Source organism: Saccopteryx leptura, chromosome 2 (genome assembly GCF_036850995.1).
Source record: "Saccopteryx leptura isolate mSacLep1 chromosome 2, mSacLep1_pri_phased_curated, whole genome shotgun sequence".
Classification (NCBI taxonomy): domain Eukaryota; kingdom Metazoa; phylum Chordata; class Mammalia; order Chiroptera; family Emballonuridae; genus Saccopteryx; species Saccopteryx leptura.
In genome coordinates this window covers 274559418-274846908 of record NC_089504.1, presented here as the reverse complement: position 1 = coordinate 274846908, position 287491 = coordinate 274559418, and the positions used below count along the sequence as shown (strand labels likewise).

The 287491-nt window shown below is 49.2% G+C and overlaps 1 protein-coding gene across 1 annotated transcript; it reads right to left on the bottom strand.

Moving 5' to 3' along the window:
• Positions 1-56245: 56245 nt before the first annotated feature.
• On the bottom strand, positions 56246-267495 carry PLXNA2 (plexin A2). Its single transcript, XM_066361837.1, has 32 exons — positions 266856-267495; positions 241166-242433; positions 233659-233841; positions 168457-168591; positions 129951-130051; positions 126651-126774; positions 124550-124703; positions 123835-123931; positions 120237-120351; positions 111946-112146; positions 110125-110221; positions 106629-106819; positions 90523-90674; positions 84288-84405; positions 82377-82513; positions 81354-81521; positions 81130-81223; positions 76387-76626; positions 75469-75612; positions 74951-75185; positions 72593-72735; positions 71653-71921; positions 69788-69854; positions 69465-69611; positions 68671-68830; positions 68187-68290; positions 64496-64595; positions 62914-63104; positions 61152-61321; positions 58440-58652; positions 57650-57800; positions 56246-56770 (listed from the first exon to the last, which is right to left on the bottom strand). Exons 2-32 carry the CDS (start codon positions 242351-242353, stop codon positions 56675-56677), a joined length of 5685 nt encoding a protein of 1894 aa, XP_066217934.1. The 5' UTR covers positions 242354-242433; positions 266856-267495; the 3' UTR covers positions 56246-56674.
• Positions 267496-287491: the final 19996 nt, after the last annotated feature.

The following is a 287491-nucleotide window of genomic DNA, read 5'->3' as shown; positions in this document are numbered from 1 at the left end:
AAATTGAGATGTGAGCTTTTCAGCTTACGCCATTAGCATTGTACTTATGGACTATGTGGGTTGAACAAGTTTCAGACTACCCTGGAACAATTCTTTAAGAAGGTAGAGAGGCCTGTAACAGATCCTGTATCCTCTACCATAGCTGCTTCTCAAAATGAAACACCTGTAGTACAGGTAGAATCATCTCCAGCATCTCCTGCATGTTCCTTAGGCAATCCTGATTCACCTGACCCAGTATCTCCTGCACACTCTGAGGGTTCTCCTGCCTCTCCAGCTTTCTCCTCCCCATAGTTCACTCTCTCCCACCTTGCAGTGCCCCTTCCAGTGTGCAAACCAACCACAGAAATAAAGGTAAGGAATTATTTACACTTATTTTTTTCTGTTACTACAGTACAGTGTACAGTACAGTATATTTACAGTATGTCCTTTCCTTTTTCTGTGGCTTAATTGTGTTTTTATGTTCTAGATCATGATTTTATGCCTGTGTTAGGATAGGTAAGTGACTTAAGCTAGGGTGTGTTTTGACTTATACCAGAATTCAGGTTATGTCACTGTCATAGGAACAGAACTGTGTCGTAACCCAAGGACCCCAGTATTTGTATATAAGTACCTCTATTTACTTAAAATGAGTTGTAGCTTTTTGTTAATGTTTCTATCTCTTTATTCCTTCTGCTGCTTTTAGGAATGTTTTAACATGATCTTACAGCTTACAAATTCTGTCTTCAAGGATATCCAACAAGCCTTTTTTTCAGTTATTATTCATATACAATATTCCACTTGTTTATTTTCATGACTTATTCTACCTACTTCATATTTCAATATTCTCTTTTTTTGTTGAGAGTATTTATGCTTATTTAACAATCTTGGTTCACTGTCTCAGTTTATCCTGCTCCATGGGATGCATGCTGTTCACTTTGTTATCTTTCTTTTAAAGTGCCTTTATTCCTCAAGGTCAAGTTATTTTGACCTGAAAATTCATGTTCCCTTAGGGATACAGTCATTCTGTCTGTGATGTGTAGTGAAGAAGGGACTGAAATCCTAGTTTGTCACCTCCTGGTGAACTTAAAGAATAAGGGAGGGCATAAGCTGTAAGGCAGAGAATGCCTGGTTCTGCAGAAATACTCTTAATTTGTCCCAGCAAACTGCCACCTCCTTCTCAATTTAAAGTCCCTTTCAGATTCTATTCCCTTATTATAAAACTCCTTTGTTTGACATTCTTCTTTGAAATAAACCAACTTGGGAGGTGGCTATATCCTTAGTATACCTATGCGTCTTGATGGTGGGGCAGGGCGTGCTAGATGGATGAGTGAACACCCAAGGGCAGCTAGAATCACAACCCTGGTCCCATCGGGTCTTGATGGTGGGGCAGAGCGTGCTAGATGGATGAGTGAACACCCAAGGGCAGCTAGAATCACAACCCTGGTCCCATCGGGTCTTGATGGTGGGGCAGAGCGTGCTAGATGGATGAGTGAACACCCAAGGGCAGCTAGAATCACAACCCTGGTCCCATCGGCTCTTACCAGCAGGGTTTTAGGATTTCTCTAATAATATTTTTGGAATCTTGGAAGCCTGGACTGTGATGTTGCTTGTTCTAGGTAGACAGTGGTCTATCTGTATGTGCATGAGGGTGGGACAGGACAGGACCAGAACAGAACTCTAGAGCCAAGCTAATCAACCTCCCACTGGGGCTTCTCCCCCTCTATTCCCATTCACCCGCCCATCTGTACCCTCCACACATACAACTGTTCTCAGTTTGGGGGAGCTTTCTGATCGCCATGGATTTCTCACAGTCTTATGTTTAGATATTCAGATCCATGACTTATTGTCTCCAAGAGAATAAGTTTCTCCAAGATTGATTTTGGGGGAGGGAGTCAGCAGCTTATGTTAGTTTGCCATCTTGTCAGGAACTGGTAACTCATTCTGGGGTGGGGGGTAAATGCTCAGTTCTGGAGACGTCTTCTCCCTCCCCCTGGTCCCCTTCATTGTGATAGAAGGATGTCTTGGATCCACACAACATCACTTCACATTGCCTGCTCTCTCCTGCACACTGGTTGGTGTGGGGTGGCGCCTGGCTCAGCAAGCCCTGAGGTCCTGCCTGGCTGTTTGTTGGCTCCCACCATTAGAGTCATAGTCCAGTTCTGTGACTCCGGCTGGGAAACACCTCATTTTCCATCAGACCTCAAGCCCCTGCTGGTCCACTGGTCCGGCGGGCAGCTCTGAGTTTCTTCACCAGGGCTCAGGGAGGTCCTTTGTCATCTCCACAGCCATCAGCTGACATAACAGGGAGCCAAGGGCATGGCCCCAGACTCACTGATGTAGCAGGCACGCTCCGCAATGGAGCCCTTATTTCCTGTGCCATGTGCACTGCCTGGGTGCCGGGTTTTTCTTAGACTGAGGTTTCCTAACCTGGAGAGGGTACTGTCATCTTTCTAATATTCTTGCTCTCCCCATATCCATCTAAGTATTTCCCTTGACCAGAACCTATAATATTTCGTATAAATTTTTGTTACAACCTCTTTCCCTTTGCGTCATAAAAATGTATGTTTCTGTCTCCGCAGATGGAACACGGGCTGCCCTAGGGCAGGTACAGTCTAATGGTTTTCCTTGCGCCGCTCGGTGTCTGGTTTAGTTAGGGCTTGGCAGAAAATAAACACTGGAAAAATGCGTGTTGAATCACATTGAATAACACAAGTTAAAAAGAGATAAGTGCTTTCAAAGAGGTGTTTTGGGGGAAAAGACATTATTTATGGTTGGGGATGTGCAAAGGTTTCTTAAGGAGATAACATCTGAGGGTTCTGAATAATGGAAAGAGAAGAACACTTGAGGTGCAGAGGCAACATTAGGAGCCAAGGCATAAAAATGAGAAAATGTAGCATGTTTGTTTCTTTTCTTGAGTTTCTTTGTAAGCCCCTTGTGCAATGCCTTGGACATAAGGGGTGTTGGGAATAATCTGCATTGAGGGAAATATGGAAGCAACCCTAGTGCCCATCAATAGATGAGTGAATAAAAGAGTTATGGTGCATATTTATAACGGAATATTATTCATTCATAAAAAAAGAATAAAACCTTACCATTTGCGGTAGCATGAATGGACCTAGAGGGTGTAATGCTCAATGAAATAAGTCAGTTATAGAAAGACAAACACTATGTGATTTCACTTATATGTGGAACCTAAAGAATAAGACAACTGATGAGACAAAATTGAAACATACCCAGAGATAACGGAGAAGAGACTGACGGTTGCCAGAGGGGAGGGGGCTGGGGCTCAGGGTGAAGGATTAAGTAATTCAAATTGGCAGTTACAAAACAGTAATGGGTATGTAAAGCACAGCATAGGGAATACAGTCAATAATATTGTGATGATTATATATGAAGCCAGGCAAGTACTTAAAAGATAGGAGAGGAACCCTGTGTAAAGTATACAATTGTCTAATCACTATGCTGTACACTTGACAAAATAATATTGAAAGTAAATTGTAATTGAAAAATTAAAATTAAACTTCTAGAAAAAGATCCCGGTCTCCTCCTGCTCCTAAGGAAGGAAGGTCGGGATCATAGAAGGCTTTTGACCACAAAAGAAAAGACCTTGCTTTGGTACAGATGCACCCAAGATTACAGTGTTTCACACCCTGTATCAATCAGTCAAGGTCCCCATAGGAAATAAATGGCATATCCAGACAATGTGACTGAGGAGAACTGAAGAGAGGAGCTATTCACAAAGGTGTGGCTTGTTAAGGGAAACCAACAAAGATGTTCTACCTTGGGGCCAACAAAGTCCCATCCTGAGACTGAGGACAAAGGGAGGGAGAGATGCTTTGTGAGGGGGCACTAACAGGGGCACTGCCAAACTCTGGGTGTGTTTATGTGTCTGAACATGTTGTCTGTGTAGGAGAATGACAAGCCCTCCAACCTCTTTCTCTGCCTGCCCTCTGGAATCTCCTACCAGTGCCTCCCATTGACCAAACCCAAATGGAAGCCTCCAGGGGCCCAGAGCAGGAAGTGGGAAGGTGGAAAGTGGGTGGGTCTTCAGATGTAGAATATCCAATATATATCCACTGTCTTATCTAATTCTCATGACAGCCCAATGAGGATGGTTGTAACAATGAACATCTGTGTATTATTGTGGGAGAAAATTAGGCCTGAAGGGTTGATTTTTCCATGATCAAAAGCTACCCCAAGGAAGATTTGGGTCTTTAATGTTTATAGGAGCAACTGTCCTTAGTGTGTGTGTGTGGTGGGGGGGAGTAGGTGGTGAGGACAGGGGTCCATAACAAGCTAGAACTCTCACAAGCCACCCTGAAATGAGATTTCTGGAAGGGGCCCGGGGAGTCTGGGGCTAGCCTTACAGGTTAAGAACTGGACCCTGGGACTTGGATGCAGGAGGAACACAAGGGCCCCAGGCCCAAGGGGAGGAAGCAGTGGCAACAGGGAGCAGCCAGCTGTCGAGGGATTCTCAAACTTTTTGTTTTCAGGAGTCCTTTACACTCATAAAAATTTCAGACTCCAAAGAACATTATGTGGGTTGCATTTCTTTTAATTTTTAATTTTTTATTTTTTACAGAGACAGAGAGAGAGAGTCAGAGAGAGGGATAGACAGGGACAGACAGGAACGAAGAGATGAGAAGCATCAATCATTAGTTTTTCATTGCGCATTGCAACACCTTAGTTGTCCATTGACTGCTTTCTCATATGTGCCTTGACCGCGGGCCTTCAGCAGACTGAGTAACCCCTTGCTTGAGCCAGCAACCTTGGGCTCAAGCTGGTGAGCTTTTGCTCAAACCAGATGAGCCCGCTCTCAAGCTGGCGACCTCGGGGTCTCGAACCTGGGTCTTCCGCATCCCAGTCCGATGCTCTATCCACTGCGCCACCACTGGTCAGGCATGGGTTGCATTTCTAATACAACATGTCCTGTATTAGAAATTAAAATGTGAATTTAAAAATATTTATTTTCAATTAATTTAAAAAATATTAGCCATAGAGATACGTGTTAATATAAATAACATGTTTTTATAAAAAATATTTTTCAAAACAAAAAGATTTGTGAAAAGAGTGGCATTGTTTTCCATTTTTGCAAATCTCTTTCATGTCTGACTGGTTCCCATCTGTTTCTGCAATCAATCTGTTGGGTTGTGTTGTTTTGGTTGAAATATGTGGAGAAAATCTGGCCTCATCCGAAGATGTAGTTGGAAAAGATAGGGGTTTTTAATACTTTCTTCAGATAATTGTGGATATTCATCTTTGATACTACACTAAAACTCAATACATGGTAGTTTCTTAAAGGTTATTTACAATATGAAATTTGAAACTAATAAACCTTTTATACTCTATTGCATATATTTATGGAAACACAAGGGTGATTCTTCTCTTTCCAGTGGCTGGTTCATCCATGCATAATCTTGTAAAATCATGCATTGGACATTTGAAAAAACATTATTTCACTGAGTTATGTAGCTCTTCCAAATGCTGACACATTTCATTATAGAAGATTAAAAAATCCCCGATTTGTTACTGTTACCACTGACCTCATCAGGAAAGATTTTAAATACTGGGAAGCTATCAAGTTCATGGTAGTGAGGACAAATTTTCCACAATCCTAATTTTCAAAAGAAAGTCAACTTTTATCATTGGCCACAAATCTGTCAGCTGTTTTCCTTAAAGTGACAGGCTCGCTTTTGTTCATTTTTTTTTTTTTTTTTTTTTGTATTTTTCTGAAGCTGGAAACGGGGAGAGACAGTCAGACAGACTCCCGCATGCGCCCAACCGGGATCCACCCGGCATGCCCACCAGGGGGTGATGCTCTGCCCCTCCGGGGCGTCGCTCTGCCGCGACCAGAGCCACTCTAGCGCCTGGGGCAGAGGCCAAGGAGCCATCCCCAGCGCCCGGGCCATCTTTGCTCCAATGGAGCCTTGGCTGCGGGAGGGGAAGAGAAAGACAGAGAGGAAGGAGGGGGTGGGTGGAGAAGCAAATGGGCGCTTTTCCTATGTGCCCTGGCCAGGAATCGAACCCCGGTCCCCCACACACCAGGCCGACGCTCTACCACTGAGCCAACCGGCCAGGGCCAGCTTTTATTCATTTTCAGAAAATTTGTACTCAAGACACAAGTCCCAGTGACCATAGCTTGTCAGTTGTTTTTTCAAATAAAAATAGTGTCCCATGGAAGGAGTAATAGCTCAGGTCACAGTTTTTTTTCACTCATACTTTGAGATGAGAGTCATGTTTCCACACGCAGCAGAAATGCTTCCTGTTTGCGTCTCAGTAGTCCCACAGAATATTGAAGAGATATGTAATCAAGGGATGAAGTTTAATGAAATTAACGATTTCTACAGCTTCCTAAAGGACATTTAACAGTAAAAGTGAATTAAAAAACAAACAAACAAACAAACAAAAAAACCTAAGTGTGTGGTGAGGAAACAATAAACCTAGTTCAACGTGGTGCTATTACTTTGCTTCCTGCGAGTGTCCGCAGTTTCTCCACCACTGCTTTTGCACATTAATACAAATGATAACACTGTGAAAAAGACAAATAATGTCACAATATTGTTACTACATTTGATGTTGTGGTTCCCTGAAAGTGCTCTAGGGAGCCCCAGGTGTCTGTGGACCACATTTTGAGCAGTGCTGAGCGAGGTCATCAGGAATAGATGGTACAGGGACTGGAAGGCACGGTCCCACCTGTGGGAGGCACTGCCCTGAGACACTTCCCCACTCCCTTCAAAAGGTACTGGAGGCCCTGGCCGGTTGGCTCAGTGGTAGAGCCTCAGCCTGGCGGGCAGGAGTCCCGGGTTCGATTCCCGGCCAGGGCACACAGGAGAAGCGCCCATCTGCTTCTCCACCCCTCCCTCTCTCCTTCCTCTCTGTCTCTCTCTTCCCCTCCTGTAGCCAAGGCTCCACTGGAGCAAAGTTGGCCCAGGCACTGAGGATGGCTCTATTGCCTCTGCCTCAGGTGCTAGAATGGCTCTGGTTGCAACAGAGCAACGGCCCAGATGGGCGGAGCATCGCCCCCTGGTGGGCATGCCGGGTGGATCCCGGTCGGGCGCATGCGGGAGTCTGTCTGACTGCCTCCCCATTTACAACTTCAGAAAAATACAAAAAAAAAAAGAAAAAAGGCACTAGAGCCTGACCAGGCAGTGGCGCAGTGGATGGAGCGTCAGACTGGGATGCGGAGGACCCAGGTTCAAGACCCCGAGGTCACAAGCTTGAGCGTGGGCTCATCTGGTTTGAGCAAAGCTCACCAGCTTGGACTCAAGGTCGCTGGCTCGAGCAAGGGATTACTCAGTCTGCTGAAGGCCCACAGTCAAGGCACATATGAGAAAGCAATCAATGAACAACTAAGGTCTCGCCACGAAAAACTGATGATTGGCCCTGGCCAGTTGGCTCAGTGGTAGAGCGTCGGCCTGGCGTGCAGAGGTCCCGGGTTCAATTCCCGGCCAGGGCACACAGGAGAAGCATCCATCTGCTTCTCCACCCCTCCCCCTCTCCTTCCTCTCTGTCTCTCTCTTCCCCTCCCGCAGCCGAGGCTCCATTGGAGCAAAGATGGCCCGGGTGCTGGGGATGGCTCCTTGGTCTCTGCCCCAGGTGCTAGAGTGGCTCTGGTCTCGGCAGAGTGACGTCCCGGAGGGGCAGAGCATCGCCCCGTGGTGGGCGTGCCGGGTGGATCCCGGTCGGGCGCATGCGGGAGTCTGTCTGACTGTCTCTCCCCGTTTCTAGCTTCAGAAAAATACAAAAAACAAACAAACAAACCCAAAAAAAACTGCCCTGGCCGGTTGGCTCAGCGGTAGAGCGTCGGCCTGGCGTGCGAAGCGTCCCGGGTTCGATTCCCGGCCGGGGCACATAGGAGAAGCGCCCATTTGCTTCTCCACCCCTCCCCCTCTCCTTCCTCTCTGTCTCTCTCTTCCCCTCCCACAGTGAGGCTCCATTGGAGCAAAGATGGCCCGGGCGCTGGGGATGGCTTCTTGGCCTCTGTCCCAGGCGCTAGAGTGGCTCTGGTCGCAACAGAGCGACGCCCCGGAAGGGCAGAGCATCGCCCCCTGGTGGGCAGAGCGTGGCCCCCTGGTGGGCGTGCCGGGAGGATCACGGTCGGGCGCATGCAGGAGTCTGTCTGACTGTCTCTCTCCGTTTCCAGCTTCGGAAAAATACAAAAAACAAAACAAAACAAAAAACAACAACAACAACAAAAAAACCCCTGATGATTGATGCTTCTCATCTCTCTCCGTTCCTGTCTGTCTGTTCCTACCTATCCCTCTCTCTGACTTTCCCTTAAAAAAAAAAAGGCGCTGGGCCTTTGCTGCCCCCAAAGACCACCTAGGGGTGTGGAAGGTCTGAGGTGGTGGTGTTGTATGTGTCAGGGGACAGCCACCTCTATCTGATCCTTAAGTAGATTTTCTGGGTTAGAGGATTCAGTCCCACAGGAGAGTGGGGACTGAAAATTAAGCAGAGATTGTGTAGACAGCAAGTGCCGAAAGAGGAAGAATCAGCAGGCCTTTGGGGGAACTGCCTTTTTAGAAGACACTGCAAGGAGCCAACCAGCTGTAGGTGAGCTGAGGTGGTGCTGGACCCCTGCTCTGACCCCTCCTTGCCTGTCCAGTCCCTCGGCCTACAGCCTGTTGGAGCCTTTTGGCCTCAAAGTTGTCCCTCCTTTTAGGTACAAAGAAGGGGAGACTCTGGGCCCTGGCCGGTTGGCTCAGCGGTAGAGCGTCGGCCTGGCGTGCGGGGGACCCGGGTTCGATTCCCAGCCAGGGCACATAGGAGAAGCGCCCATTTGCTTCTCCACCCCCACCCCCTCCTTCCTCTCTGTCTCTCTCTTCCCCTCCCACAGCCAAGGCTCCATTGGAGCAAAGATGGCCCGGGCGCTGGGGATGGCTCTTTGGCCTCTGCCCCAGGCGCTAGAGTGGCTCTGGTCGCGGGAGAGCGCCGCCCCGGAGGGGCAGAGCATCACCCCCTGGTGGGCAGAACTTCGCCCCTGGTGGGCGTGCCGGTTGGATCCCGGTCGGGCGCATGTGGGAGTCTGTCTGATTGTCTCTCCCCGTTTCCAGCTTCAGAAAAATACAAAAAAAAAAAAAAAAAAAAAAAAAAAAAAAAAAAAAAAGAAAAAAAAAAAAAAAAAAGAAGGGGAGACTCTGAAAGTGGAGGGAAAATCTTGTGACCTAGGCTCACAGCTCCAAGATGGGTCAGGAATTATATAATTTTGAGGATCTGGGTTTGGTTTCATTTTAATTTAAAATCCTACAGATATCTTACTTATGTGCCAAGCAGAATTCTCATACACACACCCTGATCAATTATCAAGTCTGACTCAGTACCCATCTCCAAAACTGCTTGGTCCACTCCTTCCTGCCTCCCTCCAGTAAGTCCTGACACCCTCCTCCTCCACCCCTACGCCAATCCAATTCACTCCTCTGCTTTAAACTTGGCTCAAAATCCACCTCCTCCAGAGATCTTTCTCCACTCCTCCAGCTCTCGTCTGCAGAAACTTCACTTGGATTCATTTCTAATTCCCTCGATGCTCATGATAGATAGAGCTACCATCTTGGAGCACCTGTAGGTACTAGGTACTGTCTGAGCATCTCATCTTTGTTGTTTTAAAATCTTATATAGCAATCACCCTCCCACCTTCCTTTTGTTTCTAACATCTAATCTATCAGCAGGCCCTGCTGATTCTGCCTCTAGGACATAACTTGTCCCCACTCTCTTCTCTTTGTCTCCATGAGGAGGGAGCAAGCCTCCCTTCTCCCTTGAGAGGGGAGAAACGAGAAGAGTACAAGGGAAAGGAGCCAGCAGGGATAACTGAGTCAGCCAGTTATAAATTAACTACATCCCATAGTTCTCTAAATGGTTGCTTAGAGCCGCTTGCAACACAAAGCAAGAAAAGCAGGATCTGTATGTAGCTATGACCAGTGATCTGGAAACCCTTTTCTCCTTGCTTACCCCACCGAAACATGCTGCCCCCCCCCCCCCAGTCCTGGGAAACCTTAAACAAAGAGATCATGTGCCCATTGCTTAGATACTGTAAAGGTAAACCCGTGAGAAAATCTAATTCAGGGAGCTTGTGTTTTGGTGCTACTATCTTCATGTGCTCCGCCAGCTACTAATAAATTCTCCTTCCTCTATTAATTAAGTTGTCTGAGCGTCTTATCCTCCATCGGGGTTGCTCTTGCAACATCTACACCGCTGCTTCAATCCAAGGTACTGCTCTCTCCTGTCTGCTTGCCAGCACTCCCTCTTTTCAGTCTCCATCCCAGCTGCCACCCTATTAGGACACGAACTTCCTGAGAACAGGCCCTGCATGTCTCATAGTCTGTTCAGCATCTCTCTCCAGTGCTCAGCACAATGCCTGACTCGCGTTATCTGTTCAATATTAACTTCTGAATTAACGAATGAATGAAGAGGAATTAATTCCTCTTTTGGCATGGGGGAGTAGAGTACATAAATGAAGAAATGACAGCCATTTTACAGATGAAAATATTGAGGCTTGTTAAATAATGTGTTCGTGGTGTCATGATCTCACCACGATAAGATGGCAGCCATGCGTGTGGGTTACTCAAGTCTGTGCTCTCTCTGCTCCCCCACTTGCCTGGGTATGAGCTCACTTCACACCGGAGTCGGATATGCACTGTCCATATTTCCCATGTGCATATTTGAACAGCTGCCATTGATTATAAAATCCCTGGGGAAGAGAAGGATGGAAAATGTTCTCCTAGGTCCCTAGTTCCCTAGATCCTAAATAGGATCTATTAGTACTTAGTTATTCTTTAAACAAGTAATTCCACCTCGTGGACTTTGTTTGCTAAATCAATATATTGGGGGTGATAATGCACTTACCTATCACACAGCAAAGCCACAGGAAAGGACCGGGGAGGCAGCAGCGGAGTTGGAGGGAAGCCAGTGGAACCGACGTGTGAACTGGGGCAGGATCAGCAGGCTCGCCACAGGAATGGTAGTTGCGCTCACTCGTTTGCACTGCGGGCCAGGAGAAAACACCCCTTCCACCACTCACTTCCCTGCCAACACGGCTGTCACCTCGGTTTCATCCCTGACGCTGTCACACTCCCGTCTTTCCATCAGCAAAGCCTCGAAGTCACCTCTTGTTCTGTCATCCAGTGTGTTCCTCCGCTCCTTGCCATCAAGGCCTCCGTCTCTGTGGGGCCGACCCCTCCCAGCCCCAGGACCCTCAGGCCTCCTGAGGCTCGGCTGGACAAGGGCTCCACGGCCTGCGGGCGCTCATGCCCCTCAGCCTGGCTGCCGCCTGCCTCCCCTCCTCCCCGACCGGCCTCCTGTCTGGCCTTGGCGGCCTCTTTCCTCCTCAGGCCCCTGCACTGCACCCAGACTACTCACCTCTTCAAAAGGGGCTTTGTTGTCCTCGCAACCTTACAGTCTCCACTGTGGAAGAAACCTAACGACATCGAATCCCACCTCTCACTCAGTTCTGGTATACCTTCTAGATTACCTCTAATAAAATGGTTTCTTCTGGATTGAAATGGCCTCCGGAGGTCCCTGCCCCCAGGAGGTACCACTGCCTCTCCAGTGGTTGGTTTGTCCTTCGGCCCACTGGGCGCCCGGCTCCTCCCACTCGAGCCCCGCCCCCTTCCCTCCGACGCCCCACCCCCACCGCCCCTTCAAGTCTCTGTCCCCCCTGCGCCTTGCTCTGGCCCCCCAGCCTACAGCCCTCTTTCTTCCTTTTACTTCCTTGGTGTGGTAGTTAACAGCCTGAGTTGTTTTGTTTTTGTAATTCTGGTAAATTACACATGACATGAAATTGATCATCTTAATCATTTTTAAATGCATAGTTCGGTGACAGTAACTACATTCATGTTGGGCAACCATCACCACCATCCGTGCCCAGAACCCTTCCGTCTTCCCCCAATGAGTCTGTCCTGATGAAACACTAACTCCCCTTGCCCCCCGTTTCCTGGCAGCCACCATTTCATTTTTTGTCTGTATGAATTTGACTGCTGTAGGTCACTCATCTAAGAATCATATAGTATTTGTTCTTTTGTGACTGGCTTATTTCCCTGAGCATAATATCCTCTATGTTCATCTATATTGTAGCATGTGTCAGAATTTCCTCCTTTGTTCAGGTTAAATAAATAATATTTCATTATATATATATGTATTCCATTATGTTATCTATTCATTTGTACACTTAGGTTGCTACTACCTTTTGGTTACTATAAATCAGCAACCTGGGTTTTGCTTAAGCCAGGAGAGTTTATAGCTCAGCTTTGTTAACGTTCTCACCTGGGTCAGATGTTTGACCTCCAGGAGTCTCACACTTCCTGTACCTACATCACAATGGTTTTATGTGCTTTTTCAGATGTTTACGGGCAATGAGGGAGATAAGGGACTGAAGTGGTTGATTGGTGAGCACATCTGACAACTAGTAAGTGCTCAGTAGATCCTAGGAAGCTACTCATATCACACAGTGTCACTTGCCCATGATGCTTTGCAGTGTCGGTCTCTTTTCCTGGTTAATCTGTGCTAGCTCTATCTCCATAACTCCTGCTAGAATCTCAGAGGCAGAGACTCGAACATAATAGTCACTTTTGGTTGATTGCTTGACTTAGGGAGGGTTGTGTTTGTGTGAACGTGAAAGCATGAACATGAATGTGAGTATATATGTGGGAGTGTGTGGGTGTGTACGTGGGCATCTGTGGGCATGTGTGCGCACGGGCTCGCTGGGGAGCGCCAGAATGGGTGCGAGGGCATGTGTTTGTTGTAGGCAGGGTTGGCATATAAACATTGCCCCTGCTGACAGCATATAAATCTGTGGGCCTGGGGGGCAGCGCAGGGAATGCTTCGTGCCCACTTATGCTGCATTTGTTCTCCAGGCTTCTCTCTCAGCGGGGGGCGGTGTGTGTGGAGTGCGTCAGTGAACGGGCGCTGGGGAGCAGAGTAGCGGGGCACCCACGGAGCATATGCAACCGCACAGTCTTTGTTTTGTGGAACGATTCCCCTACCCCCACTCCATACACACCCTGAAGAGTTGTTTTCTGTGCCAGGGCCTCCCATTCCCGCAGCCCGACAGAAGGACTGTCCCCACTTGGCTTTTGCACACTCTGGCCTTGTGACAATGCAGTCGCCTTCCTGGCGCCCCCCTCCCCTGGCCACTTTGCCTTGGCAGGTGTGAAATATTAATTGCCTCACTGGGGACTGGGCTCTTTCTGTCTGTCGTGTCTGACCAGAATATCATTCTCTCCTGCAAATATAATTACTGGAATGGGGGTGTGTGTGGAGGGGGGCTGCAAGGTAGGGAGGGGGAGTGTGTGTGGGAGGGGTGTTGAGTGGGGGCTGTGGCTTTTTTTCTTAATCGCCTCTTGCCTGTCTGTTAATTAGGAGCTGAGCTTTGCTGCATGCTGAGATATTTTGGTTAATTATGAAAGAGAAAAGGACAAATTTGTCACGTCTTTTGTTTTTGTTCCACCACGTCTCGTGGTGACAGCAGTGTGAAGGCTGATGGACTGCTCACGAGGCAGCGCCAGCTGTTCACTCACCCGTCCTGGAGAGGCGGGGAAGGGCTCTCAGGACCAGGGGACCACAGGGGTGACCAGGCAGATGCGGGCCTGGGGCCTGTCTGGGCCGGGTCCATGGAGGTCACATGGAGACACATCTGTGAATGTGCAATGGATGCCAGGGGGGGCGCCCAGACCCCACTAGAGGAAGGGGACGGGGGAGACACTCCTGTGCTGTCCAGTCTGGGTTGTTGGCCTTCAGCTAAGCCAAATGGTTCAAGGTTGAATTTGCTATTACCAACCAGAGTGGAGAGATGGTTTGTGATGCCTCCTAATAAGGCCTTGAGGACATGGGGGCCTGTTCATACTGAGGGGGTGAGTATAGTACAGTGTAATAGTCTATGAGCTCATTGTGGAATTGACCACCCAGGTACCATAGAAGGACGTGCGAGCTCTCTCTGCCACTGCTCACTGGGCTACTGTCATTTTCAGATCATAGCGGCTCTTCATTCTCTTAGACCCAGATGGTAGCCCCCAGCCTCTGTGCTCCATGTATCCTGAGATTGTTAATTTTACGTGTCAAATCGGCTAAGTCAGTGGTCGGCAAACTCATTAGTCAACAGAGCCAAATATCAACAGTACAATGATTGAAATTTCTTTTGAGAGCCAAACTTTTTAAACTTAAACTATATAGGTTGGTACATTCCTAATTGAGGTAGTGCCGCACGTAGTATTTGTGGAAGAGCCACACTCAAGGGGCCAAAGAGCCACATGTGGCTCGCGACCACTGGGCTAGGCTGTGGTGCCCAGTTGTTTGCTCAAACACCAGTCTAGATGTTGTTGCAAATGTATTTTTAGATGCGATTAATATTTACAACTTAGAAAGAAGCAGATTACCCTCTAGAATGTGGTTGAGCCTCATGCAATCAGTTGAAGGTCTTTAAGAGCAAAGGCTGAAGTTTCCTGAACAAGCAGAAATTCTGCCTCAAGACTGCCATATAGTGCCTGACCAGGCAGTGGTGCAGTGGCTAGAGCATCGGACTGGGATGCACAGGACCCATGTTCAAAACCCCAAGGTCGCCAGCTTGAGTAAGGGCTCCCCAGCTTGAATGCAGGCTCACCAGCTTGAGCGTGGGGTGTCTGGCTTGAGCGTGGGATCATAGACATGACCCCATGGTCACTTGCTTGAGCCTAAAGGTCACTGGCTTGAAGCCCAAGATCTCTGGCTTGAGCCCAAGGTCTCTGGCTTGAGCAAGGGTTACTCACTCCGCTGGAGCCTCCTGGTCAAGGCACCTATAAGAAAGCAATCAATGAACAACTAAGGAGCCGCAACAAAGAATTGATGCTTCTCATCTCCCTTCCTGTCTGTCTGTCCCTATCCGTCCATCTGTCCCTCTCTCTGTCTCTCTATATCTCTGACACAAAACAAAACAAAACAAAAAAAAACTGCCACATAGAAATCTGCCCTGAGTTCCTCACCAGCTGGCTGCCCTACAGATTTCAAACTCAACACCGTATCAGCTTTTGCCTTCCTTCCCAGCCTGCTGGCCTGCCCTGCACATTTCAGACCTGCCAACCCCGCAATTTCAGGAGTCAGTTCCTTAAAATAAATCCATCTTTAGATACATGGAAATACAGCTATAGCGAGATAGACACCTGCTATTGGCTCTGTTTCTCTGGTGACTAATACATACCCTTTCAAGCCTTACCTGCAAGCTGATCTTGGACTTGCCAGCTTCCCTGCCCATGCTCTCCATTATTTTGTGAGGGTGGACACTAAACAGGGTCCTATAACATCCCCTGAGCCCAGCAGAGGGTCTGACTGTAATAGGCCTTAATATGTATTTGTTGCCTATTGAATGAGTTATTTGGGAAACAGGAAAGACCTACATCTTTGAAATCAATCAAATAACCATCCAAGGCAGCACAGGCAGTTGCTGGCTTACAAATGGATTGAGTTCCAAAAATTCATTTGAGTTAGTTGTCTGAAGCTTTTTCCCATAACAACAAGGATATCAGTGTTGGCAAAGCTCCCAGGCTGGCTGCCAAAAACCTATTTAACCCACAGTATAGATTAAGTACTGTGCATTTGCCATGAAAAATGGTAGAAAACAATACTCTTGCAAGGCTAGTAATTAAAAAAGAAATGTGATAGTACTAAATAAAATTTTTAAAAAAATTTTTGAATATTAGAGTTTGAGGAACATGGATGAGCAGGTAGGAAAGAAATGGATAATCTGAATGGAATTTCTGAATCTTTTCAAGGGTTTCAGAAGCCAATAACTTTATTTGATCTAATTTTTGTGCAAAACTCAAGGTTGTTCCTCCCCTTCACTATAAGGCATTATAAAAGTTGTTTTATAATGAGGCCAACTCTTATTGGCTTTAATTAAGGTTATTAGTTTGTTCACAAATGTAACAAAATGGGAGAAAAGGAATCCTCCGGTGCATGGGCAAGAGTTAGAAGAGAAAACCAGCACAGAACTGATAACGAGTGTGGCTGTGTGGGAGTGAGAGCACCAGAAGGAAAACCCACGGGCAGGAGGTATGATAAACCACTAGAAGGAAATCAGGATAGACAGATACCCAGGCTCTGGTGGGCATGTGAGGAAAAGAGCTGCCGTGTGAGCAGTTCCCACACAAGCCACCAGGAGGCGCTGCTGTCTTGTTCCGGGAGAGAATGGGTGTGGCAGCCTTCGAGGACGGGATAAGCGGAAGAGAAGGAGTGTGATGGACATTTCCAAGTTGGCACTTACTTCTGCACAGCCATTCTTAGGTTATAAAGATCCAAACAGTGTGATACACACTAGATACTCTAAGAGCCAAAGGACAGAGTGTGGACAGTAAGTAAACCACAGAGAAGGTGAGCCTGAGGCCAGCCTTCGAAGGGCAGCGTAAAGGGACCAGCAGGAAGGCAGGGGAGGGGCTTCGTGGCCACGAGCGCCAGTGCGAGGTAAATTCTTGCGGCAGGAGGAGCCTGGTGTGTTGAGGGAAGGGGATTAAGTCCGAAGTCTTGACTTTGTGAAATAAAGCAACATAAATGAGATGTCAGGATGGAGAGTGTTTTTCAGGTTCGAGAGGGTAGCAAAGACAATGAGTTCTTTTATTTAAAAAAAAAAAAAAGTGAACAAAAAATTTTATTTGGAAATGATTAAATATTTACAGAAAAATTGCAGAGATTACAGAGTTCCATGTACCCTTCACCCAGCTTTGCCCAGTGTTATCATCTTACATAAGCATGCTACATTTACCAAAATTAAGAAATTAAATCAGTACGATACAAATAAACTATAGACTTTATTCTAATTTCACCAGTTTTCCAATAATGCTCATTTTTTCTGTTCCAGGATCCCGTTCGGGAACACATGACATATAGTCATCCTTCATCCCCTCTAATCTGCAATGGTTTCTCAGCCTTTCCTTATTTTTCATGATCTTGACAGTTCTGAGTATCTTTATTAGGTATTTTGTAGATTGTCCTACAATTAGTTCTTGGCTGATATGTCTCACAATGTGAGTGAGGTTATGGGTTTTGGGGAGAGTGACCACAGAGGTAAAGTGCCGTCTTAGTGAATTGTCTTAAAGGTACACGATGTCAGCATGACTTACTACGGGGAAGTGAGCATTTCCAGGCCCTCTCCTAGGGGAGGTTCAGCCTAATTCTCCTGAATAATCTAGTATTCCTGCCTATAAGTCCCTTATTGTCCAAATGAACTAGGAAAGGACTCCTGCTCAGGAGAAATGCTTGCTCATTAGGATTATATATTGAAAAAAAATCACTATTTTCCCTTCCTATATACTCTATTTGTCCAGCCCACACTCGAGGCGATGGGAACTAAGCTCCACCTTCTGGAGGAAAGAGGAGCAAAGCATTTATGAAGCTACGTTAAAGCCACCAAGTAATAATACATATTTGGGTGGAAATGCTTTGAAACTATACAAATATCCTATTTTGATGAGTTCATTATTGGGTGAGTTATTTCTCTGTAATCATTGGCCAGTGGACACATTTAAGAGGAAGATAGAGATATAGGACAATGGCTCTGGGGTCCCTAGGACTAGAAATGGGTGTGACAGCCAGAGAAGTTCATTCTTTGTCTCTGGTCAGTCCCCTAGTAACTTGTTGCCAGAGCTGGGGCTGCTTGAGTGTTGAGAACCTGGCCAGGGCCTCTACAGATGTGGTCATGATGGTGAGAGAAGTGGTGGAGGTGTGGGAGCTGGAGGAGAAACCACAGTTAGCACGGGTTCCTAGTAAAAACTACTTGGCCATCTTTTACAGTGGAGGGCTCAGGAAGTCATTCAGCTCTAAGAATTCTGTCTTGTTCCCTGACTCTCCCTGTTTGGCCCTGAGACGGACATGAATGGGGAAGCTGCTTCCCTGAATGCCTTACTTCTGAGCTGTGACAGGAGCCTGCTTCCCAGCACACTCACGAGCTGTTGGTAGCCTTCTGCTTAGGGCTGCACCCTGACACGGCCCAGATGCTAGCCCACTGATCGTGGTCTGTTCCTGATCAACCTCTCCATCCCGTCTCCTCCCCAGATTCCGGCAGCAGTGAACAGCTGGGACTCACTTCAGCTCTGCTGGTGTGCAGACAGCAGCAACGCACCATTGCCGGAGCTCACGTACCTCCTGTTTTTTTCTTCCACAGCTCAGCTTCAAAGACAGGTGCCTGGATTAAGGAGTTGTTTGTTTCTGCAGAATTGGAGTGGCTGCAGTGTGTCCCGTGGGCTGGTTAGGACTTCGTTTCTCCTTTACTCAGTTATCTCTGTCACTTTGAAAGTCAGAGAGATTGATTCAAAGGGCATTATCCCAAAATATCTCTTAAGATTAATCCAACCTGGCTCCTGATTGATTTGAAACACTTGTTGCTTTACATGCTTGTTTTCACACTGTGTGTGTGTGGTACATGTGTGCCCACACATGAGATGGACTGTGCATCGTCTCTTTGCGTCTTCAGCCTGCCTTTGATTTATCAGATTCTATCCATCTGTGACTGGCTCCCTCTCACCTCTTTCAAAAAGCCTTCCTGGATTAACATTATATCCACTCAGTTTTAATGCAACTAATTGAACATCAGTTCTACGCTGTCTGTATCACTGAGCGGTTTCCAATGTGAATGTTCAGACACCTCCTCTAGACGATAAGCTCCTGGAAGGTATCGCCTACCTCCCTAAGTCTGTATTATTGACAGGCCGACTAAAGGATAAAAAAACGAAAGGTTTTTGATCTTAAACAGTCCAGTGACTTGTAATTCAGTTCGTTCTCTGGAATGGTTGGAAGATCTGGATCAAACTCCCAGGAGTCTGGTGTTAGCCTGTGCATGCTCCTGCCTGTGTATGTGGGTGCAGGAATCGGGGTGCATGAGGAAAGTGCCTCTTATTCTAACCCCATGGCCAGGCCTCTCGGTACTGAAGCTTCTCCATTTCTGTAAAGAAATTAGCAGGCAGCAGAATTAACCTTACTCTAAGAGGTTCAAAGAACCCCCCATGTGTTGAGGCACGCCCCCCCCCACGTCCCTGCAGAGAAAGGTGCTGGTACCTAAAGTCACGATGCCATGGACAGACGTCTTCCTTCCATTAAGAAAGGGGAATGCTCACCAGTTCTTCCAGGTTAATTTTTTCTTGTCCCATTACTTGCCTTTAGGAAGGAGGTGACCCATTCTAGAACACAACCTTCCTTTTTCATTCCAGGAACCTAATGGTTATTTCTGTGTTTGTGAAAGAAAAAGGATTAGCAAGAATGCTTTGCATTAAGGCACCATTTGTAAATGCTTTATAATTATTTATGAAATTATCTTGCATTTTATAGCATGGGCGATAATAACTTAAATTGATGTATTAAACATGCACAACCATTATATTAACATTATTAAATGCACCTCTGTAGAATAATCATTTCATAAATGTGAAGAGAGCATTCAGAAGTGGAACCTTAATTTAAGATGTTACAGGATTCCTGACACCCAAATCCACGACCCTTTCTCTTGATGACAGATGGAGTTGCTTATCTGGCTACAGTGTTCCTCTTTCTTGAAGTTAAAATGAATTCTTAAATTAAAAAATACATTATCGAGGTCATTTTGGCAATGTGATGAAGCAATGGGAGAGAGATAAGGAGCAGAATTTCCAGGGACCAGAACAAATTGGACAAGCCTTATCTTTCCTTGTCTCCATCCTCCCCGTGGCCGGGATACTGAGAGTCGGCCGGTTTGGGGGTATCCTGCAGGGCCCTGGGGAGGAGTTCACACTGAAGGATGGTGGAGACCGTTACATTCTACCCATCCAATGCCAGGGCTTTGGGGCTGTTTGAGCAAAGGAAAACCCAAAATAGATGACCTATTTTGCACAGTAGCAGGTCTCTGCAATGAGGGGGTGAATCCAGGAGAAATGTGAAAATTGGGAAATAAGGGTGAGGAGAAAGAGGAGAGAGAGAAAAAAAAAACACCCATAAGTCCCGATATACTATTTGTGTGAAGCTAGTTAGTTTAATTTCTTTTTTAGACAGGTTAGTGGATCCAAGACCAATAAGCTAGTCTTCCCTAGCAGTTCAGCTTCAGCACCTTCTGCTGGTGGTGCCCTCTGCTGGTCACTGTCAGAATCCCAATATGACGCCTTCAAGAGTGTGTAAACTAGGAATGAAGCCCTGCGCCAAGTGTTTTATAAACATGATCTTATTCAATTCTCACAAACATCATTGGATGAGAAAATTGAGCCTCAGAGTTTGAAGTGCCGGTCCAGCCTCTTAACCACTGAACTGTACTCAGTCAGCTGGCTACACCTTGAGAGCTGACCTTGAATAGCCCTGTTATCTAACCCCAGCCCACAGATAAATGCAAATCTAGCCTGTGGTGAAGGGTCATACTCCAGAGTCTAAATAATCCTATTTGGGATTGCATCTAAGTCTCCAAATTAAACCTGTAGTACCTCAAGTGCATGTCTTTGAGATGCGAATTATTTATTCTAAGATCTAGTAGTGGCTGCTGTGTGTTCAAATACTGGAGTTCTTTTGACTCTCTTTTCACTCTCACACCTCAAACCCAATCCCTGCCGGAAAAATCTGTCAGCTCTACCTTCAAAGTAGATCCATAGTCCAGCTTCTTTGTATCACCTCTAGTGTTCCCATCTCGGCCCTAGGCCCTGTCGTTGTGTATTTGTGGTATTGCACCAGCTTCCTCACTGGTCTTCCTGCTTCTACACACTCCTCTGTCCCTGCACGATCTATCCTAAACACAGTAGTCAGAGTCTATGAGAACCTTTCTCCATCTCATTCTAGGAGAAAGCCAAATGGTCTTAAAGTGATCTATAAGACCATATAGAATTTGGCCTCTCTGTCCATGTTTGTCATTTCTCTCTCCTGTTCTTGCTATTTGCTCACTCTGCTCCACTTGCCTGGAAGTGGTTGAATATGTAAGTCAAGCTCTGCCTCTGAGCTTTTGCACTGGCTGATCCCTCTGTCTGGAATGCTCTTCTTCCAGATATCTCATAACATGCTCTCTCGCCTCCTTTAAACTTCTCGAACGCTGCATACCCTGACCACCCTGTTTAAGATTATAGCCCTGGCCCCTCATTGTCAGTCTTCCTTCCATGTTTTATTTTTCTCCATAGCATTTACCATTTCCTGGCACGTTATACAACATACTTATTTAATATGTTTATTGTCTGTCATTTCCACTACCATGCAAGCCCCTTGAGGGCGAGTGTTTTCCTTATACACTGCTGGTTTGCTAGGGATCTGGAAAAGTGCCCAGCACATTGTAGGTACTTAACAAATACTTGTTAAATACACAGTGCTGCTTGCTCCCTTGTCCCCAGTTGGGGACAGGTAGGGTGACCAACTGTTTTGGTTTGCACAGCATCTTGAGAAGTCCCTGAGTTCCGGGCAGATTGGGACGGTTGGTCACCTGGGTGACAGCCTAGGAGAGCTTCAAGAAGTCACAGTGTCCCCGGAGCCAGTTGAGAGTCTGGAAGAGGCTCCCGTCTTCTCCCACATCTTTAGGAGAATGGCTTCATCTCAGGTAAAGCCTTTTGAGTTATTGAAATTGCAGCTTATTATGAAGAAGAAAGTGAGTTTCTATTTCCCTGTAAGTGGCACAGGAGCAGAAAAATGATTGTGTAATGATGGTCCAGTGGAACGATTATTTTCCTGAGATGGAGCCGCATAAAGCATCACTTTGACTACATTCTGCCTTCCTACCCATCACGTCTGGCCGAGTTCAGTGGCCAGTAAATCTCCCTCGGGCTTCCCTGCCCTGCGGCTGCCGCCGCGGCGGTGACTCACTGGCTGGCCTGGTCCTCGGCTGCCCGACTGACCCTGCTTCTCCCGACTGGGCTTTAGAGTAATTGATTTGGGGCAGAGTCCAGGGCAGGGGTGAAAGGAGACAGGCCGGGAGAGGGCTGCTCGAGGGCTCCGGGTGTGACCTTGAATTGGGATGAAGGCCGGCGATGGGGCTATGGTGGAGAAATGGAGCGAGGAGCAGGGATCAAAAAGAGATTTGTAGGCAGTGTCATCAGGATTGTTTGGGCTAAAGGCAAAGGAGAAGGGTCCATTAGAAGGTGAGGATGGTTTTGAAAGTGCAGAGTGCCTTAGATGGGGCTCACCTGGGCTGCCAGCTGCGGACTGCATGGGCAGACCTTTCTCTCTTTAAAATTCTCAGGTCGTTTGGTGCCTGAGTCTGCCTACTTTAGACCCCTTGGGCTCCCATAAAAGAATACCACAGACGGGGTGGCTTCAACAACAGAAATTTACTTCTCATAGTTCTGGAGGCTGGAAGTCCAAGATCAAGGTGCTGGCTGGCTTAGTTTCTGGGGAGAGTTCTCTTCCTGGCTTCCAGACAGTCTTCTTGTGTCCTCAACCAGGGAGAAAGGGAGGAAATGGGGGAGAGAAAAAAAGAGGGGGAGAGAGAGAGAGAGAGGATAAAGGAAGGAGGGGTCAGGAGAAAGGTTGGGGAGAAAAAGAGGCAGAAAACTCACTTTCTCCTTCATGTGCACGTGCGTAAGCATGGCCCGAGCTCTGAGGTCTCTTTCTCTTCTTATTAGGGTACCAGCCCCCTCAGGACAGGGCCTAGCCCTTCTGGCCTCATTTAACTTTAATCACGTCCCCACGGGCCCTATCTCCAAATACAGCCACATTGGAGGTTAGAGCTTCAACATATGAACTGGAGGGAGCACAAATATTCGGTCCGTAACCTTAGCTAACAGGATTGGTGCTTCCGCTTGGCCCCTGGGTGTGCCCCGGAGGCAGTGTGAGAAAGGCTTACTTTCTGTGGGAGGATTAGATCTGTCCCCAGGTATTTAAACCATTGGTTCTCAAAGTGTGGTTCTCAGACCAGCAGCACTAGCATCGTAGAAACTAGCCAGAAAGCGGATTCTCAGGCCCAGCCCAGACCTCCAGAGTGTTTTCACAGCCTCCCTGGGCTTTTCTGCACAGAGTAGAGTTTGAGAACAATTACCGTGAATACAAGAGTGCCTCCCCTGACAACTGTGGCTTGGAGATTCTCAAGCTCTAGGGTCAGAATCACCTGTGCTTAGAAAAACAGACCGTCTGGCCCCCCTGCAGAGTTTTGGACACAGGGGCTGCTGTGGTGAGGCTGGAGAACCCACATTTCCTGCTGGCTCCCAGATGCTGCTGCTGCAGCCGGTCCTGGAGCCATTGTGAAATCCTCCGGGCACTTCCTCAGGAAGCGCTTCCTCCAGCCTCAGTAGGACCTTCGCTTTGGACCCTGTTCCTAAGTGTTCCCTGTCTCCTCAGTTGGCTGAGCCCAAGGTTATACTGCTGCTCAGCACTGACGCGCCCCCCCCACACCCCCAGCCTTGACAACTGGGTGCCTGCCGATCTCAGGCCAGAGTTCTGCAGAAACACCTGCTGCCGCACAATTTAGGCTCAAACTGTAGGTGGAAAATAGGTCCGTCCATAACTCAGAAGCGGGTGTCACAGCTGGTTCTCTTCTGTAGCCAGGCCTCTGTTGCCACCTCTGTTTCCAGTCAAGACGCCTGGCATCTGCTCTCAGCCCGGTTCCCTCTCTGTAGGAGCCGTGCCTTCACTATGCTGGGCTCTCGCCCCTGAGCACCATGTCTCCTGTATCGGTGCATCCTTGTTTGCATTTCTGCCCCTGACCCTGGATGCTGTAGCCAGGGACCTCCTCCTCACAACCAGACCTTATTGGTTTCTTCTTCCCGCTTCCCAGCTTTCTGAATGTAGCTTACTGGGAATAATTCTTAGCCACTGGGCTGTCCATACGCGACTTCCATCCTCAGGGCATCCTGAGGGCCTAGGCCACCACACTGCCCTTCCTTCCACCCGCCCCTGTGTCTGCACCATTCCCAGCCCAGTCCTCGTGGGGCTGGCCCACCCCAGTGGCAGTCCTGGCCCCGAGTCCTCCCTCCATTAGCCCACCCAGCTGCAGTCTTTCCTCCAGGCTCAACCAGGTCCTGGGATATGACAGCTCCTAGGTTTTTCCTGGGCTGTGCTGGCACTAGGAGGTGCAGTGGTGCTCAACTCCATGTTGCCGCAGCCATGGAGGGGTGGGCTGAGCTGTTGGCGGGGCTCCCACGTCTTTAGGCCTAGGGACAGGTGGTGGGCTTTTATTGCATTGTTATCAATTATAGGGGTCCTTCAGTAATTGCTGGCTGAGAATGAGAGGAATGAGGAAGCCTGTGGTTTTTGTCCTAATTTGTTTGGTTTGGGGCTGGACCCCAAGCTCGGGAACCACAGTAATTAGCCCAGCTGCAGAATTGGGCACATGTAGCACACGGCTGTCATTGCTCTTAGGAGGCTGGGCCAGCACCAGAGCCCTTGGCTCTGACATGGGCTTTTGTCAGTTGGGGGGCTGGGGGTGTGATTATAGCAGCAGATGTGGAAGGAGCGGGCCCTGAGTGCCTAGCCTCTCTTATTCCCTCTTGTACCCATTTTGGTCTATGGAGCACCCTCCTTTTCTGAGTCTGGGTGGGGCTAGGAAGGGAGGGGCCCTGGGATTAGGAGGGCAGAAGAGAAGGGGTGCAGGGTCTCTGAGCAGCTTGGAGGCTCACCTGATGGAGAAGCTGGGGTCTGGGGCTCCCTGAGCAGGGACAGCAGAGAGAAGGGGTCATTGAAACCCCGTGGTAATGGAGTCGTGTCTAGGCCCGGAGCTCTGGAGACAGCATCTGCCTTTGGTCAACCCACATGGAAAATTAAAAAGGAACCCTGGGTGGGAGAAGGGGAGGCAAGTGTCAGAGAAGTGGGGGGCACCCGTCACCCACACACAGGATGGGGCTGAGGGGTTGTTGCTGTGTGGAGCTCAGCACTTTGATCTGAAGCACATCGAGGCCTGTCCCTAGAGCCACAGCGGTGGGAGAGGTACGTCCCATAGCTCTGCGGGCTCCAGGGCCACCTGGCTCTCCTGTCCCTCTCAGGTCCGGCTTGAGAGACCCCATCCTCAGCTCCCCGAGCGCCTTCAGGCACATGATGTCTGTGAGGCGCGCTGTGTCCAGATGCTGACGTTTTGCTGACTCTAGTTCTTTGCTTTTAATTGTAGGAGGAAATAATCACAGGAAGGGTTTAGGGCAGACATCAGGAAGAAACTCTTAACTCATAAAAATAGACGAGGGGCAGAGAATAATGACTGTGGGTTGTCTCAGCAGTCTGGACAGACAAGTGGGGTCACGCTGATAGCTGACCTCTCTGGAGGCTGGGGAGGAGCCCCCTAGCCAGAGACACGAGGGTTCTCTGAGCAAAGTCAAGTCCTGATGCACACCCGGGAACTGAAGATCGCCAGCTACCATTTTCTTCCCTGGCTGCCTTATCTCCCTGCAGTGTGGCCAGAGGGTCAGGCTTCTTAGTGCCACAGGGGAGCATAGCGCCCCTGAGAGACGGGGAGAGTGAGAAGGGACATGGCCTCTCCCTTGCAGAGTTCCGGGGGACATATTTTCTTCCTGTTCCTGTTGGCAAGACAAAGGGTGTGCTCTCTTCCAAACTCACGGCACACGGTGGCCCTTGGCTTTTTCTCTTGCCCTCGCCATTCCCAACAGGTCTGAATGGACAGAGGAAGAGGCAGGAAAGAGACAAAAATGCCCTGATCCTGAGAGATGGCCAGTGCAGTGTGAGAAGTGGGTCTGAGGTTTGAGCATGTGGCTCTTAGGCTGTGGCTAAGGTCTGGAGTGAGGAAGGTTTGGAGGGGCATTTCCCTTAGACAGGGACCCCTGAGGATGAGCTGAAAGTCAAAAGGCCCGTTCTGGTGGGTGACCTCAACATCATGGGCTCCTTCAGTTTCATCTTAATGACCTGACGGCTCCCTTGAGCCTCAGCGCACTGGCTCCATTTCTGCTGCCCGTCTGCAGGGGATGCATTAAACAGCAATGATATCTGTTTTGCTCATTGTTGTATCCTCCAGGCCTAGAACTTAGTAGGAACTCATACAGTTGAGTGAATGGATGTGCCGTGAGGGAGAGTCTGCTGCTGGGCCCAGAGCTGGGTGTGGTGGCCGTCCGTCGTCTCTGCAGTGGGCTCTTCCACCTGGCTTCTTTCTCTTCTCGGAACCCCTCTCTTCTTCATCTTCTACTGTTGACATTTTTCTTTTGTCATTTTCCCAGTTTCCTCTCCATAGACCCGGCCTGGTTCCTGGTGGTTCTTAACCATACAGCCCTGCATTTATAGCATGCGTTCTCAATGGGACCTCGTCAAAGGCCCAGTCCCAGTATGAAGACATGCAGCCACGGTCCCACTGTGCACTGTTGTCAGAGACCTCTCCAGGGTCCCTCTAAGCTGTTCTGAAACAACTGGGTCAGACTGCATTCAGGCATGCCAGGCAGGCCCAGAATGTGACTTGATTGTGTCACTCTGACTACACACCACACACCATGTTCTCTTCAACCTTATGGTGCTTGACATTCTTTCAAAGGAGTAGAAGCCACCTGACTAGGTAGTGGAGCAGTGGATAAAGCATTGGCTTGGGACTCTGATGACCCAAGTTTGAAAACCCAAGGTCGCCAACTTGTGTTCAAGCTCACCAGCTTGATACCGGGTTGCCAGCTTGAGTGTGGGATCATAGACATGACCCCATGGTTGCTGACTTGTACCAAAAGGTCACTGACTTGAAGCCCAATGTTGCTGGCTTGAGCATATGGTCACTGGCACAGCTGGAGCTCCCAGTCAAGGCACATATGAAAAAGAAATCAATGAACAACTAACGTGCCACAACTATGAGTTGATGCTTCCCATCTCTTGCCCTTCATGTCTGTCTGTCCTTGTCTGTTCCTTTCTCTCTCCCTTTATGTCTGTCTGTCCCTGTTTATTCCTTTCTTTCTCTTACTAAAATAAATAAATGAATGAATAGATAGAAAGATAGGTTGATAGATAGATAGATAGATAGATAGATAGATAGTTAAAGGAGTAGAAGCCTTTCATACCTCCATGAGATATTAACTTTATTTTCCTGATGTGACTGACTAGATACTGGAGCTTTGCTCCCAGATGATTTATCAATCAAGGTAGCATTGTGAGGAAGTACTGATAATTGGAGGTTATATAAAAACCTAATTTGCAGCACAGAAAATAATTATAGAGGAATTTTTGAGAAGGAGTAATCAGTGGGATAGGGAACACAAGTAGAATGTTATCAATGATTTGGTCACAAAGTCAAATTCTACAGACGTATCCACAAATCAGTATACAATTACCTTTCCTATCTCTACCTTCTATCTCCATATCTGTAACCACGGGAAATAATAAACGGGGTGGATAATGAAAGAGCCAGAAATTCTGCAAGGTTCTCACCCATCAAAAAAGTTTATCCCACATCCTGATGTTCAGCCTGTAATGGACCTTTAAATGAACCTGGCTTGCCCACATAGGCAATTCCACCTGTGGAACTTAAAGAGTAACTCCAGTGTTGTAGGCACCCTTTTAGATGTCCCCCAGAGATCCTGGCCTCTTGGCATTCATCTACTTACATAATTCCTTTCCTTTCAGGGTGGGTGGACTTATTGATTTGCTATAATGAATAAAATATGATAGAAGTGATGGCATATCACTTCCAAGATTAGGTTATTAAAAGACTGTGGCTTCCATCTTGAGAGCTTGCTCTCTCTATTTCTCTCTTTCCTTTCTCTTTCTTTTCTTTTCTTTCTTTTTTTTTTTTTTTTTTTGTGTGTGTGTCTCTCTTTCTCCAACAACAGCTACCACATGTGAGCACGTTCAGGCAGCCTACTGAGAGGTCCATGAGATGAGAAATTGAGGTCTGCCAGCAACCACATGAGTGGGCTTAGAAGTAAGCCCTCTGTCCTGCCCCCTCTGCCAGGCAAGCCTGTAAGAAGAGGCACACTTCTGGTCTTCAGCTGGACTTCAACCTCAGGAGAGACTTTGAACAAGAAAGAGGTGTTCAGCTTAGACATGCTCAGATTCCTGATGTGCAGAAACTGTGAGATAGTAAATGTTTGTTGTTTTCAGCTACTAAATTTTGGGAGGATTTGCTACGCAGCAACAAATAACTAATGTACCCAGATATCAGCAGTTCTTGATCTCAGGCATTCTTTCAGACTCCCTCTGTTTACCACTGTCCCTACTTACATTCTTTAGCTTCCTGACTCTATCCTCCCCACCCCCTCACCGCTTGTTTTGATTCCATATTTTTAGCTCCTTCTCTAACTGCTGGGTTGATAGGCATGTCTTAGATCTTATCTTGTGACTTTGACCTTGGTATCTCTCCAGATACAATGTTGGGGTCTGCCTTCTGACTTCACACTTTATAATCCTGTGTAAGAATCAACCTCCTGAACTCACTCCTGGCCAGCAATGCCTCTCACTTGCTCCAGGTCTGACCCAGAAGCAGGATCAGAAAAGCAGCCGATGACTAGGGCAGGAAAGCCTACCCAGAAACTCAGGAAGGAAGGATTTTCAATGAAAGCTGAAACCACCTCCTTATCATGAGAAAATCCTTTGCATTGTAGTCCTTCAGCCCATTCTCTAAGTGTTCCTATCAGTCTGGGCTTTCCTGCATTTGTTAGTTGATGGATGGCCAATGGTTGGCTCATTACTTTGTAAAATGAAAATGTTGTTTTTGGATAGTTTTCTTTCCTTCTTCTCCCTCCCACCCTGCCTCACTTAAAAGCTTTCATTCTTTAAGTCTAGTCAGTATTTCATTCATTATTATTATTATTTTTGGAATTTAGACATTGAAATGATTGGATCTGGGTTCCATTACAGGGCTCCAGTGACTTAGGGTAAATAATCTCTGAGACTGGGAGAGTCTATGGCTACTTTTTCTCAGTCATCCTGGCCTCGAGATAGCTCAGGCCTCAGAGTAAATCAGAGGCCAACCCAAGGTTGGACACGGAACTGGCATTTGGTTCACGGTCACTGGATTGTCAGCAAATACGGATGCCTCAAGTTAAATTTAATGTTCCTGGCTGGGCTGGGTGTTATCTAACCTAGGTTAGAAATTGGACACGACACTCCTCATCTCTGTCACCAGGGAAATGATATACGAATAAATAGAAATGCTTGGTAACAAGAGATGACTGCCTTGCTTATAGGAGATGCACGGTAAATGTTTGCTGAAATGATGAATAAAGGTGAAGGCCCACTGAGAACCTGTGTGGCCACTCCATCTGCTCTCCCTGAACGATTTCCTCTATGATCACACTGCAGTCATCATCTGTGACCTGATAAGTCCCAAAGCATTATCTCCAGGTAATTATCTTTCTTGAGCCAGACCTGTGTTTCTAGCAGCTCATGTGACAGCTGCCCAAGAGTGTTCATCGAAACATGAGAGCTCCTCATGTCCAAATCTGAATTTGCGGTCTTTCACCCAAAGCTTCTGTTCATCTTGTCTTTCCTGTCCCCTGGAATCCCTGCACTTGGCTTAAGCCAGACTGGGGTCAGGTGTGACTCCTCCTCCCTCACATTGTACACATGGTCAGTCACTAAGCTGTTCATCCTATTTCTTGCCTATCTCTGGAGTGGGGTCACATCTCTCCATTTCCATTGTCACCCTCCTGTGTCTCCTAATTGGCCCTTTGCTTCCAGGGTGGCCTGTGGTCAGTTTCTCCTCACATTCTTGCGAGAGAGATGAGAACAAAATACAGTTTTGTTTACATCATTTCCTGTTTCAAACCATTCAAAGACTTTTTATCGCCCTTAGGCAACCTGCCCAAGGTGTGAGCACAGGCACAAGGCTACCTGATCTGGCCTGGCCCTATTTCCTGCTGTGGCCTTAGCCCAGGGGTCGGGAACCTTTTTGGCTGAGAGAGCCATGAATGCCATATATTGTAAAATGTAATTCCATGAGAGCCATACAATGACCCGTGTACCTTACGCATTATCCAATAAAAATTTGGTGTTGTCCCGGAGGACAGCTGTGATTGGCTCCAGCCACCCGCAACCATGAACATGAGCGGTAGGAAATGAATGGATTGTAATACATGAGAATGTTTTATATTTTTAACGTTATTATTATTTTTTTATTAAAGATTTGTCTGTGAGCCAGATGCAGCCATCAAAAGAGCCACATCTGGCTCACGAGCCATAGGTTCCCAACCTCTGCCTTAGCCCTTTTTCATTGCACACCTTGAATGCATGCTAGGTTTCAGGCACACTTCTGCCTTTGTGTACAGGATTCCTTGGGGAATTACTTGGGGCTCCCCTCCCCTGAGGCTTACCACATGGCCTGGGTTTCTTCTCCTTGTCCTTCCAAACTCAGCTTAGATTCCACCTCCTCTGAGAAGTCTGGGTTGGCTATTTCTTGGTGTGCTCCTATAGTGGCCAGTGATTGCTCTGCCATTATACATACCTGCTTGCTCCTCTGAGAGCAGGGACAGTGCCTGGGCCACAGGGGGGGATTAGTAAATAAGTCACTGGGCAGCAAAGGAATGTGCCAAAGCTACCAAGGGGAAACTTTCCACCTTCTAGGTACCAACGCATAGTAAAAACCTCTACGGGCCACACCGATCCAGCAAGGACATTAGCTGGTAGAACAATGCAATGGGTGCTAGCCATTAGCTGGTAGAACAATGCAATGGGTGCTAACCTCAGGGTCCAGAAGCTGCAAGTTTGAATCCAGCTCTGCCTCTTGTTAGAAGTGACTGAACATCTAAGCCTCTGCTTGCTCAGCTGTGAAACAAATACTAGGCAGAGTCAGTGTGAGGAGCTCACCAGGTAGCCGCCGCCAAGGTGTAAACGGCTAGCCGGGGTGCAGCCGGCCCCTCTGCCGCCCCTCTGTGCCCGCAGAAGCCTGTGCCCAGGGTAATGAACTTGTGCTTTCGAGAGCAAGGTTGACAGAGCAGACTTGATAAGGGCCTAGGTTGTCGGATATGATCATAATAGTCTCATTTATTAATATAAAGGCCCGTTAATAGAGGTGGCACTTTTAATGAGCTAACACAGTCACGATATTAATTTTTATCCAGAGTTATTTAAGTCTGAGAGCCTGCCTCCCCTCTTCTGTTAGCACTTAGCTGGAGGGCGATTGAGAACATTTGTAATTGGATTTCTGCGCAGGACTTAATTATAAGGAGACAATAAAGGCCCTGAAATGCGACAGGTCCTACCCTGCTAACTATTATTTTCCAGAGATACACTCAGGCCAATGAATGCACAGATTTATCTAAATTATAATTTTTAAACTTCACAAAGCTTTCCTCCCCCCGCCCCCCAGGACTGAGAGGACTTTGCCCGGAGAACGGATTTGCAGGGAGGAAGGCTAGAGGTGGAATACTTCGTTTCTGTAATCAAGTCTTTCGCTGCATGGGCCACTGAGCGGCTTCCCCAGGCCCCCCGGGATCTCGGAAGTGTATTTTCTTCCCTTGGCCAAATGGCTTATTAATAGAATTGGCTTATTTATATCTCACCCAGAAAATCCCAAAGTGATACAGCAACAGGGAGATATCGAGCCAATTAGTTGTTGGGTTTGTTGTCGTGGGGGGAAATCTAGTTATTAATTTACTGCCCTTCACCAGTGGCAGAATCAATTCAGAGGAAACCAAAAGGAAAAGAAGAGGAAGAAGGAGAAAAGAGCCACGTGTTTCAGACCACCTGGGAAAACTCAAAGAGACAAGGCTAAGCCATTTATACCTTCATCAAAGCTGTCTCCCCGTAGGAGAGCGGGGAGTCGATGGCCCTGTCCTTGGTCAGCCAGGAGCTGTGGGCATTTATCGACCATCTATTGTGGGCCTGACTGTTATTGCATTTGGTTCAGAAAACCTCTCTGTTAAATGGGTTTATTTCACTCACTTCATAGAAGAAACATTCATTCATTCATTTATTCATTATTTGTTGAATCCCCTTTGGGGAGACAATAGTGGACAAGAAAGAGCCTGCCCTCCTGGACCATACTTTCTGGCTCAGATGGGGAGACTTGCCCAAGGTCACTAGCTAGCATTCATATTTGGCAAGACTAAGTACGAAGTGAGTGAACCCAGGCAGGTTCTGCCTATGCTAAACTCTGGAGAGTCACTTGGCCTTCTCCCGGATGCCAGGTTCTGCAGGTGGCATAGCCTGCTACAAAGCCTGCAGTGTGAGGGTCCATTTGCCCTCCCACCTGGGCAACAGCAGAGGAGGACAAGAGATCACCAACCAGTGCAGTTTAGTTTAGGACCTGTAAGAAGATGGTTGCTGAGATGAGGTCAGGGGAGAGGACATTTGCTACACCACAAGGGTGACTATGGAAGATGAGGAGCTCAAAATTGCAAAGACTTTTCTTAAAAAAAAAAAAAAAAAAAAAAAGAGTTGTCATTATATTTGTAGAAATTTGGGGTGTAAGGAGGTGGGAAACAGAACAAGTAATAAATAAAATAAAGTTCACCCCTGATCCCACTGCCCTGTTCAGACCATGCTGTAACATATTGTGAACAGTTTTCTCAAACATTAAAAATTCTTTGTGAGCATAATTTTAAATGATAATATATATAATACTCCATCTTGTGGATATACTCTAATTTATTTAACTTTTCAAAATTTGGTGCATATTCAAACACATAGTAGATATTCAATTTGTTTCTACTTGTTATAAATAAATGATGCAAGCATATATGTTTGTCTTTATTTTTACTTGCTTAAAATCTAAGTGGAATTATTGCAACAAAGGGAATGAATATTTTAAAGACTCTTGAGACTTATTATGATATTGCATTCTAGAAACATTGTACAAATTTCTATGGTGTGATCAGTGTGCCAGAGGCCTCATTGCTATACCATACCTTCGTCGATACCTATATTGACTTTTACAAGTATTTGCTAATTTGATAGGGCAGCAAATGTATTTCATAATTGTGGTTGTTGTTTTTTTTTTTCACATATATTGATTGCCAGGGAGGTTCAACATTTCTTTGTTTAAATCATTATTTGTACTTCCTCTGCAATAGCCTATTCTTGTTCCTTACACAGTTTTCTTTTGGATTTAGTGGGTTATGTTATGTACAAATATTATTTTATATTTTAAGAACATTAATTCTTGATGCTTTGGTTGCAGACTCTTTTCTCAGGTTGATTTTACTGTCCATTTTTACTTTGATGTCTTTTATAGAGATGGTTTGAATTTTTATGCAGCCAAATATATCTATTTTTCCTTTGTGATTTCTCCAATTGCTTTTATGCTTAGAAATTTCATCTCCACACTAGAAATAATCTACATATTAGTCTAAGTTTTTATGATTTCACTTCTTTTTTACATTTTACTTTTTTAATTCATCCGAAATTTATTTTGTTCTATGTTGTGTGATAAGCATTTAAATACGCAATCTTTTATCCCAGCACCATGTATTAAAGAAAGTCTTGTTTTCCGTCTGGCTTAGGTGGGCCTTTGTCACATGCTAACTTTTTTAACATGTAAAGTAGACTGTTCTGAGTTGTTATTCTGTTCAGTTGGTTCTTCTATTATAACACACTATTACAATTATTGTATCTTTATAGATTCAGACATTTTTGTATAAGAAATGTAGCATTTTATTATCTGGCAAAACAAATCTTCCATACATTACTCAGGTTTTTTTTCTTTTTTTAAAATAGCTATTTCTGCTCATTTTCCAGATGAATTTTAGAATCATGCTCTCTACCTTCAGGAAAAAAAAAAAATCTCACTAGGGACTTCCGAAAGGGATTAGATTTAACACATATCTTAATTCCTGAACTGTTTGCATCTTTATACTATGCAGTCTTACCATTCAGGAAAACATGTTCTGGCTTTTTCTCTCTTTCCTTTGTTTTTGCAGGTTTAATTCTGGCCCAGGTTTAATTCAAGTGGAATTTTAGTGAATACCGGGAGATGAGGATCAAAACTGATTCCTTTTTCAAATAGCCCATTTCTCCAGGATCCCAGTTTCTGCATAACTCACGCCCTCCCCAGTGACTTACAGGTTTCTGTTATCATTGATTGAGTCTTTCTGTATGTATTAGGGTCTGTTTCCAGGCTGCCTAATCCCACTGATCTGCCTATTCTTGTGCTAATGCCATGGTATTTTGATTATTGTCTGGTCTCTCCCAGCACTAGTTGGAAACGCCACCCCCTCCAGATGGCTCTTGGCGTTGTCGCTGCCTGCTTCTCCCAAACCAGGATTCATGTCCTGAATACGGAACTAGCCCCTTGGTCAGAGCCTCTGGTCAGAAGCCTCTCAGGGAGTCTTTAGGGGCTTGGATGGATCAGTTCGATGCCAGCTTTTGGTTTTCAGTTGAGCAAACACCAAGGCCAGTGGAGACCGAAGCCGAATCCCTGCCCCTACCCTTTCTTAGTTCGGCACAGTCAGATGCTGGCCATGGGGGATTCCACTCTCCAGACCCCACCCCCACCCACCCCAATGAAGAATGAGGAAGAATGAGTGGCCTTAACATTCCTGTGAGGTAGTGCAAAATAGTAAGAATGCTATTCTGGAAACCTCTTCATTTCTCAAGAACCTGCGATGTACCAGGCCTGTGCTAAGGACATTGCATACATCAGTGTAATTTTGCCCAAACCCCTGTGCTAAGACCACGTTTTACACATTAGAAGACTGGCTGGGAGGGAGTGAGGAACACAGACTATATCACCCAGGTACTAAGCAGCAGAACTCATTTTCCACCCCAGTTGTGCCTAATTCCAAATTCTGTGATTCCCCCTGCTGTGTGCTGTGGTGGACCCTTGTAAAGCCAGCAGCCAGGGCCACTATCACAGCAGCCCGGCCCATGCAGGTTCGCATTGGATTCGGACAGTCGGCAAAGAAACAACGGAGCCACAAACTGGTGGGCCATAGTCTTTAATCCTAGCTTGCACTTGGCAGGCAAGTAAAAACACACACTGGGCTCCAAAACCCACTCACATTCAGTGCTCACAAAGCCACTGACTTATCCAAGTTTCCTAGAATCAAAGGTTTCTAGCTCACCAGCCTTATTCTCCTCAGTTCCCCATCTCCTTCCTTGTCCCAGATACAAACTGCACAAACTAGCATCTCACTCAGCACTCCGCCATCTTGGCTGCTTTTCCTGGCCTCCTCCACGTGGCCTCCTCCCGCTGCTGGCTCTACTCTCTCCTCTGCTGAAAATCTCAGGAACCAAGAGGGCAAACTCCCGTTTTGCCCCCACTTTATACTGTAGCTTCACAACCTCTAATCCAATATACAAAGTAGGGAAGTTTCTAATACAAAGTCACCTCTCTGAGGCATGATTGGATTGTACCACCCCACATCAAAAAGGGTGGGAAAGGCTTAATCCCAAAACCAAGCCCCAGGCTACAAGGATTCTCAACACACATTAATATCACCTGGGCAATGGCCTCACGTGGGCAGCGCCGTTTTTAACAAAGTGAGCATAATACATTTTATCTGCCCAACAACCCTGCAACCCCTCCCCCAAGGACTCTCCTGACTGCGGAGACTTCTCATCTGAGAAGATGTTTGAGGTTCCTTGAGCTTTGAGGAGTCTCTAACTGCAACTCTCCTGGTAATAGAATCTGGTGATATGAGGTCTAGGTATTTGAAGCCAGGAACCTGAGCCAGGTCTCAGTGATCACCACCCAATGGATTCACCTGAGCCTCTGTACCTTCCTCAGCCATGGGGGTTCTACCTGCGAGTCCCCCGTCTCCCTCCCGCCCCCCTCAGCCTGCTGCTGCTCTCCTTCCTCCCAGCCAGCCAGGCAAGGGGGGTGGGGAGACCTGTGTGCCCAGTGAGGGTGGGTTGAAGAGGCGTAGGGTGTGGGGGGAGAAGCGTGAGAAGAGGAAGCACACGGCTTAAAAAAGGATTCTGCAGACCTGGTCACATCCTGTTGAAAACAGTGGCCAACGTGGCTAAAACAGCCAGGCTAAAAATATAATAAGCATACATTTGTTGAATCTCTACTATTAAAAGAATACCATCTGAATTTGCCTCTAATTTTGGGTCAGTGAGCAAGCAATGAGCACGGGCACTTTCCACTCACATCATCGGTGTGAGTGTCCCCACGGAGCTGCCTCTTCCCCACACAGCTTGGTCCATAGTCACATGTCCCTGTATTGACATAGTTCCTATGTTTAGTTTTCCATGGATTGCAGCATTTTATCATGTCAATAATCCAAAATTGAAAGAAAAGACATATTTCCAATGCTGTCTTGAAGGGGTAATGCATGATAGGTAGACGGACAGTGAAGGACTGGTCGTGGGAAGCTGCAGCATATTTCTCTGTGGGGATGTTGGTCAAATAAGTTTGTAAATATGATATATAGGTTTGCTCGCTTATAGTTTGCATTGGGTGTGGAGGACAGGCTGTAAGCAGGCAGGATTCTTATAGCCTAAGGCTTAGTTTTAAGACTAAGCTTTTCCCCACACCCTTGACTGATTGCATGATGTGGGGTGGTGCACTCTCATGAGGAATCCCATTATGCCTCATATAAGTGACTTTGTATCAGAGACTTCCTTGTTTGTCTATTGGATTAAAGGTTTTGATTTCTACACTATAAAGTGGGGCAGACCAGGAGCTTGCGCTCTGCGTTCCTGAGATTAGCATTAGAGAAAAGAGCAGAGAGGAGAGCAGATAAAGGCCACGTGGAGGAGAGAAGAAGCAGCCAAGATGGCGGATTGCATAGGAAGAGTTTGTGCAGAGAGAAGGAGATGGGGAATAGAGGTGAATAAGGCTGGTGAGGTAGAAACCTTTGATTCTAGGAAACTTGGGAGCCCTGAATGGAAAGGGAAATATTTTCCCACTGTGTGTATTTCTTGCCTGCAGGGTGCAAGCTAGGATTAAAGGTGATGGCCCACCAGTTCTTGGCTCCATTGTTTCATTACCGTCTGTCTGAATCTAATGCGAACCTGCATGGGCCAGGCGGCTGTGATGGTGGCCGTGGCTACTGGCCTTACAAGGGGGGATTTTGCTTTACAGGGGGCATGGGAAATACAATAGTGCAAATCATTACTCATCAGACCTTCCTTTGATGCAGGTAGAGCCCTGAGCTAGTGTAAGGCCAGGAACTGCCATCTTGGCCATTCACATGCAGGTTCCCATTGGATTCGGGCAGACGATAAAGAAATGGTGGAGTCAGAGGATGGGGGGCCATCCTATTTATTGGTGTCTCACCAAGACAGGCAAACCACAAAAGAAGACAAGGGAAAAGCAGAAAACCAGCTCTTCCCATGAAGGGCAAGGGATCAGGGAAGCCCCTGCAATCATGATAGCAGGAACTGTGTGTCCAAGCTCCTGGTCTGTCCCACTTTATAGTGTAGAAAACCAAAATCCCTTAATCCAATATACAAACAAGGAAGTCTCTGATACAAAGTCACTTATCCAAGGCATAATTGGATTCCTCATGAGAGTGCACCACCCAGATCATACAATCAGTCAAGGGTGTGGGGAAAAGCTTAGTCCCAAAACCAAACCTTAGGCTACAACGACCTGGCCTGCTTATAGCCTGTCCCCTACACCCAATATAAGTCACAAGCGAGCAAACATATATATCATATTTACAAACTTATTTGACCAACAGCTAGGAACCTAGGCACCTATGTTCTGACCTTGGCTTTTTCTTTTATTGACTTTGTGTGTTTTTATAAGATACTTTCTTTCCTTGTGTTGGTCAAGTGGGTTTGTAAATGTGATATATATGTTTGCTCGCTTGTGACTTATATTGGGTGTGGGGGACAGGCTGTGGGCAGGCCGGGTCGTTGTAGCCTGGGGTTTGGTTTTGGGACTAAGCTTTTCCCCACACCCTTGAATGATTGTATTATCTGGGTGGTGCACTCTCATGAGGAATCCAATTGTGCCTTGGATGGGTGACTTTGTATCGGGGACTTCCTTGTTTGTATATTGGATTAAGGGATTTTGGTTTTCTACACTATAAAGTGGGACAGACCGGGAGCTTGGACACACAGTTCCTGCTATCACAATTGCAGGGGCTTCCCTGATCCCTTGCCCTTCATGGGAAGAGCTGGTTTTCTGCTTTTCCCTTGTCTTCTTTTGTGGTTTGCCTGTCTTGGTGAGACACCAATAAATAGGATGGCCCCCCGTCCTCTGACTCCGCCATTTCTTTATCGTCTGCCCGAATCCAATGGGAACCTGCATGTGAATGGCCACGATGGCGGCTCCTGGCCCTACACCTTGGTTCTCAGATTTTGCTTGTTCTGTTCTGATAGTCAGAAATCATGAAACCGCAGAGATGGAGGGGCCTGAGAGATGACTTCATGTAATCCTTTATTTTACGGATGAGAAAAAAACGAGCCCCGGAGGTCAAATCACTTGCCCAAGGTGGCAGAGTCAGCCTTTGCCTTTACATATGTCGCCTCCAGCAGCCTCGTGGTTCTGGGATGGCAGTAGAGACGGAGGGCTTGGCACTCATGAACAAAGGCTGGTGAGAGCCCTCACTATGCTCATGCCTGCCCAGCTTTCAATCATCTGCATGTTTTCCAAATCAGTTGTTGGCACGCGCCTCCCAGACTTCTGCCTCTTGGTCTGGACACCCAAGAGGGCTAACTTAATCAAGATTTATGAAAAGGAGGAGAAAAGGGCCACCAGGCTCCCACCTGAGCCCTGAGGCTCTCCTGTTTCCCTCCAGGGCCCTTTTGCCTTGTTGTAAAGCCAGTAGGTGCGGCCACCATCACAGCCGCCTGGCCCGTGCAGGTTCACATAGGATTCGGACAGACGGTAATGAAACAATGGAGCCAAGAACTGATGGGCCATCATCTTTAATCCTAGCTTGCACCCGGCGGGCAAGTAAAAACACACTCTGGGCTCCAAAACCTACTCATTCAGTGCTCACAAAGCTACTGACTTATCCGAGTTTCCTAGAATCAAAGGTTTCTAGCTCACCAGACGTATTCACCTCTGTTCCCCATCTCCTTCCTTCTCCCTGCACAAACTCTGCACAAACTGGCTTCTCACTCAACACTCCACCATCTTGGCTGCTTCTCCTGGCCTCCTCCATGTGGCCTTTCCCTGCTCTCTTCTCTTATACTAATCTTAGGAACTGAGAGAGAGCAAGCTCCCAGTCTGCCCCACTTTATAGTGTAGAGCAGTGGTAGTCAACCTGGTCTTTACCGCCCACTAGTGGGCATTCTAGTTTTCATGGTGGGTGGTAGCAGAGAAACCAAAGTGTAAATAAAAAGATAGATTTAACTATAATAAGTTGTTTTATAAAGATTTATTCTGTCAAACTTAGCAAAAATCCGACATAAATTACTTAGTAATTAATTATTATTATATGCTTTAACTTGCTGTAACTCTGCTTTATAAATTTTATAAAATAAAGTTACTTCCCTACTTTATAAATCACCATTACTGTGGAACTGGTGGGCAGTGTTGGTCAAATGAGTTTGTAAATATGATATATGTGTTTGCTTGCTTGTGGTTTGTGTTGGGTATGGGGGATGGACTGTGGGCAGGCAGGGTCATTGTAGCCTAGGGTTTAGTTTTAAGACTGGGCTTTTCCCCACACCCTTGACTGATTGTATGATCTGGGTGGTGCACTCTCATGAGGAATCCAATTATGCCTTGGATAAGTGGCTTTGTATCAGAGACTTCCTTGTTTGTATATTGGATTAGGGGTCTTTGGTTTTCTACACTATAAAGTGGGACAGACCTGTGGCTCACACAGTTCCTGCTATCACAATTGCAGGGGCTTCCCTGATCCCTTGCCCTTCATGGGAAAAGCTGGTTTTCTGCTTTTCCCTTGTCTTCTTTTGTGGTTTGCCTGTCTTGGTGAGACACCAATAAATAGGATGGCCCACCATCCTCTGACTCCGCCATTTCTTTATCGTCTGCCCGAATCCAATGGGAACCTGCATGTGAATGGCCACGATGGCGGTTCCTGGCCTTACAACTGGCGTAGTCGGCAGGATCAAACACATTCAAGGCCTGTGCCACTTTGACAGCTCTCTTAGCAGCTGCAAATGAACCTTGTGCCTGCTCAGTCCAATCCCAGTGAACCCCCTTTCGAATAAGGTTGTACAAGGGGCGTAGTAACTGAGCCAAATGCGGTATAAATGCTCGCCAATACCCCAACAAACCTAAGAATTCCTGTAACTGTTTTACCGTAGTGGGCACAGGGTATGCTTGAATCTTATCTATAACTGCGTCAGGGATAACTTTTGTCTTACCCGACCAGACAACTCCCAAGAATTTAACAGATAACCCAGGTCCTTGTAATTTGTTCTCGTTAACTGCTCAGCCACATGCTTTCAAATGGGATAGCAGGGTAGGGACTGCTTGCTCCAATTCTGGAAGAGAATCACTAGTTAGCATAATATCATCAATATAATGGTACATGTGGACTACCTCTGGCTGTTTCCATTTAGCCAGGTCAGCAGCCACAGCCTCCTGCCCAGGTAATGGAACACTCTGTGGTCCGGCCCTATACCCAGGCAGAGCTGATGGAGTTGGGGGCACAATTTAGGCAGAAACCTACTGAATCCCTGGTAACCTGGTTACTACGATTATGGGATATAGGGGTGGATGGCATCATGCTCTCTGGAACAGAGATGGAGAAATTGGCCGCCATTACCACACACCCTTCCTTGAGGCAGCATCTTCAGAACTGCCATGGCAACCCAGGAGACCATACCCTATTAGAATGGGTGATGGCTGCCATTCATATGGTCTGGCAGAATGCTGGAGAATTGCCAGGGGCAATGAGTCGGTGGCAGTGCTACAATGAGTTAGTAAAGGTCCTTCGGGAACTAGGTATGAAGAATGCTGTTTTCAACCCTGGGTCTCATGGGCCAGATGAGAAAGTGTTTACGGCAAAAATGAGGGAATTTGTCCTTGCTAGCGCCCCGTCAGCCCTTTTTGGGTCACTTGTGGCTATCTTGGGCCCCTATGTGGGGCAGCCCATCAATGCAGTTACACAGATGGTAGCAGATTTGGGAGAGCTGGAGGCCGCTCGGGATCATAAAGCAGTGAGGGCTGCTGCCTATGTTTCCCCCCCAACTAACAAGGGAAACAGGCCTGTAAAGGTTACCTGAACACAGATGTGGGTAGACTTGATTGCGGCTGGAGCAGATAAGGGGAAATTGGATGGCCAGTCTAATAAAATTCTTTTGGAGCTTTGGCGGCAGCTTAAACCAGAACAGAAGTTCCAGCCACTGAGACGAAAGGCCCCAGCAGTTACCAATAAAACGTTTGGTGCGCCGGCAGCTCGGTTACAAGATTATGATAGAGACGGCCGAGGGAGAGGAGAACTCCCAAGACCCATTGTACCAGTTTGAATAGGAAAAGGGCCGAGGGACCCGTCTAACGGGGATGGGTGGGGACCGGAGGTAACGTGTGGAACTGGCTATCCACTGGTCCCCTTCCAATGTACAACGGGTGTTGGCCTTGGTGGATACAGGTGCAGAATGTTCCCTTCTCTATGGAAACCCAGAGCAGTTTGCTGGGACCCCAGTGGCCATTGACGGTTATGGGGGCCAAACTGTTCAAGTGGAGCCAATAACTATTCCATTGGGGATAGGGAGACTGCCTCCTAAGCCATATAAGGTGTATGTATCTCCTATTCCTGAATATATTTTGGGGGTAGATGTCTTGCAAGGACTGTGGTTGGAAACTACAGCTGGGGAGTTCCGGCTACGGATCAGGGTTGTGAAGGCCGAATCCAATGGGAACCTGCATGTGAATGGCCACGATGGCGGTTCCTGGCCTTACAGGCAGTTAGAAAATTTTACTACTAACAGTGTGTTGGGCAGATAAAATGTATTATGCTCACTTTGTTAAAGATAACACAAGAGGCCATCGCCCAGGTGATATTAATGTGTGTTGGAGATCGTTGTAACCTGGGGCTTGGTTTTGGGATTAAGCCTTTCCCACCCTTTTTGATGTAGGGCGGTACAATCCAATCATGCCTTAGAGAAGTGACTTTGTATTAGAGACTTCCCTGTTATGTATATTGGATTAAGGGTTTGGATTTCTACACTATAAAATGGGGGCAAAACGAGAGCTTGCCCTCTTGGTTCCTGAGGTTAGCATGAGAGAGAGGAGAGAGTAGAGCCAGCAGCGGAAGGAGGCCACGTGGAGGAGGCCAGGAGAAGCAGCCAAGATGGCGGAGTGCTGAGTGAGATGCCAGTTTGTGTAGAGTTTGTATCTGGGATAAGGAAGGAGATGGGGAACTGAGGAGAAGAAGGCTGGTGAGCTAGAAACCTTTGATTCTAGGAAACTCGGATAAGTCAGTGGCTTTGTGAGCACTGAGTGTGACTGGGTTTTGGAGCCCAGTGTGTATTTTTACTTGCCCGCCGGGTGCAAGGTAGGATTAAAGGCTATGGCCCATCAGTTTTTGTCTCCGCTGTTTCTTTACCGACTGTCCGAATCCAATGCGAACCTGCATGGACCAGGCTGCTCTGATGGTGGCTCTGGCCGTGACTTCTGGCTTTACACAGTGATACAAAAGTGGGCGGTAGGTATACAAAAGTTGACTACCCCTGGTGTAGAGAAACCAAAACCTTTAATCCAATATACCAGGGGTTGGGAAACTTTTTGGCTGAGAGAGCCATGAATGCCACATATTTTAAAATGTAATTCCGTGAGAGCCATACAACCACCTGCTGCAACCATGAACATGAGCGGTAGGAAATGAATAGATTATAATACATGAGAATGTTTTATATTTTTAACATTATTATTTTTTTTATTAAAGATTTGTCTGCGAGCCAGAAGCAGCCATCAAGAGAGCCACATCTGGCTCATGAGCCATAGGTTCCCAACTCCTGCAATATACAAACAAGGAAGTCTCTGATACAAAGTCACTTATCTGAGGCATAATGGGATTAATCACGAGAGTACACCACCCCACATCAAAAAGGGTGGGAAAGGCTTAGTCCCAAAACCAAGCCCCAAGCTACAAGGATCCTGCCTGCCCACAGCCCGCCCCCAACACACATTAATATAATCACACCCATCCCAAGCAAGAAGGGCAACCAATACCATCACCTGGGCGACGGGCTTTCATATGGGCAGCGTCATCTTTTTTTTTTTTAATTTTTTTTTTTTTCGTATTTTTCTGAAGTTGGAAACAGGGAAGCAGTCAGACAGACTCCAGCATGCGCCTGACCGGGATCCACCCGGCATGCCCACCAGGGGGCGATGCTCCGCCCATCTGGGGCTTCGCTCTGCTGCAACCAGAGCCATTCCAGCACCTGAGGCAGGGGCCATAGAGCCACCCTCAGCACCTGGGCCAACCCTGCTCCAATGGAGCCCTGGCTGTGGAAGGGGAAGAGAGGAAGGAGAGGAGGAGGGGTGGAGAAGCAGATGGGTGCTTCTCCTGTGTGCCCTGGGTGGGAATCAAACCCGGGACTTCTGCATGCCAGGCCGACGCTCTATCACTGAGCCCAACCGGCCAGGGCTTGGGCAGCGTCATCTTTAACAAAGTGAGCACAATATACTTTATCTGCTCAACACCTATCTTCTGTCCTTTCTGTCTGTATGCGCTGAGCCGACCTTCAGCTGCTCTTGAAACAGGCGGAAGCAGTCACAACATTGCTGTTCTGCACTGGCAGAGGCTCTGACCTGCTTGGCTTGTCATAATTACCTCACCATCTTGCTATCTTTCTGTCTCAGTGGACAGAAAGCTAAAAGTGAACAAAGACACAGGCATAGGGGCTAGGATAATGGGGCGTGGTGAGGCCGTGAGCCCTAGGAGTCTGGACAGAGAACCCACAGCTGGGAAGTCTCAGGCTCTGATGGAGCCACTTTTAGGGAAACCGGCTGTGCAGTAGGGGCTGAAAACAGACTCCAGGAACAGGTTTTGTCTGTTTAAAGTCATCCTAGAACAATAACAAGTCAGCAATGTCACTGATGCAGAGACAACAGATCCAGAAAGAAGTAAGACTGGCTCACGGGCAGGAGGAGGGAAGCAGGTCCGTCTGTTTGTGGCCTGTGGGTCTATGGCAGTGGTAGTCAACCTGGCCCCTACCGCCCACTAGTGGGCGTTCCAGCTTTCATGGTGGGTGGCAGTGGAGCAACCAAAGTATAAATAAAAAGATAGATTTAACAATAGTAAGTTGTTTTATAAAGATTTATTCTGCCAAACTTAGCAAAAATCTGACATAAAGTACTTGGTAAGTAATTATTATTATATGCTTTAACTTGTGGTAACTCTGATTTATAAATTTTATAAAGTAAAGTTACTTCCCTACTTTATAAATCACCATGACTGTGGAACTGGTGGGCGGTTAGAAAATTTTACTACTAACAGAGATACAGAAGTGGGCGGTAGGTATACAAAGGTTGACTACCCCTGGTCTATGTCCTCTCCCCTCCCTTCAGGGACAGGAGGGGCCCTGAGAGGAGATGTGGGCAGCCTGGGGGCAATGGGGTGGAGCGCGGAGGGAGGAGAGAATTGCAACCTGGTTCTCCAAGTTCTAAATTTTCTAAAGACTAAGATGATTAAAGATATCAGAGGTGATTTCCTCCAAGGAGTGGTTTTGGGCCAGGGCTTTCTGAGTTGTGCACTTTGTCCAGTGTCCCTATGGTTCTTTCTCGTGTCTCTGATGAAATACAATTTTAATTCAGTGCAAAGGCACACAAAGGAGGAGGAATGGTGAGGACAGACTAGGAATAGGGAGGGAGCAGTGGTGGAGAGGCAGGCTGGGCAGGGGGAAGGGAGCAGCCTCCGGACTCCCTAATATCCGGTCTAGAGCAGAGCCTCTTGCACCAGGAAGTGGGGTCATTGCCCCTGGACGTCTCTCCATGGCCTGGGTGGAAAGGGAGGTGGAAGGGGTGAAAAGAATAGGAAAGATGTCCACTTGAGCCCCCCCCCCATATCTACTTGCCATCCCAGTAGGTCTTGAGTGTCTTTCCCCCTTTCCTTTCTCTCTTCATTTTAGAGTAGGGAGTTGGCCTGTTCTTCTCTCTTCTAATCAGGCGTCGTGCCTTCAGGTCAGCTCTGAAATAGGAACCTGGTTCTCGAAACAGCAGGACCCCTCTACATTTTGTAGATCCTTGCCACCCTCTACCACAGCAGAACAGAGAGGGTGTACAGCTTACCACACCCTGGGATGGTAAAAGCCACATAAATCCCAAAGCCATACTGTTGGGCGGATAAAATGTATTATGCTCACTTTGTTAAAGATGCCGTCGCCCAGGTGATATTAATGTGTGTTGGGGGCAGGCAGGATCATTGTAGCCTGGGGCTTGGTTTTGGGATTAAGCCTTTCCCACCCTTTTTGATGTGGGGTGGTACAAACCAATCATGCCTCAGAGAAGTGACTTTGTATTAGAGACTTCCCTATTTTGTATATTGGATTAGAGGTTGTGAAGCTACACTATAAAATAGGGGTAGAACAGGAACTTGCTCTCTTGGTTCCTGAGATTATCATTAGAAGAGAGAGCAGAGGAGAGCAGAGAAAGGCCACATGGAGGAGGCCAGGAGAAGCAGCCAAGATGGTGGAGTGCTGAGTGAGATGCCAGTTTGTGTAGAGTTTGTATCTGGGATAAGGAAGGAGATGGGGAACTGAGGAGAATAAGGCTGGTGAGCTAGAAACCTTTGATTCTAGGAAACTCGGATAAGTCAGTGGCTTTGTGAGCACTGAATGTGAGTGGGTTTTGGAGCCCAGTGTATGTTTTTACTTGCCCGCCGGGTGCAAGCTAGGATTAAAGACTATGGCCCACCAGTTTGTGGCTCCGTTGTTTCTTTACCGACTGTCCGAATCCAATGCGAACCTGCATGGGCCGGGGTGCTGTGATAGCGGCCTTGGCCCTGCCTTCTGGCTTTACACATACATGTTGGGAAGTCCTGGTCTTCATTCAAGTATAAATCGCTTGGGTCCACTCTCTCATGGTCCCTTCTCTCCTTCTTCCCTCAGGGTCTCTCTCATTCTTTCTATCACTCTTTTATCCCACAGCAGAGTTCCCTTTACACTGCCCCACTTTCAGGCCTCTCTCTTGTTCTCAGTCTCCCCTTCTAGAACTCATCGGTTCTCTGTGGGTGGGAAGGTAAGTACCTCCAGTCTCCGTTACTTTTGTTGCATTTGTTGAGGTAGGAAACAGCCAAACATGTAGAAAATTTTTCATTTTTTTAGTAACAGAGAGAGAGAGAAAGAGAGAGACAGAGACAGACAGACAGACAGGGACAGACAGGAAGGGAGAGAGATGAGAAGCATCAATTCTCTGTTGTGGCACCTTAATTGTTCACTGATTGCTTTCTCATATGTACTTTGACCATAGGGGCTCCAGCCGAGACAGTGACCCCCTTGCTCAAGCCAGCGACCTTGGGGTTTTGAACCTGGGTCCTCAGCATCCCAGACCACCACCTGGTCAGGCATATAGAGAATTTTTATGAGTCTATTAAAGCCAAACTGACAACTTATGCCAGGGAACAAGATCTCAACTGCTGCCGAGAATAACAGTTTTGCAGCTTCATTTATACTTTTGAAATTAAAGAGGGAATTTAAGGAAGATTACATGAGGTGGGAGAAGGCAAAGTAGTGGTGGGGGGATGAGATTACAGGATAGTTAGAAGATCCTGTGCTCTCTTGAGTCTTCCCAAAGTTAGGGGCACTTGAGATGCCAGTCAGGAAAGGGGACGTGGAACTCAGCGAAGACGGGAGAACCATGAGAAAAGGAGGCTGGAAGATGGGTCAGGAAGGTTAGACTTTGAAAGATTCTTGGAGATTAAATAGCTAAACATGTTTTTATTTGTTGACTATATAGTTTTTGGTGTATGTTTCTTAGGCGGGGCTTTTACAAGTGGACTAGGATTATACAGATGTTTATGAGTTCAGGAGAAAAAGCAGAGGAGGGGATGACTTCCAGCTCTTCCCATTCCATTTTATTCCCATGATGACCCTCTTTCCCTTGATCTGGAGCTGGGACATTCCCCCACCCACCTAATTTCTGGCCTCCGGGACACTGTATACCTTGTTGATGTCTGCCCCTTTTCTCCTTTGGTTACCTAGCAAAGGTTGGGATTTTAAAGATATTTCTATTGGGAAACTAGGAGTTTCCTCGTGGTTGCCAGGGGCGGAGGCAAGGGAGAATGGAGAATTATTGTTAATGGGTATAGGGTTTGTTTTACAAGATGAAAAGAGTTACAAGGATGGCTGGTGGCGATGGTTGTATAACAATGTGAATGTATTTAATACTACTGACCTGCATATTTAAAATAGTCAAGAGGGTTTATTTCATGTCATGTGTATATCACCATAATAAAAAAAACATAAAAGTGAATGGATTTATGGATTACACACAACTGTGTTCAGCTTTGGTTTGATAGCAAATGAACTGGTCTTTTCCTTGTTGTGGTGGTTAATTTTTTATGGCAACTTAGCTAGGTTCTGGTGCCCAATTGTTCGGTCAAACATCAGTCTAGATGTTCCTGCAAAGCTGTTTTTTTATTTTTATTTATTTATTTTTTTTAAAGAGAGAGAGGGATAGACAGGGACAGACAGACAGGAATGGAGAGAGATGAGAAGCATCAATCACCAGTTTTTCATTGCGCATTGCAACACCTTAGTTGTTCATTGATTGCCTTCTCATATGTGCTCTGACCACGGGCCTTCAGCAGACCGAGCAACCCCTTGCTGGAGCCAGCAACCTTGGGCTCAAGCTGGTGGGCTTTTTGCTCAAACCAGATGAGCCCACGCTTAATCTGGCGACCTCAGGGTCCTGAACCTGGGTCCTCTGCATCCCAGTCCAATGCTCTATCCACTGCGCCACCGCCTGGTCAGGCCAAAGCTGTTTTTTAGATCTGATTAACATTTACGTTCAGTAGCCTTAAGCAAGACAGATTTTCTGCCATTATATGGGTGAGCTTCATCTAATAGTTGAAGATCTTAAGATTAAACTCATGTTTGCCAAAGAAGAAATTGTACCTCTGGACTCAAGATGGCAACATTGATGCTTGCCGCAGTCACCAGCCTGCCAGCTTGCCCTGCAGGTGTCAGACTTGCCAGCTTTCAGGTATGTGAGCCAATTACAGCAATTCCCTAAAATCTCTCTGTCTCTTTCTTTATCTGCCCCTCTACACACACACACACACACACACACACACACACACACACACACACACACACACATGCACGCACACATATACTCTACTGGTCTGACTTATACACTCACCTGAAAACAGTTGGAGATGGAGATGCCCAGACTTCTCCCAGAGCAGACATGGTGAGGCCCCCCTCCCAGACCTCATGAGCACTCTGTTTGCTCTCCTACTCTGCTCTCCTGGCTTCTCCTGGGAATTGCTGACTCTCGGCCCGGGGCCTGTGCCCTCTGCCGCCAGCCTACTTACCCTTCTCTGTTTCCCCTGCCCTGGGCGCCTGGGCCTGCCCTGCCCCCTGGCTCTCCGGGTGAAGTGGTATCTTTCCTACAAGGCCCCAATTACCGTTTTGGACCCTGGTCCTGGTCAGGCTTCCAGAATGCCACTTACTGATTTTGTGGCTGGCTGGACACTGTGGCTTGAGCACATGGAGATCTGGCTTGACCATGTCCCTGTGGTACTGTTATCAACCTGTAACATCATTTACTGACTAGTTCACAGCTGGTTCTGCCGTCAGGCAAACCCTTGGTTTGATTCATCTCCTGTTTTTGTTGGTCAGCATCCAGCCTCGTCCCCTAAGGGCTTACTTCTCAGGCACCAACTTTCACCTTCTGAAACCTGTGAGCATTAATTCAGCTGCTTCCCACAGCCAGCTAGGGACCCTCGTCTCCTCCTGCCTGTGGGTCCTGTAGGACTCTCTCTGAAAGAAGGAGTTATGGTTAATTCTGCCTCTCATTTACCTTTTGTAATATCTATGGGCCCCAGTACATACATCATCTTATTTAACTCCTACAAAACCTGATTTAATATATAGTATCCCCATTCTATAGATTTGAAAACTGATACACATAGAGATGATGCATTTTGCCCCCTGACCCCTCTGCTCTGGGATGGAATTCAACTGCAGGCAATTTAAAACCAAGGCCAGTGCTCCTAGGGATACATAGAATGCAGCAATTAGGAAGGAGTAGGGAATGAGGAATCAAGGAAAATGAGGCAGAGACACAAAACAAAGCCAGGAGTCAGATGAATATAGTATACTACTGTTATTACTTAGTATATATTACATATTTTATTAGTTAATATAATATATATTATGTTATTAAGTTAATACATATTAACTAATAATATATTATTAACACATGGCAGAAAGTCCTACACGTGTATTCCTGGTGGGCCCCCAAGTTGGCTCCCAGCTTCTAGCAGCCAAGCACAGGGGGACCTCATCTGCATTTCAGCCCACTTGCTGAGCAGAGGTTTGACAGCTCATGGTGCCAATATTGATCAAGCATACATTACCAGCAATACCCACTTCCCCGAATTCTCTCCAGTGGCTCATCATGCAGGTTTCTCCTCAAACGCAGGAGCCTAGCACTCTGGGACTCCTAGTACTTACTGCAGCTTGGCAAAGTTAGTTTACACCTGTAGTAAAAATGAAGAAAAGGGATGGATCTTTCTCTGCATAATGACTCAGTGTTGACATTAGATTGTAAAGTCTGAACAAGCTGCAACTTTGAAACTTAGTTTTTTCCCCTTTTTGTATATCTAATGGTGCCCAGTCTGGGGTCATGCCCACTTCAAGTGATGAATTGTTAGCAATTGTGTCAACCAAATATGAATATTAATGAACGCTAAAGAGCGGTCCCATTGCACCTGCTTGTTATGAGAGGAAGGAGCCATGCCTGGGGAAGACTTCCAGATATTAAATATTTCTATAGATGATGAAGGGCAGAGTCAATAAGGGGCAGAGTGGGCAAAAGAAGGAGCACGGAATCTGATCTCTGGAGTCAGATTTCAGTGGCTTTACTGCTTAGTAGCTGTGGGACCTGAAGGAAATCCGTTAACCTCTCTGAGCCTCAGACTATAAAATGGAACATTCCCATCATATGATATTAAGAGGCCTGAAAGAGAGGGGCACCCAACAGCCATTTGTTCAATCACCCATTCACTCAGAACTTTGTTATTGGGCATGTGCTGTGGGCGTGGTACTCGCTACGCTCTATCCTGGGAACAGGATGGACAGGGACCTGGTCCGTTCTCCTCCTCTTCCTTCCTGGGGATGGTAGTTCCTGCAGTGGATTATTTAATAATAGTCCTCCAAGTCCAAGTTGCTAAGAGGAACTGGGACATGGCAGAGAGAGCAGGGAACTCTGGGGTGCAAGGATCCCACATGAAGAAGGGGCCTCCTCTATCCAGTCTGTATCCCAGGCTACTCCAAGGCCATCAGCCGCTGACAAGATGTCTCTTCTAACCACACTCTTAGCAGGAGCTCGCCTGGCCACATTATGGCTCCGCTGAAAAAATAACCACTTTTTTTTTTACAGTGATGCAACACAGTGCTTCAAGCACCCCAGGCCTGCATTTACAAGAAGCAGAGGATGGTTTAATGTCGGTAATGGTAGTCAAATGGCCCATGGCCCCTGCACTCACAAACAAACCCTCCATGCATTTGAAAACAATGTGGCAATTACACTCAGGCCTCAGCAAATGTGCTCTTCACTTTTCTCTTGCTTTTCAGGGTTTGTGTTTGCATTTTCCCCACCTTCCAGCATTTGCATCCTGTCTCTTAGGCTCTTAGGGAGGTGTGTGTGTGTGTGTGTGTGTGTGTGTGTGTGTGTGTGTGTGTGATCACCATAAACTCACGGACCACAAAGTAGGGGCTGAAAAATGTTTATACGGATTTTGTCTTTGAATCTATGATAAGTCACAAACCCTAGCACGCACTGCATCTATTAACATGCACTTACTCACTTGCTATTGTTTTTTGAGTCCCAGGCCCCATTCCTATGGCGTCACAACCCATATAAGACTGGGGTGTCCCTGAGAGCAGGGTCTTCATCTCCCTGTTTGGCCGGTGGTCCCAGGAAGGAGGCAGCTCTCTCTGCCATCAGATTGGAGGCTTTCTGAGGGCGAGGGCTGCATCTCCTTCTTTAGGAGGTTACACTTCATGCCAGGCACACAGCTGTGGGCCTGGAAAACAGCTGTGGGGCCAGAAAACAGCTCTGGCCTCATTATCACGAAGGGAGCCACCAGTAGTTTCTGGCCCCCTCAGCTCAGCTGTCAAGATGAACAGGCTTTCCGGTTATTCTCTTCTGCTCCCTTCACTGGCTGAGAGTGGAATGTCACCCAAACACTATGGGATATGAGCAAGAAGACTAGGAAAATGGAAGTGCAGACGGGAAGGGAGCGTGACGTCCTCCAGTCAGTCTAGCCACTCTATCTCCCCCCACCCCTACCCTGTGCTGGACCTAAAAGCACACAGGGTTCGGCACCTTCCCCTCGCTTCCCCTGAATCCCAGGCATGGCTGGGATATGCCTTTTCCAGAATCCTTATGATTCTCACCACAATACCAGGTTGGTGAGGGCAAGGATCATGTCTTTCTCATTTTTCATTTTATCCCAGGGCACTTGCCACAGTATCAGGCCAGGGTAGATGTTTAACACATGGTTTGTACAAATGACTGAGTGTAATTTTCAGCAAGGACTAATAAGGGTGAGTCTCCTCATTCTTCAGAGGCCTCTTTCCTCCCTGGGAAAGTGCCTCAGTCCAAAGTGTCTTTGCACTGTCAGCCTTTTGTTGGAGAAAGGCTATATTGTGGGGTCTTGGGGCTAGAGGGCAGTGTTTACCTATCGGTAGAGGCCAGAGCAGCGTGTGTGCGTGTGTGCGTGTGCGTGTGAGTGTGTGTGTGGCGGTGATGACTGGACAGTAATGAGCTCTGGCTCCACAGAGAATTTTAGAAGTCTCTCAAAACAACTTAGCTCATCTTTCCATGATACCCTGCTTCTTAAATATGCCGTGAAATGTTCTTCTGCATGGACGCTGCTGAGCAATCAAGTTTATTTAAAGATTTAAGGTTTTTTTTTTTTATCCAGTAAATTTTATTTATATATAACAACAGTACAAATTGTGTCCTTGGCTTGCAAAATAGGAGCGTTTCATATTTACAATAGGTACACAATAATATATTAGAATAACAAAACCCCTATTTTATTGTAACATTTTAAATACTTCTTTCGCGTTTTGTTTCTTTTTAAATTTCACAACACTGGTAAAAACAACAAAACCAGACAACTATCATGGCATTTTCTTAAAAATATATATATAACACAGATTCCAGTGTGTCAAGAAGAGTGGTTTGGGTTGGAGAAGTTGTGGGGGAGGCAGTGGGCTCAGGTCCCTAGTCTCATGGATTAAGGAGCTTGTCCTTTCCTCCCTGACACACTTGAGAATATCTGTTCCTTATGGAGGGGACTATTTTTCATTTTGCTCTCCCCCAGTCATGCCAGTAAGGAGGGTAAAGTCAAGGCCTTGACAGGGACCCAGAGGGCCTGCCCATCCTCCTTGAGGCGAGGGGAGAAGTCCCCGCCCTGCGGAAAGGGCAGAGCGGACGTGAAGGCAGAGCTTCTCTAAGGTGAGGAGTGCGGGGGTAGAGCATCTCTGGTTTGCTTGCTGGGCTGTTGCCCCATGTGACAAGTAGTGGTCTTGATTCTCTCCCAGGACTTTCCTGATTCCAAGAGTGAAACTATCTCTTATCCGTGGCATCGCTGAGCCTCAGCTGCTAAACTTCACTCTTTAGGGAACCAGCAGAAAGGAAAGAGAGGAGAGAGATTTGGAGTTACAAAGAGGATGCTGTCATTTTCTCAAAGCTTGTCCCCCAGGCCCTGAACCTTATCCACCAAGTCTCCCTGTGGGACCCACTCCTACATGTACTCCTGTGTCTGCGAGGCTGCTTTGCATTTTTTTCACGCATGGAGCATGCTCTGCCCGAGTCTCAGCTCTTTCCTACGCAGGAGCCTCAGGCACCATACAGGGTGGCTGGGAGAAGACCGCAGTCCCCAGAGCAGCTGCTGGCTCAGTATTTACTGGCTGCAGGTTAATGGGGGCAGGTGTGGCGATAGGGATGCACCTGGAGATTTGTCAGCCAGAGGCTTTCAAGCATTGTCTGCGTGTTCTGCCCAGGCCATTTTTAGTTTCACACACCCATCCATTACTTCTGCTTCACATGCAGCTGGGCCAGGGCCCTCGACTGCTATTTCTCGCCCTCATTTGGTGGAAATGAAGGAAAATCAGGAGCTCAAGCAGCAGGGAAGTGTCACCACAAGGGACAGTTGCAGTGGAAATGAGGGAGGCTCTGTTGCCTGAGTACTATGTCCCCAGAATAAAGTAAGGCAGCTGGGTTGGTCGGCTTTCTTTCTTCTTCTGGCCCCCTTTCTAGAAAACTCCTGCCCCCTGCAGGTGGGGAAGGAGAACTGCGCCTATTAAGTTGGCAGGAACCAGCAGTCTGAAGAATGTAAATTGGCTAGAAGAAGGTCCTTCTTGGTCTTGTTCATTGCTGTTTCTGAGCACATGGAGCAGTGCCTAGAAAATGGTTGCAGGTCTGAAGGTTCCCTGAATGAAGAAATGGGTGTAAGGGACAGGCCCCTCACTTGAGTGAGGTTAACAGCTGATCCATGCTTTCAATGGCCACACTCTGCAAGGAGTGGGAGATCTCTGCCAGTGGTTGATCAGAAATGCTTCTGAGAGATGTGCTGTGGGGAGCGGGAGGGGGCCCAGCACAGAAATCGAAGCAGCTGACACCATGCCGAGGGCAGGAAGCAGCAGCAGGCCGGCTAGAGTGACTTGCTCCACCAAGATGGACATCTTGTCCATCTCCATGTTACCCATTAGTACCCTGTCTTGCCAAGTACATTTCTGGAGTCCTTTTCCTTTTCCAGAGAATTGTCTCTTGTGCAGATCAATAAAGCAAAATGAAGCCGGATTGACTTTCAAGAGAGACTTCCTGTCCTGCCTCCCTCTAAGATGGATGGCTTCATATGGAGGAGGAGCTGTGGTTTTAATGTTTATTCTTCACTCAAGGTCAAAGTATCTTCAAATTGGATAACAGTGAGGACAGAGGCCAACCACCTTTTTCTCCTCCCTGTTCCACGGGGTGGACCCCACTGATTCTTGGTGAACCAAAGCCAAGTGTTGGCAGAGGAGGGATAAGTGAGAAGCCAGAGAGGGGGCCAAGCTCTACAACGTTTTACTCTCCTGGCCTGCCTTGAGTCCAGCTGACTTCTCCATCTTCTTAATTCCTTTCTCAGGGATGCCCCTTTGCCACTTCCTTTGTCAACCCAACTTCCCTGACTCTCTCATGGAATCCTGAGAAATGGGGCCAAGTCGTTCTTGCCAGCGCTGGCTCTTCTTCTTCCTGCTCACCTACCTGCCCCCCACCTCCCATCATTCTCTGCACTCTCCAAAAACCTTCATGGAAGCATCCCCAGCGGCAGTGGAAGGTCACCAAAAGTAGCTGCTAGGGGACCCTGGCTGGATGCATAGAGGTAGGGATGATTCAGATGCAATTGAAATGTCTAACTTGCTTTGACTTCTTGGTGGAGCAAAGCCGTGGATGCCAGTTTGGGCAGTGGTGTGATCAGAAAACCTCTCATTCAGATCTTGGAAGTGGGCTGAATTTTTTTTTTTTTTTTTTTTTTGTGGGCAGCACAAGGTTCCTTGCTCACAGTTCTTACCCCTATCGCCTCTCTTTTCATCTCCATAAATCATGGGCCCTGGCTGATAAGCTTTGGGTGCTGTGAAGAGTAAACACTGGCTTAGTGCAGGCCAGTCATTAGTATTTCTTTCAGTCTATTAACAAGGCCCAGAGAAATTTAACAGAAGTGGATTATCAGACGAAGGTGGCCTTGGCATGGCTGGTTGTGAATTATAATGAAAACAGCGAGTTTCCTGAACATTTTACTGAATGCTTTTCTCTTCCCATTTGTCAGCTGCATTCAGGCAAGAAACTAGAACTGAGGAGACCAGGCGATGTCTGCTGTGTGGTTAGCTCAGCAATCCAAAGCCACAAGCCAGGGATAGATAGAAGCCAGCCCTCAAGCTCCCCCTCCCCCAGCCCTTTCCTGGGAATACAATGTGGTCAGCAGAGCCTCTGGAAATTGGATTTTTTGGGAGGTAAATCATGGCACGGAGAAGCTGGGGTCCAGAGTTAATTATAGAGGAAATGACCCTGGTCTAGTCTTTCTGGGGGGGGGGGGGAGGCTGGTCCAGTTTCCCAGCATTGCAGCCCCTTGAAAAGTAGGTAGAAATGGGAGGCTGGTCCTCTCTTCCCTCCCCCTTCCCATCCTTTGCTTCTCTTCTGTCCTCCTTCCCCCACACTTCAATGCTGTTTGTAGAGAAGTCAGAGTTGTCTGCTTGGATCCTTGCCAGGGTGGGAGGCCTGGGAACTCAGATGGCTGTCCTGGTCACCAAGGTCCTGCCACCAACAGAGCCACCTTCTTTTTGATGACTCCCACCGGCTTCCATGGGTCCTCTAAACCAGGGCGAGGAGCTCTGGTCTCCTTGTTTGGAAACATACTCAGGAGAGTTGGTCATCATGGTTTTAGGTGTCAGCAGGAGAGAACAGGACAGGAGCCCAGTGAGAAGTCACCCACTTGTCCTCCAATCGCACAAGGACAAGAGAGGCAGAAGGAGAGGCAGAAGACAGTCGTGTGGGGGTGCTACAGTCATTCCTCCAGAGCAAGGGATCAGTCAGGAGCTTCCACATATGACCGAAGAGCTGTCTCCCCACTCCAGGCACGAGAGTAAGAAAGAAAAAAAGCATAACAATAAATACTGCAGCTTCTTTAACCTATGCTCTTCAAGTATTGCTTGCTGTAAACAGTGTTTGATTTTTGTTTTCTCTTTAATTGTAGCAAAACCACTAGTGGATTGGAATGGAATCTGAAGCCACATACCCATGCCCCCACATGGGACCTCCTGGAGGCCTGGCCCACATGCCTCCAGTCCCTTTCCCCAGGGTGCCTGGTTTATGACAGTGACTGATGTAAGGCAGAGCTGCCCAATGTCCCCAAGGAGGCCAGGCGTCTAGTCTGAAAGGGGCCCCCCTCTCCCCCACTTCTGATAGAAACTTTAGGGAAACGAAAAGGAAAAGTACCAAAGATTAGCTCCTCATTTGTTGAGGTTTGGGATTAAATAAAACAAAAACAAACACACACATACACATATACACACACACACACACACAACAGTAGCATTGGTACTCTAGAGACACATATCTCCTCTCAAGAGATGAGAATATACAGGTGCGTGGTCTGTAAAGCTCAATTTCCCATCAGCCAGGCTGAGCGCTCGATGGCTTTGCAATTGGTGCAAAGTTCTGCAGCTCCCATTGCTCTTCCGGCTGCCGGGATAATCCTGGGTTTTACTGGCCTCTAGTTTTGCAAAGTGTTTGGTGCAAACTTGTGCTCACTCTTCTTCACTTTTTTTTTTTTTTAATTTCAAGGGAAAGAAAACAATCATTTTCCCTTCGACTTCTCTCAGCATTTCCGTGTAGGTTTTTTTCCGGCATTTGGAAACAGGAGTCAGATAAGGAAGGAGGGATGTAGGCAAAGGAAGGAAGGGGGACAGAAACCAGAATTCAGAATTCAACAAAAGTTGGACGGGATTAACAGGGAGGCTTTTTGTTTTGTTTTATTTCTGGTTTTCCTTTTTCTTAAAAAAAATTAAATAAAGTTCTCATTATTTCCCCAATATACATCAAATGAGTTTTCATGCAAAAAGCAGCAGTCACAGAGGCAGAAGCCTGCCCAGCTCGTGCCTCTCGGCTTGAAGAACCAACCACCTTCTCCGCCGGCCTGCTTCTCTCCTCTCCGCCCTGGGGGTGGATGACACCCACGGTCTCTCCTGGCAGGAGCCGCCTGCCTTCGAGGGAACTTGGCTGGCGTGGGGAGAGGGGCCCTCCCCTCTCTCCGGATGGGGTCTCAGGGGACGGCAAGCTCTGGGGGCTGATCCCCTTCACTCGTCCTTCCTTCTGAGACTGCCAGTGTGACAGCTTTCACGGGTCCCTCTTCCCAGGATCAGGATGCTCCATCTCTCAGCTCTCAATGGACATAGCATTTATGAGCTGTTCCACCTTGTACGCCAGCCGCTGGCGCCGGGCCTGCTCGTCCTGCTCTAGCGCCCCAATGAGCTGAGGAACAAAACAGAGTGGGGGAGACTTCAGGACTCAGTAGAGAAGACGCCACTTTCCGAATCCTCCATCCTTCTATCTGCCTTTGCATCCTGCCCTAGTGGACACAGCCTTAAATAATGTGTATGATTAATTGACTATAGAGTAGGTATGCATATGTGTTTATATATGTATGTATGTATGTATGTAGTGACCCTTGAGCAACACAGGGATTGGGGTGCTGACCTCTCACACAGTAGAAGATTCTCATATAATTACAGTCTCGGCCCTCTGCATGGGCAGATTCTCACCTGCACAATTCAAACCCATGTTATTCAAGGGTCAGCTGTATATCTAACGTGTTTAAAATAATATTTGGCATATAGGAAGTGCCGTGCAAGTGTTAGCTATTGTGGTTGTTGTTGTTATTATTGCTAACACTACTTTTAGGGACAATGCCAATGGATGACCTATGAATTCTCTGAAGCTGTCCTATTAATCTCTACTCATGTTAAAGGTCCACCTGCGTATCTGAGATGGAACTGAGGATGTGCCCAAGCGCACAGAGGAGTCTAACCCACTGTTTAAGAAGGAATGAAATTACTTGTACAACACTTCCAACTGAAAAACAATGACATTGTTAAAAGTGTTATTTACTGAATTAACAATGAGCGAAAGACAATGTGGTGTGTAAGGAAGTGCTTGATGAATCAGGAGAGGTGGGCTGCCTTCGGAAGGAATGGGAATGATGTTTGAGCTCACTATTTTTGCCTCCATGAACGTGGTTTCTAAATTACCCTCTGAGGCTGTTATTTAAGGACAAGGGCAGGTGTTCTGTTTAACTGCCTTGCTTGCTGTGTTTTGGCTTCTGTTCCTTCCAGAGTCCGAGCCCTGTCTTACCTCTTCACTGTACTTGCTGACGTAGGAGTAGATCTCGTTGAGGGCACTTAGCATGTTGAACTCCACAGCATGCAGGCGGGACTGCTCAGCGAGGTAGGCATTCATGTCCTGGTCACTGATGGCGGGGAGCTTGGCGATGTCTGCATAGTATCTGCCGTAGAGAGCACGGGCTCCTTGGGGGCTCAGCAAATGTTGGCCTATACCTACCCTGACCCCAGGCCCCCGGTGAGCATGAAGTGTCACCATTCTCTCGTGCCTTCCTATGGCCTCTTGCATCAATCTGAGGTAGAGGCTTGGAGATAGGTCCTCCCCTAAGACAGACTGCATCTAGCTGTGAGCTCCTAGCTACAGCAACCCCAGAGTGGTTAAAAGCCCAGACTCTAACCAGACTTCTTGTATTCAAGTCTCAGCTATGCTACCTGCTAGCTATTTGGGCAAGTTACTTAGCCTCTCCACACCTCAGTTTCCTTAACAATAAAATGAGGATGATGACAATACCTACTTCACAAATCTGATGGGTATTTTACTGAAATGGTACAGACAAAATCTTTACCATAGTGCTGGGGGCTTAGCATGTGCTCAATAAATGGTGATTGGGATGAAGATAATCTGACTTGCAAGGGCAAAACACTTTTCTTCCTTCCCCCAGCAGGAAGTGTAGACAAGAGAAAGGATGGGGACATGCAAGAAGGTACCAAGGTATAGTTGTGAGTCCTGGATCGTGAAACCCACAGAGTGGGGGACAGAGCAGGCAGACGGGGCACGGGCCTGTCCTCAGGGTGCTACTGACCTCTCTACCCAGCTCTTGTAGCTGGGAATGTCCTTGGCATACAGCAGCTTGTTGGAGGGGGAGTCCTTGCCCAGCCGGTGCTCTGATGTTGAGCAAGAGTCCATGAAGGTCTGGGCCACCACAGACAGGCAGGCATCCGTGATGCTACCCTTATGGATGTCAAATACAAACTGGGGGTTCTTGATCACATTCACCCAGAAGCGCAGAGGGAGGCTGTGGGACAAGGCAGAGCACATCCTGAGGGCTGCATCTCGGCTGCACCCCTGACGCTGCCCACTGATACTCCTCCCTGTTCCCCAAATACCAAAGTCTCTCTCCAAAGGGCAAGGAAATGAAATTCCAGAAAACAGGTCCAGCCAGGGCTACCAATTTAGCTAAAGCTCTTCCTGATCCCGGGACAAAAGGAGAGACGCCATTGTACCGTAATGGGGTACTGACCCTGCTTGCTAACAATGGAGGGGTGAGCGAGGAGGGTTCTGTTCCTCCCTGGCAGCCTTCTCCCAAGGCCTCCGTGCCCCGAGGGCAGCCCAAGTGCAGAGAACTGCACATTTTCTCAGAGCTTCAAACAAAGCCACCAGGCTCCCGGAGTCCCTTCCCAGTGCCCATGGCCATTGTCCGGAAGTATGCAGCCGGCAGTCCGGCCAGGCCTCAGAGAGCGCACAAAGAGCGCCACCTGTGCTCCCCGCCCAGCCCAGGCGGCTTCCCAGGGCCAGCCCGCCTGCCCTGGCTGGGGAATGGGCTCCCCTGGGGGCCGCTCTTTCACCAGGCTCCCCAGGGCGTGTGTGTATCTGGGCAGGGGCAGAGGGAGAAGAGGAGGCCATTGTTAGCATGCTGGAAGTGACTCACTGTAGTCAGCTTTCCCACCCCAAGAGGAACTGATCGGTCCTTAGGAGAGTTCCTTCTGCAAAGTGGGAATTTATAATCAGAGCAAAATGCATTTTCTCTGCTCCCAAGGCCAGAAGGAGGATAAGCCCATTTATTCCCCTTCAAAACCAGAACAGCTGCTGTTTTTCCTGCCTTTTCCAACTTGCCTTCTCCTCCAGCTGCCTTCGGGGCCTTAACTCTTTTGGCTCCTCTGTGGAGTGAGCTCTGTCCCTGGCTTGTCCCTCTGGCTTGAAGTGATGTTTCAGCAATCCAGCCTACCTCTCCCCTCCTGTTCTTCACTTTCTCTTGACTCCGATGGACCACAAACTTTCCCAAATATCTCAGTCCTGTCAAGTCTTGGGAAAGAGTCGCTTTGCCCACTCCACACCCTTCCATTCAGATTTCTGCTTATCTTCCAAAATGCCAGGGGATCCCTCACTTTCCTGAACCTGGGAGGAGCTGCTTCAGCTGAAGATGACTCATCCCTTCCGCCCGTCCCTTCCTGCAGCGGCTTTGGGGACTTTCTGACGGTCTTTCTTTGGACATTAGCTCTTTGAGGTCCAGGTAAGGGGACGCGCCCCACTACCCCAGCAGAGTAGGAAATTTCTGTGACTTGGGCCTGGCCAGCAACAGATAGCACAGAGACAGGAATAATCTGGAATTATCTTTAGATTTCCCTGAATTTGCCTCCTCTCAGTGCTGGGCTAGGATCACCCGAAACGGAGGAGACAGCCGTGGCCCTGCCCCTGGGGACACAGGGGAATGCCTGCCCAGCCCCGGGGAAGAGCACAGTGGGCTCCGCACGCCACGCACGCCCGCGCCTCCCCATCTCACCCCACGGCGATCAAAGCTGCAGACTTTGAGGGGCGCAGCAACCACAGCGCCACAGAGAAGAGAGGAATACACAGGGTTGGGGCTGGGCATTTCCAAAGTGTTTTGCTGGTTGCTAGGACTTTTGATTCCCAAATAACAGCCTGGGCCCATCTGTGTCGGCGGCTCTGTTTTCTAAAGAGATCGCTGACTCCAGACAGCTGTGTGGGCTGCCTGCCCAACCCAAATGCCTGGACCTCCTTTCTCTACTCTCTGTGCTCTTTCCCAAAGGAAGACTTTTGACTCTGGGTCTGGGCCAGGCCTTGTCTGACCGGAAAGCCAGACCTTAGCTTGATTTTTGGTCCAGGTTCAAACCTAGGAGAGAAAAGTCTTATGCCAGGGGCCTGTGGGAGCCTGTCTTAGGGATGAGAATCAGGCCTGCGGGACATCTGCTCTCTGCTTTCTGAAGGCCGCAGGGTCATGACTTGGCCTTGAGGGATCAAGTCTGCAGTGACATCCTCCCGGTGGGTGGGCTCAAGTCCACAGCAGGTGTGAGCTCTATCCGGAGCAGCACCGGCCACCTTCCGCAGGGGTCTCAGTTTCACTCAGGGCTTCGGGATCTCAGGAAGTGCCTGAGATGCTACGCTGCTCAGAATGCCCCGCACCGCCCTGGCTCCGAGGCTCTGCTGCTAGTTCTCAAGTCAGGCTCTCCGTGTAGGTTCCCCCAGCTCCCTCTTCCCGAGGTCAGAGGTCTCAGAGTCACAGAGGAGGTGCTTCCCGGGGAAAGGGCTCAACCCGAAAGGGCAGAGCTCCAGGGTGTGTCCTCGTGCTGGGCCCTAAGCCAGGCAGGCCCCACTTGGTGGCAGCCTGGGGACCACGGTGGCTCTGCAGAGCATATGTGAGCTACTTGTCCAAGGAGCCTGGGCTTACCAGCCCCAGCGAACAGGCTCCTCCACCTCCCTGGACCCCAGGGGTCCCAACCCCACACAGCCCGCCTCTCTCCAGAATGCACCTCCCTCTGGCCTCCCCAGGGGTTACCAGTTGCTTTTCCAGGTGTGCCGCACATCTGTGTCATGGATGCTGTGTCTGTCTGCCTGCTCATCCAGGAAATCAAACATGTACTTGATGGCCAGGGGGAGAGCGCTGCCCCGGTGCACAGTGCTGAACAGGGTCTCAAACAAGTCGTCCACGAACTTCTGCAGGGTGCCCTGGGGGAGGGGCAGTGGGATAGAATGAGGTGAAGGGTGGGGGAGGGGGCGGCCGCAGGAGACAGGCAGGCCAGATGGTGCCTTGGACCAATACCACCTTGGAAATTTGTCTGCCGCGCCAGTGACGCCAGGCTGAGCAGACGGTGTGGTGGGGGTGGGGAGATGACTGTTGGGGTGTCGGGGAGGGGGGAGGGACTAAATGGGTTGCAGATTCCTGGGAAGATCTCCATCAGCTCGCAGCTACATGCCACATCTATGCTGTGTCCATGCCAAGAGGAAAGACAGTGAGTGCTCCTAGCCCAGGCTCCCCCTGGGGAGGGGGGGGTGCAAGCCGATAAGAGAGGGCGTCTGAAGGACCAGCTGCAGTAGGAGCCTCCTGGAAGGAGCACAGCAGGACGGCAGAGTGTCTAGTAAAAATGAGCAGAGGGTGCTCACAAAAACTAGGGGATCAGGGAGCGTGCAGATACCCCAGTACTTTCAGCCTTTTGTATAGTGCACTTTCACCAATGAAATAAAAGTTGGTTTTGCATCTTATTTACACAATCAAACAACTTTCTTTGACTTGTTTGCTTTTCTAATGTTCTTGTTTAATAAAAAAAAAAAAATCAAATGCTTCTTTTTTTTATTGCTTCATATTCATTTTGAAATATCCCCTAATTTTTGAGAAGCAGTATAGATAGGAAACTGTGAAAAGACTTATGATGTTAGTGGTCTGGGGTGTCTGGAGGTGGGGCTGTCAGTGAAGGGTCCAAGTCTAAGGAGCTCAGGCATAGCCCTGGCCCACAGGGCTCGGGGGCTTCTCTGGGGAGGGACAAGACTGGGCCTGAGTCCCACAGCTCACAGGTTCCAGGAGTACCTCTGGAGGTCAGGAAAATGTCTAATCTTTCCTGATGTCTCTTTGTTGGTCTCTCATTAGCCTTTTAGGCAGGGCAACATTTGAGACACGTGGTTGGATGGTATATTTCTGTGCCACTTCTGGGAACAAGTGTGCGAGCTGTAACCTGGATGCCACTGTACTAGGACTGCAGGGGCATTTCTGTGGGTGCGGTGGGGGGCAGTATTTGAAATCTAGCCCTGCCCGGCCTGCGTGAGCCGCATGATCGCCACACGTACAGAGCTATGTTAGTTCTCTCTGCAGGGGCAGCTGAGAGACAGCGTTTGGTCACAGTCTCCGGCACTGTGCCTCACTTCTATCAGCGCTGGGGGGGGGGGGGGGGCTTGGGGGAGCTTTCTCTGGGATTATTGGCACGACTAGGCCTTCTGTCATGCTTTCCCTCCCGTTGTGCCCAGAAAGTAGGTAGTAAAGGCAGTGATGGTGAAGGCCGGCATATATGTCCAGTTAACACCAATAAGAAAACCTCAGTATGTTCCTAAGGAATTTGGGCCCAGACGTGGGAGAGCCACTCCCCTGAAGAGTAATGGCAGTCTTAAAGAACAACGATAACATTATGATCTTTGCCAAAGGGAAGAAAACAGTGGTGGCTGGTCCTCTAGAAAGACTTCCTGGGGACCTGGGCCTGCTTTTCTGAATGGGTCCCCTTGAAGGACAGACTCTGTGATGTCCTCTATGGGCCGAGCAGAGCAGAAGGTACCTTGGTGGCCAGTAGCCGGGTCAGGTAGATCTCAGACACCATCTTGCTGCCCCGGTCACCCTCCTTCTGGTCTCCGTGGTCATGGTTCTTCACCAGATGCCACACCTTGACTCCGCTCTCCAGGTCTGGGGTGATCATGGGGGCCCGGGACCGCAGGCTGTCAGGGCTGCCTGTGTACCTGAAGGAGGAGTCTGAGGAGAAGGGGGCAGTGGAGGCCTGTGAGCATCCGATTTCATCATCCCTGCCTGAAGAATCCTTCTGGAATCCCAGCCCACTTGTTACACTCACTCAGAATCAACCACTTTCAATTGGAAGGGGACCCTTGGGACCTCCTGTAGGGGGCAGTATTGTAGGGGGTCCTTGGTTGGCATGAGGAGAGCCTGAAAGCTTTTTGTAAAAAGAGGGTTTAGAAATTCTGTGAGCTGGAGACTGCTGGGAAGTTTGGAGTCCGCTCCCCTGATGCTTCCAGCAAAGAATGATCAATAGGTAAAATGTCAAATGGATATTTTCATAAGCGCTGTGATCGAAAACTGGATACTAAGGAGCTGTGAGCTGTAATCCTCCCCCTTTGAAGTTAATGGGGCCCTTCTTTTTTTTTTTTTATAAATAAATTTTTATTTTAATGGGGTGACATCAATAAATCAGGGTATATATATTCAAAGAAAACATTTCCAGGTTATCTTGTCATTTAGTTCTGTTGCATACTCATCACCCAAAAAGAGATCGTCCTCCGTCACCCTCTATCCAGTTTTCTTTGTACCCCTCCCCCTCTCCCTCTCCCTCCTTCCCTCCCCCCACCCCCCCGTAACCACCACACTCCTGTCCATGTCTCTTAGTCTCGCTTTTATGTCCCACCAATGTATGGAATCCTGCAGTTCTTGTTTTTTTCTGATTCACTTATTTCACTCTGCATAATGTTATCAAGATTCCACCATTCTGCTGTAAATGATCCGATGTCATCATTTCTTCTAGTTGAATAGTATACCATGGTGTATATGTGCAATGGGGCCCTTCTTATTCGGGACTAAGAATGTGAAATTGCCAAGGCCTTTCTGGAGCTGTGGGTCTCAGTGCTGAAGTGACCTTTGGCTGGACAGCCCAAAGCCTCCATACATACATGAGTCCAGAGAAAACAGAATGGGAGAGAGTGAAGCCCCGGAACCTTGCTGCCCAGAGGGCATTGGGCTCCCTAACACTCCTCCATGGTAGACAGGTGAAAATGTCCAATGTATCGCCTAAACCAGGACACTTCCAATAATTTAGTCAAGATCATAGGCATAGACTGGGCTATATGAACCCCCTCCCCCCCATCCAGGTGCCTCTCTGGGCCTGGCCCCCTTGAACTCCTTTGCCAAGCCTGGAATTGAAGGCAGGGCCCATGGTGCCAGCTGCTCCCACAGCTCTGAGATGGGCTGCTCTGGGGATGGCTGGACTAGTGAGGCAGGGAAACAAATGAGCAAAGGCCTCTGACCAGAGGCCGGCAGTAGCAAGGGCTTCCTGCTGTCAGAAAGGACAGAGTGGTCCCTGGTAAGGCCCAGAAGACTTCCCTCCGAGCTGCCCAGGCTCCCTTCCTGGTCCTCACCATATCTGCTGATGGACGTCCGGGAGATGCTGGCAGAGGCGGGGATGTTGTAGGAGGAGGTCTGTTTGGGGACCAGAGCCACCACCGATCTGTCTGACACCTGAGAAGGGTATAAAAGGTACAGTGTGGCTGAATGGTGGTGTCCTGGGAAACTGAGTAGTCAAGTACTTCTACAAGGTTATGAAATAGATGTGGAGTAGAACGCAAGGAGTTCAGGAGCACTAGACATAACACTCCCTGCTGTCCAACCCGGCGGCTACTTACCGCCTGTGCCTACTGAGCCCTTGCAGCTCGTTTAGTCCAAACTAGATGCGCTGTAGGTGTCTGAACTGAAACGTGTGTAAATAAATGTTTTAGATCAGTTGGATTAAATAAAATATACTGTTGACATTGATTTCATCGGTGTATTTTTACTTTTTAGATGTGGCTAGTAAAAATTTAAAATTACACATGTGGCTTGCATTATATTTCTACTGGTCAGTGCTGGGCTAGACTGTAGCCCCTTCCACCTTGTGAGTTACGGACAATGATTCCCATTTGACAGATGAGGAAATTGAAGCATCAAGAGCTTCTCTGAGGTTGGCACCTGGTGGAGCCACTGTCGATAGTCAGGTCTGTTGGGCTCCAGAGCACCTGCTCTCATTATATCCTAACTGGGATTTTATTGCAAGTCACACTGGTTTGAAGTCCATTTCCCCTTCTGGCTCTGATTTCTTTCTGGCCTGGGTCCTATAATGCCCTGGCCACCTTGAAAATTTTCTCAAACAGAGCTCTTAGAGAGTCTGAGGGAAAGACGGTGTCTCACCCCATTTCTGTGAGGGTGCCCAGGCTCAGCACCCAGTCTGGAGGGCCAGGGTTGATGAATGAGGAGCCATATTGAAGACATTTGGGGGCTATTGTGATTTAAGATTACCCTCCATCCAATAAAAACGGAGAATCCTCAGAATCGTGGCGATCCAATTAAACCCCTAACGCAGAGGGAATAAAACAGCTATAATAATGTTATGGGCCATAAAACATTCCTATTAAACCATTTTTTATTTTAACAATTTTTATGAACTTTATAAGTTTGATTTATAGCTGCAGCAGTCGTAAAACCATCTTTCTGGGTCTTAAATTGTCAGCCCCTCTCTCCCACCAAAAAAGAATTAAATGTTGGTGAGTCGAACTATAAATGAACATGAGCGCTAACGAGATTCCCTGATAGCTGGCTTTAGTAGTAGTGTTTAATTTTACCCTCCCTATAAATCTGCAGGAGCCCAGGAAGATTTTTAACATCGCTTTGTTAATTAAGATTATGTAGATTTTCTCCTGTAGGAACTCCAAGGACCTTTGCCTCCAGGGAAGATAATAAGACAGCAATGCTTTGACCTGATGACCTAGAGCTGTAGGGTCTACTCTCTGCACAGGCCTAAAAGGTGCCAAAGCTCCCTGATTTCCCAGCCTGGCAGCTGTCAGGACCACCAGCAGTTTGCACCATCAGCATCAGGTCTGGAAATGAGGCGAAACTCTCCACCCCTATCTTTCAGGAACTCTCCTTGCAACTGGCATCCTAGAAACGATACTTTGAAAGCCTGGCAAGGGCAGGGGTTTACACTCCCGGGAAGGACAGGTGATCTTATCATTTGTGGTTCGTTGTCACCTAAAGGAAGATTCACTGGATGAGTTGAATGACCACAGTCTAACTCAATTCTAAGGCTCCTCATTAAATCTCTCTTGTCCTCAATCTTTTTTTTTTCCTCTTGACCAACAGGCAGTGCAAATCCATGGTCAAGATGCCTGGCTGGATCTGCCCGTGGCTCTGCCACTTCCTGACTACATTGCTCCAGGAAAGTCACTTAACCGCTCTGTGCCTCAGTTGTCTCATTTGTCAAAAAGGATAATAATCTTGTCTGGGTTGGTTGGGCAGATGCCAGGATCTGCGGCGGAAAAAGCTGACTGCAGCACCGGTGCCCAGCAAGCACTTGGAAGGAGCTGGCATTAGTGCTGCTATTATGAGCATCATCATCATCATCACCGGCTCCCAAAGGGAAGAGTAATCCCTGTGGTCCCCTGTCACTCAGGGCTAGCATGTGGGAAGTGCCGTGCACTCAGTAAAGCTCAGCAAATATTTGAGGAATGAATGAATACATGAATGATAAATGACATCAGGGAATTGAGAGTGCTTTGTATGGTGAGCACTGTTAAGAATAGAATATCCCCTTCTTCTGATTGGGAACCATCGGACGGACAGCCCAGTAACAGCGTTAGAGCATCGCAGACAGAGAAGAGAGGCCCTGCAACTGTCCTTGAGAAACTAATAATTTGGGGGCATGGTGCTATTCGGTTTTGCACTTTTTTCTCCAGCTGTAATTGGTTCATTACAATACATTAAGCACTGTGAAGTGGGGGTAGGGAGGGATCAACACAGAATGTTTATGGCTCTGTGGTTGTAAGTATACATCCCGGGCACCTCACCTGTTGTTCCTAATCCTTCTAACCACCTTCATAAGTCGGGCTTTTATTTCCATTTTACTGATGAAAAGCCCAAGTTTCCAAGAGATTAAAGTCACACCACTGGTGAGTGGGGAAGCAGGGGTTTAAATACAGCTGAGAAAGCCCTTTCTCTTCCCACTACAGCACATTCCTTCTATCAGGGGAGGGGAACGGAGGCCAGTAAGGGGGCTGCAGCCTGGAGAGGAGTGTTTGGGGGTTTCCCCAGGGCCCCCAGCTTCCTCTGTGTCCCGGAAGGCTCCCAGCAAGCTCCTGTTGGCTGTTAAGGCCCCTAACTTCCTGGTCATTGGCAACTCAGTGCCTTAGAGCTCAGCCTGCTGGCCCCCTGCACCGTCCTGTGTGAGGCACAGACAAAGGAGAATGTTATTAATCAGGCAGTCCCAATGAGCCTTGCAGCCTCAGGCACTTCCTCTGGTTGGTTTAATTTCCCTGGTGTCTCTCATTTTCAGCTTCTATTTCATTATTCTTTCTGAATCCCCACCTGCCTACCTGTGCTTACTCTCAGAGACCCCCAGCCTCAAGTAGTTACCGTGGGAAGGAAAGGAGTGACGCCTCCTGGATCTTTTCCTCTGTTGCTGGGATTATTATTATTAGTATTATTTTTTTGATTGTTCATTCAACAGGCAGTTGAATTCTGCCAGTGTGCTACACACTTTACCTAGTATACTTAACCTAGTCTACATAACTTAAGAGGGCAGGGATCCCCATTAAGCCCATTTTACAGATGGGAAGGATGAGAGTTTATGTAATTTCCCCAAGGGCACCAGCTAGCGTGAGTGGCAGAATGTAAGGCCTGAAGACAAGTCTATTCAACTCCCTGCTGAGTTCCATGTGAGATGCCGAAACTGCATTTGCAGGATGTTAAAGAGAGAAAGCAGCAGACGCCTACGGTTGTCTTTGAGGAGGACTTTACAATATGCAATGTTCCCGCAGATGTAGGCCTAGCAGGATAGCAACGCCTACCTAACTTTACCTCAGACCAGTACGGTCACTTTGTCAGGATGGGTCTGGTGCTCATGTTTTTGATAAGTTCCCCCAGTAATTCTAATGAGCAGCCATGGCTGAGAAGCTGCTCTAGGACCAGGGAGAAGGAGGAAAAGAAACCCTTTTTAGGCCTTTGAGGGCCTAGGAGCAAACCTTAGAGGGGAGGGGACATGTGGGACAAAGGCCCTGGAGCAAAGCTTTTTCCCAGGCTCACCTGATAGTGCATCAGTGTGTTGAGCCGTTTCCAGTCGCCCTCGATCTTGGTGGTGATGTCCTCGTCCTGCAGGACAACCCTGGCGATCCGGCCTTGACGCCACTCTGGGTGGAGGGGTGGTGCAGGCCACCGTGAGGGAGCGAAGGCTGCCCACCAGGATCACACAGTGCGACCTGCTCTAGGGACCTGGCAACCCCGGCTCCCTCAAGCTGGTGCGACAATAGCACTTAAGGGGTCTAGGGCTCTATGGGGTCCGGACAGCTGGGCAGAAGTGAGAGCCCCACCAAAGGTGGCCACAGCTGAGCAGGAAGTGTCCTGGGAACAGTATTCCAGGTAGCTCCTCACCAGGCAGGACCCAGCCCCACCTCCGGGAGGAGCCGTATGCGGGTAGGGCTCCCCATCTCCCCATCTCTTCCCACAGCCCAGACGCCCTCCTGGCTGCCCCCTCTCCAGCCCTGCCCCGTGCTTCGAGCCAGCCTCCTACCCAAGTCCATGTCAACGGCCCTCGGCCTCTGAGAGTAGGGCACGTTCTTGTACACGGCGTCGAGGATCTTCTCCTTGACCTGCGTGATGGTGTCACAGTTTAGCACCTTCACTGGGATCTCTGGGCTGTTCTCGTTGTCAGGGTTGACGCAGTTCAGGATCTACAAGTGGCCAGAGAGGGGTAGCAGGAGGAGTTGAGGGACGAAGACCAAGAACTCAGAAGGAATCTCTTCCCAGGCCCCCACCCCTCATGGAGAAATGGGGTGCCTCTCTGTCTGTTCCTCACTTTCTCTCACCCCCCTGCCACCTGCTAGGGCCAGCCTGAGTCATTCGGCCCCTCTCCTCTCTCACAAAGACCTGGGGCTCTTCTCTCTCTCTCCTGGACAGCTCAGGGGAGCTGGGCCCCTGCAATGAGGCATGCTGGGTCTCAGAGATGGCTCCAGGCGTGTCCAGGGCTGGCCTCCCCTGAAGCCTCTCTATGAGGAATCCACAGACTCACGTTCCCTCCCATGATGCCAATTTTCTCATACCTACTGGTGGGTGATCTTCTCCACTCAACATTATCTAGGGTAAACTGAGGCATCGAGCACTCTTTAGGCTCACCAAATGGGATGGGGAGAAGGCACCCAGGTGGATCTGCCTGCCCTTGCTACACTTGGACTTGATCCCAGGTCCGTCAGTCTCCCAGCCTCGTTAGTGACCCCTCCAAATGGCTGTGTGGTCAGAGGGTAAAGGGAGACTGAGGGACAGGAAGTGAGGAAGTGTGCGCTGTCCCCGAGTTTCCGGCCTCCTCACCAGGGTCTTGTACTCGATCTGCTGGCGGATGAGCTTGTCCTCGCTGAGGGAGTAGCGGGCCTCGCCCGTGATGGCGTCGATGGGGCCCTTCTCCATCTGCTGCTTGATGGCGCAGTACAGCATGAAGAGCGGCTCCCCCGCACACTCCTGCAGGCACAGCGGTGTGGGCGCATGGCAGCACCAGCCTCCTCCCCCACCTCCTGACCCCCTGGCCAGGTAAGGCCCCGTTACTGAGGGTTCCCCATGCAGCTCTGGGGCTGGGTGCAGAGCAGCGGCCTCCCCATCTTGCTCTCCCCTGCGGCTCCTGTCTCACGCCCACTCACCTTCAGGAACTTGTGCAGGAGGAAGGCAAACCAATTGGTCAGCATCTTCTCAGCCACTGACTCTGTCCTGGGGAGGGACAAGGGGCAGACCTTTAAGGGGGAGGAGTCTCAGAGCAGTTGTGGGCACTGAAGGACAAAGGGCTGGGAACCAGGACACCTTGGTCCTAGCCAAACTTGGCCAATAACCACAAATAGGACCTTGGGCCAGAGGTGTCTTCCTTCTGAGCCTCAATTTCCTGTGAAAATAGAGTGGTGCTGTGGTCCACAGATAAAGGTGCCCAGTACCTTGTCCCAGAGGGCTCTAAAGGACCAGTTCTCCTACTCACTGCTGGCCTCAGGGTGACAAACAGTTACCCGTCCCTCTGGGATTTCTCGCATGCTTGAATACTATATTTTGCATTCTGAAGGTATCTGGTACCTGCCCTCCAAACATTCAGAGTCAGATTGCCTGGGTTCAAATCCTGGCTCTGCCATGTACTAGCTGTGTGACTTTGGACAAGTGATTTCACTTCTTCTTCTTCTTCTTTATCATCATCATCATCATCATCAACATCAACATCAACATCAACATCAGCTATCCCTATAGGATGTTGTCAGGGTTGAATGTGTTAATATATGTAACGTGATAAGAATAACACCTGGTATTCTGTCAGATGGGGTCACTGATGTCAGGCAGGGTCTTAGATCCCAGCCCCTCAGGTAGAGAGCAGTGTATGCATTTCACTGACGGGGGATCTGCTTCTGTGATCTGCTTCTGTGTGTACCACCTGCCTCCACCCATATTCCTGGCCTGCAGATCTGGGGACTCAGGAAGGAACAAAGCAGCTGTGACAGGTCCTCAGCGATGGGGATGACTGGGGCATTTTGACTCCCTGCACGTGGTGCAAATTACACCCTCTGGTTGCAGCAAATCCCAGGCATTTGCCAGGGCTGCTCAGAGAGCGGGACAAGGCAGAAGAAATTGCAGCTCTCTCCCCGGACCCCTCCCAGCAGCCTCTCCCTGCATTGTGCCTGAGATGAGCTCTAATTTAAATAAAAACAGTTCTTAATGAGAGTTTCTAATGCTCAGATTGGCAGGAAGGAGGCTCAGTAGTCATAAAACACAGCCTTCTTCTCCCCTTCTCACCCCACACATGGTCTGGAAGCCTGAGCCCTGGCTTGGAGGAAGCTCTCTCCCCAGGGCCTCCGGAGAGGGTGAGCTCTGGGGATGGACAGTAAGATCTGAAATCCCATCCTCTGTCAGGAAAATGGCAACTGGACAGGAAGCACGCAGTGGATGCTGGTGGTTCAGATCGAGCAGCTGGGCACTGGAGGCACAGGCTGCACCAAATCTCCAGCCTGGTGCTATCCACTAGAACCTTCTGTTAGATGAAAATGTTCTCCATCTGCTCTATCCAATAGAGGTGGCCATTCTGTGGTGATATGGGTGGAATGTGGCTGGTGCAATGAAGGAACTGAATTTTACGTTTTACTTCATTTTAATGGGTGGCTAGCATAATGGACAGCACAGCTCTAGATGCACAGGGAGGGAGAGAGACAGTGAGGTGGGTGCTCTCAGTGTCACTTTGTCCACAAGGAAGCGAAACGACAGGAAGGCCATGCCATGGGTCCACGTTCACACCATTAGCAGGTGGCTGAGCCGGGGCTCAAGTCATGACCCCAGCCGAGGCCCGCGCTCCCCCATCGCACGCAGCTGCAGCCACCACTGTGCTTGGCCCCGGGAGGTCAGGTTCTATGCTGTGAGATGTGCAGACACAGGGATTTCTGGGGCGGGAACCGTCTGGTGCTATTTCCGGTATCTGCTCTCATGGGTCCCATGTCCCTGTTCAGACACCCGCCGCCCTCGGGCCCTGGCCATGGCTCACCTCCGAAGAAGCAGCTTGGGGTGGTTCTTGTTCTCCAGGTTCTTGTCGATGAGGTCAGAGAGCAGCTGCTTGAGGACATCGGTGGCGTACTCCAGGCGGCCCTGCAGGCCGGTCATGATAAGCGAGGCCACGTTGCCGCGGTCGCGCATGGAGAAGCTGCGTTGCAGCTCCAGGGTACGGATGAAGGTCAGCAAGAAGACCTTGTTGTTGATGAGCTGGGCGAAAAGCTTCAGGGCCTTCTCCACGTGCTGCTGCCCGTTCCCCTGCACCTGAGGTGGGCGTGATGGGTACACACTCAGAGGACAGCTCCTGGCCTCCTAGCCCAGCTCTCACTGAGGGTCTTTGCTGCCAATGATACCAGCTGTAAGACCCTCTCCCCAGGTCTATACCCCCCTGCCCATGAGGATGCAGGAGTGGCCTGTTTCTGAAGCCTACAGTCTGCTCTGGCCTTCCCTTCCCCTGGGTTGGGAGGTCAGGCTCCAGGAGGGGCCCTCAGTGGGGCCGCCATCCATCCTATTTTCCCAAGGCTGTGACAGGAGATGCCCCGTAAGACCCGCTCTGCTTCCTGGTCTCCCCCCAATCTCTGTCCTGATTTATCATCTTTAGTAAAACAAGCCAACAAATGAGCAAACAAACCTCACAGAATCCTATTCCTTTCCCTAAGCCACCTTAAATCCATTTGAGAAAGAGGCGGAATTATAGTTCATTAATTCAGTTATTAATTTTAAAATGACAAACAATGAGCCTTCCTCTGGAATCATCCCAAAGAGTCTAGGTCCCCCATTGGCCACGGTCTTCCTGATTGGAAATATGGCTGTTGTGATGATGCTGTTATAAGGTATTTCCCCTCCTTACATTTCTCCGAGGTGCTGGGCCCCATCTGCCTACCCTAGGATACCCAGTCCCTACTATGCGGCTGGGACAGGGAGACAGGTGTTACCTCCAGCTCCCGCAGGACAGGATGGTCCTCAATGCCAGGGAACAAGACTCGCATGGCATAGGTACGATAGTCCAGGTAGGGGATTCCTGAGCGGTCCAGGTCGCTGGTCAGCTCATTGATGTCTGTCTGGAGTTCAGCAAAAGCTACGGAAATGCAGCGGAGACAGGGAGACTCAGGAGGGGACCCCAGCAAAGAGGAGAAGGTGGGAGAAGTTTGTAAAGGAGGAAGGGGGTCTGGGGTACAGACAGGAAAGGGTAGAGGAGTAGTACATCTCCAGAGGGGGTGAGATATCTCCAGGCTGCCTTTCTTAAGAGGTGAGAAAATGGGTGATTTCCTTATTCTCTCCTTTCTGTGCTTATCTACAATTTTGAATTTTCTTTCTATGCCTTACAAGTATAGTTAAAACAAAGAAGGAAGAACACCATGACCTGTCATGCAGGTACTGCAGGTGCGGCAGGTGCTAGAGGCCGGGGAGAGAGTGACGGGGGGGGGGGGGGGGGTAGATTAAACAAAGACGCAAACAGGCAGCTTTGATCCTCTTTTCCAGGCAAGAGAATAAATCAAGATGCAAAAAACCGCAGGGGTTAATTAAAATAGATTACCATGAGATAAGCTATTACCAAAAACTAGAAAATAGTAAATGTTAACAAAGATGTGGAAAATAATTGGGACGCTCAGACGTTGGTGCTGTCACTCCAGGAAACAATTTGACCGTTTCTCAAAAATTAAATGTAGAATTATCATGTGACTCAGAAAGTCCCCTTCCAGGTCTCTGCCCTAAAGAACGGAAAGCAGGAATTTGAACAGACACTTGCACACTCATGTTCACAGCAGCATTTGTCAAAATATCAAAAGGTGAAAACAACCCAAATGTGAAAGATGAATGGATAAACAAAATGTGATCTATACAATCACTGGAATATTATTTGGCCTTAAAAAAGAATGATGTTCTGACACATGCTACAATAGAGATGAATCTTGAAGACATTATGTTAAGTGAGATAATCCAGAGACAAAAGGACAAGTGCCATATGGTTCCACTCATACAAGGTCCTTAAGAGCTGTCACATTCACAGAGACAGAGAGGAGCATGGTAGAAGGGGAGTTGCCAAGGGCTGAGCAAAAGGGGGCAATGGGGACTTCTTTTTTTTTTTATTATTATTTTATTTTATTTATTTATTTTTAGAGAGGAGAGACAGAGAGGGAGAGAGAGGGGAGAGAGACAGAGAGAGAGAAGGGGGGAGGAGCTGGAAGCATCAACTCCCATATGTGCCTTGACCAGGCAAGCCCAGGGTTTCGAACTGGCGACCTCAGCATTTCCATGTCGACGCTTTATCCACTGCGCAACCATAGGTCAGGCCAATGGGGACTTCTTGCTCAGTGAATATAGTGCGGGAAGGTGAGAAAGTTCTGGAGATGGATGTTGGTGACCATTTGCATAAGATGACTGTAATTAATGCCGTGGAACTGGAGGAGGGGAGCTCCTGGGGTGTAGAGACAGCGAGGGTTAAAGCGGTAAAGTTTATGTTATGTGTATTTTAACACACACACATACACACCAGAAACTGACAAGAAAACTCACCCAGCCTCGAGGCGCCCTGGCCATCAGGCCCTGGCCAGTGGGAGCACCCTGTGGTGGCAGCCTGTCTCCTGGTATCCTCCTCCCCCCTCCTCCCCGGCCCTGGTGCTGGGAGGAGCCCTTGACCACCTTTCTCAGCCTGCTCTGCTCTTCCCTTTCATCCAGCAGAGGGCTTCCTTCTGACGCTGACATTTGCAGCAAAAAGAGAACTGTTTTGATTCCTAATTGAAATGTTTACCCAGAGAGCTCACTGGGTCCTCAGCCCCAGCGATGCCAGGTACACCCATCACCTTGAGGCTGTGGTTGCGTGGGAGTCAGAAGAAAAAACACACAATTTCCACTCCCGCACGTCCACGGCCAAGGATGCACCGAGCTCTGCTCAGAGCCCTCAGCCTGCTGCACTGAAGGAAAACAAACCCGGGGAGGGAATCCTTCCTTTCCTGCTGTTGATGCTGCCTCCATGAGCTCCCCGGGTGGGGGCATCTAAAGATGGAGATTCCGACTGGGGGAGACTGAGACCCCGAGAGGGAGAGGAAGGCAGCCAGGCTGTGCCATGGCTCAGGGCACAGTGAGCAGAACAACGTGGTCAGGTCTGGGGGCTTCATTGCGGCATTCACAGGGCTTCCCTGGCCCTGAGGGCAGAGGGAACAGGTCGGAGTGGAGTACGATGGCCAGAATGGAAAGGATGGAAGTAAAGACGAGTCTGATCAGTAAGGAGGGAGGTGATGAGTTTGCTGATGAAAAAGGGGTCCAGGAAGCACGAGAGTGCCTCTGCTTACCTTCCTTACACTCCAGGGCCACCCGGGACTCCAGGTTGTCCATCTGCATTTGGAGCCTCTTCAGCGTGAGGTCGTTCTCCCGAGACTTCCGCTTGTAGGCGATGAGGACGATGATGACGATGATGAGGAGGAGGCTGCCGCCCGCTGCAATGCTGACGATGGCTGGCAGGGTCAGCAAGCTGTCTGAGATGACACTCACCGAGCCGGGAGAGAACACCATCCCGCCCACGTGAACCTGTGCATTGCACACACACAGATGCTGTAGAGCCCTGGCATGCCAGCGGATCCTTATTGCTTCAGAAAGGACACCAGAGCCTACAACCACACAGTGCAGTTTGGATACAAAACATCATCCTGCTGATTATCTGCCTCGCTGGCCTTGCATTCTCAACTGCTACCCATTTTAAAGTCGAATGTGGAGATGGGATATGGAATAGGAGAGAGAGCCTTTCTTCTGATAGATCACGTAGGCACAACAAGGAGGGGAGGAAATGATAAAAAGAGGAGGGCTCACTCACCATGACCTTGTGCTGCCCCGTGAGGTTGGGGGGCTCGCAGAGGAGCTGTGTCTCGGACACAGTGACGGCACATGGCGTCTCTCCAATCAGCACCGTGTAGTTGAGTTTGGCACCTCCAGAGGAGGGAGGGCAGAGGTTTTTGCCCTGCAGATAACAGTCATCTTAATAAGAATAATTGACATGTGCACTCAAAGTTAATTGCCTTTTTTTTTTTTTTTTTTTTAAAAAGATGAGGGTGCTAGATTAAGGAGGGAAGAGCAGCAGTGCAGAAACCAATGGGTGACTCCATGGTCAGTTTCGGAGAGGACTTTAAACAGTCACAATTGAGAGAGAAAGAGAGAGAGAAAACAGAGGAAAGACGGAAAGAGGAAGAGAGGAGGAAAGAGAGAGGAAACAGAACATTAAATAAGTGAAGATGTGGGGGAGGGCACACGGGATAACAGTGAACGCGGCGGGGTAACAAAGCTTTGCACTGGGGAACCGTGACCTGAAATATGAAACACAGGACGGTGCCCACGAACGCGGTCAGTAAAGGCAATGGCTACTTTCCACTCGCTGCAGACCTTTTGGGTGCCAAAGTACACAGAACAAACAGAAATACTGTAAAATGTTTTTTTTGGAATCCCAGGTGCTAGACACAGCATGGGGCTAATGTAGGTTTACAGTTGTTTGTATGGAAAGTAATACAATAATTAACAAATAATACAAGAATCAACTCTGTGTTTTGCGAACTCATAATTGTAACTCTAACTTTGCCCCACCATGTATATCACTTGATGGGTAAACACCTATAATCAAGCCCCCTTTTCAGGGAGATGACAGGTCTGTGAGTCCATTATGTGCAGAAAGGGGAATGAGAAAGGCCAGGAGAGAGAAACGGGATGCTCTCTACCGTCCCTGACTTCTCTGAATTCTTACCTTCAGAATGATAGGGGATCCTGGCTTCTGATCCAAGACCCCCGTAGGGCTGAGTAGTTCAAAAGTTGGGTTGGGATAGTAGATGAACTTGGTGTCATTGTAAATGAGCAAGGACTGGACATTGTTGAAGACGAATCCAAACTCATCTGGCCGCTCCACAGTGTCTAGGCCGGGCCGGTAGTCCATGGACAGGGAGGGTGCCAAGCAGGTTAGGGTGGTGGTGTTCACAACTTTACATACCTAAGAGGCCCAGAGCACAGCATCCAAATGCTTAGCAAGTGACCAAGGGTCTGCTGGCCACCCCTCCCACCCTCTGCTTGCTTTGGCCATCACTATTAGGTTATTTGCTTGACTTTATTAGATAGTGAACTCCTTGAGGAAAAGGGCCGTGAAACTGATTTTTTTTAGGGGGGTGGTGGTTGCATTTTAATCTCATTCATTCATTCACATTCATTCATTCACCCACATTCCACATTGCTTGAGTGCCTTTTTTGTGGCAGGCACTATGCTAGGAGTTGGGACTATCGAGTGAAATAAGTCATGGTAAACAGGGAAGACAAGCAGTTCGACAGGCATAATATAGTCCTGGCAGAGCACCAGGAAGATAGTCGGGGCACAAGCACTGTTAGATGCACGAATGGATGTGAGGGAGGCCCGGTGGGTAGTACCAGGTACTGGGGGACTGTCCGTGTGTGGCCATGAGCATGTGTGTAAGGCTTTCGCCGGGAAGAAACGAATGAACTATAATCTGAAGAATAAGTAGGCCTCACCTAGACAAGGAGAGCGAGGGACAGAAGGAGGGGAACAAGTCCCAGGCAGAGGGAATAGCAGCAAAGGCCCAGGGATGAGGGAGCGGTGCTGAGTGTGTATGTGAGTGGTGTGAGCAGGTGAAGGGGAGCAGGACGTCGTGTAAGGCAAGCACTTTGCCAACACTTAGTAGGTGTTCGGTTAATGTAGACTGATGCACTGATGAATGAAAAGGAGTCTTTCACTCTTTAAATGTTCTACTTGGGATCTCTCTTCTCCAACCGAGTGTCCCCTAACTGCAAGGGGACGTAACTTGGTATTGACACTGAATTCAGAATGTCCTTCCTTTCTTGGTGGACCCTGGCCTCCCAACCAAAATCCTAGCTGGGCTGACTCTACTTAGCATGAATTATGTCATGCTCTCATGTGGGTTAGTTCTGGGGCTGCCCAGTGCAGCATCTGCAATGAAGAAACCACTCCAGGACCCATGTGAGGTTTGGGAAAAAACCATGGACTCCTACCCCCACGGATCGGTTTTGGCTTTGAGAGCCAAGGGCATGTGTGAGAACTCGGCCCGCTCAAGTACACACTGTCCTGGCAGGTCCACACCTGTGTGTCTGGCCAACATACACATACACAAACTTGCTGTTCAGAAAACAAGACCGTGTGTGAAATTGCAAAAGGGCTGACACTTGCATGGAGATGAGGTCAGAACTCCAAGGCCAAGTGTTAACCCTCCATTTCCAGAGGCAGTTTGAGTTTAAGCCAACAGCTCCCTGTGGGCTGCATGCCATGTTGGTGGTCAGTTCCCATTTCCGCCCTTTGCAGCTCACACCTCAGCAGCCCCTTAGAAGCCTTAATGTCTCTTACATGTTCCAGCTGGGGACACTCTGGTGCAAGGAAAATGGGGGTACAGTCAAACGGTAGAGTTGAGCCAGGGGGTGTGAAAGCCCGGGCTCTGTGGGGCAGACATGCAGCCTGAGTGTGTCCCCCACTCCCCACCACATCGCAGTCCCGCTCATTCCAGTTCCCCCAGACAGGGCTCCTCCATGAGCAAGCAGATCACCCAAATTGCGGCCCATTTGCTTCCTGCCCTGTGCTGCATCGGCACTTTGTCTGCCAAACATTCCTTGGGGTTTTGCGGCCTTTGCTTTGGCTCTTCTCACTGGGATTGCTCCACAACCCGAAGGCAAGCAGAGGCCCCAGTGGGCTGAGGCTGCCATGGGACCCAGGCTGGGCCGAGCGGCCAAGTGCTTCTCTCCCAGGGCAGAATGCATGACTTCCCTCTGGGGAGCCAGGCTGGATGGAAAGCCCCAGACTCCAGCCTTTCCTTCGGGCCTGCCAGCCTGCAGACCCCGGCCAGGTCACTGCTGAAGTGGAGGGCCCCCAGCTCTCCAGAGGGAGGCACCAGGAACACCTTCCTAACCCTGTGAAGCACTGAGGTCATGGTCGGTGGGCTGCGGGAGCAGCGGGTGGGGGGCGGGGAGCCCAGGGCTGCAAAGCCTTCTGCGTGGGGAGAGGGCGCCCAGGACTGAGCCTTCTCGGAGATGAATGCCAGGTCTGGTGATGACCTTTTCAGCCCAGTCTTTTCTTTAAATGGCTTCCCCAGGACGAATGCTTTGGAGGTCCACCTTGTCAGTCACTTACTCATTCTCCAAAGTTCCCTCTGTACTATATTAACCATGTCTTTTATCTTCTGTATCCTGATGCTTTAACACCTGGGACCCTGCTGACTCTGGAGGGACTGCCTCTCCCAGACTCACCAGTTCCTGGGGACAGAAAACAGCTTGCTGCCTGCTAGAGCATGCTTTTCTAATGCAAAAACTAACCCTGAGCCCACACCCCCAACCACCTCCTTTCACACTGTGGGCAACTCTTCACCTTCCCTAACTTACCAGGGCTAGGTACCAGACCACTAGGGACAGCCCCTCTGCACCCGCCCAATGAAATGATCCACTCTGGCTGATCCTAAACCTGCTTGCCTTGCTGTGCTAGTTCCTGCCAGCCAAGCCAAAATAAGGCTCTCACCCAAGTGTTCCTTTTTCCTTCCGCTGCCTAACCTACCCTGGGCTTCCCCTCCTCCCAGACCCCATGGCATGGCCCCCCTTTTCTTGGGATCTGTGAGTATAAATAAACCATCCATTGGCAGTCATCTCCTGATCTGTTGGCCCTGCCCTATCTGAATAATAATAATACCTAAATTTAAAAAAAATGTACCTAATTGTTGGGAGTTTTGTCCTTCCTGAGTGTGAACTCGCCATTCCCATCCCTACCATTCACCCTCCTCCCTTCCCCTGAGGCCCTGGAGTGGGAGAGATGGAGGGGGCCTGTGAGCCTTTGGGGACATTGGCCTCTGTCTGGAAGTGGAGTTGGGGCATAGACTCTTTACTTACAGATCAAGCTCTATGTCTGGGATAAGGAGTCATGTGTTCTCCTCGCCCTAAAAGCTGTGACCATGGCGTGTATTGAAGGTGTGAGACAGTTGTCCCCACGCCTCTGGCATGATGGAATGTCAGGCCCTGGAGCATCCCATGGGGTCTACTTAGGAAGAGTCCAGAGCTTGGGATCTCGCTGGGCTCTGCCACCAGCCACTCTTCTTTTCTGGCCGTAGTTTCCTCAGCTGTACAATGAGGGCTTTGAACCAAATGACCCGCGAGCCCTTTCTAGATCGGGCCTTCTATACCTTGTCATTTGTGTATTTCTATTTCCTAAGGAAGCCTTCGGCACTCTGGGAATGTGTCAGAGATGGCAGATATAAAGCCATCCTCCCCTTCTCCATCTCAGCCTCGTCAATCCCCTGAAGGTCAAAGCAGTGATGATAGCAATTTATTTGAAAAATAATGGCCATAATTTATAATGCCAGCATCCCCTGGACTATAATTATAAATACAATAATGTTTCAGAAAATATAGGCTAAGAAGAGCCCCTAGAACAAACTAAAAAATTTATAACATATTAGACATTCTGCTCTTATGATAGAAAACTTCTTTAAAAAAAAAATCCATAATGAAAAAAAAATTGAATTACATGGCTCTGCACAGAGGAATGAAGTAAAATGTTCAACCTGATCATCTTAACAACCCGGATGGAACTATTTGGATGCAGTGACTAACATTTATCAAGTGCCAACCTCAGGCCGGCCAATGGCTGCAGGTTACAAATCTGCGAGGCGAGTCTTATCACCGTTTATAGCCAGGGGGATGGGGATGAAGCAGTGGTAGTCAACCTGGTCCCTACCGCCCACTAGTAGGCATTCCGGCTGTCATGGTGGGCGGTAGCAGAGCAACCAAAGTATAAATAAAAAGATAGATTTAACTATAGTAAGTTGTTTTATAAAGATTCATTCTGCCAAACTTAGTGAAAATTGGACATAAAGTACTTGGTAAGTAATTATTATTATATGCTTTAACTTGCTGTAACTCTGCTTTATACATTTTATAAAGTAAAGTTACTTCCCTACTTTATAAATCACCATTACTGTGGAACCGGTGGGCAGTTAGAGAATTTTACTACTAACAGAGATACAAAAGTGGGCGGTAGGTATAAAAAGGTTGACTACCCCTGGGATGGAGGATCACAGAGGTTAAATGACATGATCCCGACTGTTCACAAAATAGATAGCAGTATCCTGCCTCTGATCTAGAAGGATTTGAATCTGGAGTCAGAATTTCTTCACCCTCTCACAACATTGCCTCTTATTAGACTTCACAGTAAACATGACATACAACAGGAGCCCTTTTGTGCTGTGTCTTAAGCTCAGAAAGCACTGTGTTTATGTATTCAGTATATCAGCTTCTGACAAGAAATGATTATACCATAATCATAAAAACCACTGTCAGGCTTGGGTGTTTGGGGACGTGATTCCAGGCTCAGTCCTGAGCCACCTTTCTTCTCCTGCAGGCAGATCACCAGTGCCCAACCCGGATCTCATCACATGACAGAACACCAACCCACAGCTGTGTTTGCCAAGGTCCAGGCGGACCGGTGGTTACTCACATTGACAGATTCTTTGCCATTAAACTTGACTCGGATCCTTGGCTCCTGAATGACGTCCAGGTTGAAGCCTGTGATGGTCAGGGGTGTGTGGCCACTGGGAACAAGCAGAGGCTAGGTTAGGTAAAAATTTAAAACGCCACCCCCTCAACCCCTGGGATCCTCTCACAAGCCACACTGGGCTGAGGTGATGCCGCCACGTGGTGCATTGCTCCCCCGTGCCTCACCTGGCAATACTCCACTCTGGCTCGATGCGCTGCACCCGGGGGTCATCTATGTACTCAAACTGCAGGTTGTTATCCACATGGGCTCGGTCAACACTCACAGAAACGGGGACTGGGCCCAGGCCGTTGGACGATGGGGGTGAGACACAAACGATCTCATTCATTGATCTCCTGACAGGGAGACAGACAGCAGGAGGGCTATGAAAAAAGGTGTGGGCCATCGGGGGTGCTTCCCTCAGTCTGAGGGTGTGGTCAGAATGTGTTCCCTGTCCTGTCACTCTGTAGACTGTGGACCACAGCATTCCTCAGAGCACCTCAGAGCCCCTTTTACCTAAGCTCCAACTCTGGTTCCATTAGGAGGGAGCAAACTGGAGACGGGGTTAGGGAACGTGAGGCTGGGCTGGGCTGCGTGGGCTTCATCTCTGTACTGGACTTTTCTAGAATATGACTATTTAGCTGGTGCTTAGCATCTAGTCAGTTAATAGATATCCACTGAGCATCTAATATGCAAAAAGGTGAACACACAATCCTGGCCCGGGGAGGAGATCGTCCAGTAACACTGGAAGAGTAGGGTTCTCAGCTGTGGGTTCTTTTGGAATGCTCTCATAGTCTCTACATCTCCACTGAATGCATTTGACAGATGGCAGGTGTTCAATTCTTTTAGGCCCAAGAGATGCCCTGAGGATGCGTCTATGTCCTTGCTGAGGACTGAGGCTATGCAATGTCCATGTTGCTCAAGTAACCTTAGAGGGGACCTAATGAATGTCCGGTCCTGATGGCGACTGGACAGCTTCGAAGCCTTCCTCATCAGCAGGCTCACGGCTCTCACTTTGAATTCTTTTTAGAAGTACCCAGCCCCTGTGATGCATGGGGTATGAATTGACTAGTGACCAGAATGGTGTTTGGGTCCAGCATGTAGCACATAACGTGGAGGTGGTGGGCAGGGGTATGTGTGAGCGTGCACAGGAACATGCATACACAGGCCACACAAGGGCAGTTTTCTCGTGCTCCCCACGCCCGTCTCACCCATAGAACTCGCAGGTCTGGTTGCCCAGGTATACAGCCACGCTGCTTCCAGCCCCGAGGTAATGGCCCGTGATGGTCACCATGGTGCCTCCCGACTCTGGCCCGCGGATGGGGTTGAGGGACAGCACAGAAGGGTTCTTTGGGAGGAAGCAGAGAAACGATCACAACTCAGGTTTTGCCCAAAGAGACACTTAAGGACAGAGGAGGGACCATCTCCATGCTCAAAGGGGAGGTATTTTTCCTGCCCTTTTGAATCCCAAACTACTCTCTCTGTTTACCCTGGAGCCGACATCCTTTCTAAGAACAGGCTCTGGGCACGTCCAAGGAAGGCAGAAAGGTCAGTTTTGAAATTAATTGACTCCCCAGGGAGTCTCATGCCCATAATACTGATGGGAAGGCAGAGGTGACACTGACTAATCTATCAATTAGTTTACAAATTGAAAACAATTTGAAAATGCTTCTCTATCTAGAGCTTGTACTGATTTTTTTGACACAAAATCAATAGGGCTGAACAAAGCACCGCTGCCTGGATTGGGCCATCATGAGGCTAACGTCCTGCACTAATGGCCCGTGCACATGTCCTTCTGTCCCTCCCTAAGCACAAGAAGGGCACGGCAGTGTGCCTGGCGCGGAGAGCTGAAAGCAAATGTTAGACGTGGCTTCCCCTCTTCTACCGGAAGGACGGCCCACTGTCGGCTGGGTCTTTTTAGTAGGCTCATTAAGTTGTAAAATTAAGCCTGAAGCTTAAAAGAAATGTCACTCAGCCTAAAAAATTGGTCAGGCAGTCAACCTAATTCAGAAAGGAACTGCTCCTGCCTAAAGGGCAGTAGAGTGGAGCAGGAAGTGCATTTAACTGAGCAACTACACAGACACGAGCTAGTCAGAGAGCAAGCCCCGCAGCAGGGCTTCCGGTGGCTCCTCAGTGGAGTGGAGGGTGGGCTACTGCAGCCCCTTCCTGCTCTGACACTTCGCAGTTATCTCTCCATCCAGTGTCTTGTGCTCCTTAGAGAAGATCCTGTCTGTCTGTGCAGGAGACGGGCAGGTAGGCCGTGGCTCTCTCTAATCTGAGAGAGGAGAGTATAAAGGAAAGGCACCAAGGCCAGGGTAAGGAGGCAGAGACTGGAAAACTGACAACAAGCAGTAAAAATGCTTCAGAGTGAGGAGACTCTTAGTGGTTTATGATTTTTCAAAACTCTTAGCAAGGCTGGTTTGACCCCACCCACTGGTGCTAACCCGTTATAATGAAGAACGCGATGTGGCAATGTAGGTAAGTGTCAGGAAAGGGACTCAGGTGCCCCAGAAGTGAGTTATTGATTCGGGAGGCACTTTAAAGAAAACCTCTGTGGTTTGGCTCCAGGTTGCCTGAGTGTGAAGAGATGTTTTCAGGTGTGAATGTGTGCATACCTGTGTGTAACCACACCGACTCACAGAGGAACTCTCTTGTACACCCCACATTTGTGATCCTGCACACAGATACTTGCTCCTGCAGGATTTCAAGTGACTCTTCTAAATTTCAACTTACAGTATCCTTGGCAGAAAACAAAGCTTGCTGATAAATATAGACCTTTTTAATTAGGTCCCTCAGGCACTCTGTCCTCATTAGGCTGGAATTGGACAAAGATATCACATTGGCAGGGACAAAGGGCAGCCCCTCCCAACCCTGAGAGGTGCTAAGATCAGAATTCTAAAAAAGGCCTAATTTTGCCTTATTTAGAACTCTGACCTTTGGCTCTGGGGGACTCCCAAGTCTTCACAGCATTGCTAGTCACAAACCCACCCCACTCAGAAAAGCAGGGTTGCAATGTGAGGCTGGCAGTTCTCTTTTCTGGTCTTCTGGAGGTGCCTGGGTTGGGAGGAGGTGTGTGGAGAATTCTAGAAGGAAGTGTGCCCATGCTGGGAGCCCATACTCACCACAAAGGTGTACTGTTGATGAGACTTGGTCATGAACTCTGGCTTACACTCGCCAATGCACAGGCGCACGGGCCCAGAGGTGGTTCCCACAATGGCGTGGCCCATCTCACAGACAATCCTGAGGAGAGAGTACATCTTCCCATGAGAGGTTTGGCAAGAGCTGGCATCTCTGCCCCTACTTGCTCACTGTCACAGTGAATGACTCATTACAGTCTTGCAATAGTGCTAAACCAACCCTCAGCTTGCTCACCCATCCAGCTGTGAGACCTTGGGTAGAGAGCTTTCCCTCTCTGGGCTCTCATCTGTACAGTAAGAGGTTTGGATGAGATCATCTTTAAAGCCCTGTGTGCCTCCAAAATGCTATACTGCCTAATTCTCTGAACAAGCCTGAAGTACCCAGTGCCTAGTGCAGTGCCCATTACTGGTGGCTACTCAATATGTGTGGAATTAACCTAATGGCCAGCAGAGAGATCTAGGGGCAGCAACTTAGTGTTCTTTCTTATGTGACCAGCCAATACTGCAACTCTCCCGAAAAGAGGGAGTGAGGGCTTATTTGCCAAACTGATTCAATTGTGGTTGCTTCCTGCAGTGAGTTTTCAAAAGAGAATAGATAATCTGGTGAGATAGTGAGAGTCCAAACCAGGAGTTCGGAGCACAGTGGGAGCAGTGGGGTCGTGTGCAGCAGGCGCAGGGCTGGGAGGCGGATGAGTTCATTAGGACGGCAGTGGGCACTGGACTCCCACTTAATCAATGGCTGAGCACACTAAGCAGGTGGGCGAGACAGCGACCCAGCCCTGGGGTTGGAAGTCGTGCCTCATATTAACAGGGGAGCTGGAGAGAAGAGGGAGTGCAGCATTCTCTCATGAAGTGCAAATCAATACCCCCAGTGATGACTTCCCTGGTGCCTGAGATAAGTTACAACAACCACATTTAGAGACTGGTTGCCTTGGCCACAGCCACAGGCAAGACAGGGTGGGCAGCTGGAGAGACTGAGAAATCGGGTCCTTGGGGGGACCTCTTTCCTGGAATTGTAGATGTGGGGTGCATGGGGAAGGGCCCCACCAAGCTCAGCAGAAAGGCATCCAGGAACAGAGACAAAGCTTTTTCTTTCCTCCCAACACCACCTAAGAGCTCAGAGCAGCCTGGCACCCGTAAGGTTTGCTCAGCGGGGAGTCAGCAAAACACACCCCCCTGCACTAATCCCCAGCATTATCCAGGCGCGGTGGGGAAGATCCATGTTTAACCGAGCGATGCTTATCTCAACAGCTTCTCTAGGAAGGAAGGTAACTAAACAGAGATTTCATTCCGATGTAATAAAACTTGCATTAAACAAATACACTGCATGCTCGCACACACGGCATGCCACTGATCTCTATCTCTTTCATAACAGTTAATCCCAAATAAGAACTTTCACTCCTGGTGAATATTTACTTAACATGCAATAACTGTCTTATTATGTTTAGCATATAAGATTCAACAAGAGTACTGAATGCATAGGGAAGGATATTCTCCCATCCCTCTCTCTAAGAATGAATAAATTAATTATGAATCCAGAATAAAGATGATAGCAATGAGCAATTAGTATTTTACACGTACCCATCTCCTTAAACCTCATTAGCAGAGCATTTGAGAAGCCTAATATATGGTACCATGTGTGGTTATCTCAGTATTGCTACCAACTCTCTTACCCTGTCTCCTGGGCTCTAGTGCCTGCTGCTGTTTGGGGTCCCGGACATCCTGTAAACCATGCCCTGTGCTCTCAAGGAGCTCCAGAGGAGGCAAAGATGAGGAGGGGGCAGATAGCTCCTTCCCTCTCTTCGAATCGGGGCTTTCTTGTCCCTCACTCACCCCCCTTGGACCATCTGTGCTGAAGTGATTCTTGAGAAGAAACAGAAGAAATTATGGCAGGCTTGAAATCATGGAAAAAGGAACTGTGAGAACATGAGAAGGTCATGGGCATATCTGCTCCTCCTTGGGCCACCCCAGGGCCTGTCTAGGAGAAGAGAAAGCCTAGAATGGCCAGTCAACTGTACCTATAGGGAGTTAACCAATGGGCTGGGGTCTCTTGGCATCAAACTTTCTTTTCTAGAATAACTCTTTGTTCAGGGTTCATGGCCCAAAAGATAAGCCTTACATGTCAAGCACCTGGGAGAAGGGGAATGAATGGCAGATGGGCACTAACTACCCAGGTGTCCAAGGCTGAGTGGCTGCAGTTGGCTCTGAATGTCCCACCTGGAAGGGGGTGGGGCAGGGGACCAGGGGCTGCTGGGCTGCAGGGCTGCAGCAAGGACCCAGAGCTCGACCATGGGTTCCCTTCCTTGGCCCTGCAGCTGACCCTCTCCCCACCTGTGGATTGAGGTTCTACTTCAAGTGAGTGGGAAGAGAGGCTGTGGGCTGTGAAAAGGGGTCTGGGTTGGTAGGTCTAAGAACTGGGCGACAGTCCTCAGGAATCAGGCAGAGTTGTAGAAGGCCTCGAATGCCCTCTAACGCTTTGTCTTTTTATTTCTGGGACCCAGGGCTTGCATCCTTGAGTGGATCTGTGGTAGGTGTTTGTTCTCTGAGCTCTGGGATGTAAGCATTTAAAGGAAAAAGGAAGGACGGCTATAGGGAGTGGAAAGGGTTTTCCAGAGCTTAGTGACAATAAAAGCTACGATTCACTGAGCTGTGATTGTGGCCAGCACTGGACAAGACAGGATCTTGTGACATCCTCAGGCTCTCCTACAGGGATGGTCTTATGATCTCTATTTTACAGATAATGGAAGTAAGGCTCAGGGGTGCTGAGTGACTCATTACAGTCTCGGTTCTGGTAAGCCGCAGAGCCATGATTCAAATCAGCCCGACTCCCAAGCTCATGCCTTTGACCACTCCACTCTGCTGCCTCCAGAATGAATGGAGTGATCTGTGTGTCTTTTGGGAAGGGGACAGAGTAAACATGGCAGCAGTGCTGGGGTGGAGTTGAGGTTGTTGTGGAAGGAGGGGTGGTGGGCAGGGAGACCGGGCTGGGTTCCTAAGGCTCTGAGAGCTAAGCACCTATGTCCCCTACCTTCCTGGTCATAGATGACCACAGGCAGCAGTGTGCACACCACTTCCTCCTTCAGGCCTCACAGGTCGGCAGTGCTCGTATGGTTTGATTTCTGGAGGCCTCCTACCTTCCCTGCCTCCTCCCCGTGTCCCTGCTGGCTCTAGGCTCCCTATGTATTATGAGGAGATAACAGCTGGAGGTGTTTTCTCCTTATAAAGTGAGGAGTTGGGCTAAATAACTGTTGGACAGGCTTGACTCCTGGTTGACAGTGGACGTCTGCAGACACATTAGTGCCACCAATAAGCTTTCTAATGGATGGAGAGACAGGTCCCATGGGGCATACGCTTGACTCCTTTTGACATCTTAAGGACCATACACATGGCTGTAGAGATGGTCTATTTCTATATTCCCATTTTCCAGATGAGACATTGAGGATCAGGGAACAAAGTCATTTGTCCAAAGTCACCTACCTCATCAATAGCTAAACTCCTGGCACCCAGCCAGTGCCCTCACCCCCACACCTGACAATCTCCCTTAAACTGGCATAGATGGTACCTTCTACCACACAAGGGTGCACCTGGGATAGGAGACACACACGTTTAAGATCCATCCAGCTGTGGCTGAGTTCACAGCTACAGCAGGTAAGAGCGAGGTGGTCTGAGGACCAGCACACCTGCCCCAGGACAGGCTGAGCTGCAGCCTCCACCTGTGTCCCGCTGCCCAGAAAACATCCTGAGATGGAATCATCCGGCCCTCCTCAGTCCTGTGGGGCGCTGACTGCAGGACTAAGCGGGGCCCTTTAGCCAACATTAACCTAATTGCTGAGTGATAGATGGCAGTCACAAGCATATGGTGAGTCATTACTGTGCCCACTCCTCCTGCCCGTGCCCGGGACTCTGCACCACGCCCGTTCAGCCAAATCCATCTCTCGCAGACATCTGTAACGATTGTGCCTGCTGCTTCCTGCCTGGGATGGAGGCTTTAATGATGTTAACAAACTCTGAAACCTCGAGAGCGGTAATGAGCCTGGCACGGCTGGAAACCGGGGCTGCAGCGGCCGAGGTGCCGAGTGTTCTTGTTGCCTCCGGCCTGCCCTGTGCCCGAAGACGGTGGTGGTGATGGTTTTCCAGGGTGACTACCAGCCCTGGCAGGGACCCGCGGTGGCCATCCCCCTCCCCAGGCTCCGTTCATAGCCTCACCTCCAGGTTCTCTCAGCGGTGGCCATCCCCCTCCCCAGGCTCCGTTCATAGCCTCACCTCTAGGATCTCTCAGCACTTCCTCCCTGTGCCCCCGGGCCAGCGTGGAGAATTTGATTTCACAGATAAAACTCTATTCCCGTACATTTGTATGGTATGTTACAATCTCCGTTTTCTCATCTTATTGAATTTTCCTCAAAACTCATGCAGCAGAATCATGATTTCCATTAGGCCGATGAAAGTCGGAGAGACCAAACCGTTTGCTAGGGCCTCAGGGCTGGTCAGAAGAGGAGCCAGGACTCAGAACAGCTGGGAACCCCGGACCCCAGGGCATGTCCACATCCAGCTGCTCAAGAGTTCGCTCTTCTCAGCGCACAGCCTTACCCCTCACTCACCCCAAATCCTTCTCTTTGGAGCTGAGGCAGCTCACCAAGTTGGAGACTTAGCCTCTGTCCAGAGCCACAAGGCAAGTCCTGGGAGCCAGGGTGGATTTGGGTCAGGGAGACCAAGTGTCTAGCCCAGTCGGGCGGGGCGCTGGCCTCTGGACTGTGAGGCCCTCTCCAGGCTGTCCTGGCTCCTGTCCAGAGAGCTTTCACCTCCTCTTCTGGCTCAGCGGTGCTACTTGTGGCGTGTCCCCTCTCCCCTCCCTCCCCTCCTTCCTGCAGACCCTGCCAGCCTTCCCTCTGACACGCACTCCTTTGCAGGGATAATGTCAGCGAAGGGTCAGATATGAAGGGTCTGAAGGTCTGAAGGTCAACCTGGCTCCTTCTTCTCCCCTGTGGTGCTGGCCAGGGTCTCACCCAGCCTCAAAGTCTGGGAATTCACTGTCCTGGCTCTGACCCAGCTCCGGGCCACACGGGAATCATGGCTCCTGACCCTGGAAACCACGTTCTGATGAGTCATGAGATTTCCAGGCCACTCTTACCCAGGAGTCTTTCCCCATTGCTGCTAAGGAAGAGAAGAGGCCTGGACTAGTCAGGAGACTCAAGTTCTAACTGCCTTGACCACTCATGCTCTGAGTGAACCGGTAAAGCCATTCTACTTCTCTCTGGCTTTATAAAGTGACGATAACAATATGTACCTCTCAGAGTCCTACCCAATTAAAAATGAGATAATGGATGAAGCAGGGCAAGTACTGATAAAAGAAAGTGATGGCATTTTAGGGTTGCTAATGCCATTTTTATGGTTGCTACTGGAGGCCGGCTCTGGGGAGTCAGAGGGCGGATCTGGGGCTGTAGGGAGAGGAAGCTTAGGGAGAGGAGCCCCACCCTCAAACTATGCTTCTGGTCCAGCTCTAGAACTCCTTGAAGAGCGGTGTCTTCTGTGGAACCAGGGTGACCTGACCGATCCTGCAGAGCGATCTGCCTGGTCCCCTCCCTTTCTCCTTCAAAGGGAAGGCACCCCTCCTCCTACCCTTCAGCCCCAGCTTCGTGCCCACCTCCTGCCCACCAGCTCCACAGTGGCCACCACCGCCAAACGAACACCCCAAATTGGAACATATGTCACTTCTGGAGCCCCGTTCTCCTGTCCGTTGCTACATGCCTATTTTCTAATTTCCAGCTGACACTTCCCTTAGTGAAATAAATGAATTTGCTCCGGCGGAGGCCCTGCTGGGATTAAGCTGCTGTCAGAGCCCCATGAGCCAAACAAATCGTTGTCCACAGCCCACCTTGCAGGATGCATTCCAATGGGGTCTGGCCAGGGAGGGGCCAGGGAAGAAGAGGAGGAGCCTGGGCCAGTTGGGAAACTGACTCAGTCCTGCCAGTGGGCAGGTGGAAACCTACTGAGGGCCAGCATTGCACAGGGATCCCTGAGGCCAGAGGAGTCAGGGAGCAGGGGACAGAACAGAATATGACCTTCTGAGAGGGGAGGTCGGGGTAGATGTCTGGGGGCAGGGTCCATGGGAGAAGGGAGATGAGAGAGGACTCTTGGAAAAGCCCCAGAGAAAGGAGGGAGCTCCAGCCCCCCCCCCAGAAGCTCCCCCGGGGAAAGGGGGGCCAGAGCAGACTGGACTCACTGCTCAGCGATGATGTAATCCCCGGGCAGGGGTGTGCAGGGCACCCCAGCCACGTGCACGTGGTGGGCGATCTCGGAGAAGTCCAGGCCCAGGTTCACGCCATGGATGGTCACTCGGGTCCCTCCTTCAGGCGGTCCAGACACTGTCAGAATCTGCGGGAGGAAAATGGAGTAGGCAAACCTGGGGCCACAGAAGCAGAGGCAGCAGCCTCCTTCCCTCCCTGGTGAGTTTGAGGGACTTTGATGAACATTTGGAATCTGGGAGAACAGAGAGTGTTTTCTCCATGTGTTTTTTTTTTTTTTAGCTTGTCTGGGATCCTGGCACCACTTTGTTTTATGCTACTCTCTTGGGTCTTTAGGTCATTAACTCATTCATTCTCCATATATTAGAAAGAGACTCAAGGAAGAAAATCACTGTTTGAGACGTGTCTCTAATTCACTAGTTGCCTGATTGTGATCAAGTCACCTAATTTCCCTGGACCTCTGTTCTTAGGTGTGAAACGGGATAGTCATCTTGACCCGCCTTGCCGGGGCTGTGGGAACATTCTGTAAACCGAGAGGGCCGTGTAATTGGGAGGTGCTGTCACTGACACTCCTGTGTGCTAGGCCCTGTAGGGGAGACAGGATGAACATACAGGAAGTTTGTCCTCAAGGAACTGATGGGCAAGAGGAGATGAAGGAGACCACAGATAATGCTGATGCCAGGTACTCAGTGGCAAAGTGGATTTGGACAGAGAGCTGGGGGAGCCCAGAGGAGCCTGAAATCAGGTTCCTGCAAGGGGATGATCAAAGACAGAAAGTGTGTTTGACATTGTTTGGGAAAAAAATCTCACGATGCGTGCTAGGATCAAAAAGAAATAACTGTAGGATTTTCCCAATTTTGCTGGCTTCCTGTTAACAAAGATCATTTATTTATGCATTTCCTAATTCAGTCACCAAATGAAGACTGTCTCATTTTGCTCTGACCCAAAGTCAGGTTCTCCCAAGGTGTAAACTTCTGTCTGGGAAGAGATCACGCCCAGAAAAAAATGCAGTTCTTTGAGATCCAACAGATCCCAGGGAATAAGTTTACACTCTGTGGTCCATAGTTATCAGGAGCAGAAAAAAAATTGGATTAGAACTCACGGCAAAGCAGGAACACAGAATTTCAGAACTGGAAGAGGACTTGGGTCTTAGTCTAAGATGCTTGTATAACCTACTCACACAGTTGTAAGACAGTCAGAGCTCTTTCCACTACCATGAGAAAGCAAGACAGGGAGGGAGGGAGGGGGGGGTCAAGGCCAAGAGGTCAACAGACTCTCCCAGATGGGGCCTCTGGGCAGAGCTGCAGCCTCTGTCCTTTCTGTCCTTCGGCCCCTCTGGGGAGATTCCTCTTAACCCCTTATGTGCTGGTGGGGTGTCCAGTGGGCAGAGGAGTCAGTACACCACAGGGCACAGATGCTAGGTAAGTACAGGTGAGAATGCTGTTGAAGACTCTGGAAACTCCCACCTCCCACCTCCCTTAAAGGGGCCCTGCTTTCTTCCTGTGATATGGGCACCATGAGTTCTACCACCACCTCCCTTAAAGGGGCCCTGCTTTCTTCCTGTGATATAGGCACCATGAGTTCTACCACCAACTCAGCCACGAATCCTCAGGTTATCGTGGACAGAGAGGAGAGGATGGTGGGGATGAGGACCGGACCAGGACAGGCCTCCTCCCTCAGTGCCTGGCCGACTGCTGGGCTCTCAGTCGTCTGGCTGCACAGCCTGGACTGGAGCTCAGGCCTCCTGACTCCACCCTCTCCTGCAGGCCTGACACGGGGCAGCATCCTCCCTTCCTTGTCGGCCCAGGCCCTGCACGCTCTCATCTGGGGACTCGTCTCACCCAGGACACCTTGTCTGTGGCTCTGACTCCCTTTCCTGGGAATAAAACATCCCACCTTATGAATAAAAGTCAACAAGATTGTGAAATGAATCAACAGAGGGAGAGTGGAGGGGCCCGCAGGCGTCTCTGAGTGTTGGCGTGAGTGTGGGGAAGGCGGGACAGTCTGGAGGGAAGAGAGCTGGCCTGAGGAACTGAAGCTTTCTGTCCCTGGAGATTCTAAGAATAACCAGTGCTCGGTCTTGGCTCTTCCACTCTCCCTGGCACAGTTTTCTCTGGTGCCCGAGCCTCCTGGACTCTATGGGATGGACCCCTGTGAACGAGGGACAGGAGAGGGCTGCTTCCACGCCCCTTCAGGATGGCATCTGTGGGGAAGAAGCTGCTTTAAGCCAACTTGAGCACCATGTTCTCCTTTGATCCACTTGGAATGAGCTCAGCTGGCCCTTCTCCTCTCTCCCCCAGCCACCTGGATGGGAGGAACCCACCTACCAAAGGGAACTGACAAAACTGGTGATTGGTTCACTCTCCTTCCCCCACTTTTTATTTTTAAAAATACATTCTTTCACTCACCGCAGTTAATTACAACCTTTCAGAAATACTGTGAAATGAAATCTTTCTGGAAAGCCTACAAATATTTCTGTCTCACAGGTAGCATGTAGGGATTGTATTGTGAATAGGCAGTTGTGTTGGCAGGTTCCACGGGGCAGCTTCCTTCTGCTGGTAAAGTCATTGTTGTGTGCCCTTCCCACGTTTAAGGGTCAGGGTCAGGGTCAGGGTCAGAGACATGGTTGGGGCACTGAGCTGCTCAGAAGCATAAGCCAACTTATACTGTGTAGAGAAAATTATTAGCAAGTGTTACGATCTTGGCATGAAGACACGGGTCAGCCCTGGCCAGTTGGCTCAGTGGTAGAGCGTCGGCCTGGCGTGCAGGAGTCCCGGGTTCAATTCCTGTCCAGGGCACACAGGAGAAGTGCCCATCTGCTTCTCCACCCCTCCCCCTCTCCTTCCTCTCTGTCTCTATCTTCCCCTCCCGCAGTCGAGGCTCCATTGGAGCAAAGTTGGCCCAGGCACTGAGGATAGCTCTATGGCCTCTGCCTCAGGTGCTAGAATGGCCCTGGTTGCAACAGAGCAATGCCCCAGATGGGTAGAGCATCGCCCTCTGGTGGGTGTGCCGGGTGGATCCCGGTCGGGCGCATGCGGGAGTCTGTTTGACTGCCTCCCCGTTTCCAACTTCAGAAAAATACAAAAAAAAAAAAAAAAAAAAAAAAAAAAAAAGAAGACACGGGTCAAAGAGGTAGGTAGTTTGGGGTGTAGAGACACTAGCCTGATTCTCTTCTGACCCAGCTACCAGCTGACCAGGGAAATGCTGGGTCCACGTGGGCCTTCTTTCCCACATGGCACATACTTTGTGCTATGCTGCCAGCCCCTGGCATAGATGGCGGAGGAGTTTGGGGGTCAAGACATTCAGCAGCCATCACAGCCTGGGGCTTATGTCTACCTTGCTTAAAACAAAACTGATGTGTAAAAATCTGGATTTCCAAAACATAGATGAGGTGGTGAGCATTTGATCTGCAAGAGAATTCCCAATGCCTCTATTACTGATGACTTCCAAATCCATCTTGTGGGTTCAGACCTCTCTCTTGAGCTCCATATTCATATATCCAATTGCTACTGGACATCTCCACTTTCACATGTATGTCCCTCAGGCATCTCAAATTTCACCCTGTCTAAAAATGAACTCTTAATTTCGCCCCCGTCTACCTCTAACCTGATTATTCTCCCAGATTCTCTTTCAAGGTTAACGGGATCACTGTTCCAGGAATCGTGTGAGCTCAACTGTTTCCTCCCCCTCACCTACCATGTATATTCAATATGGTCACCAGGCGTGACCAGTTCTGGGTCCCAGGTGTCTTTCGACTCTGCTCTGCTCTGTGTTCCAGAGTCAGTAATAAGCAGGGCTCCACCAACTGTCACCCACTCTGACAGCTGGAACCCCATGTTTCTCCCTTAGATCTGACTTCCTCAGACTGCCAGGGTGACCTTCATGGACACATACTTGATTAAGTTACTAGCTGCTTGTTTTAAAAACCCTTCACGGCTCTAACACTGTCAAGGCACTTATCCCTCAGGGTCTGATCTTTGTGACTTCTTCAGCCACATCTGCCCTCCTGTTGTATGTCCTCTATGTTCCCCCCGATACCAGCAATTGTTGTAAACACATGCACTTTCAAATATCAGGGCCTTTGCACATGCCATTGTTCTCCCCTAGCTTACAAATTGGAGAGAGTCAAGGTGGAGGTCTGTGCTCAGAGTACAAAAGGACAGAGGAAAGTATCCTGTAGGACAAACCCCCTGCCACCTGATGGCTTCCAGGTGAGAATGAGTATAAGGGCCTTGGTGTCTGTGTGGTGGCCAGGGTGGTGGACACCCAGCCTTCCTGCTTTCCTCATTTCTCCACAGGACCAGGGGTTGGGGAGAAGAGGGGAGGCTTGATGGGAAAGGATCTAGTCTCTGGAGAGTGAGTAAACAGGATCCCTTCAAGATACTGCCTTAGACCAGGTAGCTATAGGGTCTCAAACCCACCCTGGAGACTGAGCCTGGAGCAAGGCTATCTCTTAAAAGCAGCATTAGATTACAAGGTACCCAATGTAGAACTCGCAAAACTTGGTTCTCTTGGGAGCCACGTCAGGCCATTCTGTCTGGGTCTATAGAAAGATAAGGTGGGGGAGTCGTAGCCCCTGCCTGCAGAACTCCAAGGAAGGCCTGCCTGGTGGATCTGGAAGGTGTAGTGGCCACAGTGACAGGGAGAGCACCCTCCTACAGAGACGCCCCCACTGCCTGGGGAAAAGATGTGGTCGATGGTAGCCAGATCCACATGTCTTGCCTTCCAGTTTCAGGTGGCCCTTGGGTGGCTGACTACCCTGGGGTAGAGAAGAGAGACCGTCTGGTGCCCAGGCAGTGTCAGTAGCAGGAAGTAGCCCCTGGCATCAGATAGGCTTGGATTTGAATTCCAGCTCTGACACTTATGGGCTATGACCTTCAATCTTGGTGTCCTTATCAGAAAACAGATAATGATGCTTGCCTCACAGGGATGTTGTGGAGGTTAAATAAGACAAGGCTTGGGAAGTCCCTGATGTGACGGTGGTTTAGAGAGCAGGCCGTGGAAATTGGCAATTTCCTTTCTTGTGCTGCCCCTGCACCTGTGCCTTCCTAGATCACGAAAACACGGGATGTTGGTATCTGTCGGGAACTTCGGGAGGATGGGGAGCTTCCTTTTGATCTGGATGGAGGACACATGGACCAGGAACACATAACTTAGATGCTCACGGGTTGACTGGAGAAAGCCTCGGAGGTGGCCGCAGCCTGGGCTTGGGCAGGAGTGGCTGTGCTGCGGAGGGCGGGGCTTGGTTTTGGTGGACTCTGGGCCCTACACAGAAGCATATTCTGAGCCATATATCACCTTTTCTCCTGGAATAAATCTGGGAGGACACCAGTCCTGTCTAAAATGATCTACACCCTTTTTCCTCCCTCCATTCTCACTTCTTTTTCCCTCAGCTATTAGCCATTCGGGGGTAGGCACCGAACGTTACAACAAACTCAATAAATTATTTTAAGAGAGTAATTCTGAATGAGAAACAAATGGTTTGACGGTTTGGGCTGAGTGTGTGTGTGTGTGGGGGGGCGTGGAAAGAGGGAGAAGGAAGCTGAAAACCTGTAAAATCAGCAGGTAAGATCTTTAGATATTGACTAATTTCAGCCCTATGCTTTCTAACATGTATTATAATGTGGACCAGTAATCTATTTAAATTCCCTGTGGCTCTCAGAAGTGAGAGCCAGAAGTCAGGGAGCAGGGAGAGAAGGTCCCAGAAGCAGCAGCTGCTGCTGAGTGGGGTGAAGGGGGTACTGACCGTCTCCCCTGAGTTCTGTGCTGGCTCCTGCTGGGTGCTCTCCCCCGCCCACCTCCTGAGCTCAGCTTCCTTATTTATAACCTGTGCTCCCAGGGAGAGCTAAAAGTTCCCACAACTAGATACCTTAAAGACCACAGGCATCTGACATGCGCATGAAGCATGTCTACTGACAAATGCCTACCCCTCTTACAAGGCTTTGTTTGCTGCAGGAAACTCCTCAAAGAGGCATTCTCTGACTCCCCGGGGCGGGTCCAGCAGCACTCTCTCCTACACCTCCACTGCCCTTTGTGATCGTCTCCAGGACAGCGGAGCCCACATGGGGCCGTAACTGCTTTTTCTTCAATGAGTCAATAGCTATCTTGGGACAGGGGCTCTCTCGCTTCTGCTTAGCAACCTAATACTTAGCACACTGCCTGGATAAATATTCCCAGCTTTTTGTTACACAGGCTCAACCAGATTCTGGAACAAACTGTATCCTTTCCTGGCGGCTGGAAGCATGGATGTGCCCACGTGCTGCTTGGGAGTGATGCTGTCTCTTAACGTTGGGATCATCAAGAAGCTCCCTCTGCAATCTCCGTTACTTTCATTTAAGCCAATTTCTGCTGTGATCCCTCATCGAACGGAGGACTTAACAGCTGCCTCCTCATCAAACATCTTTCAGATACTGAAGATGGCAATTATATCACCCCTGGCCTTCACTCCTGTAATTCTGTCAGCCTTCTGTCAGAAGATCTTGTTTTCTAAACCCTTTGATCATTTCAGATGCTTTTCTTTGGACCCTGGATTTCCATGCATCCTCCAAGAGTGTAGTGACCCCAGGTAGGCTCGCGGCCTGAGCAAAGGCCTGCCCAATGTGCAGTGAGGGCCCGTGCAGGTGGTTTCCCTTCCCTGGCCGCACAGACATTAACCAGGCTGGCCCTGCACAAACCCTAGAGGGAGGATAACCCCTTGGTATCTTTCCCCTGTTCTTTCTTCCCTCTCTGGGGTTCCTTCTGCCATTGTAGGCACCTCTCACCCCCCTATTCTGTCCTCCCTAAAGAAACCTTTATTTGCATCTTAATGGGACATTAGGTTCTGTTATTACCTTGCCTTAAGAGTATTGGCTTTTTAACTGGCCGTAGAACAAAGTGTTTGTCTATTGGCAGAATTTAGAAGGAAAATGTGGAAAACACATTAGGACAGAGGGCTCAGTTCAACAGCTAAACCCTGTCTGAGGAGCAGCCACTGATAATGAGTGGTTATAAACAGGGCTCGTCTCAGTTCTGGCCAAGAACTTCTTTATCTGGTCTTCTTAGGCCAGGATGAGCAGGCCAGAAGAAGGTGGGGTGAGGCTGGCATGCGCTGATGGTAGGTGACTAACTCAGAGAGTTCTGTGTCCTGCTGGGTCCTCTCAAAGCCTCTGGAACCTCTGGTTTGGAGAGCTACTTCCCCACCTACCCAGACCCCACCTGCCTGCAGCACAGCCCAGCTGAGCCCTGCCCAGGGCAGGGCACCCCGGCCAAATCTGCACTCCTGCCAGACCATGTCATGTTTGCTTTCCACCGTGGGTGCCGTGACCTGGAAAACAGCCGCCGTGCTGCTGCACGCGCCCTGATTCTTGCAGCCGCTAATTGAACAGTTCAGAGGGAACTGTGCCACAGAGCCGCCCAAGGGCGAGAGCAGATGCAGCCGATTAATTACAGCTGGAGAGCTCCCATGGGCTGCACCAGGGAGTGAATGGGAGGTGCTGGAGGCCCAGGGCTGTGCAGCCTGGGGAGCGTGGTTGGGCCATTCCTGGGACTCAGGGAGCTTCGCAGGGGTGGAGTTGGGGCTCTTACAGGGTCAGGCTTAAGGGGTCAGAGGAGGACCTCTTCTTGGAAGGTGACTCACAAAGCCCACTTTCTTCGGTCATGTCTCCCGTCTGATAGACACGGTGAGAGAAGACAGAAACTGGGTATCGGCTCCAGGTTATTAAAGATTCTGATAATGATGATGACCATTTCTTCACTAATTAAATACTTATTGTGAACCAGGAATTGTGCAAAGAGCTTTACCTACTTTATTCCACTATGAGCTCAAAACAAGCTATGAGGGAGGTACTATTATGGTTGCCATTGTATAGATGGGGAATGGTGTCCCAGAAAGGTTAAGTAAGTTGCTCGAGGTTGCTCAGTGAGTGGCAGAGCCCAGCCAGGTCTATCTAACTTGTGTTTCCAGCCTCCACACAATCCTGTCTGAACTGACCATACTCCCACCCTGGGAGAAACCCCCAGGTCACCAACCGTGAGCAGTGAGGTCCCATTCTGCTTGTGGGTCCCCCTGCTTAGGTCTCTCAACCCCTCTCCTTTAGCTAAGGCCACACTTGCTGCTTTCCAAGAAGCTCTGTAGTTGGCTTTGCTGGTCACCATGATCTCTGCAAACATCTCAGCTTCTTTTCTCCCTCCTCTATGAATGTCCACACTCTTCTCTTGGCCTTGCTCCTTTGTCACCTCTCCCTGTGCCTGTCCAATCTCCCCAAAGGATGCTGGGAGTGGGTACTGCTAGCTTTCTCCCCATCTCTGAAGCAGTGGGTTGAGGGTTCCACTTGTCTGAGTGAGCCCAGGAAAGGGATTAAGGACGGTCTTCTGGTCAAACGTGGAGCTTTAGAATCAAATAACTGAGGATTACCACCTGGTTCTAACTAACTAGCAGTGTGGCTTTAAGACAGCACACCTCACAGAGCCTTGCTTTCCTCCTTTGTCATTTGGGCTGATAATAATAGTAGCTTCTACCTCATAAAAGTTACTGTAAGATCTAAACGAATTAACATACCTAGGGTGCTAAGCCCAGTGCTATGTGCCAGGTAAGCATTCAGTGACTCTTAGCTACTTTTTTTCTCACTATTATTTTCTGAGTAAGAAATCTAGGCAGAAGTGGGGCTGGCTGAGGTCCAGAGGGAAAGTGACTTTGTTTTTATAAGTGTCCTATGCAGGTGAGCCTCTGGGTATTGTTCTTGGTGGGAACTCCAGGGAGAGGCAGACGGCCTGGCCAGAGCAACTGCTATGGAGATTGCTTAGCACGCTGTCGGCAGCCTCTCTCTCTGATGGATCTGTACAGCTCTTGCCATGTTCCCAGTGGGCTGTCTGCATCCTAGGCTGGGTTCTTCAGAGGGGACAGGAGAGACTGACATCAGAGCCTCTCAGAGCAGTCAGGGGAGGGGGTCCCAGAGAAGTTGCTCCAGGATGGAACACCCCCAACCAATGGTCACGCAATGTACTGAACCTCCTGTTTCTGAGACTGGGATCAGGAAGGTTCTGCCCCAAGGATCCCCCTAATCAAGATAAGCCAGTGAGGACAAGTCTCGGGTGTGTAGACAGCTCATCCTCTCCTGACTAATTTACTTACCCCTTTCCTGCTGCTTAGAGTTCCCCTGACTTTGGAGAGCAGTGGTGCTAGCTCTGTGCCTGCAAATGTTGATCTCATCCTGGATCCCAAAGACACCTGGATGCTGACCTCAGGTGACACACTGTCACATTGTTTTCCAACTTGGTGCGTGTCTGTGTGCGTGTGCGTGTGTGTGTGTGAGCCTGTGTGTGTGCACACTCTTCACGCTGACGGCTCTGCAGGAATCTATGGCATCGGCAGTGCCAGCTCTCCTGCCCAACGTGAATCCTTGCTGGCTCTGTCTTAGCTGATAGTACATTCAAAACCTAATTGTTATCTCAGCGGAGTAACTCCATTATTCATCTTGACACCATCCCCCGTTAGCTGTTTGTTACAGTGATGTTATATTAATGAGGCCCACAAATAAATGAACGGAGATCAGAGTGCTGACTTGTTTTCTCAGGAAAGCTGGCTGACTTATTTTTTATTTGTTGGGAACTTTGCCGCGAGTCAGTCTGGACCTGGGTGGGTGGCTTTTGGCCTCTTCTGCAGAGATTTGAAACAGCCTTACAGATAAATACTTGTAAATGTCCAGATCCCCAAACACTTTCATAAATGCGTTTGCATCTGAAGGAATCCAGAGGGAAAAAGTTTACTATAAATTATTTGGGCAAGAGGGAGGCAGGAGGGAACAAGAGTGATAGATCATCTTAAATGACTATAGGAGCAAGAGTGATTAGGCTTGGTTTTGGAAGGTGGTGTACACAGTGTTCTACAATGGATCTCTCTCCCAGTTACATATACCTAAAATCAGGTTAAAGGGAATTTGCCTAAGCAGGGACTAATGAGGTGTTGGGGAAGTTATTGAAGTTAGAATATTTGTGAAGTAAAAGCAACACAGCAGCCAATGGAGAGACAACTGCAAATTATCTCATTAATAAAGACAACCAGAAACCAACCAAATCATGTCTAGTAGCTTTAAAAAACATGTCATTGAAGTTACATCTGCCCTAGACTGGAAAAAGGTGATCACCCTAAGTTTAAATGCACCATAAAATGCTCTTCCTATCCATCCCTCCACTCACAAAAATATGTGCAGACCTGGTTATGTTTAGGCAGAGAGGTCAAGGTTATTTTAAGGCTCACTACAAAGGTAACCTATGTTCCTAGTTGGCCTGGCATCGCCTGGGACCTTCCTAGAGGATTCTGATCCTGGGCCCAGGTGTTTCTGATACACCTGGGGTGGGGCAAGGTGTTGAGCTAAGGAATACCCCTCCATCCCTCTGACGGACAGAGGTCACAGGGCGTGGTGGGAGTCATAAGCCTGTTCTTGAGCTTGTTCTGCCTCAACCGATGTGTGACTTTCAGCAAACTGTTTACTTCCCTAAGCACACTGTTTCCCCAACTCTTAAATGAAGATAATTGTAGCCATCTCACAGAATTCTTAGGAGGAGTAGGTATGCAAAGTACATAGGTCCTGACACACAGTAGAGTCTTCTTAAAGAAAAGCTGTTATTACTACGACTTCCAGAATTAAGAGGTGGCTCATCTGTTCATGTGTCTGGCCTGAAGTTTGTGTCCTTATTAAGTGTGGAGACCTAGGACCCTGCAGCAGTCCTCTTTCCAGAAAGGAGACACCTGCAGGGGGTGTGGACTGGAAGTCTCTGTCTTAGGTCAAACAGTGTCTGGCCTCTTCCGGGAGGAGAGAGGCTGCATTGTCCCGCCCCCTCCCCCAGGACTAATGCATCCTTGTGAGAACCTCTAGGCCTTGCAGTGTGCACGGCATATAGTAGTCACTCACTAAATGAGCAAATTTATTTCCTTAGAACTGTGGCCTCTCCTCCTTAGGAGTTGAGCTTTATCCCCTCCAGATTCGTATGTTGAAGCCTTAATTCCCATTATCTCAGAATGGGACTTTATTCAGCAAGAGGGATTTTACAGAGGTCACTACATGAAAGCGAGGTCTTTAGTGTTGGTCCTAATCCAACATGACTAGAATCCTTGGTTTTTAAAAAATTGAAGACAGACATGCACACAGGGAAAACAACATGTGAACATGAAGACAAAGACTGGGGTGATGCTTCTGTAAGCCAAGGGACACCAAAGACTGCCACAAACCCCAGAGGCTAGGAGAGAGGCTCGGGACATATTCTCTTCACAGCGCTCAGAAAAAAGCAACTCTGCCAACACCTTGATCCTGGACTTCTGGTATCCAGAACTGTGAGAAAATAAATTGTTTAAACCACTCAGTTTGTGGTATTTTGTGACTGCAGCTCTAGCAAACTAATTACACTCACTTTGAGTGGAGACCTTTGCCACATGAGCCCCAAAGCCCCTTTCAAAATTTCTCTTTTCAAGACATATTTAGTGTCTTTCCCCTTTCTGCTGGATGCTGCCCACTCACAGCTTCTTGGGAAGTGTTTTCTCTGAGCCTTCCTTTCTCTAGTGGGTGGCTCGTCACATGCTCCTCTCTGAAGTCCCAGCATGTCCTGAAGCATGCTGGGAAGAATAGAAACGTGACGGGCCAGGCATCTCATGGGCCTTCTGCTCCTCTGCATGTTGCCTGTTCCTGGGGTTGAACAGGTGACAGGTGCATAGACATCCAGGATGACAGCTGGAGTGGGAGCAGCCTGGGATGCTTCCCACGGGGGACAGCGTCATTATCACAACGCAGGCTGGCTGAGAAAGAGCAGCCGGTGAGTCCTGAAGGGGTCCTAACTTGAAGTTTATGCAAACTGGGAAATCTGATAGGCTGTAAGACTTGTCCCACATGAAGCTGCTATAAGAGATGGGTCTCTAGGGGTGGGCTTGGTTGTCATGGAGACAGTGGGCAAGGGAGGAGTGAAGGAAGAACACAGCTGTTCATCAAAGTAAGCATGAGCCCACTCCTTTCCTAAAAGTAGAACTCTTTCTTTCAGGGCATCTCCTTACTTTCCCTGCCCCTGGGCAGGCAGCACCCCTTCCAGCCCGATGTTTCCAGCACCGGAACCCCCCAAACCCCGCCCTTACCAGCCTCACGGCCATCATAGAACCCGCCACTTTTCACCCCTCAGAAAGGATCTTCATAGCAAATGGTGTGGCCTCCACGTGAGCTTGCACTGAGGGGGTACACAGAGGGCCCATGACAAGGGGGAGGAAAAGGCAGGGATCTCACAGAATTCCAATTGTGAAGAAAAAGACCTATGCTAATGTCAGGGAATTAGCCAAGAAAGTGGAAGTAAAAAGAATAAGTTGATTCTTCTTAAAAGTTACTTTTCCAAGACATGGAAACAACCAAAAAGCCCTTCAATAGAAGACTGGATAAAGAAGATGTGGCACATATACACTATGGAATACTACTCAGCCATAAGAAATGATGACATCAGATCATTTACAGCAAAATGGTGGGATCTTGATAACATTATACGGAGTGAAATAAGTAAATCAGAAAAAAACAAGAACTACATGATTCCATACATTGGTGGAACATAAAAACGAGACTAAGAGACATGGACAAGAGAGTGGTGGTTACCAGGGGTGGGGGGAGGGAGGACGCAGGAGGGAGGGAGGGAGAGTTAGGGGGAGGGGGAGGGGCACAGAGAAAACTAGACAGAGGATGACGGAGGACAATCTGACTCTGGGTGAGGGGTATGCAACATAATTTAATGACAAAATAACCTAGACATGTTTTCTTTGAATATATGTACCCTGAATTATTAATGTCATCCCATTAACATCAATAAAAATTTATTAAAAAAAAAAAAAAAAAAAAAAAAAATTTACTTTTAACAGATTATACATTTTTGGGGGGAGGGAGGCGGAGCACAGAAACGAGGCTGTGGCCTTCGTAGCACATCCTATTGAGAGGCATGTGAGGTTGATTTTTTTTCATTCCTGGTGATGTTAACTTTGATCACTTGGTTGTTTGTGTTGGCCAGGTATTTTTTTTTTCTTTTTACTATAAAGTTACTATTTCTTGTTGTAATTAATAGGTATCTTGTGGGGAGATAGCTTGAGACTATGTAAATATCCTAGTTCTCATCATACTTTCGTCCACTAATTTTAGCATTCATTGGACATTCTTGCCTCAAACAATTATCACTGTGAATTTTGCCAGATGATGATTTTCTATTTTCATACTTCCTTGTACATTTATGAACTGAAATTCTAGTATAAAGAAGCGCTTCCTCTCTCCTCCACGAATTGTTTATTTATATCAATAGGGACCATAAATTCCCATTTTATTCTATTGTATATAGTCCATTAGTATCATTATATATTTTCTTGCCAAAATTGCTAAAAATCTGGCCATTGGGGTCAAATCAAGTTGGCTTCTGTGCCCTATTGACAGGTACTCTACAGTGTTTTTAATATTCACCACCAAAAACATATAATCTGGATTTAATCCTGAAGAAATATCAGGCAAATTCAAACTGACGGACGACTACAAGATAATTGATCTGTACTCTTCAACAGTATCAAGGTTATGAGACACAAAGAAAGATCAGAGCATGAAGGAGACATGACAATGAATGTCACATGTGACCCTGGATTGGATCCTGGACCAGAGAAAGAAAATCAGCGAGACAATTGGCAAAATGTGAACAAGGCATGTATATTAGATGACATTATTGTATCAATGTTAATTTCCTGATTTTGATCATTATACTGTGGTTATATAAGATGTTAATTTTAGAGAGTCTGAGTGAAGGGTATATGAAAGTTCTTTGTACTATTTTTGTACCTTTTATTAAGTCTGAAATTATTTCAAAAATTAAAAGTTAAAAAAATTGAAGCTGACTTTTACAGGGAGAGGAGGAGAGGGGTCGGGCGTAGGAGATGCAAACTGAAAGAAAATATTCCTGATCGTAGTGAATGAACCATTCCAGGCCTGGGTCCTCCTTCCCATGTGTCCTGTCCAGAATGCTGTGCCCAGAGCAGTTTGGAACACATCATGGATTTGTCTCTCCAATAGATGCAGTTTCATTTCCCCACTGCCTCTGGTAGAAAAACACCAACAGGAGACCCCACTGCTTGGGGCCTCTGGCTCCTGATGCTACCTTCACTGGGAAAATCAATTACAGCCTAATTACCTCAGGGGGTTAATTAGCATCATGTAGCTGGATGTCCTCTGTGAACAGAGCAGCCTGTCAGTCCCCGGTCAGTGAGCAGGGCGGCGAGGCAGAGGTCCCAGGGAGAAGCCTGCCTTTGGGTGGGAGGGGGCCACTGCCAGTCGGGGAACAGACAGACGGGGCTAGGGCAGCAGCCGGTGCTGGCAGAGGTGGGAGGTGCTGGTGGAGGCGAGTGCCGGTGACACAGGCACAGAGACCTAGAGACCACAACTGCATTGACAGGAAGAATTACAGAACAGAGCAAGTTCTCAGGCCAACGGCTGCTGGAAACCATGACAATCAGGGTGGAGGCACGGAGCTCTGAACCGCTCCGGCAGCCAGCTGTCTGAGGGCAGAGGCCAGGGCAGTCCTCGCAGGCATTCTTTCCCAGGGAGAGAAGTGCCCAGGGGAAGGTCAGTAAGTAGGCTCCACCGCTGCCACACCCCAAAGTGAAATGGGACTGACGAAGCCCAGTGTTTGAGAGGCAGTGTCTACTCTTGCAGAACGCAAGCCCACTAGGGGCAGAGTCACTGCCCCACAGCACCGCGCTTCCCCGGGACATGCTGCCGTGTGGACGGACGCATCCATCTGGTCGGTATCAGCTGGAAAGGTCGGATATAAAGGAAGGGGGAGCACCCCTTCTTGTTTTATGACATTTGAGCAAAAATAGTAAAGGCTTTAAAAATGGATTTATAATGAAATAAATCAAAGCTAAAATTCTGGCTCTGCCATTTAACAGCCGTGCGTACTTGAGCAACTCACGCCGTTCCTCTGAGCCTCCTTTTCTTCATACGTAAAGTGGAGGTGAGGCTAGTCACTTCCCGTGGTGGTTGTGAGGATTAAATGAGACAGTGCCAACCAAGCCCACTAAATAAATATGCTCTCCTTCTTCAAATAACCCCTCTGCAGGTTAACAACATTCATTTGATCTTGAGGATTTTCTTTCCACTGGTCTGAATCTTGGCTGTGAGCGTAAGGATGCTTCAGGAGACTCCCCGATACCCAGTGGCACAGGGGAGAGCCAGAGCTACTTTCTTTGGCCGGTAGTGAAGAGGGGGCAGGGAAAGGGACAGACAGCCCCTGCTCAGAAACGGGCCAGAGGAGGTGCAGCCTCTCCCCGATTCCTTCAACACGCACCCACATGGTACCTGCCCAGGCCTTTATTCTTAGTCACCAGAAGGTGCATGCGATTAGACACACAGCAGAAATGACAGTGGGTGAATTGCGAGCAGTAAAGAGTGAGGAGCACATAACGCCAGCAAAGTTAAAGACAACGCTTCCTCTCCCCGGCCACTCCAACCCCACCAGCTGCATTCTCATGCACATCATCTATGCATCTTCCTTTGCAATTGGCTATTCAAAAAACATCTTTTTTTTTTTCCTTCCAGGATAATTAATTACCTATTTCTTTCCATTAGAACACACAAACAAATCGGGACAGAGAGTAAACCCTGGGAAAAGGCACGGTGGCCAGTGCAGGGCCTGCCTTTACTTTCTTCCGTTTTTAACTTTGCAGCTCTGAGCTAATCTCAGCTCCTGAAATCACATTTCTGCTGAGAGAAGCAGAACATTTTCTGAAATGTTCGCCCACCACGCAGCCGATTTCGCACCCCTCCCCTGCCCCCCCACCCCTGGCCGGCGGGCCTGGCGCAGAGGCTGGGCTGGCTCTGCTTCTCTCGTGGTGTGCACGCACATCCCTGCACAGGCACGAGGACACGCTTCCACACACTTGTCACTCAGACCTGGACGCGGGCCATTGAGACACCCATGAGAGGCTTTATACATCTCCACATTAATCACACCCTATGCTTAGAATTCTTCCACACAGACTTGACTTGCATTTCTCTCCCACTGCCCGGGCTTGGCTCCTGGCCATTCTGTCTGCTCTGGAGTTTGGGGGACTCACCTCGGTGATCTGAGGGTTGGAGCACTTGACATTGTGGCTGGACCAGTCAAGCCAGGGGCTGGAAGGGCTGGTGCAATGCTGGTGGAGGGTGCACCTGCGCTCGCCGCTGCACCAGCCACACTCAAACTTCCGGTCGGCCTTGAGGCACAGGCCACAGCTCTCCCTCTGGGCCGCGCACTTGTAGAGGTGGACTGCAAAGACAGGGGGACAGTCACAGACGGGGTTGGAGAGGTCCTCCCACAATCTACCCTCTTCTTACAGGCGTGACAGAAACCATCCTCAACCACAGGTAACACCAATAATCATCATTATCATTACAAGAATAATGAAAGAATTAATAATAAATGGAGCCTCTTAGAATCATTTAAAGGCAATTCAGAAAATATTATTTAAAAGTACCAGCTCCAGATTGAATCAGATCAGGGCTTTTATTGAGGCTTCCCCATTTATTAGTCATGTGAGAAAGCATTTGACTTCCTGGAACCTTGTTTACCTAATCTGTAACATGGGGATAATCGTTTTATTGTGTGAGGTTTGGACGAGATGTCATCATAGCACAGTGCCTGTAACATAGCTGATGCTCTGCATATATGCCCGTTATCTTTTCTTTGCACACGAACTGCATTCTTGCACTGCTACCTCTCTGACTCTCACATGTATGTGGCCCTCATCCTAAGAGGTAAGGACCTACTTCCCCATTTCACATTCAAATGAAGCTCAGAGACATGTAGTGACTTTTGGAGCTTTCTACGCTTAGTACCCAAGCTGGGATCCTGAAATTCCAACTGGCTATGCTGCTAGGCTGGAGGTCCTGAGCAGGGAGGCACCTGGCCCGTCACAGTGGGAAGTGGTGGCTTGGGGGGAGGAGTCAGCTGGAGCTTCAATAAAGGCCAGGTGACTGGCTAAGTGGAGACAGAGCTGACAAGAAACAAGGGTTGGCACAGTCCTGTTCACGGTCTCTGGGGATGGAGAAGATTTCCCCAGAGAGGACAAAGCGGCCTGTTAACAGGTCACCCTAGGAGTCTGCAAACCCCTTGCCTTTGCTCTTGTCACTTCCTGACTTAGGAGTCCCCAACAGGCCAGTCAGCAGAATGGTGTAGTGTTTTCTGAGCCTGGGACTTCGCTGTTGCCTGCTGGTGTTTTGAACTTAGAGATCCAAGAATTCTGCAGAAACAAAGTTCTCAGAAAGTCATTTTCAACATCTCTGGTCAAGAAGACATATGCTTTCAGGACTGGGCAGTGTTTCTCTGAGGGAGGTCAGGTACATGCGCCACGGGAGGAAGAATTTTTTATTCTTCCATAGGTTCTCATCCTGATCCTCTGCCCGTCCTAGCTGGAGGGACTAGATTGGAATGTCCTCCTGTCGATGGCCTCTTATGGTCTAGGGCAGGAAATGGGAATCTCACAATGAACAGGTACACACTGAGCATTTGTTACTACGCACAAATGGTCCACATCTAATGTTTCATTTGGTCCCCACGATAACCCTGAGAGGAGGGCATCGTTTCTCCCTGTTCACAGGTGAGGAACCTGGACGCAGAGAGGAGCAGTAATTAGCCCGAGTTCACATAGCTGTAAGTGAGAGAGACAGGACAGGAACCTTGGTTTATGAGATACTAGAACTTGAGTCCTAAAACCCAATGGCCTTCTTCACCCAACACAGTGCGTAGCCTCCAGGGTCACTCAGGCTCTGGCAGGAAGCTGGAGGTGAAGAGAGTGACGCCCGTGCACTCGAGGGCTGCTTCAAAGTTGTCAAGCGCCATAAGGGAGGGTTCTAACATGACAGCTTGGCTGTGGCCACTTTTCTCTAAGCTCCAGGTGCAAAGGCAACCTCTGGGAACAGAGCCTAGATCCTCAGTGGGGGAAATGTCTATCTTTCACTACTGAGAAAATTTGGCCTGAGTATGAAGAGAAAGAGGATGAAAAGAAAAAAATCCTCCCAGGCCCAGTTTCTCTCTTCCCGCCTAAACAGTGTGGATTTCCGTGGCGGCATCCGGGACAGGTAGCTGCAGCCCTCTGGATGCCGAAGCTCCTGCAGGCCCTCCTGTGGCCTCCACCTCTCGCTGTCTGTGTGTCCTCGGGGTGACCCTCAGACTGAGTGAGAGGTTGTGGTGGCGATCCTAGCTACTTGAACTGTGCTGAGACATGTGGCTCACGTCGGGGGAGAGGTTCTGGGTGGAGGAGGCTTCACACCCCACAGTGGCCTGAGCCCCTGGGAGGGCAGTGATGTGGTTCAGCCTGTGAGCTCTGAAATCAGATTGTCTTGGTTCATATCCTGGCTCTTACTATCTGACTCTTGGTCCATTTCTCTTCTTTTTTCTTCAGCTTTATTGAGGTGTCATTGACAAATAAAACTGTACTATAAATATATAGTACAGTTATAATATCTATATCAAATCCTGAAGATATGATACACTTACATACAATAAAAGGATTCCTCCAGCCTAGTTAACTAGCACACACACCTTTCACCATGTATACAGTGAAAACATTTACGTTCTACTGTGTTTGCAAATTTCAATTATTCCATACAGTGTTATCAACTCAAGTCACCCTATTTTTACATTAGAGCCTCAGACTGTATTCATTGTACAGCTGAAAGGCTGCTTCTTTGACAAAACTCTCCCTAGTTCCCCCACCCCCAGCCCTGGCAACCACATTTCTACTCTCTGTTTCTAAGAATATGACTCCTTTTTTTTATATTATTTTTTTATTGATTTCACATATAAGTGATTTCATGCAATATTTGTCTTAAAAATATGAACACTTTGTGTATTTGTGCAGGGGCCATGCTAGACTGCGCATGGTTTCAGTCCTGATATAGGCGCTGCTGACCCGAGCACTCTTGGGCCATTTCTTCACCTCGGTGGGTCTCGGGTTTTTAATCTACAAACTGAGACTGATGCTAGTGCATACCTGTCAAGGTGAGGCACACGGGAGTAGCTGCTCCCGTGTTTGCCGGGCGATGAATGAGGGTGGCCCTCGGGGAGCACCCCCCTGCCCCAGCCCAGCTCCTTCCTGGACTTCCTAGCATGAGCTGTGCACTGGAGTCCCCCCCTGCTGGTCCCTCCTGCCCACCTCAGGACCAGGGGAGCAGCCTTGAAAACCTTCTTTGTGCAAAGACAGGGCCCTGGATGGGGAACCAGAACCTGACTGGAAACAATATCCCCATTTCCAGGGAAACTGGCAGGACATTCCGCCGGCTGCTCTCCTGGGTCAGGTTCCATAGACACTTCAAAGTCTCTGGGAGCCCAAGAAAAACGTGATGAGCTGGCAGCCACAGTGGTTGCTCTGGAGGTAATAAAACAGGGTTCCCAACAGGACTCCTTTGATGGCTCCAAACGTTGCTTTCGGAGCCTCTGAAGAGTGCCGCTGACAGAGGGAATGTATTATTTATTATTCATGACATGATGGCCCGCAGGCTCTGCTCCCGCCAGCCTCGGTCTTGCCCAGGGTCATGTACAGATCAAACCTCCACCTGGAAGTAGCTGCTTACCTTTCAGGTCCTGAGGGTTGTCGATGATGAAGTTGCCATTCCACACCACGGCGAAGTCCACGGCCAGGTTGCTGATGTCCATCCCATCGTACTGGTACTGTGGGGAGAGGGCAGAGGCACATGGCTAGTGAGGCTCTCTATCACAGGGGGTCAGCGGCGCTGCGGGCATCTCAGGGGACTGGGACCATAGCAGGAAATGAACCAGGGACTCCGGTTCCCTCTGGGCTGAGAAAGCAGCACAGGGACAGTCAGAGAAATCCCATGTGCCATTCAAATACCCCTATGGCCCACCGCCCTGACTCCCAGTCATTAATGACGACTGAATCCAGCCCGGCCCCTCAGCTTGGCATTCAGTGACTTCCAGATCCAAACTTGCTTCTCCAGCTTTCCCTCCCTCCCCCTGCTCTCCTACAGAAATCTCTGAACCCACTCGACTCCAACCCCCTCCGCCAGCCCCTCAGAGCCTCTGTGCAGGTCACTCTTCACAGGCAGTGCCTCCTTCTCCTATGGCGTCCATCCTTTCAACTCATCTCTATCTCTCTAGTCCAGCTCAGACTTGCCTTCCCTGGCTGTGCTCTCTGCCAGCCCTGCCAGCCCTTCCCCAAGCTCTCTGTCCCCTGGTGCCGCCACGTCCTCTCTTTAACCTGGCACTTCGGCACTTCCCAGGGGCTGCTTTGCACCTTTTCATGTGCAAGTCAAGTCTCCCCAGAAGGTCCATGAACTTCTCTGTAACCCCCAGAGCCTTGAGCAGAGCATGTGCGGAACAAACAATTGGCCAGGCCCTGCGGTGGTCCTTTCTTTGCACACACGAACTTGACCTTGGTCAACAGTCCACTAGGGAAAGGGCCTGGAGCCTTCTGGGCACAGATCTGATTAGTTCCACCATAAAAGGCCTCAAGCTGTGGCCAGGAGTCCACTCTCTCCCTCATGCTGATGCCACAGAGGATGTTTAAACTCTTCACCTGCTCCAGAAACAGCCCCTCCCCCTAGCCCAGGCCCTGTGTCTGTGGAGAGGACCGCTGGGAATCCCCTCTGCGGGGACTGCCCCAGCCCTGGCCACTTAGCTCTGAGGGCATGTCCCTGTCAGCCCTCTGGCCTGAAACCCTTCCTGCCACCTTCGTCCTTTTGTTGTGTTCCGTTTCTTCCTCGTCCCAACTTCCCCTTGTGCTTGGCGGCCTTCCACTGATTACAAATTCTATCAAGCGCCTGTGACCCGGCAATCTGACAGCTCCCTGATAAGAGGTCCAGATTCCCTTTATCTCTCCCGGGTGAATTAGCTTCCCTCAACACCTCTGTCATGTCTCCCCCCATCTCCAGCTGACCCCCCACCATCAGAGACAGGGAGTTGGCAGATAGGAAGATCTTCTCCGGGCTGGTATTATAATTAAACACCTCGCGCTTTCTGTCTGGCATTCGGAATTGGTTGACCCCGGCTGCTCTTGAAACTCACTGCTTCCACTTCCTTTCTCCCCCTCCCCACCCCCTCCTGCTCCCTGTTTGTCTCTCCTGTGCAGTGCCCTCCGTGTCTCCACTCCCCGATAGGGACAGGGTTTGCAGTTGGAGCTAACTGGCTCTGGCTGAAGTCTCACCGAAAGCCGAGAGGTGCTCATTAAACTCAGAAAAGGCACAAAGCTCTCAACCTCTGTCATTCGAGTTCTCACCAGCGTGCACGCCTGCCCCTCTGTCCCTGGGCCTCTGGGATCAGCCTGTGGCCCCGGAAGTTTCCGGAAGCTGAGGCAGGCCCGGCTGAGGCCTCGGCAGGGGCAGGGCCGGGAGAGGAAGCACTGCTCCTGGCAGGGCCCGCACGCCGAGCCCTCTTACCGAGCTGTTCTGGCACTGAACGCTGGAGCTGTTGAAGCGCAGGGCGGGGACGCGGTGGATGGCCCCCTGGATGTTGAGGACGCACTCATAGCCTCGTTGGCCGGACTGAGGCTGGGGCAGGTTTCGAGCCTTTAGGGTGATGGGCTTTACCTCCCCAACTGGTATCAAGATCTCCTCCGTGGGCACCAGTTGGGGACAGTCCTAGGGGAGCAAGCAGAGAGGCTCCGTCAGTCCTGGGTCACCCCTTCCCGCTCACCTGAGCCAGCACAGAGGACCGGACCCAACGCCAGGCCAGACCCTCTGGTACCCAGGGGGTTGCCCAGGAGAAGGGGTCAACAAGGAAAATGAAATCGATCTCTTAGCTCCCGGCCTTTGATACGGTCTGTTATCCGCATCCCATAGTTGTCCTGGATCTGGTATGCGTCTTACAGTTCAGGAATTAATTTTCAGGCCACTAGGGTGGCAGCCTGCGGATTTTATCTCCTGAGACACAGGATAAAAGAGGCTCTGTATGTCCCTGTCCCCAACCTGGAACCCTCCCACCTCAGTTCCATTCATCTGTTCCCAGCTCCAGCTCCCCCGCCCCCTCACCCTGTCCCTGCCCGAGGCGTTCTGTTATCACCGGCTTCAGCTCTCCGCTCTGACTGCGCACGCCTTTCCAGGGGTGGACCGAGCCCTCCCTGCAATGTTCTAAACACTTGCTCTGCCTTTTTATCTCATTTCATTACCAGGCCCTGCATGAATGCCATGCTGCTTTAGAAAACAAAACTGAAAAAAAAAAAAAAAAAGTGCTGATGGGGAGGGGCTGGGAAGAGACCATGAGAGAGAGAGGAAGTGACTGATTTTCCTTGGTTCTGTTGCTAGATGTTGCTTCTCCACCGGAGGTGAAATGACCACCGTCCTACAGCCCCAACCTCCTGCCCACTTTCTCCCTCTCCGAGGAAGGCAGAGCCCGGGAGCTACCCTCAGTGTGGAACTAGCTGCCACCCCCCACATGCCACCGTTTCCGTTTCCAGGGATCAGCCAGGGACATTCTTGAAAGCGGTGCCTCTTTCCTGCTCCCCTTCCCCTCACCATGGTTCTCAGAGGGAGCCTTTGGGAGGGTGTGCCTGGTGAAGTTGTTACCTTTCAGATGGTGCTACAATGTGTATAATGGGGCCAGGATCGCTGAACTTCCTAGAAAGTCTGGAGCAGACTTAAGCAATACATTGTCTCTGTCCTAATGCTGGAGGTGAGACTTAAGGTCAACACTGCTCAACAGGCCTTAGAAGGACACGGGAAAGCCAGGCTCTGCTCACAGTGGTTCTTTCTTTCTCTGGGCCTCAGGGGCCCTTCACAACCGGGCCCCTGCCTACCTCCTACTCAGAGGTTCTTGTGCATCAAGGTCCAGCCATATGAGCTGAAGATCAGCTCTGAGGGGCAGCCTTACTCATCCACCTCTGGTCCTTGGAAGATGCTTTTCTTTCTACTGGAAACACTCACTCCTACCCACCCCACCTCTTCCTCCTGGTCTCCATCTCAGCCCCTCTTCAGCTAAATTGCCTCTTATTAGACTGCAAACTCAGCATCTCTTCCATTGGAAAGCTGTCGCTGACCCTCTCCCTGCACTGGCCTCCAGGCTGGCTTGTAGATATTCTTCTGCGATTGCATCTATCACTCAGAAATGCCACCTCATGTTGGCTTGTCTTCCTCACTGGTCTGTGAGCCTTGAGGATCAGGCTGTACCTAACTCACCTCTGGCTCCCTAGTCTTTATTCCAGTTCCTGACATGTAGTGGATACCTGGTCCTTGCTTCTGGGAAGGTAAGTAAAAATAAGAAAATAATGCAACACCCTGACCAGGCGGTGGCGCAGTGGATAAAACATCGGACTGGGATGCGGAAGGACCCAGGTTCGAGAACCCGAGGTTGCCAGCTTGAGCGTGGGCTCATCTGGTTTGAGCAAAAGCTCACCAGCTTGGACCCAAGGTCGCTGGCTCGAGCAAGGGGTTACTCGGTCTGTTGAAGGCCCGCAGTCAAGGCACATATGAAAAAGCAATCAGTGAACAACTAAGGTGTTGCAAAGCGCAACGAAAAACTAATGATTGATGCTTTTCATCTCTCCATTCCTGTCTGTCTGTCCCTGTCTATCTCTCTCTCTGACTCTCTGTCTCTGTTAAAAAAAAATGAATACATCTTTAAAAAAAAGAAAGAAAATAATGCAACAGACAAAAAGATCTCTAACTTTCTTTCTAGATCCTACTTTTTTAGATTCTAGATTCTTTACAGAGGAGGAGGCAGCCCTGCCTTCCCAACACAAAAGACTTGAGAAGGAGTTTGATTCCCAAAGATGGGGTTGGAAATGGTCATTGTTTCTGGAAGCACACAATTACCAAATTGGCGTATCCATATTTATTAAGGAATCTGAGGATTTATGAGAAGCTGGGTCCAAGGGAAATTTCCTACAGAAACTTATCTAGGAGGGCCTGAATGAACCTCCAGGGACACTGATGCCATCCCTCACTGACAGGCCACCTGGATGTGAAGATACCCAACAGGCAAGGTTTCCATGAGAGATGGGATCATAAGGCAACTCCAGAATAGAGGGGTCCCTGTTCAGAAGCCAGTCACTCAAGCTGCCAACTCATAAATGTGCTCTCTACCGAACTTTCACTTTAATTCCCTGCGGGTACTCTTGACAGAGTTTTTCATATATTTATAGCCAAGAAAAAAAAAAAAAAACACTGCTTAAGGGAAATACAAGCATCCCATGGAAAAGTAGATACTACTTCCTGTTACTGGCTAAAAAATCCCCATCGAGTCTAATAAATTAGAACGTTAATTTAGACTAGAAATAAGGCTGAGGTATAATGAGGGGTATATGTGTGTGTGTTTGTGTTTGTGAGAGAGAGAGAGAGAGAGATAGAGACAGAGAGAGAATAAGTCCTCCGACTCAAAACTAGTTGACACATTGTAAATGACCAATTGTTTTTCATCTCTAATGAGCGCAGAGAACAAATTCAGATTTCAGTAGCAGAGTCTTAAAGATGTGCTTTTGGAAGTATAATGTTTTGAGTTAGTAAACAGGATTGTAGAATCTTTTTAACTTTGACAAATATATATATAAATATATATATATATATCATATATTTGTCTTATTACATATAATAGTATATGCAAACACACATGCACACATCCCCCATCCCTTTGTGGGCTAGGAAAGTCTAATTCAGTTTGGAGGTTGAAGAATCAAAAGAAAAGACTTTATGAGAACTCTTAGGGGGTCTGGTTTTTTTCCCCAAGAAATTATAAAATTGTACAAAAATTTCTTATAGTCTGTTGTTTCAGACCGTTGGGCACTGAATTTAAAGACAATGATTGGGGCTTCCCAAATGCCTGCACAGGCGAGATTGCCGCAGTTAGACAAAGATGTCTTATGCTTTGCTTGTGTATTTGGCTGTTTCTCTCAGGTCAGAGAGAGTAGGATTCATCCTTCTAGTCTCTGGGGCCAAGGAGAGAAGCAGCTGGTGCCCAGGTACACTGTCTTCTTGGGAAACAGGGGAAGACATAGACCCTTCGGGTTGTGAGATGGTTGCGGTGGAAGCAGTACTGTGCAAGCAGCGAGCCTTGGGTGGAAACGCAATGGTGAGAGCTGGAGGTAGGTGCAGCAAGGCCGGCAGCCCCCCAAATCTCCAAGTTATTGGAACTTCAATACCTCTGGAGCTTGAGGAAGGTGACAAGTTTCATTAGACAGAGTGAGGCCACTACTTCCAACCTGTTTGTTTCTATGAGCACGCATGCACATGTGTGCACACACACCCACACACGCACACACACACATGCACTTCCTGTCCTAAGAACAAGAGAGCAAATAACCATGCTATGCTTCTTTCACGGGACTTAAGGATGATCGTTAACACTACTGACCCCTCAGTGTTGAAAGCATCACTACGTCCTTTTAGTCTCTGCCTCTAGGCAGCAGCACCACCTCCTTAGCAGCCACCTGAGTTTCCGTCAAGATGAACAGATGTTGTATTTGGGAATATTCCAGGGGTGGGGGAGGTTGGGAGGAGGAGACACAACCACAGGGAGGGCAGGACCCAGGCACGGAGCCCTATGATCTTAGGGTCACATCACCCACCCACTTAGTTGTGCATCACTAGCTATCAGTGCTGGGGACCCTCCGTTTTCTGAAATGACTTCTCCCATATGAAAATAGCATTATCTTCACCCACTGGACTTCAAAGAGAGAGAGCAGGCAGCATCCCGGGAAGCTAATCGGATTTGTTTGGTTCTATCTATCCCCTGGGGCAGGGCATAAAGAAGATATTTATGTATCTACATCTAACTAGGCCTGGCTTAGCCATGGATGGAGATGAGCTTTTAAAGCTGAAAGCCAAGCATACTCCCGTGCACAACGCTTGCTAAACCCCATGTCACAGCTGGGTTCAGCCCAGGGAGGCAGAGGTTTGGGGGCTCCCATCAGAAATCTGATGTGCTCTGAGCAGTGGAAAGGTGTAGTTCACAACCTTAAAAGACTTTAAGAGATGGTTTAACCAAAATTCAGTTTCCTAATCTACACAATGGGGCCAATAATAACTGACAGCACTAGATTGCATAAAATAAGAATCTAAAAGTATGCTAATAAATGGGATTAACATTGTTAATATTATAATTGCATATTTCTTTTGTGTTTGTACCTAAACCTCAGTTTATTCTTCTATAATAGAGTTCATTTCATAGAGTAGATTAAATGAAATATATATTAAATGTTGAATATATAATAAGCACTGAATACATGGTCACCCCTAAAGTTTTTGTTTGCATTGCATTCAAGGGTTCTCTGTTGTCAAGTGTCAGTGCGGAGTTGGTTCGCCAGCCCCCTGGACCAGAGTGGGCAGATCTACCTCATGGGCCGGATCTACGCCTGCACCTGCACGTGGCACTACTGGCCCGACCACCTCGGGCAGTTTCTCCATCTGTGGAGATGGATTTCTGCCGCTCTCTCCACACACCGAACCTTTAGGACCAATGGCAAAGGGCCAGATTGGCGTCCGGTCCTCCAGTGTGGCTGTGGCCATGCAGACACACACCCTAACCGGCTCCGATTTTCTGTAGGAAGCATACTGTACTCAGCTTTTTTGGATGCCTGAGTTCTCCGTAGCCTTGGGCAAAAATCCTAAATTTTTAGCATCTTGGTTACTCTATATGTCAAATATGAATTATGTGAAACTGCAGGTCTGTTGCAAGAATCAATTGAGATGCCATATGTCAGTGCTTCTCAATCTTCAGACTAACCTGGGACGAGGCCCAAGAATTTGAATTTCTAACAAGTTCCCAGGTGCTGCTGCTGGGGCCTCCCCACCTCCACACACTCAGAACTGTCACACGTGAGAAATTACAAATGTGTGATGCATTCATGTTGCTATGTAAATCAATGGAGCTAATCAGTTATATGTTGTTTCTAGGAAGTAAAGAGACATAAAATTTCGATTCCAAGTTACAGGCCCTTCCTGGAAGAGATGGTCTAGTAATACCAAAACTGCTCCTAAGGGATCTACAGTCCCCAGAAGAAACTGAGCTGTCAGACAGGACTCCTAACAGAAGCAGGGGAATCTCTCCCAAGCTGGACACGTGCTTAGACACGTGCTTTTCAGGAATGGGGTTCCCCATCAGCAGAGCTTTGGACAGAGGAGAGCAGGGATGGGACCTCTGTGCTGGGAGAGGCTAAGTGTTGAAATAGGATCAGAAGGACGCTGAGACAGAGGCCCTGGCTGGGAACCTGCACCCTGTTTCCTTTCCTGAGAAAAATCAGCTGGATGGAGTCTGCACTTCCCTCACCGGCCTCCAGAGGGCCCATCCCTGGGGCCCAGAGAGCCGACCGCCCCATTCTGGTCCAGGAGAGTGGGCGGTGAGGGGAGACAAAGGCACCTCTCCTACCCCCAGGGAACAGACCAGAAGGAGAGAGAGCAAAACTAAAAAGAGATAGGAAGCCTCTGGGTTTGCCCCTAGGGCTCTTTCCGTATTAATTCAGTCCTGAGATGCAATGGAGGGGGTGCAGAAGGGGGGGTCAATAGAATCTCTCAGCCCCAGATCTCAGAATGCCTGAACCTCGCCCCACGGCTGAGAGAGAACTGTGTTCCAGTGACTTCTAAAGGGCAGGAAAGAGACCGGCATGCTTCCAATTAGCCTTCTGGGGCTCAGCCCTCTCGGCCTCCACACCAGGCAGTTTATTTGTCTTGCTCTGTGACACTCCTGCCCTCACTCCAGCTGCTGGCGGTTGCAGGCTTGGCTTTGGGTTTCTTTTGCCCAAGGGGGAACCCCTAGGAGAAAATGCAGCAGCTGTTCCTCCCTGTCCAGATCTGCACTTCTCCCTCTCTCTCCCTCCCTCTCCCTCTCTCTCCCTCGTTTTCTCTTGTGTGTATGCTCTGTAGTCCGCCTGGATTTACTTTATTAAGGAACTTAGAAGTTTAGAAGTGGCCAGTGTGAAGGACAGTCTCTGAGACTGTTCATCTTGATCCTCCGCTGCCTCTACTCTGGGCAGGCCTTCCCGTGGCCTCTGCTCATCCTGGCCCCCCTTACCCCCCTTTGCCTCTCTTCTAATGCCTCCCAAGCTGGGCTGACGGCCCCATTTCACTCTCTCAGCCCTTGAGCTCTCTCCTCTGAGTGAGAAGATAGGCCTGAGAACAGTTTCCCCCTCTTGCGGAGTCCCAAGGCTGGGATGAATTTCCGGGGTCCACTAAGACCAGTGCACTGCTTTCTGGTCAGCTACGTCAAAGCATAGCAATGGGCCAGAGGAAAACCCTTTTCTCAAAGCTTTTCAAGGGACGAGATAGCCCACTGTGCTGAGGTGCCTCTGGGTGGGTCGCCTTAAATTTCTGTGGGCATCATCTGTGTTTCTCTCTTCCAAAACAGGCAAATTCCATTTTTTTTTTTCTGGCTGAATGTAACACATATTGCTTCAGAAACTTAGACTTTAAGGCCAAGAGTGTGTGTTTGGAAAAACCTTCAAAGGTCTACTTTCTTTTTTATTTTAATTAAAAAAATTTTTTTTTAGCTTCACTGAGGTATAATTGACAAATAAAATTGTAAGATATTTAAAATGCACATTGTTATGATTTGATATACGTATTAAACTTTCTTATGTTTATATATAGAAGCAACCAGCACATCGATCAAGAGTAGGAGACACGGGAGACTCTATTTCTTGAAATCTTAGACATGCAGACCCAAGGGACCCTTGCTACCCATGACATTGGGGTAAAGTGGTCACTGGTTCATCTACCCTTTCATGCACGCACTCTAAAAACATTCACTGAACAAGGCACCAAGGATTTAAAGATAAGATGTAGCCTTTGCCTTTAGGAAGCTTGTAGTCTAGTGCAAGAGGGAGACATGCATAGAAAGAGTATATCAGTATATGCAAGTGCTGCTCTGTCACTTATTTACATTTGTGGATTTTCCAAAAGGTAGAATAAGAGGGGATGTGTACATACACATGTGTGCATTTGTATGAGTACATGAAGTCACTGTAGTGGTTCAAACACAACCAGTGGCCACCCTCAGGTGTGAAAAACATTAGACACAAGAAAGGGAACTGACCAAGCAGTCTCCATTGTCCAAAGGCATGCCATGAGTATGTAAGGAAGTCAGCATCAGCGAATAATCATTGGCTGGAGTGTTCATTGGAAAGATGAGCGATTTGTTTTTTTGCTGTGTTGATAACAAAGCTGGGTCAGGCCTTAGGAATGCAACATTGCCTACATATAAAATGGGGCTTTTAGCAAGGCCTGGTTCTTTTCACTAGCTGAATTTCTCTCTCTTTCTATACGGCCACCCACCCAGTCTTACATCAGAGTCAAAGACTCATTGAATTTTATACTTGGAAGAGAAGCTGGCATGAAAGAATGGTTGGGAGTGAATGTTCCATTGAACTAGACTATGTCTGCAGCCAAGCAAAGGCCTTAGACTCAAAGAATAAATGCCATTCACCGCACTCTTCTAGACCACGGAGTCTGTTTGGTTGGATATGTTTCCTCTAAGCTTTCAGACTCAACCCGCAGTTCCCCTCAAGCTTTTGAATTCATAGAGTCTCAGAAGTCTAGTAGATACGGCACACTTCTCTGCCTCTGGGGTGTTCCCTGCCACTTTTTGAGTTTTATAATAACATGGCTTTCTAACATGTAGAATCTCTGGAAGAAGGTCAAGATGGGCCAGCGCCAGGAGATGGCCAAGCCACTGGATTGATCACTGGAAAGGGAGGGCCAGTTAGATTCACTGGGAACATTGCCATGCCAAGGTGAGCCCTACTTACCTCTGAAATATTGATCCGGCCTTCCTGGAAGGAGCAGGTGGTGGGGTCATGCGTGCAGAGGTTGCGGTACTTGCACCAATGGCAGCGGAAGGCGCTGTTGACACAAGACAGGCACCTGCAAGGATAGAGATAGTAAGAGGCAAAGAGAAGGAAGCAGAGAGGGAGGATGAGGGCATCAGGTACCCTGAGTATTCTGATGTTCGTCTGTTATCCTAGTCTTGTTCTCAGGAGGACAGATTGTGGGGCAGCCCCCCCGCCCCCAGCACTAAGAATTGTGGATTCTGCCTCCAAGATATTCATGGGACCAGAGAACTGGACAAAATAGACGAGTTCAGAGTGGAAATAATGTAACTTATAAAGCAGCAGTGTGCTAGATCTGGCCTGTATTAGTTCATGGGAGCTGATTATATCTTCAGGAATTTTACAAGTGGGTTGACATCATGTTGATAGTTTGAAATTGGCCACAGAGGGAGTATTTACACCACAGAAATTGGCAAATGCTAATAGCAGGTTTTTGCCACTGATTGCTGGTGGTTAAACATTTCCCAGCACACCACCACTTATAAGACAGACAAGCTGAAAGAGCACTGGGTTAGAAAACGGGCAGATCTGATTTCAGCCTTGCCTCCGCCACTGCCACTGCCACTGGGGTCACCCCGAGTAAGTCACTTCACCTTCTGAATAGGAATTACTTCACTGTCTGTAATCAAACTTTCCTGTCTACTCCACAAGGTTGTTTAGCATCAAACCAGATAATGTATAGTGTATAGTTTTGAGAAATACAATGCTAAATGTATTATTTTCAAGCTCTTAAATTACCTATTATTTCAAGCTCTTAAATCACATTTGTTAATGATCGGTTCATATGACCTGTGTTGCTAGCTTTGGGAGCTAAGTAGTTTTAAATGGAAACTCTGTCCAACTCTCCAAGTAACCAGGCGGAGGTAGCAAATAGGCTGTGTGTGTGGCTGGCTCATGAGCATTTCTTGCCAGGGGAAGCGCTTCCTTCTCTGCTGTTTCACCCGGAGGCTGTGTGCTATTATTTTGGCTCTTTGTGTATGATCATATCATTATAATGGAAATGGGTTCTGTAAGGTGAAGTTGGTCTTCCTGCCCTTGGACAGCTTCCCTAGCCCAGCCTTTTACAATTGGACTACCTGGAAGGGACACAGCCCGTCTGCAACTTGGCGCCACCTGGTGGGAGCTCTCATTACCTTTGGGCAGATGGGGCTCCATTCCAGGGGCCATAGGCTAATATGCCACAGTGTGTTGGGTGCATTAACTACCTACACTTCATCTCGCCCTTGCCAATCATTTTTATCCCCTCCGGATATACCCAAAGTTATTTCACTTCTGAGCCAGACTGACTGATTTGTTTTATTTATTTATTTATTTATTTAATTATTTATTTATTTATTTATTTATTTAGCGGAGGACAGAGAGAGACAGAAGAGAACAGACAGGAAGGGAGAGAGATGAGAAACATCAACTGGTACGTAGTAGCAGCACTTTAGTTGTTCAGTGAGTGCTTTCTCATATGTGCCTTGACCAGGGGCTCCAGCTGACCCAGTGACTCCTTGCTCAAGCCAGTGACCTTGAGCTTCAAGCCAGAAACCTTTGGGCTCAAGCCAGCGACCATCGGGTCATGTCTATTATCCTGTGCTCAAGCTGATGAGCCTGCACTCAAGCTGGTGATCTCAGGGTTTTGAACCTGGGTCCTTAGCATCCCAGGTTGATGCTCTATCTACTGCACCACCAGGTGGTCAGGCCAGACTGGCTGAGTCTTGCTAACATATTATGATTCAGCAAATAAATAATGAAAATGGACTGAGGATGAGGAGATGGGGTTCTAGGCCTGGATCTCCTACTGGCTAATTTTGTGACTTTCACTGAAGCACTTGTCCTCTGCAGGTCTCAGTTTTCCACAATTAAAAGGAGAAGTTTGAACCTGATTCTGTGACTTTTTACTATGAAAGCCAAGACAGATAGCATTTGGCGATAGCATGATGGACTTCTCTGCTGTCAAGGAGACCCACTTTTATTTTTCCCTGAAATCTGCTACTTGTGACAGCATCTCTGTTGCCATAGCAGTGCACGGTTGGAAGTGTGACATCACACTGGACTGCCACAGAGGAGAGAATGCTCTCACAAACAATGGATTCCATCCCTCTGTGTTGAATTTGGAGAAGAAGGTTGGGAGGTTCTTTTTCTAAGATGGTTGCATTTCCTAAAATAGGGCTAGCTAGGGTTGGAATGCAGTGGCTAATGGGCAATTCTGTCTGTTCTGACTTCAGCCACTTACTGCCTTGCCCTAGCTCCACCCCCCGGGCTGTTTTATGTTTGTTTGTTTGTTTGTTTTTTCCCCACTTGTCTGTCTTTTTCAGCACATCTGTTGATTTGTCCCAATGGGGATCTGCTGTGTCTCTTTCCTGAACTACAGTGGAGGCCCTAGAACTCTAGCAAATGATTCTAATCATCAAAATCATGATCAGAGAAAGGGAGAAAGGAAGCTCATTTGTCTATTTTAAGGGCTAAAGATGCCATTCAGGGTTAGCTGCCGACAGACCCTCTCTCCATGTGGATGCTGAGCTCATTGTGCCCACCCACAGTGCCGACCTTTCAGACTCCATGCTTTGGGGTTCTGCCCATTATGTAGACCTCAGGCTCTCCCTGTCCAGGCAATGGGGTGGATGGGTCCACAGAATAGTCCTAATTATTGTCCCCTCTGGTAAGAAGTTTTTTGATATCTCTCTTTGCTGAATGTCCAAGGTCATTGGTCCTGTTCCCAGTGTTCCCAGTTTGTATGGAAGAAGTCTCGGTTTCTCTTCCAGAGGTGATCAGCAGAAACTAAATGTGGGTCTCTCTCTCCATCTCTCCTGGCTCTTCCAGCTTCCTGTGCAGCTGTAGGATCTCATGGCTTGTGGGTACCCACTGATCGGCAGTCTGCTGCTGTACATGGCTGGCGAGGTCATCCGGGCTGTATTCAAGCCCCCTGGAGGCTGGGGTTGGGTCTGGTTTCCCCTTCCTCTTTAAAAAGTTGAAGGGTGGGTATGGACCAGGGTGGAGTCAAAGCCTCCTCTTCCCCTCCCAGCTCAAGCCTTTATCCTGCATGCTGGGCAGGGCTATGGCCCCGCTCCGTCCCTCCTCAGGGGGGTAACTGTGTACGTAGCGGATTGTTTTCTCTGAGTCCCTCTTCACTTGGTCATGGATGATGTCTACACTTAATCACTGTCAATCTTTATGTTCAAAGCCATCACCAATTGGTCAGAAACAGAGAACTTTTCTTATGGTTCCTGAGCCATTGTCTTTACTTCAAACCCTCTTTTTACTGACTCAGCTTGGGAGTGAGGGGCAGGATTGTTGGGGCGGTGGTGCGTGCGGGCAGGGAGGTCTGAATGAAATCAGAGGATGTGGAGAGTGATTGCCATTTAGTTTCATGTAACTGAATAAACTGGACCGAACAGAGAAGTAACATTAACGGAGAGCTTTCTCTGTTCCAGACACGGGGCCAGACCCAGAGGCAGACAGGAAGGTGAATACAATATGATTTGAGCTGAAAGAGAAACACACACCCCTACCCAGGCTGACAAGTGCTTACAGTTGGTGGGCACTGCAGTTGTAAAACTTGAACTCGGTGCTGACAAATATCTTCCCCGTCTCCTTGGATCTCAGCTGCAGTTCTAGCCCAAACCAGTCTGGAAAAAAAGGAGGAAAGAAGGAGTGAGAGTGACCATGTGGGGGCCCAGTGGAGATCCTGAGGGTAAATCATTCAGGCTCTCGGGGCACAGAGAGCAGATGAAACCCGCCTGAGTCATCGCTTCACAGGAGAGTCCCTTTCATCTTCCTGAGACCCAGGCACCCCCACCCCTGGCTTAGGGAAGAAGTAATCGATCAGAACCCACAGAGCACCTCGCTGTGGTCAGCCAAGTTCAGTTCCTGAGACACTTTTAGAGGTACTAGGCAGAGCCCCTCAAGCCTCCAGGACTGTGGAGAGAACCCCGCTGCAAACCGCTGGCGGGAGCCACGGCCGCTCCTAGAAGGGAAGGGAAATCTAGAACTCTTTGCACACTGTGCAGCCTGAACTCAAACGAGAGCAAGGGGTTTTCTTCTTCCTAAATTTCACTTTGGGGGCATGACAGTTTTATTTCAAACTCAGACAAGTTATATAAGCCCATACTGGTATCGGGCATAAGGAGACTTGGTCAGGCAACCTCTGTGCTGGTACTTGTCACCCTGTGCCCTGAGCCCTCTACTCCTGGTCCCCCTCACAGGGCAGCCCCTAGCATGTGCCTCTCATGGCAGACACTTCTTACCTTGATCCAGAGGGATGACAGGGACGTCCTTGGGCCCAGGTGAGATGCAGATGACTTGGCTCCCGGACACCTGTCCCTCCACCTCTGTTAGGTTTCCAAAGGCACATGAGATGCCCGCAGACAGATCTGGAGCATAACTCACAACCAGGCGAAGCTGTGGGAAGAGCAAAGGGGCTCAGGAGCAAAGGGCTGATGCCCTCAGAAGAGCCCCAGGGGCTCGGAGACCGGGCCCCAGTCCTGGCCCTGTGGTTGCCTGCTGGCTCACTCATCTCCCCTGACCTCGTCTGTAAAGGATGTTGATGTGGGTGATCTGGCTTTGATGCTAAACAATTACAGTAGTGCTGCCATGGTGTACAAGGTCAGTGGCCTTTATTAATATTATTATGAATTTATTCTTCGGTCTTGTCCAACATCAGAAAGCACTGGGGGAAGGGATGGGGGCAACGTACCAAAATCCATCACAGACACAGCTGATTTTGATATGGAACCATGCAAACTTGTAAGCGAGTCATGAGCTGAGCCCTTCGCAATAAGGCCTAGCCTTGGCTCATGGGAGAGTTAGTGTCACCAACCTGGGGGTTCCCCAGGAGTTTGCCAGGTTGGTGGAAAACAGTGAGCGCCTCACTATGGCTGTCCTCAGGGGCTGCTTATCATTTTGGTGACTGTGCCAGTTTCTGCTTCTCTGTCCCTCCTGGGCTCTCCGTCTGCTGATAGCTCCCCTGAAGGAGGGCAGTCACTTCATAGGGAGCTCCGGGGACGTGAGCAGGGAAGTGGACACCAAAGGCGTGGATGATGTCAGCTGTTACCGACACCAGGGTCCAATGATCTAGGCCAGTGGTATCCAGCCTTCTCAAGTCTGAACGACCTCCTTTGAATGGTAAAAACATCCCAGACTGTCAGAAGAATCTGTTGACTAAGAAACTATGTAATGGCAAGATGCTGCTCTGAATTCAGTGCACTTGCAAAGAGACTGTACTCAATTTCTGCACTATCCCATCTAAATGGTATTTAAAACAATACTTAAGAGTCCTGGCCAAATAGCTCAGTTGGTTCGAGTTTTATCCCAAAGCACAGAGGGTGCTGGTTTGAGCCCTGGTCAGAGCACATACAGAAACAGATAGATGTTCCTATCTTTCTCTCTATCTTTCCCTTCCTCTCTCTCTAAAATACAATACACATTAAAAAACAAACAAACAGTACATAAGAAATGTGACTGGCTCCCTCTGGCAGTGGGGAGCGCCCATAGGGGTCGCGGTGGCCACAGCCCTGCGGCCTCACACCGGGAGCCATGATGTCGGCGGGTCTCCCTCTGTCTGCCTCCCAGCACCTGTGGGATATTTCAGCAGTGGGTGTCTCAGTCACAATGGGTGGCACCTCGCCTTCCCATACATTTGCTTGCTGCTGAATCTCTGCCCCAGTTTCGTTTCCATGGGGCCCAGAGACTTAGGTACAAACTCTGCTGTTTGTTCCCTCAGCTCCGTGGGAGCCAAAACCTCCCTGTGGGGATGAATGAACAGAAATCTTGGAAGGTTCATTAACTAATTAACATTCGTGAATGCTCATAAAACCTTCAGAATGAAATAATTGTGCAGGGCTTGAGGACATGAAATATTTTGGGTTGCACTTCAACAGGTGGTTAAGAGCTGTTTTATTCTCTTTAATATTCTTTCTAAGCACACACAGACTGCAAATTAAGTCTCAGTCTCTCTGTCTCTCTGTCTCTTACATGCACATGCGCATACACAGGCACAAATGCAACTCTCAGGTTTCTGTGCAAAGCTATTACCAGTGGCAGATTGTAAATATAGCATCTACCAAAGAATGCATTATTTGCTATCGGATTGCATGATGTCAAAGATGTTTGTTACTAAATGCAAAATCTAGGTTTACAAAACAGATCAATGGATAATGAATTTGCACGGAGTATGGTGGATGACTCTGCCCTTTTACAATAGGAGTTGCCGTAGGTTTTCTATAAATATAGTTTCCTGGGAGCACGTAAAGCACGATCCATTTACAGATTCCTGTGTGTGTGTTAAAGAAACCCTGCCACACACGTGCGCGCTCCGCGTCCCCGCCGTCCCCTGGGTGAGTTACTTACCAGCTGGCTGTGCTCAGACACTGAGATGCTGCTGGGATGCACCTCGAGGCTCATGCAATGGCTGATGCTGGCAGCAAATCGATTAGGTTCCCAGGCCCGTTGGCACTTGTCCCTGCGGGAGCACCTGCCACAGACACAGATTTACAAGAGGTCAGGCCTCTGAGACCCATCTGTTGGGCTCCATTGTCCTCTAGGGGTAAGTAAGAGGGGTTTGCTGCTTTTGAGGTCTGTGGCTGGTCTTCTCATTACAACTTCCTCTTATCCCAGAGGCTTGGGTGCCTCCCAGATGTTCTCTATTGCAGTTAAAGACCGATTAACTGCAGGAAGTGGGACTAACTCCCAGAATGAGAGATGTGGTGTAGACATAAAGCATAGCTGTAGTTAGAATCTTTATAGGCTTCTCAGTGAGCAAGGGAGGGTAGGTGGGGAACGTGAGACGCACACAAGAGGCTAAGAATATAACCTTTGGAGCCAGGCTACCTGGGTTTTAACTCAGATCTATTGCCTATTGGCTGTGGCCACTTGGTCAAATTACTTAATCTCTCTGTGCCTTGACTTCCCCAACTGTAAAAATGGTGACCTTACCTCACAGGGTTGCTGTGAGGATTAAATGAGTTAGTGTTTAGAAAATGGCCTGTTAGCCTTTATAATAACATTAATGATGGCTATTAATATTATTTTTCTCCAGGGACATTTAAAACACTGGACAGGGACTTAGCTGTGTGGGACATTGTACATGTGATCTTGTGGCTGGATTAATGGCTTTTTAAAGGCAGGGACCGTGCTTTATTCACTGAGCTCGTCTACCTGTCACACGGTGTATTTTAAATAGATGTTTGTGGTGGGAAATAATGCCTGGAGACAGAGAGACAGACGAGGAGTCGCAGCCAGGGCCGCCTCTGTCAGGAAACTGTGGCTGTTTCTCCCGACATCTTTATCTCTGGCTTCAGGCTCCTCTGCCCACGGAGGCAGGTGGGAACGGTGGCACCTACATGCAGGAACATTTGGTTGCCACTTATGTCACACAGGAAAACGCTGGTGCTTCGGCTAACCAATAGCCACGGGACACTACCGGATTCCACAATGGGGCAGTGATTCCCACCCACTCCCCTCAGCCCTCCCCCCTCTTCCCTTCCAGGCACATAATGGATCTAAATATGAATGCTGTCAAAGAGAAGAATTATGGATGTTTAAGTGAATCCTTAAGATAGCTCTAAAGTGAGCTCTTGACTAGAGCCTTTATCTCATTGACTCACTGAAATGGCTCTTTTTTTTTATCATACTATTTATGGCAACAGCCCTAACAGAGATAAATAGCCCTGGAGACAATAACGTACTTGCAAGAGCAAGGCACACAGAACAGACAGGAAGGTTGCGAATGCCCCCTCAGCTCTGTGCCTGCACGGAAGTCCAGCGTGTGGGCCCGGGAACTGGAGGTGTGGGCCTGTTGCCTCACTCCCTCACCAAGGCAGGCTGGTGGTGGCAGGTGGGAAGGGCGGCAGGAGAGGCTGGTGTAGACGAGAGTGAGCAGAAGAGGAGAAACCTCTGGGTGCAAACAGGAGAAGGCTGTTCCCCACACTCTCTGGGCAGGCAGAGTAGCTGGAAGGAGAGGTGTGCCCTGAGGTAGCAGGGAGCCTCTGAGGGTAGGGAAGGAGACCACGGGGACAGAGGAAATCTGAGACTGCAATGTTGTGGCTCAGTCATTCTAGTAGCCACATCTGACCTTAGCCAGGAAGATGACAGAGGTGGTCTGGGGTTATCAGGAGACTCAGTCTCTGTGGGTATGTTTGTAGGCACAGGACAAGTTGGGGAACGTGCATGTCCTCGCCGTTCAATAAATGACAATGCTCCATCCACAATGTTGGGTGTTCTGCATGGGAGAAGTGACATTGTAGAAGCTGGGTATGCCTGGCGGGGAGCAGCAGGGAGTGGGTGGTGCAGCTGGGGGAGCCCCCTGCCCCGTGAGAGGGCAGGTAGCCCAGGCAGGACACTTTGCATTGAGCCGGGGTGGCCATCGAGTGCTCTGGAGGAAGAAATCCTCTTGAGTGATTGCCCGCAGCCTGGCATGTCAGCCCCACTGAAGGGAATCCAATTTTAGCCACCTTTGCCATTCCTGGGACACAATAGGGGTGTCGTCAGCATCTTTATCACTTGCCTGACTGAAATGGTCACTCAATGTCTGGGTTCTGGGGAGAGCATTTCTTGCCAAACTTTTTGAGTTAGTCTTTTCCTTCCAGAGCCAAGTGGGGAACCCAGTATTTGTGGGCCCAAATCCAGTCCAGATTTTGCATCTGCAAGGCCCTGCTTCTCTCTCTCTCTCTCTCTCTCTCTCTCTCTCTCTCTCTCTCTCTCTCCCCCTCTGTAGCCCTCCCAACACCTGCTGCTGAGGCTGGAAGCCAAGAGCTATTGTGCTCCCCTGAACTCTGGCCCCCGCCTCCGCCTCCACCCCAAACCCAAACCCAGTGCATTTCATAGAGATGCTCTGCCGGCTGGCACGGGGCCATGGAGTTTCCAAGTCCACTGGGGAATGGAATTCCTAGTCAGCACCGGCCTTTCAGCACTTTCGTCCTTTTCTGTCCCTCTGCGGCTCCTCAAATTGGAGAGTTTAAGTGTAATTTTGCATTGCGATTGAGCTGCTGCTCAGTGGCAGGGTATGTATCTGAACTGAGATGAGAGGCCAGTTGGAGTGGGATGCAGACTTCTTAGAATCATGAAATATTGAGGCCAGAGGGGTCCTTCCAAGAGTTCAGGGCCCATAGTAGTTATTTTGATTTGTGTGACCTCTTCTGGGCTTCCTGATTTCCCGAGCATTTATTACTCATGCAATCCTCACCATTAGATAGGCCTTATTCCTACTGAGTGAGGGGAAAGGGGGGCCCAGAGTAGTCAGTGGACCATGCAGGGTCACACAGCAGCTATGTGTGTTCAAACCTCCCGACTCTGGTGCACGGCCATCGGCACATTCGCAGCAGGAGGCTCCTCGCTCAGTCTGCATCCTGAGGGTTCTTGGGGAACCTAGAGAGTCTGTAACTTCCAGTGCGAGTTCTTCCAACATCCCCACCCTTCCTCTACTGATGAGGTACAGACTTGAGGGCAGCCGGAAGGCCAACTTTGAAAAAGTGGAATGAATGAGAGACGAAAAGGCACTGTGCTTGGAAGTCCCACCGTGCCCTGCGACTGCTCAGCAGAGGGGAAGTCTTCCCTCCCTGCAAACCGCTGTGGCATCCCTCATCAATACACCCAGGAAAGTGTCTGGTCTTGTGCATCCCAGGCCCCTTTTCAGAACGGTCCCAAACTTACATGTTGTGTAGGGCACACCAGCCACAGTGAGGGTCTCCCGAGCTCAGGCACTCTCCACAAGTTGTGTACTGTTCACAGGATTCCACGGGGACCCTGGTGATCTGGTAGAGAGAGGAAAGCCCACGGTTAGAGCAGGCAGGGATGCCTCGCCGATGTGTGGTCAGACGCATGCACAATCTGTTCACACCCACACTATCACCGCCCCTAAGGGGGTGACATTGGTGGGGGTAAATTATTAGCTGCAATGTTCTCATCTCTTTGCTAGGCACAGGTCGGTATAGCTAAGCAGAACGTGTTTGTCAGGTGACAGGTCAGGGCTTCTTGCCTTCTCAGAAGGGAAGCCGAAGCTCCGGTGCCCTTCTGCCTGCACCAAGGTCCTCCTGGGAGCTGGGCTCACTCCTGGCACTGCTGAAATGGTTAACTCTCTTAAAAGGTTATTGCGTGCCACCAGCTTGTCTTTGAAGAGCTTTCAGCTGGGCTTGAGCTGAGACATCCTGCCTACACAGAACACATTTGAAAAGGGAGAGAAGGAGCAACTTTTTCTATCAAATAATATTCATCATATGGCACGGTCTCTTTATAGCCGACCAAACATACCACCTGGATCCAATTATCCCTTTCTCTGATGTCTGAATTCAGTTTCTCTAGTGCATCTCCCATCCTTTGAAAAGTCTGGCTAAATGGGAACATCCACAGAGATGAGCTGCCTGACTGATTCCATCTTCCTGGGGACAGTGGGAATTTTCAGATCAAGCTCCTGCCCTGTCAGAGATTGTGGCCTCCACCCATGGCTTCTGGCTTCCTGGTGGTGCCCTGCAGGCCTTCAGCTGGGCCTGTTTGGACATTACTCACCTCTACCTGCCCAGCGTGTGTGACATTAAGGCTGGGCAAGAGGGTCAAGAGATCGATATGTCTTAGGTATCTGTCGCTGGCTGGGGCAGGAGGCTGCTGGGCTGCAAAAACATTTGCTGAGCTGGGAATAGCTTCTCATTTGTTAGGACACAGAGGTCCCCCACCCCCTGGATATGTGACCTCAAGTAGAAAAACAACCTGTGGTCCAGCACCATGGTGTACTGCCTCTGGCAGGTTGGGGGGGGGGGCGCAAAAAGATCGGATGGAGATGCCTTTATAGCTTCCTCCTGAGGGGCTCCGGGTGGAGGCCAACATTGCTCCTGCAGCACATGTTTACTGGATAACACTATAAGGAGGGTTGGATGCTAGGCTCAAGAGAAACAACAGCATATGGGATATGATTCTGCCCCTGTAGGGCCCACAGTCCAGTGGAAGTTGGTAATTACAAACCGAGAGTCGCTCGCCATTGTGCCTGAGATAGGTGTGTGCCCTGGCAGCCTTGGGAACGTAAAAGAGGGGCACCCAGTACAGCCTTTCATGAGGAAGGATGAAAGGGTGAGCGAGGGACAGAGCGAGCCTGGGAGGTCATTCCAAACTGAAAGATCACGCCCCAAAGTAATCAAGTTTACACACACAGGAGAAGTAAGCATGGGCCCTGGACGGGCGGGGTGAACGTGAGGCTGCTGGGATGCAAGCGAGGGCCAAAGGCCCACAGGGGCCAGCCTCAGCAGCTTCCTTTCTCTGTAGGGTGCCCCCCCCATTGCTACGACATCACAACACTTAACATTCTGTATTTCAAGGCCTTTTTGTAAGTGAGTGACAAAATCAGCTTTAAACATTCCTAACCTTCTGTTAATAATAAAAATAGAAAAGGCAAGAAGGAGAAGTGTAAAATCCTGCAATTTGGTTTTAAAACTTCATACTTTAAGCGGCAGCTGGGGAGACAGCTGGTTTGAAAGAGCTCCCGTGTGATAGACTCGAGGGTTTGAGTTGACTCTACAGGCCAACACAACCTGACCCGGTGTTGGAATAGCTGGAGGGGGTAATTTACAGAATCCGTGTCAGGACTGAGAGAGGCTGCCCCCTGCAGGGCAAGTGCAGGTTTCTACAACCTGCTCAACCCGTGATACCTCCCAGAAGTGAGGTCACAACAGGGTGGGACCCAGATTTGGCACCAAAGTACAGTGATGGACCTGGCATGCTTATTTGGCTCAAAGGAGTCTCATGTTCCCATGGAGGCTGTTTTCCAGTGTTTGAAGGGCAGTAGTGTGGCCACAATAAGACTCGTGGGTAAAACATCTCAGGAAAGCTCAACAGAAGGAAGTCAAGGTTGTTCAATAATGCAGCGTCGGGAAGGAACTCCCACCAGTGGGATGTGTAAGCAGAGTCGGTGACGTGTGTCTGGGAGGCTGTGAAGGGACTTCTGCCCTCAGAGGAAGGCGGCCCTATTCCTTCCACTTCAACATTCAAGATTCTGTTTCCCACAGTTTATCTAACTCCTCCCTGAGACTGTTTATGATTTTTGTCCCGGGAGCTTGTACGGTTGAAAGATAACATCCCGCCATTGCCACCAGCCATAGACACCGCATTGCCTTAAGGAGTAACCCTTGGCCCCTGACTCATGGCCGGTGATTCTTACCAGAAGCACCTTTGTGACAGGTGCTTGCCATACATTCTCCTAGTGTGCCCCTCCGGGCCTGGGACTCTCAGCCCTTCGGGATATCTGTGACCCAGTCACCCGCTTGGCTTCCGCCAGGCCCCCTCCAACCTCCCCTCCGAGGCCTGAGAGCAGCAGCCCAGTGCCCGGCCTTCCTTTCTTGGGTTTCGGGCTCCGTGTGAGTGATGTCTGCATCTGGCTGGAAATTAAAACAACTGTCTGCATTGCATTCGGCCCGTCTGTCAAAACACAGCCCGGCTCTCAGCAGCTGGGCAAGGGGGCCCTGAATGGGAGCAGTGTCTCCAGCAACAAAGCCCACTTTCACGCCAAGTGCCACGGAGATAGTGAGAACCCTGTTCTTCTCCAAACATGAAACCAATAGCACAACTATTTTTCCTGTTTCCTGGGCCCTCCTGGTGGGAATTTTTTTTAATGCACTAAGTTGAAGAGCAAAGTGAAACAGGAAACTTATGGGGGGGGGGGTAGTGCCTAAAACTTAAATTACTCTCTCCTCAAAGATCTAATAGCTAAATACAAACCAGGGGAAAGAAATGTTACAGGGACTGGGCGGAGACCCTCAAAGTCAGATGTTACCATGGGCTCCCTGCGCTCATATATCTGTGTGTTGCTACATTCATTCATCATTCATCAGCCAATAGTCACCGATCATGTCCTACATACAGGCCAGTGCTAAGCACTTCAGGGGAATAAAAATAGCAGCAGCATTAAAACACAGCTGTCATCTTTGAGTTGCAAACAGAGTAGCAATAAAAACAAGAAAGTGATGTGCGTTCTAACAGAGGTGTTAAAAGAGGGCTGAGGGAGTTCAGAGGGAAGAGAAAATACTTCCGTGTCTGCACCGTCCAGTGTGACGGCCACCAGCCCGTGTGGCAAAGAGCATCTAGAGGGCGGTGAGTCCTAACTGAGGGGTGCTGTCGGGTCACAACACACACTGGATTCTGAAGATTTAGTTTGGAAAAAAAATAACGTAAAAGACCACATTAATATTTTTTACTGTCATGTTGAAAAGATAAAAATTTAGAAAATACTGGGCTAAATAAAATTCATTATTAATTTTAACTATTTCTTCTCACTTTAAAAAATATAGCTGCTAGCCAAGTTAAAATTACACGTGTAGCTGACATTTGTGGCTTGTCTTTTATTTGCACGGGACAGCGCTGCTCTAGATTGGAGTCCCAAGAAGGCTTTGTTTGGGGCATGGCATATGTCTGGGTCTTCAAGGGTAAAAGATGGCCTGACCAGGTCATGGCACAGTGGATAGAACATTAGACTGGGATGCTGAGGACCCAGGTTCGAGACCCTCAAGTCACCAACTTGAGCACAGGCTCATCTGGTTTGAGCACAGCTCACCAGCTTGAGCCCAAGGTTGCTGGCTTGAGCAAGGGGTCACTCAGTCTGCTGTAGCTCCCCGGTCAAGACACACATGAGAAAGCAATCAATGAAAAACTAAGGTGTCTCAACAAAGAATTAATGCTTCTCATCTCTCTCCCTTCCTGTCTGTCTATCCCTATTTCTCCCTATGTCTCTCTCTCTGTCTCTGTCACACACACACACACACACACACACACACACACACACACACACACACACAGTTTATCCAGATGAAGAAGATGAAGAGGGTTCCAGGTGGAAAGAACCACATGAGCAGACATTGGAGAACAGAATGTCTTCAGAAAACCTGGCGTGAGAGCCAGGGAGCGATGAGTATGGATCGGGTTAACTTGGGAATGACCAAGAAGACCACAGAGCCAGAACATATGAAGCCTCTTAGCTCTCCAGCCTGTCACTCCTTGGTCAAAAGAATGTTCTCCAAAAAAGAGGTGGCCTCATGGCTCTCAAGGGACAAGGCTCTCAATGCTTGTGTCTCAAGCCAGCACCCTTGGCCTGTGAGCCTACAAGAGAGAGAAACCAGAGTTCACCGGACCAGCAACTGCAGGATGGGCCCGGAAATGGTTCTCCCGGCTCTCCGGCTGGTTCTTAGGGCGCTAAAGTTTGAGAACCTCAGGGAGGTTTTGTTAAACGTCAGGAGACTGTCTCTGGAAGCAGGAAGAAATGGAATAAAACTCCGCCATGGGGCTATGTAAGGAACTAGACTGCTTTAGGGGAAGGTAGATAGGGATACCCTGGGGACTTCTTTATGTCCAGGGAGAAATTGGTTTTAATAACTCTGAGTCTATGGAGACCCTAAAGGACCAAGTTCAAGCCTCTGGTGTCAGCGGGCACGTCACTCTGCACCCCAGGTGAGAGGTGGCCAGTCGCTCTAGGACCTGGTAGGGTGGGGAGGCGTGGGAGTTGTTCTCTGGAAGCTCTAGAAGGGGCAGGAACTTTCTGCTGGACAGTGTCCACCGCATCAGGTGGCACTCTGTCAGGACTGACTCAGAGTTTAATGGGACACTCTGTGATGCTTTAATTAGTGTTTATTATGATTGCATGTTAATTATGCCCGAGGCACCCCCACCCCTTTCACTGAGCGCTGGGATCTGAGGGTGGCTGAGCTGGCCAGTGAGCGCGGTGATGAGAAGCCCACAGTCGGAGGGCGCCCTTCTCCCGCCCCTGCGTCTCCTTCTCCCCGGGACCACAGAGCTGTTCCAGGCTGGCGTCCACCCTCACACTCTGCATTCTTCTTGCTTCATCTTACGTCTTATAATTATGCCTCTAATGAATATAACTGTCCTATTAAGTCATTTACTTAAGATATACTTTTAATTAAAGGTGAGTCATACTGTGTCTTTGGCTCTTCTGGCCCCAGGGCCCCGCATCCCTGGTACCTTTCTGGCCTGATTTGGGGGAGCTGGAGGTCTCTGTGGGATGGAATCAGCAGGGCTTTCAGAGTTTGGGATGGTTCCCAACTCTCTCTCCTTTCAACACATTGGGTAGCCCGGGGTGTGTCAAGCCCAGCGCAGCGAGGGACATGATACAGCAGTGTTTTTCAACCGCCTATCTGTGGATCGGTGCCGGTCTGCCAAAAATTTTATGCCCATCCAGGAAAGAGTTGAAAAACACTGTGATACAGTATTAGTATTGGCTGTAGGGACAAGCCACTGGGAGAACTGCTGAAACCAGCCTCATTCCTGAAGACCCTGAAGAACACGGCAGACCTGCAGGGTCTGGACCATCCAGGATGAGGGCAGGAGTTACTGCCATCCGAGACAGAGGCCCTAGAATGGTCCCTGCCAGTGGGGGCAAACCCATTACTCTTCAGAGTGGAGTTGCCACGGTGGAGCAAGGAATAAGAGCCCTTTGTTGAGCGCACTTGGGAGCAGAGAATCTGTGCTACATCTCTGCCCCTGTGTGGACACTTGCAGGGAGCGATGTGATTCTGAGAACTTGGAGGGCTCTACGGCAGACACACTTGAGTTGAAAGCAGAACAACACTTAGTATCCTGACAATGGATTGTGCCTGGGTCTCACGTAGTCCTTAAACATTTATTGAGCATTTGTGTGTCAAGCTCTCTGTTAGGCATTGGGCTGCATTCTCTGCCCTTCTGGAGCCCATGGTTTGATTGAGGACAAAACTAAGGAAACAGGTCATCTCAATCCTTTGGGAATAGATGCCACAATAGAGACACAATCAAGAGATAGTGTGGATCAAAGGAGACAGGAGGTTCCATCCGGGGGGCTTTGGCACGAGCACTTGGTATTCAAGAGGCGTGCAGGATTCCTCTGTGATTGTGCAAGAGCCATGGGGGTGGGGGTGGGGGAATTAGAGAAAGCTGCTCCCAGGCTGGAGGGGCCCCTTGAGGACTGAACTTAATTCCCCCACCTCCCTGGAATCTGCTCCCCCCTGCCAGTTAGTACACCTGTCCCCACACGTGTTCCCTGCTTCCTGACACAAGGAAAGAAACAGAGGCCTTCTCAGTGCTGAGAGCCAGGTGGCAGGGGTGAGAGGTGACACCACAGCTTGGCTGGAGCACGCAGTTGGCCTGGTTCACAGCCTCCTGGTCCCCAGGGCCCAGGGCGAAGTGCTCAGCAGCTGAAACATAACTGCCTCCCGACCTCTCTCCTCTCCTCGGTACCTTCCCTGGTGGTCCCTGCCCACCAGTCCACCCTCCCCCCTTAGAGTTTGTAGGTCTTAGACCCACTTGTTTCTCTTTCCCCGAATCCAACCTGTTTTCAAGAAAAGATCCGATCCTCATTTACATACACAGCTGAGGGCAGACTAAAAAGAGGCCCCCCTCCCCCCTTGGCCCCAGGGCTGGTGCGTGCAGGGCACACAATCCCGGCGCCGGGAGGGCTGTTGTATTTTCCAGGCCTTTCACACACAGTCTCATTGGATCTGCCCGGCTCCCAGGGAGGAAGGGAGGCCAGGTGTCCTCATTTCCATTCGATCCCCCAGGAAACAGAGGCCACAATAAGCCACGCAGTGAGTGGAATAAGTGGCCAGTCCTCCGTTGCCCGTCATGGTGACATACTGTAAGGTGTCTTTTTGAGGATGAGGAAGTAAGTAAAAGGTTCAGGGGTCAGTTCCGAGAGACAGAGGCTGGGGCCAGACAGGAAGTGGGAAGCCGCCTGAGGGCAGGTGAAGCTTTTTCATTTCTGACCCCACAGCTCTTAGCAGCCTGCTGACCTTCAGCAGCTGTTATTTGATGGAAGGGATGGATGGGTGGAGTCTCTCTTCACAGACTTGCCCCAAATCTGTCAACAGGTGCAATCCGCCCTGCGAGGCCCAGAGCTTTGAGCTCTGTCCTTCCCTTCGCACCGATGAGTTCACAGTCCAGGGTCCTCACAGGGAGACAAACATGGCCAGATGGTCGGTCAGGGAGGCCTAACCCAGCCCCAGCTCTGGCCAGATTCTCTCAGGCAGTAAAGCCCATGTGTACCCTTTGCAGATGGGCTAAGTCCCTCCACCCTCACTTCTGACATGCCTCGAATGATATCCTCTTTGGCTCAGGAAGTCTCCAGGGAATAATACCTACATCCTCTCTCTCATCTTTGACAGGGAAAGAGCCAGTTGTCTACTGGCTGCCCAGAGCCGGAAGTGGCACTTTAATCTCCATCTCCCCTGCTGGGAGCGGTGGGAGCGGGGAGTGCTGAGGCGGTAAAAACATCCCTCCTTGGCTCTCTCCTTGGGACTGAGGGACCAAGTGACAGGGACTGAAGTCTCCTGAGATAGCTGGCAGGCTCCGGGCTGGTACCATCTTGCTCTTGACGGAGCTTGTTGAACAGAATGGAGCAGTAGGGACAATAATAATAATAACACTGATGGTGACAATGACTCCGGCCATTTATCCAGCACCCACTGCATGCTAGGCACTCTAGGTATTTTATCTTTTTTATCCCCATACCAACCTTGCTGGGGAAGCATGCTTAGGCCCACTTTACTTACTAGAAAACTGAGTCTCAGGTTAAGTGACTTGCCCAAGGTCATGTGCCTTGTAGGCAGCAGAAACAGACTTCGAGGTCAGGTTTGTCCAATTGAGGTGTGAGATGGAGGCAGAGGCACCACTACAGAGGGGAGGCCGCTGTCCTGGGGCTGCCCCGAGGGCTGGCTGCCAGGTCACCTTGCTTCCTCCGAGGCACACGGCGCCAGGTGCGAGCCGACGCTGTTGGACAGGGCGCCTGCTGCGTCACGCCACCACCACCACCACTGCATGCCTCTTAGCTCACTGGACTCTTCTGTTTGCTAACCATGATTCGGCTGGTGACTCCTGAGCCAGACAACAAAAGGGTGATAGCAGAGGAGAAGAGGGAGGTAGGTTGGTGGGGGTGGATGGTCCCTGACAGGAGTTTTAAGCCAGCCAGGAAGGACCAGACAGTAATGGAAGCAGCTCTCAGCAGTTTGCAAGTTTCTGTCCAGAGCCTCCTAGGAATGCTACGGAGACCTCAGTGAGCATCCTCAGGACAGTGAAGGTGGCAGGGGCTCTGTCTTGGTATTGCCCTGTATTAGCTGTGTGGCGTTGGGCCAGCCACTTGATCTCTTCAAGCCTCCATTTCTTCATCTTTAAAACGGAAACAGCAATGTCTGTCTCACCCATCCCACCTGCTCCTCAGGGGGTGCCTCTGAGCTCATGTTCTCAGCCTTGGTCTTTCTTATGAGTCATCTTCCTAGTAATTAATGTGAAACACTCACTGTTGTTTGTTCCCAGTGTTAGAGCCGGTTCTTTAAAAATCAATAGGGATGTGTGAGATCCTCTCAAATCCTCATAAAGTAAACACAAACCCGGTCCCCTGTCCATCCTCTGAGCTGTGACAATCACATGGCCAATGTCATTAAGGAAAAAAAAAAGGCACAGATTCCCCAGAAAAGCAGCTGGAGGTGCTGGAGCCTGTGACTGCCACTAAAGCAACCTGCACCTTCAGACCAGAGGTGACCCTGGAGCTGTCTCCTAAGAACTCTTGATGATCTAGAGACCTGAGGGTGGAGTGGAGTTCAAAGGGAAAATCTATTTTTAATGACTTGGGGAGGAGAGTGGAGTGGCTGAGTAATTCAGAGTAATTAAAGCTATCAGTCAGAGAAGTGGAATCCAAAGTTGTTGAACTTTCCAATGGCATTTTCCCCTCCTTATTCATAAAACCCAGCAGAGGGTCACACAGGAGTCAAAGGGGAGAGGACGACAGGGAAAGAAGCACCTTGCCTTAAAGGAGTGGAGTTTATCTTTTTTTACAGAGACAGAGAGTGAGTCAGAGAGAGGGATAGACAGGGACAGACAGACAGGAACAGAGAGAGATGAGAAGCATCAATCATTAGTTTTTCATTGCGCGTTGCAACACCTTAGTTGTTCATTGATTGCTTTCTCATATGTGCCTTGATCGCGGGCCTTCAGCAGATCGAGTAACCCCTTGCTCGAGCCACTGATTTTGGTTCCAAGCTGGTGAGCTTTTGTTCAAACCAATGAGCCCGCGCTCAAGCTGGTGACCTCGGGGTCTCGAACCTGGGTCCTCTGCATCCCAGCCCGACGCTCTATCCACTGCACCACCGCCTGGTCAGGCTGGAGTTTATCTTTTTGATGAGTGCTTGGGGAATGGCCCCTTCCATCTTTTTTGCAGGCAGAGGCCAAATTCTGTTCCGGCTGAGAAGATGGACTTTGAGAGAGATGGTCCTCAGTTTCAGATCCAGCTCCTGTCTTATCAGCTGTGCTACAGGAAGTTGTCAGACCTCCTTGAGGGTCAGTTTCCTTCTTTGTGAAGTGGTGACAATAATCACACCAACTTCATCAGATTGTTTTGAAGCTTAAGTGACGTCTGGACACCAAGAGCCTTGCACACAGTTGGTGCTCAATGGCGGTAGCTGTCACACTCAGTCTCTATATGCAGACCCCACTGAAGGTGGCAGTGTCTGCACAGGAAAGCTGCGGAGGGCCCCTGCCCGGCCTCTGCACTCAGAGGTTGGGTGACCTTGAGCAAGCCACCCAGGTAGCTCCTTGCGCTGAGACTGCTGATCTATCATGCGGGGAGATTACGTCTGCCCTTTGTGTGAAGAGCAGCGCAGCCCCTTAGACTATTGTCCTTATTGATGATATAATCCCTCCTGGAGGCCGAGACTCAGGATCCCTGGCTGAAAGAAGTCTAATTAAACTTAGTCTCCTAAGCAAGAAGGTAAAACTTGGACGGGGAAAACATACAAAGAGGCGAGGAAACCGAATGGGCAAAGCAGCTCTCCCAAATACCATACTGTCTTTTCTCAGACAGGACTTTTGGGCCAGAAATATTAGGGAGGTAGGAGTAGGGCCCTTTCTACTTCTGGTTTTTGGAAGGATCTACAAAGAAGCAGAGATGCTAATACTATATTGTCTCCATGACAACAGTGGATTTATTCAGTTAGGGAAAGCAGGTGGGGTAGGAAATGGGAGATGAGAAGGATTTGGGAAATAGGGCCTAAGAAATAACTAAAATAGATCTCTCATCTGGGAACCAGATGCCTGGGATTAGCCAGGTCCCACAAAGCTCCCTAAAGGGTCAACTTCGATTCATCTGCCCCAGGAGGGGAAGAGTGATGATGGCAGGGGGAATGGATAACAAGGGAGTGATGCCCCTTTACCCACCGGTTCCCATTCATTCATTCCACACCTCTGTTTGCTCAGGAAGTTCTAGCGATGCCCTTGGGTGCACAAAACCCAAGTCTACCCTTACTACATGCAGCTTGATTTTACTTAAAAGCTGGGTCTTTTTCTCATAGGCCTCTGGGCTCCATCCTGTTAACTTCTGGTTCCCTTGCCTTCTAGTCATCAGGAGAGCAAGATGAGAGGGGTTAAAGCACCAGCTGATCCCAAATTCTCTGTGAAGCATTGATGACCTATAAGCTAAGGAGGGTGAGGTTTGGGTGGGAATCATCAGGGCCCAAGAAGAGGCTGGACAGAGATCTGGGGTACAAGCACCTGTGCTGTGGGCTGGGTAGCAAGCGCGGGCTAACTCTAACATTGTCTGAGATGAGTCAGAGGATCCATCCGTAAGAGGACAGTGGGCCTTAGGGCACCCTCCTCCTGCAGATCATAACTCTCCCATTGGCAGAGATCCTGGCATTGTCCCCTGCCACGCTCTGGTTTCCACCTCCTGGTGCTCAACATCACTTCTGGTTCTGATGTTGGCACTCACGGTTATTGAAACAAGCTGGTAGGTTCTCAGGGATTCCGTGTGTGTTAATTTTCTATCCTTAATACCCTCCCTGTTTCTGAGGTTCTGAAGGAACTTCAAGTTGAAGTTTCAGGGTCACTCAGTCTAGGGAGAACAATCCTACCAAATGGTGTGTAAGGTGGAATTGGATTTCATCGAGCCCAACGCCCAGGCTCTCCTTTAGTGGCCCTCAGTCAACAGCTTGTGTACACTGGAAGAAACACTGCGGGCTTAGCCCTGCCCCTGGGTGCTGGATCCGAGGCAGTCCTCCACTGCTCTGCCTAAGCTGTCTGCCTCCTAATTCTAAGTAGACAAGAATCCATTGGAGCCTCGTGTTGTAATTCAGAAATCTGGTTTCCAGTGAATCACAAAAAGCACATTTTCTCAACCATCTCTCAACTTTCCTTTCTAACCATCTGAGACGTGGCTATCTTGTCTTCCTTGACATATCGGATCTGAAAATATCCTGTCTCATTTTTCTTAGTATGCTAAGTGGCTAGCACCCTTGGGAAGGACAGAGCCATTTCTTGTCACTCACAGCTTCCTGAGACAAATTAGTAGGTAAGTGGATGAGTTTGTATCTGTGTATGCGTGCACGTGTGTGTGACAGAGACAGAGAGAGAGAGAGCGCGAGAGAATGAGACATGGAGGATAAGAGTACATGTTAAATCTCTGTCTAAGGGGGAAAAAGATTCCTACACATATGTTAAACTTTTAAAATTTCCTTTCTGTATAGAGCACATGTATTCATTCATGCCATTCATTCATTCACTCAACCTTAGCCAGATGGAGATGTGTAAGGCAGAAAGGATCCCACGCATTGCTGAACCTGTGACATTGTGCTGCTGTGGGAATCTGTATAGACTGGCCATTTGGACAAAGACCATTCCATTGAAGCAGCAACGACGACAGGGACACAGCACTCTGTACTTGGGAGCTAGTTGATATGGATTGATTGGCCTGGCCTCGTGAATCTACATTCATGTGGACTTGATCTATAACTGCATAGACCTGCGTATGTTTGAAATACACTGGTATTTATAATGTGTTCACTTGCTTGTTTATCATTCATGAAGTCATTTATTAGTTCATTTAAGTATGACTCCTTTATTCATCTACTCATTTTGTCAACAGGCCAGGTATCAAGTCTTGCACTGTGGTGGTACAGATAAGAATTAGCCATGGTCTTACAGTGCCCTCAAGAAGTAGACCCTCTGGTAGGTAAGTAGAAAGTGAAAGATGTCATACAGGAGAGTCCAAGCTGGGAGTGATCACTTCTGGCTGAAGGAACCAGGAAGGTGTCATCATTTGTGGCAGCCTTGAAACCTTGGGGATATTCTGATAGGCAGGAACAGAGGAAGGACATTCTGTGAGGAAGGGCATTGGCAAAGAACACCCATGAGAAGAGCAGGTGCAGGGAGAATCTCAGGAATGGACATGGATTAGGGCAAAGCTGCTAATAAGAGAAGTGATCTGAAGGTAGGTCATGGAAGGCCTGGGCTGCGGACACAGAACAGGAAGAAGGGAAAGGAGAAGTTTTGCATTTCTTCTTTTATAATGTGTCCCATGTCTGTCCCTGTCACTGTAATCCTGCGGCCTCCCTCTGCCTGCCCCGGCTGCAGGCCCACATCCTCACAGCGGGATGATGACTGGTGGCCTCACTGATCTCCCTTCAATTCCTTCCACACTAGAGGTGTTCTGCACATTCTCATTTTTCCTTTTCTTCAAAAAGGCATAGTGGATGAGGAAATTGGTCCTAGAGTCAGGCTGCCCGGGTCCACATTTCAGACCTCTTTCTCATTAGCTGTGTGAACTTGAGCCCATTACTTAACTCTTAGCCTTATTTGTTGATTGTGAAATGGTGATAATAATAGCACATACTTATATAAGACTCACTATCTGCAGATGAGGAAGAAATGGAAGCATGGAGAGTCTTAGTGAATTTGTTTAAAGCCAGGTTAAGAAACCACACGCTGAACTTCTACGCTAAACTGCCTCTTAGAATGAAGGATGGCAGAGGTTAGAAAACACTTAGCCCAGCGCCTGGCATATAGCTGTTCGTTATTATCAACGATTATTATCAATGAATTTGTATTAAACACCTGTTATATATTCTGTGCAGGTATGAAGTTCAAAAGATGACCAGACATGGCCCTGATCGTGAAGTACTCAGGAAGACAGACAAGTCCCCAAACTATAATAAAATGTTAGTGCTGTGATGGAGATGTGGTACAGCTAGCTAGCTACAAGAGCAAAGAGGAAGGGCAAATCAGAGAAGACTTCCTAGAGGCAGTGTTTTGTAATGACAACTTCATATTAAAAAAAACAAAAACAAACAACTACCAAAATAAAAAAATATCAAAACAAGAAATCTGCCTCCTGGATAAGGTTTATAGTCCAAAGGCTCAGGCCTGATGTTTCAGCTTTTTCACCTCTGGTCCCAACCTGGCTGACATCCCCCCTCTAGGCACCTGTCAGGGTCAATGCCCTGCTCCTGGCAGGCTGGCCTCCTCCCATTCTCTGTACAGTCCTGCCTCCTTAACTTTGCTCACACATTCCTGCTCATCAGAATGTCGCATGTCCTCCCCTCCCCTGCTCATGGCAAATCCCTGGGCTCTCCTTCATCCATGCAGCCTTCCCTGACCAGCCTCTGCGATCTTCCTCTGAATTTAGAATCAGACTCCCTGCCCAGTTGGCAGGACTCAAATGTACTTTTAAACTCTTCTCAGGCCCCCATCTTTTTAGGTTACTTGTAGGGCTCTGCTTTTTATTTCTTCAAATGAGATATCCCTGTATGCTCCAACCTCAGTTTCTTACACAAAATAGGTCTAGAAACACCTGCTGAGAAGCTAATCACACTTGCCCAGTGATCCAGGTTTTATTTTAAGCTCCTTAAGTGAATGTACTAAACTACGTGAAGGTTCTCTAGGTGTGGCTGAGGCCTCTGGCATTCTAAGGGGATCCATTAGGTGACGTGAAGGCTCTTATTTTTTAATGGACTGAATGTTTATAACCCAGCAGAGGCGCATGGTGTCATGGAAAGGACACAACTGTTCAAATCAGAAGGACTTGGCTCAGCCTCACCATGTACTCAACTGCGCTGGGTAAACAACTCAGTTTCCACATTTGTAAATAAAACTGATCTCAAATTAACGCCCCCTCCAAGGCACCGAGATACCCTGGATGCTGCGCGCTGAAGGAAGGGCAGACTACCCCGTGATCTTTCGGAGTAGATTCCTGTGACCCAGGTTCACAATTCTTTGGTCCTTCATCCTGGGTCCCCTGGTCCAGATCAAAGAAATAAAAGGGTCCAGGAACAAAAAAGGGGGGATTTTGTGAGATGTTTGAAGGAAGCGCCTATAGTGCTGTAACCTAGCCACCCTCCAGCAAGACCACTTGGAAAGTTTGAGGTGCATCCCCTGGACTGGAGGGGACAGAGTGGACAGGAGAGCCCAGGAGGCAGGAATTCCAGAGGGTAGGTTGCTGAGCTCTTAACAGGCAGAATGAAGGCAGGACTGTGGGGAGTCACTGAGACCCCCACCCCTGTGACAGTGGCAGGGGAGGATGTAGAAGTGCTTCCCTGCACAGAACCCAGATGTGGACGCCTGAGGAGGGAGCTGGCCTGGAAGCATTTTCAGGAGCTGTCCAAGAGGACGCCCTGGAGGTGGGGTTGGGACCCTGAACACCTGTGTGGAGGGAAGTGCAGGATAACCAGGACTGAGGGGAGGGTGGCGGGCAGCAGGGGGCACTGCCCAGCTGATGGAAACCTTAGCCCGAGCAGCTCAGCAGAGGGCTGTCCAAGGGCCACAACGGACCCAGCCCCGAAAGAGTCCGCGTCACCATCAGCCGGCTCGGACAGCGTGAGCCCATGTTGTGACAATTCCAGTTCCTCTCTCCTCCCCTTTCCCTGATGGAGACAATAAGGACAGATTCAATGGGGGAAGAGAAGAGAGAGAGAACAGGCTTGCCACCTCTCGTGGCTGCAAGAAGGAAGCACAGGGTGGGGAGGGGAAAGACGTGAGCTTCAGTCAAACCCAGAGTTTCCTCCTCTGGTCAGGAACTGGACATTACAATTCTGAACTCAGAAGAGGCTGGGTTTGAGACTCGGGGTCTCTGTATTATCCAACAGCGAGCTGCTGAGCTATGCTGGCTGCCTGAGACATGGGGCAAAGGGGTGGTGGAAGACAAAATAAGAGCTGTTTTGATTCTGTCTCCCAGCGGGGCCCCTGATTGGGCCTGAGAACACTGTGGACTGCCGTTCTTGACGCTGTCATGAGGGTCATGTGAAGTGAGGGCAAGACACTGCCTAGTTCAAGATCAGGCTGATTGCACAAACCTGGGGGACATACGGGCGTTAGTTACTTCCGGGGACAGAATGATAACTTACTGACAATACAATTGTTAAAAAATATCAAACTCTGGGCGTCAACTCTCAGATGGCTCAGCAGACCATTCTCTTTCGAATCCTGGGGTCCTCCTAGGGGGTGAAGAGGTGTGAGGTCTCACTCTAACCCCAGTGGCTCATGTGTCAAAAGAAGTTAAGAACTGCCACCCTGGGGAGTCTGTTGACTCATTTGCCTCTCTGTCTTCCAAGAGTCGCGAGCACAGTCATGGGCTATGAAGCTGGTCTAATGAGGACAGGCCGCTGGGAGGAACGGGCTCCCTCAGAAGCCCCGTGGTGCGCCTGCAGCTCCACGCCCAGCCCTGCCTGAACAGTCGGTGGGGACTATAGCTCTGCGGCCTCTCCCCGCCTGGAGGCCGGCGGCGGGCACTGTTCAAATCTTTACCTCCCTCACTGCTTTCTATTTGTGGCCTTCTCAATGGCAGCCTCCAATGTACCCAATGTCCCCGAGCCTCTGAGGATAGAAAGGGGTGGAGGGGAATGTGGGGAGATGGAAGAGAAACAAAAGATATTTCCCTTTATTATTAACAGGTGCTTAGGAAATTAATTAGAACAAATAATCACCTCGTTGTCCGAGTCTATTTTATTCGGCTCTGGTCGAAAAAAAAAAAGGGGAATTTTAAATAATTTTGGAGTTATAACTGATGTAATTAGGTGCTCAGTGAACACTTAGCATTGAGCTGTGCTTATTAAAATTACTGTTTTAATCAGAACATTGCCGGTGAATCATTAATAATACAATAGCTCGATTCCCTGGAACTCTAATTAGAACTGGACTCTTAAACCACCTGAGCGTAATCTGGATGCGCACCGTGGGTGATGCATTATCGACTCCGGGCCTGTGGGGCTGGAGCGTCTGTATGAGACTGCTATTTGGTGACTGCCTGAATGTTTCATTGTGGAGTTGAGAGTACACTGAGGGGGCACAAGGCAGGAACGCTGATGGTGGGATTGAAGGGCAGGGAGTCAGCCAAGGGGTCCCGGCTAGGAGGCCTTCGGGGGGGGGGGGGGAGACAGGAGAGACTTCTGCTGCTGCAGGCTAGACCTGCCTCATGACTTGTTCTGCAGCAGAACAACCAAGCCATAATGTCATAGAGCCAGCTGAAGTCTCTTTCCCAGGATGCCCTGCCTTTATGAGGGCCTGCCCCTCATCAAACCAAACCCCTGTCCAGGAGGGTCAAGCGTTAGTCCCTGCCGAGCCACTGTGAATCGCTCAGTCGCTACATGATGACTAAAGGTTAATCTGGTGAAGGTCTGGAGTCACTTAATTTTCCTGTCTAGCACTTTGTGTCACCCGATAGAGGGACCATGAGGTGGGCTGAGTTTTCCCAGAACTTTTGAATCCCTGGGGATATTTTGCAGGTAACTAGGTCCAGAGCTGGAGGGAGGCTGAGCGGATGTGTGTGTCCCCTGAGATACCTGGCTGAGCTGGTGTTTGGGGCAGGCTCAGTGCTCCGGCCCAGCCCCTGGTTCTGAGCACAGAACTGCAGTTTCTCTGCCCCTTAGCTGGTGGCAGTCTCAGCAACACTGATCTGGCCCCCACTGGGGGGGGAGGGGACAGAGTCCTCAGACAGATGTCATGGGATGGTTGAAATGGAGGAAATGGAAACACTTTCTCAGTCCTCTTAGAGTTGGACAAGTAGTTGGAAGGACATAACAAAGATGTGAAAAAAAGATTTAGGACACTTAAAAGGCAGATACTGGGAAGTGAAGATTAAGTTGGAGCCAGAGGAGGGCATTGGAGTGGAATGGTGATCACAGCCCGGTGGGAGTCATCTGAGAGGCCGGACGGCTTTGAAAGGACTGTGGGGCCAGACTTCACCTGCTGAGGCCCAGGGACGGAGGCAGGGACGGGAGCAGCACCCTCTGTGGCTCTCCCAGAGCATTCTTCTGGCTGCTACTGGGGACCTTCAGACAATGAGAATGAATTCTCTGGGGCTCCCTTTCTGGGCCACCTCTAGCCAATACAGCGCTTTTGTATCGTTTAAAAAGGGCGCCCCCTCTAGGTGCACAGCTGAATAAGATGAGAGGACCAGGCCTGGTCTCAGCCCACACACGCCCCGGGGGCCAGACTCCTCTGTGCAGTACACACCCGAGCCATCATATCTGGTGGCCCCGATGCCCTAAGTCTCGAGGGAAGTAGGGAGGGGAAATGTGGAATGTGGGTCTACCCGAGTTCCAGCTGACCCAAAGACAGAAAACTTTAAGTGCTAAAAACTGTGACTATCATAAGCTTTCTGGGGGACAGAGAAGGTGGGAGTTGAGCGTGGGTCGAGGAGCAGGGAAGCGTCTGGGAGGAGGGGAGGGGGCTTGAGGAGGGGCAGGGAAACGTCATAAGCTAAAGCAGAGAGAATGAACTTTGTGGTGTGCTCTGGGGACAGCAAAGGACACAATAAGGGATGTCTCATTAGATTTCTTTTCTCCCTTGTGAATAAACATTTTAACTAAGAATTTTAAAGGTAAAAGAACTCCAGGCCTCCCTCAAGGAAGACTAGGCCAACGGAAGAAATTTCCTGTAAAATAACAGCCCTGGGAGGGAGGGAGAGTTCCACCACTGGCAATGCTAAGCAGAGGCTCAGTGTCCATAGTGAGCGAGAGGCTGAACTCAAGAGCCCTCTTCAACCCCCTCGTCATCGTAGGGGAGGGGGCCTGGCAGTTGGGGCTGGGAAGCAGCCCCTCTGCGTTGGAAACAAATGGTCAGGCCTCAACTCAAGAACTCTTGTGCTTCTGAAAGCATAATCTATGAATGACAGACCCCTGACACACACACACTCACCATCACTCCATATACTCATACTCTTGTACAAACACACTCATGAACACAAACACACATTCATACCATACACTCACATGCCACACCAACACGCTGACACCACACACACTTCACGCATACATCACACGCTCACACTGATATCCCGTACACATATACATGTCACAGACACTCACAACATACAAGGCATTCTTGCTACACTCATTGCCTCCCTCCCGAACACGACCGCGAGAAGAAAGAGCCATCGGAAGCTGTCTCCGTCTGGCTGGCAGTGAAGAAGGATTAGGGCTGCTCAATATTAAACAGGAGTCAAAAATGACAAACAGACTTCTAAACAGTATTAGAGTCTTAATGAAAGCCATCATGAGCTGGAGAGCCACACAGATATCACCCATAAATGGCCATAAATATCAGACCAACAGATGAGATCTTAGATATTGCAGCTTTGAACCCCATCAAATTACTTCTATTATAACTCATCAATAAATAACCAAGCTCAGCCTCATATTTAAGAGCTTATCGTGCTTTGAAGAATAGGCTCTGAGGCCAGACAGACCGGGGCTTGGGTTCTGGTTTGGTCCTGACTGACCTGGGCATGCCACTCTGCTTGTTTGAATCTCAGTTTTTTCATCTGTATAATGTGGATAGTTATTCTCTAAATAGGGACGCTATGGGGATAAAATTAAGTCCTGGACAGTTCTAATAATAATAATTTGTGATACTAATAAATTACTATCACAGTTACAGTTAACTTTCCTTATCTCTTGTTCCCTCCCTCCCCTTTCAGCTTCCTGGGGTTAAGAAGAGCCCACTGGCTGGCAGAAACATTGGGGAGAGGAGGAATAAAGGGAAGGGAGATGAATGGAAGAGGCAAGAGCAGGAGACTGAGGCAGGAGATGAGCAGGAGAAGGGAAAGGCAGAGAAAAGGAGGACCAAGCCCTCTGGCTGCCACACTGTGCCGGGCGCCCGCGCCTTCTTGGGTGGTGATTACTGGGGGGGGGGGGGGGGGCTATGGAGTAGCCACACAATTGGCCCAGCCTCCCTAAGATGTTAAAAATAATATCTTTACGAAGATATAATTCACATACTATAAAATTCATCCACTTAAACTGTACAAGTCAGTGGTTTTCTTTAGAGTCATAGAACTGTGCAGCCATTACCACCACAATCGATTTTAGAACACTTTTATCACCCCCAAAAAGAAACCCCATATCCATTAGCAGTCCCTCCTTTTTCCCCCTCCCCAAGTGCTCCGGCTGTAGACAACCACCAATCAACTATACAGACTTGGCTATTCTGGAACTTCCATGTAAATGGAATCATACAATATGTGGTCTTTTGTGGCTGGCTTCTTCTAGTACTTAGTATTATGTTTTCAATGTTCATCATGTTGTAGTATGTATCAGTAACTTCTTAAATTTCTTAATTCCAAGCCAAAATGGTGAAGGAACAGCGCTTACTATACTCACACATCAGCCAGTGTCAGAAATAATGGAAATGCTCCAATCATTTGCTCTAAGAAATCTCACTGAACCCAATTAGTCACTAAGTCATCGATTTCAGAGGTCGGGCCATTGGGAAACCAAAGCGCAGAGAAATAGAATGTTTTTTGAGAGTGTGCTTTTTGCACCCTCCATATGCTTCTCCTGAACAAAAACAAAACAAAACAAAACAAAATAGGCTCCAAGTGTAAGTGTCTCTTGTCTATGGTTTTATGATTTAGATTTAATGTTAAAAGACAAATGAGAGTCTCTTGGTATTCTGTCCATATGTCTCTCTCTTACCTCTTAAAAGTGGCAATTCCCAACTCTATTTTTACAATGTAAAAGGATGACTCTCCTCTAATGGTTATCTGTCATTGTTTATGTTTAAGGTAATTTTTTATGTTAAGACTGTAGCATTAAGAAGCAGGAAAGAACACCCCTGGGCCAAAGGTGGTCCCTGAAATAGGAGGGGCTTATCATCTAGATTGAAAAGGACTAGGCCATTCATTGGACTCAGGGAATGTCAATCATCTTTGCTTTATAACTGATGTGAAATGTGTTCCTTAGGGCAGCAATCCTGAGAGTTTCAGGAATGACGGTATATTTCTGTCCAGTTGACCCCAGAGACAGAAAATATTTAAAGATTAAATTGTTGTGTGCACCCTGGCTCAGTAGTAGAGTGTCGGCCCTCCGTGTGGAAGTGCTGGGTTAGGTTTCCAGTCAGGGCACACAGGAGAAACACCCATCTTCTCCTTCCCTCTCCCTTCTCTATCTCTCTCTTCCTCTCCTGCAGCCATGGTTTGATTGGTTTGAGCGCATCACCCCCAGCGTTGAGGACCGCCCTGTGGAACCTCCACCTCAGGCGCTAAAAGTAGTTCGGTTGCAAGCATGGCCTCAGATGAGCAAAGCATCCATCCCAGACGGGGGTTGCTGAGTGAATCCCAGTTGGGGTGCATGTGAGAGTCTACCTCTCTGTCTCTCCTCCTCTTATTTATATTATATATTTATTCTTTTTAAAAAATTGCTGTGTGCAGCTTCACTCTCTGTACTAATGCCTCCATCATTACCCCATGACCAGTAGGTGTTAATCTAGGGTGACGGGCAAAGAAGTTACACCTCATGCAAAATAAAACCAGACATACCACACTGACTTCTACTTACGCTTTAGGCAAACCCACCTAAAGAGGGTTATGTGAGGCCTTCTTTCTTCCCTATAAATTCCAATACGGATTTAGCTTGAATTACAGGGAGAGGAAATTGTCCACAGTCAGGCCAAGATAGAGCTTTAAGCTATTGAGTCTTTTGATGCCAGGAGGCAGTGGTAGCAGCCATAGTTAGAGATCCGGGGTAGAACTCAGATACTGAGGAGTATCTGCGAAGTTCAGTGTCATCGCTGGTCACTTCCTATCTGGGCCATTCCGTGACTAGTGTCCCCGGCGATCTCAGTGACTACTGTGAGAGTCACAGAACCAAATTTATTTTTAGAATTAAATTTATTTGAAAGTGAAACAATAACTATACCAAAGGGACTTGTATAGGGTCCTCTTTCATGAAATAAAAAGATACAATGCTGCCACTCTTTATAAGGTCAAGCATTGTTTATTAACGATGCCCCAAAAAATCTTATTAAATCCGGACACATGAGAACAGTACAAACTAATATCATACATGTGAAGTGTTTTGCATACCAGTGAGCACTGCCCTGGGACCGGGGTACCAGTGTGGGTCTCCTGTGGCTACTGCCCAGAAGTCCCCTAGCTCCTCAGAGAGCTGCTGTCCCGTACTCAGCACCTCTCTCATTCCATCTAGCATAGAGGAGACACTGGTCACATTCACCCAGCCCTAGAATTCTTCCCTCTATTGCAATTTACTCTTCATTGCATCCTTGGCAAATAAATAGGGGATCAGGTGAGGGAAACAGGATTCTGGGTAAAGTGAGGTGACTAGAATTTTCTTCATTAATCTGGCATGCTCCAATTTGCACAACGAGCATAAATTTGCATGTTGAATTCTAGAAGGTGGCACTCTAAGAATGTTAGGTAAAATAAAATTAATTCTTGTAATCCTTGGTTAGCATACTCAAACCCAATATTCCCCAGCTTGGCACACAGAATAGGTTTGCCTGCCTGCTTTCCTATTAGAATTATTTTATCGCACACTGAGTTCTGGCCGTAGAATCAGCGCTGGGAGGGGGCGGAACCTCCAACCTGCATCTGGTCTCCCAGCCATTTAGACTCTAATGGGGGAGACACCAAATAGATATTCATCAGCTACGTGGTTTTTACCGTAAGTTAAAGAAGCTCAGAGAGTAGAATTCATTCTGATCGGGGGGAGTTGGGATGGTTTTGAGTTCTATTGGGGGCATAAGAACCAAAGACACATGGAAGTGGCAGGAAGCTGATACCCTTGTCTTTCTACAAGTTCAAAATATCTGCATAGTTCCTTAGCCTGCTGCCTGTTCTTCCTCTTTCCAGGGAGGCTGTTACTGAACGACACAGCTCTTTGGGATGAGAGAGCTAAAGGCTGAGCCCAGCTGGCTTCAGAAACTTGGAAAAGGCCTGTGCCCATGGGTAATTGCTAGGTGGGCCTGAGACTGTGAGTGTGGCCAGCCCGCGGCAGAGAGAAGGATGCCAGCCTCGCCCGACTTCCTGCTGAAATCTGCTGGGCCCTGGGAAGCAATCCTGACACCAAGTAGTGGCTTGGCGCTTTCTGACTTCTCCATGAGCTGAAGTTTTTCCTGAGGCTTTAGAGGTGGGATCAGTCATATAATATGTGGGCTTCCTTTTCTTAAAGAAATCAAACAGACTCCCTGTGTGCCAGTCTCTAGTGGTTAGTGAGCTGACCACTGCCCAGCACTGCCAGGGCTCTGCCAGGACAATTCCAGATTTTGCTAGAAAGCTTCTTTCTTGAATGTTTGCTGTGAGCCCAGCACTGGGCTCAGTGCTCTGCATACATCCCCTTGTTTAACCCCTGCAACAACCTGATGAAGTAGAGGCTATCATTATGGACAATTTCTCTAGGAGGTAACTGAGAGCTTAATGAGAGTAGAGAATTTGGTGAAGTTTAGTAAGAAGTGAAGCCAGGATTCCAGATGCACCCTTCCCCCACACCATAGGCCACCCAGCCGCTGGCAGGCACCAGGGAGCGGGTGTGTCTGAGGCTGCGGCTTCCCCTGCCTGTCTTGCCTGCCTGGGGAGATGATGCTCTCACTCATCTCTCCCTGCTGCCACCCCCCCACCCGTCCCCACTGCCTCCAGAGCACTCCTGGAAGGAACCTCATGAAAGAGATGGAGGCACACTGTGTCCCGGGCCCGGGGACAGGTGACCTTTCCAATTCAGCACCTTTATAAATCTTACCTAATGAAGTTAAAGGGGGAAAAGAATTAATGAATAAATGAAGGTTAAATCACTCCCTGCAGAAAATTGATGCTGACAGCAGGGGCCAAGAAGAAAGCTTGGAAAGCAGGGAGCTGACCTGTGCAAGAGGATTCTAAAATTCCTTCCCCCAAGTCCGAGGGCAGTGTCAGGCTGGCTGAGTCTGAGACGGACAAGGAAGGCTTTGGGCCGTCCACAGCACACGGCCTGTAGGCGATGGAGGAAGGGGCCACAGCTTTCCCAGAAACCGGTTTGGGTGTGTAGATGTAGGTGTGGGCACGTGCGCGCGCATACACACACACACACACACACTCACACACACACACACACACACACACACACTCACACACACACACACACACACACTGTTTACACGTTTAACCCCTGCAACCAATCAAGACCCGGGTAGTTTGGGTCAGCCTGGCTCACTCCTGCCGTCCTGGGACCTCTGTGGTCTGTCTTCTTGTCAGCACCCACGTGTTAACCATCTCTGTCTCCTTGTCACTACCCTCAGCGGCCACCCCACGCGGCCTGGGCACACACCTCAGCCCCAGTGGCTCAGAGGGCCTGTGCATGAATGCACGGCTGGGCCCAGGGGGGAAGAAGAGAAAAAAGTGGCCCTGCCAGAAGCTGAAGCAGGAGCGGTGGAGGCTAAGGGGAAGCGGATGGAAGGCAGGAGACACAAGGCTAAGCTCCAAGGACGAAATCTGGGGTGAGTGGCGGGGGTAACACATGCTATTCTGGGAAATGCTGCAACTTACTAATGGTGGGGCAGGCCACCGGCTGGCCTGAAGCTCGGCTGAGCTCTCCAGCGAAATAAGGATGGCAGAGGAGGCCTGCCGAAAAGGATCAGCAGCAGAAATCCTCCCTGGTGAGAGCACTGAGCAGGAAAGATCAATAATTCTGGTTCCTTCTCCTCTCTGTGCCCACAGGTTTTTAAGAAAAAATGATCATAAAGACAGGGAGGCTCGAGGGACCAACATAACTTGCCCATCCTACGGTGTGATGAGGCCTCAGAGGCAGGAGGCCAGCACCAGGCTGATGATGGGCTGGGGATGTGGGGGTACCCTGGAGGGAGGAAGGCAGAGAGGCCCGGAGCCCAGAGATGACTAGATCAACCAATAAGTAAAAGGTCACACTGATGTTTCCAGGCACCCAGGGAGAAGCAGACAGAGAGCTCTGCTGACGGTAGGAGCTGACAATTGGCAAATGAGCTTCTGCAGTTATCTGTTTCCCTGCCTTATTCTTGTCTCATAAGACAGAGGCTAGAAATAGATGCAACTGGCAGATGACTTAAAGATGAAAAATGAGCAACATGTTAGTGTGGGGGCTTGGAGGCAGCGTCATGAGACGCTCGCGAGTGAACCAGCGGGAAGGCTCAGGGCTTGGCTGGAGCCGGTCCGGGGTTTGGTTCTTCCTCTGTCCCAGGCACTTGGCAGGGATTTGTTATTGAATCTTCTCTGCAACCCCAGAAGTCAGGTATTATTGTTAATCCCACTTCACAGGAGAGAAAACTGAGGCATACAGAGGATATGCCAGGCCCCACCAAAGATAGGCAGAGCCAAGATTTGAATATAGGCCTAACTGCTTCGGAAGATGAACTCTCTACACTACCCTGCAATGCTTCTTTTCATAGTTCTCTCTTTTCTTGTCTTCCTTCGTCCCCTGTCTCTCTTCCTAACCTTCATTGAGTGTTTATTGAGCACCTAGTAAGAGCCAAAAATTATGCTATCTCTTGGGGAGACAGAAGCAGCCCAGACTGACAAGGTCTCCACCACCAATCAGTGCTGTTGAAATGATTGAATGAATGAATGAGTGAAACGGTACCCTATTTCTCTTTTTCTCTTCCCATGAACCTGAGATGGGAAGAGGTTTTCATAGTCAGAGAAGTGGCTGTCCTGAGGGGGAGTGGGTTGGCCTGATCCCAAAAGGCCTTGGTGGTAGGCTTTGCCCAGCCCTGACTATGCTGCTTAGATCCATGGCCTGTCCCGGGGCTGGCTGGTGGGCTTGCTGCCAGGGAAAGAGAAATGCTGGGAAGTGCATGCATGCTTGCTTCCTCCCAAGTTCTACGTGGCTGCAGCAGAGCTGGGGGAGCCTGAAGCACCACCTCTTTGGGCCGAGGCTTCTTTCTTCTTGCTGAGGGTGGGTGGGTTGAGTCTACCTGGAGGCTGCTCACTGGGGTGCTATGACTACTCCATGAAAGTTGGTGTCTCCTAATCCTGGCCTTACGCTCCAACATCAATAAATCTGAGGACTATGCCTTAAATATGCTGAACTCTTTCATGACTCCATATTTCCCTTTACTGAAGAAAAGCTCCTTGGCTTTTTATTCTACTTGGTTAAATTAATTAATTTCATGATTCACCTAAAGCACCTTCTCTGGGAAGCCTTCCTTGACTCACAAGCTCTGTTGGGTGGCACCTTCTTGTGCATTCCCAGAGTTCTGCATACAGGCGTGTAGCTTGCTGCTGACTTGTCTGTTTCCCCTGTATACGAGTGACTTTGTGAGGATGAGCTCTGTGTGCCCAATAGGTCCTCAATGGTTCTTTACGAATTACTTGATGGCTTAGTGGTTAACTAGACACTGTCCTGGGCTGTCCATTTTTCTCTTTTCAATTTTCCTTCTGCCTGACTCTCCTCTCTGCCCATCTCCCTCTCCTCATCTTTAAACATTACTTGAGGGACAGAAGCTGAACCCTGACTATTTGCTAAGCCACCAACTGTTGAGGACACAGCCAATTCTTCCTCCACCTGGTGCAAATCTCAACTGCCAACCTGTTTGCAGAAGCGGGAGTGGGAATGACTGGTGGGGGGTGGGGGATGAGAGAGGTTACTCTGTGCTGAGTGGCAAAGGCTTGGGGAATTTCACTGTGCAGCATGCAAACTAGTAAGTGTTGACCGTGGCTGGGATGCTGGATCCCTGAGCTGGGCGGGTTACAGAAAGATCATAGGGCCAGCTGGAAAAATGCAGCCCAGTGGGGCCTTGGAAACAGAGCAAGCTCCGAGGAGAAGGAGCACAGACCTGCTTTCCCTGTGGGCATGGCCCTGCCCTGCTGTAGGGAACAGCTGTGTCAGTGTAGATGACCCCCAACACACAGGAGCCCTTGCCCCATCTTACTCATCCCCTCACACCCCTACTCTCACAAGCACCTGCATACGGGACCCAGGTCACCTTCCAAATGCTATGCACACAGTCGCTGTTTGAAACATACTCTGGGCTAAAAGAATGCCCCAACTGTCATTCAAACACAATTTGTGCGTTAGGCACAGGCTCCAGTCGGCCTTAGTCCAGATGCACTGGGGAGCCTCACATGATTAACTGCAGGCAGAATCCTAACTGCCCACTGCTCCATCACTCTCCCATCACCCCTCTGCCATCCCTCTACCCTCCCCCCTTCACCAACTCCCTGCAGCTCAAAGTTGAATTCTAAATTTCATCCCTAGAACCAGCCTCAGAGAGAAACTTTGTCCTGTAGGCAGCACGTGTAAGCAGCTGGCCAGAACTCACAGGCATGAGAAAAGGCCCCCCAATATGTGTGTAAACCAGCATAGTTCATCACTTTCGGTTAAGGAACGAGAGGCCTTGCTTTGGAGAAACTGACTTATGGTCAGCTGCCCCCCTCATGGGAACCCTGTGTTCGTGGAACCTCACCTGGATAGAAGGCCTGGGATGTTTGCACGAGAAACCAGCTGGAATGGAGACCAACTCTTTTCTCCATCCTGCTGCGCATCCAGGACCCCGGCCCTTAGGAAGGAGCCTCATCGACTTGCCGAGTGCCTACCCCATCTCCACCCTCTCTGGGGGAGACCAGGTAGCACCCAGAACGTCCCAGCGTGCTTCTTTCCGAGGGGTCGCCAACCTCGCCTTTCTCCCTTGCCCCTTCCCTGATGCCTGGTCCTTCTTTGCCACCTCTGAAGCTGGTCTTCACATCACAGTAACTGTCCTCGCCATCAGCAGATGGAAATAACTTTTCATGACAGCTCCTCTGATGTTGCCATCTTTTGTGTGGCTCAAAACACAAAATGAATCAGACTCTCGGCGTCTGATTGAAGCCTAATTGGAAATCCAAAGTGGCGCTACATGTTATGGTCTAAATAAAACACATTCAATTACACAAACTCAACACAGGGAGCACGAGGGAAGGCTCTGGAGATAAAAAGTGGGCTGCAGAGTTCTGGAGTGTCATAATGGGGTCTCAGAATTTGGCTGGATAAGGAAGACTAAAGAGGGCAAGCTCAGGAGCTTTCTAGTCTAAGAAGCCCCGGTTGGGGCCAGCCACTGAGCCGATATCAGTTTGCCTGGTTCCCACATGGTGTCTCACCCAGGATGCTGAATTGGGGCTTGGGTGTAGTGTCTCTCATGTACTTATCTGTTCTTCATGCAAAGGTTTTCCTTTGCTAGACAAGCTGAGCTGTGGATGGGGGTAGAGAGTGGGTTGAGGGTCCCTGAATTGGTCTTCTCTGTGGTGGGGAGAGGGTGGGCGGGGCAGGAGCTTTGCAAGCACACAGGTGGCCACCTACACCTCAACCCCAGCTCTGCCTCCTAGGAGTTGTATGAATGGCCTAATCAGGGCACCTAACCTTGCTGAGCCTTCCTCACGTGTCAGATGAGGGTGGCAATACTCGTCTTCCAAGGTTGTTGTAAGGAGTGGAGACAGTGCTTGTGAGGTGCCTGGCCTGTAGCTCAGGATAAATGCAGCAGTAACTTTGGGCACCACATTCTCTCTCCACTCTGACCACTGGGGACAATGCCTGTGACTGTTTGTGTAAGGCCCAGAGCAGTGCTCACTACCTATTATTGTTTTTTTAAACAAAACCATGCATTGCTCCAGTCTCCACGGGGTGTCAAGTGGAGATCTGTGCGTCTGCGCTGGTCTTCTGGAGCCTTGAATGACCCCTCTGAGCCCTTTCCGGTAATTTAGAGCCTGGTGGAAGTGCCTTCTGCACTCATCCGGCCACTAGGGGGCGTCATTTTAGAAAACTAAAGGTGGATTTGGCTTCTGAAGTGTGGGGTGTTCTAGCCTTGCTTTTTTCCAGCTTGGTGGCCCTGGGCAAATTTCTTAGCCAGATTGAATTTCAGTATTCTTATCTGTAAAAAAGGCCAGGAGATACCACTTATCTCATGAGATTGTTGTATTAACTGAGGTCATGTCTGTAAACTAAAATAAGAAAAAAAACCCCACCTGACCTACATGTTAGTTATCTGATTCCAACACATCTTAAGGTAGAGCTGAAAGGCAAGGCAGGGTGGTGATGTTGTTTTTTAGGTGTGGCTCTATGCAGAGCATGATCTGCAGGGCTGGGCCAGATGATTATGCATGGGGGCACAGCCGTAAAGATATAATTACCACTACTAACATTTACTAAGCGGGTAATATGTGCCAGGTGCTTTTCAAAGTGCTTCTTATGTATTCGTTCCATTAACTTAATCCTCCAGCAGATCTCATAATTATGACCGTTTTGCAAAAAAAAAAAAGAAAAAGAAAAAAAGAAAAAAAGAAAGAAAGAAAACTAGAGCACAGAGAGGTAAAGCAATTTGCCCAAGGTCATCAGTAAGTAGCAGAGTCAGCACTTGACCTAGGCCAGTAGACAGAGTCTAGAACTCATGCTCTTCGTGGGGTCAAGAAACCGCCATTCTCAATCATGACCTGCTTCTTTATAGTCTAGCTTGGGAGACATTCCTTCTCAAGAGTCACTTCCCCCTTAGTCTCTGGTCTTCAACTATAAAATAAAGCCCTACTTTTCAAGAGATAATCTCTAAGGCTCTACCAGCCCTGGATTGCTGTGTCAGAAAAAGGTTGAATTCCCTGGCTACATGACTCCAAGGCGGGACAAGGACTGGTTTCTGGCTGGCTGGTATGAGTTATTTCAATCACTGAGTGCATGGTATAACTCTACTGTAGCAGTGCTGACTCTATTTGTAATTTATTTATTCACCAATCTTCCCACCTGGATGTGACCTCCTGAGGGCAAGGATTCTATTTTATTTATCTCTACACAAAAGCACACTTACCAGTGTGGTCTTTGCACTGGAAAGAGCAGAAAGAAATCAAGAAGGTACCGATCACCTGACCAGGCAGTGGCGCAGTGGATAGAGCATTGGACTGGGATGCAGAAGGACCTAGGTTCGAGACCCCGAGGTCGCCAGCTTGAGCACGGGCTCATTTGGCTTGAGCAAAGCTCACCAGCTTGGACCCAAGGTCGCTGGCTCAAGCAAGGGGTCACTCGGTCTGCTGAAGGCCCACAGTCAAGGCACATATGAGAAAGCAATCAATGAACAACTAAGATGTCGCAATGAAAAACTGATGATTGATGCTTCTCATCTCTCTCCGTTCCTGTCTGATTGTCCCTATCTCTCCCTTTCTCTGACTCTCTCTCTGTCTCTGTAAAAAAAAAAAAAAAAGAAGGTACTGATCTTCACGGCAACCCTATTTATAAGATCTTTCCTGGAATATTACTTAGAAAGACTGCCCCTATCTGTATCTGCATATGCAAATGCTTGTCAGGTGGACAGCTCTATATATTATACATGGTAGACACCTAAAGGTCTATTGAACAAATGAGTCTGTTTGCAAATGATATGCAAATCTTTTCCTATTTTAATTTGACCTTTGGGAACACCTTCATGGAATCTCTAGGGCCCAGGTTGTTTTAATTTTTTAATTGAAAGCCTTTTAACACAGCCACTTCTCTTTCTGGCTTGTGCTGAGTGAAGCTGTTGTCAGGCTGGGAAAAGAATGCTGGGCTGGACCAGGTTAATTAGGATTAATTATGGTTCCTCTTGTAATTAAGAGGATGGCCTAGGTAAGTACCTCCCCTCTCTGGGCATCAGTTTCCTCATCTTTAAAATAAATGGTGGGTGGGGGGGAGTAAGAAAAATAAAATGAGTGGGGGCCCGGGGGTTCCTTCCGGTATCGAGGCACTAGGAGTTCCACTTTCTCGGTCATGGGAACACCTTTCTAGGCGGTCAGCGTCAGCGTTAAGAGATACCTACCTAAAAGCAGAAGTGAAATCCCTTGCCAAGGATTAGAGAAAGAGTCTCCAGCCTCCCTGCCCTTCTAGAGAAATAGTTTTTTTGGTACCAGTTCTTTTAGCCTGGGCATTGTGTTTAATCATTTCTTTCCAAACCAAAGGATTTTAAAATAAGAAGCTGGAGTTTTCTCTCTTAAGTAAAGCAAGCCAAGCATCTGATTAATAGGGTGGGTTTGCATTCCCTTTCCCTGGTGTGAAAATATTTATCAGAAATGCTCCAATGAGAATATTAATTGTCAAGGGATCAGCTCTGTGTCGGCCTCTTGGAAATGGGAGGAGGGGTAAGGGAGAGGTAAGGCAGAGGGAAAGTGAAAACCCAGGCTTGAGGTGGTCACTGCTGCCTGTGCCCCGCCCCCGGGAGGTAGGATTTCGCCCCGCCCCCAGGAGGCAGGATCCCGCCCCGCCTCTGGGAAAGGTTCTGAGATGTACGCTCAGCTCCTGGCCCACATTGGGGGTCCGCGTCCTTAACCAGAAACACATGTGCATCAAAGGCTCGGATTGAAAGTGACATATTTGAAAACAAAAGTGCAGCAGAAATTCGCTTATCCTCACTTTCCTAATCCACAAACTCTGTAATTCTCCCCAAAGTCCCTCAGGCTCCACTCCAGCCCCTGCAGCCTAGGGCCTCCCAGCCCCAGGCCCCGGCGGCAAGCAGGGCTCCTGTTACTGAGACTCCACCGCCTTGTAAAAATATACCTTGGCACGCTCAGCCTGCGCCCTGGGAAGCCTTATCACCCGGACTAAACAAATGTGCACAATCAAAATAATAGTTTGAGTTGTCAAAATAAATGGGCAGGGGACATCTGGCAGCATGGTTCCCATCTTTTTTCTTTCCCTTCCCCAAGTCTTTAGATGCCTTTAGGGTTTGCCAGGGCAGTAGCTTTAGCCACAGGTAGGATACTTATGATTACACTTGTATCACAATAGGCGCTTTGAAAATGCTTCTTGTTTTGGGCCCTGGGTCCAGTTTTATCATTGACAGGCCCTCCCCCAAACCAAAGAAACCCAGCTAGTTCTCTGGTGAGACCAGCTGGATACCACTGGGATGGCATGCTGAAGGGGACTGGTGTGTCCTTCCCCACCCCACACAGGGTCTTCACCCAGTGCGAGGCACTGGAGGGGTCTGTCCTTACGTGAGACCTTCAGAGAAGGGGGCTTTCTAATCTTTTAAAATAAATTTTGTTTCTAATAACACGATGTAAAGCTAGTAGGCATGGCCACCATCACAGCCGCCTGGCCCATGCAGGTTCTCATTAGATTCGGACAGTCGGTAATGAAACAATGGAGCCAAAAGCTGGTGGGCCATCAGCTTTAATTCTAGCTTGCACTTGGTGGGCAAGAAATACACACAGTGGGAAGACACTTCCCTTTCCATTCAGGGCTCCCAGAGCCACTGACTTATCCGAGTTTCCTAGAATCAAAGGTTTCTAGCTCACCAGCTTTATTCACCTCTGTTTTCCATCCCCTTCTCTCTACACAAACTCTGCACAAACTTGTCCTTCAACACTCTGCCATGTTGGCTGATTCTCCTGGCCTCCTTCATGTGGACTTTCTCTGCTCTCTGCTCTGCTCTCTCCTCTAATGCTAATCTCAGGAACCGAGAGAGCAAGCTCCTGGTCTGCCCCCATTTTATAGTGTAGAAATCAAAACCTTTAATCCAATATACAAATAAGGAAGTCTCTGATACAAAGTCACTTATCTGAGGTATAATGGCATTCTTCATGAGAGTGCACCACTCTACATCATGCAATCAGTCAAAGGTGTGGGGAAAAGCTTAGTCTTAAAACTAGCCTTAGGCTATAAGAATCCTGCCTGCTTACAGCCTGTCCCTCACACCCAATACAAATTATAAGCAAGCAAACTTATATATCATATCTAAAAACTTATTTGACCAACACATCAAGTCAAAGTGTTTTGTGCTCCTACTCTCTCTTTTTTTTTAAAATATTTTATTTACTGATTTTTTAGAGAGAGAGGAGAGAGAGAGAGAGAGAGAGAGAGAGAGAGAGAGAGAGAGAGAAGGGGGAAGAGCAGGAAGCTTCGACTCCCATATATGCCTTGACCGGGCAAGCCCAAGGTTTCGAACCGGCGACCTCAGTGTTCCAGGTCGATGCTTTATCCCACTGCGCCACCACAGGTCAGGCCTGTGCTCCTACTCTCATTAAGGCAGTGGTCCCCAACCTTTTATGGGCCACAGACCGGTTTAATGTCAGAAAATATTTTCACGGACCGGCCTTTAGGGTGAGACGGATAAATGTATCACGTGCCTGAGACAAGCGTCAAGAGTGAGTCTTAGATGGATGTAACAGAGGGAATCTGGTCATTTTTTAAAAATAAAACATTGTTCAGACTTAAATATAAATAAAACGGAAATAATGTAAGTTATTTATTCTTTCTCTGCGGACCGGTACCAAATGGCCCACGGACCCGTACCAGTCCGTGTTCCGCGGCCCTGGGGTTGGGGACCACTGCCTTAAAGGACTGAAAGTGAGGTGGTTAAAAGGTCATCTCCCGTAATTCATGAGGATGAGTTTCCTATAATCCACTATAATCCATTGCCCTTCATGGCAAAGGTGGACCACCAGAGAGGACCACCTTCTGACTGGGCTGATGCAACATTACCACAGGAGCCCCGATGCTCTGTGGCCCCATGACCCTGGGGACAGGAAACCACGTATCTATCTTCCCTGGGCTTTGTTTTTCAAAGTATGCTTATGGGCCTCACACATCAGATTTCCCCGGGGGTGGGGGATGGTGGCGGCTGTAGGGACATAGAGGCAGGTGACAGGGAGAACTATGTGACTTCTAAGGCTAAATTACGAAAAAGGCAATAAAGTTTCCACTTTATTTTTGCAGCCCTGAGCTGCTGTGTCTGCCATGAACTGCCGTGCTCCTGAAGGCTGACTGTCTCAAGGCCACCATGTTGTGAGGAAGTCCAAGACACATAGGGAGCTTTGCCTAAGGCACACTGGTCGCCAGTCCCCACTGCCCCCAGCCTTCAAGTTCCCAGGTCTCCAACATGTAAGCAGAGGAGCTTCCAGATAATTCTATTCCCTAGCCATTATAGTCACCCCACACCGTTCATGTTGCAGAGAAGAAAAATGCTCTTTTTGGTGCATCTCATCTAAATTTCTGACTTACACAGTTTGTGACCTTAGTAACTGGTTGTAGTTGTGTTGTGCTCCCAAATTTTGAAGTGATTGATTATGTAGCAATAAGTGCCCAGAGCAGTGTGCCAACTACAGACAAGTATCAGGGTACCGAGAGCTGGGGTGAGTAGGCACTGCTTGGAGTGTGGCAGGCCATCATTTGCAATGAGCTTGAGACTTGATTTACTTACCTGAGGAGGCCAGAAATGAAAAGCCCCATGAACAGCCCCTTTCTGGCCAAGTGTCCACCCATGCAGCCAGACAGAGCCCTGCAGGTGGGGGCATGACCACGCCTTAGGACCCCTTCCCTTCTCTCCACAGATGGCGCAATACTGGCCTTCCAGGCCTCACGTACAGGCCTGGGGCTGCCTCTGTGTGTGTCCAGGGGAGCAGGACTGTTTAGTCTGCTGGGCACATTCCTGAATTTTTAAAATAAATAGCAGATTATGAGCAACTCAGCCTGATGCTGTCACTCAGCCAGGCCAGAGGCTTTGGAGGCTTCCCTTGGGAGGGAGCCACAGGGATGGCAGGTTGGAGATGTTTGATGAGACTAGAATTCTGTCCCAGCCGTAATTTAAGTGGAGATGCTTCTAGCCCTCTTTGGAGTCACAGGGAACTTCTAATACTACTACTAATAACAACAATGATAATGATAAATGATCACTACCACTATTTGAAAGCACTAACTATGTAGCAGTCACAGGGCTGGGTCATTTAAGTATATTTTTTCAATCCTCATAATAGCTGCCATTATTTGTCCCATTATACAGATGAAGAAACTGAGGTTGGTGAAGAGAAATAATTTTCTCAAAGCCACATGCCCAGAAAGTGGCTATAGGTTGAGCGAAGGGCAATCTGACTCCAATGCTCCAGCTCTTAACCACTGTGCCATACTACCTCTCCAAGCCTTGAAATATACAGCAGCATCTCAAGCCCTGCGCCACCCGCCCCTGCCCACACACACCCATGACCGGCCTTTCTGCTGTTCCCGAGGCCCTTTCCAGCCTGCATACAGCCATTCTCCACTGAGACTCCTTTTTCCCATTTCATCCTTCGCTGGATCATTTTATGCCTCTATTCCCTCTGTTAATTCAAACTAATTAAAGTATAAAATGGAATAATTGCTTCCATCCCCATACTCTTTTTCTATCCACTCAGAGTACAGTTAGATTCTCTTTCGAGGAGTGGCCAGCCTGAGAAGTTGGGTGGAAACTGGGGCTATCAAGTTTCTCTTCATCTTGTCGCTTGGTTTCTCGCTTGGCTCTTAGCCTGATTTTCCCTGGACTTGCTGTCTGACTTCCATAAGACACTGAAGATAGGAGAGTGACTTGCAGTCCCTCCCATAACATCTGTCAATTCACTGTTGAGGAGGCGGGGTGGATTTTTCTAGGGAAGAACCAGGCATCCTATCAATAGAGGCTTTGGGTGAGTAACAGGATTGGGGAATCGGTTCCTAAATTTTCCCCTGGGACTGGCTGGCCTTAGATCTATTAACAGTACATTAACCCAGCTTGTTAGGCAGTGGCTCTAACGAACCAACACTTCTGACTAGTCCTATTCTACTTTTTAATTACATTTAATACACACACACACACACACACACACACACACACACACACGGAGGGAGAATGAGCTGTACTGAATTGTTCTATCCCAGTGGGTAGAGGAAAACTTCCATAGGCAGAACTTGAGACCTGAGACTCGGTTTTACTCTCATATGGCATTATGGATATAACAGGTGCCATGTTTGGGAGTGGGGGAGGAGAATAGAGAGAGAAGAGTTGGGGACAAGATGAACACAGGGATGAGAGAAGGTCACCCAGAGGTTTATTATAAAGTGAAGTGATAGGAAGGCTATTCCCATGATGTCTTCTGAGGTTTTAGGTCTTTCAGCGAACTCTAAAGCCATCAAAACAGATAAGTGTTTGCCTCAAAACAGAGATACACTTATCCATACCTCCATACCAGCCAGCATTTCTGCCCCCTCTGCAGGGGTCACCCTTTGGGGAAGAAGTTTCTGTGAGTACACAGGGCCCTGTAAACTTGGAAGCCTGTCCACTGTGTTTTTGGTGTTGTTTTCTGGAGAGGAGGAGAGTCTCAGTGCCAAGACCATAAACAAACGGAAGAGTTGGAGTTATTTTCTCCATCTTTACAGGTGAGGAAACTGAGTCCCTGAGAAGGTAAGGGTCCAGGTCATCCAGCTTTCTAGAAGTGGGGCCAGGACTAGAACACAGGCCCCCTGGGTGCTCTACCCTGCCACTTAGTTTCCTCCTAATCACGATCTCAGTCACCACCCCTCTGAGTCGTGTTACTGGAAAGCCTGAGGGCATAAAGGAGCCATATAAAATCTTCATGTCAACCGTTTGCGTGGTGCCCGGGCACTGTGAATCAAACTCCCATCTGTTGTCTCCACTGAGCCTCATGTGGACCCCGTGAGACCACTCAGGTGAAGTGACTTGTCTCAGGCTGCCCAGCTATTCAATGTGGAGATAGGATCCAAATCAAAGAGGCAGACTTCAGAGAGAGCCCTACCATCTGATGCAACTCCTTTATAATAAGGGAGGTCATTGAAGCTGTGAGGGTCCAACTTCCGGTTACAGTGAAAGCTGAACTAGAACCCAAGCCATCTGACTTCATTTTCATTAACTGTTCTGTTGACATACATTAAAGAGTTTCCTTTAAGAGATCCGGCTGTCGGGGAAGATTCTGTACTCATGGCTGCTCAGACTCAGACAGATGGGCCTTCTGAGCGGTTCTTGGCCCTCATCCCTGGCCAAGCCTCTGGTGAAATCACCTGGCTACTTATTTCTACATGATTTACAGCTTTCCAGGTGACAGGCCTTAGAGTGCACTGCAAATCCCCCTTAGACTCTGCCTGCTGCTCACAACTCCACCTGGTATAGGGTTTCCCGGGACAAACATGTTACCTACTAGAGACAGCCCCAGGCATTCAACCCAAGCTCTTCCTGTATCTTCTCAGTGTGATTGGCTACTACTGAACCCTCTGTCTGGTGCAGATTGTAACAAGAACTGTCAGCTGAGACAGAAGGAGAGGACATTTAGAAACAAGCATGTGGACATTTGCTTTAGCCAAGGCTGATGCTCTCAGAGGGGACACCAGATATGGTCTCAAGAGATCATTATATTCCCTAAAGACCACTCATCAATCCTCATTCTTAGCCTAGGCCCTCTCCTTTGGCCAAATTTTAAATGCAATTTCAGAAAACATCCCATTTGAGAAAAAGATATGCCATCGAAAAAAATATGTGCCTTGAAATCTTCTCAGTTCCACTAAGGTCTCATTTGTCACTTGTTTTTGCTGTTTCTGCTTTTCCACTTCCCTGGGCTCAGAGAAGCCAAGGAAGTGCTTTTGCTCAGGGTAACCCAACTGGTCCTCAGCAAGATATAATGTCTTTTAAAAGTATCTTGTATCATGTGGGTCTATTTGATCCCTTATACGATCACTTTATCTACCCATCCGAGTTTCCGTCTATCCATCCACCCTTATCGGTGCATATTCTTGTAAAAGTGTCTGACATGGTGTTCAGTAAATGTTAACAAGCTGTTGCATTTTGGGTAGGGAGGTTTGGGAACTTATCATCTCTTCTTCATGTAGTTTAAATTTGTATAGTGAGTACCTATCCCTTTTTTGCTTGTTTAAGAAATAACCTTTAGTCTATAAAAAAAGAAGAAAAAAAAAGCAGAGTATTTATAGACTTAAAGATGTTATAGATTTCTGGGTATGTGTGTCTCTCCCTCGTTAGACTGTAAGCAACTTCAGGGTAGTGATCAAGTCCCATTCATTTTGGTGTTGTCCCAGTACATTGTTCCTAATAAATATATTACCAGTAGTGGGGTTTTATTGAACAATAGGTCAGTGTTTACTTCCAAGACTGTCTTTCACACTCTAGGTCAGGCACAGCCTCCTCCAGCTCTACCGGGTTCCCATCTGGACCTGTTTATACCTCAACTGCAGGGGCCACATGAAAGGAGGTAAGAAGACAGGTGAGTTCAAGAGGATCTGGATGTAATTTGCATGTAATTAGCATATGATTTGTGTCATCTATTCTCCAGAAGTAATTTTCAAGTTAGAGCTGCACCACTGCTTCCCTCACACTGTCATGTGCCCATTCGCCTCTTCCTTCCTCCCTCCACTCATCCATCATTCCTGGATTCAGCATGCCCACACTCAGAAAGAAAGGAGTGAAAGAGAACTCTGGGTGACACTGATCAAGGACACCTGGAACCTTGGCAGAGTATTTTGAGAAAGACACATGATCTAGGAGGTACCCTGTGAAAGCTTGTTGTTCCTCCAGCCCCAAATCCTTGTCTAGCCTAAGTCGTTGTCCTCAGCACCAAGAGAGTTTCACAGTCCTTTTTCGCCACCTTTGGCCTTTATCTTGCTTACCGTGTTCAGGTCAATGGCAGGACCACAGCTTCTGCTGAACCACTGCTGAACCACTTATTGAATGAATGGAAAAAGCCGGCCTGTCCTAAGGTCTTTGCTTTCTGCATCTCTGCTGATTTGGAGAAGCCCCCATCTCCCCTGCTTCTCTTGCCCTTCCCCGTGGCTCTCTCTGCATTTGCCTTCTCTCTGCTCACACATACTCAGAGCAAGTACAATCCAGGGAAATAATGCTTCATCCCAGAGGGAGGAAACCTGGCTAGTGGTGACCCAGCAGAGGGTAGGAGTCTATTTCCCAGGGCTCCCCAGCTCGGCAGGCAGGGCTTCAGCTTCTCAGTGCGAGCCAGCTTCTACCCTTCCTCGGTCTAAAACACAGGCCAAGATTTTTATCTCCTGGGTGGGGAGGCCCTCTCTTGGGTCTGTCTCTCCCAGGATTTGGCCCAGCCTGGAGGCCTGGATTATTTACACCTCTCTGGCTCCCCTGAGCAGCAGACTCTGTGGGCCCGGGAGCAGTAAATCTACCTCCTAATCACACCAAGCTGCTCCACGCAGTCTGGCCCGTTCTTGCGGGGCTGTTCATCACGCGCTGAGACAGGGGCTGTGGCCTAGAGAGGAGCCTGCGGGAAGTGGCTGGCCCCTGTTGCTTCTCTCTGGCTCCCTGCAAAAACTTCTATGGTCTCTGCTCTCCTAGGCCCCTGAGCAGCAAGCCCGGAGGTCTCCCCTGTTAGAGGGAACAGCTCCTGAATAAAGGTCACAGGTTATCAGTTTCTTCTGGGTTTCAGAAAGGAGGGCTAGGTGCCGGTCCTTACCTGTCTCTCCGACATGACATACAGATAGCGCTGATCGATGGAGAAGGCCATGTCCCGGAGGATGGGGCTCCCATCTTTGAGCACAGAGACCATCTCATACTGGACCCCACCATGGGGGGGACCATCGGCTCGAATCTGCAAAAGAAACAAAGGTGTCCTCAGCATCTTGTTCTCAGCAGCCTCCTGTGAGTGAAGGACCTCAGCCAGAGCAAGTTGCTTTGCAGAGATAATGGAGAATGCCACCCCATCACCCATTGCTACCCTGAACCAGGTTGGGCTGTAGGGAAGATAGAGGTGCCCCTAAACTCACTCAGACCAGTTCCACCAAGAAGAATCCTTCTCTAAGAAGTCTGAGTGTGCTGAGTCTGGGATTCCTAATGGTAGGTTTATTTGTATATATAAGCCCTTAGGTATAATTTTGAATATCCCTAAGTGGTCATTCTTGTGTGTATCTACGTACATTTACAGCATAGTGTGATGGGTGTGTGTGCAAGTGAGTGTGTGCTCGTGTACACTTATTTGTGTTTGGGATGAGAAAGTCAACATCGACACAGTGTTTCCGTCTCAGGGGAGAAAGGGAGGAGACCAGCAGGACAAGCACACAAACCATCAAAAAGCTGGTCAAGCAGAGAGTCAAGACTTTCAGGTCTCAGGAAGGTCTTTCTGCCCCCAAATTGATCCTCGGACTGTCTGCAAAGCCCCCTCTGTGAGAGCTGGTAAGGGGCGTCCCGGCTCGCTCTCTCAGAGCCCATCCCAGCGTACTAAGTCAGAGAGGACTTGGATGTCATCTAGGCCAGCGCTGCTCAGACTGGGCTGCACATTAGGATCATCTGGGGAGTCGTAAAGAATATCGGTGTCAGGGCCAGGTCCATTTATCAGAACCTCTGTGGGCGGGGCCTAGGCAGCTTTGGGGGGTTTCAAAGCTTCCCAGGTGGATGTAATGAGCAGCCAGAGTCTAGAAGCCCCGCTGTAGCCCAGTGGTTTTCAAACCTGCATGCTGAATCACCAGTGGGGCTTGGTAAAATACATTACTAGGCCCATACTCAGAGCTACTGATTCGGTGGGAATAAGGCCTGAGAATTTTCATTTCTAATAAATTCCCAGGTGATGTGGATACTGCTGATCCAGGCTTCGAGAGCGCTAATCTAGTCTAAGCAATATATGTATAGAATACTGAGACTTGGTGGGGAGAGGTCCCTAGGTCATCCAATAGTTGGTGGCTGGGAGTGCTTGGTCGAATGTGCCCCCACCTACAGGTTTTTGTTCCCAACATAACAGCGGACTATTGACCAACATTCCCCTCCCTGGTGGCTCCCTTCTGAGTCTGCTACTCACAGAAAACCGCCGGGCTCAAGCCCCACTTCCTCCACAAAGCCTCCCCGCATCTCCGTACCACACTAATTGCACCTCTGCCTGATGCCTTTCCTACCAGACATTTTGTCCTAGGATTATAATCAGTTGATTTGTTTATGGTGTACTACTATCTAACTTGTATTGGTGACCTATTTAAATTGTTCTCTAACTGCTTCACATGTGCATATGTCCATCAACATTTTGAGGGCAGGGATTGTGTTTTCTATTGCACTCACAATCCTCTAACCCCGAGGACTAGACTGGGGCTAGGAACACAGCTGGTGAAGCATAAAAGGGAATGCCGGAGAAATACTTGTTGAAAGAACATAAACTATGAACTAACTAATAAAATATTGTGGACTCTTTGCTAAATCAAAATGAAGTCAAAAGATTTTCTTTGGAAGATTTTAAAATTAAGTCTTCCTGTCTCGATTCCCTTTCTAACCATCTCCTCCCCTCTGACCGGTTCTCCCACCCTGAATGCAAGAACCATGGCTTGTTCATCCCAAGGGCTGACCCTGGTGCCGGATGCCACAGTAAACATGTCAGGATGCACACTGGAGGCACTTTTAGTTCCTATTGGCCGAATAGAAAGGGTTAAGAGCAATAATCATTGCAGAGTTGGGGAAACAGGACCAGCACTTCCATTCATATTTCTCTACCCTCCTGAGAACTGCATACTCGAGGGGCCTGAAGCATACCTGCTGGGTGGAAATGGACTGCAGTGGGTGGGAGGCAGGCCAAAGACCGCTGTGGGTGGGAAACTGTGGGGCCCTGGATTTCCTAGTGGCAGCAACAGCAGATTCCTGCCTGAGTCCCTGCTCCTGGCCCCAGGGATATCATGGAGTCAGGGATATCATGTTCTCCTCACCCTCTTTGATGGTTGAGTAGGTGGCCTCTGGGCTTGAAGATGAGGACTTAACCTCAGTGGGACCCACTTCTCTCAGCCATTCCTACCCCGGTAACTCCCCTTGTGGGCTAGGCTCTCCTCTTTCCCCTAAGGGAGCACTTTTGCTCCCTTTCTACCTGGTTTGTAGCTTCTCCCTGTTCAGAGCTGTTGCCTTGGCAACTGTCACTAAGCCCCTCCTTTCAGGAGAGGGGTCAAGCCCCATTTAAGTCATTCTCGAAGGGTAGAGAAAGAGTCAGGTCAGTAATGGTGGTGGGGCTGAGGCTCCCACCCACCTCCTTGAGCCAATCTGACCATGGATTCAGGTAGAGGGAAGAGCCAGGGTCTATATCTGGGGAAACATCCCACCATTAAATTGGTTCCCCTTAACATCAAAGCAGCATCCCCTCTTAGGTGGACAGATACCAAATTTCCATGAGATCCTTCCCGAAGTGCAGTAGCATTTGGTCACAAAAGTACTCGTGCTATTACCGGAGGAAGAAGGAAGGTGTGATAGTCATGACTTCTGGCTGGCTTGACCTCAGCTTTCTGTCTCCACAAAGGAGGAAGCCCAGGTGCTATTTCTTCCTCTGAAGGGGAACTGTCCCTGTGGCTCTCACCACCCTCCCTGTGACAGCGGCTCCTCTTTTGTGAGATTAGGTCTCCTCAAGGCACTGGCTCGGTTCCAGGAGCTTAGAACCTGCCCCCTCCTTCAGGCCTGGCCCACAATCTCTGTGCCCCAAAAGGCCAGTTAACCCCCCACCAAGCGGGGCGCCCCTCTCCCCACAAGCCCGGGCACTTGCCTGGATCCCCAGCAAGGTCTGGACACAAAGTCAGAAGGAGGAGCGCCACAAGCCGGGCCTTCCCTCCCTGATCCTTGGAACTAGATGGTCCCCAGGGCCAGGCTGGAGCTGGATCGAGCCAAAGACAACTTGTCATCACATCTGCGGCTGCGTCCCAGGTTAGAACCAATGCTGGGCCTTTACCTTGTACTGACTCAGAGACCTAAGCAGATTCTTTGTTTTGTTTTTTTTATTTCCATCTGCAGCACCAATCATTTAATAAACCAGTAAAAGCCAGAATCAAATCTATATAACTCTCAAACGTCAGAGCTAAAACCACACCAGAACAGAAAATGTTCTTGGAACTGAACCTGAACTAAGCTATCCTGTTTCATTCAGCCTGAATCCCTGGAGAGAAGAGCCGTACTGCCCAGGAAGGCTGAGCCTCTCACTCCCTCCTTCCACGCTCTCTGCCTCCAGCTCGTGTGACCCTCCCAGAAACCTGCAGGGGGGCACAGAGGAGGGACAGTGGGGGCCAGGAGACCGGGGCTTAGGGGTCAAAGGAAATGAGATGGGGACAGGAGCTGGCAGGCAGAAGGCAGGGGAGGCCCACTGGGCAGCAGAGGGCTTTACCCTCCCCAATTCTCTTTCCCCCCTCAGGCCACCCACCCGAGTGGACAGAGTACAGCTCTGCGGTTCAGGGCTCCTGGGTTTCTGGTCTGACTCTGTTCTTGCCTGGGCTTCATTTCTGCCTAATGGTATACTTTCAGATCGGTTACCTCATCTCTCTGGGCCTCAGTTTTTCCCTTCTGGATAAACAGAAGAGACAATCTGCTCAGTGCCTGTCCCCGGAGAATCATAGACGTGTAAACGGCTGGAGCTCCAGGGCTTGCTTTGGAGCTCATCTCTAAGCCCTTCCATTCAAGGCACGCAGCTAGCAGTGATAAAAATGGGGCTCAAACCGGCTCCCAGCCAGTGGGTCCAGAGGAAGGACAGGGCTGAGGGACACTAGGGACTGGGGGGGAGGGGCCGGCTAGGAAGCAGGGAGGGGGCAAGCACGCGGTTGCCTGGAGGTTGCCTAGATCCTTCCGTCTTGGATAAGAAGATTTGCGTCTCAGAGTTGTCCCCCAGCCTTGCCAGACCCAGGATGGTAGTGAGGGGACCGGCAGGGAGTCCCAAACAAAAGTAGGATTTAAAAATCCAACTGAGTGTGTCTATTCTATGGTGTCCCACAAACTCACAGTTTTTTTTTAAACTTGTGTCCCCAGAGCCAGGTTTCAATGACCACAGGACAACAATAAGCTGAAATAGGTCATGAATCCAGTCCAAGAGAAGGGCATTATCAGACCAAGCTGCACAGATGTCCACACCCAGCCAGGCAGGGGAAGAGCGAGGAGGCAGGGAGAGGAGGGAGGAGACGCTGACAGGTGGAAGCCAGTTACCTGAGCAGGTATTTCTAGTGGGGATCCTCCTCTCCTGAAAGGGCCAGACCTCAATAGACATACAGAAGCTGGCCATTTCGCTTGTACAAAACTCAGAGTTGGGATAAGAAGGACGATGTGCCACATGCAGTGTGGCAGTCTTTACTGAGACCGGGAAAAGGGAAGATGTGCCTGCACTGTCGCACAGGGAGATTTCGGCTAGCTCTTGTAAAAATTCCTGTCCCAGGGAGCCCTCACTGTAGAATGAGCGACCACAGGACGCTGTCAATTTCTTCTCAGGAGGGTTTTGAATCCAGGATAACCTCTTTTGTTGCAGGGGTAAATGTGGTCCTGCCTGATTTTCAAAGGAAGGGCCCTGTCCTAAAGAATTTTATAATAGGTGCTGCACTATCGCTTTTACTATGTGCTAGGTGCCATTGAAAGCGCTTAGCAAAAATTAACTCATTCAATCCTTACAAGCAGCCCTGAGGTAAACATTATTATGATTTCTATTTTGCAGAGAGGAAATTTCAGGCATGGGAGAGTTAGGTGACTTTCCCAAGACCACACAGCTAAGTGTGGCAGAACAGGGATTCGTTCGCACACAGACCCTGACATCTCAGCCACTCTGGGACTCGTGCAAGAGAGTATAGTCCTGGTCGACCACGGCTATTCATCGTGGCTGAGAACAGAGTACAGTGAAAGTCCCAATTCTGTCCTTATGCACCCTTTCTCTGTCAATCCAAAGTGGGCCAAAGTGGGACAGTCACCTCTTTCCTGGAGGCCACGATAAACTCAAAACCTAATTTTGGGGGACTTCGGTTGGAGGCTAAAAGGGTCAGTTTCTCAGGACTGGCTTTGGAGCAGATGATATCCAGGGGAGATTTACTGTCCTTTCCCCAGGTGGGAGGCGCTTCTTTGAAATGGGAATGAAATTGCAATCCTATTAGTAGCTTTCCTTTAAATCACAGCTAGGTCTGTGCAGAAATTAATGACAGCCTCTTTACTTGAACATCCAGTTCAAATCAGCATATCTAATTAACTAGCTTACCTGCAGGCCCTTCCAAACTCTTTCTCTTGTGCATCCATTTCTTCTCTAGTTAGTCCTAAATTATAGCTCCTTTGCTTGGAATTTGGCGCTCTAATATCACTCTATTATTATTATTATTCGTGGTAGTAGTAGTCATAGTAATTTTTTTTTAATCAAAATCAGCTGAAGAGCAATAGAATCGGGAATTCTCTTCTTGGGCCTCTCAGGAGGAAACACTGGTGTGAGAGGCATCCCCACGCAGTGGGGGGGGGGCACTGGTTCCTGTCTGGAGGGCTGGAATCGAAGCCCGACTCTCTCATTAATTGGCTATGTGACTTCAGGCAAGTCACTTCACTTGTTTGTGTAATCGTGTCTGTAGCTGCCGAAGAAGGGTGGTAACTCCTGTCCTTACTAGCTCAAAAAAGATGCACGACAACAAACTGCATTATTAACTATGAATTTCAGGATTGTCCCCCATACGTTTAGTGCATGCCTATCGTGAGCCGGGCCTGGGCTAACAGCTGGGGACACTGTGAGAAAAGATCTTCTTAGGAAGCTGGAGGAAAAGGGAAAGGGACACTTAGCACTGGTCTCCGCAAACACATGGGGAGTCTGGGAAGGCCAGCGCAGGGTAGGGAGGGGCAGGACAGCACTGCACCTAGATTGAGGGCTTCCTGGAGGAACTGACACCTCAACTGAACAACAGAGGTGGAGATGTGAGTTCCCTGGAAAATTTAAAGTGTGATGTAAATATGAAGGAGCTATTGTTGGTTGAGCCCAGACTGCTTGGAAACGGTGTTGCAGACCTGAGCACGTGGAGAGGATGAGACTTCTGACATGCGGTTACTGGCGGCTCAACAACAATTTCTGCAGGTCTTGCCACCTTAGGTCCTAAAATTCATTTTGGAAGAGGCTTTTATGATTTATTTGTATCTCTGCCTCAGGCCTCAGGACTTCCATGGTATATAAGCGTGTGTGCCTATGTGCATTGTGTGTGCGCAGGCATGTGCACGTTTAGACCTTTAAAGAGGGCGAGGTGGAGAAAGCCTGGTGCTGCCCAGACTGAACTCCAGGGTGAGCTAACGAGCGCGCGTGTCTGCAGCTGTGCACCAGTGCTGGGATGGAAAGGATTCAAGCTGGTTTATTTTTGTGCCCCTTCATGACCCAAATTATTTATAGATTGAAGTCTTTAGTAAACTCGGTCTCTGGGCTTCTTCTCCCCTCTGTCCCGCACACACACGTGCACACACACAGAAGAAGCACCAGCAACTTCCAGCGCAATGGCCTCTGGCTCAGCCACCCCCCCCCCTCCCGCCGGAGTGGCGCAAACATTAACTAACCGTGCAGAGTCACAGCCAAGCAGGCCAGGGCTCCCCGGAGGACGGTTCGGAGCCTGGCCCTAAATGCCTGGCTAATTGGAGAGGGACACAGGAGACTGAAAACTTGGCCTGTGGGTTGCACTGATCCAGGGGAGGAAAGGAAGGGGGAAGACAAGGCCAGGATATGTCCATCCATGAAAAGGAAGGTGGTCATTAAGACGTGCTAAACTTAGAGAATTCTGGCTGCTCCCACTTTCACACATCATACACACTCTCCCCCCCCCCCCACCCCCATGCAGATGCTTCCAACACTGGTCCCCAGTGAGTTGTTGTCAATCACTAGGGCTTTGACATTGGAGAATGACATTTCCACATACAACTACTTCCATTTCTGCACACAATGAGTCTGTCCTAAATATGAAACTGGGGGTGATGGATTAGCAGAGGGCCAAGCCATCGAGAGCTTTCTTTTGAAACATGGGGAGGTGGTCCTAAGAACTTCTCTGGACATCTGTAGCTTCTCTGGACTTCTGTAGCTTGGGACAATCTGCGATATAGGAGCCTGGCTTACAATGAAAGGGGAGAGTGGATGTCATGAATATTCATTGAGCACCCACCCCGAGTCAAGTAAGTGTTCAGGAGTTAGCCTGGAGAGATTGGCTGGAGTGGGAGATGGTTATTTTTTTTTCCTTAATCATGGCTTCTTCGCATCTCTCAGCCAGGGGTGGACGGCCAAGCAGTCACCAATCCCTGCTGCCTACGGGACTGGCAGGCACAGCCTCTGCTCCCCACCTTCCTGTGTTAATGACACACTACTGCACAGGGCGCTGATTTCCTCATTCCAGGGGCCTCTCCCTTTTCAACGCAGGGGAAAGTGACATCAAGACCTAGAAGACCTAGAAGCAAAAGAATCCAACTCTTGGGTCTACCTCTGTCAGGGAGGGCTTCGAGCTCAGAGCTTGCACAGGTGTGTGACCTGGGGCCTCTCTGCAGCATGGGGCTTGGCCTCAGACCAGCCCCACCTTTCAGAGTTGCTCCAGCTTAAGACTTGGGCAGGTCAGGAGGTGCCGGGAACAGGATGAAGCTGCCAGGGGCAAGGGAAGCACTTGATTGTTCTGGGAAACAATAAGATAAACACAGCGAGGGACAGCCAAGGCATTAAGCAGCCTCAGATGAAATCAAATCACGCAGTGGCAAAGCAATAATTCACAGGGAGCGTGCACAGAGTTGGGGGAAGCGTAGAGGGGTGGGAGGAGAAATTAATAAAGAATAATGAGCAACTTCTGCCAAATCAGAATCTCTCTTTACCGAAAGCTCTAATATGTGGGGGCTCCTGAAATCTCCATTTGGGGCATAACACACAGGTTTCTGCTTGGGGATGCCCTGGCTGTTTTAGGTCTGAGTTAATTAATTAGAACTATCTTTTAGGGCCCTTGTAGGGGGATGGTGCAGCCTTCCTCACCAAGCTCAGTAACTGGGTGTGGTGAGAATTAGGCACACAGGTTAAAGACCTTGCAAAGGCCCCATCCCACTCCCAGGGAGGAGCAGGCAAAGGAACCCAGCTCTCCTTGGTGCTGGACTGACACAGGTTTTCAAACCACTTCTCTCCATTTATCAATTTAGTTCAACCTATTTATTGAACATCTATTGAACAGGACCACCAGTGTGCAAAGGATCGGAGATATCAACATGAAAAATCTTGAACATTCTATGGGATAGGCTCCCCGTTTCACAGAATAAGAAAAGTTCAGTGTCCAGAGCAGACTCACACAGCTAGTAGGTGGCCCGGGGAAGCTCAGAGCTGGTCGGCCTGATTCCAAGGTCTGGACTCTTTCATTCAACCTCCCCCCAGGGCCTCAGTTTTTCGTAAGTCAAACAAGACAACAATGCCTGCGCTGGGACTCAAAATTACATCCCAAAACTGCTGGGTGCCCCTGGAGATAAGTCCTGGGGAAAAATAGATCATATAGCTGTCTCCTCCAGTGTGACAGAGAAGGCCACCTGCAGTCTGGAAAAAGAGCGAAGGGTGGGTGTTCAAGAGGGTTATTACCCTCTTTAATTAACTCATTCTTTCCAATGGCCTAAAACTGCTCTGCATTTTATAATCTGGAACAGTAATCTCTTGCTTTCATTAACATCGAGGATGGCATTTTGGGCTGTGAGGATGAAAAGGGAGGTCGAGACTTGTGTGCACAGCAATCCGACACTGGGCTATGCCTGAATGCAGGGGACTCCCTGGGATTTTTAAAGGAAAAGTCATTTAAAGAATGCATGTGGCATGTGTATACCATGGTGCAGAAAAAGCGTAGTAACCAGAAAACAAAAAAAAAAAGCGGAAACCACATCCATGTCACTGTACTTCTCTACCATTGCTCAGGGGCTAGGGCTCACTGAGTCTTTATTGCCTCTTATCTGTGCTACTGCAATAACCTGAGGAATCTCCCCATCTCCAGCATATCCAGGGGTCCCCAAACTTTTTGCACAAGGGGCCAGTTCACTGTCCCTCAGACAGTTGGAGGGCCACCACATACAGTGCTCCTCTCACTGACCACCAATGAAAGAGGTGCCCCTTCTGGAAGAGCGGCGGGGGGCTGGATAAATGGCCTCAGGGGGCCACATGCGGTCCGCGGGCCGTAGTTTGGGGATGCCTGCATCTGTTCTCCCAAACACCACTAGATTAATCTTCTTAAAACACTTATTTGATCCTGCCTTTTCTGTACACAAAATCCTTAAATTTCAGGTGTTTGTAATTTTCTCTCTCTTGCTTATCTCAGGCGCCTCTAATTTTTAAAAATAATAAACATATGCTACTTTTGGAATATGAAAAAGAGTAAACAGTTGCATGCATCCATACACGCACACTCAAAACACCTTTAATTGCCCCCACTGATGGTTTAGAAAAGTTTACAATTTTTAATTTGGCATTTAGGGGTCTAGCTAACATGGCCTTCTCACCATTTTCTAATTATGTCTCCAGGTTTTTGGTCCCTATGCCTTTGTTTGACAATTTATTTTACGTCCCAATCATCTTCCAAGGCCCAATCCAAATGACATCTCCTCCATGAAGCCTGTCTTGATCCCTCTGAATTCTTTTTTTTTTTTTTTTTTTTTTTCATTTTTCTGAAGCTGGAAACGGGGAGAGACAGTCAGACAGACTCCCGCATGCGCCCGACCGGGATCCACCCGGCACGCCCACCAGGGGCGACGCTCTGCCCACCAGGGGGCGATGCTCTGCCCATCCTGGGCGTCGCCATGTTGCGACCAGAGCCACTCCAGCGCCTGAGGCAGAGGCCACAGAGCCATCCCCAGCGCCCGGGCCATCCTTGCTCCAATGGAGCCTTGGCTGCGGGAGGGGAAGAGAGAGACAGAGAGGAAAGCGCGGCGGAGGGGTGGAGAAGCAAATGGGCGCTTCTCCTGTGTGCCCTGGCCGGGAATCGAACCCGGGTCCTCCGCACGCTAGGCCGACGCTCTACCGCTGAGCCAACCGGCCAGGGCGATCCCTCTGAATTCTCATAGCACCTAGAGCAGGGGTCCCCAAACTTTTTACACAGGGGGCCAGTTCACTGTCCCTCAGACCGTTGGAGGGCCGGACTATAAAAAAAACTATGAACAAATCCCTATGCCCACTTCACATATCTTATTTTAAAGTAAAAAAACAAAACGGGAACAAATACAATATTTAAAATAAAGAACAAGTAAATTTAAATCAACAAACTGACCAGTATTTCAATGGGAACTATGCTCCTCTCACTGACCACCAGTGAAAGAGGTGCCCCTTCAGGAAGTGCGGTGGGGGCCGGATAAATGGCCTCAGGAGGCCTCATGCAGCCTGTGGGCTGTAGTTTGGGGACCCCTGGCCTAGAGTGTCTCTTGGTGCAGTCACTTGCGAACACACATGCAGTTATCTTTCCTAAGATGCTAGGTCCCTAGGAAACAGGCATCTTGTTTCATACAGCTCCATGTGCCCATTGCACTTGTACACAGTAGGACCTCAGTAACTCATGCTGATGAAGTGAATGAATTCTGTCCCTGGAAATGGGCAGGAGTGGAACATTAGCCACAGCTCACATTCATTTAACTCCTATTGTTGTTAGATATTGTGCTAAGGGTCCTGTTATTTCCGTGTTATAGCTGAGGAAACTGAGGCAGAGAGGGGCGAGATAGTTCTTTAGGGTCACACAGCTGGTAGGTGAAAGGACCAGAATTTCAAGCCTATTAGGCCTTCCCTTTCCAGGCCCCTCTTTTCCCATCTCTAGAAAAGAATGGGGAACCCTGCTCTGAAATACCCCCAGCACCCTAACCCCCACAAAATCTGCTGGAACTGGCACCAAAACAAACTGCACACTTTGCTTCTGCTGAAACGATCCTCTGGCCTCCCCAGTGCACCTGCGGGAGCTCCTAGGAGGCACGTACTGAACGCTCAAGCCGCTGTTAGGAAAAGAGCTCTAGGGCCACTACGCTGGAGCTGCGCTGGCTCGAGGGCGATGGAGAGCAGGCCCTAAGGTCACAGTGATGGGTCAGAGCAGGGGTCTGAGACACAGTGTCTTAGGAAGAGGAATGAAGCCGGAAAGAAGGGAGGCCAGAAGCCTCCACCCTGAAATCTGGAGCGGCCAGCGCAGGGTGCTCAGGGTGCCCACATGCTCTGCTGTCTGTCTTTCTGGCAGAGCCCAAGCGCAGAACAGACCGCTGTGGGGTGGGTCTAGCTTCTTTAAAAGATTCTGTTTGAATAGCTGTCCTCTTCACACCTTTCCCCATCTCCCCTCCCAGGAGAGGGACTTTAATAATGAGCTGCTCTGTGACAACAGACCCCTAATTAATTCATTGCTCGTCTTCCAAGGCCAGACCACTTTCATCAAGGTGGGTGGGGAATAGGTGGCGAGCAGGGGGTGTCTGGTCTGCATGATCTGCCACTGACTCCGGGAAGCACTGCTCGAGACCCTTTCCGGTCACCTTGTTCTCTTGGCTGGACACCTGCTTTCCTCGCTGCCCACCCCTCCTTGCGCTGATGCCCCACAGCTGCTGGGCATAGTGCCAGCACGCAGACCTTGCTGGTGGCTGGGTACAGCAGTACAGCAGATGCCAGGAACCCCCTGGAGAGGGAGAAAGAGGGAAGCACAAGCCATATGAGGAGCAAAGTTTGTACAGCCTTTTCTTTGAGCATCGACAGAATATCCAATGTGCTCAATGGTCGGTCAAGTTCAGCCCCATTCTTCTCCGCCTCCCCACCCTTTCCGAACCCCCGAGGGCTTCCACTGCCCAGGACGCATGTTCCTGAAACTTGGACAGCCACGCATCACTGCACCTGAGGAGTGGCTGCATTTCTACAGCCGATGCAATTCCCTGTACAAGGATGTGAGGCAGATGACAGCGGCCAACACCACAGGGAACTATTCTAGCATTGCTATGGAACAAAAATAACCTTAGAGAAATCCCCCATAAAGCTGGGTCACACCTGGCGGTGATGGAAATCAAAGAGCACACAGGTCTGTCTCCACAGCTACCGTCTAGATCTTCCATTTGCTTCCTAGATCTTCTAAACCCCACGCTTCAGTCTTCCCTTCTTATAGGTGTTGACTGTCCAGTCAGGACTGATGTCTTTACTTGCTGGGGTGGAGGCCACTTAGGAGCAGTCAGCCAAAGGAGTTAATTCTCACTTTCCTCATCTGCAAAACTGGCAGAAACAATACTGCCTTACCTGACAAGGCTGAGGCGGGAACAAATTAGGTAAGGAATGTGGAAGCATTTGGGATGCTGGAAAGGGCTGTGCGGGGGTCAAAGAATTTTTGATTGATTTACTTCCAATCCAGAGAGTTGGGTGGGGCCAGACTGTGGGATAGAATTGGGCAGGGAGGAAATTCTTCATGGGCCCATTGGGATAATTGGCCACCCCTGTTCTCCATCCATTCCCAGGGAACTAGCTGGGGAAGGTGGAAGAGGGGGGGGAGAGTGAGGAGGAGAAAGAAGGTGGGGATAGGAGGGGAGAGAAGGGAGAAGGAGGAGAGGGGAGGAGGAGGAAGCGGAGAAGGGGAGAAGGAGGAGGAGAAGAGGAGAATGGGAGAGGGAGGATTTGGGTGGAGGGAGAAGAGAGAGAGCATCAGGGGTTTGGAGTGGAGCCCTTTGCCCCTGGGGGAGGGGGGGTGCACAGTCTGCTTTTGATGATGGCCTCTCTGAATGCTGAAGGAATGATTTGGAAAGGGTCTCTCTATTGGACCTGCACTGGGGACACAGAAAGCTGTGGCCACTGGGACTAAAAGGATGGCAGTGTTCTGACTCAGATCTTTTTCACTTTGTGAAAAACAGAAAGTGAGGGGGAGGCTCCAGTCTATTACCCACAGAGAGAAGGCCGCTCCGGGCAAACCTACCCACCTCTAATCTGCTCCTTAAAAAGAGCGAGAAGGAGCTACAGCTTAGCTTTTGTGTGAACTACTAAAGCATCCCCCTCTTCTGCCCCTCCCACACCCCCACTCCTGTATATTTTTTTCTTTTAAAAGAGCGCTTCTCCTCTCCAGGGACTGGAATCATTAACTGAACAGCACTTTGCCTCTCATAGCTTTTGACAATTTGGCAGTGAGCTGGAAAGTACCAGAGAAACTGCAAAGAAGCAGTGAGGGAGGGTGGGCAAAGGGGATGTGTCTGAAGGGCCGGCCTGTGTGTGTCTGACCACGGACCCTACACCTGGATGCTCTGAGTCTGCCTCTCCCTTCCTGCCCAGCTCTGTGGCTCAAGAGAGTTCTGGGTCCCCAACTGTCAGGGAGGTGTGGTAGGATGGCCAGGGCACATCACACAGCTTCCTGTCCTCACCCCCGTTTGCTGTCGCCTGGAGGCTGCCTGGGGCTGGCTGACATCCAATCTGGACAAGGATGCCTCAAGGAGAGGCAGGAGTGAATACCTGTCATGATATCTGACACCTGAACCCGCTAAGACAAGCAGAGGAGGGGCACCTGAGGGCTGAGGTGTGGGAAGACCTGTGGGGCTGGGCAAAAAAAAAAAAAAGAAAAGATGGACTTCAAGAGTGACCTTAAGCAGCAAAACCCAAGTCCTGGGCGTTTCCAAAGAGGAAAGAAAACAGATGAGAGAAAGCAGGCTGAGGGGTTTCCCAGCCAAGCTGGGGCAGAAACAGAGCAAAGAGGAAGAATCCTGGAGGCTCCCGAGAAACAGCCTGGGTTGGAACATCTGCAGAAGTGGCTTCAGACAGTCCCAGCCATTAGGAGCTGATGGTTTTGAGGGGATTTCTCAGGAGGGGCACTGGGTCCCCAGCCACCCTTGTGAAGATCAGGGAACGCCTCCTCTTTGTCTTTCTCCTAGTCCCTCTCCCCACACTAGGAATCTAGCCTTATTTACGTCCTAGAGGGGTGTATGGTTAGCACTTACTGAACTCGGATTATGTGTCAGATGGAGCACTGGGCACCTTACACAAAATATCTATGTTGATCCCCAAAACCCATTCTACTGATGAAGAAACTGGGGCTCAGAGAAGTTAAATAACTTGCCTTAGGCCACAGAGCCAGCAAATGGTACAGAGATTTGCACCTGAGTCAGTTTGATTACAAAAGCTTATATTAAGCCACAGGCCTCCCAAAAATGCATTCACCATTGTCTTGTGGATGATGTTAACACCTTACTATCATTTTAATGGTTTTATTCTGTTGTCTGAGTCCCTATGGAAGTGCCAACAAAAACGATGAATTCCCAGATGTAGGAGCTGGATCTATATGGTTTATTTTATTCAACTTTTGGCAGAGTTCCAAGCATAAGGGGGTTCTTTAAAGGTTGTGTGCTATCTTTGAATCAAGAAAGCCACAAACTTGGATCACAAAAGCTTAATCATCAAGCTTCACTTTCTTTAATGGCCTTATCTATTGCTTTTTATTTTTGGTTACTCCAGGAGAGTCATTTATTGAATGTTGATTGTTAACGGATGTCACAGCCTTGGCATTCAGCATGAGTTATTAAAGAAATTGCCATATAAAGATGCTTCTGATTTTGATGTCCAACTTTTGTCCTGGTTTCTGTACAAGGTCTCGCGTGATAAATCACCTACAGAATGTAACCTCTGGGAATTGTCTCCCCTGAAAAGTAGGTATACATCTATAAGAAGGTAAGGATTTCTAGTTCATCCCATTTCCCTTTTTGATTTGGCTGCAAGGACACTCGGGCCAAATCTGATGCTGGGTGATGATTGGCTTTCTTGTTAATGTATTTGTTTCCACTCCCCTTTTGTGGCTTGGATTTTCTAGTTCTGTGATAGTTTTCATTATATATGTTTGCCAAATATTTTATTATTAGTTACTGAAGTCCTTATTTGAAAAGTGGGTAGGAATACATACAAGTAATTATACTCATGCACTAATATAGCATTTGCACTGATGCATTTGTACTGTTGGATGTTGCCTTGACATATCAGGTTCACACCATGTGGTTGTGTCCTTTGTCTCGGTGGGTAGGAGTTAGCCAGTGGGCGTTTCCAAGGGCCTGGACTACCCCCAACATGGTTAAGTACATATATAATGTGTTAGAACAGAGGAAAGGGCTGAGGAGACAGATACCACTTCAAACCTAGAGCCAGCGGTCAATTTGCCTTCCACTGGGCTAATACAAATCCTTAGATCCACTATGGGTCTGGCTCATAAAAATGCTCCCTACCTATTTGTGAAATGGAAGAATAAATGAATAAATAATGAATAAATGCTTTTCTGAGCCAAGAAATTCTTCTCATAAAAGAGAAGGCAAGGTCTGTTTGGTAGAGAGCCCCACCATCCGGCCATAAAAGAGACTCGGAATCAAGGGTGGGGTGCAAACTCCCCACCCCACCCTTGTCCCCTGGCCAGGAAGAAAGCATTGGTCATCTGCGCTGTGTGGGGCAAAACTGGGTCAGAGGTCTGGACACTAGAATTAGTAGAGAGGGAGGGGGGAAAGGAGGAAGGCAGGGGAAGTCCTGCTTCTCCCGCCTGTCTGCTGTCTGCCTCTCGAAAGGGGAAGTGACAGAAATGCTAGTGCACAGGACCTGTGGGGAGAGAAAGGGAGGTCTCGGAACACGTGTCTGTCTGTTTCCACTAGCAATCCCCTTTGAACTCCTACCTGTTGGTCTCTTCCTCCCTTCCGGACTTGTCTTTCTCCTGTCAGTCCCGGTTTCTCTGCGTGTCAGTTACGTCTCTTTCTCTGCATGGTCTCTCTAATGCACGCATGTACCCTTCTCCCCGATCCACCTCCTCCCAGACTCCAGAGACAGCCAAGAGCAGAAGACCCCAGCCCAGAGCGTGGGGCCCTCCCGCCTCCCCACTGACCTGTGTCCAGACCTGGACTTCATTCTAATCCCAGTGGCCTTGCTGACATGAGTTGGGCTAATTTTTTTCCTGTAATTAAAAGGGACCCCACCCCACACCCCATTCCATCTCTAATCTTAGATAATGAGCTCGCTGATTGCCAGTGCAGGGCAGGAAACCTCATGTTTGGAGAGGATTTTGGGCAGACAGATTAGGCAAACACCGTTCAGGAAGCTGCGCTGGGAAAACAGGCTGTTCTCAAAGTTTGTTGTTAGAAGAGATCTGGGGTGGGCAGGAGGACCTGGCTCCCTCCAGGTGGCCTGAGCTGCCTCTGACCCTGGCACGTTCCCTCACACATAGGTAACTTGACTCATCTGTCTCAGAATCCTCCCGGTGGGGGTTGCTCTCGCCAGCCCACCAGTCCCAGCGCCTCCCCATGGGGGGGGGGCACTCCATCTGCATGTGAGAGGGAGAAAGTCCAGTGGTGTCCCTCTGCATGCTGGATGGGTGCTGGTCACAGGTTAATAAAATATGGTGGGTGACAAGACCACCATGACTCCTATTGACACCAGGGAGTAGGAGAGATGCCAGGAAAATGGGGAAATAAAACCCTCTCCTTCAGGCTCTGGGGTCAGGTTCGTCCAGCTGAGGCTGCCACTTGTTGATGTAAGTGGCATTGCATTGCCATCTGCTCTGCAGAGAATGTGCTCTGCTAATGACATTCCATTTCTTGTTTCTGTCATTTAAATTTTTCTTCCACAAGCCTCATGATCATCCTGGGGTGGGGCAGGTAGCCTATCCTATTAGAGAGGAGGGAGCTGGATCCTTGAGGGAGCAAAGACACCCTCAGGGTCACGGAGACACCTTGCAGCAGAAATGAGGACTCAGCGCAAGGCTCTGGGCGGCTGGCTGGTTGTACCTGCTCTTTGCACTGTCCCATGTCTTCCACGCCCAAGATGCTTGTGTTGTGAGAGCCTGAGCGCTTAGGATATTGGAGTGATGGGAGATGGGAGGTGCCGGGTACCCAAGGAGATTTAGGACTCTGGCAGCCAGGGAGGGCTGGTCGATTCCTCTGTGAGGATTCTGAAAGCCCAGTGCTACCTGAATGTCAATTTGGATTTCTTTCTAACATGGAATGGGGCTGCGTTCCCAGGTCCCCTGAATAAAGAACTGAGGCTCCTTCCCCTTTCTCCTGCTCTACTTGAAGCCATATGATCATCTCACTTTGGTTGTGAGAGGAAGAGGCAGGAACTGAAGCCTGGAACTGGTATATGGGGACCTGTGCCTTCAGGCTGGGAGGGAACGGCAGGGCTGGCACCTTGGGGACAGCCTAGCTGCTGGTGGAGGCGCCTGGCCCTGCTTCCCCACCATGGTTCCTCCACTGAGCTCAGGGCATGAGAGAGGGAGGCAGGCTGTGGATGGATTCCAGATGGGCTATCAGGTTCGCCCGCAGTCGACTCGGAGGCTCCTCTGGTCTGGGCAGTTCTCTCGGCTCCGATTCAACTGCACAGCCAAAGCCCGCTGTGGAATGCCAGCGATACCCAACCCGCTCTGCCAGCAGCACCCCCTCACCCCCTCTGCCCCGAGATAGTGCATTTCTTCCCCGTCCCTCCTCTCCTGCATCAGCACCTGCCCCCTCCCGAGGTAGAAAGGGTTAGAGCTGGGAATCTGGTCGATGGCTGGGCTCCTGGCTCTGGATCTCGAACTTATTTTCCCCTGGGAAAAAGGAGCTGTATAAGATTTTGGGTTCAAGTTTGGATATCTGAGAACAAGGTGCCTACATGGGGGGTGGGGGGCCTGGAGGTAAAAGGCAGGCACTCCATGTGTCCCTCTGACTGCCCAGTCTGTGCAGCTGGCGCTGACCCAGGCACAGGCGGGAAGGGAGGACCAAGAACAAGGAAGAGCGAGGCAGCCAGATGTCTGACGTCACCACCGCACTGCGCCACTGCGCGGCTTCCAGACTCACGGCACGTCTCGCTCTGACGTCACCACCGCACTGCGCCATTGCGCGGCTTCCAGAACCACAGCACGTCTCGCTCAGTCCACCCCACAGGCTGGGGGGAAGGGGAGCTTTCTTCACTCCCATCCTACAGATGAACACACTGAGGCTCTAGGGGATTTAGAGCAAAAATTTGATTTTGGTTCTGAGTCTGGCCACAAACATTTTCGAAGACTCACCATATGCCAAGGATGGCACTTTTGCTGTGGGGACATAAAAGCAAATACAGCACGGGTCATGCCCCAGGAGCCAGTGCTTTCTCCTCATGCCCCATAATCAATAGATTAATTCTTCTCCTAGAGGGCCCGTGTGGTCTCATAATATAATAGATGTTCACATGCACTCACCCATTCACTGCTGTTTCCACAAGATCAAGTTCATGTCTGCCTTGTAGAGAGAAGGAAGTATTTCAAGTGGCATGAGAAGATCACATTGGGATTTCCTGTCTAGCGAAACATGTCTCAGTTTCCCTTTTGGAGTCAGGGTTATACACAATGGTGCTTGGATTCTGAAGTCCCTCTCGCCTTCGCTGTCCTCCTCCTCCACTCAGGGTGGGCACTCCTTCTCTCTCAGGCCCACTCATTTGTTAATGAGTGGCAGGCTTGAGGGGATGCCGCCCTGTCAGGGTTGATTTGTTGGGCTGAAATTTGCATTTTGTTTCAGAAAACCAGTTTGGAATCAGAAAGCAGTAGGGATCCAGCTTCCAGAGAGACTGGCCCCGAAGCCAGGGATCTGAATTAGCCACAGAAACCTTTCTCCCCTTCCTTCCACCCTCACTCCCCTTCCTCGCCTCTCCTCTCACACCAGAAGGCTGCTTAACTGCGGAAAAGGCTCTCTGAACATGCCTGCAGATGAAAAAGTCTCTCTCTCTCTCTTTTTTTTGCTTCAAAGAAGATGTGCAGCTCCCTCCAGCCTCTCTGGAGAGTCAGTGAGGGAACAGGCTGTCTCAAATTGCCATTAAAACATCTCTCAAATAAAAAAAAACCAGTCCTGGAATGTGCAACTTCAGGAAAGAGTGGTTCGGTGATACAGGGATGGTGGTCTTCCACTACCTGGAAGTGTGGACAAGTGTCAAAGGCGCCAGCCCAGGCACAGGTCCCCAGCTTTTCCTGTGACACACGACTGTCCTTGGGAAAGACATTTAGCCTTTCTGAACCCCAGTCTCACCCTTGTTAATAAAAAATAAAATCGTTATCTTCCTCCTCCCTCCCTAATTTCAGAGAGCGGCCCTGTTATTCTCAGAGATAATGGTCTTGGTTCTCTTCACATGCCATCTCTGAGCCTCTCTCCCCTCCCCTTCCTCTCCCCATAGTCATGGTGCTATTTTAAGTTGAGGCTTCCAGCCAAAATCTGTACTTTATTAATTACACGTCAACTACTCTGTGTAATGTTTAATGCATTTTCCAGATTGTATCAAATCCACAGTGAAGGGAGGAGTCTGAGTGCTCTGGGTGCCTGGCGGGGTGGGTCCTGGGAGGGGGTGGGGATCAGGGGCCAGCTTGTGTCTGCCTTGACTCTGTCCCCCCTGCTCTCTGCCCCTGCAGTTTCTGTTAAGGCCAAGGCTCAATCTGGCTTGCAGCTCCCTATTTAAAGAACACACAGCACCCCGACTGGAAGGTAGGAAAACCTGCCTCATTAGGAAGGGCCAAAGGGCTCACGACAACTGAGATCATTTGCAGGGAGGGGAGGAGGCTGAGGGGTGATTTGAAAGTGTGGCTCAGTGATATGCCAAGAGAAAGCTGGGGCTGACACTGACCATCTGTTCTTCTCAAAGAGGACATAGGAATAGCATGTGTGTTGGAGCAGGAAAGCTCTGAGTTAGACCCAGGCATTCCATTCCTGGCTGCTAGGTTTCGAGTGCTGACTAGCGGTATGATTTGAACAAGACCTTCCTTCAGCTCATCTGGACTGCAGGTTACTGATCTGTAAAAGACTCAAGATGACCTCTGAGGTCCTTGTGAGCTTGAGTCTTCTGTGCTTCTCTCTGGGAGAAGTTATGTGAGATTGTGGGGCAAAGCAGAATATTTTGGGGGGAACACAAAGATGAATTCTATGTGCTTTTTGACCTCCAGAAGTTCATTATCAGACAAGGAAGGCAACTCACAATAACATATGAAATAAAATAATAGCAAGCAGGCACTGTTTCTTGTGCTTTATCCAGAAGAACACATTATATACCTTCAACAGCCTTGTGAGATAGGTTCTACTATTATCCCTGTATTGCTGAGGAGAAAAGTAAGACACTGAGAACTTAAGAAACTTGTCCACACTGCTAGCAAATGGATAGACTAGGTTTTCAGTTCAGATCATCCCACTCCAAAGTTGGTGACACCATGTATGTACACAAAGTCTTAGGAAGGTAATAGAGTAACTTACATCCAAGGCCAACTTAAGTGCTGTACTCAGTGATAAGGACCATGGGCTTATAGAGAGAACAACTGAGTCCAAATGGGGCAAATCCAGGAAGGCTTCACTGAGGAGGTGGGAGCTGAGTGGAGCCTGAAAGGTAAGGTGCAGAGGCATTGTGGGAATAGCATGAGTAGGGGCATGCATATAGCAGAGAGAGGGCCTGGCAGAGCTGGACGTGAGTATGGCAGAGATGGTGTGGGGAAGGGACAGAGGAAGAGAGGAAACGTTCCTGGTGTGGCAAGATGTCAGAATCTCGCTCAAGGGTCTGAACTAAATCCTAAAATCCATGGGAGCCATTAAAAGGGTTAAAAAATATGAAGACTAACTTGGGGGAGGGGGAGCAGGCCAGCACAAGTTCAGGGGCAGATGATAAAAGTCTTAGCTAGGTCTGGGGGAAAGCAGGGCAGGTAAGGGCACCTGAAGAATACAAGAACTAATAATGTGGGGCATGAGGGAGAGAGAGGAGTGCAGGAGCCAAGGGGAGCACACCTGTGCCGGAACGGCTGCTAAGGAATGTGGAGGGTGCCCCACGGGGCCTAGGGTGGGGGTTCTCAACTGTGCAGAGATTGACAAAGCATTTTTATTCAGCTCACATATCACCCGCTGAGGGCAGCCTTTTCTGAGCCTCCCCAGCCCCACCCCAACAGTTCCAGTTCTCTGGTTACAAATTCTCACCTGCCTGTGGGACCTTGTACACCCCTTTCACATGGTCACCACGGTAATAAGCAGCAACTCCTGCAGTTACTTGCTGGTGCCCTTCCGCCATCACTGGGCATGTCAATGCTCAATAAATACTTGCCCACTGAACTGAGCTCTGCCTCTGGGCTGGATGCCTTCTCCCACCCTTTGGCATCATCACCCTGGCTTCTCAGCACCATTTCCCCAAGGCCTGCGCCTCCCCACGGAGCGCAGGGCAGGAGACGTATTCACGGGTTCACCTGTCCACTCTCCCCACACTGATGGATTTTGACACTTCCGTGCACCGTTGCTGGGTGGCGATAATGAACAGTTTAGCATGGAAATTGGCCTTAGCAGGAGGGGGCTGGTGCAAGTGTGAGCCATTAGAGAGCATTTGGCTGGGGGACACCTTCAGCCCTGCAGCTCCAGAGGCAGAGTTCTCTTCTCTGACTCCCCCCCCCCCCCACCAGCTCTCCCAGGGCATCCCCTTCTGCCCCTTCTGTGTCCCCCAAACTCTTCTGCTCTGTCACTACCGACATCTACCTGAAGAGGGGCAAGAGCGAGGAGCCCACAGTTTGTTCCTGTCCCCCAGAATGCTTTTCAGGGGAGTTCCCGTTTCCCTCCTCTCCCAACCCAAAGGGTAAGAGAGTGTATGTAGGTGGTCCTGCCTTCCCCCTCCTTCCGGTTAGTGGTTACTTAGTGGTGGTGTCTTCCTTTGAGGACCAGTTCCTGACGCATTCTAAGAAATACTTTTTTACCAAATCCCTGTGAGATTTTGAGAGAAAGGGGAAGACAGAGCATCTGACTCTCACTCTCAGAAGTGGAATAATATGTATGACTCCTCAAAGATCAGGGGCAGGGAGCTTCCCTGAAAAGCCCTGTGAAGGTGATCATAATCCTTTCCAGGCTGCGCTGGTTCTGGTTCCGGTTCCGGAGCCAGCCGCCTCACACCCTTGGTGTCCTTCCACGCCACCTCGACCCACGGAGAGGGACATTCTCAGGACTACTTAGCAGGCACTGCCTGATGCTAGCGGCACTAATGGATTCTGTTATCGCGCTGGGGCCCTTGTCTGCAGATCGGCAAAGCGGAAGAAGGTGGCAGGTTAAAAATACCCTGTTAGCAAAGAGGCTTAGGTGGGGGCCGTGCCATGGGAACCGCAGTGATGAGAGGCCTCTGGGACAAGAAGTCAGGAGTGGAACCCAAGGTGCTGGACCTTCGGCTGGCCTGACCTCCAGTTTGAACTTGCCACAGTTGTGAATTTGAATTTGCAAAGAAGCACGGAGGTGGAGGGATTCATTTAGCCCCTTTCACAAGGTCTGGATGGCTAGCTACATACTGGGTGGAATAACTTGCAGTCCCCTGGCCCTCTCTGCTTGGGGTGGTGGGTGCTCACGCTCTGATTCATTTTATAGTGCACATTCTCTTAGCCAGGATGAGGAACCAAGTCTTGGATCGGAGGCAGTAACAACACCCTACATTTATAGGCTGTTTTTATTGCTTCTGAAGTGTTTCCACATACAATACCTCATTGCAGGCTCACAACATGCCTGAGGTGAGAACTATTATCCTAATTTTATACACGGGGAAACAATGCCTGAGAGTTTATGAGACTTGTCCAAGGTCACATATCTAGGAAGTGGCAGAGAGTGGCCTGGGTGAGGTTTTCTCGTGTCTGTCCAGGAGTCACAGTGCAGCCTCTATTTTGCTTTCCTTAATGCCCCTATCAGGGAAAAGCCAACGGGCTCTCCCCAACAGCCCAGGGCAGAGCCTCAGATAATTTCATTTGTCTTAAAAGCCCAGCTGCCTCTACAAGGCCCAGGGCTGTCCTAGCCCCAGGCTGGTGTCAAGGCCATTTGTCTTGCTCCTGCAAGACTGAAGAGAAGCTTGCAGCTGTGGCTTCCCTTCCTCAGTGCAGGGCTGAAGAAACAGTCCCAGGACAGAGAGGAGCCCCCTGCTTCCCCTTCTGTGCCCTCTTCTGTGCTCTACCCTCTGTGTGGGCCAAGAATCTAGGTCTCATTTTTTGACCAAAGACAACAAATGTTCTATAATTCCCACTGGCAAGCTGATTTAATACTTGCTTTACTCCTCCCTCCTGCTTAGAAAGTCACCCTTAGTGGCTACCTAACAGCTAGAACTATTTATTCTGTTCAGGTAAACTGAGTGTTACCTCCCATGAGAGGGCAGGACACATCTCCAAAGGACTAAGGAAAGAGCACCCTGAAAAAGGACCCATTCACACCACCCCGGGTAAGGGGACATTACATTTCAGACATTAACACATGGTGTGGAAAGAAATCAATCCCAAACGACAAGATCTTGGAAGAGAAAGAAAAGAAATCTCAACTGATTGGGAACTCCCACAGAAACATGAGCAGTGGGTGACCTGAGTTCCACTCCCCGTCGCACCCTCCATTGGTGAGGTAAGAGCTGACATTAAGCTGGTTGGAAGCAAAACACAGCAGGGCCAGCAGTCCCCAAACCTTCAACAGGTTCTGCCCACTGAGTTGGGAGCAGGGACTCCAAAGGACAAAGACATGATCCCTGACCTATGGAGGCTTCAGATGTCACTTTGCCTACTGTGCAAAGTGTGGAACTTGGTACAGAAAGTTGGCTGTGACCTGAACTTGCCCCCCGGCCACTTGTACCTGGAAGGAGAGAGACAGGCTTAATGACAATGCATGTAGAAGGATTTAGAAAATGTTCTGGAAGTTCAAAAGCATAAGAGACAAAGAGTATGGGACAGGGGGCGAGCAAAGGAAAATCAACACATGTGCAAAGTAGCAGAGTAAAGAGATTTGCCAAGGACACAAAGTGAGGGCTTCATGCACAGACATAGTAATTAACCAGAGTCAGGAAGGGGGCATGGCGTTGAAGAAGAGTGGGGGGCACAGAGTGGCAGGAACTTAGCAGGAAGTGGCTCTCCCTGGTTAGTTTCGAGCCTCTGGCTCCGGCTCCTGGCACCTACCCTGCCCCCACACCGCACCCCTTCCTCCTCACTGCAAACCCCTCAGTTCCCAGCCCAATGGGATTCCGTGCAATTCAGCACCTGAGTCTGCACCTGGGGCTGCAAATAGGAGAGGGTGTTCCCAAAATAGAGTGCAGAGCTTGAGGCTATGAAGAAATGTCACTTGGAGTCTCTAGGTCCCTGGGGACTGGCATCAACTAGACAAAGGAAATCCACATGTGATTTTCAGCTTCGTTCACTTATGCTGGTGCAGAACTTGAACCCTCTTTGCGCACGGAATCTTTGACCAGCACTCCGAATGGGGGCTGCCCTGACTACTGAGAACTTCACAAAGCTTCCGGAAGAAGAGGGCTTGGAGGAAGAGAAGAACAGGAAGGGAGAGGAGCGCACCAGGAAAATGTCTGGTGTCCTGTCTCCCACACCGGGACAGCAAAGTGAGCCACTAAGGCATTAATTAACTGGTGGTAGTTTTGAATGTACTCCATTGCACCTCATTGTCTGCAGCCCCCATTCCCTGGAGGAGCCATAATATACTCAGTGCACACGGTATAATTACTCAAATATCAACACATGTGTCCCCTGCCCAGCGTTCGGACGTGTATTTACTTGTGTTAATGAGAACAGGAATGGCTCTACTGATGAGAGGTCCATGGATGGGGGGCAGGGGCTGAGGCATAGGCTGTCTGAAGTTGAGGTACATATGTGCCCCCTCTGTTCTCGCTTCTCTACCACCTGCTCCCACACCCTGCCCCCGAAGGACATCTCAGGACCCCTGGGGGAAGCTACGCCCAGACCACATGCAGAAGCGCCGTCGGCACACCACTTCTCTAATGCGAGTCAGATGCGGCAGCCTGCACGTGCAGCATAATGACTGTGTTTTTGCTTAATACAAATTGTGGTTATTTAGCAGCCCAAGTACCAATTCCCTACTGAGATCCCGTTGTTGAAACCCCACACACATGCACAGACTCGCCAGACACAAGCAAGGCCCCTGCGTGCTGCCCCTGCCCCCTCTTGCCCTCTCAATCCATCACTGAGTTAGTTACTCTGTGGCTTTGGGGACCCAGCGTTATTCATATCTGAGACGGGTGACAAAGTGAACTTGCTCCATAGATGCAGACGGGTGGAACAGAAAGGGCAGGACTTTAGAGTCACAAGGCCTGGGTTCAAAGTCTTGTGCTAACAGCTGGAAACCCTGGACAAGTAACCTAGACCTTCAGAGCTTTGTTTTTCTTATTTGGAAAGTAGACACAGTGACACCTGTCATAGATAAAGACTTTGAGATATTATTTATTTATTTATTTTGTGAGAGAGACAGAAAGAGGGACAGATAGGGACAGACAGACAGAAAGGGAGAGGGATGAAGAGCATCAATTCTTCATTGCAGCACCTTAGTTGTTCATTGCTTGCTTTCTCATATGTGCCTTGACCGGGGGTGGGGTGGGGGTGGGGGGGTTACAGCAGAATGAGTGACCCCTTGCTTAAGCCAGTGACCATGGCTTTGAGCTGGTGAGCTGTGCCCAAGCCAGATGAGTCTGCGCTCAAGCCAGAGACGTCAGGGTTTCAAACCTGGGTCCTCTGCGTTTCAGTCTAATGCTCTATCCACTGCACCACTGCCTGGTCAGGCTTTAAGGTATAATTTATGAGAAATATTAGTGCTTCTCTCCTTCTCTTTCCTCTCTTTATACATAGCTCTGTCTGGATAGGGAGTGGAGGCATCTGTCCAGTAGAGGGGAAGGGACTATAGGGATGTTATAATACTTTACATTCAGATTTCAGTTTATAGCATACTCCTTGGAATTTAAAACAGGTCACTAGAATGCAACAGGCTCTCATCTGTTTCGTTCAAGGATGTATTCCCCTTAGAATAGTGTCCAACACACAGTCAGTGCTTAGGAAACACTCACTGAATAAATAAATAAATGGCTTTCTCTTATTTAACCCTCATAACAACTCCATGTGGTGGAGTGTATTGCCACCATGGTGCAGAAGAATTAATAGGCTCAGAGAGGTTGAGTGCCTTGCCCAAGGCCAGCCTGGGATAAAAATAGGTGTCCAACTCAAGTGTCCTTTCTGATGCCTTCAGCAGAAAATGCTTGAGGAGTTTCTAATTTTATGAAAAAGGAAAACTAAACACACAGAAAAGATAAAGTGTGTGTGGGTTTTCAGGATGATAGACACTACTTCTGAGAGGCTAATGGGCCCTGACACAGTTCTTAATTGGCCATCTGTGACCAGGTTATGACATACCAGTAAGCCCCAATTTCAACCAGGACACGAGGCCAGGGTAGAAGAACTTCCCAGCAGGCACTAGAGACAGGACGTCTGTGAAGTGGATGGCTGGACTCCTCCAGAATTATGGACTCTTGACTCCACCCTTATGCTCATTGCAAAAGACTCCTGGCCCTTCACTGGTCTTCTATTAGGCTGAGCTGACCAGCAGCCCATCTTGTACCTTTAGCGTGAACTCCCCAGAGAAGGTCCTGATGACCTCACTCTGGCCTGAGGATGATCCAGGCCAAGTTACTGGGGGTGGAACAGCTGGGCTGGGATAAAGGCTGCCCCACCCCCTGCACTGCGTTCCCCATTATGCTGCTGAAAGAGCCAGAGGAAAGAAGAGGCTGACCTTTGGGAGTCACGAGCAGACAGACGTGTGACAGGCCACACACTCCAGACCCAGACATGACACATACTAAAAAACTGATAAACAAGCACAGATTAATGAAGTGGTGACAAGACACAAGGAAGGTTCAGGTGGGTTACACGTGATCAGCAAAGTGTGGGACCACCAACCTTGTGTACTGGTAGAACTTCAACTCATCACGAAGATTGCTCTGTCTCCCATAGTGAACTGGATGCAGACAGAGCCCAGCCCAGGATGGATTGGTGCTGCATCCAAAAGTATATTCTGGGTGCATCTGGACATGTCTGGAAATAAGCCCAAGCCCCTATCCCAGAAAATAATGCTCTAGAGTGGCCCCAGCCTTGTGGGGCAAGCAGGCAAGGGGCTTGGAGCACCCACAAGCCAGAGACACGTACTTGGACTTGGAGATCACACAGGGGTGTATAGGGGCAGAACGTGGAGAAGCCCAGGGGAAGGGAAGACAGGGAGGGGCAGGGCTGCGGGCGGGAGGGGAGGAAGACCAGGAAGAGCATGCGCAACAGGTGGGAAGGGGACAGCACTCAGCAGTGGAGGGAACAAAAGCTCAACGCCAAGAAAACAGGTCGCAGCCCTGGTTGGGTACCAGTCAAGTGTAGCTTTGAGCAAGTCACGTCCTCTTTATGATCTTAAGTTGTTTTATCCTCCTAAAATGAAGGGCTTAATCTGGATGAACTCTATAATCTTTACTGCTTTAAAAATTCAGAAATTCCAGACTTATTACTCCCTCCTGAAATGTCTGGACTTTTCTGGTCCCGGCCAACTGCAGAAGCCAGGATCTCTGAGGATTTCCAGCTAGCTGTGGGGTGCCCTGTGCATCCCTCATTAGACATTCACCAGCTCCTCTCACTCCGAGCCCTGCTTCATCTCCCCATATGCATATGGCTTTGTTTTCCAAACCTGATAGATGCTGACAGGTATATTGTCTCAGCATCACCAGACTGCCAGAGGCAGCTTAAGTCAAATAATTTTCTTTCCCCTAATAACTTGGAGGATTTTTTTTTTCCTCTTAAAAGGCAAAAAAAAAAAAAAAAAAAAAAAAAAGAGGTGTTTTTTTTTTTAATGCCTCCTTTTTTACCTTAAAGAGACAGTGTCATTTATCTTCCTCTTTAGACCAAAGGAATGTTAAACAAAGACCAGCCTGCCTTGGAGCGAGCAGTCATTTGTGACTGGAGGCTGGGGAGAACAGGGATGGGCCTCGGGGACCATCTCCAGAGGCCAGTGATTGGCAGGCTGAGGGGAAGCGGGGTGAGCGGGGTCTGAACCGCAGCCAGGAGGACAGGCACAACCACCCACAGAGGCAGGGGAGCAGGAGGCCCTGCGAGGTTGGATGCCTGCCAGAGGCAGGGTGAGGGGCTGGCTAGCAGGCAGGAGCTATCTGTGGGGGTGCTCACAAAGGGGCGTGTTCAGCCATGCATACTAGGAACAAATCTGGTGCGGTCTAAGTCAAATAGGTTTCATGATGGAATTCCGTGACCCCCAAATTACTTTGGCCTTCAGAATAGGCCTAATGCTAACATTTTACCCTATAACCTGTACTTAAAACCTGTACTGTTCTTAATGGACCATTCACCATGATTGGGTGATCTGCCAACCAACGAGTTCTTTAAGCTCCTCTCGAGTGGCAAATGTCCTGGCAGCATAAAGGTAAATAAAATACACTCCTCGTCCTCAAGAATCCCGGGATCTAACGAAGAGCACAAGACAGGGAAAGAAACATGACAGGAAGCAATGCCAGCGAGCAAATGCCTGATACATATAGGAGTTGAGCCAGGAATTCAGGGAACCAACCAGCTGGGGTTAAAGGGAAAGGCTTCCCGGAGGGGATATCATTCCCTGTGGTGGTGTAATGGGTGGGACCATCTCCTGAAGGGCTTGGATCTGACTGCAAGTTGAAACACGGGGCCATACATTAAAGGTACCTAGGTGAGTTTGCTTGGCACTTGACAAAGGTGCAAAGAAGCAAACTGTCCCCATGAAAGCAGAGGGGAGCTGGCAGTGGGAGGCCACTATGCATCAGCATTGTCACTGCTTGAGCCTAAAGGACTCATAAGATTTAAGTGTGCTGGGAATGGGTGGGCGCTTTTAGTGAGACTTCCTGGTAGTCATAACCATAGCTAACTTTTATTAAGTGCTTATTATGGCCCAAACACTATCCTAATTGTTTTATATGCATCATCTAATCATCACTTAATCATCAAAATAAAATTATGAACTAGCTCCCAAATTTAGAAATGAGAGAACTGAGGCAATTAGAGTTTAAGAAACTTGCCTAAATCACCTAATCTGCTCTATCAATGTTGATTTCTTTAGGTATTAAATGCCAGCAATAATAGCTCCTACCTAAGAGGATTTTATGTTGTGAGAATTAAATAAGACATGCATAGGGGCCCTGGCAGGTTAGCTCAGTTGGTTAGAGTGTTGTTGCCAAATGACAGTGTTGGGGGTTTAATCCCCGGTCAGGGCCATACAGGAAGCAAGCAATGATAGCACAAATAAGTGGAACAACAAATTGATGCTTCTTTCTTTCTCTCTCTCTCTCTAAAATCAATCCATTAAAAAAAAAAAAAAGCATGAGGAGCACCAAGCACAGTGTCTGGCACATAGTAGATGCTCAATAAATAGCAGCATTAACATTATGAGTAGTGGCTCTGAAGGAGATGTAGACTTTTGTGAAAGCCACTTTCTGGGGCCCCAGTTAACTCACAGAGTAACATTGTATGGCCAGGGGAAGTATATTTGGAAAGGTAGGTGAGATCTCATTACAAAGGTCTGGGAGGCTTGGATTTTGCCTCGTGAAAGGGTATGTTCTATGCTTTCCTCTATATCTAGCTCACTATATTTTGCCACTGCCTTAAAAACAACTCCTAAGAGCCTGCAACTCACTCTTCTATTTTTTTTTTTCTGAAGTTGGAAACGGGGAGGCAGTCAGACAGACTCCCGCATGTGTCCGACCGGGATCCACCCGCCATGCCTACCAGGGGGCGATGCTCTGCCCATCTGGGGCGTTGCTCTGTTGCAACCAGGGCCATTCTGGCGCCTGAGGCAGAGGCCATGGAGCCACCCTCAGCACCCGGGCCAACTTCGCTCCAATGGAGCCTTGGCTGCGGGAGGGGAAGAGAGAAAAAGAGAGGAAGGAGAAGGGGAGGGGTGGAGAAGCAGATGGGTGCTTCTCCTGTGTGCCCTGGCCAGGAATCGAACCTGGGACTCCTGCACGCCAGGCCAACGCTCTACCACTGAGCCAACCGGCCAGGGCTTCACTCTTCTATTTCTGATGCCTTGGCCTCCTAGACATGCCCACAGCACTGCCCATGTCTTCCGGGGACACCGAGGCTCATAGGGTCTGAGCTCAGCCCGGGCAGGTTGAGCAGAACATGTGCCTTGACACTTATCTCACTGCTGGGGAGCTGGGCTTCTGTGCTCTTGGGTGGCAAGTGCCCCAGGAAGCTGTCTCCTTTCGCTAAAAGACCCCGCAGGGCAGAGGGAGCTGGTCTCATCGTGTCCTCCGAGAATATGGGCTCTACTGCCTATCTATGCAGAAGGGAGGGCTGGGCAGAGTCCGGCCTTCCCTGAAGTCCCCCTTAGAAGCCAGCAGAAAGCTGCCTTTTGTGTTCAGAAGAACCTTTCTAGAGCAGTCGAGGAGAAACTGGTCACTGAGTTGATCTGGGACTGGCAGGTCCCTGAAGCACCCCCTGAAGAATGTAGCCAGTCAGCCTGATGCCATGGAAAAGAGCCTTGGCATAGGAAAAAAGATTAACAGCTGGGTGACCCTGAGCAAGTTCCTGCCCTCTCTGGGCTGGAGTAGTCCCACCACACATCTGAAGGCAGTGGAGGGCAGTGGTTGACAGCAAAGCCTAGAGTCCTTCTCTTTATGTTTGACTCCTGGCTATGCCACGGAGGAGCTAGGGCAAGGTACTTAATCTCCAGGAGCCAAATGTCCTTGTTTGAAAAATGAGGTGGCACAGGATTATGAATTAATGCATACACAGCACAGAGAATATGACCAGGCACCAGAAACATTTGATTACGATATAGTGTCATTGCCACCACTGCTCCTGCACTACAGGGTTGGATTCGTGAGGCTTCGTCAGGGCTCTAAGAAGTCTGTGGCTCCAGTTCCCTGCACTGTGAGCTCCATTTAGATTCAGACTTAATGAGCATTAGCTGAGCGCTTACTACATGTGAATATGTTATTACATTTAATCCTTGAACAAGTCCTGCGAGTCCTGTGTTATTATGATCATTATGAAATGAGAAAAATGAAAGCTCAGAGAATTTGAGTCAAGTTCTCCAGGTCACACAGCTAGCACATGGCAAAGCCAGGACTCCCACACGCCCCACCCTACCCAGTTCTCTTTCCATTCTAATCCGTCGGCAATGGCACAAAGGGTTGCTCCTTTGGTACCAAGCTGTCATGTCTGGCCAAGAGATGGGGCCATGGCGCTGGTTCCAGGCAGATCCAGTTCTGGGCCTAAGTGTGAATGTTAAGCCCGTCTCAAGAGTAGGTAGGGGATTTGCCGATGGAAATGTTACCGGCTGAACAAACATCAGCCAGCCATATTGGGGCTGAGACTGAGGGGAACTAAAATTAATCCTCTCATTACAGGCCTGACCTAAAGAGGGATGGGCAGCACTGAGCCAAGAAGAAGAGCTCCCAGCAACATCTGCTGCTGCAGTCTGCTCAACTTTCATTTCCTCCATCCCGCTGGGGGATGCTGCCTGAGCACCGGGATGCCAAGACGTGATGTGTGAATACACACGCACGCATACGCACGTGCATGCGCGAGCGCGCGCACACACACACACACACACGCACACACACACCCCGCGCGTGCACAAGCACATATTCACATCAGAGACAGAATGAGGGGCCCAAGGATGCAGAGCCTTGGAAAGAAAAAAAGTTAGTGGAATATGTGGGTCTTTTCTTTTATGCCAAATGTTCTCTAGGGAGGGCCCTGGGATCTGGGGCTGGAATCTCAGAGTCATGATGCGATGGTCCCTGCAAATGTGTCTAGGACCTGCCTGGTAATGGAGAGGCCCAGGCCCAGGCCCTGCCCTCTGGCAGGCCTCAGCTCCTGCAGTGAGACAGGCTTCTGAATGTAGGGAGGAGGGAAGTGAGGACTTGATAAGGTTTGAGTGGGGGGCTGGGGGAGGGGGAGAGAAGGGAAAAGTCTGCAGAGAGGCTGCATTCTTGTTCTATTGTTGCAGGGCACCTGAGGGAGGCAGGGCGGAACACAGAAGGCAGAGTCATAAGGAGACTCAGTGGGGGGGGGGGGGGGTAGGAGGAGGTAAGGGCTGCTGAGGGAGGGACGGAGGCATTGTCAACCTCTCCGGACGGACGGTCATCAGCCAGATGTGCAGACCATATGGAGACAGGCTGGGGGGGGGCAGTGAGGAGAAAAGGACACAGTGAAGGGAGGATGGCTGGGAAGGGCATCAGTGGTAGGTAAAGAGGCAGCTCACTTAAATCGGCCACCAAGAGATGCTGTCAGAGTGAGAAGTGGGAGGTGTTCCCACGCCTCCTGCGGAGCTGGTTACTATGTGGGGACCACAGAGACTGCCAGGCACTTCCTCTGAGGCTCTGCACAATTCCTCTGCCTTAAGTTTCCATCACTACGCGATCTCCACAGCACATCCCCTGCTCTGCACCAGCCCTGATGCTTCCTCTCCTCCTTTAACCCCCAAGTTCACTGCTGCAAAGTAAAAACATTCCCAATACTGCAGTGATGGACACTGGAGAAATCCCCTCAAGACAATGAGTTGGTGTTTCCTGGTCTCCCTCAGTGCCTGTGGGACTCAAGGGAAATTGGATTTGGCTCCTGTTGATCTGACGTCTCCATGGTGCTAAGAAATCTCTGGTCAGGCTCAGCCGATTGCTATCTTTGGGAGAGCTGGGTCAGCTGTGAGCCAGCTGTGGCTGGGACTTTGTGCACTGGCCGCTCTGTGGGAGCTCCCAGACAGAGCTCAACAGCACATCCACCAGCCGCCATCCAGCAGTGAGCAGACCGGCTGACCCGGCAGAACTTTCAGGAGGAGGTGTGTGACGGAGGGGTAGAATACCAGAGGCAACCGTGAAATTAGACTGGGGGCTGGGTGGGAAAGGAGGTTAAAGAGGTGAAGCCCTGGCCAGGTAGTTCAGTTGGTTAGAGCGTCATCCCGATACATCAAGGTTGCAAGTTCGAGTCATGGTCAGGGCACATACAAAAATCAACCAATGAATACATAAATAAGTGGAACAACAAATCGATGCCTTTCTCTCTCTCTCTCTCTCTCTCTCTCCCTTCCTCTCTCTCTAAAATCAATAAAATAAAAAACATAAAATTAAAATTAAAGAAAGCAGGCTAAGGGGAAAGCATGGGAGAGGGTGGAGATGTGCTAGGTCAAGAAAATAGTGTGGCTCTTCCACCCAGGGGGGCCCCTCTCATCCCAGCACCTTACAGTGTGGTGTGGTCTCAAGTGCGGAGTACAGCCCGTCACTGGGCAAGTGGAGCCATTCCTTTGGGGCAGGTGCCTCCTTCCCCCCACTGGATACCTCTGAGGCTGTCATGTCCGCCACCCTGGAGTCCTCTGAATGGGAGACACAGGGCTCTAGCATCTAAGTAGGAAAAGATTGAGGTTATCAGTTGAAGGCAATGGGAAAGGTAAAATGATCTCTGAAAAGTCCTATGAGGATGGACAAGGCCTAACTTTGCTTGTATCTCTTAAAATTCTAGGCATCTTGGTGAGGTCTATATCCTCCTGCTTGGTTCTGTTCTCTGCTGGGAGGTCAGGGGCCAGCTGGCTTAATACCAGTAGTAACTGTGCTCCTGGGGAATGGGCTGGAAATCTGGAATGGTTAACCATGGTCCCGGGAGGGGGGGGGGTTACAACCTGAGCCTCGGGGGGTGGGGAGCAGAAGTCGCCTGGAGAAAGTGTATAAGAAAGGCAGTCTTTCTAAGAGAATGCCTAAGCAAACCTGACAGTCTGAGATGGAAGACCCTACAGTTCAAAAGACAGTTAAAAGGTACCTAGGGACTCATTGGGACAGTTATAAGGTTGGACATGGGTCAGCTTCCCATTGAGCGGTATCTTGGGCTTTTGTTTGACATGAACTGATAGATGGATCAATTGTGTTCCTGACTGAAGCAACCAGCCTTATGCGCCCTCCTCTATCTCATATTTGTCTGGTGCTTTACAGTTTGCAAAATGCTTCCAAAGTCCGTTTGATTTAAGGTCACACAAACTCTGTTGAATAAATGGGTGAGGACTTCCTGCCATTTCACAGGTGAGGAAACAGAAGCCAAAGGATGTTGATGAAGGGAGCCTGGTTGCAGAAAGCAGGCAAAGCCTTTTAAATGCCGTGGAAGTGAGCACTGCAGAGGGGGCCCTCGTGGTCTGTAATTCACCCTGGGCCCTAACCATTTCCATGGGTGTGGGCAGGAGGGAGGGCTGTGAGTCCTATAGTTCCTCAATTCTGCATGTATCCAGGCGTAACCTTACTTGACAGAGCAGGAGCCTTGGTCAACCCAAGCGTGAACTTAATGTAGGCTCTATGGCAGCAAAACTTGGGGTCATGAAGAATAAGACCCAAAGACCATGAGTGACAAGGTCAGAATTAGTTTGATACAGGTTGGAAAAACCTTGAAAGGAATGGGAAAGATCAACTAGAAAAAATTCCAAAGTGGGAAACAGACAGTCACAGGATGTTGTCCAGGTGGGTGGGAAGTGCCAGGAAAAGAGCGCTTCGTTCAGGGGGCTGCAAGTCACTGAGGATGCGGGGGAGGGGGGCTAGCTCATGTGTAGCTCATTTTGTATCAAAGGCTAAAACATGGAGTAATCGTTCACAGTTATATCATATATAATGTCCCCCACTTGCTCACAGACCTTAAATGGCTTCCCTTCGGTTGCCAAAGTCCAAAACCTTGAGCATACCATTCAAGATGGCCCACCACTCGGCCCCAGCCTCTCCGCCTCCTCCCTTCCTCCTGGGGCCCTGGGTCCTTGAGTATTGAGCCACTCACAGTCCCTGTGATTGTTCACACAGTCTGCACACTCATTTGGCTGCTATTGGGAAGTGGCCTTTAGCCTTTTCTCCAGCTCAAAACTCCTTGCATTTATAAGTCAAGCTCAAATGCCCACTCTTCTTTGATCCCTTCTCCCACTTTCCCAGGCCAAGCCACTCATTTTCCCCACCTTTGGCCCTCAGCACATATTTCTATCTTGATATTATTCTATGGCATTCTATCTGTTACTGCAAGACAACGTGTGACGTATTCATCTGTGCGTCTTTCTTCCCTAACCCACGTAGGGTCCAGCAGAGTGCCTAACTCACTCACCTCACATACTCAGCGAGATGAAGATCAGTTCAGGAGTAAAGAGTCTAGAAACTTACTGCCTGGTTTGAATCCCTGCTCGGTCTCTGATTAACCTTAAGTACTCCATGCCTCAGTTGCCACATTTGTAAAATGGGGGTAGTAATTACAGATACCTCGTAGGATTATTATTCAGGTTAAAAGAGTTAATATATGCAAAGCTCTAGGACAGCACCACTTAGCACAACGTGGAGTGTTTACTATAATGATTATTATCTTTTGAAAGAACGAAGAAATAACATGGAATTAGCAAGCTGGTCACATTTTTCCTTAGTGATCTAAGAAGAACTCAGAGCATGATCTGATATAAGGGTGGATATCAAGTTCTAATGAAATGCAAGGTGGAGTTATAGCCAGCAAGAGCCTAACCAATGGGGTGTAGAACTAGCACAGTGGTTCTCAAAGTGTGGTCCCTGGACCAGAAGCATCAGCCCCACCTGGGAACTTGTTAGAAATGGAAACTCTCAGTCCTCATCCCAGCCCAGGAATCCTGAATCAGACCCTGGGGCTGGGGCCCAGCACAGTGTGGTTTACAAGTTCTCAGATGATTTGGATGCACGTGAAGGTTTGAGAACACTGGGCTAGACTGGGCTAGTGTCTTATTATCTGGGTATTGTGCGTGATCTGAGATTTCAAACCTGCTGGTGCAAAACAAATTTGGAGCCTCATCCTGAGGACTGGAGCACGTGTCAGGGAGAAAACACTGCTGATAGGAGACGACATCCAATGAATCCAACAGGGTCTCTGCCAGGCAGTAGGAGCTCACCAAGTGTCAATTCCTACGCTCCTTCCTCCTTTTCCAGCAGAGAAGTGGTACCAGGAGGACACAGAGAAAAAGCCATGCTCCCAAGGCACTGTTTGGGAGGCAAGCCCTGAGCTCTCTGTAAGGAGGGGGGGGAGCAGAAGTCGCCTAGAGAAGGTGTATAAGAAAGGCAGTCTTCCTAAGAAGGGAAGACTGTAAGGAGGGAGGAGAAAGCTACAGCACAGAACTGTGGGAGCCGAGCTTTGAGAATTAGCACACACAGTGTGCACCCTGGGTGCCTGTTCTCTCATGGGCGTGGGGACAGTGTGTACAAGGACTTCGCCACTCTGCTGAGCCTGTAGCACAGCTAGAGGAACAGGTGGAGAAGAATGAGGGAGGAGAGCTTGGCTCGGGCCCAGCGTTCCCCACAAAGGTTCACACAGTGAGTCAGGCCGGCCCCAGCCTCCCCTCAAGGAAGGCCTGCAATGCCAAATGAAGGAATAAATCATCAGGGGGTGGGGACGGGGGTGCTGCCTGCCTCTGCCTCCTCTCCCAGGGTCCGTGTGTGTGACAGCTAGCTACCTCACACTGCACCTGGGTCCTGGGGCCCTGTCTGGGAACCCACTTTTGAGGGTATTGAATGAGCATACTATAAACACCTATATCCAGAAGATGAGAGGAGGAGGAGGGGAGTTCAAGAGACTTGTCCCTTAAAAAAAAAACACTGAGGAGGATTTAGGGCATTGGTTTGCAAAGTGTGGTCCCCAAACTAAGAGCATCGGCCTTCTCTGGGAACTTGCAAAATTAGCCTCTGGGAAATGCATCTTCTCAGGTCCCATCCCGTATCCATTAAATCCGCACCTCTGCAGGTGAGGCCCAGTGATCTGTATTCTAACTTGCTCTTCCGGTGACTCTGATGAAGGCCCAGGTTTGAGACCCACTTGTTTAGGGCACGAATTAAAGTCTTTTTCTTGTTTGGAAGAAGTAGGACATGAGCTACTTCACAGCAAAGGGGCCTCCCTTTCACCCAGGCATCTAGTCCTGCCACACAACATCCCTCCCACCCCTCAGGACGAAGGCATTTTAGGCCCGGGCCAGGGAGAGGCCCTGTGGGTGGTAAGGGGGAGGAGAGAGGCGGGGAGGCTGCCACAACTCATTTTCTCTTCACATGAAAGCCCAGAGGAGGCCCAAGCTCCACCATTGAAACTGGCAAATTACAGGATGATGATGGTGATATTACCAATAATGATGATAATAACATCAATAACGCGAGGTCAGACGGGCATTTTCCCATCTTTGGTCAAGGGGTAAGGTTGTAGCATTTGTGCATTTGCTTCTGATTTGGAAGAAAACATGGATCCCGGCTAGCTCCATTTCCGTGCCGGGGGTGGCGCCCTGGCCCTTTGTCCTCCCCGCTTCTGCGGGAGCCTCTCTCCAGTCAGCCAGCTCCCCCTCCTGGCATAGGGGTCTGCCTGTATTTGGGCTGGCGAAGGGGATAGGGAAACAGCCAAGAGGCAGGCAGTACCCACCTTCCACCCCCATTGAACCATCCTGCGGGTATTCAGTTTGCAGACTAGATGCAGCCCTGAGGAGGGAATGGGAGAGGTTCACCCTGGACGCTTCCTGCATTGAGAAGGTGAGGGCCCTGGGCTCTTCTGGCCTCCATGTGGCTCAGATAAGCCACAAAGAGAAACTGGAGGCAGAAACCATGCATGCTAGGGTAGGGGGCTGCAGCAAATCCACAAATCCTTAGAGCGAGAGTGTCCCAGTAGACATTGTCTCCTCCCTCCTCTTGCCCAAAGATACAAGACAGAGCAGAGACTCAGAATTTCAAGGAGAGAAAAGGTCATCTGGTAGCATTCTCCTTCCACAATAGCTCCCGCCACCCACCCGATCCATGTTTCTTATTCTGCAGGATTTCCTGGGATAAAATATTTCCCTAAATGCTATAGCGTTTCTGAAAGGATCAAAGGGAGCAACCAAATACCCAAGCCCTCCATCTCTTCCCCCTTGCTGCCTGCCACCCTGCCCCCACGCCCCAGCTTCAAACACAGGAGGAAATTAGCACAAGGCCCCCTGTCATCACAGGCAGTGACTTGTGAACATGTGCTTGGGTGTTTCTCCTCCACGACAAGAGGTTTGGGGCAGCTCACTGGGGGCTTGTATTTTTTTTTTTTTTAAAGAACTGTGTGTATGTTAAAGTCATTAAGGCTTGAAAAGGGGGTGGTGGGGAGGGGAGCAAAGGCCATTATATGGGAAGAGAAGAAAAATGACCTGTCTTCAGGCTGTCAGCGGAGGAAACGCCTCTGCATCAGGCGCAGAGAGAGAGCCCGGCTCGGGGGCCTGACGGGCACCTCTGCACCCGGCCGCCTGGGGCAGGAGCAGAAGGCAGAGAGAAGGTTCACCACTCAGTTGTGGGCCGTGGCTGTGGCTGTGGCCGCCTGGGAAGGGATTGTCCCGTGTGCTACAGAGAAGAGAGCTGGGAACAAAACAGAGCAGGAAAGAGCTAGCTAGCCCTGAGAGCACTTCCTATGCCGCAGGCTCTCGTGGGAGGCACTGTTATCATCCCCAGCCCACAGACGAGGGCTCCAAGGGCTCCGAGAGTCCCAGTGTCACGCAGCCAGCAACTGGTGGACAAAGCATAGAAACACGGGCGGGACATCACGGCCCGAGGCTTTGGAGACTTAGCTCCAGTGAAGAGCAGCTCAGTGTCTGAGTTTCTGCCCCATCTCAAAGCAACAAGGAGAGCGGGGACAGGAGCCACCTAGGCTGGGGGTCTGGGAAGAGGAGTAGGGGCATCAGGACAAAGAATAGCTATGGCCCTGGTCAGCTCAAGCTTTGAGGTCTTCTTCCTGCCGAGGTTTGAGGCAAGGGGCTGGTGCTCCCCTGGGGCCCCAACTCCCAGCCATCCAAGCACTCGCTCAGCAGGCTGACTGTAGCCTCCAGGCCCTGAGCCGTGGCTTCTCCCTTCCTTTTAGACCTGAATTTTCCTGCACAGGAGACAGATTTGCACACCAGTTCTCTGCAGCAACAGGGCGATGTTGAGGCGCGCCCGTCCTGGCTGGGACTCCGAGGACCCTCACATTCACCTGCGTCCTCACCCAGGCCACCAGACGGAGCCGAGCCTTCCTCCTCCTGAGCAGCCCCTCCAGGAGAGGGGGCTATCACCCAATTCCTCCCCCCCCCCCCCCGGAACCTGGACCCTGAGAGCTGTGTCCCTGGTCCCCAGAGCACTGGCTCTGAATCACGGGGCCAGTGACAGCTTTTGCTTTCTGCGTTAGGGTAGTTCTGGAAGGATGAAAGTCCGACCCCACTGGCTGCTCCACAGGCCTCCTTTGCCAAAACATACTGTGAAAGGACCCCTGACCTTCACCCCACCCTTTCTCTGCTCCCCCTCCCGTCATCCCTGATTGCCTCCCTCCCCCCAACAGGGGCTTAGACAGCTCAGTAATTTAGGGATCACCAGCAAGAAAGGTGCAGAGGTCAGAAGTCAGTGAGGGGCTGGGAGGGAAATTTCACCCCTGCTCTCTGGCAAGACCCCTCCTCCCATGTCTTCCCACCATCTGAACCCCAGGCCCCCGTGGGCCCAGGGAGGGGGGACAGGACCTGGAGGTGGGAAGTGATGGTGAACAAACAGTTCGAGAGGAGAGGAGTGCCTATTTTTTAATCATGCCCTGAAAAACGGCTTTCAAGACACAAACGCACCCCCTCCTGCATTCTCATTTAGGAATTTTGCTAGGAAAGGAAAAGCTACATTTCCCTGAGAACTCTGCTGCTTTAGGAAGTTCTTTCTATGATCTCACTTCAGCTCCTCCCCCCGTTCTGGCTGTTCCACAAACGCAAACTTATTTACTTAATATCTGTCTCCTCTCTCCCACGTGGCCTGTTCAGTCTGGTTCAGCCCTCAGCTGGGCTCCAAGGCGCAGAACACGAGAGGCCGGGACTGAGTCACCCTCGGCCAGGCAGACAAGGACCCGGCTTCCCCTCTTTTCCAGAACCACCAAAAAAACCTCAAGAGAATTCTACTGCGATTCCATAGCTACCAGAAGTTTGTTGCTTGGCCCATAGGAGTGGAGTTTTTTGGAAATTACATTCATGGAATGGATGTTAGTTGTAGAAGGGCCTTACAATGCAACCTCCTCATTTTGCAGATGGGGAAATTGAGGCATACCTGCCTTCGTGCTGCTGGTGGGAAGCTGTCCTCTGTAGTTGTGAGAAAGGGAAGGGCCTTGAAGAGCTGCCTGGTGACTGAGCAGGCAGTGGAGGGGTGACAGACAGCCGGCACTCCTGGGTTCTCACCCACCCTGGGAGGGGGCAGCTCGGCCCCTCTGGGAGGAACCTGGCGGCTGGGAAACCTGGTGAATCGCAGCTTCCCAGGTGGTCACCTCCCTGGCTGGGGAGCCAGCAGAGGCCAAGGGGCCAAGACCAGAAGGAACACTTTCTTCCCTGTGGGCTTTCTCCACATGTGGAATCCAGCCGGGCTGCCAACCTCTTGGCCCCTAAAGAGAGCTTTCCTCTCTGCCTCCTGGGTGCCCGGAGGAACTGGGAGGGTGGAGTCAGGGAGGATGGTGGAATTTTTCAGTGAAAGCTCTTTGGGGCCTGCCTCCCCCTCCGGGGGTGAGGGCAGAAGAATAAAGGTCACAGATGGACCTGCCGTGGTCTGGAAGAGGCACATGTGTTCTTGTTTGGATGGGAGGGAGGTGGAGGGACCCCAGGGTTTGACAGCTCAGACAGGAGAAAAGTCACCAATGGTTTATAAACCAGACAAGGTTCATCCTGAATCTGGAGGGAGGGCAATAAGAGCCCTATGAAGTCACCTTCTTGAATGTCACCAATGTTTCATTTCACCCTCACTCTGCCTTCCTGTCTCTCTTTTCCTCTTTCCCCTTTAACCTTTCCCAGCAGGGGCTGGGGAGCCCAGGGAGCTGAAAGGAGGTCTGCAGGGCTCCCTGATTCTGGTGACCATCAGCGGCCGAGAGCTGCTGCTGACAGCAAAGAAATGAAGGGGCAGGGATGGAGGGAGAGCAGATGTCTGCAGCTGCACCACTCTGCATGGTGCCCCACCCCCGGCTCCTGGGGTCCTGGCTGTGGATGGGGCGTGGCCAGCTGCAGAGGGGGCCAGGGTGGGGCTTGGGGGAGGGCTGTGCCCCACCCTGCTGGCTCCGGCCCTTACAGCACAGTGTTTTCAGTGGGAGTCTGCCTCACTCTGGGGCACATGGAAAATAAACTTTGTTGGGGCATCTTACAAAACTTCCCCTTTTCAGAGAGAGATAGAGGACTCCCCTCCGGGCTCCCCCAGAGTGCCAGACTCCAAGTTATTTCCCCCTCCTATTCCAGATCTGCATCGCCCAGGGCAGTGGCCACTGCCACGGGTAGCTAGTGCCACTTTGATCAAGTGAAATAAAAAATCCAGTTCCTCGGGTGCAGCCCTAACTAACATCTTTCAATCTCGCAATGGCACTAGTGGCTACTGTGTTGGGTGACACAGGTATGAAATGTTTCTATCACTGCAGGAAGTTACATTGGACACTTCTATTCTAGAAAGTTCATCCTTCAGTTTAATTAACATTCAATCTCTGTCTCTTCGGATGTTCACATGCTAGCCTGCTCCTTTGCAATGGGCAAATGACTGGCCCTGAGGATGGGCATAGGGCAGGGTGGGATGCGGAGGAGGGCAGGGAGATGGAAGGCTGTCACAGCAATTACGTTCCTGTTGGCAACCTGTATGCTTCCTGCAGACCTGGAGCCTCTTTGCTGGTGCTAATCAGTTTGCCTGGGAGGAGGGGTGGCTGTCTGTAGTAGACCAGGAATTCAGGCGGCAGCTAAGCCAAACGGGTTTTGCAATAATATCCTGCCTTCCGTCCCCACCCCCTGCTCCAGCTTCAGAAATGGCAAGGAAGGTGTATATACCAGGGCAATCCTAGATAAGGTGGGTGTAGTGTCATTAGATGACTTACTCATCCCTCCCCCTAGCCCCGCTGGGGCAGGCGGTGGCAAGAAGGGAGCCGGGGACACGGGCTGCAGCTGAGGCAGGCGGTTATGCTTCAGTCAGTTTTGAAAATTGTTGACATGATGGAGCTGGAATGAGAGATGCAGAGCCAGATACTGAGCACGCCCAGCTCAGCCTCCCACCAGCCCACTCCCAGGCTGCTTTACCCAGCCACTCTGGGAGGTCCTTGCACGGAGAGAAGTCAGGCAGAGCTCACGCACACACATGTACACACCCAAATACATAAGTACATATATACCACCACCCCCACACACACCACCATGCGTGCACACACACAAACACAAATATGCTGCACATGTATGCACACAGACACACCACGTACACACCACACATACACACACACACACACACACACACACACCACACATAAACGCCACGCACACCATGTATTTCCAGGGAGATTTGTGGAAAGAATCTTTAGCCCGATCTCTCAGTAAGCTTCAGCTGTTCCTCCAGGCTCCAAGGGGGCCAACAGATGGTCCCAGCTAAGCAGGCCAGCCTCCCGGTGCCTCTAAAACCAAGGTCTGGGCGCCTCTAAGGCCAACAGTCCAATTAAGCTTTGTTCCCACAGGTGGAAAGCAAATGAAATCGGAGGCATTCCTTTCCTTCTTGGGGGTGGTAGGCCCCAGGCAGCCCACCCCCCTCGCTAGCCCTGCACTTTCCCATGAGCACTTGCCTCTCCCACTCTGCTCTGAAGATTGGGTTACTTATGGATCGCAGACCCCCAGAAAGATTTCCGTCCAAGATGTCCTCGAGACCCCAGGGCCCCACCTGAATAGTTCAAAGGAAAACTCTGGGCTGAAAGGCATGGCCTCCATTAGGGTGTTTTTCTCTGTTGGATCCAGGAGGTGGGGACCCAGGGGACTAAGGCCAAGGATCCCGGGGCCTTCCATGATGCTATTCCCTTTTCCCAGGGCCCCAGAGGAGCTGCGGGGAGATCCTGGTACTCCACTCTCCTTCCCGAGGGCCCTCCTCCTCCCCGCACAGCTAATTGGCACAACTGTTATAAATATACCCATATATCTCTCTATAAATATACACATCTTTAGCCATATATATATATATACATATATATCTTTTCTTCTAAAGACTTGGCAAGAATTCCCTAGACGCCTTTTCCATGACACAATAGAAAACGAGCAGAGTCATCACTTTGATGGTTTCCACAAATATAGCTTCGGGTTGACCTCCGCAAAGCTCCCTGAATCCTCTTCCAGTAACTCAAACCCTGCAGCCCTCACCAGCCCCCGACCCCCAGCAATCACAAAATACAACTCGGTTTCCTGATGTAGCCACTTTAGTTCTTGTTGGCCTCTGTCTGAAAGCAAAAAAAAAAAAAAAAATCCATTGCTTTTGACCTATCATTTAAACAAACATATAGGCTTTGCGTCTGAGCTCCAGCTGAGCCAGGCGGTGGGATCCCCAGCGCTTAGGGGAAGTGTGCTGGTGGTTTCTGAGTGGGTTACAACTCTGTGGGCAGGATGGAGTCCCGCTGAGCCGGCATCTGACAAGGCTTGGCAACCACTTGGGCAAATAAGCAAAGATGTGACTCTTTATAATGGCTCCTTGGATAAATAGGAGAAAGCCCAGGGTACCAGCGAGAGCTGGAAAAGCCACCCAGGTAATGACTTTCTGAGGGAGTTACCATTAGACACAGGTTCTAAGAACCTGTCTTCATTAGCCTGCACCAGCATTTCTTGGAAGAGGGCCAAGGAAGAGAGGAGGGCAAGACTGGTTCTTCCACCTCCCCCACCTGGTTCTTCTACCTTCTCCACTGGTAAAGGTTCGGGTGGGCAGAAATAGCCCCTGTGAGTCTCTGGGGTATTAAGATCCTGGCCACATGTTGGCATCATATTAAATCCAAAAACAGATTTTATTAACTTGATTTTCAAAGTAGGGGTTGGAAGAGGGGATTCATAAGTAGAGAGTGCGAAATGCAAAGGGGTAAGAGAAGCAGAGAAATGTAGAAAATGCAATTTGGCAAATAAGCAAAAAAATAAAAAAATAAAATCCCAACCCCACAACTATACCTCCTAGAGCCTTTCTTGTTTAGTATTATTTTTTTAATGTTGGGTTGTTACCCTTATAACGGAGAAATGCCAGCAGGTGTTGCTGGCAGCTGTTTAATGACGGTGTCAACAATGTCTTCCAGGAAGGTAGGCTTGGAGGCAGGAGGCGGCGGCGAGAAAATGGGATGGGGGAGGAGGAGGTGGCCCCACATCTGCGGAGAGGTAGCTAAGGAATGGAGCTCTGGGAGCTGCAATGTTATTTTGTACAAAATTCTTCCTGTACAAGGGGGAGGGAGAAGAGACACACTCAGTGTTTTCTAGACCTAAGAACTTTGAGCTGGAATTAAGAGCAGCTCACGGTGTCTCTCGGCAAATATCTTAGCTCTCCACTTAGCATCTCCCACTTTCTTCTTTATTGTTAGCGACTGTCATGAGGATTAAACAAAAGAACCTGCCGGCCCTTGGAGAGGGATCCCAGCAGACCCAGGGGTGATTAGCCTGGCAATTCTTCCACATCTGGAAAAAGTAATGGCTCCCAGACTGGCAGGGGCGTGTCACAGACCAGCAGGAGAAAGATGGTTTGTGTTACCTAGCTGACCCCAGTTCCATGGTGCGTGAGGGGGGCTGAGGGAGGCTGGATCTGGAGGGGAACAGGGCAGAGCAGACCGAGCCTTCGCAATGGATGCGATCCTCAGGAACGCTCAGAATTTGAAATTCTCATCTGCACAGTGCTTACTTACGGCTCAGTTCCCTACAACTAACCTTGTGAAGTCAAATTCTCCCCTGGAGACACCATGGCTGCGAGATGTCCTGAGGGTACGGCGCCCTCCCAGACTATTACTCCCCTACCTGTTGGAACAATAGCCAAGATATTATGAAAGTTCCTGGCATTTTTTTCTACCTGAAGGGGCATTACCAGGCCTCCGATTCCTGGGGTGTAGCCTGCTGATGTCAGGTGCTCTCAGGTCCTGCTCATTCATTGCCTTTTTTTTTTTTTAATGGGGAAGGGGCTCACCCATGTAACAGCTGTAACTGATGGGGAGGGGGACACAGGCTTAGGGCAGCAGTTAAAGCATGCATCTGTAATTGCCTTGGTCACAGGACATATGGTCAGGGGACAATGGTGATTAGCATAGAAATGTCTACTGAGGGGCTGAGGCTGCTAATAAGGTGGGGAGGGGACAGAGAGAAGGAGAGCAGAGACCCCTTCATTTCCTTTCCAAATGCTTTCACACATGTTATCTCACCAAATGTGCCCCTTAATCCTGTGACGCAGGAAGCAGAATTACCAATGTCTCCATTTTAGAGATAAGGGAACAGGCTGGAGAGCCAGGGCGGAGGCCCAGGCAATGTGAATGCTGGGCTTCCCTCCCCAGTGGCATGGCCAGATCTCTGTGACAGGGCGCGTAGGGGAGATGGGAAGGAGGCGGGCACATCCCCATCAGCTACCTGAGGAAAGGGCCCTGGCCTTGTCCTTTACACCCTGCAAGGCCCATAGCTCGTGTTTACACATAATGGGGGCTCCAAGAATATTGTTTGCATGGCTACTTGAGGTAGCATGCGAGGAAGGACACAACCAGGGTCCTAAGGCATTATGGAGGGTGTTAACTTGGAGCCACAGAACTAGGGATTATGTCCAGGTTCCAGGGTTACTGACTGAAGAACCTCTTGCAGTTTGTTTGCCACACCTTAAAAATGGAAATCTGCATACCCATCTCAAGAACTGCTATCTAACTAAACGAGATGAGACATGTGAACACTGTGAACTGTAATGTCTGAAGTTGGATCTTCCTGACCCTGAGGTTCAGAAAGTCACCAAAGATGAACCAGCAAACATATAAGAAAGCTTCTCTTCAGAGGGTTCTTAGAGCAATGTGCCTGCCCTCCTGCCCCGGGTAGGTTGAGTGCCGTGTGTCCAGGATGGGATGGGGGCTACATTAGGGTGACAGGGGGTCTAGTGCATGGTAGGCTCTCAATGAACAGGCTCCCCTTCTGTCTCTGTGCACTCTATAATTTCCTCTATTGTGAGATAAACGAGCAGGGCAAAAGGGTGAGGACAATCATGAGGACATCTTGAGGATCCCTCCTGTCCTCGAGTCTTAAATGTTTCAGGATGCGGCTTTACAAAGGGTCAGCTGGTGCTGCTGCTCAGCTCTTCCGGGCCGTTCTTGGGTCTCCCCTGGGTGGAGGGGGAAGTATGGGTGACTTGCTTACATGATCATGTTTGGGGGCAGGGGGCTGCGGTCTAAGTCACCTGACTCACCACAGAGGCAGGGCAAGATGGCCACCCAGTGGTCAAATCAGGAGCCTGGGCTGACCTATCCATGGGACCCCCCAAGGAGCCTCAGAGCAGGCAAGGAAGAATGGCTTAACAGACCCACTGGAAGGGTATACTGACGATGTCTCCCATCTGGTTGAGCCCCTGGAAATAGTCAGTCTGGGCTGTATTCACTCTTTGCCAAGAAACCATGCTAAAAGATGAACACACCTGACCTCCTTTTCATTTTCAAAGCACCCTGCAAGGTAGGTATCCTCGTTCTCATTTCACAGATGAAGGAACCAAAGCTCAATAAGGCTAACCAATTTCCTCAGTACCATCTACCTAGTAGGTGGCAAAGACAGGATCTGGACCAAGATGGTCTGATTCCAAAGTCCATATTCTTCCCATTACACATGCTGCCCCTGAACAAACAGCCCACCGGTCAGGACTACACATGAAATCCCACACCTCCTACAGTATGTACTACATCAGCACAACGAGAAGCTGGAGGCTGGCAGGGAGCAGATCTTTATCAAGACACTTCAGGAGCCAGGAAAGTCTCTCTGCTCTCCTCCCAGATGAAGTGTTGGCAGTGCTTGTAAGATGAGAAACATTTTGGGAGAGAGGAGGCGGGCGATCTCAGGCTAAAATCACCAATCGCACCAAAATAAACCTGAGGGCGAACTGGGGCCTCCAGGGTTTTGTTCAATTGCTCGCATGTGTGTCTGTGAGTGTGTGAGCATGTGCAGGGAAGAGGGAGAGGAGGAAGTAGGAAAGGAAAGCAGTATCTTTTTTCATACCCGGTGGCATTTATCAACTATACTCTCCCCGCACAACTTACGCTTCTTCATCACTTACTTACTTCACGTTTTCTCCTTCCTGACTTCATGCAGAGATTTAATGGATGAGCAGACTGTGGGGCCAGCAGAACGGGGTTTGCTCTCCAAATCCACACCTACTGGGCTGTGCAATAAATGCACATGACGTGAATGAATGGAAAATAACTTAACCACCCCGTGCCTTGGTTTTCTCATCTGAGAGGATAAATAGTCATAGTACCTGCGCTGCAGGGCTGCTACGTGGATTAGAAAAGTGTTTAGCATGGCGGCTAGCAGAGTTGGTGCTCAATAGATGTTTCTTGGTTTGGTCGGTTTCTCAACCTCAGTACTGTTGACATTTGGGGCAGTGTGACTTTTTGTTGTTGGGGGATATTCTATGCATCGTAGGAGATTTCCTAGCATCCCTGGTCTCTATCCACCAGATGCCAGTAGCACTTCCTGCCCCGAACGTAACAATCAAAAAAGTCTCCAGAAATTGCCAAACGTCTACAAATTGCCCCTATTGAGAAATACACTGGCTTAATGTGATTAATGGTGATATTAGCAACAAGCAATATATTTGAATGCACGCAGTAGGCACCTATAGTAATATTTATTTTTTTGAATGCATGAGTGAGTGAATGTGTGAATGAACACACTAAGTAATAGCAGGTGGGGTTCTGTATCTTCAAACCTTGGTGGCAGGAAGAGTACAATTTACAGTGTTCTGGGCTCCAGAAGGTTGATAGAATCAGAGGGAGCTTGGAAGGGCACCACCCGGTCCCCGGTGTCTCTGCCGCCAGCTGTTTTTGGTGCAGACCTGGCATCTGCTGGGATTTGCAGATGGGGCACTGACAGGTGAGTGAGGCTGGGAGCTAACTGAGGCTGAAGGAATTTCCTCTCTGGGAAAGGGCAGTCCCCAGGGGATTTGCCTGCAGCAACCAGGCCTTGAATCTCAGTGTATGAGATGTGATTGCTTGAGTCACATGCATTCCCCCAAGGAACCTCTTTCATGCCCACGGTCAGCCAGAAACATGGGGCGAACTCCCTGAAGTCCTACCCCTCTTGGAGGCGTAGCGCACACCTGCAGGCCCCTTGGACTCACATCAAGAAGATGCTTACCGCTGGGGCAGAGAGGTGGCTCTCGTCCTAGGATTTCTTCCCCCTCCCTCCCTACTTTCCCCCTCTCCTTATTTTCTTTTTACACGTTTATTGAATGTCTGCTATATTAGCTGGCACAATAGGCACAGAGATGATAAGCACAGCCCCTATCCTAAAATCGCTGAGTGTACTGAGGGCACAGAAAGGAAAAAGGGAAATTATAATAATCATAGGTAACATTTACCAAGCACTTATTCTATTTTGGAAACTGATCTAGATGCTCTACACGCATTAACTCACTTACTACATGTTGTACAACAGGCCCATGAGGCAGAAGCTATTATTTCCAGTTTGCAGAGAGAAAACAGGTGTAAGCGGAGACGTGATTCTTACTACATCACCCAGATTTTAAGGGCAGAGTGGAGCCCAGGACACTTCAGCTCTTGGGCCTACACTCTTATGAACCACTTTGCTCTTCTGCTTTGATAGCCATGCTGTGAGGCTAGAGGAGGTGATGCCACAGAATCTGGAGGGTGAGAAGTGATAGCTGGGCAGGGGGAAGGGAGAAGAGGTCCTCGCGTGAGAGAACGGCACACGTAAGTCCGGAGGTGAGGAGCATGGAGGCGCTTCGAGGGGCCACGGGGAATTCCTACCCACCCCCAGCTTCTTGGCTGGGTTAGGGCCCACCCAGCTAACAGGACTCCCACCTTCTGGCCCGGTCAGCATCTCTGGACACTCATATGGAGCCACCTCTTTGGCCTCCTTTTCCAGCCATGCTGTCTGATCTAAAGGCTTTGTGGCCAAGACTGGGAGAGACCATACACTGTCTCCCACAGGTGTGGGCCTCAACAACCATTCCTCCCACATGCCTGAGCTGTTCTTCCTGCCTCAGCCCACTGGCTCACCTCTCGGCCTCGGTCTGGATTATTTCAGCATCGCCTTGTTCTGCTGACACCAGGTCTGGGGGTGGGAGTGTGTGTGTGTGTGGGGGCAGGTAGTGATTCTGGTGTATATGTGCCTGTTACAGGGGCACACACCACATGACAGGCAGGCAGACCTAGCATGTCTTCATCTCTCATTCAAACCTTTTTTTAACAACAATAAAATTATACTCATGACCCTGATATAGATACATATAAATATGCACAAATACACACACACATACACATATACATAAACACATACACAGATACACACACACACACACACACACACATATATATATACACACACATACATACATACATACATACATATATATATCTCAGAAGATAGAATTAGGTAGTTAGAGTGGTCACCCCAGAGCTCAAAGGCACCCTGTCTAAAAACTTGTCTAAAAACCATTAGACAAAGGATCTTAATAGTTTAGGGTTATAGGCAGCTTTGAGAATGTAAAGAAAGCAAAGGCTCTCTCTCTACACGGAAATTATAGATATACAAATGTTTGCATAACATTTTTCTCTAGGAGATCATGGACCCCCTAAATCCTGGAATTAGGTTAAAAATCTTGTGTGCTTAATTTCTTCCACACCCCCCACGGGGTCTCCTGCCCCTCTGACTGTGCAGAGGGGAGCTGCAGGTGCTGGTGGCTGCAGCACAGCGCAGGGTGAAGCCTGACAGTCCTGGTATGACTCCATTTACTCAAAGAGAACAGACGCCTAAGGTTTGGAAAACCCAACCTTCTTGTGCTCAGCTTTCTCTAATGACGGCATCAGTGTGAACATTGTTCCCACACAGCCAGTGCTAGGGGGGCTGGGTGTCAGTGAGAATTTGTGCCTCAGTTTCCTCACTAGCTTAATGCTAGTGAGCTCACATATGGGGCTAGGATTAGAATGGACAAAGGATAGGCATCCAGGTGCTAATTTAGTGCCATTCCTGGGTGATGCTGGATGAATCACTGGATCCCTCTGGACCAGTTTCCTTGTCCACAAAGCCACAGCCCATGGGGTTGTTGGGATTACTAGATGAGATCAAAGTGGGTCCTATATATATGCCAGCTCTTCATATACCTTGAACCACTAAACAAATTCACGTGTGTTATAGTTATCTTGGCACGATTCGGAGATGACTAGGGGGCAGAGCAAGAGAATTGCCTTCCGGACTGGCAACCAGGGAGGATAATGGAGATCACTTTTACTTAACAGGGTCAAGCTGAGGCCCAAGATATATAAAATAATTTGTTCAGGGTCACCCATCCATAAATCCTGAAGGTAGCGGGAGAGGGGGGTGGGGGTGGGGGGACCTCATAACTTAAGGCAGTAGGCTCTAGAAAATCCCAGCAGCGTCAGTGGCCCTGAGTCATCTGCTCCCCTGTCTAAGGCTCTCTCCTACCCTTCAGCCAAGGAAAGACACTCTGTAAACTTGCTCCCTTGTCCTTTGTGCTCAGGTTGGGGCTCTTGTCTGCTTCCAAGTTCATAGTGATGAAAAAATGAGATCTTCACTGGGTATGCCTGCTGTTAAAGAGCTGATCCGAGGGGAAAGACCAAGTGCCAGTGTCCAGTCTCCACCAGAGTCCCTAGAGTGTGCTCTGTGCAGCCCACCTAAGTAAGTGTCTTATGTAGCATTCAGGCTGCCGGTGCCTGGGGCCCACAGGCAGGTTTATGAGATTAAAGCCCAGTGACCAATAAATAATTTAACAGCTAACTGCAGAAAAACATACACGCAGTATAATAGCTACTATCTCCAGCCGTCTGATGTGTACAGACATTTTAAATGCACATCACTTTCATCTGCATGTTTCCTTTTGATGTGGAGTCCAAAACCAATAAGGAAAAGAAAAAGAACATCACCTCCGTCCTCTGTCTCTGCCCTGCCACCAGGATGGGGCTGATGAGATAGAAACTCCTCAAAGCACTAATTATTGAGGGCCTTGCTGACTGTACTTGTGTACCTCCTACCCCTCTCTATCTTTGCTCTATTCTCTGCCTTCAGTTGCTGTTTGTACATGTAGGAAGAATCTGAACTCTCCACTGGATGAATTACTCATTTGGAATTTGGTTTTCTTCTCCAAGTGGTTCCTTTTTGGAACAAAGCTGGGTGCATGCTGTCTTCTATAGTGTCCTAAATGACTTGCTGGTGGGTGCAGCTTATAAGCAGAAATAAATAAATATCACTGCCATAGCCACCAGAGCCCTAGCTGAAGTCTTACTGAGACAGACGTACAGTAGTGGTGACTGATTGGAAAGTCTTGGCCTTGGGCATGAGGAAGAGGAAGAGTATTGGAGAGGGGAGGAGGAAGAGGTTGGGGTGGGTGTCACAGCAAGAGGGAGGGTGTAACAGGGAGGGAAACTTTCGGGAAGTTCCTGCAAGATCTGAAGCATCAATGGGTGATGAGTGGTACATGGTGATCTACGTAGCAATGTGAGCTAGCAAAGAAAAGTGTCAGAGGGAACCCTCCTGCCTTTACTGGAAAGTTTACTGACTCTGACAGCAGTTAAGGGACAAGTGGCTTCAGTGGGGAGCTGGGCATGGGAGAGAGTTATAGGGTTTCCCTCTCACTTTCAGGGAAGTCTGGAAGGGTGGCATCCAGTTCTGCACCAGCCCTTGACTCTCCTTCTGTAGGCAGCATCTACCTTATACCCACTGGGCTTGTGCGCACATCATGGAGTTTACCCAGCCCCCCCTACTTTCGGCACCTCCTTGGCCTTGGAGGCATTTATTGCCAGTGGCTGTGGCTTATCTCCCGTTGTTTATGGCCTGGGACAGGCTGCGTACAAATAGCTCCCCAAAGAGTGGGGAGACGCAGGCATCTGCTGTTCCCCGAGGCTCTTTCCAGAAATGAAAAGGACAGACATAAAATGTTGCATTGGGGGAGGGGTGGTGGGTGGGTATCATGCATCATAAAAAGCATAATGGACTAATGCTAATACACAGACTGGCTGCAGCCCAGGGGTGTCTGCTGAGCTCAGACATAAATATTGGGGAGGCACCAAGGAGACAGATTTTTTATTTCTTTGATTTGATGGGGGGGGGAGCATATTTTTCCCTCTATTTCTCTACGGTCATTCCTCTGGGGATACCACCAATCTGTCTGAGACTGACGCTACTCAGTGTTTTACGGCTTACAGAGAAGTTAGACTCTTGGAAAGACTGTAGGCACAGGAGGGTATGTGGGTGCATCATATTGCCTCATGGGGTGAGTCGATTTGGGGGTTTTGTTTATATCATCCAAGATTTTGCAAGTAACAGAAGAATAGAATGAGGTGAGGATAATTACGTTAAATGTGAGCTTGGATGCATGTATGAGTAACTGTGTACTTGCGCAACACCAGGCTAATTTCCAACAGTAACAGAACTGAATTCTGTTCTCTAGTTAGTGAGAATCAAAACAGCAGCATTGCCAACAATAACCCAACAACAATCTCCATGCTGCTCAGCTTCAGGTATGAAGACTAAAGTAATTGGTAATTAATGAAACATTCAGGTTGAGGACTCATCTACATACATTTTCTTCTTGGGTTTTATATAGTGAAGTACCTACATTTTCTGGTGAATGTTGGCCTTTGGCCAGTTGCTGTGTGTTCATACATGTGACTCGAATGCACTTCGGTAGAATGGGAAAATGAACAGAGTATGTGTGTGGCAGAAGGCAGAATGAATGAAAATACTGTATAGTGAGAGTATCCATTCTGGGTGATGCTAGAATGCTCTCGCGCCTGCATCTCAATGCCGAAGAGCCGTGTTGGAGCGCTGGGCCCTGAATTAGGTGAATTCAGTTCACCTAAGGTAGAGGACTACTTGAGAATAAGAAGAAACAGCAAAAGCTATCGTACCTACAGTCGAGCAAGATGCCACTGTTCAGCCTTTTAGCTTGTGGTGAGAAAAAGCCTAAAGGCATTTTAGATTCATATCCTGTTCTCTGCATTTTGGGAGAGTGAATTGTCCATGTGCTCTCCCTGAGAATGGAAGGAAAGTAAAGTAGAATTTCTCTCAATGTTGTGGATACCAAGAGCTAGCCTATTGTCCTTTCTATCTGGATATATGTGAGAGGAGAAATAGAATGGGATGGGGATTCTTATTAGGTATAAAAGACCTAGGATAAGCAATTTAGATAATTCTCTAACCTTATTCTAAGCCTTATGATGTAGATATTATAATCCCTGTTTTAAAGATGAGAATTCTCAACTCCAAGCTTCCAAGAGGGCAAGTAACTTAGTGAGGGTCTCATCCTTAACAAAGAGCAGGGTTAAGACTCGAACTCATACCATTGTCTTCTCTCAATGACATAAACATATGAAAGGGGGGAAAATCAATAAATGATGATTTGGAGGAAAAATTATTTCCAGTCTGAAGGTCAAAAGAGCAGGGACTAATGAATCCCTTATGCCAACTGGTGTGTATTATTATTCCCAGTGATGAAGTGGCCTCGGGGGTGGGGGATGGGTGGGCACCACATGTGCTATGGGGAAGGTTTAGAGAACGCTTTGTGCACAATGACACATTATTACTCAGAGTGAAGGTGAATGGGGTATCGAGAGTCTCCAATGCTGAACTGGGGGCCTGATGATAATAAAAGATGGAGCCCCCCAGTAAACAAATGCTGCACGTTACCCGGGGAAGCATCTGGCCATGAGAGATGCTTCCCACCACGTGTAGCAGCAGGCTCTTTTATGTGTGAGGTTAACGGTGCTCTGTGGCCCACAGAGCTCTCTGGGTGGGTACCCTTGGAATCAGTGGTGGTGAGTGGGGGTCTTGCCCAATTATATACCCAGAAATGAGGCCCAACTGGGCTCAGCCCCATTCAACCAAGCTTGGGGCATAACAAGAAGTTCCCCTTTCTTAGTTGTCTGCTTGTCTACCTTAAAGTCTGAGAAAGAGACCACCAGAGAATCTTAGGTCAAGCAGGCTAGCCTTAGGCTAGACGTAAGGAAGACCTTCTTGACTGTGAGTGGTCTGAGACTGGACCATGAGTGGCCAACACTGGCCCTGGTGTATTCTTTCCTAAAGGCTTTATAGAGCATGAGAGATACTTAATTACTGCCCACAGTGCTGGGCAGGAGATAGTCTTCCCTCCAGGCTCACCTTTGCTTGCTGGCATTTTAGTAAAGGCCCAATACCGATATAGAATGTATAATTTTCACATCATTCTTGGCAAATCCCAGGTGTGCCCCATTAGCAGAGTTCCAAGGATGCCATTTTCTATCAAGAAAAAGACATGCCGCATCGTAGCACTTAGCTCAGGGCCCTATTAATAGCAATCCTAATTATATGGCTGCAAATTTAATTCATAGCAATGATTAGTGTCAGAATCAAAGACATCAGGCATCAATATTGATGGAATTGCATAAACCCCATAAACAGAGAACAAGCATTCCGGCCCTTCCCCCCCAGACGTGGTTTGCTGTTAACTATTGCATTAATGTCTCTTCCAATTTTGCCAGACGAAAACGACTCCATTTTCCAGTGTCCTCCTCCCCCTGAAACCTCTGCCCGGCCAGTTCTGAATGGGCATGACTGGCACACAAAAGAGCCCAGACAGCATCTCTGCAGAAGAGCCTGGGGGCTCCGAGGGACGCACGGGTGATGGGCCCAGGCCCCGCGCTTTACACAGCGGCTCTTGGCCTTGTCAGCAATCCTCCTTTGTCTCCCCTTCAGAAAGCTCACGGCAAATAATGATGCCTGGAGAAAGGGGAGTCAGCTGGGACTGTGTGTGGTACAAAAGGCTGCCACCCCATCCATTGTGGCCTGAGCCGAGATGGGTGAGGAGGGGGCGAAGGGGGCCTGAGGGGAGTGACACAAGGCAGCATGTGCTGAGGTGACAGCTGCCATGTCCTGGGTTTCCAGGGCATCTTTGCTAGAAAGAGTGCAAAGTCTTAGCCCCTCCACCCTTCTCTCGGCATCCTCTTATGGCTCCCTGCAGGGCAGGCAGCGGGTTAGGAGGGACACACTGGATCTTAGAGAAGGCCAACGGAGTGCTAACAGCTGGTGGTTTTAGCCTGGAGTCAGATCTAGACTGAAATTCCAGCTCTCCACTTGGTAGCAGTATGACTCTGACAAGTTACCTAAGTCTGAGCTCAGTTTGCTCATCTGGAAAATGGACATAATATTCATTCTTATCTTATAAGAGTAGTGTTGAAACCCCCCCCCCCCCCACTTATCCCAGTGTTTAGCAAAGAGTAGTGCTTAATTTATAATATACCCCTCCTCCCAAAGCATGCCTAGAAAGAGAACTAACATGTAAGACTTGATTCCCAATTCAGTATTCTGATTTGTAAGAAATTTTTTAGCCTCAAGGCAAGAATTTTGTGGCTAAGTAGGCCTCTCTGTTGTCCAGACTCTAGGAAGGTCCCCAAGACATGTGGGGTGAGGCTCAGAAGGCTGGTCACCAGAGCAACGCTGCAGGGTCAGGCCCGGGAGAGGATGCTCAACTAGACTCTTGCCATGGGAAGAGGGATCCGCATGCCGATTTTAGGCTCTGTTTAGGGAATGCTCACATGCTAGGGAGAGGCAGAGGTTAGTCTGACATTTTGTGCAGAGTGAGCATTCTTCCATTTGATGTAGAGAGAAGGGTCCCAACATTTCATCTGAAGATTTGGATTTTTTTTTTTTTTTTTTGTATTTTTCTGAAGCTGGAAATGGGGAGAGACAGTCAGACAGACTCCCGCATGCGCCCGACCGGGATCCACCTGGCACGTCCACCAGGGGCGACGCTCTGCCCACCAGGGGGCGATGCTCTGCCCCTCCGGGGCGTCACTCTGCCGTGACCAGAGCCACTCCAGCGCCTGGGGCAGAGGCCAAGGAGCCATCCCCAGTGCCCGGGCCATCTTTGCTCCAATGGAGCCTTGGCTGCGGGAGGGGAAGAAAGAGACAGAGAGGAAGGGGGGTGGTGGAGAAGCAAATGGGCGCTTCTCCTATGTGCCCTGGCCGGGAATCGAACCCAGGTCCCCCGCACACCAGGCCGACGTTCTACCGCTGAGCCAACCGGCCAGGGCCAAGACTTGGATTTTAGTTTGCCTTCGTTGCTAAGCATATCCATGATTCTATGCCAATCACTTAAACTTTCTAGGCCTAAGCTGTCTTATCCATAAAAAAGAGTAATAAACATCTCAGTTGCCCAAAGTCTGTAGGCTACACCAGTTCTCTGAGGTCCTTTCTAGCTATACAATCAGAGGGAGAATCCTGACCTTGTGAGATAATCCACCTCCTCCCAGAGAGGTGCCAACCCTTCTACAGGAGCCCAGCGCAGGGCCTCCCCTCCTCTCTTGGCTGTGCTCTCACCCACCCTGACAGTAAAATGTGAGAATTCCAAATCTGTTACTAAAGCCCGATGATGGCCTGACCTGTGGTGGCGCAGTGGATAAAGCGTCAACCTGGAAACGCTGAGGTCGCCGGTTCAAAACCCTGGGCTTGCCTGGTCAAGGCACATATGGGAGTTGATGCTTCCTGCTCCTTCTTTCCCCTTCTCTCTCTCTCTCTCTCACTCTCTCTCTTCCCTAAAAAAGTTAATAAAAAAAAATTATATAAAGCCTGATGATGCCACTGCCCCTTTCAGGTTAGGTGGGGACATCTAACTGGTGGCAGGAACCTTTGAAATAGAAAACCAGAATGTGGTATCAAAGACTGATGGCTGACTGGGACAACCCCAGAGGTACTAGCTTCTAAACTTCTGCCCCACTCCGGAGCCCAGGCACCTTTCTGGAAGCCGAAACCAAGAGAGACACAGAATTCTAGGAAGAGACTCTGATAGACAGACTTCAGTTGACCTTCACTACCTGCATCTCTGCATCCACTTCCCGGGACAGAAGAACATATGATAAGAAGAAGAAAAGAGGGTTTCAAGTAGCTGCAAGCTTTCAGCTTCGCATCTTTAGACTGTACAAGTGACCTAGGTAGATGCTGGGCCCATCTCCACCTGAAATATTGGTAGCTCTGATTCCAGTTCCCACATCGTCCCTTCACTTCCCCTGTAGCCCTGAGTAAGTCCACAATCTAAGTTTCAGTACTACCATTTGCGACAGAGCAGAGAAATATCCCAGCCCTTCCTGTTCATTTGAAATGCTATGGGAATAACGAGAGAATAGAAACCAAGGGAATCTAGCTGGGCCCTTGGAAGAAAAGCATGGTGATAGTATAGGAGGGGCAGTAATAGCAGCAATGGCTGCCATTTATGAAGCACCTGCTGTATATCCGCCTCTGTATTAGGTAACCTTACATCCCCCTTGCCTGATATGCATAGCAATCTCACAAGGTAGCATTAGTGGACCAGTGGAGGGCACTGAAATCCCCCAAGATCACAGTTAATCCAAGATAGAGCTGTGCCACACTATGATATCATGCTTGCCTTGGGAACGTGTAAAGGGCACAGAATGGCCCTGTTTTAGTTGGTTGTGCAAAGCTGCCAGGGTGGAAATTGCGACTTTCCCAGCCCTGCCCTGGGGAGGTGTCAGTACATATTGTTTGGTGATCGGGGACTCAGAAAGCTCTCACTGGTGACTAATGCAGCTGGTGCCAATGTCCAGCAGGATTAGATTAGTTCGGCTCAGCTGGCCTAGTCTTCTAAGTGTTTTTTCCCATGACTCAGGGCTGGGGGTAGGGGGCAGGATTCTCTTCCTCTTTCCGACCTTGCAAACATGTCTCTAAAAAGGAGACCAATATGACAGCTCCACGTCCCAAAGGAGCCAGAGTAGAGTGGACTTTGGTGAGGAGATGCCTCAAAGACGTCAGTGATACTCATGAAAAGCACATTTGTGCCAAGCACTAGACTAAGAGCTTGCTTTCATTTAGTCCAAACAATAACCATGCAAAGTGCTCATAACTACCCACTCTACAGGGAAAAAATGGAGGCTCACAAGTCAGGTACAATAGTAGTAATATTTCAGTACATATACTCTCCAGCTTGGCATCACGCATACATGAATCATTTCATTGTGCTCTATTATTTCCATTAGCTCTAATTATCTTTTAAACATGCTGTATTGTGTTTACTTATGTTTTTTTCTGTCTTCTCACATTAAGCTATGATCTTCATTAGAAGCGGCAGTTTTGACTGTTTTGTTCACTACTGTATACCCAACAAAGGGCACAGAGTAGGTAGTCAATAAATTTTTGTTCAATGATGGATTATTTCATGGAATTCTCACTACAATCTCATGAGGTGGGTAGTATAAATGTCTTCATTTTACACCTGAGGAAACTGAAGCTCAGAGATCACACAGTACAGCTGGTACTTTGGAGTTAGAATGGCATCCCATAAGCTCATACTCCTTGTTATGGAAAGCTATTTATACTTGTAGGCAGAGGACTGGACTAGCTGGTCTTTGGAGGTCCCTTCCAGCCCTGCTCCACTAAGTAAGGCTTAGTGGCCTAAAAGGATGTGCATCTTTGTGGCTTGTGTTTTCCTAAAGATGAGAGCTCTGTAACATTAGTACCTTGGCCTCTGGGAAATTCCGCACAGCCTATTTGGGTCACCTGGACTCTGTGAGCTCCACACTCCCTCGCCCTGTCCTGTGATACGGCCCTGAGCTCCACGGGGCAAACTCTTGGATGTGAAGCAGCCTGCTGAGCATACAGCCTGATGCCTCCTACAGGCACCGCCCAAGATTGAAGCATTCAAGGGCTGCACAAAAGGTGCAAAAAATAAATGAGTCTTTAGTTTCTCCCTTTCAGCTCGGCTCTGAGAGATCAGGGCCTCCTCTCCTGGGGTTAGCTGGGGCCCTGGATAGAAACCCATACCCCCCCCCCCCCCCCGTTCTACACCTGTCACGGTCAAGCAGGGGGATGCAGTGGCGAGGGGCGGGAGTGTGGGGGGATTCTGTAAATATGCCTCCTTCCCTGTGCCAACCAAATGCTGCCTTTCCCAGCTTTCAGAAGACCAGTTCTCTGGACTCAAGAGGGCTATAAAACAACAAAACAAACAGCGAGTTTGGCGGCAGGAGCCTGGGCAGGGAGCCAGACTCATTCCTAGGGCTGTGATGGGGAGTTCCGAGCTACCACCAGCCTCTTCCATGCAGAGAGGGGATGTCTGCCCCCAACCCCTGCTTCCCCAGCCCCAGCACTGCTGAGATACCCAGAGAGTTAGGGCATCAGATCAGTAGTCATAGGTCCTGGCAGAGCGATGAGATCTCCCAGAATTCGGTCTGCAGCCGGGCTGTTTACGGGACCCAGGGTTCACACTGAGATATGAGTGAATCATTCCACTTGGAGGAATGAGTGGCTATTATTTGGTGGGGCTGGCAGAGAGAAAGGCCTGTTTCTCAGTGTTCCATCCAACTTGGCCTTCAGTCTGCCAAGACAACTCCACCTCATGAGGAAGTCAAGTCACAGGTTGGGAACTTGTGTGTATGTCTTGGGAGGAAGTATAATCACCAATGTCAACATTGCCAATGTAGGGGCCATATAACCTTGGGCAAGGTACTTTCTCTCTCTGTGGCTCAGTTTTGTACCTCTGTGGAATGGGGCAGAGATTCAGGGGACAAAACCCACACTTAGTTGAAGTACTTGTGGAACATGGAAAGGACGTGGAAGGGTATCTTATAAATAATCAGTGTTATCACATAACCAAGCAATAATCCCAGGGCCTGGGAGAGTTAATTCTCCTGTGCTCTCAGTGGATTCTTTCCAGTACCTAAACTGCCACTACAAGAAACTTACAGTTTTACTGGCTTTGCTAAGCAAATTGTTGTTGAGATTACAAAGAGAAGAATAGGATTGGGACGTCAGAGCTTCCTGTGGGCCGCAGACCTTGGACTGGTATGTCCCTTAGGGAAAAGCAGAAAGAATTTTCCTCAAGAATTTCACAGGCATTTCTGCAGCTGGCTGTTAGCTAATGAGAAATAAGGGGGTGCCGCAAGAGGCCAGCCCACCCCCACCCCAGAACTTGAAAAAGGGTTGTCTCTGTGCATTAGTAGAAATGTCCAGGAGGCCTACAGACAGAGGGTTGATGGGGCAGAGGGGGGTGTATTTACCTGAGCCTTAGTACCTGTTACCCTGCCGCAGGCACGCCTACCTCTGATCCAGGTGAGGCCGAGCAACCCAGGCTACTCTAGGGGTGTCCAGCAACAGCATAGACGCCTCCCCCTTCTCCCACCCATTTCCAAGTATCACCCCGCGTTCTTCCCAGTGCTAACCGCAACAAACCCTCTTCCTCTTACCCAAAGCAGTTGTCTTGTTCCCTTGAGTCCTCTCTCCTCCCCCACCATCCCAACCCTCCCGCCTCCGCCTCCCACTCTGGCCTATCCAACACACAATAACTTCCTTCCTTGGCAAACCAGCCATGTCAACAGGTGTCACTCTTGGTGTCTGACCTAGTCTAATGGGTGTACACAGGTGTCTGAATAGGAGAAGGCACCCAATATATTTGAGAGAAATACAACGAGCACCTCACGTGTAAGAGATGTTGGATCTAGCTGTGGGGACGAGTGTCATAAATATATACAAAGGGGTCCCTGTCCTGCAGCATCTGTGAATCTCAGGAGAGTGGACACATTTGTAGCTGCTCCCGTGTCAGATGCTGTCAGAGCAAAACTATGTGCCAGGAGGGGACTGAGCAGGGCGCCACTCAAATGCTCCTGAGACAGAGTGGAGGCCATGTCACTGGCCCCTGAGCAGCAGGCGAGGTTTCCAGTGGGGACAGAGACTGGAGAGCCAGCACTTCCTGCTGCTGTGGACGGCCCCAGGGGCCAGAGGAGGCCAGACAAGGCAGCAGTTTTAGTAGCTGCAAATGAAGAGAAGGAGCCACAGTGACAGTTGCTCCAAAGAGGAAGGAGGGAGGGAGTCCTTCTTCTCACATTCGGGGGCTTCTGCCTTCTCATCTGGCCCCTTTCCTCCTACGCCCCAGGAGCTGAGCTTCCGTGGCCTCTGCGCCTCCTCCCGTCAACCTGGGAAGCTGAATTAAATGCATTTGCAGTTCCTATGGCCATGGCTCTTCCTGCTTCTGCCTTGGTGTCAGCTCCCAGCATCTCTTCCTTGGCCTCCCACAGCCTGCTCTCAGTCAGGAGGGGTGTCTTCGCAGTCAACCTGGCCCAGACGCCCTGCTGTCGCTCCCTGAGCTCCTGCCCTGGGCCTCCTGCCTTCGTCACCTTGGCGAAGCCTTTCCTTGTCTGTGCCAAGCACCTACTTCTCCGCCCTGAGGGGCTCTCCAGCACACTCTGAGGGCAAGCTTGAACCCAGCCATGATTTCAAAGCCCACACCCAGGGGCCTTGGCCTCCCTGCCTCCCTCCTGTGTCCTGCCACAGCCTGCCCTCCCTATCGCCCACTCCTACCAGAGGAGGCAAAGAAAGGCTGGTGCAGAATGGAAAGGGTCATGAGCTTAGTGCAGGAGCCCCTCTGCAGCTTCCCTGATCGGTGACCATCCGGCCTCTGCTTGAACATTTCCACTGATGGGGAGCTCACCCCCTCTTGAGTCAACTCTTTCCATTCAGGGACAGTTTGGTTACAAGAAACTTCTTCCTTGTTTTAAGTGGAAAGCAAATCTACTGTCACTCCGATACCCTTGGCTTTAGTCTGCCCTCTGGGGCCACACCAAATAAGTTTAATTCACCTTCTGCAGCTTAATGACTAAGAATGAAGGTTGTGAAACCCTATGATCAAAGTTCAAATCCTGGATCTGCCATTTACTTGGTAAGGTACCTTAGACACATTTTTTTTCTAATCTTTTTTGGCTTCTGTTTTCTTATCTGTAAAATGAAGATGATAACAGCTCCTACCTCGTGGAGTTACATACAGATTAAGTAAGTTAATAGACATAAACCTCTTAGACTAACACCTGACATATAATATGTGCTCAGTAAATTATAGTATCTGAAAAAAAAACTCCCTTGTGCCCTCCTTTACTCTTCTTACCTTGGCTTAATGTCCTTTTAACAATATTCTTCATAGAGCATGACTCCCACATCCTTCCAGTTCTTATTTATCTCACACTTGAGTTGGTTCTATAATGTTACTTCCAAGGTAGAGACAACACTTCTCAGGACCTGGAAACTGTCCTGTAGTGTGGTGAAGACTAGTTAACTCAGCTCACACAGTTGACTCATGTCCACCTGCTGGGTAGCGAAATCCCAAGATCCTTCTCACCAGCTTCTCTCAAGGCTTGGGTCCTCACGGCACTCTCCCTCTGCCTTACAGCCCACCGGGTCCTCCTCGCTGCCCTGTGCCCTCTAGACCCTCCTTGTATGTGCACTCTGCCTCTTCAACGAGGTACCCCCAGCTCATCCGTTGCTCCGTCTCAGTCTTTAAGCCAAGCCTGGTGCTCTTCCTCCCAGATAAAGCCTTCCAGGTTGATCACCTACTGCAGCTGGTTTCTCTGAACTGTTCCCTCTCTTGGTGAAGCTTCACCTGCTCTCTTGTCACCTGTGTGCACTGACCCTTGACCTGTGCAAGCATGACACATCTCACATCTTGGTTTTGAGGTCTTGTCCTTTTTGTTCCTATTCCTGCTGCATGCTTGTGGCTCAGAAGGCCGTGGTCTCATGGTCATGCACTTGTCATGAGTCTCTGCTTCCTCTAAACTTCCCCACTCAGGGGCATCCTATTCCTATGGGCACAATGGGTGAGGGCTGGATGGGGCTGACGGATGCCTGACCAGGCAGGGAAGAAGTGAGTAGTTCTGACACAGCCCGCTGCCCTCCCCTCTCGACACTCTTAGCTAGTTTATTTCTTTATTTCCCTTCCTGTGTTGAAAGAGCTATGGGGCCTGGACCATGGTAGGGTTTCCTGGGGACATTCCATAAATTCCTCACAGGCTATTTCTCTGGAGAGGGACAGGCGGGTAAGCGGGAGGCCAGCGGGAGCCGGGGTGTGAGTACCAAGTGCCTCCAAAGAGTGTGGGTGGAAAGGAAGGGCGAGTTGCACAGAGGAGAAGGAGGGGTATTATGAGCTCATAGAAACAGTAAAAGAAAGGCAAAGTGAAGAGTGAGAAGGAGCAGCCAACTTGCAGGTTGGAACAAGCTGTGGGCAGCCACATTCCCAGCCTTGCCCTTGAACTCGCTGACTTGTCTCCATAGTGACAGGTCCACCAGGGTTTGGAGAACCTTGCTCACAGGGATGTGTGGCTGAGAATCACGCCCCACACGGCCCCCTGGGTGTGCTGTGCTGGATGCACGGAGATGTGGGAAGGTCACACAGGGTCCCTGTGAGTCTGCCCAGGTCCGTCTTCCTTTATTCCGTCTTCATCTGTCCATTCAGCAAATACTAACTCCTTAACTCAGATCTAAGACCAAGAAGAGAGGAGGCACTAGTCCCTGGCTGAATTCTGTAGCAAGCCAAGACCCAAAGATTGCCCTCAGCATCCATTCCTGAGCTCTGTGGCTGCTTCTCTGAGTAGAAAGGGTATCAAATTGGGTGTCAGGGCAAGAACCAATTTGTCCTAATTTCTAGGCTTGGACAAGTCACTTTCTTCTCTGGGCCTCAGTTTCCCTTCTGAATAATTAGAAGATTGGGCTATATGATCTTTAATTATCTTTAGGGAATGGTTCTATTTTTCAAAATATCTTGGGATCCCATGTGTGACCACACAGTGAAAAAATTAGGTAGAAAGAAGGAAATAAATATGAATAAAGCATGACCTCTGCTTTTAATAAAACTTTCAAGAGAATAAAAGAGACAGAGTTATATGAATGATGTAGGACATCTGTGGCTATTGCTGGCCCCTGGAAAGCTTTTGTGCAGTTTAGCTAAAGGTGGTCTCCACGAGCAGACAGATTAGTTCAAAGAGCCCCTCTGGGTGAATGTTTATACCCTAGGGTACATGGCTTGACAAGGAGAGCTGAGGCTAGATCTCAGACCCCACAGGCCCCTTGGCCCAATGTCCCCATGCAAGGAACAGTCTATTTAACTGAACAGGTAAGCCTGCTTGGCAGGGAGGTAGCCAGCCTCAGTCCAGGTTGAACCCTGTCCAGGTGGAATATGTCACTTTTATATCTTAGTGGATGCTCGTAAGGCAGCTCCTTTACCCCCACTTTGGGAAAGTGAATTAAGGGACCACACTTGTCCTCTCTTCCACGCACCTAAAAGCCAAGCGGGGGTCCACAGCCCCCAGCAGAGTAGAGGGTACAGGGAAGGAAAGGTAGAAACCTCTCCACAGAGTGAATAAAAGGCTTACAGGGCATTAGTCCCTTGAGAACCGAAGAGTGTTGGAGGGTCAGCCCCTCCACAGACACCTGGACCAGTTTTTATCACCTCCCCTGGCTGCGGCTCAGAACACAGGTCACAGAAGTTCTTTCTCAGGCCCCCTCTCTGCCACCCCATTTGGCACCCCAAACCCAAATGACACTGCTCCTAGGCTCAGAGTGGATTAGGAGGAAAGAGCTACGGGGTGATGTCCATGTGAAGGGTGAGATGTGGTGAGGTCTTGCACGCGCCCTGATCCCCAGGTGCAGGGGCTGGGGAAGGAGGCAGGAGGGTAAGCTGGGGAAAAGGAGATTAGCTGGGGCCGGAAAGAATGTGGCCGCTGTAATCCCACACAATGAACCAGACTGTGCTCGATCTCCATGCCCTAAGCCCTAGACAAGCAAGTACAAGCTGCTGGCTTCTGCCCGCAGCACGAGAGGCCACCCGCATTGCCAGCTCAGACAGCCCATGCCCTCCAGCTGGCAGAGGTGCCCAGGGCAGGCCTGGGGTAAGATGTCTGCTTCCTCCTGGAAGGAGGAGTGGGGAAGACTCTGCAATTGCAGGAAGACGGAAGATGGAAGAATGGCCTCTTACGCAGGCACCTTATGCGCTCAGAGACTTGTCACTTGCCCCTGTCCTTAAAGTGGTGACCCATCACCTGCTTTTACAGGCCGCTTGGGACTCAATGAAGACTTACTTTTGACCAATACAGTCAGTCAACTCTCTAGGCCGTGGGGAGGAATTTGTGATGCTGGGGATTTATAATCCAGAGAATCAAAAATATCAAATCAGTATTTGACTTGGAGATAAAGAGTGACGTATTTTTCTCCCTTCGGCAGATGCACCTTCCTGATTCCTTGACGTGTGGGCAATAGTGAAATACGTTTGCATTCATTCTCTAGACACCCATTGACTAACGGCTGGGGAAAACAGCTAGAAGATAAGCCTCAAAATTAACCCCTACCTACTCCATTATCCATCCATTTCCACCAAGAAAATTAGAGTTGCCCGTAGTTAAATCTCCACTAACAGCCACCTTCCAGAAGGGGCTCCCAGCTGAGGAGCTGAAGGGCAGGTTGGGGGCTCTCAGACTCTTACCTTTTTCAACTTGCCACTCTTAGTCCCCACGAAAACCACGCTGTAGCCATTGTAAACGTAGGAGGCCACCGATGTCATGCGGTCCCGGCTGGTGGTGTACAGGGTCAGGCCCTCCACGGGAGTGGAGCCTCCAAGGGGCTGGTTGATGTCTAATCCACAGAAGTTGTCATCAATGGGGACCGGCTGGAGGAAAGGGGAGAAAATTGGAGTGAGTAGCAGCAGAGTCATGGCAGTCAGTCTATAGCTCACCCCCAATAGCCAGGTCTAGGAACCAGGCCTCTGAGAAGTATAGACAGAATAATATACATAGTAAGGACCCTGCGGTCCTTACACGGGCCGCAAACATCATCTCACCCACTGACCCACGAATCCTGCAGAGCAGCTTGCGTAACCCGAGAGGAACCAGCAGCCTTCCTGCCTCACCCACAGTCACCCATTCAACTTTCTGTCAAGAGGTCCAGGGGTAATTTGTAAAGCTGATTGCTTAAACTCATTTTCTGGTCATCTTAATGTCCCCATGGACCATGCCGTTTTGTGGAGATCTTTCTATTTAGACAGTAGGGATATTTGGTCTAGAGGCAACATCCCAGAATCTCTCCCAGCCTGGAGAGGATTTCTTGTTTATTTCTTGGGCTCTAATTCCTCCCTTTGGGCATAAAAACTTTTAAGCCAACTACTCACTACATTCTTTACTGGGGATAGATTGAAAAGGGTCATTCTATTTAAAGAACATTTTATGAACTTGACTCCAATGGCAAGAGAAGTGAAGGCAAAGATAAATGAATGGGACTACATCAGAATAAAAAGTTTTTGCTCAGCAAGAGAAACTGATATCAAAATAAACAGACAGCCAACTAAATGGGAAATGATATTTTCAAACAACAGCTCAGATAAGGGCCTAATTTCCAAAATTTACAAAGAACTCATAAAACTCAACAACAAACAAACAAACAATCCAATAAAAAAATGGGAAGAAGACATGAATAGACACTTCTCCCAAGAAGAGATACAAATGGCCAACAGATATATGAAAAAATGCTCAGCTTCATTAGTTATTAGGGAAATGCAAATCAAAACTACAATGAGATACCACCTCACCCCTGTTAGATTAGCTATGATCAACAAGACGGGTAATAGCAAATGTTGGAGAGGCTGTGGAGAAAAAGGAACCCTCATTCACTGTTGGTGGGACTGTAAAGTAGTACAACCATTATGGAGGAAAGTATGGTGGTTCCTCAAAAAACTGCAAATAGAACTACCTTATGACCCAGCAATCCCTCTACTGGGTATATACCCCAAAACCTCAGAAACATTGATACGTGAAGACACATGTAGCCCCATGTTCATTGCAGCACTGTTCACAGTGGCCAAGACATGGAAACAACCAAAAAGCCCTTCAATAGAAGACTGGATAAAGAAGATGTGGCACATATACACTATGGAATACTACTCAGCCATAAGAAACGATGACATCAGATCATTTACAGCAAAATGGTGGGATCTTGATAACATTATAAGGAGTGAAATAAGTAAATCAGAAAAAAACAAGAACTACATGATTCCATACATTGGTGGAACATAAAAATGAGACTAAGAGACATGGACAAGAGTGTGGTGGTTACCAGGGGTGGGGGGAGGGGGGACAGGGGGAGGGTTGGGGGGAGGGGGAGGGGCACAGAGAACTAGATGGAGGGTGGCGAAAGACAATCTGACTTTGGGCGAGGGGTATGCAACATAGTTTAATGACAAGATAACCTGGACATGTTTTCTTTGAATATATGTACCCTGATTTATTAATGTCATCCCATTACCATTAATAAAAATTTATTTAAAAAAAAAAAAAAAAAAAAAAAAAAAAAGAAAAGGGTCATTCTAATATTAAACAGAAAATTATACTTTTAAAAAGTTGCTTAATTCATAAACCTCAGAGTTTTCATTTGCCAAACTACCCGCCCACCTTTCTGAGAGAATTATTGAGGGGCAGATGAAATAATGCATTTCCACTACTGTACGGTACAAATCTTCAGCCACGTTTGGGTGATGTCCTTCCTATGACCGGACTTCTGAAGGGAGTGATGGCGTGCTTCTGAAAGAGTGTCTTTCAGTAGAGACTAGGGAACTTCTGAAAGAAGATCACCTTAAGCATATGAAAAAAAATAGCTGGACAGAAAGGAGGAAGATTTGAGCTCTAGCCTCTACTCTACAGCTAAGTACCTGTAAGTATACACTTGGACAGGAACATCCTTTACGGGGGGATGTTAAAGAGGGATGTTAAGTTGATCATTTCTAAGATCTCATTCAGTTAAATAAATTTTAAAAAGACTGTGCTTCCTGAAGACTGGGCTGCCAAGGGGCTTGTGTTTTCTGCACAGTGCTTATCCTGGGGCTGGGCTTGGTGGGTCCCCTAAAATGCCCCAGCTGAGCGTACAACTGGGATCCTGTGGGCAAAGGGTGCGGACTCTGGGCCAGAAAGATCCCCGAGCCGTGCGGCAGCTGGTTCGTCCGGGGCTGGACAGGCATCACAGAGGAGGAAGGAAATGACTGTTGTAGCAGAGAGACAGCATCAGGGAGAAACCTGCACCCCGTTCCCTTCAACCCCCTCCTCTGTCCCTTCCCAGGAAATAGCTAGCTGATGTATCATTCGTCAACAGGCTCAATTTCTGGGAATAACTGGTTCGTCAGCTAGGGCACGTGATTATTAAACCAGGGTCTTCCCTTCCAGTCCCTTCTGAGGTCCACAAGAACAGAAACTTGTATCGTGTGATTTCTTGGTGTTTTGTAGAGAGCTGATACTCCTGATCCTGGTAGGAATGGTGGTGCTGCGCTTGTGTGTGTGTATGTATGTGTGTGTGTTCTTTAGAAAAGAGAACTAGTTTTTGAGTTAAGGATGACCTTGAATTATGCAAACTTTGGTAAGATGGAGCCACCACAACCTTCGCAGGGAGGAAGAGAAGGAGGGGTATGCTGGAGCCAGATGACTGTACATCTCTGCATTCAGTGAGAACATTTTGGTAATGTGTACAATCAGCTACAGTGGGAGCATTTATGCCAAGGGAATGAGCAAATGCTGATAGTCAGACTCCTGTCACCACCACCAGCACCACCACCATAGCCTGCATAAAGCTAGCTGTTTCACCGGAGCCAATGTGGAAAGTTCTTGTTCCCTAGGAAGGAAGGAAGGCAGAAGTGCAGCTCCCATTTTTTTACATTTTCTGCTTGTCTTTCTTATCCCTACACCGTAGGCAGGAGGTGCCCTGGAAGGCTCAGAAGCTTTAGGTTGTAGCCCGTCTCTAGCACTATTTAGGTGCATGGCCGTGATGTATCTATACCTTCTCTAAGCCTCAGTTTTCTCATCTGTGAAGTAAAAGAGTTGGATCAAGTAATCAAGTTTCTTTTCAACTCTGAAAGTGTTTGATTTCATGGTTTCAGTTTAATTCCCACTTTCCCCTGGGGCTGATCAGGCTGCAGAGTCTGGACACAAGCATAGCCCAAACCAGCTTCTGAGAAATGATGACAGAAGCGAAAAGTTGCTGGTGGTTGTGGGTTTCCTTGCATCCCTCCTGACCGCAGGGAAAGAATCTGGACTCTCCAGACCATACGGAAAATGGTTTGTTCTGAGCCTAAGCCCCTGAGACTGGCTGACATTTTTCTCTCTCCTCTAAATGGTGAGCTACTCCCAAACACCTGAGGCCTGAGGTCTCTTTACTTTTGCTCAAATGGTGAGATTTTGGAGTATGGCTTTCTTAAAGCAGCATGGTTAGGCAGAAATAACTTGGACTTGAGGTGGGCAGTTACGTAGACATGAGCAGAGCAAGGACGATGAGCCAGGCACAGAAGGTCACCAGGACAAAAAGCCCTGGGTGCCTAGCAATGGGCAAGACTGGAAAAACATGGGCCTTGCCCGCCAGGGTAACCTTTCTTCCTTTAGCATACCGGTCATGCAGTTTAGACCCCCGGACCTTTCATATTGCTGGTCATATGGTTAGGACCCTCCTTTGATCTTTAACAAGAAGACTGGGAGCTCAATGCCCTTAAGCATTGAGCTCCCAGTACAATGAGGTTCTGACCCACATCAAATACATCTAGGGCTCAGTTGTGTTTCAGCTCCAGGTCCAGAAAAGCAGCAAAAGCAGACGAGTGATGCCATGGCTGACACCAAGACCAGCTGCATTGACTAATGACCCTACTCTGGTGCTGACCCATCAGTAGAGACCATCATCTCGAAAGGACACACCTGGAAAGCTGATGAGTATTCTTTTGGAATGCTTCCCTGAGACCTCCAGATAATCCCCTCAGGACCGAGGACACAGTGTGGCTCTGTCTAGGGAACAAGCCTGCGCCCCCAGGCACATAGGCTTTGCCTCTCCCTTTCTCCTAAGCTCCAAGGGCCCTTCTTTTGCCTCTGTGACTTGTTCCCTAAGCCCATTTAGTCTATAGCTTACTTCTTCTACCTCTGTGACTTTCTAAATAAACTTTCTCTTATAGTTTGAGTCTTATTTCTAAATTCTTTCTTAGCCCAAACTTAAGTACTGAGGTTGCTGAATCAAGTTTTCCCTTCTAATACCTGGTGCCATTTTCATTCTCGCCACCAACAGATTCAGAAGTCATATGGGCTGACTGAATTCAAATCCTTGCTATATTGTTTATAGTTGTGTGGATTTAAGCTATGTAGTCTTTGTGAGCCTTTGTTTTTCCATCTGTCAAATGGGGATGATAATCCTTGTTTCATAGAGTCATATTGAGATCAAGTGAGATAACATTTAAATTGCCCAGAACAGTCTTTAATGCATAGCTGCTGTTCAACGATGAGGGTCCTTTTCCTTCTCCCTTTAATGAGAGCTCAAAGCCTTCATCTGAAAGTTCCAGGTTTGTCCAGAAATCATGTTAAAATTAAGCCCTGGGTCCACAGATTCTCTAACCAATCTTTTATCCCCTCTAAGGCCACCAAGTGCTTCTGGATCCTCAGGTCTGGGGCTTGGATGATAAGGGTCCCCTCCATTGCAGCCTCCCTCTCACTATAAAGGCTGCACCAGAGATACTGAGGGGATGAAGGCGGGGAATGTGGTGAGGGGCTGTTTTCCCTGAGGTCCTGGTCCCACCTGCTGTCACCTCTCTCCCAGAGCCTTTGCTGCCTTTGGTCATTAGCCCGGGCTTGTCTCTCTGCAACCCACTGGAGCCAGAGAAGGGTGTCGGCTTCCTCTCCTCTCTGGCTCAGAAGCAGGCAGGAATCAGCAGTTTCCTCCTGACAAGTACTGCTCTGGGCAATGAGAACCAGGCAGGACTGCAAGGGGGTTAACCCTTTCATTTCTTCTCCATTTCTCCTGACTGGTTAGGGCCATAGGTTATAGAATTTTGGTGCCATAAAACTTTGGAAATTATCCAGTTCCACCTCCTCTTTTTTACAAAAGTGAAATAACAGCAAATAGCTGGTTATTATTATGATTATTATTAATAATTATAGCTGCAATTTCTTGAATGCTTAATATTATGTGTCAGGCATTTTTCTAAGCATTTTACCTACATTTTCTATTTGACTTTCATAATAACCATAAAGGAAGGTACTATTAGCTCTGTTTTAAAGATGAAAAAATGACAGCTCAGACCAGGTAAAACTTATCCAAAATCACATAATTTTAAATGGTAGAACTGATTTTTAAATACAAATCTATTGGACTTCAAAGCCTATAGTCTTAACCAATATTCTATCATACCAAGTAGAAGACAGTGCACTCAGAGCATAGAAGAGGCAGTGTTTTTGGTCCCAATAGCAGGCACTTCCAATACCGTTCCCATCATCTCAGATTTTTTCCCCAGGCTGCCGATCTGGAGTCCACAGCACTCTGCCCAGAAATCTATCTGAACACTTGTCACGTGGCTTAACAGTTAACTAATAATGGTAAACCTAACAGGCCAGGCATGTTGCAAATCTAGTCATATATTATCTCGCCAGGTCATCCCACGGGGTAGGCATTATGATTCCCATTTCATAGATGATAATGTAGAAATAAAGATGTTAAGTTACTTTTGAAGTCAGGAAGCAGCACCAATGAAATTTAAACTGTGGTCTTTGTCTCTGAGCCCAAATGGTATCACATTGCCAGATATTTCTCCCTCTTTCTCTCTCTGCCCCCACTAGATGACGAGATATGTGAGTAGTGATCATGTCTTTTTATGTTTGCAGTGCTGGGCACATGGAAGATCTTCAATACTCTCTTTGTAAATGAATAGAAAGATAAGTAACAGATGGGAGAGATGGATGAATAGATGGATGAAGGGATGGGTAGGCAGATGGATGATGGATGAGTGGGTCGTGGTGACCACTTAGATGGCAGCCACTTGACCCTCTGACAGGACAGCTGGTTTTCTTGTGTCTGCTGCCCTCTGGTCTGGATCTTGAGCTCCCTTTCTTCTCTTTTTTTCTCTTCACCCAGACACCTGATTATGTTTCCCTAGTTTGCAATCTACCAGTCAGGCTGAACTCCCTTCCCTCCCCTCCGGCTTCCATAGCCTGACTTGGCTTCCCAGTGGCCTACAAGGCCCTGCATGGACACCATCTGATCCCTGTAATCTCTGACTGGCCTTATCTCTTCCCACTCTTTCTCCCACATGCTCCAATCCAGCTGCAGGGGCCTCCTTGCTGCTCCTCACATGCTCCAGGCATGGCCTGAATTCTTTGCACTTCCTGCTGCCTCTTTCTGCAATGTGTCCCCCAGATCCCCACATGGCTCTCTGCCTTGCCTTGACTTGCCTTCCTCAGTCTTCGCCACTTTCTCAATGAGTCAACCCTTTCAGGTATTGCCTCTTCCCTGTCTTGGCTTTTCTTTCTATACAACAATCCTCACCACTTGACAGGCTACATATGTGATGTATTTATTTGGCTTGTCTCACTAATCAAAGCTCCATGATGGTAGGGGGCTTTGCTCTGCAGTCACCACCAATGCCGACAGTGCCTGGTGGGGTGTACGCACTCGATATATGTACAGTCAACCCTTTTACGACACAAGTGTGAATGGTGTGGGTCCACCGATGTGCAGTTTTTTTTTTCAATAAATTCTGTAAATGCATTTTATCTTTCTTATGATTTTCTTAATAACATTTCTCTAGTTTCCTTTAAGAATACAGTATGTAATATTTATAACATACAAAATATGTGTTAATTGACTTTTTATGTCTAGGTAAGGCTTCCAGTCAACAGTAGGCTAGTAATTAAGTTTTGGGGGAATCAAAAGTTATAAGGGGATTTCTGTCCACACCGGGGGTTAGCACCTGCCCCTCACTGTTCAAGGTTCGACTGTATTAGGAAAGACTCAGTGGATCAATAAGCATGCCCTGAGCGTCTGGTAGACGTCTGACTCTGTGTTATTGGTTACCACCTGGTAATGTGAACCTGAAACCTCTCTCACTTCAGGCCCTTGGCAGTCCTAGAGCAGGGTGTGACTAGGGCACAGGACGGACAGTCGAAGCCCGACCTCCAGATGAGGAGCAGAGCGAGGTGACGCCCCCTTACCGCCTTGGTGCACTGGACGTCCTTCCCCAGCAGCCAGTTGAGCTCCAGGTTGCCCTCGCCCTGGTAGCAGGACTGCAGGCGCTCCTTAATCTGTAAGTTGATGGCTCGAATGGGGAAGGCACAGAGGGCAGAGTCATCGGGGGGGTGGTGGTATTGTTTCTGCCCTTTGGAGAAGATGGCGAAGAGCACGTCATCCCGGCTGCTGATATTGAAGGCCTGGGCCAGGGAGTCCCCGGGCTTGGCGAGGTAAGCAGCCTGCAGGAGGCGGTATTCCACCCCAGCCCGAGTGCAACCAAATGGCAAGGACACATAGGAATGGAACTTGGGGTCGTCCTTGCAGAGCCTCACGATGCGCGAGGTGTAGAAGAGGTCTCCAGCCGAGTTGATGGCCACGCCCTCGGGGGTCTCAGGCTGAACAGTGAGGAAGTAGACAAAGCCCCCGCTGGCGAAGCCATAGATATAGAAGATATCAAAGTGGGAGACCAGGGCCAGGGTGTCGGAGGGGATCTTGATGAGGGAGGACACAAAATCACTGTGTAGCTCATAGTCGAGCATGGCAGAGGACTCAGGGTCGCGGGGCAGCTTCCTGCTGGACAGAGTGGGGAAGTAATCCTGCTTCCCATCCACGGCAGTGCCGATGAAGAGCTTGCCGTCCTGCCCCTCGGAGCGCACGATCACCCCGTACATCGTCCCCGTCTTATTCACGCTGGACAGGTAGTGCTCCTTCTTGTGGGATGGCTCCACCAGGATGAAGAGGTCGTCCAGCCTCAGCAGCTTGCACACGCCCTGGTAGAGGCTCCCGCAGGCCAGCAGGCGGTTCTCAGGGTAGTCAATGATGAGCAGCTTGTTGACATTGTTGGTGAGCGTGAGCACCTCGCTGCAGGGCTGCACGATGAGGGGCGGGTAACAGGACTTGTTGTCCTCCTCGGGCCCAGTCTTGTGAGCCACCTGGATGGTCAGGTTGCCTGTCAGCTTATAGACCCGGTTGATGGCCCCCACATACACTGCCCCCGTCCCTCGGTGGACAGTCAAGTGGTTGAAGGTCCAGTCTCGGTTCTCAGAGTGAAAGGTGCTGAACTGAGGCATGCCGGCTGCTGGAGGGGCCAGCAGCACCCAGACCACTGAGAGCAAGACCACGGGCCAGCTGTCAATCTCTGTGGCCCGTGGCCAGGGCCTCCTCTGTTCCATGCTGAGCGGGGCAAGGATGAGGAGACAGATCCTCCGAGCGCTCGTCTACGCCACCTTCCCGGGCTGGGCCTCACATGGTTCTGGAAAACACAAGGCAGGGAGGTCAGACGGAAAATCGGTCCTGAGAGGAGTGAATCGAATTGCTTGACCCAGAGCCCCAGCCCTGGCTAGCTCTGTGCGTCTCTTCCTTCTGCGTCTCAGTTTTTTCTATTTTTAACATATTTTCTCTCTCTCGGGGTTGTTCAGGGAATCCTATTATCTATTTTGGTCTGCAGCCTTTACGCTGTAAAAATCCTTTCTTTTACTTTACAAAGCATCTCTATTTCTGTTCTTTTAAGACATCGTTTTTATCTCTCAGAGAGGTTAAAAGAACTGCTTAAGTTCACCTGGCCGGTCGCTCCCTGGTTGGGACCAGAGCCAGTCTTCCCTACCCAGGTGTCACGTCTGTCCTTTCCCAGTCACATGAGAAATCTCCCGCTTTTTAAACGCTTGTCAGGAAGGCCCTCTCCTGGGCTCTCCTGGCTAACTACCCCCAGAGTCTGAGAGCGCAAATAAGATTCCTCGTGTTTCAGGCTTCCAGACCCTCAGACAGCAGCGTTTCCTCCCATCCCCACTCTGTCCTCCTGACGTCCCCACACTCTGCCCTCCTGACGTCCCCATGCTCTGTCCTCCTCCCGTCCCCACGCTCTGTCCTCCTGACGTCCCCACACTCTGTCCTCCTGACGTCCCCATGCTCTGTCCTCCTGATGTCTCCATGCTCTGTCCTCCTCGGGGAGCGACCTCTCCTGAATAACAGGGCCTCTCGCTGCCCCTCAGCCTCATCCTCTCCAGAAAGAAGAATCCCTGATGTTCGCTGTTATAAGTTGTTAGAAAAGTGAGACAGGTTGTGGCCAGGAGGCCTGGGACTGTCAGGTGTGCCATTCAGAAGTCTGGATGGCTCCAGGGGGATGGGCAGGCACCCTCCACTCTCTCCTCTGGGACAGGACACCGGTCACTGCCTCTCAGTGAATGGCCTGCCAGGTCCTGGGGACACTGCTTACATGTCTGCTTCTCTGCAGACGGGGCCGGCTTCCTCGCTGAGGGGGACTGGCCATCTGAGTCCAGCCTCAGCCAATTGCACAAGAGTTCTGGGTTTGGAAGATGTGTGGAGGGGCAAAAGGAGGAAAGTGGAGGTCGCTCTCATCCCAGCTACTGCTGGCACCTCGTGACTATTTAAGGGTCCACGCAGTCAGCCCCGGGCCTCAGCCTGCCCCGCCGGCCCAGTCTCCTGTCTGACTCCTTTGCTCCTTCCCCTCTCTCTGGAACCCCAGGCCTCAAAGCTTTTCTGTTTTCCAAGGAAGCAGCCCACAGGAGCCAAGTGGGGCTCTGCAGAGAAGCTTCTGGAGACGCCTGGGCCGGGGGTGGGGGAGGAGAGCCTGTGCCCTCGCTCTGGGCGCGCCGCTCCTGAGCAGGGACCGTCGCTCCTGAGCAGGGACCGTGGCGGCAGCAGGTAACAACGGCAGGGGGAGGCGGCGAGCTGTCTCTCAGAGAAAGCTTTTCTCCCGCTGGACAATTGGCCCAGCACCCTCAGACAAGTCCAGACAACTCTGGGCAGCGAGGCGACAGAAGTGGACACACCCCGGCCAAGGACGGAGAGCTGGCTCCAGGGCAGCTTAGCAGGGTCCCGTCTCCTTCCAGCCACGCCCCCCCCCCCAGCCCCTTCCCTGTCTGGCAACGGCTGGCATAGAATCAGAACAGACGCCACCCTGGGAATATGCACTGATTTGTGCTCTGTCTTTAGAAACTCTCCTTGGGCCTCCACTTCAACTCTGGGTCCAGGGGTGGACAGTCATCGTGGTGCCAGAGACGGCCCCACCTGACTGCTCTCCTCCAACCAGGCTCCACCGGGCGTCCGGGGTGACTCATGAGGCCAGGCTTCCTTGGAAAGAGGAAAGCAACAGCAGCATGAGGCCCCGGCTGACCTCAGGGACTCCAGCACAGCCCTTCCGGCCCCACTCCTGCACCCACCGGCAAAGTCTCCAACGGACAGAGCTTTCGGTTTGAAAACCAGAGGTTATTTTTAGCCGGGGCTAAAATTTTCATGTCCTGGGGCCGGTAGCAGGACGTGAATTCCTCAAGAGGAGCTGCAGAAAGGAAATAACAGAGCCCTCACATTCCCCAGCCGGACAGGGAACTACAAGAGGCCACTTGGCGGGACCCGTCTCAGATGGTGGAGGGCAGCGTGCTCCACCAGGAGCCATGAGGAGAAATAAAATCATCACCACGTTACACTATGGTTTTGCCTTTTAGAAAGTGCTTTCTGAGACCCTCTGGCACTGCGTTTGTGGACAGCACACTCCTGCCTTTTTCACAACATACATGCACATATATGTTTAGCCCGTGGCTATAGAAGAAAGTCCTGGCAGCAGAGATAACATCAAAGGACACAGTGTAAGGTTACGATCAACCATCTCACCTCCCTACCCAACATCCCCCTGAGACACAGGTGGAATAGTGAGTATCTTTGTTGTTAGGCAAGGCTGGGGAACAAATTTGGGACCATGGGCAAGTCAAGTCTCATCTGTCTTTCTGGCAGAATGGGGATAATTGCAGCACCGACCTCTCTGGTTGTCATGAGAGGAAAGGAGATAATGTGGAGAAGCCTCTTCGCCTGGGGGCTGGCACGCAGTGGATGCTCAGCTCCTGCTAGTTGTTATTATTTTCACTGAAGCCTCCCCAGGAGACTGCACTTCAGGAATCCTGCCAGAGCTCCTGAAGTCCCTTTCTGCTCATTTCTTCCTTTCCATGGAAATGAGCACTGTAGGTGCACCTTTGATCCCTAGCTCTCCCTGATCTGGTAAACGGGTTCAATCTGGGCACCATGTGTCAAAAGAAAGAGAATAGCTCTGAGGTGACCGTCTCAATTGTGCTACTGCACGAGTCCCAGTACAGTCTCCATGCCAACTGCAGGGAAGCTGGCAGAGGCACAGGATTCTGAGAGTTGAACTATGAATGGGAAGATTGGCCTGGTGGCTAGAAGGCATAAAGTCATAGGGCAGGAGGAAGAGTTGGGGGGGATCCGGGAGTCTTTGGTTCAAATCCTGCCCATCAGCCATGAGTCATATGGCTTTAGACCAGCCTAGCATCTCCTTGAGCCTATTTCTTGATTTTAAAATAACAGGTGTTTGAATTCGCCAGTTTGAAAGATTTCTTCTTCAGATGAAATAAGACCTTGAGGTCTGCTTCCTTCAGCTTCTAGAGTCGGGGGCTGACAGAGCCGCTCAGGTCCTCTCCTCCTAGCTGACAAAGCTGTTTAGGTCGGGAACTCTCAACCGACCGCTACAGCTGGACTGTTTTCCTCTTATTCTTCAATCAGCATCCACTTTGAGATGGAATGCTCTTGGTGACCAGCCAAGCATATTTGTTCCACGGGGTTCAAGGGTGGCCCATCTGGGAGCAGCAGGTGCTGGCGAACTACAGTCAAGAGGCAGCATGGTCTCCTGCAGTGCCGGGGTGGCAGGGAAGGCTCACGCTCTATCTTAGGAGTGTGGTTTTCATAAGGACAACTGACTTCAACAGTAAGTTGAGAGCCTTGGTCTTTCCCTGCCAGTGCTGATGTAACCAGGTAGCTGTTCCAGGGCGGGGCCCAACTGCCAAGGATCAAGTCTCCTCTCCGAGTGCAGAGATAAGGGGACGAGCACCCACCTCTGCACCTCCGATGAGAAGTCAGTAGGGCAATGGTTAAATGCATTAACTCTGATCGTAGAGGCTTGGATAGCTGTGTGAACTCGGTCACATCCTTAGCCATTTTGTGATACTATCTCACTCTCTACATAAAATGGGATTGGTACTAGCATCTGCCTCATAGGGTTATTATGGAGAAGTCAGTTATTATAAATAAAGAACTTAGAACAATGCCTGGCCCGTTTTAAGTGTTTACCATATATAAGTCTTTATTAGTAGTAATGTATTTGTTAATATTTCCGCCCCTTCACTTCTATCTATCCCATTATCTGTCTTAGAATAAACTGTCCATCTTCAACTTGGTAGAAGCCAGTGAACATATGCCGGTGGCTTTGCACACCTTTCGTTTTCTCCTAACTCTGATTTTCTGTTAATATCAGCCTCAACAGTGTTGCACTTAACGGGGTCTCCTTTTTTTCTGTCACTTGTCCTCTCCATCTAGTTTGTAAAGTTACTTTGTCGCATGCATTCTCAAGGGCCAAAGCTTGCCTAGTCTCTGTTCTTCTGCCAGCTTCCTTCTCCCTCACCCCAAGTCTCAAACTAGGACACGTGGCTCTGGGCCGCCTGTCCTATCAGCGGAGCCTCCCAGGACATCTTACTCCGAGCCCTCCCTGATGATGCCAAGCGGAGGCCACGCTTGCCTCTTTGGGAAGCCAGGATCACTAAATATTTTACTTGGAGGGGCTGATGGCACCATCTCCCTGATCAGGATTCAGGAGGCAGGTGTTGCTGACAGCCCGCGGAGGCCCATGATCAGCTGCTGCGGGCGTCAGCGGCCAAGCAGGGAGGAAACGACAATCGGGCATTTCCAGTTCAGCTCAGTGTGGGATTGATTCCCTCCATGCTGCCGGCCACCTCTGTGGCCTTTTTCAGGAGATCCGGGCACACATGCTTTCCCCTGGCCTCTCTGATTGCAAAAGGAGCTGATCGGAAGAGGAGTGAAGAGTTGGGATATGATTTTGCCAAATTGCATCAAAGTTCATGATAGTAGAGCTCACACCCATCTGTAGCTCCCTTATCCGCCATTCTCTCTATTCTGTCATCGCCATCACCACCTTCATGAATGACCACCACCATCACCAGCACCAGCTTGGTAGGACACTTTGTAACAATGACAGCAACAGGTACTTATTATTAGGACTGTACCTATGAAGTGGTTTGCACAGCCAGGATCCCGAGGAGCCGGATGGTGACAGAGAAAAAGTAAGCACGGCAAGGAGGGCTGTGAAATCAAGGAAGGGTTGAGCAGCTGCACGAGAAACTCACCCCACCTGCGGCAGAGGGAAGTCCATCCTCTGCCCACCGCTCTCCTTTCCAATTCATAGCGCCTTCAAAGACCCATTCAGGGCCAGTGCTCAGGGAGATTATAATATTACTCCAATGCGCGACTTCGTTTTAGATGTAGAAACCAAAACGTATGGAAAATAAAATTATCCAAGGTCGCCCCAAATGAGTCAGGGACAGGCTGCGATCAGAACTCTGTAACAAGTCTAGTGCTTCCTTTGTTAGAGGTGAAAGGGTCCTGGAAGTCAGTTATATTTGGCCTGGAGGCTGCCCCCTTTGGGGAAAAGGGGGTGCCTTACATGGTGGAGGCTCCCTCACGGGAAGAAGTGAGCCTCCCTCTGGGGCCTGGACAGGGAGGCAGTGCGTGGGGCTGACCTAAGGAGGTGCATACGGAATGGAGGAGCAGCGGGTGGGAAAGAGATGCTCTCGGGATGGCTCCCTCTGTGTTGGGGAGAAAGAAAGGCCTTCTGTGATGTACTCTAGGCCCAGGCAGGCCCAGGCGGTCACCACACAGAGGAATGAAACCTACGTTGTGACTTGAGGGCTATAGTGTCCTGTGCCACATTCCTCTGGATCATAACCTCACAGACACATCGGATGGAGTCTAAGCACAGGAAGCCCCTTCTCCCCAAAGAGTTAGAACTGTAGCCGAAGGGACTCAAGTTAGACATGAAGAGGGACATCCTAGCTGGAGAGGACCCCTAGGGCATACTGCCAAAAAGATTATGGAATTTTCTGACAGTGAATTTTCCCGACAGCTGTCTAGAAATAAGTTTACCCAGAGGCAGGGGATCGGTCCCAGTGATTTCAGAGGGCTTCCTTTGCTTTAAGATGTCTGTGAAGATGAAATGTCTAGAGACTGAGATTATGGGGCCCCCGCTTGTCCCCTGTGGGCAGAGTGACCCTGAAGGACCCGACATAATGTCATTTGCGTGGTTGGACATGCAAACATTCCAGGCGTCACTGTCTAACACAGACCTCAGAGGTAGTCCAGGCACGTTGGTAGCACAAGGTGAGCGAGAGGGCGCACGCAAGGGCCCCAGGGAATGCCGGCAGCTGAAAGGCCTCAATTAGAGTGAAAGGAGTTATCTGGTATTTAAATAATTATTAGATTGAAGGAATAATCATGGGTTTGAGTTGATTTTTTTCCCCACTGTCACCCTGATGGCGTCTATAATATTATTATTCAAATGCCCAAGATTCTCACTGAGAAGAGACCCTGAGAGAGCGGAGGGAGTGAGGGAGAGGGGTGGTGTGCAAGGAGTGGGGGGGGAGACTCATTTAATCTCCATGTGACAGGGCTGCAGGAGGTACGATTAGTCTTTTTCTTATTTCAGCTGTCACTCATGCACAGACACCGAAGATTGTTATTAGCGTATTTTATGCACACGATTTAAAGGGAAAGGGGGGTGGGGTGGGGAGAGGGAGAATTTCCTACAGAAAATAATGGGACCAAAGGAACAATTTAGATGTCAGTGCTATACCAGCTGCGTTTGCTTCATTAATCGAATGTCATTTTTTCCCCAGACTCTGTGCCGTTACATGAAGCTAAGTGGCTATACCTCGCCCCGGAGCGAGGCAGAAGGAAGGTGAGGAGAGACAGACGGAGAAAACGGGCCTCTGCCTACATGCCTTCTTGACATCCTTCACTGGGAAGGTGAACCAGACGATATGGTGGCCTCCTAGCATGTGTAAACACAACTTCTGGTGACAATTTTTATCCAGTCACCTTCTCTCACCATGAGAAGAGAGATCTCCTGCTTGTCTTTATATGCACTTCCTTGTACAGGTGGATAATCCAGATCCGATCTCCAATAACTAAGGAGTAAGAGCGAAAAGCAGTCCAGGGAGGCCCTACCAAGTCCTGCTCAGCAGCGAGGGAGGAGCCCACACTCCAGGTGGCGAGGCAATGAAGGCTGTGTAACTGGAGCTGTGTGTGGCTCTCTGCTCTGGCCAGAGGCCCTTGAACTCACATGAGCCCATGACAGCGATGGGCTCTGCCTCTCCGATGGCATGGTGGGCAGACGAGGGGTAACAGGGTGAAGAGCAGGCTCTGGGTGCTTGTAAAGAAGCAGGGTGGCAAGTATTGTAGGTTGAATTGTGTCCCTTCAAATTCATCTGTGGAAGTCCTAACCCCTGGTACCTTGGAACGTGACTGTATTTGGAGATAGGGTCTTTTAAGAGGAAATCAAGTTAAAATGAGGTCAGTAGGGTGGGCTGTTCTCCAAATGACTGTTGTCCTCATCAAAAAGGAAATTTGGACTCAGAGACAGATAGCCACAGAGGGAAGGAGACATGAAGAGACACAGGAAGATGGCCATCGACAAGCCAAGGACAGGTATGGGGCGGTCCCTCCTTCCCAGCCCTCAGGAGAAGCCAACCCAGCTGATATCTTGACTTCTAGCCTCCAGAACGTGAGACAATAAATTTCTGTTATCTAAACCACCCATCTGTGGTACTTTGTCACAGCAGTCCTAACAGACTAACAGAGCAGGGAGGAGTGACGTACTCTAGCATCTTGGCTGAGGGATGGTTCTTTTGGAGAAAAAGAGTAGTGTGCGCATGCGTGTCTAAGCATGCACGCTCATGCCGAGGAGGTGGGTATGAGCCACCACGGGGCCAAGACGCCTAGAGAGGCAGGTGTCCTAACATCTCTGTGGGGACTGAGGTGGCAGAGCAGGCTTCCTCTTTCACCCACTGGATACCGCCGCTCAGGGAACCCATTTGCTTTGCATCTCGCGGTTTCATCCCCGTGGATTAGGACTGGGCTTTCCCTACAGAGCGGTTCTAGCCTTTTTGCCTCTCCCGCCCTGTTCTTCTGCTCCTGCCTGGAAGAGTCAGTGTGTCTTCCCAGACCCCAAGTACCTTTGGAATATTTTGTGACTCCCAGGGTGTGATGTCCCTCCAATTCTACCCCTGCTTTCTGCTTCTGCCTGTCCAGGACCATGGTCATTTCCTGCCGGGGAGGGTTTTTTGTTAACTTACCCTCCAGGCCTCCCAGTGGGCCCAAACAGAGCGCTGGAAACTGCACCGGCTCTCACGGGGCCTTAGCAAAACATCCAGTGTTTGTTCTTTCCTCTCACCGGCTATAAAAGTTTGGAGTTGTCTCCCTGAATTATGAAGGGTTCCAAAGACACGCACTCATTTGAGGGGTGGTGCAGGGGAGGGGGCACTGGCCAGGCTGGCTTTGCTAAGTCAAACAAGATTCATTACCCTGGGGCCAGGAGCGGGGAGATGCACGCCTGACCCTGCAGACCTGCCCCTTATGTCACGGGCCTGTCAGAAATCTCCCAGAATTCCCTTTATTATCTAAAGGTCGCCACCCGGGCAGCGCTGAGAGAGCCCAGGGTATAAACTAAACTACAAGAGCAATCAATTTCAAGCAGCTGCCCCCCCACCTTGTCCCCTCCCCCCTCCGTGGGCTCTGCTATCTTCAACCCCCCCGCGGGCGACGGCCAGAGAGGAGGGCCGCCTTGCCACGGCTACCTCACCCCTGGGACGGAAAGAATTTCTGTGGGTGAGCAGGGTTCAGAGGCTAGGAGCAGCAGAACCTGGGAGCAAGCCTGCTCTGGGCACTATGCAGGGCTCCGAAAGGTCACCCCACTTCCCCCCGACTCTGAGACGGACCCTGCTTCAACCATCCTAGGAGGAGAGTTGCTGTCTGGTAGGCATTATGGGGTCAAAGAACAGGTAAAAGAATTCTCAGGCTCCTTCTAAAATCAGAAAAAGAATAGAAGTCGGGTATATGGCTTTGCTAAGTTGAGTTCAAATTCTTACCCTAAAAGCCATGAGAAGCATAGTAACAACGTCTCCCATGTGTTTCTGGAACAGAAATAACAAATAAGGAGAAACGGCTATTATGTCTGCTGCATGGCGCACTGTGCTAGATTCTTTGCGTTATGCAAGAAAAATGTTGTGATTATCTTGCAAGATGGGTAGCATTCTCCCCATTTCACAGATAGGAAAACGGAATCTCGGGAAGGTAGACAACAGGACTAGTATCATTCCACCGGGTCACAGAACTTGCTGGTGCCCGTGCTATCCCCAGTACTCCACGCTGCCTGGGTAGTCAGCATTTATTTTCAACTAAACCTTGAATGAAGTAAGACTTGGCAAGTACTTTATTTTAAAGGCCAAAACTTGAGGCTCCCAGTTTGGTAATGGAGCAGGGCTGGGGGTGTGGGCGGAGTGGGTGGCGTTATGTGGTACGAGGTGGAATCCAGGGGGGCTTCGAGGCAAGAGGGTTGCAAGGTGGCAGTCACCTTCCAGAGAAATTCTGAATGACCTTCCCGGGGAGCCTGGAGATGCAGCGCCTGCTTCGTCACCCGTCCCCCCTGTCCGCGCAGAGCCCAGCCGTCCGCGGCAGGAAAGGCAGGAGAGCAGGCCACAGGGTAGGAAGTGCCCAACGGAATGGTTAAATAAATTACAGTCACTCCACATAATGGCATATTATGCTGCCATTAACCACTGTAATGTTTTCAAAGAATAATGACACAGCTCCCATTCACAGCAGTGGGAGGGGAAGGGAGGAAAATAAGGGGGGGGGGAGAAAACATTCAAACAGAACGCCAGGCATTCGCCTCGGTTCTCAGGCGGTGGACTGGCTCTGCTCCCCACCTACTCTCCCCAGAAGCTCTCCCTGTCCTTTTCCTCTTGAAGGAAAATTTTTCTGACCCCTGGGAGTCCTCAGGTGAGAGCGTTTCCTGTTACAGACCCTCCACCCTTCCTACTTCCAGCAGCTCCCGTGGTGGGTCCCGAAAGCGGTCTGGGGGCCAGGAGCACAACTCATCTTGTTGCTTCATCCTCTTGTCAGGGAGGGTGGCCGCTAGGGCCAGAGCAAGGTGCGCTTTTTAACACTTTGCATTTCTGGAAGTTGAAGTTCCCCAAAGTTTAGCAAGTCTGTGTCGCCTCCCTGAAGACGGTGCATGTAAGACCGTCACAGGGATGATCGGCCGAGAGTGACCCTGGTGAAAGCCACTGGCAGCAGTGGAATCCTGCCAGGTGTGCCTGGTACTGCTGCATTTCTCGTGCCTCAGACTCCTGGTCTCCCTTTGGCAGGCGCATGGCCAGAGTGCTATCCACCCATAGAAACACTTCCTGTTGCCCCGATAGACTCAAGCTTGGACTGCTAAGCACCCAAGATCTATCCTGCCCAACATGGCTCTTCTGTCTTTCTCCAGCCTCCCTTCCTGTCTCTCGCAGAGTGACTCCACTCTCGACACACTGCTCTGCTTGCTACATTCCCAGAACACCTTGCAGTTTCACCTCTGTGGTTCTCTCTCCCTGCAACACCTATCTCCACTTTCTGCTTTGCCTATTCAAACCCCATCCATCCTTCAAAGCCTGCTGAAGACTCTAGGACCCTCCTGCCCCCAATCACCCATTTCTCCTCCAAAGTCCATTAGAAACTGCTGTTTTTACCACATACTGAATGGTCGTGTTGGCTCCCATATGTTATGTGACTATGTCCTATCTCCCCATTGAACTGGACGCTCCTAGAAGGCAGGAACAATACCTGTGCTCTTTAGCATCCAGTGCCGGGCTAGCCCGATGCCTTTCACTCAGTCTGTGCTTGGTACGAACCCTGGGGAGCAGAGGAGAACGGAGACGTGGATACTCACTGCCTTTTCTTAACTGCTAGCATGACCTAAGACATGGTTTGAACTACCACACTCAGCTCAGTGATTTGTCATACCTGATCTTTTGCCAGCAGTGAAGAAGGGAGTGAAGCGTTAGGGAAGGATCCTGCCTCTTGTTTTTCTTGACCCCACTGGGTGGAGATCAACGCCATTGGCTAGGACGAGGTGGGGAGAAGGATGGAGAAGAATGGGAAGATAACAGCTCTGCCTCTGAAGAATTCCCAGTGCAGACAGGACTTTTACAGGAAAAGTCTTGCCAAGAGAGCTCCAAAGCCACAGATCACATAATATCACAGATCACAAAAAAGTATAGAATAATAAATGGTCCATCGTCAACATGGAGTGATCGAGAGCAGAGAGGGGTGGGGTGAGAGTCCCCAGCATGTTTTCGGAACAGGGCTGGTCTATCAGGTCAGACTCACCGCGGAGCATGTAGTGAGGCAGCGGGTGCCCAGAAAAGACTCGGGGTTTCAGAGACACACCTGGGTTCAAGTCTTGCTGTTTCACTTTCTAGTTTGATGACCTTGAACACGTTATTTAACCTTTCAAAGGCTCAGTTTCCTCAGCCCTAAAAGGATACCTCACAGGGTTGTGGTAAGAATCAATGAGCTAATGGATGTGAAAGTGTTTTTTGTAAACCCTGCGGTTCTGAATAAACACCAATTACTCGCGTTTCTGTTTTTGGAGAAACACTGTACAAGGGCGTCATCCCCTTGGCAGGAGCAGCTGCCTTGTCTGAGGGTGACAAAGGCTGAGGGTTCTGTCTCAGCCAGGTAAGAGGTGACTCTTGTCCTGAGGAATGTGGTGGCCAAGCTCCCAGCTCCTAGGAGATACTGAGAAGGACCTGACTGTTGCTGGTTCCTAGCAGCCACTCTCCCCAGTCCCTTCAGCTCCACACTGTCCAGACTACCCCCAACAACTCTCATGGCCTGGAGGGTGATCTAAGGGCCATTTCTGCTGCTCTTGGTGACTTATCCAGGAGCCCTTGGCAATAAAGGGAGGAAAGGAGAGAAAAGGAAAACCTTCCCCCAGGAGGAGGAGGAGGAGGAGGAGGAGGAGGAGGAGGAGGAGGAGGAGGAGGAGGAGAAGGAGGAAGAGGAGAAAGAGGAGGAGGAGGGGGAGGAGGAGGAGGAGGAGGAGGAGGAGGAGGGGGGGGAGGAGGAGGAGGAGGAGATGCTGAGAGTGTCGCGGGCTGGAGCTCCCATCCTTGGCTCCAGGGAGCATGTCAGTGAGTCTCCTCCCTATCTTCCCCACCTCTCCTTCTCCCCCGTGCTTACTGGACCTACAGCCCAGTCTTCGAATAAAAAGCTCTAACTTTTTTTTTTTTTTTTTTTTTTTTTATGAGGAAGCTTCTCAAGCAGGCTGCATCCCCACCCAGTACCTTCCCACCTTCAGTTTCTATTATTTTCTCTCTTTGTCTGAAACTTGGAGATCTTGCAGAAAAGATTCTGAGCTGTCAGGCAGGCTCTCTTCAGTAGCAGGCGAGCTCACAGTCACATCTCCAGCAGGGGAGTGCGGTGGGCTGGGCAAAAGGGACGCGTGGAGACTACAGAGGTCGGTCCATGTAAGGGACTTGTCTGTGCAAGATGCAAGCACTCGGCTGGGGGACCCTAAACACCCGGAGTGGCATCAGCCCCTGGGTGAGTGTGCAGAGGTCCTTGAGGCCCCATTAACTCTGGATGCCTAGGACCCCAGCCGAGGACCCCAGCCGCACTGCTGGGGAGTGGGGAGCAGTCACCTGAGGCTGACACAGGAGAGGAATGTGTTGGAGGGAAAGCAGAGGAAGGCAGACAGGCAGCCGGCACGGGAACCTGGGGCAGAGAGATGAAAAGAGCTCCCTGAGTGAGCATCTGGCCCCATGACGAATGGGGTGTGAGAGAGGAGTCTGGAGAAGGGTAAACAGCCAGGAGGGACGTGGGTTGCAGGGGGGCTGAGGAGAAGGAATGCTGAGGTCAAAGAGCAAAGCAAAGGCTCCCGGAATGATGGAATCAAGATCCAGCACGTAGCGTGTCAAATGGGACGGGTGCTCATGTGCACACAACAGGGGCCGGCCCCCGCCCCCGCCCCCGCCAAGGTGTGAGCAAATCCGCTTTCCTCCCAGACCCCTTCCATGCCCTCTGCAAAAATTTTCCTCTAGTGGTTTGTCCCGAGGCACCAAGGGGCCCCACTGTAATATAAACTAGCGTTTGTACAGTGACTAAGTTTCACTGTGAATTTCACATGTTACCCCATTCATATGCCCGTCACGCAAGCCTGTGAGGGACAGAGCAGCGTCAGCATCACCATGTCATTGCTGGGAGGAAGACTTGGGCATGTTGGAGGTGAAATATTTTGGCGAAGGTACCAGATGTGGAACTAGGACTTGGATGTGGGCTCCTGGGGTGAAACATGTCACCCTACTTCTTTGCTGCCTGGAGTTGTATGTGCCACCACTCCTTATCTCCAAGGAGAGGCCCCTTATTTCAGCGCTCACACGCTGCCTCCCGGTAGGCGGAGACGCATCTGCCGTGCTCAGGGATACGCTGTTAGCACTCTTTAGGAATGGGGTTGGGGTAATAGGAGCTCAGCTCAGAGTGGAATTCCTGGGGGTCCCCGTGAAAGAGGAAAAGGCTTGGGGCTGGAAGCTCTGGCCATCCACTGAATGCCAGTTGGCTCCCACCCAGACCTGGCTGGTGGGAAGAAAGGCTAGGAAGGGGCTGAGGACTGGAGTTGGCTCCAGGGGTGGCCCAGGCGGTAGCAGATGGGAAGAGTCCAGAAGCAGGGTGTTGTGGCGGGAGGGGCTGGGGTGCCCAGGTCCCCGTCTTCACTAACCTGCTTTCCTCTGTGGGGCAGAAAACTAGCTGCCCACTGGCCCTCTGAAGAAGGAGGCATTTCTGCTGTCCCTGTAGCCAGCCCGAGAGCACAGGCAGCCCCTGCCTGCCACCTCTCCCCCACTCACAGCCTCCCTGCTCCCCTGGCCTGCCGCTCTTCTATTTCCAACCCTGGCAGATCACTGATTAATTCAGGGCTGTTTAATAACCCTTCTATTTCGATGAAACAAGCTGTCTTGTTTTCTTTATTTTTAACACTGACTTTCGCTTCTTTGCTAAGCATCTTACTGTCATTTAAATTTCTCTGTCTCCAACCAAGCTGATAATAGACTGGAGTGAGCAGCTGCTTCCTTCCCGTTTATGACAATGATTAGAAGTTAGAGCTGTGCGGAGAGCTGACCAGGTCTCGGTTCAGAGGGGTCTGCCCCCGCTTGTAGAGGGAGTGCTCATTTTAACATGATTAGGAGAATTCTGGCTCCAGGGGAGACCTGGGCTTACCCCAGCCTAGCCTGACTGGCACCTGCTCCGAGGGGAGGGGAAGCCATGAGGGTGTGAGAACCAGCTCTATTTACTACGGAACTCAGGCCGGCAGCTGCAGACCTGACACTCACCTACACTCCTCACCTTTCCCTTCATTGAATTTACCGAGCAGCAAATAGGGAGGAGACTCAAGGTTAGAAGATTTGGAGGTGGGTGATGATCTCAGACAGCCATCACCTATTACACCAGTGGTGGTAGTCAACCTGGTCCCTACCGACCACTAGTGGGCGTTCCAGCTTTCATGGTGGGTGGTAGCGGAGCAACCAAAGTATAAATAAAAAGATAGATTTAACTATAGTAAGTTGTTTTATAAAGATTTATTCTGCCAAACTTAGCAAAAATCCGACATAAAGTACTTGGTAAGTAATTATTATTATATGCTTTAACTTGCTGTAACTCTGCTTTATAAATTTTATAAAGTAAAGTTACTTTCCTACTTTATAAATCACCATTACTGTGGAACCGGTGGGCGGTTAGAAAATTTTATTAACGAAGATACAAAAGTGGGCGGTAGATATAAAAAGGTTGACCACCCCTGTATTATACCTTTCTGCTCAGGCCCTGCCCAGATGGCCCCTTCCAAGGTTGTATGGCTTGGTTAATCTCCTGTCCTGCAGTACTTCAAGTAACCTGAGTGACAACTGTTTGTGTGCGTACCTTTCCTTCCTTGGCACATTGTAAGCTCCCCAAGAGCCAGCATAGTGACTTGCCTCCCTCCCATAAGACTCAGCACATAGTAGATATTCAATAAACATTTGTTCCATCACATGAAATTGCATTCAACCTCCTTGCAGGTAATGCACCCTTCTTCTACCTAGGCAGGCTCCTAGTGAGGCTGGCTGTTTTTCTCTCCCTGAGTGAAGGTTCTGCCTCTTTCTGTCCTCAGGCCAAAATGACTGCTTCCTGAAGAGCCAGGTCCCTACTCTCCCTCCAGGCCCCCAGGGACTATACAGCTGGTGAATAGCTTGGCCAAGGAAGCTGGGGGTATGGGCGGAAGCCAATCAGGTGGCCTGGAGCAGGCCCTCTGGATCTCAGTTCCGCCCTCATTCCCTCTGGCTTGGTCACGTTTGCCTGAGAACGCACCCAGGTGCAGGTGCGTGGCACACAAACATTCCCTCCCGGCAGCCTCCCAGCCAGCAGTCTGCAGGCAGCTGCTGGGGTCGTTGTCTCACCCTCTTCAAGTGTGAATGCTGAGTCTATAGAGACCGAAACACAAACAGTGCCCACAGCGTCTCTCGGGAAGGAGGGGGGGCTTGGCCTTGCCTGAGCCATTGACTGTGCAAATAGCAAGGCTTGCTGTGCACGAGGGAAAGCTGGTTGGAGCTAGTTAGGAGAGGGGGCCTTCCCACACCACACTGCCCAGCACCATGGAGAGGCCGAAGCCATGGGTGTGTCCTCAGGGCCAGCCACCAGGCAGAGAAGGGGAGAGGTCAGTGCCCGGGGCTGCGCGTGTCCCTGTGAGGTGCCTGCCTGCTCATAGACAGAGAGGTTTCTGCACACAAGGTTGGGGAAGGAGAGACTGGGAAGAGAAGGTGGCTCAGTGGGCAGCTCAACTGTGTGTGCTGGGTCAAGCGGGGGCAAAAAAGCTCTTTGAGATGAGAGCAGTGCCTGCCACCCATCGTGTGACTCGGGGCAATCCACTTCCCCAGTCTGGACATGGGTTTCACACCTATGACGTGGGCCTGGGTAGAAGCTGCTGTGAGCTACTCAGAAATGTCTCCCCACATATTCTACATAAAACATCTATTTCTTTTGTAATCCATGCTGTTTTCTTAATAATCTTTTGCAAGAGAAAACAAAAGCATGTTGTCACACTCACTTTCCACAGCTGGCTCTAGGACAGGGCTCTCAAACGCACAAGCCTGCCTCCTCTAGAGCCTCCTTCCCGGGCTCTGCACTTCCAACAAGGGACAAGACTCCAGTGCTTCTGCTGGGAGGGCCGAGGGAGGCTTCTTGGGCTAGAAGGCAGCAGATGTGTCTCCCAGACCTCCTGCTATGTTCTGACCAATGATCAGAGCTGGCTGAAGACCTAATCCCAGAGTTCAGCTTGGGCTCTGGGACCCTAGGCTTGCTAATGTGTTTCATGCCAGGTCTGTCCCATCCATATCCACACTCTGAGGAGCTCCGTCTGCAGAAAGATGCATGCTTATTGCTGGCAAGTAGGCGGGGGCCCATGAGATCTGCCCCCTCCTCTGCCATGGGAGGTTGACTCCCAGAAAAAAGCCACCTTACCAATTCTATGACAGTAGCATTCATCTTACTCCTAGACCTGAGGGCACCAAGATGTAGCAAATTCGGAATTCAAACCCCAGCTCCACTGGTTCAATGCTAACTGCGAGCCAAGCACCAGCGCCCGGCCCTTCCGTTTCCAGTCTCCGCTGAGTCTTCAGCCCTTTATCTATGTTTATATATAGAAAACTTTAGCACACAGATCTCCTTTAAATAAAATCTTATTTTTCTCAGAAAGTTCCAAACAAATGCAGAGATGGAGAAGAAAAATGTTCTAGCTTGGCTTTATTCCCGCTCTAAATTTTAGAATAGTTTCACACATTTGCAAAACTGTCCATCTTCCAAATCCCCTAAACATCCTGCGATGCCTGGCCCCCAGACACAAGGGCAAATGAGGGCCCTCGGGGAGACCTGAGAAGAAGTCATTCCCTCCATACAGATGGGAGAAATTGGGGTGTTGGGTAAGGGGCAGGAGCCGGCTCTCCCAGAGTGTCTGGTGGCTCTACTTCCCGGGACCGGGCAGCAAATGGTGGCAAGGTGACAAATCTTTCAGGAAGAAGGAAGGGCTCAAGTGTGAAGGACGGCCCTTTGTTCCAGTGCATCAGGACCCTATTTGGACACCAGGCCCTTCCCAACCATCTGTTCTGGCCCTCTCGGTGGGACCCAAACCTCCAGCACCAGGGTGAGAGTGTGGCATCCCAGTGTCACAGCTGCTCCGATCACATTCTCTAAGCCTCCTACAGCTGGGTCCCGCTGACTGGCTTCACACCCAGAGGCTGCTCAGAGTGGGGAGGCAGACTTGAATTTTCTTAACTTCCAGATAAGCCCTGGGGGGGGGGGTGTTTGCCTAACAGAAACCCTAGTGGTGTGGGTTTTAATTCCACAGAGGGTCAGAGACTTGTTAGGATAGTCTAGGCTGCTGGAGTGAGGATTGGGGGCCAGTTTTATCAGGGGACTGTGAAATCCTGACCACCTCTGTCCTGGAAAACATCCCCACCCCCTAATGTGAGGCAGGGCCCACCAGCTAGAGCTGCTGACCCGGGAGAGGACTGTCCCGCGTGAGGACAGGGAGGGAGTCTGGGCTTCCCGTCTGGCTGTGAGCTGGGCTCCCACTGACGACCTCCAAGTTCAGAAATCAGGCTCTTCTCCCTGGGGTCTCTTTGTTGCTCAGGAGAAAGAACGGGAAGCTGGGGAGCAGTCAGGGGAGGTGGGAGGTCAGAGGCCAACGTAATATTTACCCAGCTCAGCGAGGCCTTTATTTTTATGAAGTAGGAAAAAACTTCAAAGCCACAACATCCCCTCCTGCCACTTGTCTGCCCGTCCTCATCCTGATCCTCTTGCCCTGCGGGGCACGCCAGGTAGCTTTACCCCACCCCTTTTCTTTCCTCCTGAACTTTCCACTCTCTTTCCTTTAGAAAGAGGTGCTTTCTGCCCAGCCCTCTAATCAGAGAGAGTCAACGCCTCGGCCAATGGCAGAGCAATTCCAGCCACTGGGTTCCCCTGGCACTCTGAGAGCCTGGCCCGGATTCCTCTGGTTTGCTCTGAGAATGAGTCCTCTCTCTGCTCCTGTGGATGGAGGTGACGGAGATGCTGGGTGACAGTTCCTGATCCGAAGCCCCCCTATGGACCAGAGTGTACTGGTTTTGTACGTTTTGGGTTGGTGAGGATCATAAACTACTCTTCAGAAGGATCTATATCGACCTCCACATATTTCTTGAAAGCAGAAACTTTCAAGCATTTCCAAAGCTTAAAGCCCAAGCACAACCCCTGGTTCTGCCATGCCCAGTGAAGGGATCTCCCCAGCCTGGACTCCATCTGAACACCTCACGGACTGAGGAGAGCACCGCCTGCCATTATAAGGTTAGAGACAGTTTTAACACTGAGTTGAAACTGGCCTCCTAGCCACTCTCAGGAATCCTGCCTTCTTTCTGCCCAGAAACTCTGAGTGGTTCCCTCTCCGGGTAGCAGACAGATGGCAGACAGGCCAGCTCTGGTGGGCTTTCCTATTTAGCCAAGGGGTATGGGTAAAAATCCCAATTTTCTCTCTATTCAGATAAGAGAGGGTGACTTTGTAGCAGGATTCTGGACACTGATACGTGCCTACAGATGAGTAATAACATTTCCTGATGAGCCGCACTGCCAGCACCAGGGGACCGGAAACGGATGCAATTTACATAGAATACAATGTGAAACCCTAGGGGAGTGGGAACTGGAGATCTTGCTCTAGGATGTTAACTAATAGAAAACAACCTGGTGGTGTTGTCAGTTTAAAATCTGTGGAGGAGAATGAGGAAAAAAATGCTCAAGGGGAGTTCTCAGAGGCTGAGAATGAGAGTCATTGCCGGACAGGGTCTGTGACGTTCTCAGGCACCTGAGTCTCGCTCCTGGCCTTTCCTTATCAGGAGTTTCTGGCTCACCTCCAAGGCACCTTCCACGGCCTAGAGCTAAAGCTTCTAGAAGCTTCTGCACTTTCACTTCCAGAGTCCCCAGTGCACTGTTAACTTCATTCTGCCTTATACTAAGATTCTTGGGTGGGGGGCACATGGCTTATGTACTCCCCCACCCCCCCAGAATACTGTACATTTCTTGATCGTAGGCTCTATTACTTTTTCATCTTGCACAAGGTGCTACTACATCCCTAGCACTACATAAGTGATCAATTTCTGTCTAAACGGAAACGGATTGCAAGTCCTGCTTTCAGTGTCTTCCACTCATGGCGAAGGGAAGAAGCGTGGCGTACAACTCCAAGGTGAAGGGTGAAGTTGGAGGGGGTGTTTATTTCCTCTATCCCTTCGTCTCCAAACTATGGTGGGAGGGGAGGCTGTTCAAATACAAAACGGGAAAGCCTGGGAGTTGGGGAGCCCCCGGGGGCGCCTCTGTCAGAAGCCTCTGTGCTCTCTCAAAGCTTCAGAGAGAATGTATGCTGGGTGTGGGGGGGCACAGAGGAGAGAGGTTCATTCACGGGCTACTCACTCTGAGCCCCGGGACCCCTCCCCCCTTCCTTCTCAAAGACAGTTGAACTTTCCAAGGGCAATTCGACTGCCTTTTATCTCTCTTACCGAAAGTAATTTTAGCCAAGGAAAAGCAGGATTAAACTTTCATAACATGATACATTTATCTTGTTTTTCTTTCCTCTCTCTTCCCTTCCCTCCCCCACTTGACCCCAGGTAAATGTAAGCCAAAGGGAAGCCAAGATTAAATATCAGGGGTTGGTATCAGATCTGAGGGATGCTACTTTCTGGCCCTCTGCCCGCGCCACAACTTCAATATTTCCCCGTACCCTCTTAGACAGTTATTATCTGCTCAGATGAGAAAGGACTCTGGACTCCGCTCTCCATATTGTTCTCTGCTGAAATGAAAGGGGGAATTATAATTCAGAGAAAGGCTCCCACAGAGAAAATGAAGACCGAGATTAAATCGGCGATACAACATTGACATGCCTTCAGTTCCTGAAGGGTCTTTTTAAAACAGTCTCCTCAGGAACAGTTTTGCCACCACCTGGGAGGGTTTCGAAAGTCCTCATTTAGGGAGTTGGAAGAAGGGAGGAGCGTGAAGGCACCTTGGGGATGGGCCAAAAACTTCTTTTGCTGATAAAGAGAGGTAAGAGCCTCTTGGCAGGCCAGCCTGCAGACTGGACGGCCTGCTCAGTCGGGAAGGCACCCCCCCATCCCTGCCTCACTTCCCAGAGGCCTCCTGTAGGGACCCACCTTTCCCTGAGCGGCTCACCACCCAGGGGCACCCTGCTTAACGTTGCAGGCGCCTTTCCCATTCCTCTGCAACCAGACAGGGGCCCAGAGGTCCCATTGGCAATGGGACTCTACCAGTTGTGGTCTCTGGGTAGTGACAGCTGGTAGTTTCTAATACATCTCATCTATTTTTTTTTTCTCGTCTTACCAAAAAGTGCAAAACCACTGTTCGAGCCAAGCGTGGTTTTCAAGAGCCCCCTCTAGTGGAGATAACCTGCTACTTCAGCCTCCCTGTTCAGCCCAGACAGAGCCTCCTCTTGCCTGGGAAGGTTGAGAAGAGTCCCCTTCTGCCTGGGAGGGTCTTTCTCACTTGCTTTTTCCATTGCAGCTTTCAGCTCTTGCTGCCCTATTCACACTGTCAGTCTGTGTGTCTTTAAACTCCCTTCCTGTCATCCTGCTTCTCTCTGTTTATCTGTGACTGTTTCTATGTTGTGACTTGGCTCTTGCACCAAGGTCTGCATCTTTGGTCCATCTGCTGTTTTTTTCCTGAAGTTCAGGACACCAAGTCTGATGAGCTAGAAATACTTCGGCAAAGCCTTCGATCAAATGGCCTATCTTAGAAGGCCAAAAGAGGGATCCATTCTGGCCAGATGCACAGAGAGAATAAGCACTTGGAAAACTGAGCGTTCCTGGAGGAGAACAAAACTCCGGCAAAATTGATCTTCCCACTCCCTCTCCCCAAGCAAATCTGGGTGTCCTGGGCTGACACAAACATCTGAAGCAGTCTAGAACCTGAGCTTGGAGCGCCTGCTCTGGGGTCCAGTGTGAGCCAGCTTCCATTTCTCCGCACTGTCCTGCCTGCTTCCTGGCCCCAACACCTATCCTGCTGCGCAGACAACTGGCAATGCCAGGGTGAAGGGACAGCTGGCAGGGGGTGGAGGGGGAGGGTGGCAGTGACAGGAAAGAGGGAGAGGAAAAGGTAAGTGGCGGCCAGGACTGAGACAGGGTCTGAAGCTGGCAAGTGGAAACAGAGTAAATATTCTGTTGGGACAAGAGAGGGACGCGGGGAACACCTGCTCTGAGAGTTGTCCTCTCCCAAGCCGGAGATAGAGCCAGGGCAGGGCAGAGGGTTAATGATTAACCAACGGGGAGAGCAGGGGACTTCTGCACTGCGCAGGCCTAGCCCTTTTCTTTCAGCTTTCTCACTCCCCCCCCCTTTTCTTTACACTCTTACCCAGTAGGGACCCTGCTCCCCAACAAAGAACTTTCTCGCCTCTGTTTCTGCCCTCAGTTCCAGATGGAACAGTGTGCAGCTAGATAAAGAAGTTCCATATGCCCCATGCCAGGGACTGGGGCCCCCTGAGGGCCTGAGGGCTGAGCCCAGGAGAAAGGGGGGGTCCAGTTCTGACCATCTATCCTTCCCTTGGGACCAGCTGTTTGACCCTGTGAAGAACGGTCTTTCTCTCTGTCTCCACAGGGCCTCACCTTTGGAAATGACCAAAAAAGAAGTGGACACACACCCACCCTCATTTACTCTAATCGGGCATGAAATCTTTGTAACTAAGTGAAAAAACTGTTTCCCATAAGGGAATCAGTTCCATTCATCATTGTTTGAACTGAGCATATGTGCAGGGAAGAAACAGAATATTCCCATCTAATGAATTGATAACAGACTGCCCCTGAGCTAGGGTGCTAGTGATGGGGTGGGAAGGGGCGTACAAGAGTTATAAAACTACAGCACCTCCAAGTCTGTTTCCGCGTTTCCCTGTGGACAGTCCTGAATTATGTGTAGTTAACAGACTGTAACACAATGCTCCCGTCTCTCTATGATCAGAATGGAGGTGGGGGAGAGGGGCCTGGCTCAGAGCTCCTTGGCTCTCTGTTTGCCATGATGGACAGAAGTATATTGGGCCCCAGTCTGTGTGTGTGGGGACAGCTGTGTGGCAACACCGAGAGACAGCTGGGGGTAGGGGGGGTGTTGCTGCTGGAGACAGGAATAGCATCCCCCCACCCCAAACCCTGTATCTTGGGAAGGCAGCCATAGAAAAGGAAGCAGGAGAGAGACTATAAAACCCCTAAACAGTGACAACTCCAGAACCATAAATATTTCATGGTACCTGAACAGGCGGGGAGGCTGCTGCCAGCTGCTGCCCTGTACATTTAACTGTGTCCCTGGCTTCGTCTCCCGCTCGCGGGGGGTTTCCTCGTAACATGCCCATGAGATACAGACGAATGGAATCGCCAGAAGTGTTTGTAGATGGAAAAAAGACCTCAGAGAAGTAGTTGTTCTTTGAAGGTTTTCTTTTTAACCTCCTATAAAGTACAGACTCCGTAAAACGATGGTGAACTTTTACATTTTCCACACCTGCAGCTTTTGATGGTCAAGAGGGATGGCAGGTGAATGTTCCCTGGAGCTTTGGGGGACAGGGGTAGGTATTCAGGCCAGCTCTGAAAGGGGGCCACCAACCTTGTAGTGACATGGTTTCTTTCAGGCAAGGGACATGCAACACCACCGTTTGCTCTTCATTTAGACTTAGGCGGAAAGGCCAGCCTGCCCAGTGCTCTGCTCCAAGTGCGCAGGACCTCGGTCCTTCAGTCCCTTGCCAGACTTGGGGTCCCTGGGCAGAGGAAACCTTCTGGTACTTCACCAGGTCAGATCTTGCTACTCCTCAGCATCATCTCCACTGCATGTCGCTCCAAATGTCATTTCTGTTTAACTGCTTTGCAAGCCAATCTGCCCCATTCTAATGCAATTTACAGAGGACAGTGAGGGAGCAGAGAGCAGTCTGCACTGCCCTCCCTTCATCAGCGGGACCCTGAAGAGGGTCAGCTGGGGGACCCAGGCTCTTTCAGGCAATGCTCACTGTGAGGGCAAGTCCTGGGATAAGGAAGGGTTGGGGTGAAAGGCAGAGATGCCAGGTGGAGAAGAGAAAACAACCTGGCTGGGGTATCTTGACAGATGCTCTCTCGGTTTCATTGGTTCCCTCTACTGTCTCCTCACTCCCCCACCCCTATTCTCTAGGCCTAGGAGAGATCACAGGTAATTAGTTCAAATGGTGCTGGCCAGGGGGGATTTAATGAATTATCTCTGCTAGCTGGGAGGCCTGAGGAGAGAGGGCTGCTCGCAACTCTAGGAGCTTGCTGGGCTGAGTGCATCAAACTTGTGCATTTTGATCAGGAATAGCTGGATTCTTCCTGCCAGGGGTATCTCTTCCCAGGGCTCTGTCACTGAAGGCCCCAGGATCTACAGCCTGCCCAGAGGGAAGAGGGAAGTTTCAAGGTCCAAGAAAGGAACCGAGAAAGAGAGAGAGAGAGAGAGAGAGAGAGAGAGAGAGAGAGAGAGAGAGAACCCTGCTATCCTGTCAGGAAGGGGAGAGCTGAACCTGACTCTACTCCCCAAATGTCCAGCCCAGCACAGATAGTCATAAACCTTGTCCACTGTGCTCAAGAACACAGGAAGAGAATGAATGGGTCCCCAAATTTCTAAAGGTTCCTACAGGCTGCTGGGACCCCCAACCACTGCCTCAAGTTCCAGCTGGCAGCCCCAGTCCCTCAGATGGTCGTGTCACATGTCCCTTGCCTACTACTGCCGGTATGTTACTAGATCTCTACAGGAGATCTGACCATATCTCCATTGCCCACCTCAGACGGCTCTCATTCTAGACTTTTAACTGACCTGGAACCCCAGGTCCCCTCACCCCCAGCCATGATTTCTATCCCTCAGGACTTGAGTTTGAATAGGTAACTTCTCCTACGACAAGGGTCATGCCAAATAGTTGGACATTGGCCTGGGACCTGAAACGACAGTTTTTGATGACTCTCTTTGGCCATCCAGTCCATGATTAACATTTACAGAGACTACCTGTGGGATGGATCAAAAGGGCTAGAATTTTCTAAGATCCCTACATTACTCCTGGGGTGGGGCAAGAAAGCACCTATAGAGGAGCCTCTTGGATGGGCAAGATTCTACTTCAGTTCCCAACCTGCTCCTACTGCTCAGACCAAGGAAGGCGCTGATGGGTGTGCAGCGGCCGGCGCACGGAGGAGCATGGAGCACCTCTCCCCATTCAGCGCCTTGGGCTGGCTCCCTGAGCCGGTGGAACCCGCGCTGCATTTCTCTTCCATTCCCAAGTCCCCTGATACCCAAGAACTGCCAGCGGCCACCATGGGCTCCAGCACTGGAGTGAACGCCCCCAAATGGAGCGCTGGCCATAGTGGCCTTGGGCTTTTCCGCTGGTGCCACCGATGCCCGCGTTGGGCTCTGGATCTAGGGACAGCCTCGCCGCCCCGATGCTCCCCCAAACCGCAGAGCACCGGCAGGTGCGCGAGAGAGGCGCGCCGCGGAGCGCCGCCGCCGCTAGCAGCGGCAGACAGGGAAGCCGGTGGCCGGCGGGGAAGCCCGGGCGGGCAGGGGCTCCGAGTCCTCCCGCGAAAGTGGTCGAGCCCACGCGGGGACTCGCCAGTCGCAGCCGAGCCCGGGAGCCAGGGGCCGGGACCCCGGAGAGGCGTCTGGGAACGGGAGGCGGCGCCGCGGGGAGTGCGGGTGTCTGGGGAGAGGGCGGAGGGTGCAGGCGATTCGAGCGCCGCTTACCCAGCTCCGCGGCGTCTGTCTGTCCTTGCGTCCTGGTCCGTCTGCCTCGGCCGCCGGCTGCCGAGGGCGGCGCGCTGCCCCTCTCGAGGCCCGCAGCTCTCAATCACGGGAGGACCACATCCACATGGAGTCCAAATTCATTAAAATCCGCGTCAAGCCACCAGCCACTTATCTGTATTCCTGAAGTGGTGCCTCGGTCTCCCGACAGCGCGCCCCGCCGGCCCCTGTCGCCCCGCAGCAGCCCCAGCGGGCGCTCGTCGCCGGCTCGCGGGGGATCCGGAGGCGCCGAGGGGGCGTGTGGGGGTGGCCGGCAGCGTCTCTCCCGGGGAAGCAGCGGAGCCCTGGCTGTCTTCAGATTTTTCCAGCGCGACTTTCCGGGCTGCTCTGACATCAGCAATCTCGGCGCTTCCTTCCCTTCTCTCTGCCGGTTCGCTCACAGTCCCATTTCCTCCGGGAACCGGGCTTTCTCAGTCCATCGGGAGGTCTGCTGCGCTCGCGCTGCCCGGCTCGCGGGGGGCTCCCTTCCGACCGCTCGCCCGCCCGGCAGCTGCACCTCGCCAGCCGCCCTCCCGCTCCAGGCTCCCGGCAGCTCCGGCTCCCGCGGCAGCGGCGGCGGCGGCGGTGCTCTGCGCGCCGGCCTCCCTCCCTATATTACCAGGCAGCTCATTATCATAGAGGCCGCGCGCCTTAACCCCCTCCCCGCCGCCGCGCCGGCCCGCGCTGGGGCCGCGCCCGCCGCTGGCACCGCCCGCCGCCGGCCCCCCGCCCCCGCCCTCCCTGACTTCCTCCTCCGCCAGCTGTCAACAAAGGAGAAGCGCGTTCGGCAGGGGGAGGCCGTCCCTCTGCCCGCCCCGTGCCCAGCTCAGTCCGGACCCGCTGGCCACCTTAAGTGTGAAGGGGGCAACGACAACCCTGCCGGGGCCTGGGAATTCGGGTGAAGGCCTGGCCCGCCCAGCTGGCTTAACCCGGGTGCGGGGAGACCTCAAGAAACACACAGAAGGGGTGAGGGCAGTGGGGACGTGGGCTCCCCCACCCTTCGCATCACCTGTCGCCGCGCACACCCCGCACACCCCGCACACCTCTCTCTTCCTCTTTAATTTGAGAGCGGGGTGAGTGAGGAGGAACTGGCTTTGCCTGAAGAGCTTGACACGAGGGTCTCGGAACCTGTGGGAGCAAATTTCTTCTGCTGGTCAATTTCAGAAAGCCAACAAGCTGTCAAATGAGGTTTGAAGTTGTTATTAATTATTATTTTCATAACGCAAAGATGAGCCTTGCTCGGAATCTCAAGCGTCCAGTTCTGTTAAATCCTGGGCTGCTGGCAAGTGGAGGGGACCGACCGGAGGGGAGCGGTCTGTATCTAGACCCAGGGGTCTGCCCGACAGGGCAATCAGAGAGGTCGCGGTAAGATAAGTTATTTTAATAACCTAAGGTGAGAGGTTATTTAATAATCTAAGTTGAGAGGATTCCGGATGGCCACGCCTCGGTGCTCTTACGACTATTGATTAGGCGCACCGCAGAGTCTCGGTGTCTCGGCAGCCTCTGGACGAAAGGGGCCTGCACACCAGACCCCAGCGAGTTCTCAGGATCTGCGTAGTCCCTGCTGGAGATTAGAGCACAGCGGAGTTTACTCTACATCCAAGTATTCTGATAAACTCCCTCTCCTGCCCCCTCGTGGCCACAGTCTTCAGTGGTAAAGGTAGAAAAAAAAATTTACTCGTTAAACACTAAAGGGAGTGGTCTGAAACTCTCAAGAGCAGTTGGGAATCTCAAACAAAACAAAACAAAACAAAACAAAACTTTAGACTTACCCGGCAGTTTGCACAATCATTTATTCGATACAGGATTGGGGGGAAACTCTCGGCTTTACTTCATCTACAGAAATTAGCTAGTTCAAAAGTTCTTTCTTCATTGTAATTAGCTGAAATTGTCTCCCCGAGACTTTCACTGGTCGTGCTTGGTTGTGTCCTGTGGAGCCTTAAGTTGGAAGACAACAGGAACCTAAGTTGTCTTCCCTGATTCATACCTTTCTTTTCTTTGAACTTTTAAAGCATATAGTGTTGGCACCCCTCTAGGCAATTATCATAAGTTACCCTATATTATTATTAATTTCTCTTTATAAGTAGATCTTGTTTCCCAGCCCAGACAGTCTAGCCTACCTTCTTATCTCTGGGCAGACACATCTAAACAACAATTTATTAAGGAAGATGATTTGAAGGAGGCACTAGAAGATTTTGGAACAATGTTTCTCCCACTTGTTTGATGCGTGGATTATCGGTGTGGCCAGCTACACCTGGGACAGCCAAGGAGGGTTGGTGAAAAAGCTGGATGCTGAAAATTAAGGCATCTGATTTTAAATCAATGCTGTGTGACCTGGTGGAGGTCACATCACTTCCCCATGCCTCAAGTTAATTACACCTTAGGAAGATTATAATACAATTTAAGTGATTAACTTGTATTAATCCAATTGTGTGAATACCACCCCATGGTTGAGAAAGAAATCCTAAATGAAGAACAAGAAAGGATAAAATGAAACAAATTCTTCCACTTCCCTCATCCTTCACTCCTAGCCTTCCTATCCCTTTCTGAATGAAGGGAAAGAAAGAGTGAGAGAGAAAGAGAGAGAGAGAGAAGGCCAGAGAACACAACGAAGGTGGCATGGCAGTGATATATGTCACCCAGGTCTTATATTGTCATTGGGCAGAGTCTGAGATCTGTGTCCTGTGGTCAACATAACAATGGGAAGAACTCTAACCTGGTCTATTGAGAGGTACCCTGGATGAAGTAGCCTTAACCTCTCTGGGCTTCAGTTTGTCCACCTGTAAGATGGGAATTTCTTCCACTTATCTTCAGACAGTTGAAGGAATTAAAATAGACATTTAAAAATGTTAGAAGAATTAGTGGTATCATTAAAATGGAAATATTTGTTCATATTTTTAGTCCTAATAGGCTGGAGAAAATATGAATCCTATTAGTTAAGCACATAATTATAACAATATATCATGGGAATAAAAAAACCAGCTCAGGTTCACGGTTTATATTTAGGTATAACATCCGCCTAAGGTCGCGACCCCGGCGGGGTCGCCTAAAGCCATCGGAAAATACATAATGCATATCAGGTATTTACATTCTGAATCATAACTGTAGCAAAATTACAGTTATGAAGTAGCCACCAAAATTATTTTTTGGTTTTGGGTCACTGCAACATGAGGAACTGTGTTGTGGGGTCACGGCATTAGAAAGGTTGAGAACCACTGCCTTAGGCAATGGCAATATACATGAGCCTTGGTCTTTGAAGGTACTCAAATAACCTAATTTCTTTCTTCACTGGATATCAATCCATTCATTCATTCATTCATTCCACAAGTATTATTTATTAAAAGCAAATGTAATGAAATTATATACAGTATATAACGATCTCTTCCACACATTTTTTTTTTTTTTTCTGAAGTTGGAAACGGGGAGGCAGTCAGACAGACTCCCGCATGCGCCAGACCGGGATCCACCCGGCATGCCCACCAGAGGGCGATGCTCTGCCCCTCTGGGGCGTGGCTCTGTTGCAACCAGAGCCATTCTAGTGCTGGAGGCAGAGGCCACAGAGCCACCCCCAGAGCCTGGGCTATCTTTGCTCCAATGGAGCCCTGGCTGTGGGAGGGGAAGAGAGAGACAGAGAGGAAGGAGAGGGGGAGGGGTGGAGAAGCAGATGGGTGCCTCTCCTGTGTGCCCTGGCAGGGAATTGAACCCGGGACTCCCGCACGCCAGGCCAACGCTCTACCACTGAGCCAACCGGCCAGGGCCTCCACACATATTTTTAAAAAAGAAATCATGCTAATAATCCAGCATGTTCTCTGCTCCTAGACCTGTCCATGTCTTTCTGGGATTCGAGGTTTGTCTTTGACATTTGATGTCCTCTTCTTCATCCTGTCCAACTGATGTCAAACCCATAGCCCCTGAGGACACACCAAGCTTTCCACAGTGCCTTGCAGTCCATCCTTATTTCCACGAGGACAGACAGCCACAGCCAAGTCCAGTTCTGGGTATTTAATAAATACTTATCAAATAGGTGGATGGATGGGAATATATTTGTCTTATATAAAATCATTCTTTTTGGAAAATCCTTGAAAACTCAGCAGGGTTCTTCTCCACCCCTACCGAGCCACCTCCATCGGTCTGGGTGCCTAGAAGCTCACTTTTACAAAGTCATCGGTGGCTCCTGGGCCTCAGGTCTCTTCTCTGCTTGTCACTAGCTGGGAGACTTGGGGAAGAGGGTAGGAAAAGTGGGAGAGAACAGAGCAGCAGCATTCTAGAATGCAGCTGAATTTTTCCTGGAAGAAATGAATAGAGATTTCTCCTGCAGAGGGTAAGTCTGGCTGCGCAGGCCACCTCAGGCCCTTGGAAGCAAGCCTTAGACTTTGAGGAGCGTAGTCCCCAATGGGCAACCAGCCGATGCCAGGGAGAGCCTTCTCTCTGTCACAGCAGCAGCTCCAGACCCACAAATAGACGCCAGTACGGTAGCCCCTAGGATCACAGGAGGTATTTTTGGTGCTGGAAGCTGGCCACACATTGGCAGACTTTCAGCATTGAGTCTGCTTGCTTTCGGGGGGGGGGGGGGCGAGCGGGGGTGGCAAGCCTTCAGTGCTTAGCATGAGAATGCTGCCTGTGAGTGTGTGCATGCATATATTTAGGGTGCCTGGAGCAGAAGGGTGCTGGTTCGGGTGCTCTGGAGGCCGGTGGCCTTGCCAGTGTCAGCGTGTGATCTTTGGGGGAGTGAGTTCTGTCCCCAGGCTTGCATGTGGCTTGCAAAACTGAGACCATGAATGCCACCACCAACTGGACCAATCTCTGTTCTAAACCTCATGTCACCTTTCCCGTGCCCCGACCCTGAGGTTGCTCCTTGTGTGTGAGCCCTCTGTCTCCCGTGCTGTACCTCACCTTCTCTCCGCAGACACGGTCAGGTGGCCCTAGTGCAGAAGCGGCGGTCTCCTCCACCCCCCACATTGTTGGGAACAAAGGGATTCATCTGATGGGCCAGACAGACGTGTGTGGGCCAAGTCCCATGAATGGGAGAGCAAGCTGCTAGGATGCCAGTGTGGTGGGTCTTAGCTGGGCAAGGGGGCGGGGCCCAGGGCACACACAGCAACAGGGCACCTGCTCCAGGATGCTCAGCTCCATTCATGATGCCCCCCTCCTCTCCTCCCTTCACAAATCCCACTTTCCTGTGTACTTGAAACAGTAGCAAGCCTGTTAAGGCTCCAAATCCAACAAGGCGGGATTTCACTCCTTTCTCGCTAAACCTCCCACAAGTGGAGCTTATGTTCCTGTATACCTCGCCCTCTTTCCCTAACAACCCTCCCTCTCCCTAGCCATCTAGAATGTGGCTGTGGGAAGAGGACAGTCTCTGTGAGGCCCAGCTAACCACAGCTCTAGACCCACTCAAATGGGTCCCTGGAACAATGGCAAGAATCCTGCAGTGCAAGGTAAGTGGTCTGCAGGGGAGAGAGGCCTTCGTTCAGGCCAGGAGGGTAAGGACTGAAGGAAAGCTCATGACTCTTGTCCCTGCTCTGTGCCTAGCAGTGAGAGTCTGAGAAAGGGCCTCTGCCTTTATTTTTTCTAAGAGATTCCAAAAACAAAGACACAACCCGTTTGGCCATGTGATCCCTGGCTAAGCCTCTCAGTACCTCCGTTTCCTATTCTATGAAGTGTAAATAATATTCTTTGCTGGTGGACTCTGCCTCTCAAGAACCAAGTAAGACACTGGCTAGAAATTTGAAAGCATCACACAGCGCATGGAGATGTTGTCTTACAATCTAGACGTTTCTTCCAGAGCCAAACCTGTTTCTCGACTGCTGTTACTTCAGTTCATTCCCCGGTTCAGTTTTCAAAGAAAAATAGCTGACTCAGAAATACCCCCTTTGTTTCAGGGGTGGCCGCATCACCTTCCCATCACTTTAGGGTCCCTCTTTCTCTCCCATGCCGCCCCTGGGAAGTGCTACAGACCCAAAGAGATTCTGTTTAGTTACCTTCCCACACGGAATCACTGGGCACATTCATGCTGGGGTTGGTGTACCCATCGCTGGACAGTCCACACACACGCCCACACCTCCCAGGCAGGCCGAGAGGAGAAGTGGCTGAGATGCCTTGGAGAACACCCCTCCATGAAACAAACATCAGAATGGCACGGACCCTCATTGCCTGAGATGCATTGTGAAGATGCGCTTTTGGAGTCAGTAACCCTCGCCAGCTAGGAAGCCCCGTAGGTCCCTCTCTGACTTCGATGACCCAGCCTGGTTCGAATGACAGTTGCTCTCAGAGCTTCAGCTGGAGCTGAGTCACCAGCTTTCGGAGGCTTGAGTGTCTTGTGAGCAGGCCCACCCAGGGCCATGGGTGGGAGTGAGTGACACAGGACAAAGCCAGTCCAGTTTATTTCTTTGGGATCAGAAACTCTTAGAACAGATAGGAAGCAATCATTTTGTTCAGGCTTCTTCCTCTTGATAAAACGATGCCTTCCCTTCAGTTCAGTTGCTTATAGTCATCCTAATAATGGTGAGTGCTGATTGGGCACCCACCCCATTTCAATCACAGTGCTTGGACATAGACCTATATGATGCCTAATCTTCACCAGTCTAATCTTACAAGGTAAATGTTATAGCCCTGGCCGGTTGGCTCAGTGGTAGAGCATCGGCCTGGCGTGCAGAAGTCCCGGGTTCGATTTCCGGCCAGGGCACACAGGAGAAACGCCCATTTGCTTCTCCACCGCTCCCCCTCTCCTTCCTCTCTGTCTCTTTCTTCCCCTCCTGCAGCGAGGCTCCAATGGAGCAAAGATGGCCCGGGCGCTGGGGATGGCTCCTTGGCCTCTGCCCCAGGCGCTGGAGTGGCTCTGGTCGCAACAGAGCAACGCTCTGGAGGGGCAGAGCATCACCCCCTGGTGGGCAGAGCGTCGCCCCCTGGTGGGCGTGCCGGGTGGATCCCGGTCGGGCACATGCGGGAGTCTGTCTGACTGTCTCTCCCGGTTTCCAGCTTCAGAAAAATACAAAAAAAAAAAAAAATGTTATCACCCCATTTTGCTGATGCAGAAATTGATGATCAGAAAGTCAAGGGATTGGTCTCAAGGTTGCCCAGGTAAGTTGTGGTATGGTCAGAATTTGAACCTAGGTTTATTTGACCTGACATCCATTTTATCTAGTTTTGAAGGAAGAGAAAGTAATGGCAAAGGGATGTTCATACTTTAAATTCTAGAATATGGGAGTCAAGGGCTTCCTCCTCCTCCTTAGCACTCACCCAGCGGGGGCCCTGCATCAGGAGGGCCCTCCAGATGCCCCAGTGTCCGGCAAAGCCTCCCCGGCTTCTGTTCCACTGAGGGTCAGGGTGTCATTTTCTCTTACAAAGGAGAGCATGTTGCAATCGTTATCATGATTATTATAAGCAATCACACTAATGAGCTCAATTCTCCTCTACTTTGCAGGGTGTGTGTGTTTAACAATGAGAGTTGGTCCAGAGGAAAGAAGTTGCCAACACATGCAAATCTCCACCAGCTAATGCTACCTCTGCCCTGCGCAACGCCACATACCACATACGTGTCCATGGCTGCCATTCAAAATAATGGGATAATTGGGTGCAATGTGTACCACCCTCACCCACTAGATAAAGCATGCCAGCCGGTCTTTGTGGGGGTCCACAGGGAGCAGGGTGAGTGAAACAGCAGCATCTGCCTTCTCCCTGATTGCATCTGTGCCCTACAGACCCCAGCAGAGTTGAACTTACATTGCCTCCTAATTAGGGGAGAAAGGAAGACAAGAATGATAGCAGAAGAATTTCTTTTTGCTTCTGACTGTAGGCTCTCAGGGACATGATGTTAAGCTCTCCCTCTGTCTGCCCCTAGCCCTGACTCCTCTTTCCTGACTCATATCTGGAGTTTCTAACACAGTGCCAGGCTGTCCCTGGGCCCAGAGCCCTGTGAGATGATAATGATGACCAAGGCTGTGCAGAGCAGAGGGAGTCTGGGTGGCCTCAGACCAGACAGGTGGGGACTAGTCCAGGTCCTGTGTATGTGTATGTGTGTGTGTGTGGGGGGGGGGAGGCCTTGCCCAGAGAGAAGCCTGGCATGGAGTCCCCATACAAAAATAAATAAGCACTCGGCTTAATAAATCAAAAACCCTGACATCCAGGTGCAAACCCCAATACCTGCTTCAATGCCGTGAATTTAGGGCAGGGTGTGAATGACTTAGGTCTAAACAGAAAAACCCAGAAATGACACAAGCTCTTGGCAGGCAGAATCAACTGCGTCATCACCAACATCATGAAACAATTAATGGGCACGAGAAAAAAAAACCTAAAAAAACCCCAACACACTTTCATATTGTTTTCTGTATTCTCAGATTTGAATTCCTAGAAAGAAAAGTCCATGTTTTCCCTTCAAAGTCAGTTGCATGTTGAGTGGTTCTGTGAACTACTCTCCTGCTGGGTGTTCTGGGTCATCTAGGACAGTGGTCCCTAACCCCCGGGCCATGGACTGGTACCAGTCCATGGGCCATTTGGTACCAGGCCAGAGAGAAAGAATAAATAACTTACATTATTTCCGTTTTATTTATATTTAAGTCTGAACAATGTTTTATTTTTAAAAAATGACCAGATTCCCTCTGTTACATCCGTCTAAGACTCACTCTTTTTTTTTTTTGCATTTTTCTGAAGCTGGAAACGGGGAGGCAGTCAGACAGACTCCCGTATGCGTCCGACCAGGATCCACCCGGCATGCCCACCAGGGGATGATGCTCTACCCCTATGGGGCATCACTCTGTTGCATCCAGAGCCATCCTAGCGCCTGAGGCAGAGGCCACAGAGCCATCCTCAGTGCCCGGGCCATCTTTGCTCCGATGGAGCCTCGGCTGCGGGAAGGGAAGAGAGAGACAGAGAGGAAGGAGAGGGGGAGGGGTGGAGAAGCAGATGAGAGCTTCTCTTGTGTGCCCTGGCTGGGAATCGAACCCAAGACTCCTGCACGCCAGGCTGACGTTCTACCACTTAGCCAACCGGCCAGGGCCTAAGACTCACTCTTGATGCTTGTCTCGGTCACGTGATACATTTATCCGTCCCACCTTAAAGGCCGGTCCGTGAAAATATTTTCTGACATTAAACCAGTCCGTGGCCCCAAAAAGGTTGGGGACCACTGCTCTAGGAGACAAGAAGAAAAGATCAGCAAGAGAAATTCTGTTTCTGTTCTTCTTTCCTGACTTCCCTCCTCTTTCTCTGGGGTCACAGCATGGGTTTTCTAGAATAGCTTTTATTCACTCAGAATCCATATTTAAATGAAAAGACTGCAATTTTCATCAAAACACAAAGGCTGAAACCCCCAGCTTGTGTGTCATGAGACCTGGGTTCTAATCTTACCCCTGCTGTTCTCCTTGGAGAATGGAAGAAGGACATTGGACAGAAAAAAGCTTGTAAAGATTGACCCCGGAGTGCAATTCAGGGGCAGAACTGAGACATAGGATTTTGCCTTTGAATTGTCTCAGGTTGGATGATTGCTCTCTCTGCTTGCTTTTGATAAACTCTTCTATTTACGAATTTTTCTGAGTCAAGGGTGGCTCCAGCCCCTTGAATTCATCCATCCATCCATCCATCCATCCATCCATCCATCCATCTATCCATCCATCCATCCATCTGACAGCATTTCCTGAGTCTGGGATGATCGGGTATCGGATATTTACCTTCTCTCTTCTCCCCTGCCCACCTTGCTCTCCAGCCTCCTCTCTTTCCTGTGGAATTCCTACTCTGCGTTGGTCCTGGGATGAAGGCAGATCCCAGCCGTGGCTGCTGGCAGGGTTGTGAGAAGAGCCCAGCTCCTGGTCTTCTGGGGTAGCTTGGGAGCAGAAAGGCGTCTGTGGTCTCTCCAGGCCATCACCCCCCCTGGTGGAATGATGGGGAACTGTCCGGGCTTCAGAAAAGCTGGGCCGCCTGGCAGCAAGTGGTACCTTGCCTCCGCGGTTTTCAGTGTGGCTAACAATTATTACCCTGTGTTAATCACGACAATGGAAGAAATTGCAGGCCATTACTTTGAAACGATTGGCTTCAGTCAATGAGGACTTACGACAGCAAAGGGGAAACATCAACTCCGGGGAGTCCCCATGTAAATGGGGACTTGAATGAAAGATCAGAAATAATGGACCTTGTATTTAGTTTCATTCTCTTCCCTAAAAAAGCCCTGTCAGAGGAATTTCCTCTTCTGTGCACTATACCTCGCCACTGTTTACAGTATCTTCTTGGGAGAATAAAACATAACTGGACCCCTCCTCCTCCCTGCCCTGCCCCCCACCCCCATCAACTGGGTTTCTTTCTGGAGTTTGGCAAACACAGCTACTTCCTCCTGCTGTGCTTTCAGTGCAGCTGAAATGAATGTGGCTCTAGTTATTTTTTTCTCTTAATCATTTTTTTTTTCTTTTTTGCTGGAGAGCATTTTCAGAAGCACAATCACAGAGGAACAGAATGTCCTGATGTTTGGGTGAGCAGCATGCATTCCTTTCCTTTTTTCTTCCCTTGAATAAAAATAACACCCATAACCATAATATTAGAGGGCTTAAAGGCCATCTTTCAAGGTTTTTCACAATCTCGGCTTGCTCTCTGCGCTCAGTTTTACTTTGAACAACGCCTACCCACGCAGCCCAGGCGCTCGGACTCCCTCCCAGTCCTCAGAGATCACTGAGCTCACTGTAACCCTGCACTTCTGCCTGCTGTTCCTGCATTCTGGAATGTGCCATTCCCCTTCCTCCTTGCCCACAGCCTGAACCATCTTTAGGACCTTCTCAAGACTCATCTCCTTTATGGGATCTTTTCCAGTCTTTGCTGAGGGCGCTTTACGGCCATACTGTGTTTAAAATTTGTGAGCTTGCTTCTATCCATGGTTAGTTTGGCATAGAGAAGTCATTTCATAAATGTTTGCTATTAGTAAAATTACTTTTACTAATAACATCTGCCCCCTTTTTTTTTTACACTTTTCAGAGCTGATAAAAGTAAGGATGTCCAGAGAGATTCAGTAATGTGTAGATCACATGTCCAGTGAGTGTCAGAGGAGATACTGGAACTCAAATGTTTTAATTTCGAGTTAAAGGTCCTTTTCACTCTGCTGCAATGTTCCTACTTTGACCCCCTCTCACCTCTCCTCTGACTTATCAGGGTCCCTAGTTTTAGCGCCTCCATTGTCCTCATCAGATTGCAAACTCCTTAATGATAGGGACCATGTCTTATGATTCTCTTGTACCTTACACTAGAAGTAAAAGTTATTTGTCAGTCTCATGTAACTGCTTCACCCCAACTTTTCTCCAGTCTGTCAACACTGGTTAAAACATGTGGAACTGGCCTGACCTGTGGTGGCGCAGTGGGATAAAGCGTCGACCTGGAACACTGAGGTCGATGGTTCGAAACCTTGGGCTTGCCTGGTCAAGGCACATATGGAAGTTGATGCTTCCTGCTCCTCCCCCTTCTCTCTCTCTCTGACTCTCTCTCTCACTCCTCTCTCTCTAAAAAAATCAATAAATAAAATATTTAAAAAAAAAACATGGAACCAAACTTTGAAAGGTCTTGGTTCTGACTTGGGGTCTCCTGTGGATCCGGATCGGCAAACACCCAATATCTACGCTCCTCTCCAAGGCTGACACCAGGAACCATCCTGCTCTGTCCTGCTGATCTGAGTCTCTTTTCATGCAGGAGCACGGTGACACAGGAATGTCAGGAGGCCAACATTTCCTCCTTTGAGACATTAAAGACGTGTTCAGTTTCACTGCTATGGGTTCTACTTTTAGGTATGGCCATCAGTACCTCTAGACTTCTTGAAACAAACTACTATCTTCTCTTTTCTGTTGACTGATGAGTTCAGAAAAGACCCTTTGACAGAAGACGGTGCCAAATTGCTTTGCAATTTTTATATTCACCTCATCCCAGGATCTGTGAATCACCTCTGTGCTTTTGATGTTTCAAAGTCAAACTACTACTCACTTCTCTTTAATGCAATAATATTTAAGAGTTAATATTAATAATGAATGTAATAATATGTACAGCAGGTTACCATTGGCAAGGTTTTCATGTACATTTGAAGCAGATGGATGGAGACTAAAAAAAAAAAATTACTGGGTTCAGTTGCAGTTGTTAAGAGCATAGATAGAGTTCAGGGTGGATTTGATTCCTGGCTCTGCCACTGATTCTTCCATAGACTCAGCAAAGTTACTTTTTAACCTGTTGCTGACTTCAATCTCTTCAATGGAAAAACAGGAAAAGAATGCGAACCTCCTAGGGCTGTTATAAGTAATGAGGGGCTTGTAAGCTACAGTGTCAGGCACAAGAAGAACCGCTACTTTCCGGACAGTTACTCTGTGAAAGCCCATCTGCCACTACCTGGTAGTGTGGCCTTGTCCAAGTCAGGTCACCTAATTTTTCTTCTCTCTAAAGCAGGAGGCATCAGATCCTGATGCATTTCAGTCTTCAGAACAACACAAAAAGATAGAAATTGGGTAGTTGTCCCTGTTTTCCAACGAGGAGACTGAGGTCGAGGAGAGTGAGTGCTTTGTCCAAGGGGATGCAGCTGATAAATGGAGACGCAAGTTCAAAATGAGGCCTGGCCCCGTGCACTCTTTGTGGGGATGCACGGACTCTCCTACAAGTTCTGGATAAATCCTTGTCCTTTGACATATGCCATCTTTGGGCCATGGTTTCCCTGGAGGATGACAGTGGTGTCTGTCCCTGAGGATACTGGCTTCGCTTCAGAACCATCTGTCTCAGGTAACTCAGTCTAGAGAACAGAGGTTTTGTCTCTAATAGTATTAGTGGGCGCCCTCTGCATTGTTGATTGGATTATCTTGATTGTGTTGGGGACTGAATGGCACTCCTGAGTAAGGAATCCCACTTGACAGCCCTGGGGGCCTGGGGTCTGGTTTCTGTCCCCTGGATTGAGCACAAAGTATGCAGCTGTTTTTCATGGGAACATGAAAAAAGGAGCACGTGTGTAAGGGAGTGCTGTAGTTTGACAAGTCGAACTCTTTCTTGAGGGAAGGAGTGTACAGTTGAGCTCTTTCACAGGACCTGCAATGGCTTTTACGTTTCCCTCCATCTCATTTACAGACACACTTTTCTTCTTTCATGATATGTCTGGGTGGAAATCAGTCCAGAAAGATGTTTCTGTTTAAACTCCTAACAAAGAAACCCCCACAAATTTAAGGCTGTAGCCTCTTAATACAGTTGGAAGAGACCTCTTCTCACGCCACTTAGTCTTACCCTGTATTCGTTTCTGAAGGCTGCTATAACAAAGGGCCACAAACTGGGTGATATTAAACACTGTTTCCTCACGGGTACACTTGGCCTGAAGGCTCTAGGAAAGAACCTTTTGTGCCTCTTCTCACTTCTGGTCATTGTCCATAATCCTTGGCATTCTTTAGTTGATAGGGGGATCACTCCAATTTGTGCTTCTGTCTTTATATGGCCATCTTCCCTTACGTGTGTGTGTGTGTGTGTGTGTGTGTGTGTGTGTTCACATGGCTTTCTTATAAGGACACCAGTCATTGGATGTGGGTCTACCCTATTCCAAGATGATCTTTTCTTAACTTGATTATATCTGCAAATAAGGTTATTTCCAAATAAGGTTATTGATATATTCAGAGGCATTAGCTGTTAGGACTTAAACATAGCTTTTGGAGGGACACAATTCAACCCCCCTATACCCTCTATAAAAATATCTCATACATCAACTCAGTAAGTGGTCATTCTTTATCTCTTTGTATCCATCCAATGTTTAGGCATTTACCACCTTATAGCTTTTAAGAGCTCTGGACTATATTACTGATATTCCTGCCACCTGGTCCAGTTTTATAGTACTTTGGGCCTGGAATATTTTTATATTCTAGTCTAAATTTTCCTTTTGAACTTTAATCCAGTGAAAGCAATGATTTCTACTAAAGCCTGGGATAGAAGGCTCTACAACTAACCTCCTTTTCAATGACAATATTGTGAGTGTCTGGGAGGCTCCTACCCCACATGATAGTTTTGTGCGCATCCCAGTGAGAAAAGGAGACCTAGAATTATCCCAATAAAATACTCACGATTAGCATCCCTATGGGACTTCTGTCTTTAAGGCCATTCAGCCCCCTTCTCTGGCAGACATTCAAATTCAACAGCATGCTTGCCCACCCTCTCTGGTTTCCTACATCCCCCACAACCTCAGCCTTATGGCTGGAATACTTTCTTTGCCTTGACTAACACTGTGGAACCCAGGGAGGCTGAAGTGAGCTTTGGAGAGTACACTGAAATAGACAATTGTGTTAGGGTGTGTGTATGTGCATGTGTGTACCTGTGTGTGTGTGTGTGTGTGTGTGTGTGTGTGTGTGCATGCTGTCTGTGATGGAAAAGAATCTGCTGGGTTTAACTGATGCATTTGATTACCATGATGATTCCCTCCCTGGGGCTTTCCAAAATAGCCAGATATACTGAGGGGACCACCTTTAGTTTTGCCCTGGGTTCAAACTACAGGCAGGGGACAGGGAATGGTGAGGATTATGTAGATTGGCACAATGGAAGAAAAACTTAAGCTTTATTTCTATAGAGCTCAGACCCCATCTCTTTGCACCAGGACATGAATTAGATTGTCTCTGGCCTATAGAGCTCGGCGGATAAACGTGAAAAGGCAGATTTGGAGCTAGCCGACTGTGTACCCCGCCCCCAGCCATCCCACCAACCCCCTGCCTCTTTTCACAGCTAGATGGTCAAGAGAAAGCAAATGAGAGAGTTCACTGGAAGTTATTGCAGGAGAAGATAATCTTTTCTCAGCCCCCTCCCTTCCTCTGTGCTCACTCCGGGTGTACTTCCTGGACATAGGTCTTAGCAATGGCTTTTCGTGACTAAACTTAGACAAATGGAGTAAGTTCTGATTCTTGCCTTTTACATAGAGTCAGAATGGGACAATAGAACGAGACTCAATGCCATCAACTCTAACTTAGCTTCTTTCCTACCGCCTGCTTCAATACGTTGGCCGTCAGCATGATGGCACAGATTGGACAAGAGGGTGCAGCAATGGAAGTGAGGGGCTGGCCCAGCCCGAGTGAGCCTCGGTTCTTAGCCCTACCTCTGCCGGTAACTGCCCTGCCGATCCAGGCCACAGTTTCCTCACCTTAGGGATTGAATTAGATCCCTAAAAATCCCTCCAGCTTTCAAGTCCTGCCTGGGGGGTGGAAGTGCCCTTCAAGGGCTGGGAAGATTTGTGTCACCCGTACCCTGGAGTAATCCTAGGATTGGCAAAGGGAAGCAGCTGTTTGCTAATGGTGACGGGGGTCACAAAGCCAGCTTCATTTTAGGTGTTGACAAACTGTGTGACCTTAAAAAGTAATTAACCTTTATATGCAACCAATTTTCACTCAGAGGCATAAAGCCACTCTCCTCAGTTCTTTATGTTTTCTCTAAAGCAAATCATCAGGGTAAATGAAAGGACTGGCTAAGTTTTCCCTTTCGCTTTGTGGACACAGAGTCGCACCATCTCGAAGAGCAGAGGGGAGAATCTATGAAGGACCATCCACTGCAAGTGCTGTCTCTGCTCCATCTGGGCTTATACCCAGAGTGGCTGCTGCTCAGTGCCTCTCAAACTGTTTGTATGATAGAGTCATGCTTCATTATTCAATTCAGATGCTTGGCAATCACTTTTGGATATTTTGATTCAGTGGATGTTAGGTTAGAATTTAGCAATCTGTACTTTTAAAAAATCTGAAATGGCCAGATCAGTAATATGGATGCCTGTCCAGGGCTAAGAGGCACTCATATGTGCATTCAATTCAACAGATTTCCATTGAGGCTGTGGCTGTGTGGAATATATATATATATATATCAGAAAAATACATAAGGGCTTTTCTGGTCCTGGCTTTCAAAGAAATCTTAGTGACTTTTGCTACCAAAGGAAGCAGATATGAATGCAGTGAGCTGTAATCAGAAAAACTCAGGGCACCAAACAATTAGAACAAAGAAATGAACAATCAGAGTGGAGGCTAGCTGTGAACAATTCACGTGTCCCAACCAGTATATTGTCAGGCAGGATATAATGTGATGAGTTCTCCATTTTTGGTGGTGAGGCCTAGAAGACTATTTTTGAAGCTGAGCCTTGAAGAATGAGGAGGGTACAAATATATCTTTGTATTTAAAATAATTATAGAAGGATACACAAATAAAAGATAAATTGCAAAAACGACATGTTTACCTTCAAAAAAAGAGGAAGTAGAGTAGAGAAGACCAGGAGAGGCACTTCATTGAATATACCACATTTTTATGTATTTGTCTTTGGAACTATGTAAATATTTTTACATAATTTTAAAACAGAATACAACAAAGTGGTTTCTAAAAATTTTTAAAGTAAAATGAAAAAAAAAAAACAAAAAACCCTAATGTAACTGTATACCCAGTTGGAGCAAAACCACACCAAGAAAGAATTTCAAGTAAAAAAATAAGTACAGTTATATATTTTTTATATCCCTAGTGGGATACACCCTAAAGACAAAAAGAAATACAAAATGCAACAAACTTTAAGCTATTTTTAGGAGCATGTTGTTGGTGGCAGTGTTGATATTGTTATACTGAAGTTGTAGTGCACAGCACGTCCTCCCTGTGTCGTTGATAGAACTCTGCCATAGGTCTACTGATATAAACAAGAGTTAAATTCTTACGGCATCTCATCAATGTTATAACAAAATGATGTTATTCAAGGACCTGCTATATATTGTTTTATGTGTATGTGCTATACATGAGTAATTATATAAATGTCATTGAGAGCAGAGATTATTATTACAGAAGAGACACAAATATGAGATCAATGAGGTGAAGAAAAACTATGATTCTGCATTTGTATTGGAATTAACATAATGAACTCATAAGCCATATTATCTTTTAAAAAATATATGTTTACTGGCTCCATCACTTGAAAAGACCTAAATATAATGAACAATTTAGTGGCACAGAGCACCACTAGCTCCCAGATTATGTTTTCTAAATTCCGCCTTCTCCTAAAAGGACACAAGATTTCTTGAAAAAATATCTGATTCCAGATCCAGGCCAAGAAATATACAAGATGAGTCTGAAAAATCTTGTCATATCAGAAAGGAAAACCAAATACCAAATACTTCTAGTGTCATGTCAAAAGGACGCAGGAGCCAGCATGAATAGATTCTCATTGACTAGAGATGGGAGAATTTAAGCACCAGACAGGATAATAACTGCAAAGGATTGAAATTCATAACCAATATATTCACATCTGTGAGTTCATCATGATTCCTTTATTAGTCATTGAAGGAAATATCTCATTATTTTGAAAGTGATAAATAAAAGAAAAAAATCAAACATTTATCTTGCTTTTCATATATGATCTATGTATATTTCAGGGCTATCTGATAGATGAGAGAAAATTTCTCTTTATAAAAATCTTACAGCTAATAAATAAAGAGAGAATCATAGAGCTGGAATGTTACCATATTATAGCCCTAATTAAGGCTGTAGATTTAGCAAATAAAAACATAGGACCCCCAGATAAATATAAATTTTAGATTAAAACCAAATAATTAGCTGGATAAGTATATTTGGGATGTGCGTACATTAAACAATCATTAGTTGTTTATCTGAAATTCAAATGTAACTGGACATTCTGTATTTTATTTGGCAACCTGACAATCAATTACTACATTTAAACAGTGACCATTGACACTGCTAACATCACAACAGAAGAACCAAGCAGACATTGTGAACTTCCTGATAGAAATATTTATCACAACTCATGAAGTAATCTTGTCAAATTAATGAAGCTATTCATTGATCTTGTAGATTTATCAGTTTTTAGGAACTACAGGGGGATAGAAGAGCATGTGAAATGATATGCAATCAACAAAGTGCAGACTGTCAGAAATATCATACAAGTGATCTAATCTTATGACTCACAAGTTGCAAGGGGAAAAATGGTAAAAAAAAAAAATCAAAGGGGAGAAACTACAAATTAAAGAGACTTAACACCTAGAAGACCAATGTGTGGACCTTTTTCATATCATTTCTGATAGAAGGGAAAAGAGAGAGAAAAAGAGAAGTTAAAAAAAGTGATGGAAACCATGTCAACACAATAAATTAAAAATAAAAATTTAAAAAAGTGATTGATATTTAGCATTGTAGAGTTATTTTTCTAAATTTAGGGAGTGTGATAATGCTAATATAAATTATAATAATTTATAATTATTATGCTTTATAATTTTCTTATAAATATAAGAATTTATAATGTAAATTTATATTCATATAATATAAATATAATGCTTTATAAATTTCTTATACAGTCCCCCTTTTTAGAGATATGCACTGAAATATATTGATATATGAGGGTGTATCATATTGATATTTATGCTTTTGTATAAATATAAAATGATTTATAATAAAAAATTCTCTAAAATGAGGAAGATCTCAGTTGGTCATTTTGTTGAGATAACAATATGCTAAGTGCTTTACTCACATTAGCTCATTTTAATCTCACAAATACCAAATAAGGTGGGCATTATCATTATCTCTATGTTACAGATGAAGAATTGATGCAAGACAGGTCAAGTAAGTTGTCCAAAGTGGACCTAGGAGCTAGTGGTGGAACCAGAGTTTGAACTCAGGGAGTCTAACTCCAGGCAGACTAAGCCCATGACCCTAACCACATGTCATCCCCTACACTGGCAAAGTCAGTTATCTGCGTTGGTATCTAGTTACCACTTGAGATGATGTGGCTCTGCCCAGCCCTGCATCTGGAGCTTTGCTGTTGGCAGTAACTGTCATGTCATTGGTGAAGTACTGTGTCATGCAGGTATTCTAGCATAAGATTGGTGATCTGACTAAATAGGCTTTAAGGTCATGTCTAATTATCAGATTCTATGATTCTAAGTAGTTTTCTTCCCCACTAAAGCGACTGTCCTCAGAGTGTGGTGTGGCAATAAATACTTCACCTCCAAGAGCTGTGACCCAAGAGAGAAGTCAGTAACCCAGAGTGAGGCAGCATGGGCCAGCGCATTCACAGAGCCTGAGATCCCTCGAGAAAGGTCCCGTATCCCTTCCCCTACAGAAGTCTCACTGGGGATGGCATACTCTCTGTTTTCCAGGTCAGTTAACTGGCTTGAATATTTGCAAAATGTTTTAATCAACTTCTTGGAATAAACATAGTTCCCTGCATGAAGACTCACTCCACAACTTGAGGAGATAAACAGTGTGTGCAAACACCCTGTTTGTCAACATTGCAGTTTCTCCAAGTGGGACCAGACCTTCCCCAAAGTGCAATCTTACGAGAGCTGAAATTCAGATGCTTCCGATTGAAGGATACAACTAAATTTCTCTGTACCCCAGACCTTCCCTTTCACTGAAATACCTCTTGTTCTTTCGCCTGACAAATCTCTTTAAGTAGATGGATTTGGGGGTCACAGTCAGAGAAAGAGGACAGGTGGCTTCAAAGAACCAATTAGCTCAGCTCTGAAGTTGTGACAGGTGCATTGCCTTCGTCAGTTTACAGGATGGAAAGATAAGTTCATGTGCGAGGCTGTTTTTTTTTTTTTCCCAGATTGGGGACAATGTCTTAGACTGGCTGACATATATGTACTATTTTTCATAGCTTAGAACTATCTTTGGAGCTGCCAAGATTCAATTCCAACTCTGTTTGGATAAGAAGGAGTTTTCAAAGGAAAGTTTTGCTTGGCAAAATGTATGTCTTGGCTCCAACAGTCCAATGATGAAAATACCCAAGACCAAAGGCGAGGCAGGGCTGCTTCCAATTACTGGGGTTGACTTCGTTGGGAACAGACCTCATGACATGCCTCAGATTGGGAGCAGACAGTGTTTCAATTGGCAAACCAGGGGAAAAATAAAGAGATCATTTCTCTGCTATTTGGTGGACTTTCCCAATTATGGAGAGGTAATTCAGATCTTTGGTGATTTTGGAAGTCTTCCTACTGGAATATTCCCATTGATTTTTAGTATTTGATTTATTCTGGAGCATGGAGAATGGTCTGGAGGGAGTAGAGTCTAAGTGGCCTGGGGGCTTGAGGGGAATTTTGGGGCAAGTGGCATTGGCAAGAGTGTTGTCTGGGACTTGCCCAAATGCCTCAGAAGCAGATTCTGGTTTTATATGTGAATTAAACTCATTACCAACCAAAGAGCAAATCAGAAATCTCTTCAAAGCTAAGAACTCCAAGAAGCTTAAAAGAAAGTCAATAGAAAATGGGGGGTGGGGTGGGGTGGGGTGGCAGAAGAATAATCTCTCCCCCTTTTTGGCTTACAAACTGATAAGAAAAACAACTCTGTTGAGTTGATGCTTAGGCATGTTACTGTGCGACAACCCTGTTCACACCGAGTCTGGACACTTAGATAAGGACCCGAGTTTAGGATTAGTTCTTTCTCTAAGTTCCCCCTTTGTTTTCCTAAGGACCACCTTTAAAAATAAACACTTAGAGTTGAGTCCAGAAAAAGTTAGTGACCTCCACCCCAACCACCTTATAAGGAAAAGTTGCTTCTATCCTGCTTGCTGATAACCTGGGATAGAGGACTGCCCTGCCCCCAGCTCACTGACCCCTCCCCATGCCCTTGTTTCTGGGGTCTGTGAGTAACAAGACTTAAGACTTTACTTTCTT

What these genes read in the sequence shown, in the direction of transcription:
- PLXNA2 (XM_066361837.1), bottom strand. Translation starts at nt 242,353, where the DNA reads ATGGAACAGAGGAGGCCCTGGCCACGGGCCACAGAGATTGACAGCTGG. An exon ending in ATGGCAAAGAATCTGTCAAT is followed by an intron (nt 76,627 to 81,129) that starts GTGAGTAACCAC and finishes TGGGCCTCTTAG; the next exon opens with GTATGTAAAGTTGTGAACAC. An exon ending in AGATCGAGTACAAGACCCTG is followed by an intron (nt 68,831 to 69,464) that starts GTGAGGAGGCCG and finishes GGCCACTTGTAG; the next exon opens with ATCCTGAACTGCGTCAACCC.